This window comes from Ictalurus punctatus, chromosome 11 (assembly GCF_001660625.3).
Source record: "Ictalurus punctatus breed USDA103 chromosome 11, Coco_2.0, whole genome shotgun sequence".
NCBI lineage: Eukaryota > Metazoa > Chordata > Actinopteri > Siluriformes > Ictaluridae > Ictalurus > Ictalurus punctatus.
The window spans coordinates 2,502,592-2,790,949 of record NC_030426.2 but is presented as its reverse complement, the minus strand read 5'-3'; the positions used below and the strand labels follow the sequence as shown (position 1 = coordinate 2,790,949).

The following is a 288,358-nucleotide window of genomic DNA, read 5'->3' as shown; positions in this document are numbered from 1 at the left end:
TGTTGACATATTCATGGTCAGACAATAGCTGATTTTAGGAACAACTAAATGGAATACTTGACACATTTTTTTTAGGGGAACTTGTGTTACACATGAGGCTGATGAAACAAGGTTTGGTGGCTTAATATCACATTAAATGAAATGTCAATCATTTTTTTTATCTATACTCCAGTACAGTGAATGTGTTTGACCAGGAGTGACCTTTGTAACTGCAAGTTACTACAAATTGCAGTGCACCTAGTTTTTCATATAGGTGGCACTGTAACTAAAAGCACAAAATCCTCATCACAAATCATCCTGACAGCAAACACAAAGATCCAAGCAAAGCTTTGTGTTTGCCATTAGCTTAGGAATCCACCGTAACAACCTCGATTTACAAATCAACTATCTCTTTAATTACATATGCACTATTTTCTCTACTTTTTGCTAAATAAATGACCAACAAATCTGCTAAAGACCAATGTTTGCATGCATTACATGCCTTTTAAAATAGACACCACCATCATTATATTCCATGCTATCCAAATGAGCATGATCCACAATGTCTATTCAGTAAACAAGTTAAAGTAAGACTCTTCCTGCAAAACAGCAAAGTTTTACACAGTTCCAGTTTAACATTACATCCTGTAACACAACAGTTAGTTACAGTTACATTTATATAGCACTTTTCTAGATACTCAAATTGCTTTACATAGTATGGGAGGGGAATCTCCTCAAGTACCACTAGTGTGTAGCATCCACCCGGATGATGTGACAGCAGCCATAGTGCGCCTGAACACCCACCGCAAACCAGCTATAAGTGGATATTAGGACAATAGAAAATGTGCCTATTACCTATGACCTTCTGAAAAGTATGTTAATTTACTTGGTCGGGGCTCCTTTTGCACAAATTACTGTATGGGGGCAATCAGCCTGTGGCATTGCTGAGGTGCTATGGAAGCCCTGGTTGCTTTGATAGCGGCCTTCAGCTCGTCTGTATTGTTGGATCTGGTGTCTCTCATTTTCCTCTTGGCAATACATTTCAATACAACAGTCAGGCGAGTTGGCTGTCTAATCAAGCACAGTAATATCATGGTCAGCAAACCAGTTCCTAGTAGTTTTGGTACTGTGGCCAGGTGCCAAGTCCTGCTAGAGACGGAAATCAGCATCTCCATAAAGCTTGTCAGCATATGGAAGTAGGAAGTGTTCTAAAAACTTCAGGTAGATGGTTACATTGACTCTCGATTTGAGAAAAACATGATTTCTTGATTTGAGAAAATGGCATCTCAAATCATCACTGACTTTGGAAGCTTCACACTAATTTGGATTCCGTGCCTCTCCACTCTTCATCCAGACTCGAGGACCTTGATTTCCAAATGAAATGCAAAATTTACTTTCATCTAAAATTTGATTGTGGTTATGTGTAGTGAACCAGACTGAGAGATTAAAGGCTCAGGAAACCTTTGTAGGTGTTTTGAATTAATTAGGTGATGAGACCTCTTCTCAGGTCGACATTTCTGTATTAAAAATTCTATATTGTAATATTTTGAGATACTGGATTTTTTTATTTGCATGAGCTGTAAGCTGTAATCATCAAGATTAAAACAAAAAAGACTTGAAATATTTCACTTTGTGTAATGAATCTAGAATATATGAAAGTTCCACTTTTTGAATTAAATTACGGGGAAAAAATAACGTTTCCACGATATTCAAATTTTTTGAGATGCACCTGTATATCAAAGTGCAGTGCACCAACTTTTCCATATAGGTAGTTCAAAAAGTAAAAGCACAAATGTCAAATGGATGAAAGCAGGACTTGCTATTGAGTAACTACTTAAGATAAGATAAGATAATACTTTATTAATCCCCAGATGGAGAAATTATTTGAATTTTGAAGCTCATCATTCAAACCAGCACAGCATTATTCACTTCCTATTTAGCATGCTATCATGTATGGCAATGACAACACCTTAATCATACATCATTCTATTCTATTCAAATTACTCTTCCACCTTAATTTCTTAGGTTCACGTGACTATTTTTCAAGCAAATCAGAAAAACGTTCTAGTAAATCTACACGAATCCTTATGGTATACCCATATAAACTCTTTTTAAAGTGCAATATAACAGTTTCAGTCTAGGTGGTGCTATAACAATGACTCATAATTGTCGCATTACTGTAATCAGGAGTGACCCATTAGTAGCCAAGTTGAGGCTGATCAAACCAAACATCAAGTTATGGCCACTTCCTGGTTTGGTGTGGCGTCTCATGAAAGTAGATTTGCTGCTACAGTGAGGGAAAAAAGTATTTGATCCCCTGCTGATTTTGTACATTTTCCCACTGACGAAGAAATGATCAGTCTATAATTTTAATGGTAGATTTATTTGAACAGTGAGAGACAGAATAACAACAAGAAAATCCAGAAAAAACCCATGTCAAAAATGTTATAAATTGATTTGCATTTTAATGAGGGAAATAAGTATTTGACCCCCTCTCAATGAGAAAGATTTCTGGCTCCCAGGTGTCTTTTATACAGGTAACGAGCTGAGATTAGGAGCACACTCTTAAAGGGAGTGCTCCTAATCTCAGCTTGTTACCTGTATAAAAGACACCTGTCCACAGAAGCAATCAATCAATCAGATTCCAAACTCTCCACCATGGCCAAGACCAAAGAGCTCTCCAAGGATGTCAGGGACAAGATTGTAGACCTACACGAGTCTGGAATGGGCTACAAGACCAACAGTTGGTGCGATTATTCGCAAATGGAAGAAACACAAAAGAACTGTCAATCTCCCTGGGGCTCCATGCAAGATCTCACCTCGTGGAGTTGCATTGATCATGAGAACAGTGAGGAATCAGCCCAGAACTACATGGGAGGATCTTGTCAATGATCTCAAGGCAGCTGGGACCATAGTCACCAAGAAAACAATTGGTAACACACTATACCGTGAAGGACTGAAATCCTGCAGCGCCCTCAAGGTCCCCCTGCTCAAGAAAGCACATATACATGCCCATCTGAAGTTTGCCAATGAACATCTGAATGATTCAGAGGACAACTGGGTGAAAGTGTTGTGGTCAGATGAGACCAAAATGGAGCTCTTTGGCATCAACTCAACTTGCCGTGTTTGGAGGACGAGGATTGCTGCCTATGACCCCAAGAACACCATCCCCACCGTCAAACATGGAGGTGGAAACATTATGCTTTGGGGGTGTTTTTGTGCTAAGGGGACAGGACAACTTCACCGCATCAAAGGGACGATGGACGGGGCCGTGTACCGTCAAATCTTGGGTGAGAACCTTCTTCCCTCAGCCAGGGCATTGAAAATGGGTCGTGGATGCGTATTCCAGTATGACAATGACCCACAACACACGGCCAAGGCAACAAAGGAGTGGCTCAAGAAGAAGCACATTAAGGTCCTGGAGTGGCCTAGCCAGTCTCCAGACCTTAATCCCATAGAAAATCTGTGGAGGGAGCTGAAGGTTCGAGTTGCAAACGTCAGCCTCGAAACCTTAATGACTTGGAGAAGATCTGCAAAGAGGAGTGGGACAAAATCCCTCCTGAGATGTGTGCAAACCTGGTGGCCAACTACAAGAAACGTCTGACCTCTGTGATTGCCAACAAGGGTTTTGCCACCAAGTACTAAGTCATGTTTTGCAGAGGGGTCAAATACATATTTCCCTCATTAAAATGCAAATCAATTTATAACATTTTTGACATGCGTTTTTCTGGATTTTTCTGTTGTTATTCTGTCTCTCAATGTTCAAATAAATCTACCATTAAAATTATAGACTGAACATTTCTTTGTCATTGGCAAACATACAAAATCAGCAGGGGATCAAATACTTTTTTCACTCACTGTATTATGTCCTAATTTGAAATATCCACTATTCTTTGGCAATTTATAACCACATATATCTGAAGTTCATTCCAACTAAAGTTAAAGGAAGTCTGCTGAATTCTCTAAGAGGAGTTTGAAAGAGTTTCTGAAAAATATGGAAAAATTCACAAATTCCAAATTTTGTACAATGATGACATTCATGCTCATGCCAAATTTCATGACTGTCAAACCAATAGTGTACTTACCATTAAAACCTTTGAATCTGATTTAATGTTGTGTGTCAAGCAAATCTATAGGCCACCATTACATCCTCATTTAAGATATCCACATTTCTGTCGCAATTTTTAATCACATATGTCTGGAGTTTATAATAATAAAATTTCAAGTGAATCTGATTATCTTTGTAAAAGGAGTATGAAAGAGTTTGTTAAAATTGTACAGTGCATATGGAAAGTATTCACAGCGCTTCACTTTTTCCACGTTTTGTTATGTTACAGCCTTAATCCAAAATGGATTAAATTCATTATTTCCCTCAAAATTCTATAAACCACACCCTATAATGACAACGTGAAAGAAGTTTGTTTGAAATCTTTGCAAATTTATTAGAAATAAAAAAATCAAAAAAGCACATTTACATAAGTATTCACAGCCTTTGCTCAAAATTTGTTGAAGCACCTTTGACACCAATTACAGCCTCAAGTCTTTTTGAGTATGATGCTACAAGTTTGGCACACCTATTTTTGGGCAGTTTCTCCCATTCTTCTTTGCAGGACCTCTCAAGCTCCATCAGGTTGGATGGGGAGCGTCGGTGCACAGCCATTTTCAGATTTCTCCAGAGATGTTCAATTGGGTTCAAGTCTGGGCTCTGGCTGGGCCACTCAAGGACATTCATAGAGTTGTCCTGTAGCCACTCCTTTGTTATCTTGGCTGTGTGCTTAGGGTCATTGACCTGTTGGAAGATGAACCTTCGCCCCAGTTTGAGGTCCAGAGCATTCTGGAGCAGGTTTTCGTCAAGGATGTCTCTGTACATTGCTGCATTCATCTTTCCCTCAATCCTGACTAGTCTCCCAGTTCCTGCCACTGAAAAACATCCCCACAACATGATGCTGCTACCACCATGCTTCACTGCAGGGATGGTATGACCAGGTGATGGCTGGTGCCTGGTTTCCTCCAGACATGATGCTTGCCACTCAGGCCAAAGAGTTCAGTCTTTGTTTTATCATGGTATGAGAGTCCTTCAGGTGCCTTTTGGCAAACTCCAGGCGGGCTGTCATGTGCCTTTTACTGTGGAGTGGCTTCCGTCTGGCCACTCTACCACACAGGCCTGATTGGTGGAGTGCTGCAAAAATGGTTGTTCTTCTGGAAGGTTCTCCTCTCTCCACAGAGACATGCTGGAGCTCTGTCAGAGTGACCATTGGGTTTTTGGTTACCTCCCTGACTAAGGCCCTTCTCCCCCGATCGCTCAGTTTGGCGGGCGGCCAGCCCTAGGAAGAGTCCTGCTGGTTCCAAACATCTTCCATTTACGGATGATGGAGGCCACTGTGCTGATTGGGACCTTCAATGCTGCAGAAATGTTTCTGTACCCTTCCCCAGATCTTTGTCTTGATACAATCCTGTCTCAGAGGTCTACAGACAATTCCTTGGACTTCATGGCTTGGTTTGTGCACTGACATGCATTGTTAACTGTGGGACCTTATATAGACAGGTGTGTGCCTTTCCAAATCATGTCCAATCAACTGAATTTACCACAGGTGGACTCCAATCAAGTTGTAGAAACATCTCAAGGATGATCAGTGGAAACAGGATGCACCTGAGCACAATTTTGAGTGTCATGGCAAAGGCTGTGAATACTTATGTACATGTGTTTTTTTGTTTTTTATTTTTAATAAAGTTGCAAAGATTTCAAACAAACTTCTTTCACGTTGTCATTATGGGGTATTGTTAGTAGAATTTTGTGGAAAATAATGAATGTAATCCATTTTGGAATAGGCTGTAACATAAGAAAATGTGGAAAAAGTAAAGCACTGTGAATACTTTCCGGATGCACTGTATGAAGAAACAAGAAACTTTCAAAATGTCTGACTTCCTAATAGGTGGAGCTAATACAAGCTTATATGGGAAATATATCCGACATGATGTGGATTATGTCTCCACCAATATTCGTAAATATCAGACGATCTTTGTGGCAACCACAATAATAAACTCATTCAAAAATGTTAAGGGGTGCTCTGGAGTCCAATGGCCAAAACCTAAAAGAAATTACCAAAGAATTATAAAATTTGGGCAAAGTGTGATGAGTAGCCAAATTTCCCTGACTTTTCATACACTACAAGGGTGTCAAATTTGTGTTAAAATCCTAGTTGGTGTTATGGAGCTCAGGAGGCACACTTATGCTAAACTGCAATATAAAGTGAAAAGTTGTCCTAACTGAAATAGAAATGTAAAGTTTCATGCGTTTTCAGCCATTGTAAGTCCCTCAAAAACTGTGGGAATGTTTGAAAACCCCACATGCCAACCAGCATGGTCAACTTCCTGTTGGGTGGAGTCAGATACAACCAAGTGAACATTGTCGTACATGATGAGTGCAATGACCATACCAAATCTTGTGCTCCTCTGAAAAAAGTATCAAATTCCATTCCTCCTTTCAGGGGCACTGTGGAGCTACTAAACCATGGCCAGGCATATTTATTACATCGTGTTTTACTTTTCAGCAGGTATGATGTGTATGCTGAATTTAATTCATTTTGAAGCATCACAAATGCCTCAAAAGTGAGTGAAATCACTAAATAAAATAAAAATAATAAACATACCAAAAACAATAGGGCTTTGCACCTTTGGTGCAGTCCGCTCTCAGTCTGCACCTCCGGTGCTCGGGACCTAATAATAAATGGAGCAGATCCAACAGGGCCTCACACCATTTGTGGTTGAGTCTTAATAACTATTTGAATTATGGAATACATTTTCAAATGTGCCTATTACAGTTGGTATTGCTTGCTGAAACACTTATTTTTCCTTGGCTTGGAAAAAAACTTTTCCAATGCCTGTCTGTAGGGATATGCTTATTGATAAGTGTGTTATCAATAGAGGGTATGCACGTGACGTCACAGTAGCTGGAACTTGCCGCGGTCACGCCCACTGAGTGGCAAAAAGACTGAGTTGTGGCATTGGTGTACAGTGTGAATTCCGCGAAAACACAGAAAAAACGCATCTAAAATGGGAAAAAGCTGTTGTGACTGTGCTAACAGATTCAACAAGAATTCAGAGCTATCGTTTTACAGAGTGCCAAAAAACCATTCACTCCTTTTTTACTAAGTCGAGCATTCAGGTTGTACAATGATGAATAATTTGCTACATATTTCTTTTTAAATGCTACCTATTTCCATTGATGAATAATGGGGGCTCATTCATTCTCTGACTGTGTTTTACCTTCACAAATATATAACATTAGCAAGTGGAAGCAGTGTTGGCTTCAAACAAACTAGGACTAGCTACCTTACGGTTTACCAGATGAAATTATATAATAAAATAAATTTTTCTACATACAACCAGAATGTTTACTGGTGTGCTTGTTACTTTTATTTCTTCAACAAATCCCGCCTTGAAGTATGACCAAGTGTCAAGGCTTCTGTATGCCTTCAGGCTTCAGGTACATATAAATGTTGGTAAAACCGATTTCTGGCCACATGCCAATGTCCATGGACCACAGGTTCTTGGGCATGTTGCAAGGTTCACTGTCGAGTCCAACTGCCTTTAATTTAAGCTGATAATCATTAGTTATACTAGGGTTTTTGTAGCTTTCCTATTAAAACCAGCCATTTTGCTGATTATTTGCCACTCAGTCTGGCTGAGGGGGCGTGTTCCAGCGGGAAGTGACGTCAATGCATACCCTCTATACTTAGTTGGACAATGGACTTTACAATTATAAACAAAGTGTCTGCTCCATGACTGTCTGCAGCAGCAGTCACAGTAGTTTAGCAATCAGACTGATCAGAGCTGTATAACCCTGCCATAAGTACAAAGATGTTACTAGGACAAAGGGAGGACATCTCTCTTCATAAAAGTACATTTTTGCTTGTTGTTGGCTTCCCGAGTCATTTTTAAAAAGATGACAGCGAGCTGACAGCACGGAGCGAGAGAGAGAGAGAGAGAGAGAGAGAGAGAGAGAGAGCAGCGGTGGTTGAGCAAGCTAGACAGTGAATGAAGAGAGCGAGCAGTGGTAGTGAGAAAGCCGGCAAGGGGGAGAAATAAAACATACACAAAAGTTGGTAGGTGTACGGTCTTGATAACGTTACCTAAAATTAGTAAGCTGTTGTTTTAACTTATCGATAACATTAGAGCTATGTCACCCTTTGCACCGAGTGTTCAGTTCAGTGTCGAGGCTAGCGCTACCATCACTAGACAGCTAGCTAGCCAGACCAACTAACATTATGTACCCTCATAAGATAAAATAATGTGTAGCATTAACTTTTAATGTTTACACATTAAATAGGAAAGGCATTCTTTTTTTAGGTATCCAATACACAAACTGCTAAGTGTGGTTATTATCGAGTTAGGAAAAAAGTTAACTTACTGTACCTCAGAAAACGTTGCTGCTGCTAATCTCCTGTTGAATTTTGATGCTCCAACTGTGTCATGAACGCCTGACATGTGCATTGTCTTAAGAAACAGGGGGGCGGGTTGAAGGTCCACTTGTTTGTGTTCATTATGAACTGATAATGGCCCGTCTTTATTGAAAAGAAAAATTGGGATTTGGATTTTATCTACCTGGCTGGGTCTTAATCTACCTGGGCTGGCTGCCCAAGTAGAGCCTATGTATGGGAAACACTGACACACACAATGAGTGAAATTCAAATGTGCATAAATATTTGTCAGGCAGTGCTGGTGGGCTCTTGCAGTTTATTTTTACCTAGTGTAGCTGAAGTATAGTTATGAATTCCCCTTCAGCATGTTTTCCCATTCACAGGCACTGAGGGACTTAGTTAACTTGGATATAATAAGCCCTGACAACACTTTCTGTTTTATAGCAAATAAAATCATTGATATGGCTTGACTTTGGCCACAGACACACAGTCAAACACACACACGCACACATATTAGCAGAAGAAAGGTAACATCAGAAGAGTGAGTGCATGTGCATGTGAATACAGAAACTGTTAGATTCTGTGTTAACACATGAGTTTCAGGATTAACACATGAGAAGACCATTGATCTCTATTTGAAGATTGTAATGATCCAACAAACCCTATTTCTCTTAAGTTTTGTGCCCGCTTGTCCTTCAGTTCTCATTGGTACTGAGCTTCAAGTGAAATATATTTTCAAGAAGTAATGGAGCTCAGTCATGGCTCACTCATTTGATTTCACTCAGGATGGAAGTCAGCCACCAGTATGTATGGTTCCAGTTTTCCACTGAGACATATTTGATCCATGTTTGACAACTTCTGATTTGACTCCCTCAAAAACAGCTTTGACAGGGTAATACATCATCTCATTTACCGAATGAAGTTCCTCAACAAGCTTTACTCAACATACACCAACAATGCTAGTTTCAGTCTGTTTTTCTTTCATAATTCGCAATGGCTGTTAAAAAAAGGTGAAGAAAGTACTATGGTTTCTCTTGCCCACCAAGGTTAAAACTACATTTATGTCTGCTACCTCATTACAAAATTAGATGTGGAATATGACAAAGTAATATCACTGTCATGGTAGTAACAAATAGGGATGGTGCTTAGGGGGGAAATGCCTTTTACACTAATTAAACAAACACTGAAATCATTTTCTACTTAGAGGAAATAAAGGATGCAGCATTTATAAGGCCTTGGGCAAGGACAATTTGAGTGGCTTACAGAGACCAATATATCAACATACAGCTTATTGTATCTGCACTTGAGAGGAGATGAAAAGGCTATAATAAATTATGCAATATAAATTAAGCCTCAGGTAGAAAATTTTGGGCCTCTCTAGCTTGTTTATAGAAGAACATTTTTTTTGCCCGGTAAATTTGTTCTATAAAGTAGTTACAGTAGATCTAGCACTAAAGGGTTTTGTCAAATTAAAGATGCTTGATTTGCATTTACATTTATAGCATTTGGTGGATGCCCTTATTTGGCACAACATCTAGAAGTGCTTGAAATATCTATCAATAAATACATCCTCATATTGGTTCACTATTTCCGGGACTAAGAGTACTAGCCTAAAACTCAGTTAGGGAGGTTTGTATAGTATGGAAAGAACACAAGACAATGACACGTTAAAAAAAACTAACAAAGTTCTAATTTAAGTGCTTAGTGAAGAGGAAGGTCTTTAGTCATAATTTGAAGACAGCCAGTAACTAAGCTGCTCCGACAGCCAGGGAAGGTGACAGGAAAATGAAGAGCCTTGATGCATATTTTCCTTGTACTCCTAGAGAGAATGGGCCCAATCAAGCAATGCTAGATGTTCAGAGGGAGCCTGGTGCAGAGCAAGGTGTTTTTGGCTTTGTAGGCATTCATCAGTGTTTTAAATCTAATGCGTGCAGTTACAGGAAGCCAGTGGAGGGAGTATAGAAATACGGTACTGTGGGTGAACTTGGGCAGGTTGAAAACAAGTTATGGAGTTGCATTCTAGATTAGTTGCAGAGGTGGGATGGTATTCAGAGATAGACCTGTCAGTAGCCAGTTGCAGTCTTGAAATGACAAGGAAATAAACAAGCACTTGAGAGTCTTCTGTAGATAGAAATAGCTGGATACTCTTTATGTTGTAAGGTCTGCGGGTCAGTTTAGTGATCTGAGGTAAGAAGGATAGATGGTTGTCCATGGTTACCCCAAGGCTGTGTGCAGTGACAGATGGAAAGATTTGAAAGTTACATAAAGAGAGATCACATGATCCTGACATAGGGAATCATCACCAGTGATGGTGAACCCCAGATTGGTTTTTCTAAGATTAAGTTTCAACTGAACAAATCCATCCATGGTTGCATGTCAGCCAAACATGCCAAGATCTGTGTAGAAGTATGGGTTTTGTGTGAGGAAAGGAGAGGATAAGTTGACTGTCATAGGCATAGCAGTGGTATGAGTGGTACAGTGTTATCTGTCTTCCATATCATTTGTCATGCATTATAGGATCTTTAAATATCATATGTATGACCAATATTAGATTATTGTCGTTGTTGATGAATTTGTTATGGGACGCCTAAAGCAACCAATGTCCTTAAGGCCAAATATAATTGTGTAACCATAATAAATGTACATTTTATTAAATAATTGAGACAACCTAAAATATACTCTTCTTTCACACGTAACATGAAATCCCTGACCATTTTTTCAGCTACTACATTTGAAACATTTTCAATACGGTACAATATCAAGCCACAATATCATGCTGTAAGTTATATGTTTTCATGTATTGGAGGAGAAAGACCATGCAGGAAATCACTGGAAGTGAAAAGTAAAAATCTGGCTATTTTCCACTGCACCATGACCTATAATAGGACTTCACTTAGGACACTGCAGAGACAATTTAATGTAATGAGACATCATTTCCTCTTGTTCCTCTGGTCTCTAAAAGAGAGAGTGACTGAAATTAATGAGAAATACACAGGTAACGTACAAAAGCTGCATCTGACCAGCCAGAAAGCAAGCTTACTGGGCACATGCTGTCGAACCCTAGACTACAACTACTACTGCAGCGTGGCACACACACACACAAACACACACAAACACACACACACACACACACACACACACACACACACACACACACACACACACACACACACACACACACACACACAGACCCTACATTAATAAACATTGGTAACTGCACAATCCTGTATTCCTGAAATAATCTCAGGCCATTCATGACAGTATGTGGGTGATATTTTCAGTTATTCAAAGACTGCAAATTTTCTCTAACCTAAGAAGAGCAATTGCAATCAAATTGCACACACAAACAACATTTACAGCTTTTAGGTAATGCACTAGTACACATTAGTTTCCTTAATCTCAAGAACACTAGCTCCCTACATCCCTCTCTCATTATTACTGTCAAGTGCAAAGGCTTTCCTAGAACTCTCCCTCTTCCACGGAGAGTGTTGGACACAAAGGCCAGTAACACAGTGCACTGAACTGTGAATATTACATCATATACTTCCCTGCCCCCACCAAATCAATTATTCATCCCACTGCACTTTGCTGGGAGCCATTACAAGGTTTCATACTGGAAGAAAGAGAAAAAAGGGAGAAAGAGAAGCAGAGGGGTGCTCTCAACCACTTTGCTCGTCAGCCATGTCTGTCACCTGTACCTTTAGGGCATGGGCAAAAATGAATGAATGCTGACTGTGTGTGTTTGTGTGTGCAGTGTAAACACCGAATGGTGTTTGAGATTCAGGTATCTACTGCTGTTTTGATTTTATTGTGCAGCTGCTTCTTACTGCCCAAGATGAACAGGCTGGTGCTTTATTAAAAATGCCATTCCTCGTGTGAATATTAGCATGCTGATTTTGTTTACTGGGCAGCATTAATTTCTGCATTGATATACATGAATGATTGGCATATTGATTTAGTGAAGCAGATGCTGACCACTAGAACACCAAAGACACTGGTACGGGAAACAATTAAGTCATAAAAAATCACAATCTAAGCAGACAATGTTATCTACAGCAGTAGCAATGATCACATGCTGAGTAAAATAGATAAAATGATAATAATATCCATTCAAATTGGGTTTAAACTTTGCTCTTCCAATCAGATTTTGTGTGTTTATAGCGAAAATAGACCAGGGAAATCCTCCTTGACAAGCAGCAAGGATCTAACAGTGGCCAAAACAAAGGACCATCAATCGCCGTCTCACTAAGCTATAGAATTAATGAGGAATAAATCCTCAAATGAGCATGGCTTCCTGACTCCTTAATTGTGTGGCATGGTGCCATTAACCTGCTATGGCCTCTCTGATGTAGTGCAATTGATTGGGGGAAATTAGGCCAGCATAAATTGCCCCCTCCTTCAGCTGCATGTCTCTTTCCCTTCAGCCTGAGGTCTACTTTTTGCCATCCATCAATATTTCATGCTGTGCCATTTGTCGTCTGGAATGCTTGCCATCGAAGGGAAGGATGCATGCTTACTTTCTTCTTTTCCCACCTGACCCTGTGCTGAGGATTTAGAAAGAAAGAAGAGGTTTATTCATTCATTGACAAGAGTCCTACTTGCATGCACTTTCATACTTATCACACAGGTTGTGGACAAGCTTTAGTTAGATTTATTTTGTTGAAGACGGAGCTTGTGTAATTTTAGGGGTTTGATCTTGAACAATTTCTTAATTCAACTCTGAAAGGTGAATCAACAGCAGTTACGTCCTGAGCATAAGAACGCATATGATCATCAATCACCATAGGAGAGAGGAGCATATGGAGGCTTCTACTGAGCATATGGCATGCTTATATACATGTCCTAGAAGCTGAATCATTATTCAGACTCCCACAGTTAAATAAACACACACAGACACACACAGACACACACACACACACATGCACATACTCAACAGGATTCAGATCTAAAGGAGATGCTAAATGCCCTGTTGAGCCCTCCTTATCATGTAAGTGAGCTCGTGTAGGAGCACTTGCTTCAGTGCTCCCAAAGCTTACTGGTAGGCTCCTTCCAGGATGCTAAAAAGCCGGAATTTGTGTGTGTGTGTGTGTGTGTGTGTGTGTGTGTGTGTGTGTGTGTGTGTGTGTGTGCGATTGCATGTGCATGTGTGAGGCTTCCTTTTTCTGCTTACGTTTCATCACAGGAGATCAGACAGAATTGGGAGTCCCCTGAAGCAAGCAGCCACACTCTTTCTCGGATGCATGCCACCTCACTGTTGACACGCTAAGCCAGCCATGCCTACAGGATATGGAAATCAAGCGTTTCATTTCAGGGGTATAGGAGAAAGCTGCTACTTATATTTAGAATAGGGATAGCCTTAAAATAAGTTTCTGTTCTCCTGGTGGGGCTGCAGGATGAATTGCCATGATGTTGACTTTCTAGAAAATGCCAGAAACTATTGACTCAAAAGAAAACATATAATAATAAACAAATGCCCCTGGGAAAAGGTTGTTGTCACAAATATGGAGGTGAATGCCTTGCCTCTTGCTGGGAAATGAAGACCATACACAGTAAAATGCCTAGTGTTTAATTAACACAATGAGTGTTGAATTTACACACTATAGTGTTTATATAAGTCCACTGGAATCAAATGAACCCTTTGTTCATTTCACAGCCTTCTTTGCTCACATTTACCAAGGGTGCCAATAGTAGTGGAGGGCACTGTATTTTCTAATTTCTTAATGAGATCAAAATATATTTTTTTTTACCTCATTAGCAACCAAAATATGCATTGTTTTGCAAAGATATACAAAGACTGTAACAAAAAAGAAAAGTGTAAATCAACAATCCATATTCTGGATGTTCTAGTGTTCCCCAGGTGATCAAGTTGAGTTTTTGCACTCATAATTGTGCCATAAAATTCAAAGGAGGATGAAATATTTTCTTCCCTTTTACCAATATTATATTGTAAATCAGAACACAGAACCAAAAACACAGTTTTTCTTAGAATAACAGTATGTCTTTAAATAAGCTCATGACAGTGTTGTGCACTTGGTGGGAAAGATGCTTTTTTGAGGGTAAGGTTGACTCATCTGTATTCTCACCTCTAAACCCATGGGTAGTCTACACACCTCTCAATACTGATCATCCATTTAGCAGCCTGGCAAAGAGAGAAATAGATTTCCCTAAAACCCAGACATGGATTGACAAAATAATGCTTTCACTGAAGCGACAAAGTTTGCTGGAATGTACATCCAACTCCAGAATTATTACCACCCTTCAAGGGAATTGATATCCTAAATAATAATCAAAATAAAGTTAATATACTTTATGCAAATGAATTTAAAGAAATTAGAAGGCAAACATGCCTTAAAAAATAATAAACTGAAATGTTTCTACATATAAACAGCAGTAAGAATCCAAGTCACAATATTTGCTTTAAAATTGTATTAGTTATAGTGAGTCACAGCAGCAGTAGGCAGAATGCAAACACAGACAGAGGCTGGACTGGTGATAAAGGAGGTGTTTATTTCTTTAGGTGAGGGGAAAGAGGAAGGACAGGAATGCAGAGGGGGCATAGAACGCTTTCTCCAAGGGCATCGGGCTGTGTTGGTAATGGATTCTGTGGGTCGGGCAGAGCGGCATGCGCCGGTAGCGTGGTGCGGTGGCAGCATGAGGTCTGAGATTCTCCCATAAGCAATGGGGGTGTGGGCTCTTGGCATGTCGCAGAGGAGAGCGTCGCTGTCACTGTCATCTGCAAGATAAAAATTAAAAAGCATTAGCATAGTCTGGGAGACAAAAGCTGCTCACCTCGTTGAGGCCATGGAGATTTTATAATCTCCCATCTTCTCTCTGAGAGTGAGGAGACACAGTGACTAATGGCCATGCTCCATTCCCCCACCCCACCTTGTGGCTATGTGCTCATTTATATCTCTAAATGGTTTTGCCCTGGCATATAATGCAAACATTCATAGGTGTTTAAATAAATTATTAAACAAATTAAAAAACAAAGAAACAAGCTGTCTGCTGATTGTAGATGGATGGATGCCCAGGAGACAGTTGGGTCAGGACCTTAGGTCTTCAATTGGACATGCCAAAAACTATGTCAGGGAGTACAGTTAACACAAACAGCAATCCACCCGACTCCCAAGAAATCTACTCCCTGAAGAGTCAATTAATAGAGAAGGTCAGTGTACAAGCCAGAGATAACAGCCTACAGTTCTGTAAAAGTCACTACCCCTTTACCGCTGAAAGAAAAAAAAAAAAAAAAGGTTTGCCAAATAAACTTAGAAATTTATTCATTTTCATTGAGCAGACACTTTTATCCAAAGTGACTTACAAATGAGGAAATACAAGCCAAGTGATGTATCAAGCAGAGAACAATACAAGTAGTGCTACCATGCAAGATTTATAATTGAGTTAAAGTGGGAAAAGTAGAGGTGTAAGAGCCAGAGTAATTTATTTATTTATTTATTTATTTATTTTTATTTATTTTATTTTTTTTGTGGGGGGCGGTTAAATAATGCGGGGGTCAGCATTTTAGGGGTTAGTTAAGTGCTTAGTGAAGAAATGGGTCTTTAGCTGTTTTTTGAAAATAGTGACAGATTCTGTGGTCCGGATTGAGGTTTGAATTTCATTCCACCACTGAGGAACAGTTAGTTTGAAGGTTCTGGATAGGGACCTTGAGCCATGCTGAGTAGGCACTATTAATGTATGATATTCACAAAAGGGTCTGATTAGAATGTGTTGCTAAGAATTGTCAGACAGACAGTCTCACTGTCCCCAGATGTTGTAACCAGTACCTCTCATATGCTTGAGGTTGCTCTAAGGCCAGAAGCATGCAGTATATCCCTCTCTGTACTGACCCTGATACTGTCATTGTGTTTCTTGATATCATATGGTCCAGGGGCCTGTTCTTCATACATGAATTACTGAATTAGCTGGATTAGATTATTGTCAATTTGATATGATCCTGGATTTCTTTGTTCCTCAAAGCTGTTATTAACAAAACAACTAGTCAGTAAGTGCAAAGCATTTTGTAGCCACTAAATCACACATTTTCATGCATATATTAATAATTATATTCTATGATTACTAAGTCAAGATGGTTTATTTAAATGGTATTGTGAGTTCATGCATTAAGTAAATGTGTGCTCTTCCACAAAGCAGCTTACAATTTAGTTGAAGTAAGTCTCTGCTATGGCATTATGTCTGTGGATTTTTTGTTAGCATGGGGATGTGAGATATATTGCTATATCTATCCGCAGTATAACTGTAGCAAGACATATTTTCAATGTTTTTATGGAACTATTTAATAGAGTTACTTAAATAATCTGTGTACACGATTACTTTCGACAAGCAAAATAAATCAAAATGTGGGCAATAATGTATCAAACTGTGAACATAAAATAGCAAGTTATAAATAAATAAAGTGAATAAAGTTCTAAATAAAATAAAATAAAATAACGCACAAGCATTATTTCCTGACACAGATGTAGTATCCTGTAGCCACATTAAACTAAACAGTACATGTATTACTACATTATTCACACATATGCTTATCTGTCCTGTCAGTATCCACATATTGAGGCAGCTTTGCTCCATAGTGTCTGTACAATCTGCTGCTGAATAATATGCTGATTTGCAGCACTATTATATTGTTACCCCGATTTTATTTACATTTGAGGCATGATGTAATGCACAGACAAATGATTACAAAAATAATTTAGGCATCAAGTGTTGTCTGTTCAGCTGAGGACTGGATTAGTGGAATAATAGTCTAAGTAAATTGAGTAATACTTTACTAAGGTCCACAAATCAATATATTAGTGTATAACTAATGCTTTCATAACAATCAAATAATACATGCAATAAGTGCATCAGGAAATAATGAAACATATACATTAACAGCCTCTGAGTCATATATGAATATCCATTAATAATGGTAACAATTAAGTATTATCTTTTTAACTCATCCTGTTAATATCATTATGTGTAGTATTAATAAAAATAATTTAGCCTACATTACTTACTACAAGCTTTTTTAAGTAACTTTAAGTAACTTTGGACAATTTGCAATTTAAAGCCAGTGCTACGAAGAAGTTGCTTTGAGAAATGATTAAAATGAATCCACTTCATTGGCTTAATGTTATACAAATGGTTCTAGTGACAATCTCACAGGAAGTTGAACCATTTAAGCACATAGTTAGGACTTTGGCTCAGGATCAAATCCAGGACCCTGTTCCACCATGCTGCACATAATTTGATGAAGATTTATTAGTTAATAAGTTATATCATCCTGTCAGTGCTAACATCCAAGTGTTGTCTACTCACTACAGTGTGTATAATAATAATATATAATTGGATCACATTATTATTAGGTCAATTGATCACCCTCATGCTACATAATTTTATACATTAAGTTTAGTGTAAACAATGAAACTATGTTCTGATGAGTAAATAAATAATTTTATGTAAACTATACATGACATTTTCCCTTAAATCTGACCGACCACATATTCCATTTTTATAGTGTGTAAGCAGCCATATTGATTTGACGTCAGTTTCTGAATTCCTAGTGTAGTGTATATAAGTAAATATTACATTACACATTAATTTAAGTAGAAACAGTGTATTGTAACTTGTACCAAGAACTTCAGACCTGAAAATCTGTGAAAACTCAAGGAGTGTGTCTAGCATACTTGTACTGAACAGCTTTGATGGCACTCATAGTAATTTAGCCTCAACCAAATTTGAGATTTGAAAAAAGGAATACTGTGTTAATGTCATGTAACATACACCTGTAGTGTCCTATAGCTAAATCAAATCTTAAAGGTGACCTGACTAAAAATTGTTCCACCTACTCTCATTTTATAAACGTAACCCAGTGACTTTTTTATGAGATTGGGAGGTTGCAGTAGCTTGTTGCTAAGACATATACTTGTTTCACAATATGTAGCATTTCTTTTTTTCTCCCTCTTTTTTTATCATTACACATAGTTTTGGTTTGATGTGTCAAAAGGTCCATCTTCACAACTGCATGCCTGCCTGCCTGCCTACCGAGGGGTTCTACTACTCCCTGCTGGAGCAATTTGTCGAGAGAGATCATGAGTTACTCAGCACAGTCTGTTCTGTCACTTATTAGAGACAGGTCAGTATCAGAATCAAGGGTCTAGATATATAAAGTATATCTTGCTGATCTTTGTTTTTTTTCCAACCCTATAGAGATCTCTCTGAGAGGTGGTAAAAATTCCATTTGTCAACATTGTAAATCATGGGAAACAGGTGAGATGGTTGTATTGTTTGAGAAGTATCTACTACATCAAATACTCACTAAGTCTATACGCCCCATATGAATATATGTTTTTCATCTTTACTTAGTCTATTTATTATAAGGACATGCACACACTTTTTTCAATTATATAGTTTTATTTGAATGAAATATTTATAAACATGTTTTTCTAAACACTGTGGATTACCCAATGGCCAATGCTGTGGGGTGAATGTCACACCAGTGTGCAAATCCCCAGCCTACAGTCCAATGTTAGTGCCCACATCAGGCCAGTGTTTGCTGGGTAGTTAATATTAGTCAGTCTTGCCCTGTAAATAGAGAACAGGATAGTCCCTTAGTAACACTATGCCTGATTTTCCTTACCTACAGTAAGGCTGAAAGTAGTGTGTCAAAAACAATAATAATAGAAACAAAAGTGTTTAGGACTTTTTTCCCCTAAAATAATTTCAAGGTCCAAATTGAGTGGAGCATTGGCATTTTATGACACTAGGGTTTCACATCATTCTCAGCCCATTACTTTCTGGCTATTTAAAAATATTTGTGGCTGTAAGATCCCCTACTTGGAGAAACAGATATTCTGTGAGAATTGTGTGTGATGGAACTGTAATACAGCACAGTCTCTATGTGTGATTGTGACCGCAGGTACGATGAAAGCTGCGACCAACTTAAGGCAGCATGCACAGTCAGATTGGTGCATTCTCGAAATTGGAGTATGTCATTTTCAGTTATTTTAAACTGACATCCAAAGTGATTTCTAAACCCTTCATGTAAAGCCAAAAGTAAATGTCAAGACATATTTTGATACAAAGTATAAAAAGTCTACATTTTTCTAAATGTGGCACAGTTGCTCAAGAATGATAGTACTATTATGTTTTTCCACAGTTATCTGTTGTTATGGTGGCAGAATTTTAAATATTCTTGTTGTGACATCAGGAATGAGGACAGGATTTATGATCTTCCAAGAAGACTGTAAAAAACTGTGCATTAGCATTACCACAATCATGCATTAGTATTAACACCAGTAATAACACAGTTTACCAGATTTGCAATACTTGAAGGTAATACTTTGCGTAAAAAAAACAGAAAAAAAAATTAACTGAATACATGAGTTGTAGGAATAGGAAGAACTATACAAAGATAGTTCTTTCTACAGTGTGTAAAGTGAGTGAACGTTTAAGCAAAGCTGTGCATTGGTCAGCTATAATAATAGAATTCAGGTTTACAGACAATCATTCACTGGACTAGGGAAGATTCATAGTTGTATAAATATGATAAAAGCCAAACAGAATGCCATCAGCAAAAATTCTTTTGAAAGTGAGTCTCCAGATCAAGCATTTCAAGTTGTAATATATTGCATAAAATTATGGACAAATAGAAACTAGATTTGAGTATCTTTCCTAAACATGGTAACATGAGACAGCTGTGTTGTTTTTCTTAATTTTTTTATTTTTCTTTGACATGAGCTAATTTGTTTCACATTGTTTTCAGTTGTAGGTCTGCCTTTTTTCTGATAGTTTTACAAGCCAGTTTTCTAGCATTTGCTGGTATGTATAATCAACAAACATGGTCAAAACCTTCTACTTTCACAGGAAAAGGTCAACTTGACTGACATGACGCGCATACAGTACATTTTCTGCTAACAAAACCTATAAAACAACAGGAGATGAGATGACAAAAGATGCTAAAAAAAAAAAGCAGCTGCTTTCAACTCTGCTATTATAGCATTGCCTAGTGGTGGAAAACACTTACTTTTAGAGTGATTTCCAACGCATCTCACAATGATTATGTATTTTCCCAAAAGGGCAAAATATAGACATAGTCGATTAGATGAGCTGCCGCAGGTGGTTTGAGTGATTGGATCACAATGCATCTCCCAAGACACACTGGACCTCATTTAAATCTGTACTTAGTGCTGTCCACTTACAATCGAATCACCCAGTTATCTTATGCAGGTTAATGCCAGTTGCGAACAGGCCCCAAATTTATATGTGCTTACTGTGGCGTGTGCATGCCTATATAAATGCATGCCTATATAAACCAACTAGAATTATTTTTAGTGTTATCGTCATTGAGATTGACAATAACTGGTTGTCTTTCTTTACTGACATGATGACATGATCTCAGATTTTTCTTCAGCAGAACAAGAAATTCTACTAAATAAATGTGATGCATGTAAAGCAATAAAATTGGAAACTGCTAAATGAGTTTGGACATAAACACTATACATATGTAGTGAGCATATTTAATGGCTAAATATATTTTAGTTTTCAATTGCTGTAATATGCAGTATGCATTCACTTACTCAATTTGTTGTATATAATTATTCTTTTAGTTGCAACACTAGCAGTGTGAAGAGGTCTTGGATGTAGTCATCAGCTCTCTTAAACAATGCATAAAAAATAAGGCAAAGAAAAGTGGAGCAGCATTGCTTAGCACTTTGGATATTTTTAATATACTATAAGTAATTACTGTTGTATTATTCTTTTCTTAACATTTACTATTAAAAATTGATAGAGAGCTGATGACATTCCAACTCTGTAAGAATGTACTCCAGGAAAAAAAAAAAAGGAGCTTGCCCTGTTTAATAGCCTATTATGTTGGGAGTCTAGGGTGGTCTGTACTCTGTCAGCAAAACTCATCTCATTTTGATACAAGGGGTGTATGCACTTTACAACAGTGATGCAAGTACATGGGTGTGTGTTTCTCATTTATATTCGAGGGCAGTTCAGTAACCTTGTTTGAATCAGCACAAACATAAACTGCAAGCAGTGTATAAGAAATACAAGCTTGCAAATAATTAATACACTTCCATATTTGGTTGTTGGGGGAGACTATTAATGTAGAAGCATTGTCTCTGTGTTCAGATAGAGTTGTAAAGGCCAGGGATATTTTTGTTGTTCACATTACCAAATGACGTGTTATCTAAGAAGAATCAAGTCTTCTACTCACCCATTATCTATGAAAAACAAAATTTAAAAATGTGGTAAATCAATATGAATGAAAAAAATCCCATCTCCCTCAACCCTTGTGTGGCCCTCGGATCAAATTGACCCATTTATTATTTTTAATGAAAGACAAAATATAGAACAAATTATTTTTTCCACCTAAAATTCAGTGGCCTTGGGTTATTTTCTGTGAGGAACAACAACAACAAGAATCGAACACACACCCTATACCACCCTTACACATTTGCATCCCTTATAAGCCCTTGAGTCAATTTGATTGATATAAATGGTTGAAAACAAACGACTCATGATAAATATGAAATTAAAACACGAGTCCATGTGAAAGACACTTGTGACCCTTCATATCCCGAGAAGAAAACAAGTCCCAAGGTCCTGCAGTCATGGTGAGAAGGATTAAGGAGTGGGCTCCTGTTACACTAAACTGCAAGTTCCAGACAGCCACCACTTCCAGTAACTGTGAGTGACTTTTTGTTATCTGTGTGTGTGTGTGTGTGTGTGTGTGTGTGTGTGTGTGCAGGAACATTTTAGATGTATTAGGTGTCTTACAAAGATTTTTTACCATTGTAGGTTGCAGCTGGTGGCAAGAAGAGGTGGCAAAAAGCTTTGCCAGGATCCACAATGCCACAAAGGTCCACAAAAGCACAAGCATGCATGTGACCTCACTGTCGAAAACATATCAATCAGGAGAGGGTACAAAATAATATTTTTTTCAAAATTAGATGTACAATATAACACAACAAAGGTCATCATTAACAGGACAGGACATAACCAAGAACAGGACATCCCTCCTAAATTGACAAAGGGACAAGAAAAAAACATATCAGGGAGGCTGCCAAGAAAACAAAGTCAACATTTAAGGAGCTGCAGGAATATCTAGAATGGAAGCCAGATATTTTTCATGGAAAAAAAAAGAAAAAAAAAAAACAACAACACCCAAGCACATCTAAAATCACCCCAAAATGTATGTCAAAATGTTTTATGGCCTGATGAGACCAAGGTAAAACATGAGTTTGATACAAAAAAGACAGCTTATTCCCCAAATAATATCATACTCACTCATGCTACGGGGCTGCTTCTCTTTAGCTGGGACTCGAGAGCTGTTCGAGATCGCTCCAAATACCAATCTGTTTGGCATAAAACACTGGAGGCCTCAGACATCTGAAGATGAAGAACAATTTCACCTTCCAGCATGATAACGACATTAAGCACAAATCCAAGTCATCAAAGGAATGGCTCCAGAAGAAGAAAATAAACTTCTTGGAATGGCCGACTCTGATCTAAATTCTATCAAAAACCTGTTGAATAACTTGAAGAGGTCTGTGCACACAGATCCCCTGGAGTCTTGATAGATCTTTATCATTTTTGCAAGGAAGGGTGGGAAAAAATGGGCAAGTCAAGTTGGTAGTGTACTACCCAAAAAGACTGAATGTTATAATACAAGCAAAAATGTGCTTTAACAAAGTATTAGTTAAGGGGAGTACACACATTTTTGTTTACTGTAAGTTTTTTCTTTTTTTTCCCCTAAAATATTTGTTTGTTTTTCACTTAAATTTGAAGGTGAAATTAGAGTCAGGTGTTTCCAATCAATGGGGTGACAATCAGGTGTGAGTGAGCACTCTGTTTTATTTAAAGAACGGGGATCTGTGAATGTCTCATCTTCACAACACATGTTTATGGAAGTGTATCTTGGCATGAACAAAGGAGATTTCTGAAGACCTCAGAAAGAGATAATGATGCTTATCAAGCTGGAAAAGGTTATAAAACCATATCTAAAAAGTCTGAACTTCACCAATCCACAGTCAGACAGCTGCAGGGCCCTCAAGTCTCACACATTCACCGTGAGACATATGCATTTCATCCAGTTCACATGCTCACACGCCACACCTTGTATTTCTCACACTGAGAAAGAAGAACTTGTCCCACTATGTAGTTAATGGACAAGGCGCAGGTATACGGAGGGAAGTTTTCTGTCGAGTTCATAGCTGTCTCGAGTTATACAGAGTTAAATACCACCTACCAGCCAATCAGAAATTAGAATTTGTTGTTTCCGGGTAAATTACGTGATCTCGCTGCAAGCATGTTCGTTATTTGGAAACATGAATGCATGCACACACATGGAGAGGAAGTTGGAAGAGCAAGATGTGATGAATACGGTAGGTAACCCCTTCTCTTTTTTTTAGCATTTTGATTTTACAATTCCTGGACGAAATCACTTGCCTGTGATCAAAGATAGTGAGAGCTGATGTTGGAGAATATAGCCAAATTTGTGCTAAATAATTGTTTTATATGTCATCAGTGAAAAATAGGGGAAAGAGATATTCTATACCACTTGACATTTACTTAATCAACATAATGAATGCAAATAAAAAAAATTAGATTGCTTCCACTGTCCAATTAGAGATGTGCTGCTTTGACACAGCATCACCTCTACTGTTGCCGCCAAGCAGACCAGCACCTGCTCCGACTTACGCTTCTGGGCGGAACGGTGGGCGTAAATATAGCCCTTACTGGACACAGCAGGCGCATTCTCTTTGTTCCAGTGTGAGGAACACAGCAGGGCAGAAAGCCTGCAACACTACAGGCTGGGCAGCAGATGTAGGCACCTGAGGAATATAATCCGGCCTAGGATACAGGAAGGCCTTGGCTAATCCAGGGGTAAAGTCAAGGTAGGAAGGGGCAACAGAGAGAGAGCTTGTAGATCTGCTACTCGCTTGAGAGATGTCAGGGCCAGCAGAAGAGCTACCTTTAGACTCAGAAGCTTCTCAGAGGCTGACTCTAAGGGCTCAAATGGTGCTCCTGACAGACCTTCCAGGACCACAGAAAGGTCCCAGGAAGGTATGTGCAGCATGCAGATGTGCCTCAGCCACCTGACACCACACATAAATCTCAAAGTTAGAGGATGTTGCCCCACAGAGGCTCCATCAACAGGGGCGTGGCTGGCCAAAATAGCAGCCACGTAAACACTGATTGTAGAAGGAGCCCACCCTGCAGAGAAACATCCTTGTAAGATCTCCAGGACTGTAGCTATATCACAGTTCACTGGGTCTAGCTGGCATTCCTCACACCATAAGACAAAAAGCCGGCACCTGAGCGCATACAATTTCCTCTTGGATGGCGCTCCAGGGTTCAACATGGTCTCTACAACCTCAGTTGTGAGACCAGAATCTATGAGCTGGTGCCCTTCAGGGGCCACACCCACAGTTTCCATAGTTCTGGCTGAGGGTGATAAATCAGCCCTCCAGCTTGAGACAGTAGATCCCTGCAGATGGGAATCTCCCAAGAAGTACCATCTAGCAGGGATATTATCTCTGAGAACCATATTCGAGTTGGCCAATAAGGTGCTACTAGCAGCAGACATAGACTGTCTTGGGGGACTCTCGCTACAACTTGTGGGAGCAGAGCAATCGGGGGAAAAGCATACAGATGTGACCTCGGCCATATGTGCACCATGGTGTCCAGCCCTAATCGTGCGGGAGGAGTGAGGGCAAACCACAGCAGGCAGTGTGTTGTCTCCTCGGAGGCGAACACATGCAGTCCCGCTTGGCCAAACCTCCGCCATATGGACTCCACCACTTGTGGATGGAGCCACCAATCCCTGGGCCTCATCCCCTGCCTCAGCAAGATGTCTGCCCCCACATTCCAGTTGCCCAGATTGTACATTGCACTCACTGCCAAAACTTTCCCTCTGCCCAGAGAAAAATTAGTTGCACCTGCCTGAACAGGGGGTGCGGACATAATCCTCCCTGGTGGTCAATATATGAGACCACTGCTGTGTTGTCTGTAAACACATGGTGACCTCTCAATTGAGGAAGAAGGAATTTCAGTGCTAGAAACATGGCCCACATTTCTAGGCAATTTATATGCTGTTCCAGATAAGGGCTGCTCCAGAGACTTTGAGCTGGACAGCTGTGTAAGACCGCACTCCATCCTGTGAGGGAGGTGTCTGTCATTACTCTAAGGAGACAACCTTAGAGTGTGACCCAAGTCTAGAAACCAGGGACAATTCAAATTCTCAGAGCATGTAGGCATCACCGTGGGACACTGATTACTCAGAGATTTCATCCTTGGATGAAACCCCCAACTTCTCAGCCACCACTGAAATGGTCTCCTGGGCAATAGGCCAAATGGTATGACACTGGCTGCTGCTGACATAAGGTCCAATAGTCTCCCATAGAGACTGGAGGGGATGCCAAGATCCAGCTTTATCTTGCTCAGTGTTGATAGGATTGACACTACGCATGTTGGGGATAGAATTGCCCTCATCGTAGTAGAACCCTATAACCCCTAGAAAAGTTGTCCACTGCACCGGGAAAAGCACACTTTTCTGAGATTCAACCTGAGCCCCAAGCTCTTCATGTGGGAGAAAACAACATCTCGATGTTGAACCGCCAGTTCCCTGGATTGTGCTAGAATTAACCAGTCGTCCAGGTACTTTGGTACACAGATGCCCTGGAGTCCCAATGGAGCCAGAGTGACATCCATGCACTTTGCGAAGGTGCAAGGGGATAAAGCTAGTGAAATTTCTATGTGGAAATATGCACCTTTTAGATCTATTGTCACAAACCAGTCCTCAAACTGAATCTGTGGAACGATAAGTTTGGGCGTCAGCATCTTGAACCTGTATGTCTGAAGAATACAGTTAAAATGACGCAGATCTAAAATTGGCTGCATACTCCTATTTTTTGAGGACCAGGAAATAATGGCTGTAAAAACCTCCCTCCCTCAGGGAACGGGGTACATGTTCTATGGCCCCTTTGTCCAAGAGGGATCTTACTTCCTGCGCTAACGCTGGGCTCTGGTCTGTGCTGACTACTGTGGTGAGCACACTTCTGAACCAGGGGGGTTGAGCTATAAACTGGACCCGGTAACCTTTTTCTATGGTAGACAGAACCCATGGAGACACATTTGGCAGTAGTTTCCATGCTGCCAGATGGTCTTTTAGTGATGTTAACTATTCCACATTCTATTGGAGGGAAAGAATCAGATTTTCGTTGCCCTGTGACAGCTCGCTGACCAAAGAACACTGAAAACTTGGGACCGACTTGGCTAAGGGAGGCCCTACAGTAGCACTGGGGGGTAACTGCCCTAACAACCTCATGTCCCTTGATATGTCCCTCCACGGCCCCTCAGGACCACTCTTCTTCTTGCCAGCTTGGCCTTTATGACCATTCTCAGATCAGGTCTAGTAGCAGGCCGCTACTGTGGCCGCCCGGTTCCCCTAGCTGTCTGTGAGGGTTCGCGGGCTGCCATACTCGCCTTCTGGGTCTCCCTCGCACTAGTGCTGGCCCAGGCTCCACTCGTGGACGCCCGGGTGAGCTCGAGACAACAGGGAAGGAACTGGATTTTTTGAATGGCACCATATGTCGAGCTCACTCAGCAGGTCTTCTTGGTAGGCCTGCAACACTGGTCTGTCAGGGGCCCCATTTGAGCCCTTAGAGTCAGCCTTTGAGAAGCTTCTGACTCTAAAGTTAGCTCTTTTACTGGCCCTGACATCTCTCAAGCAAGTGGGAGGTCTACAAGCTCTCTCTTTTGCCCCTTCCTGCCTTGACTTTACCCCTGGATTAGCCAAGGCCTTCCTGTATCCTAGGCCGGATTATATTCCTCAAGTGCCTACATCGGCTGCCCACCCTGTGGTGTTGCAGGCTTTCTGCCCTCACACTGGAACAAGAGTGGATGCATCTGCTCTGTCCAGTAAAGGTTCTCTGTACTTACGTCCACTGCTCCGGCCAGTGGTGTAAGTCGGAGCAGCTACTGGTCTGCTTTGGCAGCGACAGGAAAAGTGATGCTGTGTCAAAGCAGCGCATCTCTACTTGGATAGGTCAAGCAATCTCTAGGGCTTACAACACGCGGTCTCGCCACGCCTCTGGGCATAAGAACTCATTCCACTAGGGCAGTCGCCTTCTCGAAGGCTTTGTCCAAAGGAGTATCCTTGCAGGATGTGTGTGTGGCTGCAGGGTGGTCTACGCCACACACATTCATTCATTATTACATCCTGGATATTCATTCCACCCCGAGCTCGAGTGTCTTGCAGTGACCCTCAGGCTTGGGTAATTTTGGACAGGCCGTAACCTTGGTATGACGGAGTGGGTATTCCCGTTCCCATACTGTTATGCTAAATGCAACATCGAAGTTCCCTTTGAAAGGGAACATCGGGGTTACGCATGTAACCCTGTTCCCTGAGAAGGGAACGAGACGTTGCATAGCACTGTCATACCAGAGCAGGCTTGTGAATTGCATCTTCACTTCAGATAATAGAGGCTGGCCGCGTGGTTCACAGGTGCCATATATATCATGCAACGCGCTTAATTGCCACGTCAACTGATCATGGCAGGCCTATAAGTAGAGGCATGATTTTACACAAGCTTCAGATACCGGTCACGCACGCAATGCGTTCCCATACTGTTATGCTAAATGCAACATCTCGTTCCCTTCTCAGGGAACAGGGTTACACGCGTAACCCCAATGTTTTTTAGAATTCAGACAATTAATTCTGTTGATCTGAATTAGTAACATTCAATAAGTTAAGAAATCTTACTTTAATCTTCAGAATTTAGTTAATGTTAATTTGAGTCATGTGTTTTCTATTTATGAGACCAGTTACTGTGAAACAACTTGTTGAATTGAAGAGAATAAAGTTTCTATTTGCATTTCATTCAGAATTGTGGAATTAATTATTATTAATTTAAAAGAAGGCATAAAAGGCAGAACTATCGGTATCGGCCGATATCACTCGAATAATCGGTTATCTGTATCGGCTGAGAAATTTAGTATTGGTGCATCTCTAGTTATAATTTCTGTTTGTGCTGGACAATTATAAACAATAGGTAAAATTGAACTGCTATCAAAAACATGAGAGAATTGGGTGGGGCCGAGGGGCCTCTGCTGCAAATATTTGAGTGGTTCCACCCCTAACAGATGTAATCTCATTCCAATCTTTTGATAAAACTTGAGAGCCTTGCAGCTATGTGTACAAATTGAGAAAATTCAAGACCATTGTTACCCTCCCCAGGAGTGGTCCACCAACAAAGATCACTCCAAGAGCAAGACATGTAATAGTTCACGAGCTCACAAAGGAACCAAGGTTAACTTCTAAGCAACTAAAGGCCTCTCTCACATTGGCTAATGTTGATGTTCATGAGTGCACCATCAGGAGAACACTGAGCAACAATGGTTTGCATGGCAGGGTTGCAAGTAGAAATCCACTGCTCTCCAAAAAGAACATTGCTGCCTGTCTGCATTTTCTAAAGTTCACGAAGACAAGCAAGAAGTCTATTGGAAAAATAGATTGTGGAATGATGAGATCAAAATATGTTTGGCAAAAGGAAAGCACTGCATTCCAGCATAGAACGTTATCCCATCTGTGAAACATGGTAGTTGTAGTATCATGGTTTGGCCCTGTTTTCCTGCATCTGCGCCAGTATGGTTTGCTATCATTGATGGTACAATGAATTCTAAAGTGTAGCCGTAAATTCTAAAAGAAAATGTTAGGACATCTGTTCATGAGCACACAAGTTCGGGCAGCTGTAGCTCAGGTGGTAGAGTGGTTTGTCCACTAATTGTAGTTAATTGTGTCCACTAATTCAATTCCCAGCCCACATGACTCCACATGCCGAAGTGACCTTGGGCAAGACACTGAACCCCAATTTGCTCTCGATGGCAGGTGCGCCTTAACTAGTGCATTGCATGGCAGCTCTGCAGCCATTGGTGTATGAGTGTGTGTGTGTGTGTGTGTGTGTGTTTGTGTGTGTGTGTGTGTGTGTGTGTGTGTGTGTGTGTGTGTGTGTGTGTGTGTGTGTGTGTGTGTGTGTGAATAAGTGAATGAGAAACAGTATAAAGCACTTTGTAGAACTGCTAAGGTTAAAAGAAAGTGCTATATAAGTGCAGTCCATTTACATTTACAGGTCATTCTACCAAAGAATCGATATTGAGAATAAAGTTAGTGTCTTGAAATGGCCAAGTCAAATGTTGGGCAAATAGAAATGTTGTGGAAGAAACTGAAGCAAGCAGTTCATGTGAGGTAACCCACCAACATCCCAGAGTTGTAGCTGTTCTATACTGATGCATAGGCTAAAATTCCTCGAAGCCGATGTGCAGGACAGATGAACAGTTACCGGAAATGTTTACTTGCAGTTATTGTTCCACAAGGGGGGTCACGCCAGATACTAAAAGAAAAAGTTCACATACTTTTGCGACTCTGAGATATGTAATACTGAATCATTTTCCTCAATAAATAAATGACCAAGTATAATATTTTTGACTCATTTGTTTAACTGCGTTCTCGTTGTCTACTTTTATGATTTGTGTGAAAATCTGAGGATGATTTAGGTCACACTTTTGTATAAAGAAAATTCTAAAGGGTTCACAAACTTTCAAGCTCTACTGTATCTAAGCACTGTCAGGGATTTGGCCTGAATGCAGAAGTGCGCAGTGTGTATAGCAGCTCGCTTCAATCAGCATGTGCTTCCACATTCTTTAGTCTTGTTTATGTTACCATGTGTGCTTTTGTTTTCATTCATGTCCTGTCTCCTCCCCTGTCTTCTTCTTGGTTGTTTCCCCTCAGCTGTCACATTTTCTCACCTGTTCCTTGTTACCCCCTTTGATTAGTTTGTATATTTAAATCCTTGGGTGTCTTTGTACATTGCAAAATATTGTTTCATTGTTTTGCCATCTGAACGCTACCAAGCATTTGTTTTCTGTGTGTTTCCCTGGTTTTTGATCTTGCTCTTTTTTCTGGTTTTGTGATTCTGTTTTATGTCCTGTTTTGCCTGTTTGCTCACTGCCTGATCCATGTCTGTTATTTGTCCTTGATATTCAGTTCAATTCCATTTATTTTGTATAGTGCGTTTAACAATGGACATTGTCTCAAAGCAGCTTTACAGAAATATATGAACACAGGATAGTGATTTTAAGTGTGTCAATTTATCCCTATTGAGCAAGCCAGTGGTGACAGTGGCAAGGAAACCCTCCTTAAGATGAAATAAGGAAGAAACCTTGAGAGGAACCAGACTCAGAAGGGAATCCATCCTCATCTGGATAATAACAGGATAGTGTGAAAGTAAAAGAAAGTTCATTATGGTTTTAACATGACGTCTGTTTGTTGAACTAGTCCACTGTTCACCAAAGGAGACCTGAGTGCAAAACTGCATGTGGTAATTGCAGTCCAAGCGATATCATCCTAAGCAATCTGCAGGCTGTAGCATCCAGTTGATGAGAGCTCCATCCAGAGTTAGGGCATAAGGATGGATCAGAGAGGATCAGAGAGCAGAAAGGGTCAGGATCACTGGCATCTCCATAAAATCATGTGTGGCTTGACAGAAAAACAAAGGGAGAGGGATGTAAAGAGAGGGAGAGATTATTAGGTATGCTTACTATTCTGTGATGGATAAGACTGTGTACTTTGTTAAAAGAAAGTTTATTTATGGTAAGCTTGAGTAAACAAATATGTTTTAAGCCTAGACTTAAACACTGAGACTGGGTCTGAGTCCCAAACACTAATAGGAAGGCTGTTCCATAACTGTGGGGCTTTGTAAGAGAAAGCTCTTCCTCCTGCTGTAGCCTTCACTATTCGAGGTACCAACAAATAGCCTGCACTTTTTGATCTAAGTAGGCGTGGCGGATCATAGAAGACCAAAAGTCCGATTAGGTACTGTGGTGCGAGACCGTTTAGTGCTTAATAGGTCAGTAGAAGTATTTCATAATCAATGCAAAATTTTACTATGAGCAAATGCAGTGTGGATAAGATCAGGGTGATGTGGTCATACTTTCTGGTTCTAGTAAGGACTCTTGCAGCTGCATTCTGGACTAAATGGAGTTTGTTTATGCTCGTACTGGTACATCCAGACAGTAAGCCATTACAATAATTTAGCCTAGAGGTGACGAAAGCATGAACTAATATTTCTGCATCATGTAGTGACATTACATCTTATCAATATTTCTGAGATGAAAGAAGGCTATCCTAGTAATATTATCTACATGAGCGTCAAATGAAAGACTGGAGTCTATCATCAAACCAAGGTCTTCTACTGCTGTACATGACAAAACAGAAAGGCCATCCAGAGTTACCGTGTAATCAGAGAGCTTACTTCTAGCTACATGAGGTCCTAATAAAAGTACATCTGTCCTGTCAGAATTAAGTTAAAGGAAGTTAATAAGCATCCAATGTCTAATGCCCTTTATACATTCCTCAACTTTATGCAGTTGCTGTCTGTCATCTGGCTTTGCTGAAACATACAGATGACAGACAGATGACAGATGACAGATGACAGATGACTGTGTATCATCAGCATAACAGTGGAAGCTAATTCCATGTTTATGAATAATGTGACCCAGAGGTAGCATATATAAAGTAAAAAGCAGTGGGCCTAAAACAGAACCGTGTATCATCAGCATAACAGTGGAAGCTAATTCCATGTTTACGAATAATGTGACCCAGAGGGAGCATATATAAAGTAAAAAGCAGTGGGCCTAAACCAGAACCTTGTGGCACACCAAACTTTACCTCAGTATTCATGGAGAAGTCACCATTTGCATCTACGAACTGATAGTGATTGTTCAAATAAATCCTGAGCCAGGAGAGGGCTATTTCCTTAATGCCAACAACGTTTCAAGGAGAATAGTATGATAGTATGATAGCATGATCTATAGTATCAAAAGCTACACTAAGGTCAAGTAACACAAGCAAGGAGACACAACCCTGGTCAGAGGCCAATAGCAGGTCATTTACTACTTTAACCAATTGCTGTCTCTGTACTATGATGAGGCCTAGATCCTGATTGATACATTTCATGAATGTTATTCCAATGTAGGTATGAGCATAGCTGCTGTGCTACAACCTTTTCTAAGATCTTGGAAATAAAGGGGATATTTGATATTGGCCTATAGCTGGACAATTGACAGGGGTTGAGTTCAGGTTTTTTAATTAGGGGTTTGATAACTGCTAGGTTAAATGATTTAGTTACATATCCAGTGCTAGGGGAAGAATTGATTCTTTTTAGAAGGGGTTCAATTACTCCAGGAAAAAATTGTTTGAAGAAACATGTAGGTAAGGGATAAAGTATGCAAGTTGATGATCTTGCTGAAGAGATTAATGAAGCTAGTTCGTTCTCTCTAAGGGGAGTAATACATTCTAATTGTTGATCTGTTATTGCTATATTATCATCTACAGGGTTAATTATAAAGCTGTCTGGTTTTAAATTAATTGTCTGAATTTCATATCTAATATTTTCAACTTTACCAATGAAAAAAATTCAAGAAATCTTCACTGCTATATAATAAGTTTGATTGTGTGCCTGTTTCTGTGGTGGTTTTATTCCTAGTTTATTTTGCTACCGTGTTGAATAGAAATCTAGAATTGTTTTTGTTTTCTTCTATTAAGGTGGAGAAATATACTTTTCTAACCCTAGACATTTACGTTCTAATTGTCAAGTGGTCTGTTTTAAGGTACGTGTTTGATCGTTATACCAGGGTGCCAGCTTTTTCTCTCTAATTACCTTTCTTTTGAGTGGATCTACCTTATCAAGTATGTAGTGGAGCATTGACTCTAAGCATTCAGTCTCCTGATCAAGTTCTATGGGATCAGATGGTGATCCAAATATAATTGATGTCGCTGGGATGTTGTTGATGAAACTCGTTCCTGTTATACTGGTATAAAGAACTTCAAAAGAGTTGAATTTATGCCTAGGTTTTTGTGTGATGCCTAGACTATAGGTGAGTGCAACACCTCCTCCTCTGCAAGTTATATGGAGCTGATGTATATAATTGTATCCAGGAGGACTGGCTTCATTTAGTGCTATGTACTCATTAGGTTTAATCCAAGTTTCTGTTAAAAATTATATTAAATTCCTGATCAGTAATGATATTAACGTTAACAATAAGTGCCTTAGACATAAGAGAAGTAATATTTAATAGTCCTAACTTCAGATCAAAGGTGCTGGTCGTGCATACAGTATGATTTAATTTTTTGTTAGTTAGGTTACTAAAACCAACTTTCTGAAATTTTCTATGTATTTGTTTAGCTCGGGGATCAGACACAGTCTCTATAGAATGTACCTAACGCATATTTATTTTGTTTTGTCTGCCTGCCTCTCTTAATAAAAGCTTTTACTGCAATTGCATCCATTTTCACCCAGCTTAAATGACAAGCACATCTATTTTTTTTCTTTTAGAACAACCTTATAGCATATTTAAGAATAGCAGGGCAGAAAAAAAGGCAGAATTAACTTCCACAGGAAACAAAAACGCTAAAGCTGTTTAGGCATCCTATTATATAGGGCAGTTTATAGCTAAAGCTGGAACTAACATACAATCAGGGAGAATTTGATTTTACCCGCTGCAAAGGAGATGATTGGTTGGTGTTATGTGAGGAGACACATTAACGGTTAAATATGATAGCACTTACTGAGAACACAGATTAATGAAGAGTAAATGAAATGGCAGATGTATACCAGCAGCTGTATAAAGAGTGTGAGAGAGTTGCTTTTCTGCAAGTAAAAATCTACCAATATTTTAAGTGATTCCAAAATCCCTGCAAAGCCATTTTTGATGTTTAAAATGTGTTCATTGTGTGAGCATCAACAGCACCAGAGTAATAATGGGGTAATGCAACAGGGTTACGTGTAACACGGTTCGTGACTTCTGTCCACTGCAATTTATGGTGGCATTGGCTACAAAAAAAAGAGTGTTTTAGATGAGGAAGCTAAAGAGTCAACTTTATAAAGCCACTTCAATCACTTTTTTTGATTATGTGAATAAATGAGTAGCAATTATGCTCAGTTTCTTTGGTACACCAAAGTATGGTGGTTTTCAAAGGGTAAGCTACTATCTTGACTTTTTTTAATTGTAAAGTTTTTTGTTCGTTTGTTTGTTTGTTTTTAATCTGACGCAAAACATGAACTCTTAGACCGCTTTAGTAATTTTCAGTGGTTTGGCTTGCCTTGCGGATATTTTCAATCACTTTTTGTTTATCTTGTTCCCCATTTTTCTCCTTATGTTGGTCACTAGTAAGTAAGTACTAGAATATTGTAGCCCCAAACCAGGTTGTCTTTGCTAACAGGTTCACTTCACGGGGTGTACTTATTAAAAAATAAGTACACCCCATGGTGTACAGCCATTTTTGTTTGTTTGTTTGCTTGTCAAAATATGTAAAAATAAATAAATAAATAAATAAATAAATAAATAAACATTTGATCCTCTTTGAAACAATGCTTATTAATAAAGTTGATACACTCTATCAAATGACACATAAAATTGACATTTTGTAGTAATTTTCACAATTTAAATTTACAACAACAAAAAAAAAACACAGATCAGGCACATGGAAAAAGTAAGTACACCACTACATTTATCACACATTCAAATCCATAAAATTTGAAGCAGGTGTTCAAAAATAAAACCTGCTAACAGAGTGCAGGTGGAACCTGTCTTATTTATACTCTTCTCAATCTAGTGTCTGGTGTTTCCTTTGCTACTGAAGTATGTGTGGTCTCATCATGCCAAGATCTAAATAATTCTATAAGGCCTTCAGAAAAAAGGTTTTAGATACCTACAAGTCTGGCAAGGGATTTTTAAAAAATCTCCAAATTATTTGAAATACATAATTCCACTATTAGGAAAACCATCTACAAGTGGCACAGATTTCAAACAAATACCAGTGTTATGAAACAGGACTCAAACAGGATGTAAGTGCAGGAGTAAAGTCTTTATTTGTACTTAAGTCAACAGACGAGAAGGCAGGAAACAAAGTCTAGACACAAACGTACAGAAGAAACAAGAAACATGAACCCAAACATGTAAACTCTACTCGTTTAATTCTGGCATGAAACACTCATTTCACTAAGGCATGAAACACTCATTTAACTATGGCATAAACACTCATTTAACTCTAGCATGAAACGATCGTTTAACTCTAGCACGAAACACTCTTTTAACTAAGGCAGGAAACACTCGTTTAACTATGGCATAAACACGCTTTTAACTATGGTAGGAAATACTTGTTTAACTATGGCATAAACACTCGGTTAACTATGGCATGAACTCTCATTTAACTATGGCACGAACACTCATTTAACTATGGCATGAACACTCATTTAATTATGGCATGAACACTCATATAACTATGGCATGAACATTCATTTAACTATAGCATGAAACTAGGAACAGGAAACTAGACAGAGCACGGACACATTACCGCCTGGCACCATTATACATTCCGTCTTTCCTCTATTAGTCTCTATGCTAATACTGCCCGATGTGCGTAGCAATGCAAGGGGTTTAAATAACCAGTCCCTATTACCTTAATTGCTGACAGCTGGTAACATTTCAAAGCACACTCTCGCACCTCCGCCAATAACTGAACAGGGTGGGGACAGAACAGAAACCCAAATTAGTGCACATGTCCATTGTAAACAAAGTCTTAGCATCCACGCGCACTTCAACCACGTGCACACGCTCTCCAGCTGCTCGTGCACATCATCGCCGAAGCGCCATCTGCCGGCGAGATTGTGACAGCCAGTTTGTCCAGGACTGGCCATCCCAGCAAACTCAGCTCAAGAGCAGACAAGTCTGATGGAAAAAAAGTCTCAAGGAACTCCAAAGTTTCATTATAAGATCTGCTAGTAAATATTGCAACTGTTGGTGTCAAAGTGCATGTCTCTACAATCAGAAAGAGATTGAACAAATTTGACCTGTATGGGTGGTGTGCCAGGAAAAAGCCTTTGCTGTCTAAAAAGAACATTAGACCAAGACTACAGTTTGCCAATGTGCCTATAGGCAAAGACCAGGCCTTTTGGAATAATGTGCACTGGACAGACGAATCAAAGATAGAGCCACAGTAGCAACAGACATGGTTGGCAAACCAAAGGCAGCTTTTCAGCAGACACATCTCATATCAGCTCTGAAGCACAGTGGTGGAAATGCTATGGTTTGGGGTTGCTTCATTGCCTCAGGGACTGGACAGCTTGCATTCATTGATGAATTCAACAAAAGTTGAAATTGAACCGAAATTGGACCTTTCAACAGGATAATAATCCTAAGAACACTAGCAAATCCACCAAGGAATGGCTCAAAAAGAAGAAATGGAGGGTTATGGAATGGCCTAGTCAAGCCAGGATTGAGTCCTATTGAAATGTTGTGGGGGATTTGACACGGGAAGTACATGTAAGAAAATCTTCAAACATCTTGCAACTGAAAGAATATTGCATGGAAGAGTGGTCAAAAATTCCATTAAGCCGATATCAGAGTCTGGTGGACAATTAAGCAAAATGTCTCAAGAAGTTATTTCTGCTAAAAGGGGCAATACTAATTTCTGAGGCCAAGAGTGTACTAACTTTTGCCACAGAAGAATATCAAATCTATTGATATTTCTGTTAAATAAAATGGTTGAAAAAGCTATTTTTCCATGTGGTTTTGTTCAAGTATATGAACTTTTAATAGGCACTGTTTCAAAGTGTCACAAAATAGAGGAGCAAACAGAAGCAAGTGCAGGTATGGCAGTTTTATTAAACAACAAGTCCAAAGGATAAGGCAGAAGCCAATAATCATAAACAAGAAGAGATCATTCGATCAGGCAAGCAGTTCAAACAGGGCAGGGCAAAGAGATGAGTTCATAAACGTGAGCAAAGTCAAAAACCAGAATAAACAGACACAGTATAAAGGCTTGGTATATACAGAAACACTAGGCAACTGAGCATATACTTTGCAACTTGATGAATGAATGAGTGTCTCTTAAAAGGAGTAGTGTGTGTCTAATTGGAAACAGTTGTCTCTCATTATAACTCCGGGATGATGACCGTGTTCGTGTGTTTGTGTTTTTTGGAAGTGTAGTTGTCGTTGGCCATGTTTGTAGTTCGTGGTGCATTCTGGGAAATACAGTTTCTGGTTTGCAGTGGTATGATACAAAGATGATCAAATGTTTGCTTTTCCAAATATGTCAAGAACACCAACAATTTCCATGGGGTGTACTTATTTTTTCACATGACTATATATATTATAGTGTCTTTAAAAATATTGGCCAAAAGGCATTAAAGAGTGATTTGCTTTTGGTGTGATTTTTAATTTAGCCAGTATGCAGTCCTAGTTCTGCTCAAACAGCTGAATTCTTCCATCACTGTCAATGCCTTGGATGGGAGGTTGTTGGCTCGTAGCACCTACCACACTGCTCAACCTCATTTCTTTCCCATACACTCCCTTGGAATTGGGGCACTCATGGCTAAGGAAACACAACCCCCACAATTGAGTACAATGACCTGGGAGAGGTATTTAGCAAGGACCAGGTCCTCACATCCCTGTGATGTAAAAAATAAAACTCCGTTAAACCATGTCAGAACCTTTTTCACCTTTATGAAAATAAATCACATTCAAATTCATGTTAAATACTAATCCATATTCACCTGCCATCAATTAAAATGACTGATTAGCACCAGATAAAGTACAGCTGTTCCTATAGGATTTTCCTGACATCTTCTTGGTAACATCCAACTAGAAACGCCAAAGGCCACAGAGAGCTTAACAAAGAGCTTGTTGAAAAATATCAATCAGGTGAAGCTTACAAAAAAATGTCCAAGGCATTGGATATACCATGGAACACTGTAAGGACAAGAATCACAGAGAGGAGAAATACATTATTAATATTAATTTTAGAAACACAAAGAAGAGAACTTAAAATAAAATTGATGAGAATACCAGTAGACAACTGTTCAGCGAGGCTGCCAAGAGGCCTACAGCAACATTAAAAGAATTGCAGCAAATTTCTGATAAGTACAGGTCGCTTACCACATGTGACAATAATCACACAAATTCTTCAGATGTCTGGGCTATGGGGTAGGGTGGCAAGATGGCGGCTTTTTGAAGCAAAAAAAAAAAGCATAAAAACATCCAATCTCCCCAAATCATATGGAATAATGTGTTATGGTCCAATGAGACCAAAGCTGAATTTTTTGGTCATAATACCAAAAGATATGTTTGGCACAAAAAACAAAGCACTTTACCAGAGAACACCATCCCTGAGGTGAAGCATGGAGGCAGCATCATGCTTTGGGGCAGCTTTTCTTCAGCTGAAACTGGGGCTTTAATCAGGGTGGACAAAATAATGAAAAGGTCTAAATGCCAGTTAATATTGGCACAAAACCATAAGTTTTCTGCTAAATCACTTAAGATGAAGAGGAATTTCACTTTTCAGCATGACAACAACCCAAATCAAACCTCCAAATCAATGAAGGAATGTCTTCACCAAAACAAGATCAAGGTTTTGAAATGACCCAGCCAGAATCCAGATCTGAATCCATTCAGAAATGTGTGGTGACCCGAAGAGGGCTGTGCACAGGAAATGTCCAGCCAATTGGAGTTAGAAAGCTTTTACAATGAAGAATGTCAAAATATCAACAACAACAACAACAAAAAAGTCAGATATGTAATATGTATCACAGATATGTAATATTGGATCATTTTCCTCAGTAAATGACCAAGTATAATAGGTTCATCTCACGGCCTTTTCACCATCTGGGAGTGCCCCCAGGCCTCCACGGGCTTTACCCCCTTCGAGCTCCTCTTTGGGCTGTGACCTCGAGGACTGCTGGACGTGGCCCAGGAAGCCTGGGAGGAACAGGCCTCCCCATTCCGCTCAGTCATTGAATACGTGCAGGAAATGCAGGAGAGGATTGACCGAGTAGCCCCAATCGTCCAGGAGCACATGAGAGCCACCCAGGAGCAGCAGAAGCGAGCCCAGCACTACCCCCGGAGTTCCAACCTGGCGATCGGGTGCTCCTCCTAGTACCGAACAGTGGCTGCAAGTTCCTGGCCAGGTGACAAGGGCCATACAACATCTTCGAGAGAAAGGGGGCCGTAAACTATCACCTGCAACAGCCCAGTAAGCGAGCGGACACACAAACCTACCATATAAACCTGTTAAAGAAATGGGTGGAGCCAGCACCAGTGGTGTCTGTGTTCACGATCATAGAAACAGGCCATGGGGAGGGTACCTTGGTCCATCTGGGTGAAGACCTCACTCCCGGGCAAAGGCAGGAGTTATCAGAGTTAGTGGGACAGTTCACGAATGTATTTTCTACCTCCCCAGGAATGACACAACTGGTCCACCACGAAATAAAGACCCCGCTGGGAGTAGTGGTGCGGCAGCAGCTCTATCAGGTCCCGGAGGCCCGCCGCCAGGCTATAGAGGAGGAGGTTGGCCGAATACTGCGAGACAACATCATCGAAGAGTCCAATAGCCCCTGGTCCAGCCCCATCGTGGTCATACCGAAACCCGACGGAAGTATGCGGCTGTGCAATGACTTCCAGAAGCTGAACCAGGTCTCAGAATTCAACAGCTATCCGCTCCCTCGAGTGGATGACCTAGTGGAGGGAGCTGGGGAGGGCCCGCTTCATATCCACCCTGGACCTGACCAAGGGATACTGGCAAGTGGCCCTAGCCCCAGAGGCAAGAATGATGACGGCCTTCAGCACGGCAAACGGCCACTGGCAATACCGGGTTCTCCCCTTCAAGCTACATGGAGTGCACGCAACATTCCAGCGGCTGATGGACATTTTCCTATGACCACATCTTGCCTTCGCAGGATGGACGATGTGGTCATTCACTCCTTCACCTGGTTGGACCACCTGTTCCATCTGGGGGAGGTCCTGAAGGAGCTCCGGAAGGCCTGGCTGACAGCCAACCCAAAAAGTGCCACCTGGGGCTGACCTAGGCACAGTACCTCGGGTACCGTATTGGCCGGGGCTTACTCAAGCCCAAGAAAATTGGCGAAGAAAATTGAGGCAGTAAAGGGTTACCCTCAAGTAATTGAACCCTCTCCCTCCTTGAAAGAATTCTCCCTCTCTCCTTTCGCCGAGCCCCACACGAATTTATGGAGATACTAGAGATCCAGATCCTTTCTGCCTCTGGATGGAGCTCAAATCTTCTTTAATTCCAGACTGCTGGGACTATGGCTGCTCCTAACGCCATACAGACTTCATATAAATCCATAATGAACTTTTTCACACTAACTGTTGTTACCCAGATGAGGATGGGTTCCCTTCTGAGTCGGGTTCCTCTCAAGGTTTCTTCCTCTTAAAACATCTTAGGGAGTTTTTCCTTGCCACCGTCGCCACTCAGTGGCTTGCTCAGTTGGGATAAATTCGCACCTTTAATATCTGTATACCATGTTGATATTTCTGTAAAGCTGCTTTGAGACAATGTCTATTGTAAAAAGCGCTATACAAATAAAATTGAATTGAATTGAATCCCTTCTAAATATAATCAATTCTTCCCTTAGCACTGGCTATGTAACTAAATCATTTAAACTAGCAGTTACTAAACCCCAGATTTAAAAAACCTGACCCCTCTCAACTTTCCAGCTATAGACCAATGTCAAATCTCCCCTTTTTCTCCAAGATCTTAGAAAAGGTTGTAGCACTGCAGCTATGCTCATACTTATATAGGAACAACATTCATGAAATGTATCCGTCGGGGTTTAGGCCTCATCATAGCACAGAGACAGCGCTAGTAAAAGTAGTAAATGACCTACTATTGGCCTCTGATCAGGGTTGTGTCTCCTTGCTTGTATTACTTGACTTTAGTGCAGCTTTTGATACTATAGATCAAGCTATTCTCCTTGACAGATTAGAAAATGTTGTTGGCATTAAGGGAATGGTCCTGTCCTGGCTCAGGTCTTATTTGACCGATCGTTATCAGTTCGTAGATGTAAATGGTGACTTCTCCATGCATACCAAGGTTAAATTTGATGTTCCACAAGGTTCTGTTTTAGGCCCACTGCTTTTTACTCTATATATGCTATCTCTAGATCAAATTATTCGTAAACATGGAATTACCCTCTACTGTTATGCTGATGATACACAGTTGTATGTTTCAGCAAAGCCAGACGACAGACAGCAGCTTAATAAAGTTGAGGAATGTGTAAAAAACATTACACGTTTAGTGCTTATTAACTTCCTCTTACTTAATTCTGATAAGACAGAAGTACTTGTATTAGGACCACGTGTAGCTAGAAGTAAGCTTTCTGATCTCATAGTAAGTCTGGATGGTCTCTCCATTTCATCATGTTCAGCAGTAAAAGACCTTGGTGTGATTATTGACTCCAGTCTATCATTTGATGCTCATGTAGATAATATTACTAGGATAGCCTTCTTTCATCTCAGAAATACTGCTAAGTTAAGAAATATATTGTCACTATATGATGCAGAAATTTTTGTTCACGCTTTCATCACCTCTAGTCTAGATTATTGTTATGCCATACTGTCTGGATCTTCCAGTAGGAGCATAAGCAAACTCCAGTTAGTCCAGAATGCAGCTGCTAGAGTCCTAACTAAATACGACCACATCACCCCGATATTATCCACACTGCATTGGCTCCCAGTGAAATCACGCATTAATTATAAAATACAATTATTGACTCATAAAGCACTAAATGGTCTCGCGCCACAATATCTAAACGAACTTTTGGTTTTCTATGATCCACCACGCCTACTTAGATCAAAAGATGCAGGCTATTTGACGGTACCACGAATAGTGAAGGCTACAGCAGGGGGAAGAGCTTTCTCTTATAAAGCCCCATAGTTATGGAACAGTCTTTCATTTAGTGTTCGTAACACAAGACACAGTCTCAGTGTTTAACTACAGGCTTAAAACGTATTTGTTTACTCAAGCCTACCATGAGCAGACTTTCTGCTACGCAAAACACAGTCCTAACAATCTCTTTTCTCCCTCTCTCCTTCTGTTGAGCCACACACGATTTTATGGAGATACTAGAGATCCTGATCCTTTCTGCTCTCAGGACCTGCCTGATCCATTCGGATGCCCTGCCTCTGGATGGAGCTCTCATCTACTCCAATTCCAGATGGACACACTCACTGTGGTTGCTGGGACTACGGTTGCTTCTAAGGCCCCAGGACTGCAATTACAACATGCAGTTTTGCACTCGGGTCTCCTTTGAACAGTGTACTAGTTCAACAAACAGACTTCATATTAAACCATAATGAACTTTGCTTTACTTTTACACTATCCGTTGTTACCCAGATGAGGATAGGTTCCCTTCTGAGTCTGGTTCCTCTCAAGGTTTCTTCCTCTTAACATCTTAGGGAGTTTTTCCTTGCCACTGTCCCTACCGGCTTGCTCAATTGGGATAAATTCACACATTTCAAATCTGTATCCGATGCTTATATGTTTCTGGAAAACTGTTTTGAGACAATGTCTATTGTAAAAAGCTGTATACAAAAAAAAATTGAACTGAATTGAAATTAGAGCTACAGATTGTGCTGTTAAGGCCTGTTGGTGATATTTTGAGGGTATGCCAGTGAAGCTGGATTTTTCTTAACCACTCATGTCCAAAAAGAACTGGCTCTCCACTTTTCAACACATAAAGCTCCAACTGCTGTGTTTTGCCACCACATGTGACATCTACCTTCAATTTGCCTTTAGGAGACACCTTTTCGCCTGTGTACGTCTTTAACATGACTGAGGGCTTTTCAAACGGTAGCTTGAAAAACAGTCTGTTGTAGATGTTGGCACCCTGACAATGGCATTGGGGTGGGATGTCCGAATAGTAACTGAATAGTAAATAAAAAGGAAGACCACATTATCGGCGCTTGTTATCGCTGCAGCATTTATTCTTCTGTATTTGTTAATGCAATCCCCTTTCCTGTTACCTGCCACCGTGCAACCTAGAGTTGTGAAGGTCTAGTGTACATGAAAACGCAAGGGTAATAGTGTATAATCTAGACTAAACAAATTAGTACAATCCAACTGTAAATCTAATCTCAAAATTAACTATTCTAATGTATTAATGTTGAATGTAGCCCCACAAAATAATAACATTAAAAATTATGGGGTGTTATTATGTGTATGTCTTATTTCAACCCTCTACACTCTCCCCCACTTAAAATAAATGTCCCCTGATATTTTACTGTTTTTTAAATAATTAACAGTACTTTAGGCAACTGCATTTAATTATAAGTAAAATTGTAAGTTTTTATTACAATAAATTATACGTAATAGGCAAAGCATTTGGAAACATTGTGATGGGCGGACTAGGCAAGAGTGAGTTCACCTCAACATTCCATCTCCTATATGATGGCTGACCCAGACTATCATAGGTCAATCTTTCCGTTGGCCTTACTCTTGGTTGGGATCTCCTCTCCTCCTCTTCATCACTCTGGTTCCTATCATTTTCCTCAATTTCCAGCCTCTCCTCGGGTATGTCAACTTCCTCCTGATCATTATGCAAGTTCTGGACTCCTTAGTTCTGAGGACAGAACTCAGTGGTTGTTGCACTGTCTGGATTGGTTTTGAAGTGTTGGTAGAGATGTGCTTTGTCCGCGAGGCCTTGTAAGTCTGTAGCATGGCATTCTGCTCCGCAGATTATGATGGTAAATGAACTCTTCATTGTCCGAGCCATCTGTCATTGATCCCTCACCATCCCTGTGTGATTGTTTCTGTTTCTTTGGTTTTTGGTCTCTTCTTCCTTGTGTCACTATCCATAGGAATATGTTCTTCTAGAGGGATGTCATTTACTGGCATTAAAAGATTTCGATGTAGTACATGCAAGGGTTTATTTCCTCATTCCGGTTGTACCTTGTACACTGGTCCCTCCCATAATCGTTCCACTTCTCTGTGTACTACGTTTTCCCAGTAGGCACGTAGCTTTCCCAGACCTCCTCGTTCGGACAGGTTCTTAACTAGTACTCGATCACCTGGTTGCAGAATAGCACCTCTCATCACTTTATCATGTTTCTTGCCCCTGGCAGATGATTTCTGACTGTTGTCTGCAGCTATTTGATATGCTACTCACATTCTGTCTGCCCACTTTTGTGCAAATGTCCAACTGTTAGACATTTCTGAGTCTGTCTTCTAAGTAAAAAGTAGGTCAATAGGCAACTGTGGTACCCTGCCAAATAAAAGAAAAAATGGGCAATAACCAGTGGCTTCATGCCCTGTGCAGTTATATGCTTGCACAGTGTGAGGTAACTGGTCTTTCCAATGTTTCTTCTTCTCTTTTTGTAGGGTACGCAGCATTTTCAAACTGTGCGATTCAGCCTCTCTACTGGATTGCCTTGTGGGTGGTATGGCATTGTTCGGGAGTGGCCAAAACCTGAGCGCTGTTGTAGTCTTTGGAAAAATATGTTCTCGAATTCACACCCCTGGTCAAGGTGGAGCTTTTCTGGGTACCCAAAATGAGGGATAAAATCCTGAAATATCTTATCAGCTGTTGTCTTACCCGATTTGTTCCTCGCTGGATACGCCTGAGCGATATGAGTGAAATGGTCGATGAGGACAAGGATGTACTCATATCCTCCTGTGCTTGGTTCCAGATGTAAATAGTCGATACAGACTAACTCAGAAAGTGTACTGGTGTTAATGGAACCCATAGGTGCTCTCTGTGGGAAATTGGAATGCTTTTGTTTAATAGAGGCACATTTTTGTTACATAGTTCTCTATATCTTCCTGCATGTGGGGCCAATAACATATCTCTCTGGCCAGATGTATCACCTTCACCTTGTCGGCACCAACATGTCCCATGTCGTCGTGTAAGCACTTTAATACAGTAAACTTTAAATTGTCAGGGAGTACTAACTGAGTGTGTTTTCCTGTCTTTCTGTAAAGTATGTCATCATTTACTTCAAGCTTGTTCCATTCATACACTAATTTTTGTTTGTTTTCCCATCTGCATCTGCCTTCTGTCTTTTCCATTTGGAGTCCATTGTCTTAATTTCAGTTCAATTGTTTCTTTTATAGCTGCATGTTGTGCACATTTAATATCATCTGGTGTGATTCTGGCTACACCATCAATCTGCACTGTATCTTTATTCCCATCTTTCAGTTGTAATGCAGCCACCCAAGGATTATCGCTGTCACACTGCTTTACTCCCTTGCCACACTGCTGACACCACCTATTTTATGTCAAAGTGGTAATCTGCCAACTCACCCACCCACCGATGTCCAACAGAGTTCATCTTAGCAGTACTCAGGATGTAGGTTAGCGGGTTATTATCTGTGTAAACTGTGAATGTAGGGGCATACTACAGATAATCACAAAACTTATCACCGATAGCCCACTTAAGTGCCAAGAATGCTAGTTTACCAGAGTGCAGATGATAGTTTCTTTCTGCAGGTGTTAATGTCCATGACCTGTATCCTATTACATTATCCTATTACATTATCCTATTATCCTATTACACACAGCCTGTTGTCCTAGCGTAGATAAAGTACTGCTCCCAAGCCTTCATTGGGCACGTCAGTGTGTAATATTAATGGAAGGTCGGAGTTTGGATATGCTAGGATGGGTGGGTTAATTAGCATATCCACAAACCTAGTTACCACACTCTGGTGTTCTTCAGTATAGGTGATAAGTGTTCATGAGTAAAGTAGTTTTTTTTATCACTCTTTTTGGTTTGACCTTTACCCTTGCCTTTTGAGGTTTTTAATACTGCTGGTATCAGTCTCAGCTGGGCTCTGGAGGAGTTCAAATAAGGGTCTTGCTATTTGAGAGAAGTCTTGTATGAAAGACCGGTAATAGCCTAGAAATCCAAGCAGTGCCCGAACATCTCCGACTGTGCAGGGCTTTCTCACCTTCAAACTGACCACCGCTTCAATATCTTTCGGGTCGATCTGGACTCCATCACCTGATACCATGTGTCCAATATACCTGATTCTCCTCTTGAAGAGCTCACATTTATTGGGTCGGAGCTTTATGCTGTGCTTTCTCATATGGCACAGAACTTATCTTATGTAATCCAAGTTTTCCTCAAAGGTTTTTGAGTAACACAGCACGTCAACAAGACATGGAGCACAACATTCATCTCTAATACCCTCTAACACGCCTGAAATACGGCGGGGACATTGGTCAATCTGAATGGGATGTGCACGCATTCATACAGTCCCCAAGGTGTGCTGAAAACTGTGAGATGTCTGGATTCTTCACTCACAAAACCTTGATAATATGTATATCCCTGACCCAATATGGTGAACCATGAGTGCCCTCCAAGGCTGTCTAGGAGGTCTGAGATTCATGGGAGTGGATGGCCTTCTGGAATAGTTTTTCGGTTTAATCCTTGAAAATCGCCACCCAGGCACAGACTGTTGTTTTATTTCCGCACACATACATGGGAAACGAGTAAGCGGATACAGACTTACAGACTTAACTCTATCCAAAAGATTCTGTACATACTCCTTCACCTCTATGTACAGGGTTTTTGGAATAGAGTTGTATGCTTTTTGGACAGGGTTGTTGTCAGTGGTGTTGATACTTACCTGTAAACCTGGAATACAGCCGATATCTCCCTTGCCTTTGTCAAACACAACTTATTCTTCATAGAGCATTTGTCGCACCACCTGCTGTTCATGGTCAGAAAGTTGTTTCAGGTCCACAGGTGGGTCCCACTTCGCCTGTTTGTGAGGCATTGTAGGTGTACCTTTTCCCTCACTATTACCTTCTGTTTTCCCTAACTGATTAACTAATTTCATTTTTTTATTTTTATGTGGTCATCTTTGAGCCCCCTTGAATAGCCTATGTTAGGCCTATAACTGACTGCTGAAAGAATGGAACACTCTGTAGCTTACAGCAAAAAAGTGCATTAAAAAGTGCATTGACAAGAGTGCAAAAAATGGTTATATTCAGTTATATATACGGCCGATTATATTGGGGATATATACCACTCACGCCCCTGTACACCTCACGGAGTATTATAGTAGATATAGTATAGTTAGATACGTTGTTAATGTTATGTTCCTTGATAGATTTAGTTAGGTTAAACTTTAGATTAGTTCATTTAGTCCCCGTTGGTTTTTCTGCTCCCAGTCCATAGTACTAGTTCATGTTTCTTGTTTTGTGTTTTGACCCTGTTTTCTGTGATCACGACTTTGATTCCTGCTTTGCCCCATTTATGCCTGTTTGCCGATCGCCCGACCATTTGCCTGTCTTGTCTACATTTTTTGGATTACGATTTGGATTTGTCTGCCTGCCCTTAAATAAATACGTCTTTACCTGCACCTGCTTCCGTGCTCTACTCCCTTACGTCTCGCGACGTGACAGAATACTCCGGAAAAGAAACAAAACAAACGCACGTGTCCACAGTAAACAATGTCACGGTTGTCAACATCCGAAGAGCATGCGCTCACTGACCACTTGTGCACGTAGCTCGTGCATGCGTGCGCCCCCTCATCTCTTCGAGCGCGCTGCCGGAAGTGGAGGTCGTGACATTCGCGCGTCTCACTCTGGTTGCTAGATTATTTGGTCATGTAATCAAACACGTCATTGTTCGGTCAAATTTATTCGGCCGAACACCGAAAGTGTTTTTTTTTTTGCTATTTTTGGCCGAATAATTTCAGTTGCCGAACATTCAGTGCATCCCTAATTTGCATCATTGAGGATTTACCACATCTATAACATTTCTGCCTTTTTGCACCATTTAGGAACATTTTGTACATTTCATTTTCTACACTCTTCTTTTGTAGCTCTGATGCACCCTTGGCTGCTGTTTCCATTGAAATGGCAATGGCCAGTGCTTTTTCTAGGTCCAGGTTTTTTTTCTGACAATAGCCTCTTCTGTGTGCTTGAACAATGCATGCCACATACCAGCCTGTCCCTTAATGCATCAGAAAGTCCCTCTTTGAAGTCACAATACTGTGAAAGTTTGTCATTCTGCCATGTATTCAGAAATGCTCTTATCCTTTGACCGGTTTCTTTTGTGAAATCTGAATCCTTCAGCTATCACTAGTGGTTTGGAGTTCAAGTGACCTTTTAAGATGTCAACAATTTGTTTGAATGTCTTGTTTGCTGGCTTTGCAGGGGTTAGTAGGTTGTGTAAAACGTTGTATGTTTTAGTCCCATTGAGACTAAGGAGTACAGAAACTTTCTTCTCTGCCTCCACATCGTTCGCTTCACAACACAGTTCAACTCTTTCAATGTACACTTCCCAGTCTTCCTGAGTGCTGTCGAACTCATCAAATTTCCTGATGAAGGCCATTGTGTTATTTCCACTTTAGCTTGAGTGTGCGTCTTTTCCTGCGTGCCATGCACAGCTAATGTTACTCACGCAACCCTTTTGCTAGTGTAACCGGTCCATTCTGCCTAGCCCGGCTACACTGCGTTGTGTTCAGGTGCACAATAGACACTTGACACTGGCGTATCTTGTTGAACTCAGGTTTATTCGTCCCGCAGACAAACTCAACATCTATTTAGAGTTCAAAAAGAGCAAAATGTCGTCATACAGGGTTTATCTTCAAAAAACACCTCTCTCTGTCAAACTCAACACCGACTCACTATCAACATGAGACTAATATACAAAACTGAGGGTACGGATCGCAAAACCGAGGGCACGGTTTACACACGGCTGTTTTTTTTTTTTTTTTTCCTGGCACTAGGGGGGCTCCATACAAACTCATTTTACAAGTAAAATACACAACAGAAACGACTTTTAAAGCTTAAAATTCGAACTTTATCTTAAGTACATACCTCTCTCAGTCAAACTCAACACCGACTGACGAGAAACCGGAAACGACGCGTACGTCTGCTACCAATTAACACAAATAAAGTACTCCGAACACCAAGAACAGCAAACTATTAAATAACCGCAAAGGATTTTGCCGAAATTAATACATCTTACAGCGCAACACGTCATGAAAAAAACAAAACAAATAAAAAACAATACATTTATTTTCCTATATCTATTACACTAGCAGTGACTGCCTGCCGTCGTGGTTCACTATTCCTCTCCTATTTTCCTCCACAGACCATCTGGCATCTCATAAATGTGCATTTGACGATATTCAGGTTCGTAATTTACTCGCCTCCAATTTGTTGTATCTTTTGCACTGGACTACAACTTGAAAAAAAGAAAGCAGACACTCTGAAGTAAGGTCAGCTCGAGTATTAACCAGAGCAAGAGAGTAAAAAGATACCAATGAGCATGGCTAATTACCAAACAGAAATCAATGCTCAGGGGAGCGATTCCACTTAAAGAAATAGATCCACTCTAAACACTACAGATAATATGTTTTCAATTTGCATATATCAAAGTATGATTACTTCAGTTTTTTTTTTTAGCTTTATAAATATTAATTATTCTTCAAAGTCTTTATGTTAGAATTATAAAATGTTGAAAAACAACAATAGAATCCTCACAGAATTTTGTAGTGGTTTAACTGGGAATTGTATTGGTTTTAATGGTTAACAGCTGATGGTTTGTAATGGTACTTGTAGGGGAAACCATAAGAATTTCTGTGATTTGTTTTTTCAGCAGTTCTTGGATACAGTTGCATAAGAATTTTTCATGGCCCACTTCTACGTAAAAAGTTAGTGCTGGTGACTTACCATAACTTCTCTTATGACTGAATTCGTACTAAATCCGATAAATCTATCTCATTCATGATCTTAGGAATTGTGTGTGAAAACAGGGTGATGTGTGTTTGTGAGGGCAGGAGAGAGGAGGAGTTTCGGTTTGCAGGTTGTTCAGTCTAGTGTACACTCTTTCAGAAAGATCACTGCGACTATTCGGACATCAGATTTCTCCGATCAGACGCATCCAAACAGCTTGGTGCAGTCCGAACTCAGGAACGTTTAAAAGGTGAGAGAAGCTACTTATCTTCCTGTACAGAGAGAGTCAAAACAGGCGATTAATGCGTCTGAATTTAAAGAGTGTATCGTGTGCACTCTCATGCTGTTGCATCACGAGGCTCCGCGCGAGAGAAGTAAATGGATTGCAGTGATCAGTACGAGTTAAGTTGACTCGGAGTTAATCAACGCTGTACATATTTATTTGTCTATGTACAGAATGCTGGGCTGTGTGTGTTTGCTTGCTTGCTCGCTCGCTCAGCACTAAATCCACGATGTTGCATTAACTCGCAGTGTTCATTTGGGCTCCAGTGGATTTAAATACGTTTAAATGAACTCTAAAATTAATTAAACACTACATAGGTTAATTAATCCGTGTGTGTGTGTGTGTGTGTGTGTGTGTGTGTGTGTGTTCGTTCACGTATGGCTGTGAATTGGCTTGTGTGTATTCACGGTGGTTCATGTTGTATTGTGTGGTTCATGTTCTTCTCCACCTCCAAGGCTCATTCCATATCTTCATTTCAAAGTTGAGGAGCAACACCTCAAAATAAAATGGCCATTGGAGTTTGGCATTGGATCTACTAAAACGCATTTACTCTTCCGTCAAGTAGACAATGCCTACGTTTGATTAACTTTTCTGAATTTTGAGGGGGTTTCCCCCCTATGGTTTAACTTGAAATTTGAGAGAGACAGAGAGCACAAGAGCGCCTATGCCTGACCATGTGTCTATTCAAATGTTCATGAAGTATAATACAGGTACATTGTTATTGCAAAAAAAATGCTCATGAAAGGTATTAAAGACAGTTCATTGTAAGTTTTTAAAATTTTTTTTTTAAAGGTTTACATGGAGAGTAACACTCACAAAATAGCTTGTTGACAAAAACCTTATTGTGTGCAATTGTTCTGTTACTGTAAACATATTGAATACTGTGATGTCCCAACAGTTTTGTTATTAAAATTATCTTCATCTTACTCTGATGCATCCCAGGCTTTACACTAGTGGCTTTTGTGAACCTTGTGTTAAGGATTAGGCCCCGCAAGTATAATATAAAGAACAGGCCTGTAGCCAGCTAAGTGGAAGGTGGGGGTTCTTTTTTCAAAAAGTGTACCTATCTGCAGTTTTCCCCCACATTTTGTATTTAATTATGAGGTTCAAGTGCTTCATTTTGGAGACTTTATGCACTAAATTGTGCTGGATTAGCTTGTCTGCTGGTATCTTAATGAGCACACTTTTTTTGATGCACCAAAAATATTTTCTACAATGTTCTACAAAATTGTACAATGTACAATTGCTTACCAAGATCATGTACCACCTTTTTCTGTCCACACACACACACACACACACACACACACACACACACACACACACACACACACACACACACACACACACACACAGAGTTCACAAGTTTAAAGACCACACTAGCAACAGAATACATTGAAGGAACTTTTCTGGAATATTATTAAACAAGTTCAAGTTCCTGAGTAAATGGTATTTCTGGTCATCTGGCCATTACGAACACACTCTAAGATTTCTTCAACTGATTTTGTTGCCTGAATGAAAAATCCTAGATCATTAAACATCTCCTTCTCCTGACCTTCCATGACGAGGTGTGGGTCCTCCTGACCTTCCCTGAGCTGTTGCATATCCGCTTGACCTTCCATGAGCTGTTGCATATCCGCTTGACCTTCCCTGAGCTGTTGCATATCCGCTTGACCTTCCCTGAGCTGTTGTGAATCATCTGTGAATATAAAGTATAGGAATTGGTCAGTGATGTAGTGTGGAGTGCATTCAACTGTTTCATTATCTGAAATAAGCTTGTATATTATTTGGCACTGTATATTATTTGACAAATTCACATGTCAGACCCATTAAGCTAACATATTTTTATATGTTCTTTCTTGACCCATGCTACACCCCTCCACTGAGTTTTGTTAAAATCGGTCTTGTTGTTTTTGCCTAATCCTGACAGACACAGACACACATGAGTGAAAACATTAGCTACCTTCTGCTCCTGTGTGGTTGACTGCTGTTAGCTAGCATTTAGCTAGTGTTAGCTATCTCAACTGTTAGTATAGGTAGTAAATATAAAAACTTTACTCTGTTTGGCAGTCTTTTAGTACATATGTTTAATATTCTGTGACATGACGTTGCTGCCTGCTTTCTCTTCCGTCTCTACTGCTCTTTTCGCCCCATACCCACTATCCAGCTGGATGTCGTTGGCCTCACAGATTTAGCGCATAATGTCAGTTTCTGTGCATGTAATCTTCCTGTAAAGGATGATATTAATGAATGCAAAAAAAGACTTAAATTCTGGACCTTTGTCCCGAGGGGAAGGGGAGGGGAGGTGTCATTCAAACTACGACCCCCCCCCGGTCTATGGGGATGAAGAATGCATCCACGATCAGAGCTGGCTTGGTATGTTCTTTCAATTATTAAATTATCTCTGCAAACAGATGTCCCTTTACTTTGCCTTTCACTATTCCCTAGGATTTATCTCAGTATTACAAAGTAAGATGTTGGTATTAAGGTGCTGATTTATTTTATACTATGCACTACACCTTTTCTTATGCCTTACATATACAGTGGTGCTTGAAATTTTGTGAACCCTTTAGAATTTTCTATATTTCTGCATAAATATATAACCTAAAACATCATCAGATATTCACACAAGACTTAAAAGTAGATCAAAGCAAACCCAATTAAACAAATGAGAAAAAAATTATACTTGGTCATTTATTTATTGAGGAAAATGATCCAATATTATTAGTAATATTGGAGTGGCAAAAGTATGTGAATCTTTGCTTTCAGTATCTGGTTTGACCCCCCCCCCCTTGTGCAGCAATAACTGTAACTGAACATTTCTGGTAACTGTTGATCAGTCCTGCACATTGGCTTGGAGGAATTTTAACCCATTCCTCAATATAGAACAGCTTCCACTCTGGGATGTTGGTGGGTTACCTCACATGAACTGCTTTCTTCAGGTGTTTGCACAACATTTCTGTTGGATTAAGGTCAGGACTTTGACTTGACCATTCCAAAACATTAACTTTATTCTTCTTTAACCGTTCTTTGGTAGAATGACTTGTTTGTTTAGGGTCGTTGTCTTGCTGCATGACCAACTTTCTCTGGAGATTCAGATCATGGTCAGATGTCCTGACATTTTCCTTTAGAATTCACTGGTATAATTCAGAATTTATTGTTCCATCATTGATGGCAAGTCATCCTGTCCCAGATGCAGCAAAACAGACCCAAACCATGGTACTACCACCACCATGTTTCACATATGGGATAAGGTTCTTATTTTGGAATGCACTGTTTTCTCCAAATGTAGCCCATCTGATTTAAACCAAAAAATGTATTTTGGTCTCATCAACTCAGACAATATTGTTACAGTAGCCTTTTGGCTTGTCCACATGATCTTTAGCAAACTGCAGATGAGCAGCAATGTTCTTTTTGGAGAGCAGTGGTTTTCTCCTTGTAACCCTGCCATGCATTCCAATGTTGTTCAGTGTTCTTTTTATGATAGACTCATGAACATTAACATTAGCCAATGTGAGAGAGACCTTTAGTTGCTTAGAAGCTACCTTCTTTGTGACCTCGTGGACTAGAACTGTAACAACTAATCAATAAAATCACTAATAACTGATTATAAAAATCATTGTCAACGAATCTCATTATCGATTAGTTGGTCTGTGCATGGCACAGGGTATGATTACTCATTGTTTTACTTCTGTTCCGCATCAGAGAGTATATACGAAAGTTGTGTCCCAAATGACGTACGATACACTTACACTATGAACTATGCAGTCTGCCGTCTAGTGTATGAATTTTAGAAAGGGTAGTATTGTCTCAAATAGAAAACTAGCATTTTTTTTTTTTTTAAAACTAACCGGAAGTACAGTGAGGGAAAAAAGTATTTGATCCCCTGCTGATTTTGTACGTTTGCCCACTGACAACGAAATGATCAGTCTATAATTTTAATGGTAGATTTATTTGAACAGTGAGAGACAGAATAACAAGAAAAAAATCCAGAAAAACGCATGTCAAAAATGTTATAAATTGATTTGCATTTTAATGAGGGAAATAAGTATTTGACCCCCTCTCAATCAGAAAGATTTCTGGCTCCCAGGTGTCTTTTATACAGGTAACAAGCTGGGATTAGGAGCATACTCTTAAAGGGAGTGCTCCTAATCTCAGCTTGTTACCTGTATAAAAGACACCTGTCCACAGAAGCAATCAATCAATCAGATTCCAAACTCTCCACCATGGCCAAGACCAAAGAGCTCTCCGAGGATGTCAGGGACAAGATTGTAGTCTGGATTGGGCTACAAGACCATTGCCAAGCAGCTTGGTGAGAAGGTGACAACAATTGGTGCGATTATTCGCAAATGGAAGAAACACAAAAGAACTGTCAATCTCCCTCGGCCTGGGGCTCCATGCAAGATCTCCCCTCGTGGAGTTGCAATGATCATGAGAACAGTGAGGAATCAGCCCAGAACTACACGGGAGGATCTTGTCAATGATCTCAAGGCAGCTGGGACCATAGTCACCAAGAAAACAATTGGTAACACACTACGCCGTGAAGGACTGAAATCCTGCAGCGCCCACAAGGTCCCCCTGCTCAAGAAAGCACATATACATGCCCATCTGAAGTTTGCCAATGAACATCTGAATGATTCAGAGGACAACTGGGTGAAAGTGTTGTGGTCAGATGAGACCAAAATGGAGCTCTTTGGCATCAACTCAACTTGCCGTGTTTGGAGGACGAGGATTGCTGCCTATGACCCCAAGAACACCATCCCCACCGTCAAACATGGAGGTGGAAACATTATGCTTTGGGGGTGTTTTTCTGCTAAGGGGACAGGACAACTTCACCGCATCAAAGGGACGATGGACGGGGCCATGCACCGTCAAATCTTGGGTGAGAACCTCCTTCCCTCAGCCAGGGCATTGAAAATGGGTCGTGGATGGGTATTCTTGCATGACAATGACCCAAAACACACAGCCAAGGCAACAAACGAGTGGCTTAAGAAGAAGCACATTAAGGTCCTGGAGTGGCCTAGCCAGTCTCCAGACCTTAATCCCATAGAAAATCTGTGGAGGGAGCTGAAGGTTCGAGTTGCCAAATGTCAGCCTCGAAATCTTAATGACTTGGGGAAGATCTGCAAAGAGGAGTGGGACAAAAACCCCTCCTGAGATGTGTGCAAACCTGGTGGCCAACTACAAGAAACGTCTGACGTCTGTGATTGCCAACAAGGGTTTTGCCACCAAGTACTAAGTCATGTTTTGCAGAGGGGTCAAATACTTATTTCCCTCATTAAAATGCAAATCAATTTATAACATTTTTGACATGCGTTTTTCTGGATTTTTTTCTTGTTATTCTGTCTCTCACTGTTCAAATAAATCTACCATTAAAATTATAGAATGATCATTTCTTTGTCAGTGGGCAAACGTACAAAATCAGCAGGGGATCAAATACTTTTTTCCCTAACTGTATAAGCCGCTTCCTAGTCAACGGCGCATGACGTCATACGCAAGTAATGTGATGCCGCTAGCCAACAATGACTTTGTTTAGTTTATTGTTTGTTCACCTTACCTTTTATTCCCAACATGACTTCAGTCACCATCAGATGGAGGCGTAATCCTCAAGTGACTGAGGAAGAAAATGTGCGACCTCCAAGTCCTCTAAGGCAGGTGCGCATTTTATATTAAATGCCACAGAAAACTTTACAAAACCGGGCTTGTGTAGCATGGAAACACAACAGTGATGCACGAGCACAAACTTATGTATGTATCCAAAATGCTCCACTGTGTGCAAGGGGTCGGGGAAACTGGTGCAAGTTGCTTAAAAGATTTAGTTTAATTTAAGTTTGTCATTGTATGCTGTATTTGTGTGCTTGCAGTGTAAGTTCTGTCATTTACTATAACGGAAGTGATCTATTAGTAACGAGGCCCTGTTGCTCCTCACTCACAGTGTAGACGCGGTGATGCACAGTAGCCTGTACTTTAATTCAGTGCTTTCTGTACATCCATAATAAAATTTTTATATATATATATATATATATATATATATATACACACATACACACACAGTGCATCCGGAAAGTATTCACAGCGCTTCACTTTTTCAAAATGGATTAAATTCATTATTTTCCTCAAAATTATGCAAACAATACCCCATAATGACAACGTGAAAGAGGTTTATTTGAAATCTTTGCAAATTTATAAAAAATAAAAAACAAAAAAAGCACATATACATAAGTATTCACAGCCTTTGCCCTGACACTCAAAATTGAGCTCAGGTGCATCCTGTTTCCACTGATCATCCTTGAGATGTTTCTACAACTTGATTGGAGTCCACCTGTGGTAAATTCAGTTGATTGGACATGATTTGGAAAGGCACACACCTGTCTATATAAGGTCCCACAGTTAACAATGCATGTCAGAGCACAAACCAAGCCATGAAGTCCAAGGAATTGTCTGTAGACATCACAGACAGGATTGGATCAAGGCACAGAACTGGGGAACGGTACAGAAACATTTCTGCAGCATTGAAGGTCCCAATGAGCACAGTGGCCTCCATCAGCTGTAAATGGAAGAAGTCTGGAATCAGCAGGACTCTTCCTAGAGCTGGCCACCGGGCCAAACTGAGCGATCGGAGGAGAAGGTCTTTACTCAGGGAGGTCACCAAAAACCCAATGGTCACTCTGACAGAGCTCCAGTGTGTCTCTGTGGAAAGAAGAGAACCTTCCAGAAGAACAACCATCTCTGTAGCACTCCACCAATCAGGCCTGTGTGGTAGAGTGGCCGGACGGAAGCCACTCCTCAGTAAAAGGCACATGACAGCCCGCCTGGAGTTTGCCAAATGGCACCTGAAGGACTCTCAGACCATGAGAAACAAAATTCTCTGGTCTGATGGCCTGAATGGCAAGCGTCATGTCTGGAGGAATCCAGGCACGACTAATCACCTGGCCAATACCATCCCTATAGTGAAGCATGGTGGCATCAGGCAGCATCATGCTGTGGGGATGTTTTTCAGCGGCAGGAACTGGGAGACTAGTCAGGATCGAGGGAAAGATGAATGCAGCAATGTACAGAGACATCCTTGATGAAAACCTGCTCCGGAGCGCTCTGGACCTCAGACTGGGGCGAAGGTTCATCTTCCAACAGGACAACGACCCTAAGCACACAGCCAAGATAACAAAGGAGTGGCTACAGGACAACTCTGTGAATGTCCTTGAGTGGCCCAGCCAGAGCCCAGACTTGAACCCGATTGAACATCTCTGGAGAGATCTGAAAATGGCTGTGCACCGACGCTCCCCTTCCAACCTGATGGAGCTTGAGAGGTCCTGCAAAGAAGAATGCGAGAAACTGCCCAAAAATAGGTGTGCCAAGCTTGTACAGTAGCATCATACTCAAAAAGAATTGAGGCTGAAATTGGTGCCAAAGGTGCTTCAACAAAGTATTGAGCAAAGGCTCTGACTACTTATGTGCATGTGTGTTTTTGTTTTTGTTTTTTTTAATAAATTTGCAAAGATTTCAAACTTCTTTCATGTTGTCATTATGGGGTATTGTTTGTAGAATTTTGAGGAAAATAATGAATTTAATCCATTTTGGAATAAGGCTGTAACATAACAAAATGTGGAAAAACTGAAGTGCTGTGTATACTTTCCGGATGCACTGTATATATATGTATGTATGCATTATTTTTTATGGATGCACAAAAAGCACTGAATTAAACTGCAATCCTAAATTAATGTGTGTGTCTGTGTGTATTGGGTTCTTCTCAGTCTTATATAATTGAACAAACAGTTGTGTAAAGTTTTCAGTTATCTGAAGTTTATATTTGTAACACTCAGTTTGTGGATTTTATTTTAAATAAATGACAAAATGGTATTGAATGTTTGGGCCCCCATCTGATTAATTGATTAATAGAAACAAAATAATCAGCCAACTAATCGATTATGAAAATAATTGTTAGTTGCAACCCTATCGTGGACTATTACACTTCTTGCTCTTGAATTTCCTCCATTTGTACACAATCTATCGCACTGTGGATTGGTGGAGTTCAAACTCTTTAGAGATGGTTTTGTAAACTTTTCCAGCCTGATGAGCAACAACAACTCTTTTTCTGAGATTCTCAGAAATCTCCTTTCCATGATACAATTCCACAAACATGTTGTGAAGATTAGACTTTGATCGATCCGTGTGCTTGAAATAAAACAGGGCACTCACTCACACCAGATCATCATCCCATTGATAGAAAACGTCTAATTTCACCATCAAAGTAACTGCTAATCCTAGAGGTTCACATATTTTTACCACTCACAGATATGTAATATTTGATCAGTTTCCTCAATAAATAAATGACCAAGGATAATATTTTGTCATTTGTTTAATTGAGTTTTCTTTGTCTGCTTTTAGGATTTATGTGAATATTTTGATGTTTGCGGTAATATTTATGCAGGTGTATAGAAAATTCTGAAGGGATCACAAACTTTCAAACACCACTGTATGTGGATCCATATATCGATATTCAATTCTGGTGAGATTGTCTAGAGATAGTCTCCTTTCATGATTGTTCATGATACAGATTGTATTACCAATGTTGACACTGTTTCAAAAGAAAACTCATCTGTCCATGAGACCAACAATAAATAGATGTATGGGAACCATTCTAGGTTTCAGTAGGTACTCAAACATTGTTTGCATGCTGTACACTCACTAATACATTGCTGCATGTGAGTGAGTGTACACAGCCCTCCACTGCAAAGCAGCAGTAAAATTGGAAGCTGAGAGACTTAATCCTGAAGATTAAGGGTGACATAGATTAGGAAGATAGATAGTACCACTGCTAAGGCTGGACATTGCAACTGCACTGCTGGCAGTTGAGGTGACTTCAAAATTGCAGACTCCTACCTAATTACCTGTCCAATGCTAACTCACAAGTCTCAAGACTTAAGTCTATATATTCCCTCTTTCGGGTGCTCCCGTTCGTGGTTGCCACAGCAGATAATAATACAGTGTATATATACACTGATCAGTCATAACATTAAAACCAGTGATAGGTGGCGTGAATAACATCGATTATCTCCTTACAGTGGCACCTGTCAAGAGGTGGGATATATTGGGAGGCAGGAAGCAGGAAAAATGGGAATGAGTAAGGATCAGACCGACTTCGACAAGGGCCAAATTGTGATTGCTAAATGACTGGGTCAGAGTATCTCCAAAACAACAGGTCTTGTGGGGTGTTCCCGGTATGCAGTTATTAGTACCTAACAAAAATGGTCCAAGGAAGGACAACCTGTGAACCGGCAACAGGGTCATGGGTGCCCTTGGCTCATTGATGCACGTGGGGATACAGGCTGGCTTGTGTGGTCCGATCCCACAGATGAGATATTGTAGCACAAACTGCTTAATGCTGGCTATGATACAAAGGTGTCAGAACACAGTACATCACAGCTTGCTGCATATGGGGCTGCATAGTCCCAGACAGGTCAGAATGTTCATGCTGACCTCTGTCCACTGCCAAAGTACCTACAATGGGCATGTGAGCATCAGAGCTGGACTCAATAGTTGGGTAATTTTTAACCCAGCAGTGTATGTGTAAAAATGTACAGTTTTATAGGGAAATTGGCTAGTAGGTTTTACTGAGCATCTTGGAATATCTGGCACAGTTTGGCTGGAGACTTTGACTTCCACACTTGCACCAGAAGCCTTCATTATGTTTTCTGTCTGAAAAGTGGTCTTTTACATATGTGTTGCCTTCTTTACTGTCATACAAGCATTTTCTTTAACATTTTATATGTTCTTGGAATAAAATGTTTGGAGATAGAAAAATTTGCGTTATTAGTGGGCAAAACATCGAAGGTAAGTAGGCACACTATTGTTATTCTACTTTTCCTGCTTCTTTTTCATCCTCTGTCTAGGGTGTCCATGGCAGCCCATAGAACTATCTGGTAAAAAAGTTGTGAAATTTGTGAAGTTGGGAAGGAACATTCTGACCAAATTTGGGACAAGTGTTGGTAATGCTCTAGCGCCACCACCGGGTCAAATTTGGGCCTAATTTGCGTAAACAACATTTATGGTCATTAATTTTGAACTATGTGTCCAAAATTTAAGTGCCAGGCATCCCTGGGTCAAAGTGAGTTCAACATGCATACTATGCAACAAACTTAAAGACAGGACCACTTATTGGTCAAAAGTTACAATAACATGCTGAAAATGCTTCCATCTAAGTGGCATTTTTGCTAGTCCTCCACCAAATTTTGACCAATATTCATCAAATTTGGCTCACATCATCTAGACCTGTCTAAACAACTGTCCACTGTTATTCTAGCTGTTCAATGTGCTATTATACACCATAAAACATATGACTAGCAAGATTTAATCAAATAGCATTTTTTGAACAACGTTCAAAAAACAACAACAAAAGACATATCATTTTGCTTCAGATACTTGCAGAAAGTGGGGGGAAAAAAAGGCCCAGACTGATGAGGAAAGAACACAAAAGCCTAAGAAAAAAAACAACCAGGTCAGAGCAGTACCAATCATGACCACAGGTCAAAGTAGCAACGGACAACACCACAGGTCACAGCAGTAGCTGCAGCAGCAATGCCACCCTGCTGCACATTTGTTCATCTAGTTCTTTCCTCCTATAGTCAGAGAATTCCACAACTGTCCGTGGTCAAAACATACACATGATGAGTGAAAAAACTAGAAAAATCACTCTTGAATAAATTTGCCTAAAGTTATGGCTCTGCCTTGCTGTAATTGCTTAGGCAACAATTGTAGCACCGAGTCTGGGTGCTTAGCCACCGAAAATGCTGCTTGCAGCTTTAATTGCTATTATTATTATTATTATTATTATTATTATTATTATTATCATTATAGCCATAGAAATATATTTAAAAATGATACTTATTTTCTTTTTGCTGCAATTTGTAGTCACACAAGTGTAATTTTATACCAGCTGCCCAGATACTGTATCAAGCAGCAGTGAAGACTGCAGTGTCATGTTTACAAACCATCACAGATTTAGCTATAAATGTACCTATGATTTTTTATACTCTATTTGTCTCCATAGTGTAGCTAGCCTATAAAAAGTGTTCTATCATAAATTAAATAAAAAAAGATGCTAGTCATGAAAATACACTCATTTTAAATTTTATTAAAAATACATTATTTATTGCAGAACATGAATATATTATTTAGGCTATTTCGGTGTGCTACAGTAACAGAGCTAATAAGCTAGTAAATGTAATGTGCGTTAACTTAATGGAATTAGTTTATTTATTTGTGGATATTAAAGAGACAGACGGTGATTACCTGAAATCAGCCACATTGCTTACTTTATTTTTTAAGGAAAGCAACAGGCTGGATATCAAATTATCAAGTTCTATGCACTAAAACTAATGCACGTTAAAATTTAAATGCTGTCACAAGACCAGACTATTTAAACCAATATGTTGGGTTGTTACCAAATTATCCCACTAATGAAACAACCAACCCAAATAACTACCTAGTATGTATAACTCGGAGCTTGTGATAAAAGAACATCCTAGCTCTTTTTGAGTAGAAACATGTCATTATTTTTGAATGCATCCTTGCTTTATAGCATTTCTTTGTGTGTTCCTTAGACTTTTGCACAGTACTTTATACATACAAACACACTCTGGATGTGCTATCATGTTCTTTATTCCGTGGGCAATAAATATTTTGTAAATCCTTATATTAATATGCACAGTGTACATAGTAAAATATAGTACATCTCAAGCTAATGTGGGCAGAATGTTTGGGTATTTGTGAAACATCAAGGACAGTTGATGGTATGTTGTTATCATGCACATGTCCCACTGTGCAGGAGCACCAGTGCACAGGTGGAGTGACCTTGAATTGTGGGACTGACACCACCACTGCAACCATGCTTTGGTACATTTTGAAGAAGCAACAGAATTTTAGTTTTCAGCAGGCAGTAAACAACCTCTCTGATAATCATTTTGCATATCCCAGCTTGCTTATCCAGCTTGGGAAGCAAGGGTCAGAGCACAGGGTCAGCCATGATACAGCACCCCTGGAGCAGATATGGTTGCCCAAGGGCCCTACAGTGGCAGCTTGGTGGTGCTGGGGCTTGAACCCCCAACTTTCTGGTCAGTAAACCATTGCCCAATTGAACAGGCAGATGAAAGACCTTTTATAAGACTGAACTAACCCAAAAGGAACCCATCTTTTGTCTGATCTAAAGCAACATCTTCTACCATCTCTTAGCCTTAGGCAAGGTGAGCCTTGAAACTGGGAGATGCCATACTTTGCTTATGTCAGAGTAAATTTTTCTTTTTCTATAAAGCCATGGGGATAGTGTAGATCTGTGTTATTAATTGCTTTCCTAAGCAGATTTGCTTACCTTTGAGTCATTCACTCTGCTTTAATGCTTCTTGGCAGCAAGCACAACAGTCATTAATAAATGAAAAACCCTTGCTGTCAAAGCTTAGAGCAGGAGGGAATGGAATCATCATGTTCTGTACAACTTTAACTGAGAAGTTTCATATTATTACTCTTCCAATGCAAACATATGCCAGACTTCTTAATGTCATAGTGGTTCACAAATTAGAACTTGCTTGTGAAGCCTTAATTAATGAGTTTTGAGCCTTTTTTTTGTAGTATTGTGAATTGTATCAATGTCCACTCCAAACCTGAATGTGAACCTGACATTTTAAGTCATTTTCCCAATTTTTTTTCTGAAGACATTTCTAGAGTAGTCCACTGTTGGTGGTCAGCTTTTAGCCTATTTTTAGAATTCGATGTAGCCTCTGCTTTTCTTCAGTGCAGGATTTTGATTTATGAAGAAGGCAATCAAAACAAATAAATCCCCATGTTTTCTCATAAAATTATATAGAAAAGAAATAATGTTCTGGAAAGTTGTACTATTTCTGTATGAGCCCATTAGGTGTTTTGCCCCTAGAAGGAATGAACTAGAAATGAATGACAGAGAATGCAGTTAATATAATGTATCAGTTTGGGAATTCCCTGCTCCAGAATTACATTGCAAGTTTTCATCAGTTTTTAGTCCATGCAGTTAGATGTTCAACTTGGGTCTGTTGCTGATTTACATAATGCAAGTTAGAAAATTCTGAATATTCAACAGGATTCAACCAGGAAATTGCAACCACGGCCTGGTACTTAAATTCTTTATTATCACACCCCTGCCTTACCATTGGTTAGTAGTTGTTTGTCACAAGCAGTGACAGCACTTCACAAAAACATAACATATGGCAGTGTGACCTTGCATCTTATCTATTGCATAGCCTGTGCCCCTATTTGAAATACCTCAGCACAAAGCCACATCAGCATTGTAGCACAATAAAGCCCTTATGAATTTTATAAACTGCAATCCAAGCACAGGATCATGGAATAGACAACATAGGCTGCCTAGCCTTCAAACTGAAAACTGAAGGCATACTGTATGATGCATTGCAGTGAATCAGTGTGTAATAATGTGCTGCAAAGTGAGAATAAGTATAGATAATGCCATGCGGTATATTTCTAATATAATGTACAGCTTAGAAAATAGTTAAATATTAACAATATTAAAATTTAACATTGGCACTTACATTGTAATATTCCTTAATCCTAATACATGTTGAAGTATTGAATCTGTTCTGAACAGAATTGCTCATCAAATTCAGTTCATAAACTCAAACCTTCTGGGGATAGAGAAAAAAGGAAATGTACATGCCTATTTTTATGTCTGGGTTAATTTACTTCACCTTTTAATGCAGTCATCTTCAGTGGACGTATTAACATCACATTACCTCAGAGTGAATGTCTGCTCTGCTCTGTTGTAATTGAGAAAATTCAGGGAACGGAATAGGGAGAATGGCTAGTCTCAGATGAATTTCCTCTCACCACAAATATCTTAAACATACTATTTCCACAGGGAGACAAAAATCATTTCGGAATTTAATAATGTCATCACTTCAAGCTTCACATGTCTAAATCAATTAGCAAGATATTAAAAAGCATTCACTATTTTAATGCACTATGCACAGACGGAATTCATGTCAAGATGCACTGCATGTCAGGGCAGCAAGTACAATCAAACATCAGAACCCAGTCACCTGGCAGGATTTCTTATTTTGGATAACTTGGCATCAGGAACTTATGACATTGCATGTTAATTATTTTGTATTTATAGACTTACTTGAGGTTTCAAAACCACCTTCGGTAATGAATTGATTGTAATCAGCAGTTCATAACTGAGGTGTTGTATCTGCAGACTCCGCTTCCTGACTAAAGCATCACTAAATAGATATGTAATGAAGAGTGTGTCAGATGAGCTGTAACTCTCTTACTAATCATTCCATCATTGAATTTGCACACTGAAAGGGGAGGGTGTGTGAGATACGTTTCTGATTGTTTTAGTTGTGGCTTAGTATAGCCACAATTTTAATATTTTCTTCAAATTGTACAAACCTAGCATAATGAACTTTACCCACTCTTTGCCCCAAGTCCAAGGATCTTGTGTGGGTCCTTTCATCGGTGATTGTAGTGATTTGTTTCATTTATTAATTTTAAATGAATTTTAATTTATTCATTTTCTTCTTAAGATCCCATAGAACTTGATGGTTGTCAACAATGTCCTTGAAAACCTTTGATCAATTTTTAAATTACATACTGTAAAGCACTTTTAATAGACATTGTCACAAAGCAGCTTTGTTTTAATGTACAGTCCTGTCTGAAACTATTGGAACAGCAAGGCCAATTCATTTGTTTGTGCTATACACCAAAAACATTTTGTTTTGAGATCAAAAGATGGATATGAGAAGAGTTTTGGATTTCAGCTTTTGCTTCCTGGTATTTACATCTAGCTGTGTTTAAACAACTTAAAACACAGAAGCATTTGTATCAGATCACTCAATTTTTAGGCGAGTAAAATTATAAGAACAGATAAGTCTTAAAGTAAATTGAAGTAGCCTAAATAACACCTAATATTTGGTTGCATCTCCCTGGCTTGCAATAACTGCATCAAGCCTGTGATTTACCAAAATGTTGGTTTCTTCTTTTGTGATGCTTTTTCGGGCTTTTACCTGAGCCTCTTTTAGTTCTTGTTTGCTTTGGGGGGTTTCTCCTCTTCAGTCTCGTCCTCCAAATCCACCCCCCCCCAATAGAGTCCTTTTGTTGAGTTGGCAGTGTGGCAGTTTTATATCATTGTCTTGCTGCATGATAACATTCCTCCCAATTAAGTTGGATGCATTTCTCTGTAAATTAACTAAAGACAAAATGTTCCTGCAAACTTCTGAATTAATTCTGCTCAAGCCATAATGAGTTACATCATTTAATAAATATTAGTGAACCTGCTCCAGAAGCAGTCATGACACTACCTCCACCATGTTTCACAGAAGAGCTTGTTTTGCTACATTTTAGTTCATCAGATCCTTTCTTTTTCCATACTTTTGGCCTTTCCATCACTTTGGTAAAGGTTAATATTGGTTACAGGACTTTTGTGTCTCATCTCTGTATGTATTTGTATGCAAATTACAATCTGGCTTTCCGATTCTTAGAGCTGATTAGTGGTTTGCATCTTGTGGTATGACCGCGTTGTTTCTGCTCACAAGTCTTCTTCAAAATGAGGCAGACATAATAAGGCGCCACGCGAGTGGCAGCCTGTTGCAGCAGCTCTGATCTTTTTTGGTAAAGTTTAGTATATTTCCCTTGTTTTTTTGTGCTTTCTTCGTGATTTTTTTCTACACTAATCTACGTCGTTGCGTATTCAGATTTGGATACGCAATTGTGGAGGTTAGCAATATTTATTTTTCTGTTTGTTGGTCTGTACTGCTCTGCACTGGGAGACCCATTCGGCCATGGCTCTATTGTTTACAATTGGAAGAGGCTGTTAGCACTGAGCAACACCAGGATACTTCCTACAGAAATACTGGTGATCCCTAATGAAATTAGGAGGAGAAACAAATAGGATTAGCCTAGACCTAGAGATTGAGACCTGAACCATGATTGAAAGGCTATAGCTTGGAGGCTTTGTAGGAAAAAGCTCGGTAGTTACTGATAAAGAGCCTGCAACATGGCAGATAATAATAGACTAATAGTTCACTCAACTATGGTTGGGTGAGACCATTTAGTACTTTATATTGTAATGCATTACAGTACTGTTCTACAACTTGGTAGACAACTATGAACGAACTAAGAAGGAACAAATGAGTAGTTCTTCATTAACACCTATCTTATTCCTATAAAATAATAAGAACAACTACTTATTTACTCAGTATGTTAGTGGGAGTTCACTATTAAATTCTAGAAAATGCTAGACATTTTACAGTAATTTACAAGCTACCTGAGTGTGAGTTAGTTGAGCTAGTTGTGGTGACTTAGTGTTTAAGGCTTTGAGTTACTTAAGAATTAATTGATTCTTAAGCAGCAATTACTGAGTCTTACATTTCTCCTGCAAGTAGAGTAAGTAATATAATATATTTGATTATAAAATTTATATCCTGATATTGTTATATACACATTCAAAATTCCAATTACTTATATATTGCTATGCATTTTGATCAGGTGCTTTTTCTGTGGTTGAATTTTAAATGACATGACAATTATTACTATTACAATTACATCACTAGTCAGTTGTAAAGAGGAAGTTATTTGAGATTCTGTGTAATAGAAACAAAACGAAAACAAAAAAAAAACAACCCACAAACATCAGAGATCATGGGGCTTTAAACCGTTTTGAGTAGGCTAAGAAATGGCAACTGTGCTAAAACATGACTGTAGGTACATAACGAGAAATGACTATGAACACTAAAGTAAATGATAAATTATGACCTTGCTTTCTCATTAATTTTCATATTATTATTATTATTATTATTATTATTATTATTATTATTATTATTTATATCTATATTTATATTTTATTATTTATTTAACTGCTTAAGATACTAGAATGTAACTTTTAAATTAATTTGTCACTTCTGTTTACTTAAGAATGTTGTTTGCATGTATGGATGTGAGTTTAAATAATAAAGTGAAATTTTGTAATTAGCAATTCTTCAGTAGTTCATGAAGATGTGAAACACTATTGTAAACAGATGGTAACTCATTAGTAATGACTGAAGTGTTACTGTATTTTTCTTTAGTTGTTAATCATGACATGGAACAGTATTACATATGACAATTCATGACTATTTTTTATTATGTAAAATTTTTATTACAAATTAATTTGAAAGTATGTTAATGTATAATTTGTTACTGGTGCTACTGATTGCTTGTACTTTTGGAGGTTATTTTTGTCCATTCTCTCTTTAAACCTTGACTGGCTAAATAAAAACAAAACACTCTAACCTTGTGTTCCTCTGAGGAGACCTAAATAACTCAAATATTTACCTTTTATATACTGAGGTGTTTGCATAAGTTGAGGTATATTAAGTAGTAGATCTCCATGACAAAGGTAAGCCTTTGCTATTAGGAAATTAATATTGGTGTTATGTGTATTATTGTGTAGGTCTACAGTCTTGTCCCTGACATCCTTGGAGAGCTCTTTGGTCTTGGCCATGGTGGAGAGTTTGGAATCTGATTGATTGATTGCTTCTGTGGACAGGTGTCTTTTATACAGGTAACAAACTGATATTAGGAGCACTCCCTTTAAGAGTGTGCTCCTAATCTCAGCTCGTTACCTGTATAAAAGACAACTGGGAGCCAGAAATCTTTCTGATTGAGAGGGGGTCAAATACATATTTCCCTCATTAAAATGCAAATCAATTTATAACATTTTTGACATGCGTTTTTCTGGATTTTTTTGTTGTTATTCTGTCTCTCACTGTTCACATAAATCTACCATTAAAGTTATAGACTGATCATTTCTTTGTCAGTGGGCAAACGTACAAAATCAGCAGGGGATCAAATACTTTTTTCCCTCACTGTATATAATCACTATATAATATAATCATTTATTTTATATTACATAATAATTTAGATTCATTTAATAATTTACTATATAAATTATTATTTCTAGATGTCTGTGATGCCTGTAGTAAAAAAAACAAAAAAAAAAACACTTCTGTCCAGTTAGAAGTAAGTACGAGGAACAACGGGTTTTATTGTTGTATTTTTCAATCTTAGTAAGATGGTGTCTGTCATCAAGTTAGTTGAAATGTACAACTCCATCTCGTCAGTAACTGTAATGAAGCATAAATGCTGGTGGAAAGATTTTACAGTACATGAAATCTTTCCACCATCTTTCCACCATGATTCCTGTGCAAGTATGAGCTTAGCTGCTGAGCTACATCTTTTCAACGATGGATATATGAAGGCTGTCTAAAATTGGCCCACAGTTTGACATGGATCAAGGTTGGGTTTCTTATTCAGTGATTTCATAACCGATAGTTTGAAAGATGAATACACACACCCAATGCTGAATTGGGAGTTTATTGTTGTTAACAGAGGTTGACGGTTGTTTCTGGTAGAACTAGAAAGCATTCCAGCAGATATATTGGTCTCTAATGGTCAAGATTTATCTTGCCTGGGCCACACTACAAGATTTATACAAATGTAATCAATGTTGAAAACATGAGACACCCCAAATATAATGTCATTAACAGATTTCCTGTTTTGGATAGTCTTCAGTCATCAAACTCCCCCATTTTGCAAGATTTAGCAAGAATAAAACACCAAACACATTCAGATTAGACAGCTGAGATCTAACAGAATTTCTCAGGACTTCTTAATGGATGATAGTTCAAGACAGGACAACCAGTGTCCCCAAGTACAGGATGTATTAAATGAAGTAAAGTCATAAATTATGCAGTTTTAAACTAGGTAACCACTACTAGACCTTGGGGAGATTAGGGGTATTTAGATTTTACAGCCAAAACATTATGTAACATATAATAATTCAAGACCAAGTTAAAACTAAAATAACTTTTGCAATTGTCAAGTGTGCAAACTGTCTTCGAAATCAACTGAATCATTTACTGTGGCTTCATCTTACTCAACATCACCTGTGCTCATGGACCTTGTTTTTGAAATTATTTTAAACTGAAAAAGACCTTTCTGAGCAATACCCCTTCTTAATAGAAAACATGTCCTGCAGACACAAAGGTAATACTGGGGATCTACTGTACTGTCATCCTTATCTCAGGAAGCATAAATCACAAGTGTTTTTTTTCTGTGCCTAGGACCTGTATGTAGTCTACAGCTTTTTAAGTTCAATGTTCTAGGCAAGGGAGTTTAGATTTCCCAGATAGAAGGCACAATTACAGTCCATAAATCACTTCAAGCCCCTGTTTGAGAGTCTCATTGCTAACTGAGCACTAACTGCATAGCAGACATTCTGAGAAAGACATACTGTAAGTTGTAAGTTGTGTATTGGAGATGAAACCAACTGCTGCTACATCAAAATTAGAGTAAGATATTTTATCATGCCCTATACATATGACTTCATCCATCATGAGAGGTCTCCATGAAAGAATAAAGCCCTTTGTGTTTTAGAGTGCTTGTTTTTCCCTTAGTTAATTGACAGCTCTTTATCTAAAGACCTGATGGGCATGAGCACAATATTCATGATGGCCTCCTTATGACAATATCTGCTGAATTTGGTATTCAATAAAAGCCCAACTCCCAAAGCCAAACAGGAGGAATACAGAAAATTGAGGCAGAACAAGTAACAATTGTGAATCATTACACTGGCTTTTGCTTCAAAAGTTGGTCTTTTTGCTGTTTGTTGGTTGGGCTTTTTCCACATACTACCTAAATCAGTTTTATTCTCCACTATGGGCATTTTCTGTTTGTCATCTTATGCTGGGACTTTTATACAAACTTTGGAGTGGTTTCTTTTCAAAAGGTAGGCTAATACAGGTTTCTTATTGATATTTTAGCCAACAGTGTCTGAAGACGATGTAGACAGTCTTGTGTTGGTTAAGACTTATGTCTTGGATAAGAAACAGCCAACTGCTTTAATGTTTCCAGTGCCAGATCAAGCTATCATTCACTAACCCTAAGTCCCACTTGTACATTAATGCATCTATATTGACAGGGCTTCATCTGAGGATGGCTTTTTCAGAGTTATAAAAAAAATCTTCTTGCTAAAGGACAAATGGTTCATGAGCTTAGGGTTTTATAGGTGATGTAAGATGGTGTTATACTGAGGAACAGAGACAAGGGTTTGTATGTTTGGCCTGACTTCAATATGTACTTGTTTTATAAAGCGATGGAGGAATTTACTCCTGCTTTGATCCAGCTGTAGTGAAGAACTGTATTCTTTAACAGAATTCTTAAAGTATAATGATATCTCTGCAGAAAAGACAGGTCACGAGTGCACTAATTGTTATAAATTCACAGCAATATCTGGCATCTGATGAATTTAAGCAAAATGTAAGTCATCAATATAAAGACTCAACTCGAATAGACGAATATGGATAAATGAAAATTAACATTTCGTAAGTGATAAATAACAGTGAAAGTGCCAATTTGTGTGTGTTTGTTCCTGAAAAAGGCTCTGAGATCAAATTTACTTTTGTTCAATAGCCACTTGTACAAGCCACTTGTACAATTCAATTCAATTTTATTTGTATAGAGCTTTTAACAATGGACATTGGAAACATATAAACACAGGATACAGATTTTAAGTGTGTGAATTTATCCCTAATCATCCCTAAGATGATATGAGGAAGAAACCTTGAGAGGAACCAGACTCATAAGGGAACCATCCTCATCTGGGTAACAACGGATTGTGTGAAAATAAAGGAAGGTTCATTATGGTTTTTATATGAAGTCTGTTTTGTTGAACTAGATCACTAAAGGAGACTTGAGTGCAAAATTGTATGTGGTAATTGCAGTGCTAAGGCCATTAATTGCAGTGCTGTAGTCCTAGCAACCACAGGAAGAATGTCCATGTGCACTTGAGGTCCAAGACCATTTCCATGGTACTTCAAGTGGCACCATCCTCAGCAATCTCCAGGCTGCACTGCTTGGGGTCATCCTCAGTGGTGGAATGTAGCCTCCAGTTGATGAGAGCTCCATCCAGAGGTAGGGCATCAGGATGAATCAGGCAGGTACGAAGAGCAGAAAGGGTCAGGATTACTGGCATCACCATAATATCATGTGTGGCTCGACAGAAGGAGAGTGGGAGTGTGAGGTGAAGAGAGGGAGAGATTGTTAGATATGCTTACTATCCCATAATGGATAAGACTGTGTACTTTGCATAAAAGAAAGTCTATTCATGGTAAGCTTGAGTAAACAACTATGTTTTCAACCTAAATTTAAACCCAGAGACTGTGTCTGAGTCCCGAATACTAATTGGAAGACTGCTCCATAACTGTAGGGCTTTGTAAGAGAAAGCTGTTCCCCCTGCTGAAGCCTTCACTATTCGAGATACCAACAAATAGCCTGCACCTTTTGATCTAAGTTGGCATGGCGGATCATAAAAGACTAAAAGTTCATTCAGATACTGTGGCGCGAGACCATTCAGTGCTTTATGGGTCAGTGGTAGTATTTTATAATCAATGTGAAATTTTACTGGGAGCCAATGCAGTATGGATAAGATGGGTGTGATGTGGTCATACTTTCTGGTTCTAGTAAGGACTCTTGCAGCTGTATTCTGGACTAACTGAGCAAGAAAACTGTGAGCAGGCTACAATACAAAAACTCTCAAGAACCTCCAGGGTTCTAGACCCTCTCTTGTGGACTTTCAGCTAATTGGGTTTAGGTAAGGGAACAGGGATGGCCATGTAAAAAGCTTGATTCTGAAGTTCCACTTTAGTAAGGATTTGGACATACAGTAGTTTTCTGTCCTACTAGAATATCAATCATGACCTAGTTGGAGCTTCTTGGCAGAGCCTTCAGATACAGGGTTCCCAGGGCCAGCACAGATCCTCCACTATACTTAACAGTGTGGAGTAGACTTTTTTCTGTATAACTATCCTTCTTTTAAGCCAGACCCATCTTGATTGTTTCTTGCCAAAAAGCTCTGTGTCTCGTCTGACCATAGAACCAGTTTCCTGAGTTCCAGTAGTGTCTCGCGTCTAAATCCAGGTGCTTATATCTGTGTTTAGAGGACAGAAGAGGACAGGATCAACAATGACCTGGTTGTTTAAACTTCTGAATTATTGCCCTAACAGTGCATATGGGCATTTTCATGCACGGAGCTATTTCAGCCATTGCCTGATTTATGAAAATCAACACACTGTTGTCTAATTTACTTTGTGTACTTTCTAATCTTCCCTATATTGATGAATGACTAAAGGATTCTGGCCACTGTGTCAACTCATATTTAAATCCCAGCAAAACAGGTAGTCATGGCTGACCATTTAACAGTTAATAAGCCCTACAGAATGATGAATAATCAGTACCTTTTTTTTATTTATTTAAAATAAAATCTACAAAAATTTATTTTATAGTATTTATGCATTATTTTTTTGGATGCACAAAAAGCACTGAATTAAACTACAGTCTTAAATTAATAATAAAAACTCACTTTCACTGCACGTTGTGGTTTCTTTTACTCACTGCCTTTAGACGTATTATTTTACTTGTGCTTACTTTTGATTATAGTGTTTTAATTAGATATTACAGATCTTACTTGCGCTACACTGTGTATTAGCGCGTTTACACTGTGCGTGATCAGCATTGCTGCCTCGTTACTAACACATCACTTCCGTTAGAAAATTAAACGACAGAATTTACACTGCAAGCACGCAAATACAGCATATAATGACAATAAACTTAAATTAAACTAAACCTTTTAAGCAACTTGCACCAGTTTCCCCTGCCAACTCTGTTGGATGATGTTTTTTGGGAACAGGAATAACAACTGATGTTCCCTTTGAAAGGGAACTTCAACATTGCGTTTAGCATAACAGTATGGGAAGCGCCCTTGCGAGTGTGACCGGTATCTGAAGCTTGTGTAAAATCATGCCTCTACTTATAGGCCTGCCATGATCAGGTGACGTGGCAATTAAGCGCGTCGCATGATATATATATGGCACCTGTGAACCATGCCGCCAGCCTTATTATCTTTAGTGAGACTGCATGTCTGTTGTTTGTGTGACAAAAGACGCTTCATTTCTACTCTATATTTTCTCAAAGTCACTAAACCTTTCTATCCCTTTTTTTTTAAAAAAAGAAAAGAGAGGGAAAGAATGAGCGAGAAAGAATTCAGAAAGTGTGTTACGCCTTGCTCCCATTTCATCACGGGAGGAGATGGACACACTTTGTGTGTGAAGTGTTTGGGCGTAGACTATGTGACAGCAGCCCTCAAGGGGTCTGTCTGTCAGCATTGTGAACATTTCACAATTAGGCAGCTCCGCTCTCGGCTCGCTCTCTTCTCGTCCGAAAGCAGTTGGGTTTCAGAGCCTCGTGGATCTGGGCTGGCCACTGCTGAGGCAGCCAGCCGGCTAAGGTCGTGGGGTTCTCGTATGGATTTGGAAGAGGAACCGGAGACGAGTGCTGCTCTATCTCTTGCTCTGTCTTCTGGGTCAGGCTCTCCTCCTGACTCTGGAGCTTGTGTCACGACTCCTCCTTCCCCTATGGAAAGCCAAAACACCCTCGATGACTCCGAGGAGTCGGTAGAGGGTGCCAATGCACCAAAATCCGACAGCAACTCTCAAGCATATAAAGAGCTGCTTGAGGTGATTACTAGGGCAGTTGAAAAGTTGAATATAGACTGGCCCGGGGTAGAGAAAGTGGCTCGTAGTAGGCTGGATGAGCGCTTCCTCTCCAGTGAAAATAAATATAAAGCTCCCTCACACCACAGAAAACTCCCCTTTTTTTCCAGAAGTGCATGAAGAGATATCACGCTTCTGGAGAAAACCATACACTAGCCGTGTTTATAACCCTGCAACGTCTGATTACTCAGCCATCATGGGGAGTGAGCACCATGGCTATTTAGCGATGCCGAAGGTGGAGGAGGCGCTTGCGAATCACCTCTCTTCCTCAACGGCAGGTAATTTAGGGAGGCCAACTTTACTTTCTAAGCCATGTAAGGCCACCTCGGCGTTGGTGGGCAAAGCCTATCCGGCGGCGGGTCTTGCTTGTGGGTCACTGCATACAATGGCAGTGTTGCAGGCCTACCAAGCAGACTTGCTGAGTGAGCTCGATACTGGGGAGGGAATTGTGCCCGAGGCAGTGGCAGAGATGCGCCGCACCGCAGATTTATCTCTCCGGGCGGCCAAACAAATGGGCCGTCATATCGGTCATTCAATGGGTAGCCTGGTTGTGGTGGAGAAGCACCTATGGCTCAACCTCTCAGGGATGGGGGACAAAGATAAGGTCTCCTTGCGGAACGCCCCTGTTAAACCTTCCAGCCTGTTTGGTGGCGTGGTTAATGCCATCGCTGACAGGTTTCACGAAGCAAAACAGCAAAAGGCGGCGTTCAGCCAGTTCCTTCCCCGTTGTGTCGAGTTCGCCCGGGCATCCACGAGTGGAGCCCGGGCCAGTGCTAGTGCGAGGAAGGCACAGAAGGCAAGTGTGGCGACCCGCCTCCCCCCGCAGAGAGCCGGGGAACCGGGCGGCCACAGCCTGCTAACAAGTCTGATCTAAGAATGATCATAAAAGCAAAGCAGGCAAGGAAGGAACGGTCCTGATGGGCCACGGAGGAATGTATCAGGGGACATGAAGTTGTTAGGGCAGATAGCCCCCACTGCTACTGTAGGGCCTGCCCTGGCCAAGGCCATCCCACGTTTTCAGACTTCTCTGTTCAGCGAGCTGTTACAGGGTGACAGAAATGTGATGCTTTCCTCTAACAGAATGTGGAAAAGCTAACATCATTGAAAGACCATTTGGCAGCATGGAAACTACTGCCAAATGTGTCTCCATGGGTTCGGTCTACCATAGAAAAGGGTTACCGGGTTCAGTTCAGAGCCTCCCCCCCCCCCCCCCCCCATGGTTCAGAGGTGTGCTCACCACAGTTGTCAGCACAGAGTAGAGCCCAATGTTAGCGCAGGAAGTAAGTTCCATAGAATATGTACCGAGTTCCCTAAAGGAGAGAGGTTTTTACAGCCGTTATTTCCTGGTCCGCAAAAAAGATGTGAGTATGCGGCCAATTTTAGATCTACACCATCTGAACTATACTCTTCAGACATACAGGTTCAAGATGCTGACGCTCAAACTTATCACAGATTCAGTTCGAGGACTGGTTTGTGATGATAGAACTGAAAGATGCATATTTCCACATAGGAATATTGCCCAGTCACAGGAAGTTCCTGAGGTTTGCGTTTGGAGAAAACGCATACCAATTTCAGGGTTTCATCCGAGGATGAAACCTCTGAGAATAATCAGTGTCACGCAACGATGCCTCCGTGCTCTGAGTATTTGGAGGTGTCTGCAGTTTCTAGCCTCAGGTCACACTCTAGGGGCGTCTCCTTATCGCAAGACGGTAATGACAGACGCGTCCCTCACGGGCTGGGGAGCAGCCTTAAATGGCTGTCCAGCTCACAGTCTTTGGACCGGAAATCATCTCGAGTGGCATATAAATCGCCTAGAGATGCAGGCCATATTCCTAGCACTGAAATTCTTTCTTCCTCAGTTGAGGTCCCCATGTGCTAGATGTGTCAGACAACACAGTGGTGGTCTCATATATCAACCAGCAGGGAGGGTTACGTTCATGCTGCCTGTTCAGGCAGGTGCAACTAATCCTTCTCTGGGCAGAAGGAAAGTTCTTGTCAGTGAGTGTAATGTACATTCTCGGCAGCCAGAATGTAGGGGCAGACATCCTGTCAAGGCAGGGGCTGAGGCCCGGGGGTGGGAGGCTCCATCCACAAGTGCAGAGTTTCGGACTCCACACAACACACTGCCTGCTGTCGTTTGCCCTCACTCCTCCCACACCATTGGGGCTGGATGTCATGGTGCACATGTGGCCGAGGTCATGTCTATATGCTTGTCTCCCGATCGCTCTGCTCCCACAAGTTGTAGCGAGAGTTCGCCAAGACCGTCTACGTCTGATGCTAGTAGCACCTTATTGGCCGGCTCGAATATGGTTCTCAGAGATAATTTCCCTGTTCGAAGGTACTCCTTGTGTGATTCCCATCCGCAGGGATCTACTGTCTCAAGCCAGAGGGCTGATTTAACACCCTTGGCCTGAACTATGGAAACTGTGCGTCTGGCCCCTGAGGGGCACCAGCTCATAGATTCTGGTCTCACAACTGAGGTTGTAGATACCATGTTAAATGCTAGAGCACCATCCACAAGGAAATTGTATGCGCTCAAGTGGTGGCTTTTTATCTTGTGGTGTGAGGAACGTCAGCTAGACCCAGTGAACTGCACAATAGCTACAGTCCTGGAGTTCTTACAAGAACGTTTCTCAGCAGGGTTGGCTCCTTCTACAATCAGGGTTTACGTGGCTGCCATTTTGGCCAGCCACGCCCCTGTTGATGGAGCCTCTGTGGGGCAACTACCTCTAACTTCGAGGTTCATGCGTGGTGTCGGGCGGCTGAGGCCCTTCTGCACACCACGCATACATTCCTGGGACCTTTCTGTGGTCTTGGAAGGTCTGTCAGGGGCCCCATTTGAGCCCTCAGAGTCAGCCTCTGAGAAGCTTCTGAGTCTAAAGGTAGCTGTTCTGCTGGCCCTGATATCTCTCAAGCGAGTGGGAGATCTACAAGCTCTCTCTGTTGCCCCTTCCTGCCATGACTTTGCCCCTGGATTAGCCAAGGCCTTCCTGTATCCTTGGCCGGATTATATTCCTAAAGTGCCTACATCGGCTGCCCACCCTGTGGTGTTGCAGGCTTTCTGCCCTCCTCTGTTCCTCACACCAGAACAAGAGCAGATGCACCTGCTGTGTCCAGTAAGGGCTCTGTGTACTTATGTCCACCACTCCGGCCAGTGGCGTAAGTCGGAGCAGCTGCTGGTCTGCTTTGGCAGCGACAGTAGAGGTGATGTTGTGTCAAAGCAGCGCATCTCTAATTGGATAGTGGAAGCAATCTCTACACTTCAGTCTTCACTTCAGTCAGGGTCACATGCGTAACCCAGACGTTTTCCATGTGACTGGTATTGTTGAAGTACAAAGTGATCAAAGAAAAAGAGAATGAAGAACGGGGGTTAATTGCAGAGAGCAGTTTTTCAAGACCCGACCTGGAATTCCATCTGGCCCAGGGGCCTTATTCAGTTTGCACTTAATAAGCTGGAAATAGACATCCTGCTTAGTTAGAAGGGATTCATAATCCAGCTCTTGAGAAGGCAAAGAATCCAAAAGGCTCTCACACTCTGCTGAAAAATCAGAGGTATCAAAATGGGCATAGAAGTTATTAAGATTAGCAGCAAAGGTGGTGGGATCTGGTACAGAGACAGTCTGTTTAACGGCTTGTCCAGTAAGAGACCTGACTCGCTGAAAAGCCTGTTTGGTGTTGATATTTGCAAAGTCCTGCTCCAATTTGTTTCTATACTTCTTTTTAGCCTTAAATGTTTCATGCCTTAAATAGTTTTGATGTCCTGGTGTATGAGTTTGAGACCAGCAAAGTCCTTTTGCTTAAAGGCAAGTTTTCTCTTGTGGAAAAGAGATTTTAGAGATGAGTTGATCCAAGGTCTTTACCGTTATCAAGGAATTCATAGAGAATTTAATGTAATCAGTAATGACTGAAGTCTGCTCATCCAGCTCTCCCGCAAAGACTTCCCAGTCTGTACACGCAAAGCAGCCTTGAAGGCATGTAATAGCATCCTCCGACCATTGAGGTACGCTGTGTATTATTGGCCTGCGTTGTTTCAGCCGTTGTTTGTAAACAGGAAGTAAATGGATAACATTATGATCCGCTAATTCTAGCGGTGGGAGAGCTCTGGGATATTACTGTAACATAAGTAATATCCCAGATATGCCAGAGATAGCGGTGGGATATTACTGTAACATAAATCTATAGTTTTATTAAATCTTGTTGGTACATCTACATATTGATTGAAGGCTGGCAATGCGTAATCAAGCCGACAGCTGTTGAAGTCACCAAGAAGTAGTACTGGAGCATTCGGGTATTTGCAGAGCATAGTCTGTGTATTATGTGTTATCTGCTCAACCGCTGCCTTGACATTAGCGCTTGGTGGAATATAAACACAGCTAAGCACAACAGTCGAGAACTCCCTGGGGAGGTAAAAGGCACGGGTGGACAGGGTGATCAGCTCCAGGTCCGGATTACAAGATTTCCCGTGTACTTTGATGTTAGTACACCACTAAGTCTGCAACGCACCGCTCCTCGCTTTCCTCTTTTCCTGTTTAAGCCAGTTGTTAATGTTATATCCAGCGGAATGACGATAGCTGGGTTCAGTTGGCACTGGATAGAGTTACGAAGCAGTAGAAGTTCATCCGGTGAATAGGCGAGTCCATTCCCCACTCTGACATCATTTAATTGAATACTCCAAGCAGCGCAGTCACTAACAATCCATGTAATAATAAAAATAATACAAATCCAAATTGTCCAATTCCCCATGATTTCTAAGCCGTAGACAAACAGAGAAACAACAACAAAACAAACGCAAACACAACGCATCGACTGTGTCGTTGCAGCTAACGCATGCACCGAGTCACCTGACGCCTCACCTTGTTTTTCAGTGAGGATCCACTTTAGGTTTGAGATCAAAAGATGATTATGAGAGGATATGTCATAATTTCAGCTTTCATTATCTGTTGTTTATATTTAGATGTGTTAAACAACATAGAACATTGCACCTTTGGTGGAAGTCCACCCAAGTTTTAGGTGAGCAAAAGTATAACAGCAGATAGTCCTAAAATAAATTACACGTAATATATATTTGCATATCCATTGCTTTCAGTTGCATATACATATTCTTTCAGTTGTTTGTTTTGGTGGATTTCTCCCTTCAGTCACCTCTTCAGGAGGTGAACTGCATACTCAATTGGTTAAAGTCTGGTGATTGACCTGGCAAGTCTAAAACCTTCCATGATTTTTCCCTGATGAAGTACTTTGTTTACTCCCAATTAGATTGAATGTATTTCTCTGTAAATTGCCAGACAGAAAGTTTCTCTAGATTTCTGAATTCATTCTGCTCTTACCATCATGAGTTACATCAATAAAGATTAGTGAGCTCATTCCAGAAGCAGCCACGCAAGGCCAAGCCATGACATTACATCCACCATGGTTGACCAATGAGCTTGGGGTCTTTTAAATCATGAGCAGATCCTTTTTTCTTCACAATTTGGTAGTGGGTAACCTTTGTTCCAGAACATTTGTGGCTCATCTCTGTATTTCTTTGTGAATTCCAATCTGGCCTTCTGATTCTTACTGCTGGTGGTTTGCATCTTGTGGCATAGCCTCTATATTTCTGCTCTCGACATCATCTTCAAACAGTGGATTGTGATGCTTTTACTCCTGCCATGTGGAGGTTGTTGGTGATGTCACTGAATTTTGGGGGGTTTTTCTTCACAGCTCTCACAATGTTTCGGTAATTAACTGCTGTTGTTTCTCTTGGCCTACCTGTTTGATGTCTGGTTGTTATCACACCATGGGTTTTTCCTTTTTCATTCCAAATTGTTGTATTGGCTATACCCATTGCTTGTGCAATGGCCCTAATAGATTTTTCCTCTTTTCTCAACTTCAAAATGGCTTACATTTCTCTCTGGTCTTCACACTTGTTTATCCTTTTAACAACAAATGCAGTCTTCACAGGCAAAACCCAGGGCTAACACCCAGAGTAGACATTCAAAATTAATTAATTAATTGTTTAAACATTCAATCTAACAGGGCACACCTGGGCAACAGGAATCACCTGTCAGTCATATGTTCCAAAATTTTCAATCACATGGAAAAATGGGTGGGTTAGAACAAAAGAAAAAGAGAAAACACATCTAGATCTCAATTTCAGGATATAGCTTAAAGCTTATATGCTGACGAATTACAGATAACCCAGAGGAAAATCTTGTGGACACAGGGACAACATATACAGAAACACACAGGACACTAATCTGAGCCCAGGCTCAAATCACAGACCCTTCAGCTGTGAGGTGGCACGGGACCCTCTGCACTATCATGCCACATCATGTAATGTCAAATTTAAAATTCAATTAATCCCAGGCACTGAACCCTTATTCTCCTCCTGTTGGTACAGAAGAACAACATATGAATTATGAGTAGAACCAGAAATAGAGAGGACTGTTGTCTACATGAAAATCAATCCCGTGTGCCCCTAACATTACTGCTTGTCACTTTGCATAACATATAAAATCCCAGGGAAAACGATCATGCAAGCCTCACTCTGATAATGCGATAAGGGAGAAGGCCACCTGAGGTGTCCCACTAGTAGGATGAAATCAAGAGACACAAAATCTCATCAGACAGAGTTAGAGGTATGATTTATTTGTTTTAGTGGACTAATTTTAGATTTCTGAAAGCAAAAACTGGAAAGTGAACACCCAGGAATGCAAGGTGAGCAAAATTTTGATAGTACACATAATTTATTTTCAGCCCAAATCCAAATATTCCTCCAAAATTCTCCTGAGGATGTCCTTCTCATAATATAATAACATTGTGATAGGGCCAAGTTTCTATAATACAACCCAACTAATAATTCATATCAGTTCAGTCTTTCAGGAATGATGCAAACTTTACCACCATGTTCACTCTCCAGGGACCTGCTAGCTAAACTCAGCTGTCATTTCTCACCACATACCCTTCGATTAGTCTGGGTATTTGAATATGTTTTAAAAGCTGACCTTGTTACTCAAATACAAACAGATGGTTAAATGAAGTAAACACATGGAGGGTCAGCACACACCAAGACCTCCACCACATGGTACTGCTGACAAAGCAGTTAAGTACTACTGTATGAGTGCAAACTTCTGTCCCTCTATAAATCAAACAGTAGGTACTTGGGTCTGCCTATAATGCGTGACTTTGTGAGCTAGTTCACATGGATGTTATTTCCTCTGTAAAACGGTTTTCTTTAAAGAGACAAGCTTTGACACTTCAAGGACCCAGAGTTGACATTTTGATCTAGCTTCTGAACTTCACTTAAACACTCTGAGTATGAATCCAGTGCTTTCTGTTTTTGCTGTGATGTTTTATATTTGTAATATGGGCTTTGAGAGGTTTGCGATATCATCAAACTAGACAGTTAGGGCAAACTTTCGTGATAAACTGTCATGTACCTAACTATTGCTGATTGAGGATAGTGTTGGCCATATTTTGTTGGGGGGTGGGTGGGTTGTGGGTTATAGATGGAGGCAGTTGTTGGCTGATTCAGGGAAATAAGAACGGGGTAGTCTCTACCGTTAGCATTTTATCAGGTTTTTTTAATTACCTTTTTTTAAAAAAATTAATTAACAAGTTCAGTATCGCTTGAAAAACTGAAGTCTGGATTGTAAATAAACATAATGTGTTATTAGCTGTAATTAAGCTCATTGTAAAATTTAAATAAATTTATCTAAACTGTGTGCGTATGCTCTGACATTGAAACAGCAGTGTATATACTGTTTGAATTCTTGTATAGTGAAGTAGCCCCAAGAAACAACACCGTGTTTAATTTTTATTAATTTAAGCCCCCGTTCATGTTTTATGAAAGAAGACATTCCATGCATGGAAAGCTAGCACAGCTTTATCTGTGTGGCATGCATTGACAAGGGAAGCTAACATGCATCAGAGAAACAATTTATTGCACTGCTCCAAAGTCAGACATTATTAAGGCGATTTATTTAATTTATTTTAAAGCTGCAGACACCACTTTTTCTGACAGAATTTTAATTGACAGATTGATTTATTCATTCAGTCATTGTGATACTTGGACTCTATCAGTGATTCCCAATACTATCATCACTCATCTCAAGTGAAATATGCTTATAACGTATAAGCAATTTGCTTATAAGAATTTTTAAAGAAAATGACTAAGTATCATATAACTCTTTAGTAATGAGAGCATCATATTTTAAAATGGCCTTGCCTAAGGGATCACATTTAGCTTTCAGTTGCAGGATTGTAAAAGCCAAAAATGCTGTCAAAGTTTGTACTGAACTTTGAAGAGACACAACTTTGTTCTTTGAAATGGCAGGACTTGTTCTAGATTGTATTTTCAGAATTGTTGGTGTGAAAAAAAAAATGGTCACAGATTTACAGTCATGGCAGATTCAACTACACATCATATCCGTCTGGCCTAGTCTACTGTAGCTGTGCATGCTGAATTCTATCAGAAAACATGGCCTTGCTTCAGACATAATGAAACGATGAAGGCACCATGGATTTTTTAATGTGGTTTGTTTCCAAAGAAGCCCATATGTATGATGGTTTAATTTTATTGTCTTATTTTGAAAACAAACAAACAGAGAAGCAAATAATCAAATGAACAAACAAATAAATAAAGGAATCAATACATACGTACATCTATTAATTAATAAATAAAATAAGGTTGACATATAGGTGGGGGCCAATCCTGGGAAAAAAAAACCCAGGCAAAAAAAATTATATATATCTATATATATGTTATGAACGGGACCTGAGACGGAAGCAATCACAGGCAAGAATGGCTCCAAATGCGAGGATCAGGCAGAAGGCAGAATCATAAGGCAGGCAGTAGTCAGATGATCAGGCGAACAGACAATACAAGGCTTAGGCAGGGAATCATGGTCAAGAAACAAGGCACAAAATCCGAAAACCACGTTAATCCTAAACAATCACCATGGCTTGGTCAACGACAGACACGAGACTGCTGAGCGTTTACTTCGCGAGTCAATACTGCTCTAATCATTACTTAAATACTGTGTGTGCACGTGTGTGTGATTGGGTGCAGGTGTACGTGATCAGAACTCAGGAGAATGTGAGCATGTGCGTGTATGGGAAGTGTAGTCCTCGTCGGCCATGTTTGTAGTTTGCGTTGCATTCTGGGAGTTGTAGTCGCTGGGTCGCTGCGATGTGACAGAGCCCCCACCAAAGGGCTCATTCCGGGAGCCGAGTCCTTTCTAGGCCTACCCCTCCTCTGGGGTCCAGGTTTTGTTGGGTGAGCAGTATGAAAGTTCTTACATAGGTTTGGGTCCAGAATGTCCTGAGATGGGACCCACCACTGCTCCTCTGGACCATAGTCCTCTTAGTCGACCAGGTACTTGGATGGTCTTGATGTGATAGGCTGGTTGGCCACCTATGTCTAATGGCTCCGGTGGTGAGTCACATGGCACTGTCGTGGCTAATGGACTTGGGATAACTGGTTTGAGGCATGAGACATGAAATGATGGGGTGATGCGGCCATGCTTGGGTAGGTCCAACCTGTACTTGACCTTGTTGATTCCCTTACTGATCCTGAAGGGCCCGATATACCGGTGATTGAGTTTCTTACACGGGAATGGCCGCGACAGGTCCTTCGTGGAGAGCCACACTCTGTCACCTGGCCGGTAGTGGGGATGTTCCCTCCAGTGACGATCCACCTTTCGCTTGGAGGTGCGTGTGGCCTGCACCAGGCGCGTTCCCAAACCTGCTCACTCCTGTGGAACCATTCGTCGACCGCTGGCGAGTCGGTGGGGCTGGTGTTCCATGGGAATAAGGGAGGCTGGTAGCCCAAGACACACTGGAAGGGGGTGACCTGCGTTGCCGAGTATCGTAGGGAATTTTGCGCATACTCTGCCCAAGGGAGGACTCGGCACCTTGTGGGTGGTACTCTGAGGTGAGGTTAATGGTGATGCCCATCTTCTCCATGAAACTGGCCCAGGGATGTAAATTGTGGGCCCCGATCACTCACAATCTCCTCCGGGATCCCAAAGTACCAGAACACATATTGGAACAATAACTCGGCTGTGGCAAAGGCTGACTGGAGGGCGAGTAGTGGGATGAGATGCAGAGACTTTGAAAACCGATCGACCACCACTAGGATTGTGGTGTTACCCCTCGAATCTGGTAGGTCCGCGATGAAGTCTATGGACAGGTGGGACCATGGGCATGCTGGGATGGGCAAGGGTTTAAGTTTGCCTGTGGGCAGTGTCCACGGTACCTTGGCCTGGGCACACGTAGGGCACGAGGACACTATACGCTGCACTCCCTTGCCATGTCAGGCCACCAGTATTTCTCGGCAACAGTAGGTGCGGTGTACTCCCGGGTGGCCCATCGCCACTACCGTGTGGGCCCAAGTGGTGAGCTCCAGCTGGTGTTGTTCCGGGACAGACTGCTTGCTGGGTGGACACGATGCAGGGATTTGCGACCTTGGGAGACGTGCTAGGGCCTGGTCCAATGCCCATTCAATGGCATTTACTATGCAGGAGGGAAGCAGGATATGATCTCCGTGGTCAGCTCGGCTCTCCGGGCAGTGGAGCCGCGACAGAACATCTGCCTTGGTGTTCTTCGATCCTGGCCAACAAGGTGACAAGGTAACACGGTGAACTGGAACCTGGAGAAGAACAGGGACCAGTGGGCCTGGCGAGGCGTGAGATGTTTGGCCATCTGTAGATACTCTAGGTTCCTGTGATCCGTATAAATAACAAACGGGTGCTTGGTGCCCTCCAGCCAGTGCTTCCATTCCTCCAGGGCGAGTTTGACCGGCAGGAGCTCTCAGTTCCCCACTTTGTAGTTGTGTTCCACTGAGGATAATTTACGGGAAAAGAACGCCACGGGGTGAAGCTTGGGTTTGTCTCCGAGCCTCTGCGATAGCACGGTCCCCACTCCTGCTTCTGAATCATTGACCTCCACGACGAAGGGCTTGGAGGGGTCAGGGTGTCTGGGGATGGGAGCCATGGTGAAGGCTTTCTTGCTTGTTGAATGCTTCCTAGGCAGCTGGGGTACAAGCCAGCCTCCTTGGCTTGCCACATAGGAGGGACATCAGGGGGTGCGCAATATGGTCGTGGATCTTAGCTGTTCGAGGGCTGCAGGTACTAGTGGCAAGGGATACGGGTATTTAACAAAAACTTGATTTAGGCCCCGGTAGTCTATGCATGGCCTGAGGCCCCCTTCTTTCTTCTCCACAAAAAAGAAACCGGCTGAGGCAGGAGATGTGGATGGTCTAATATATCCCTGTTGGAGCGCCTCCTGAATATACTCCTCCATGGCCTGATGTTCGGCTTGTGAGAGAGGGTACACTTGACCTCGCGGTGGGCTGGCTCCTGGAAGGAGCTCGATTGTGCAATTGTAGGTGCGGTGTTGTGGTAATCCGCTCGCCCTCTCCTTGCTGAATACTTCCATGAGGTCATGATATCCGGGAGGAACTGTGACTGGGATGGGTGTAGTGGGGCTCTCCACTGTTGTGGCTGCCATTGGGACAACAGGAAATTTCAGGCAGTTACTGAGGCAGCACGGCAACCACTGGATAATCTGTTTGTCTGCCCGTAAAACCTGGGGGTGTTGGGCAGAGATAGTGACGTACAGGACTATGGTTTGGCTATGGAGGGCACTAACCTGGAGTACAAGGGGTGCTGTACAGTGGGAGATGACCCCACCGCCTATGGGAGACCCATTGATGGCCTGGATACGACGTGGCTGGGGTAGGGGACGAACGGGAAGGTCTAGGTCTTGCACTGTTCTCTGGTAAATGAAGTTGCCGGCAGCTCCTGAGTCGATTAGCGCTGTGAGCACAGTAGACACCCATGAGTGTTCAATCCTGACAGGTAGCACGAATACATGAGTTGTGTGTGCATGGGAAGTGTAGTCCTCGTCGGCCATGTTTGTAGTTTGCTTTGCATTCTGGGAGTTGTAGTCACTGGTTTGCTGCGATGTGACTATCTATGTGTATATATGTGTGTGTGTGTGTGTGTGTGTGTGTGTGTGTGTGTGTGGGTATATATATATCTATATATCTATATAAAAACTCTCCTGGAGGACATCCTCCTCTGGCTAATGAACGCAAGCATTGGTTTAAATTCACTGATATGGTGGCAGGCCAAAAAGATTTATTAAAAGCATTAACATTTCAATAATTATTAGTGACATTAGGCTACAGTCGGTACTGATACCACCAAAAGTACACGATAATCGATATCAAAGTTGATACCACGGTGTGGTATAAAAAAGTAAATAAAGAAAAATTCAATTAAAAACTCTCCTGGAGGACATCGTCTGGCTGATACTGGCAAAAAAAAAAAGTGAGGGTATATTTTAGTTATCAAACACTGTGATGATTAGTGGAGGTGCACTCCTAAATGTGTGCGCGCACACACACACACACACACATGCACGCACACACACCCCTTATACTCTGAATGCAAGCATTAGTTTAAATTCACTGATATGATGGCAGACCCTGTCCAGGGTGTACCCCGCCTTGTGCCCCATGCTCCCTTGGATAGCCTCCAGGTTCCCTGTGACCCTGAAGAAAGGATAAGCGATATAGAAGATGGATGGATGGATGGATGGATAAGGTGGCAGGCCAAAAAGATTTATTAAACCCATTAACATTTCAATAATTATTAATGACATTAGGCTACATTTTGCTGACAGGACACTGGTGGAATGGCGATGCATGGTGGCCCATTAGGAGGTAGTTTTTAACATTGCAATGTGTTAGCATCATTAACAAATAACTGGCTATCGCAAACATTACATGGAGCATAAGGTTAACTGGTTTCAAAGCCACAATGCCAGCTGCCTCAAACAAACATAATATAGGGTCTGTCTTTCAGGTGCTTCGCCAAATTCCAGGTCTTTCCTTGCTTTGTTTGAAATGAATGATAGCATCGTTTGCACACTGGCATCAGAGCATCAATTATATGTTTGTTGTCATCAGCCTCAAATGCGAAGTATTTTCATATTCCATACCACATTTCCTCTCAACGAGTTGGGCGGAGCTAAACTTCTGTAGTTTTTCCCGTATGCTTGTTGTTGATGATGTTCTTCTTCTTCTTCACCACTTGTGGACCGAGTAAAACACTTGCGTGTATTTGCTGCCCCCATCAGGTCCGGAAGAATTGCAACCTCGGTACCTTAATTACAACAGTACCGCTGCTACTGCAGAAAAACCGGTAAAACACGTTTTAAGAATGTTGGTACTGACTTGGTACCAAAGTATTGGTTCCCGTGACGTCCCTATTATATACAGTATCTCACAAAAGTTAGTACACCCCTCACATTTTTGTAAATATTTAATTATATCTTTTCATGTGACAATACTGAAGAAATGACGCTTTGCTACAATGTAAAGTAGTGAGTGTACAGCTTGTATAACAGTGTAAATTTGCTATCCCCTCAAAATAACTCAACACACAGCCATTAATGTCTAAACTGCTGGCAACAAAAATGAGTACACCCCTAAGTGAAAATGTCCAAATTGGGCCCAAAGTGTCAATGTTTTGTGTGGCCACCATTATTTTCCAGCACTGCCTTAACCCTCTTGGGCATGGAGTTCACCAGAGCTTCACAGGTTGCCACTGGAGTCCTCTTCCAATCCTCCATGACGACATCACGGAGCTGGTGGATGTTAGAGACCTTGTGCTCGTCCACCTTCCACCTGTGCCATGAGGTGCCATTTTGAACTTCCAGTGACCAGTATGAGGGCGTGTGAGAGCAATGACACCAAATTTAACACACCTGCTCCCCATTCACACTTGAGACCTTGTAACACTAACAAGTCACATGACACCGGGGAGGGAAAATGGCTAATTGGGCCCAATTTGTATATTTTCACTTAGGGGTGTACTCACTTTTGTTGCCAGCGGTTTAGACATTAATGGCTGTGTGTTGAGTTATTTTGAGGGGACAGCAAATTTACACTGTTACACAAGCTGTACACTCTACTTTACATTGTAGGAAAGTGTAATTTCTTCAGTGTTGTTACATGAAAAGATATAATCAAATATTTACAAAAATGTGAGTGGTGTACTCACTTTTGTGAGATACTCTGTGTGTGTGTGTATGTGTGTATGTATATGTGTGTGTGTGTGTGTGTGTGTGTGTGTATATATATATATATATATATATATATATATATGTATATATATATATATATATATATATATATATATATATATATATATATATATGTATATATATATATATATATATATATATATATATATATATATATATATATATAGCCCACTTTCCCACTTTTTCTGAATTGCTTGTCTTAACATGGGTTGTAAATGAATAAAAACTCAGGCACACAAGGGCTATCTGTAGTATATAACAACCTTATCTGATTAAACCCAAATGGTACAGGAGAATTTAAATTTGAGGTTTGTAAATGTAAATCAGTAATGAGGTACAGAGAAATATGAAATAACTGAATGAAATTAACTGAATGCCTGTGCTAAATCTCCAGACATTCAGTTAATCATATGAAATGTAAATTTAAGAGAAGAAATCTTAAGAATGTTAAAGGAATTTACCTGTGAGGGCGATTCCACATACAGAAAGTTGGATACAGTTACTTATAGTTTCTCTTCCCTTTTTCAATTTATCTAGCAAAATTTACTTGTGCGTTAAATTTGCCAAATTTCTTCATGTACCGCTGGTATGATGGAATGAGTCAATGGGGAATGCCACTTCTTGGATAATAACCCATCGCAAAAATACTGTGCCTCTTGCGCTTCTTAATAAGTATTTTCTTTAATTATTTATTGCTCAAAACGGACTCTTTCTGTTAGCAAATATTTTTACCGTTATTATCTCTCTATATACACCCGTCGGTGTATATCTTAGTTTTGAAGCTGTGATCTAAGAAACACCAATATCTTCGCAGAGGTGAAGTTCCCGGAACTTTTTATAAGAAATCGCTCCATATAATACTTCTCTCGATGTAATAAACGCATTTCTTATATCATTGACTCCCTTCCACACAGACAGAAATACACAATGACTTCATAAAATTCTAAGTTACCTTAAGGCTGTTTCTTGATGATTCCTACCAGTCAGTGGTAAGGCTGCATCGGTCTTTCGCTCTGCACAATAAAGGGCAAACCGCCTGTGTCAACACGGGCGTCAGGATGAAACTATTTTACGCTCGTCCTCCAGTTTGCTTGTTGTCCAGTAAAGCTGAAAGACTCACACAGCCCACCCAGGGATGCCACATTGTGGTAGAGATTTAGACAAACACCAGTAGCCTCGTCTTCTCGGGTCAAAAAGGTTTATTACAGAAGGAGGAATACAGGATAGAAGAATGCAGGATAGAATATGAGAGCGTTCTGATGCACTTGTCCCTCACATGCCCTATATACGTTTTAAGATAAGGCGAGCTGGACATCTGCGAGTCTCGAAAAGGGAGTGCCAGGAGGTTTGAGCCAGTTTCGTGGTTTCAAGGTCTTAGCAGATATGCAGACATTCCTGTAGACAATAACACGTATTTGTCAGTGTAAGAGGAACGAACGTTCTGTGCTAATCTCCATGACATGACCACAAGCGGCATTATTCTCTGATGAACTTGAACAGAGCTATTACAAAGTGGGAACTTAATAATTTCCCCCACAGTAGTCACCTTTGTAGCAACTTTGTGGTTAATTTAGTTTTATAAATTTACACTATATGCCAAATGTTTTTGTACACCTGACCATCATACCCATATGTGCTTTTTGAATGTCCCATTCCAGATTTAGTCCCCTTTCCTGTTATACTCCACACTTATGGCAATCCACTAGATTTTAGTGGGGATTTGCACATTTGGCACAAGAGCATTAGTGAGGTCAGGTACTGAAGTTGGGCAAGGAGACCTGACACGTAGTCATCCCAAAAGTGGTCAGTGGGGTTGAGGTCACTGAAGATCTTCTGCTTTAACCTTGGCAAACCATGTCTTTGTGGAACTCATTTTGTGCATTGTCATGCTTTAACATATTTGAGCCCCTTAGTTCCAGTGAAGGGAAATTTTTATTCTGTAGCATACAAAGACACACAATTGTGTCCTTCTAACTTTGTGGCACCAGTTTGAGGAAGACCCATATGTAGGTGTGATGGTCAAGTGTCAACAATCTTTTGGCCATATAGTGAATGTGCTTGGCCATAGTCTTGGCCATATAGTCTATGTCTCAGGGAAAATTGCTAAGAAAAGAAAAAGGTAGAATATTTTAAGCTCCAAAAGAACCATCAAGTGAAGAACAGAGAAGTCTTCCCTGTGAAAATGTCCTGGAACGTCACAACAACATTTTGACTTTTTAGTTGTTGCACTTTTTTTTTTTTAAATTGAGGGCATACTATTGTGTTTTCTCTGTCACATTATCTGTATCTATTGTTTTAGTTTCAATTATTCCATTTCACTAGATCTTGTGTTTACAGTATAATATAATTTTTAATCTTTCAGCAACTTGGTGAATTAGTATAAGCTGTCAAGTAATGTCACCCTTTGTAAATTTGAACACATTTGAATAAGCACTGATGCTACAGGTTAAAAAATAAATTCTGTAAGTATACAGAAAAAAATGAATTGTGTAAGTATATTGTCTGTTGCACTTTACAGCATCCATCAGTGTAAAAGGACTATTGCTGAACATATGTTGCCTGGGTAGTGGGCCATTCTCAGCAACGCAATAACACTGACATGGTAGTGACATTAAAGAGGGTGTTGCTCTGGTACGAGAATGTCGGGTAGAGCAGCAATGTCAATTGTCAGTTTATTATAAACACTTACCATCTTCCCCCATGTAGATAGTTGGAGACTACAGCTCAGTGTTGTGCATGCACAAGTGGTAATCATCTTCTTTTGATCACAGCACTGGTGTTTTTGGTTGGTAGAATGTTTCTCGATCCGGTGGTTACAGTGACGAAAAAAAAAAATTCCCAGCAATACTGGGGGGGGGGGGGGGGGGGGGGACAAACTGTGCACAGCTGCAGATGAGCTTCAGTGAGTAATGGTACACCTACAAAATGTATACTTTGGTATGCTTTAATAAATAAGTGCAGTACAAGGTAGCTAATAAAGTGGTACTTTATTGTACTTACACTGTACAATGACATGTAGGTGCCTCTAGTTCTGAGTGAGATGTCAAAATGGCCCAATATTTAGGGTAACTGTTTGACATTCCAGTGGGATAATTTAGGTGATCTATGAAAAAAATACTACATTTTATGTGTTATAAAATGAAATGCTTTATAGTTATTGCCTTTCAAGCCAGAATTTCAGTTTTTGTCCGCCTAGCTTAAAATGAGCCAGTGTTTTGTGATATAATGCCTGTCTCTTGCTCATTGCAGCTGTAGACTTTCTCAGTTTAGTGTCACATATTACATTTATAACCAGCTTGTCCTTTTCTACCTGTTCCAAAATCCCTATAATGCAGAATCCGGTATGTAGCGGTGATAGAAATGTTTCCAATACTCAGATAGGGCCAAGGGAAAAATAAAAGGAACTTCACTGATGAATCACCATTGCCTTTGCAATTTAGTCCAAGACTATTCTTAGTCCATGTCAGAGGAACTAGCCCCTATTGTATTTTGCTGCTGATAATGCACTTTTTAAAGTGTAAAACCACTGAAATATAATGCAGTATTGTATTTTCTTACTATTTTGTTTCCTAAGATAAGGTTATAGAGGAGAAAATTCTGGAAGTAAAAGTTGGAAAAAAAATTATAACACCAAACAAAATATGTAACACCATAACATACTTGTTTCTGCATTATTTTGGGATGGGTAGAGAAATATGTGATATAGATTTCAAGTCACTGTGTATATATATAGTATACAAATTGAAAACCATTTAAGGAAAAACCAGTGGCTCTGTTATAATAACATGTTATTCTGACATTTCTGTGATGACAGATTTCTCTCTTGGTGTGCTGGACTGCATCACTCCATACAATTCCAGAGACTTGGTTGCCTCTCTGAGATTTGGTTAAAACAGAGTTGCAGTTATACCATATTCTTTCCATATCCTTTTTTTTTTTTTTTTTTTTTTTTTTTAAATAATGGATTTAATGATGGGGGCACAGTGGCTTAGTGGGTAGCATGCTTGCCTTGCACCTCCAGGGTTAGGGGTTCAATTCCTGCCTCCACCCTGAGTGCGCACAGCTTACATGTTCTTCCAGTGCTTGAGGAGTTTCTTCCGGGTAAGTTGGTTCCATCCCCCTAGTCCAAAGACATGCATTGTAGGCCAATTGGAATCTCTAAATTGTTTGTACTGTGTGTGCAATTATACCCTGCGATGGGTTGTCTCCCCGCCCATGGTGTCCCCCACCTTGTGCCCCGAGTCCCATGGGATAGGCTCCCCACAACCCTGTGTAGGATAAGTGGTACAGAAAATGGATGAATGGATTTAATGGTGCTCCATTATAATTTGTACAAAGGTTGAGCTATCTTTTTGTAACTAAACCCTAATTGATAATTTTCCAAAACTGTGGAGGTTTCAAACCAGTGGGGTGAATACTTGTGTAACAAGTGTCTTAGTAAGATGTTGAGCTACCATGAGACAGCAAAACAGCTAATGCTCCTTTGCACAGATTCTCTAAGTCACTGGAACTGCGCTAGAGGGATGAACACCATTCTTCCTAAAGATATTCCCTCGGTTTTTGAATGTTTGCTAATAGTGGTGGAGAGAACTATTTAACACAACTTTCCAAAATCCCCACCGGTGTTCAATTGTGTTTAAATCTGGTGACTGGAAAGGCCATAGCATATGATTTACCTAATTTCTGGCTGATGTCTTGAAGTGTTACTTTGCTTTTTTAGATAAGCGTCCTCCCTCATGATGACATCTATTTAATGATGTGCACTTTTTCCCTTTCCAGAAAAACACCTCTACAACATGAAACTGCCACCCCCATGCTTCACTTCTTTGGATTGACCCTTAAATTCATACATGTTTCCCCACTCATTATTACATATTTGGGTCGTTAGAGACCCAGAGTATATATCTAACGCGGATGGATCTCTAAACTGCCCCAATAGTATAAAACTGCCTAATATTTTATTAGCAATTACAAAATAATAAAATACAGCATATTTCGTTAGATTTTGACATTTTTTGTCAATAAACTGATGAGATATATATATATATATATATATATATATATATATATATATATATATATATATATATATATATATATATATATATATATATATATATATATATAATGTGTGTGTGTGTGTGTGTGTGTGTGTATATATATATATGTATATGTGTATATATATATGTGTGTATATATACACACACACACCGTTAAAATTACACACTTATAAGTCACATGCTAAAATAGTGAAAGTATTGTAGCATTTTCATTCAGTCGTTTCAGTCACCATAACAAAATTAAAGTCATTACAATATTTAATATTTTCTTAATTATAGTCATTTTTTCATGTATAACTTTCATGGTTAAAAATAATATTTTCAGGTAATATTATGATAGTTATAATATTAAATTCAGCATCTGCCTCATATTCAGGATCCGGATCATTTGATATGTTACTCTCAATAGGCTACTATCATGTTCATAATCATCAAAATCAATATTTTGTTTTCCAACAGCTTCATAGTCAAATCCACCATCAAACAACGCTAATATCTGATTAGAAACATATTGTGCAGTAAATCTCTGAGCCTTGTCAAGTTTTGTAACTTTCTTTTATGTCTGGGATCACTATGATTGACACATTACATCATCATTTTTTACCAAACATTCCCACCTTGAGGAATAAAAGTGAATTGCACTTATTGAGTCGTGAGAGATTCAGTATTGTTGCGCAGAAAAATATACTTACACTATTACATACCTCACAGGGCTCTGCAGGTTGACCATTACACTCGCATTTGCGACTGAAAAGTATTTTGTGCAACTGTGAAAAAACCGGTGTGAGTGACTTGTTCAAAGTTGTATAATACAATTGGAATAAAAACTACAGGAAGTCAAAAATGCACAACAGTTACTTTCGCACTTCTTTTCATTACCTCAGTCAACCGAACAAGTGTGCAAATACTACAAAGAAGCCATTATGATGACAAGAGTAACACTGTACATCATCTGCTTCTCTCAACTTGCCGATCTCACAAATCGCCATCTTTTATTGATCACGCAAAATGACCTGAACCTGCAACTGTGACCTGCTCCTGTAGACATAGTGATGTCAGGTGGAGTAAATTAATAATAATGCTAACGTTAAAAGGTAGGGTGTAATTCAAACTTCTTTATTAAATAATTCCTCACAAATCATAATCAATAGTAGCAACTGTTCAGCCTGCAAACATACAGTACGCTGCCGCTCTCCTTTAACTCTAATAGACAGCGCATTCACTTCATTTAAGCTCACGGTTGCCAGATATAACTAGAATAGTCATCTCCAGTTTCCATGTTTTGATTCAATCCCCCCCCAAATAGGCAATATTTTCAGCAGACATAGCAAAACTGTACTGAGGGAACCCATCTAAACAACTGATAAACAAACAAATAATAAACTAATAAAATGTAAAGACAGAAAATGTGCTTAGTTATAAATAAACCATTTAATATAAAAATAGACATTATCATAAATTCCTAAAATTTAAATATAATGATAAATGAAATAATGTTTCATTACTATTGGTTGCATTTAATATCAATTTGAATATCTTAGTAGGCTATTTCTTTAGTAGGCTATTGGCCTTCTTTTTCCTAATATGGATAATTTTTATATTAATCTACTTTAAATTAGGACTCTTTATTGTTTAAGATATTTAAAAATAAATATTTTATGCTTGTTTATTTATCAATTAACGAACAGTATTTTTCATTGCTATTATTTTAATTCAGTTAAAAGTGACCATGAGCAGAGAGCTAACATTTAACTGTTTAAGATAGACCTCCTGATTAAAGCTTAAACAAAAAAATACTGGTATCTGGATCGGTATCGTTCGATTAAGATGACAAGAAATCGTATCGGCTGTAAAAATCCTGATCGAAGCATCTCTAATGAACACCATTAAACTAAAGTGCTTTGCATCTGGCGGGTAAATTAATTCACCCAATCACATCCTATGTGAGATTATTCAGATATATACACAGAACGGTTTGAGTATTGATTTTGGAGAATTTGGAAAATGGCTAATAGTGTCGCTTTAAATATTAATATTATAAATATTCACGAAGAGCAGACTTCAAAGACGGAACATTTTTTGTATTTGTTTACAAGGGGGAACAGGTTAACGGTTGTTGATTTTTGCGTACAGCCTGTAAAATTAACTGAAAATATAACATTTTGTTTATCAGAAGGTAAATTAATTTGTCATGGCTCACACTATGTTCCTAAATTCTGCCATAATTGTCAAGCTCAAGTTTTCAACTGTGCTCCTAAATTTTTGACTGTGCTCCTAAATTTTTGTAATTGTAAAAACTGTTACCGTAGAGCCCTGCCTCAGGTCAGTAGTGACCCTATAACCTTTTTACAATAAATGAATTATAAAACAGATATTATTCAATAAATTTATATATTTTTTCTTGTTATATTGTTGATAATAAATAGATTGAGCAATACTAAGAAGGTGGAGGTCTAATATGAAAAAATTAACGAAGGGGAGGTACTGGATGACGTCCCGGGTCGCTATGTGTTTAAGCATTAAAAGCTTCACACTTTTCCTCCGTACATATTGATGACCATTATGACCAAATAGTTGGTCATACCTGCAGACATCAGTCTGGCTTTTTTAATGCCAGTTTTGGAGTAGGGGTTTTAGTCTTTCAGGCCATGGTGATGTAATGGTTGATGTACATACTTTGTTACCTGATGCTTCCAAGTCCTTCAACAGATATTTTATTGTTGTCTTGGGGTTCAGTTCAGTTGGAGTGCAGATGTTTTTGGTACCTTCAGTTGTGTGGAAATTGCTCTTAAGGAGGACCTGGATTTGTGGAGGTCCATTTTTTTCTTCTCAGGTCTTGGCTGAGTTTCCCAGTGGTATCAAGGGCAAAAGGCACGGTCTTTAAAGGTTCAAAGGTTAAACGTTAAAGGCTCACCAAAATTGGACAGTTGAAGATTTAAAAAAAAAATAAATAAATCACCTTGTCTTTTTCCAGTCTACCTCCAGTTTTGGTGAGTCTGGGCCCATGGTCGCCTCAGATCCTTATTCTTGGCTAACCTCAAGGCTAGATGTTTTGTGCATGTTGAGATACTTTTCTGCTCACCAAGGTTGTAAAGAGTGATTATGTAAGTTATTGTATCCTTCCTGGCAGCTCAAACCAAATCGGCCATTTTCCTCTGACTTCTCTTATTAACAAGGCTTTTCCACCCACAGAACTTTCACTCACTCAATGTGTTTTTGCTTTTTTCCATATCACCATTTTATGTAAAGTCTAGAGAATGTTGTGTGTGAAAATCCCAAGAGATCAGCACTTTCTGAAACACTCAAACCAGCCCATCTGGCATCAACAAGCATGCCATTATCAAAGTCACAGAGCTCACACTTATTCTTCATCCAGATGTTTTTTTTATGAACATTATCTGAAGGTTTTGTGACATTACCTGAAGCACTTGCATGCAGACCTGTATCTGCATTATTTTTTTCATTGCAATGCAGCCACATTGTTGGATTAGATAACTGCATGAATGTTCAGGCGTATAGGTGTTCCTAATAAAGTGGATAATGAGTAAATTTGATGTTATTAAAACCATTAAGTATATGCACCTATGAGCCATAACATTACAACCACCTAACCTAATATTGTATAGCCCCTGCCTTGTTCTTCAAACCATGCCTTAACAATTTTTACAGCATGGCAGGGCGCATTATCCTGCTGAAAGAGGCCCCTGCCTTTAGGAAATACTGTTGCCATGGAGGGGTGTACTTGGTCTCCAACAATGTTTAGGTAGGTGGTATGTGTCACAGTAACATCCACATGAATGCCAGGACCCTAGGTTTCCCAGCAGAACATTGCCCAGAGCATCACACTCGCTCTACCAGCTTGCCTTCTTCCCATAGTGCAGCCTGGTGCCATCTCTTCCCTAGGTAAGCATTGCACATGCACCCAGCCAAGACCATACAGCGGTTTAACAGGACAGCTTCCACTTAGAAGAGGCCTCGCCATGGTCAACCAAAGAAGTTGAGTGCACGTGCTCAGCGTCATATCCAGAGGTTGTCTCTGGGAAATAGATGTATGAGTGCTGCCAGCATTGCTGCAGAGGTTGAAGGGGTGGGGGGCCAGCCTGTCAGTGCTCAGACCATATGCCGCGCACTGCATCAAATTGGTCTGCATGGCTATCATCCCAGAAGGAAGCCTCTTCTAAAGATGATGCACAAGAAAGCTCACAAACAGTTTGCTGCAGACAAGCAGACTAAGGACATGGATTATTGGAATCATGTCCTGTGGTCTGATGAGACCAAGATAAACTTATTTGGTTCAGATGGTGTCAAGCGTGTGTGGTGGCAACCAGGTGAGAAGTACAAAGACAAGTGTGTCTTGCCTACAGTCAAGCATGGTGGTGGGAGTGTCATGGTCTTTGGCCGCATGAGTGCTGCCGGCACTGGGGAGCTACAGTTCATTGAGGGAACCATGAATGCCAACATGTACTGTAACATACTGAAGCAGAGACTGGGCCGTAGGGCAATATTCCAGCATGATAACGACCCCAAACACACCTCCAAGACGACCACTGCCTTGCTAAAGAAGCTGAGGGTGAAGGTGATGGACTGACCAAGCATGTCTCCAGACCTAAACCCTATTGAGCACTGTGGGGCATCCTGAAATGGAAGGTGGAGGAGCACAAGGTCTCTAACATCCACCAGCTCCGTGATGTCGTCATGGAGGAGTGGAAGAGGACTCCAGTGGCAACCTGTGAAGCTCTGGTGAACTCCATGCCCAAGAGGGTTAAGGCAGTGCTGGAAAATAATGGTGGCCACACAAAACATTGACACTTTGGGCCCAGTTTGGACATTTTCACTTAGGGGTCTACTCACTTCTGTTGCCAGCGGTTTAGACATTAATGGCTGTGTGTTGAGTTATTTTGAGGGGTCAGCAAATTTACAGTGTTACACAAGCTGTACACTCACTACTTTACATTGTAGCAAAGTGTCATTGCTTCACTGTTGTCACATGAAAAGATATAATCATATATTTACAAAATGTGAGGGGTGTACTCACTTTTGTGAAATATGTGTATGTGTGTGTGTGTGTGTGTGTGTATGTATATATATATATATATATATATATATATATATATATATATATATATATATATATATATATATATATATATAAAATACATACACATACAGTATTTCACAAAAGTGAGTACACCCCTCACATTTTTGTGTCAAGTGTCAATATTTTGTGTGGCCACCATTGTTTTCCAGCACTGCCTTAACCCTCTTGGGCATGGAGTTCACCAGAGCTTCACAGGTTGCCACTGGAGTCCTCTTCCACTCCTCCATAATGACATCACGGAGCTGGTGCTCCTCCACCTTCCCTTTGAGGATGCCCCACAGATGTGTGTGTGTGTGTGTGTGTGTGTGTGTGTGTGTGTGTGTGTATGTATGTGTGTGTATGTATGTGTGTATATGTGTATATGTGTGTGTATATGTATGTATGTATATGTATATATATATATATATATATATATATATATATATATATATATATATATATATATATATATATATATATATATATATATAATATATATATTCGGGGGATAAAGCTGTGTTTTATTTGTAATTGTTTAATATCCATGAGAGCAGAGTATTTTTGTGAATTATTTACATTTATTGTAGTTGATAAAAAGTAGTGGACCAAGTGCAGAACCCTAAGGAACACTTTGAGAAATAGAAACAGTGGACATTTTAAATTGATGAATGGAAATGAAGTGTTGACAACCAAAGAGGTAAGAAATGAACCAAGATAAAGCAATGCCAATAGCAGAAAGCTGAGAAATAAATATACTATGTGAGATAGTATGAAAAGCAGAACTAATGTCTGAGAGGAACAGAAAAGTGATGGCACCTGAGTCGGAAGCCATCAAAATATAATTTAAAACTCCGAATATTGCAGTCTCAGTACTGTGAAGTGGACAGAAGCCAGACTGAAAGCATTGAAAGAGATTGTAAGATCTTAAGTAGGAGAGAAGCTGAGAAGCAACAGCATTCTCCATTACTTTAGCCAAGAAAAGCAGCAGTTTTGACTTCTGAAGGGACAAATCCAGTACTAAATGTTCTATTGATGAGGTGGGGAAATAGGTACTGAGATAATAGGCAGGCAAGGCTTAAGTAATGCATTGGGGGCAGTATGTATGTGACATGATTGAACTGTATAAAATCAACACCCAATACACCAAGAAAAAGCCATTGGCAGAGCAGATCACACACATCGTTTTAATACACAAGATACTTTTGTGATAGGTACAAGGTTTTTTTTTTATCATGAATTCAACTTTTATCTTCTGACGCTTTCATTATGCTCAAGGTTGGGGGAAGATTTAGCTGTCCCATCAGGATGCACAGGGGATAAAGCAAGGATGTCCTTAATCCATGCAACTTTACAGTTTGGCCATGTAACCATTATTATGTCAGTTAAGAAACAACATGTAGGGCTTATCAGTGTGTAGACAGTGTAGAAAAGAAGACATTCAAGTTCAGTATATTTCCTTTGTTTTTTTGTGCTTTCTTCGTATTTTTTTCTACACTAATCCTTGGCGTTGCGTGTGCAGATATGGATACAAAATTGTGGAGGTTAGCAATATTTATTTTTTCTGTTTGTTGGACTGTACTGCTCTGCACTGGGAGACCCATTTGGCCACGGCTCTATTGTTTACACTAGGGAGCAGCTGTTAGCACTGAGGAACATCAGGATACTTCCTACAGAAAGACCGGTGATCCCTGAGGAAATTAGGAGAAGGAGAAGGGGAAGCAGAGCTGGACTTAAATGCCGGGAGAGAAAAATTGTACAAACCGTTCATTCCGTCAGTTATTATGGGGAATGTGAGCTCTCTCTCCAATAAGATGAAAGAGCTAACGGCACTAACCAGGATGCAGAGGGAGTACCGAAAGTGTAGCATCATGTACTTCACGGAGACGTGGTTGAATGATCTCAGTACGGATTCACTGGTTACACTGGACAGATTTCAACATGTGAGAGCGGACAGGAAAGCAAAGGAGAGCGGCAAGAGGAAGGGTTGGAGGAATAGCGATGTTTGTGAATGAGGGATGGTGTAACCCTGGGAATATCAGGGCACCGGTGCACTAAGGATATTGAGTTGCTAGCAGTTAGCATGTGGCCTTATTACCTGCCGAGGGAGTTCTCGCGCGTCATCGTGATAACTGTCTACATCCCCCGCTCGGCTGACGCTACAGCGGCATGTGAGCTACTTCACACTGTTGTGTCACAGCTGCAGAAATTGCACCCACAGTCCCTTTTTCTCATCTCCTGGGACTTTAATCATGCTTCCCTGTCCTCAACTCTCCCCAATTTCACACAGTATGTTAAATGCCATACTAGGGGCAATAAAACATTGGATCTGCTGTATGCAAACACAGAAGATGTATACAGTTCTTCACCCCTTCCCCCACTTGGCCGCTCAAATCACAACCTGGTCCATCTGCTGTCTGTCTACATACCTTTGGTGAATAAACATCCTCCAATCACAAGGTACGTGAGAAAATGGTCTGAGGAGACCAGTGAGGCAGTAAGAGACTGTTTTGAGTCTATAGACTGGGAAATGCTCTGTAGTTCGCACGGATAGGACATTGACAGTCTCACTCACTGTGTAACAGACTAATTTCTGTGTGGAGAACACTGTGCCTAAGAAGGTGGTTCGGTGTTTTTCCAACAACAAACCCTGTGTGACTCCAGAGCTCAAAGCTCTGTTAAAGGAAAAAAGAGACTGTTTGGATTGGGGGACAAAGATGAGCTGAGGAAGGTTCAAAAACAACTCCGAGGGGAGATAAGGAAAGGAAAAGACAGCTACAGAAAAAAGTTGGAGGAGCACCTTCAACAGAACAACATGAGGGAGGTTTGGAGGGGACTGAAAACAATTTCAGGTCAGAACAAAGACAATGGGAGGGGCCTTGTATTCGGCGACCGTGACCGAGCAAATGAATTAAATCTGTTTTTTAATAGATTTGATTCGGCTCCATCTCCTCCCACCTCCGACCAGATCTCAGACCTGTCAGCGACTCAACCTTTCCCTCTTGTGCCATTAGGCACCCCCTCCTCCACTCCCAGGGCTCCAGGAATATCGGCATCATCCAACTCACACCTCAGAGCTTCTGAGATATCAGCATTACACAGCTCACACCTCTCCACTGCTCACCATCCCTCACTCGAGGAGGTTTCACACCCCTCCCCCATACCACTCATCAGGAATCGCCAATAACTCCCCCCTGCAGTCTCTCTCTGACACTCAATCAGTTGAAGAAGGAGCTAAAGAAGATCAAGGCAAGAAAAATCCCAGGCCTGGATGGAATCAGCTCCAGACTGCTTAAAGACTGTGCAGATCAGCTCAGTGAGTTCATCCTGCACATCTTTAATCTGAGACTAATGTGAGTTCCAGTACTGTGGAAGACTTCCTGTGTGGTTCCAGTACCTAAAATTGCGCATCCGAGTGAGCCAAACCACTTCAGACCAGTAGCCTTAACTTCACACCTGATGAAGTCCATGGAGAGGATTGTACTGCGACAGCTGCGGACTCTAGTGAGCTCAGAGCTAGACCCCATACAGTTTGCTTACTGACCAGGCATGGGGGTTGAGGACACCATTATTTATCTGATGCACAGATCACTTCTACACTTGGAGAATACTGGGAGCATTGTGAGGATCATGTTTTTTTTATTTTTCCAGTGCTTTCAACACAATTCAGCCATCACTACTTAGGGGGAGGCTTTTGGGAGCTGGAGTTGACCGCCACCTGTTTGCATGGATCACCAACTATCTCACTGACAGACTACAGTATGTGAGGCGCCAGGACTGTATGTCTGATGTGGTGGTCAGCAGCACGGAAGCACCACAGGGTACAGTGCTTGCTCCATTTCTCTTCACCCTGTACACAGCGGACTTCAGGCATAACACTAACAGCTGCCACATGTAGAAGTTCTCTGATGATACGGTCATTGTTGGACGAGTATCAGAGGAGAACTATCAGGAATTCTGGGAGGTCATCGCTGACTTTCTCAACTGGTGTGAATTAAAGCACCTCTGCCTCAACGCTAGCAAGACAAAGGAGATGGTAGTCGACCTCCGTAGGAGGCAACCCGGTCTACACCGGTGAGCATCCAGGGTATTGACATCGAGAGGGTGGAGACATATAAATTTCTGGGTGTTCACCTCAACAATAAACTGGACTGGTCCACAAACACAGATGTCCTGTACAAAAAGGGCCAACATCGTCTCCACCTGCTGAGGCGGCTGCGGTCTTTTGGTGTGTGCAGTACCCTACTTAAAACTTTCTATGACACTGTGGTAGCATCTGGTATCTTATATGCAGTAGTTTCCTGGAGAGTTGTAAGTACAGAGAGGGACAGGAAACGTCTCAACAAACTGGTTAAGAGGGCTAGCTCTGTCCTGGTCTACCCTCTGGACAGTGTAGAGGTGGTGGGGGAGAGGAGGATGTTAGCTAAGATGGCGTCTATCATGAGCAATTCCTCTCACCCCCTGTATGAGATACTGGGGTCCCTGAGCAGCTCCTTCAGCAGCAGACTGCTGCACCCTCAGTGCAAGAAAGAGCGCTACCACAGGTCCTTCATCCCTACAGCAGTCAGACTATTTAATGTAGCACTGCTAGCTGTTTTTTTGCATCATTAACCCACACATTATTATTATTTGTTGTATATATTCAAATTTGTATTCATCTGTACATACATTGAGGTGTCCATAGTGTATATATTACCGATTATTATTATTTTTACTACTCTAATTCTTATTTTTCTGTTCCTATTGTGTGTGTGTGTGTGTGTGTGTGTAATATATATATATATATATATATATATATATATATATATATATATATATATATATATATATATACATATATATATATATATATATATATATATACACTTTATTTCAATTCTATTCCTATTTAATGTGTATTATTTCCTATTTGTTTTGTAATTGAGCTGCTATAACGAGGGAATTTCCCCAGTGTGGGATCAATAAATGTTATCTTATCTTAAGCTCATACTCACAGTCTAGGTGTATATCAAGGGGCATCCTCTGCTTTAGTGAACTGGCGTAAGTGTGAAAGTTTTTATTGCAGGACAGTGGTGAGGGAAATAATGTCCAAAACTACCAGAAAACCTACATTGGGGAGAAAGAGTCATCAAATGCCTGAGTGTTCCCTTTCAAAGGGAACTCAACTTTGTGTGAGCTTCACACTGTTGGAAGCACCCTCGCACGTGACCAGTATCTGAAGTCTGTGTGAAATCAAGTCTATAGGTCTGCCGTGGTCAGGTGATGAGGCACATAATTATAAAACGGCACCTGTAAACCATGTCATCAGCCTTATTATCTTCAGCAAAAGACCGCATGTCAGTGGTTTGTATGATCGCTCCTAAAACTCTTCACTTCTGTATTTTTCAGAAAATATAAATAAATAAATAAATAAATAAATATATATATATATATATATATATATATATATATATATATATATATATATATATATATGCTAAGGGCATGATCTTAGATGGCCGTCCAGCTCAAGGACTCTAGAGTGGCATATAAATCACCTAGAAATGTGGGCTGTATCCTTAGCACTGAAATTCTTTTTTCCTCAATTGAGAGGTCACTACATGGCAGTTGTGACACACAATAAAGTGCTTTCATATATCAACCACCAAGGAGGGTTATGTTCATGCCCCCTGTTCAGGCAGGCACAGCTACTACTTTTCTGGGAAGAGGGAAAGTTTTTGTCAGTGAGTGCAATGTACATTCCGAGCAACCGGAATGTGGGGGCAGACATCCTGCCAAGGCAGGGGCTGAGGCCTGGGGATTGGAGGCTCCACCCACCCAGTGGTGGAGTCCGTATGGCGGAGGTTTGGCCAAGCGGAAGTGGATGTGTTTGCCTCTGAGGAGACAACACACTACCTGCTGTGGTTTGCTCTCACTCCTCTAGCACCATTGGGTCTGGATACCTTGGTTCACGCTTGGCCGAGGTCACGTCTGTACGCATTTCCCTTGCTTGCTCTGCTACCACAAGTTCTAGCAAAACTTTGCCAAGACCATCTATGACTGCTGCTAGTAGCACCTTATTGGCCAGCTCGAACATGGTTCTCAGAGATAATATCCCTGCTATTTGGCACTTCCTGGGAGATTCCCATTCTCAGGGATATACTGTCTCAAGTCAAAGGGGTGATTTATCACCCTTGGCCAAAACTATGGAAACTGTGGGTGAACAATACGAAACTTTGCAGTACATTTCTAATATAATCCTTTTATAAATCAAGCCAATTAATTCAATCAACTTTCTAGACCTAGCTATCTTTCAATGAGATAAATACACAAACATACTGTTCGTTGTTAACTTTACTGTGCTGACAAGACCTGCAGAGAATCTGAGATATAGTGAAGACTAGAGATTGTGGTTGTTGAGTTGAGACAAAACCCCATGCCTATGGCCATCCCCTGTATGTTGAGAAACAAAGAGGTACAAAAAACCTAGAATGGCTTCATATTCTGGAATCCCTGAAGTTTGTAATTACTTGCCTCTTCATCAAGAAACTGTCATAAACCTTTCCATGTTGAAATGTAATATCTCATACCATTTAAAAAAATAAATAAATAAAGTCCATGTCCATAAAACACTTATTATTTTAGTTGTTCTACATTTAAATCAAGAAATCAGCAAATAGACAGTGCCAGCCTGAGTTATCAAGGTAATTTATAACATGGCAGAAATTGAATTCTGAAATCATGATCCATAGCTGTTTAGCCATTTCACTTTGGCCAGACTCTCTCTCTCTCTCTCTCTCTCTCTCTCTCTTTCCGTCTCTCTTACTCTTTATCGAAAAGTGCTTTTGCTTTGTCTGATTATTTATGTCTGTCATTTTGTGGTTCAGCAGCTGCAAAAAGATTTGAACTTACTGGCAGCCAGACCAGAGGCTTGGAGAAGAACATCCTCACACATCTAAATCCATGCAATCCTCTGAAAAATAATGACGTCATTGCTGTCTGCAGTGTTGTAGCCCTATGCTTATCATTTTGATATCCAGGTATCATTTGCTGTGTAAAGTTTTACTTTTGCCTTTTTTTATTATTATTATTATAAATAACACCCAACGATACCTAGGAGTGAATATACAGCTCTAGAAAAAATTAAGAGACCACTGCAAAATTATCAGTTTATCTGGTTTTATTTTTTATAGGTATGTGTTTGAGTAAATTAACATTTTTTTATTCTATAAACTATTGACAACATTTCTCCCAAATTCGAAATAAAAAATATTGTAATTTAGAGCATTTATTTGAAGAAAATGACAACTGGTCAAAATAACAGAAAAGATGCAGTGTTGTCAGGCCTCGAATAATGCAAAGAGATTAAAGTTCACATTAATTTTTAAACAACACAATACTGTTTTAACTTGGAAAGGGTTCAGAAATTAATATTTAGTGGAATAACCCTGATTTTCAATCACAGCTTTCGTGTGTCTTGGCATGCTCTCCACACTGATGTTGGGTGACTTTATGCCAATCCTGGTGCAAAAATTCAAGCAGCTTGGCTTTGTTTGATGGCTTGCGACCATCCATCTTACTCCTGATCACATTCCAGAGGTTTTCAACAGGGTTCAGGTCTGGAGATTGATCTGATGGTCCTCCATCCACACCTTGATTGACCTGTCTGTGTGGCATGGAGCATTGTCCTGTTGGAAAAAACAGCCCTCAGAGTTTGGGAACATTGTCAAAGCAGAAGGAAGCAAGTTTTCTTCCAGGACAACCTTGTACGTGGCTTGATTCATCAAAGACACATCTGCGTGATTCAAGCCTTGCTGAAGCACCCCCAGATCATCAGCAATCCTCCACCAAAGGTCATAGTGTGAGACACTGTGGCTTGTAAGCCTCTCCAGGTCTCTGTCTAACCATTAGATGACCAGGTGTTGGGCAAAGCTGAAAATTGGATTCATCAGAGATGATGACCTTACTCCAGTTCTCTACGGTTCAATCCTTATAGTCTTTTGCAAACCTCAGTCTGGCTCTTCTCTGTTTCTCATTGATGATGATTCTAACTTTGCACAACTTCAGCCCTGTCTGTAAGAGCCTGTTTCAAACCATCCTCACCGTGCACTTCACTCCAGCTGCCGTTTGCCATTCTTTTTGTAGGGCACTTGATTTTATCCTACTGTTGTTGAGTGACATTCGAAAGAGTTGGGGGTCATCCCAGTCAGTGGAGTGTCGTTTTCGCCCTCTGCCGGTCTGTAGCTTTGTTTTCCCCAATGTCTGAGTGTCGGGTTGCTTGAATCCTTCTTTTCCTCACACAAAACTTTCATTTTCAACTCTTTTGACATGGTCAATAGTTATTTTTTGACTATTTATTTAATTTTGAGGTACTACTAGCACTGTCTTCACCATCCAGCTGGTCCTGTTGCAAGAGGATAGTGATGAAAACAACAGTGGTTTTTATACTTTTCCTCATTAAATGAAATTTGGTTCAGGTGATAACCTAAGCAGTATCTCATTCAATAGAATGCGGTGTGCCTGTGTTGGAATTCAACAGACAATGGAATCGAATGGCTGCCATACATGTAGAGATGCTGATCTAAGAAAAATTTGCAGTGGTCTCTGAATTTTTTTCCAGAGCTGTGTGTATATATATATATATATATATATATATATATATATATATATATATATATATATATATATATATATATATATATATATATATATAGCACACTCATCAGCTCATGCTCTTTCACTGTTGTGTGTATGGATGACATGGTGACACAGCAGGTAGCATTGCTTCCTCACAGCTCCAGGGTCTTGTGTTCAATCCTGAGCTCAGTTTACTGTGTGTGTGTTTTTCATGTTCTACCTGTGTTTGTGTTGTTTTCCTACAGGTTGTCTGGTTTCCTCCCACTATCCAAAAATATTCAAGTAGGTGGATTGCTTACACTAAATTTCCAATAGGTCTGAATCGTTGTGTGAATATGTGTGTACCGTGCCCTGTGATGGACTGTCATCCCATCCGGGGTGAATTCTGCTACCTTGTCCCCAGTGTTACTGGGATTTTCTCTGGATCCACCACAACCCTGATAAGGATAAAGTGGTTACTGAAGATGAATAAATCAATGTTATGTTTGTTGTGATGGGTGCAGAGACTACATACCCTAGCCATCAGTGTATTGGCAGTAGGGCCATGTAGCTTGTTTCTTGCTATTTAGGGTGAGGTATTTTTTTTATTTACTGTAAAAATCAAACACTCAAGCTTGGACTCTGCATCGTTACATGCCAGTAAACCGGTTTTAAAAACTAATTGGCCTTTTGTGTGAAACCAAGGCTAGTGCCACAGAATCTGTGTGGTGACAGTAAGTATGTATTATAGCTGTGTCTTGCTTTTTTCCCCATAACGTTACCTTAATTAATAAAATATTGCTTAAGTTAGGATGTCACGATTTTGTCTGTCCTCAAGCATTTTTTTGCTTTAGTTTCATGAGCTTCTTTTTTATTGAAATTAGTAATTAACTCTTAAGTGTTCTGCAGGAACAACTAATACTATATACGTAGCTATGGAATACTGTATACGTAGCACAGAAAGGCCTATCAGTGAAGATTGAAGCAGCATTAGGATCAATATCTTATTTAGCAATAGATTTATCCAAAAAAGTTCCACAGTTGTTCCTGTGGAAGTGTTATTTTCTTCTGATTTAATCCTCTCTGAATATGGCGTCAGAGCTATTACAATACTGGACAAAATGTGTTTTGTGTCTGTTTGTAATAATCATAATATTGCATAAGTTCATTTTGCATTGATTTCTATGAGCCAGTTCAATAGGGAGCAACCATACAGTATGTGGATCAACTGATTCAGGAGTAGATTGTGATCTTTTAAATACTGCATAAGTACCTGATTTTTTGGGGGGGAATATTGTCAGTCCATAGAATATTATAAGGATATCATACACAGTTTTATTAAGCTTTATCTTCTTGTGATTGTGCATGTTTACAAGGAAATATACCATTAGGGTACACCAGAGGTTCTCAGCCCCCCCCAAGCCTGCTCTACTCTATCATGTGACCCCCCCCTGTTGGAGGAGACCAGGTATAATGATCATCTATATTCTATATAAAATCTATCTATATATAACCTATAATCTGTTTTTTATAGATAGATAGATTTTCTTTGCTTTTGTGTTTTTGTACTTTTTTAAAATTACTTTTCATAACATTTATGATTTTTTAAATAACTTTTTAAAAAAACAAAAACAAAATAAAAAGTATTTAACAGACAGGTATCAGAACATCCTTCTGAAAAATCTTCCTGAACACTGTAACTACTTTGAACAAGAGAACTAGTTTGTAATAACGTGTACTATTTTACATGTAAAACATGTTGCATTCCAGTCGTCTTGCATTCTAAAAACATTCTCATACGAATTATACAAATTGGGATGAAAGGCGTGTCTCGTTATCCATTACATTGTTAAATCTCCGGCTCTCAGCCACTCACTGAACAGAACAGATGCAGAGAGAGGTGAGATTGCAGCAGGAAAGCAAGACTGCGCACTTGCAGGACAGTACTGGCGACATTTGGAAAGTTGCTAGATTTGTCGCAAGGCCCTTTTTTAAAAAAAAAATCACTAAAGGGGTCTGAACAGTAGCTAAGCTGGCAACACTGGTCTGCACTGACAGGAAGATAAAAGGCAGGCTAAGATCCGCCTCTCCCCAGCAAAAAGAAAATGCAGAGGGATAGGGAATTTTTCATTTATGCACATTCTATTTGAAAACCAATAAAATACACAGAGTACCCAAATGATGCCCTGTCTGTGTTTTTTTTTTTTCTTGAAAACAGTATGCGCCCCCCTTCTGATCTCTCCGGGTTGAGAACCACTGGGGTACGCCATTAAACTCTATGTCGCAGTATTATGTTTGTTGCTTTAAAAAATATGGGACCAGAGATTTGTTCTCAGTAGCTGCCAGTAGTATTTGGAGCACAATGCTAATGAGTTTACTGAGTCTCTGTGTTGTAGCAGGTTTTATTTAATTTACTTAAAAGGCTAACAGAATGCCAAAGTTCTCAAATTTAAACTCTTTGGAGCCATTACTTAAAACATGCAGGACGTTTGTAACTTTCACTGTGATTTTTTTAAAGGTCTTCTTTAGATTTATGGTAGAAGGTTAATCATCATGGTCTATTCAGGCCATACTACAGTTCTGTGTTTTAAATAAACATGGCACAATCTTGAAAATTTTCATATGAAACTTTTTTTTTTTTTTTTTTTTTAAACATTCAAACTTTTCTTGCTTACTCTAACGAACAGGAACAAATGTTTTTGACATGAACAAAAAATACTTACTGTAATATTACAGAGATTGTGTTCAGTGCATTTCAGGCTTAAGAGTTAATGTTTCATAAGTCAAATCAAGCTTAAAAAATTGGTAGTCTGTATAAACATAAGACAACCAAATTGATGTTTAGGAAATGCGGCGGTTGAATGAACACAGTTTCTTGCTAGTCACAGGTCTTGTGTTCTTCCCTTGGACTACACTGTCTGAATTTCCATTACTCTTTCCCTTAGTTTATCTCCAACGTTAAGAACAGCACTTTTGACTAAGTTAATTAACTAAGTTAGTTCTAGATTCATTTGAAGCATTTTCACACCAATTATTCACAAAAAAACATACTTATAAAAGTAAAAGCAATGCCTATTTTGCAGTTCTTAGATGCTTGTAATTGAAGCTTATTAATGGCATAATAGCCTCAGCATATATGTGATTATCCTGACATGGGTTTTACCCTCTCCTGCTTTCTCCCTCTTTTCCATGCAATATTCAATTTAACTGGATCGCCATGTTGTTGTGTGATCATCCCTGGTTTGTGCAAGACCGATAAGGTGCGGCAAGATTCATTACAGACTCTTGCAAGCAGAAGACACTGTGGTCCCTATTCTTTCCCCTCCTGCTTTGCATACTAATCTCACTTCCTGTACGTCTCCAAGCAACAGAAATTTGCCAACAAGCTCTTCATCTTCCAGTAGCGCTTTCATAGAGAATAAGGAATTCATACGAATTCTTAAAAATAAGGCCTTACTTAGGTGCTGATACATATTTAGCATTATCACGTTATATATATATATATATATATATATATATATATATACACACACACACACACACACACACACACACACAGAGGAGGACATAAGTATTGAATGCGTCGACGATTTTTTCAGTAAATATATTTCCAATGAGGTTATTCACATGGAAATTTCACCAGACTTTGGTATTAACTCACGAAAATCCTAACATTAAAGTCCAGAAATGAAGTTATGTGTAATGAAGCGGAATGATACAGGAAAGTATTGAACACGCGTTATGAAATTTATTTAATACTTAGTAGAGAATCCTTTACAATGACAGCTTAAAGACGCTTCCTGTATGAAGAAATTAATGGGCCGCAGTATTCAGGTGTGATTTTGGCCCATTCTTCTAAACATATTGTCCTCAAATATTATATACAAACATGTATTGAGTGTGTATGTGATTGTGCCCTGCAATGGACTGGCACCCTGTCCAGGGTGTACCCCGCCTTGTGCCTGATGCTGCCTGGGATAGGCTCCAGGTTCCCCGCGACCCTGAAAAGGAGTAAGCGGTAAGAGGGGGATGGATGGATGGATGGATGGATTCAAGTCAGGTAATTGACTGGGCCATTCTAATACCTTGATTTTTTGTGTCTGAAACCAATTGAGAGTTTCCTTTGAGAGTATGCTTTGGATAGTTGTCCTGCTGGAAGGTCCACCCATCTTCTTCATTCTGGTGGATGGCAGCAGATTCTTCTCAAGAATCTCCTGGTAAAGGGCTCCATTCATCGTTGCTTCAATTATATGAAGTCTTCCAGTACCATGTGATGAAAAACAGCCACACACCATGATGCTTCACCTCCAAATTTCACTGTTGGTATAGTGTTTTTAGTGTGATGTGCAGTGACATTTCTTCTCCAAACATGGTGTGTAGTATGACAGCCAAAAAGTTAAATTTTGCTCTTGTCTGACCAGATTACACTCTCTCAGTATTTCATAGGCTTGTCCAAATGAGTTGTAGCAAACTTTAAAAGAGCTTCGACATGCCTATTCTTTAGTAATGGAGTCTTGCGGGGTGAGCATGCATAGAGACCATGATGGTGGAGTGCATTGCCTATTGTTTTCTCTGTGACGGATGGTATCTTCTGCCTCCAAGTGTTTCTGGAGCTCTTTCTGAGTGGTCCTTGGCGCTTAGGCTACTCTCCTGACTATTCTTCTGACTCCCTGGTCAGAAATCTTGCGAGGAGCTCCTGTGCGTGGCCGGTTGATGACGGAATGATGTTCCTTCCACTTGCAGATAATGACCCCAATGGTGCTTACTGGAAGATTCAGAAGTTTTGAAATACGTCTGTATCGGATTACATCAATATGTTTTGCAACAATAAGGTTGCAAAGGTCTTGGGAGAGCTCTTTCTTTTACCCATCATGAGATGATTCTTGTGTGACAACTTGGTAATGAAAAGCCTTTTTATAGACCATCAATTTACTGATATTCAGCTGATATTCAATAATCTGCACATATACGAGGTATAATTATTTCTAAGTCCACTACTTATGGATTTCAGCTGGTTGCTTACCTTGCCTTGGAGAACTGCTTTTTCTTAGCGTGTTCAATACCTTTTTTCTGTGTCATTCCGCTGTATTACACATAACTTTATTTATGGACTTTAATGTTGTGAATTCTTTATATTTGCAGATTTCGTGAGTTAATACTGAGGTATGGTGAAAATTTCATGTGAATAACCTCATTGGAAATATCTCAAAATATTAGAATAAAGAATTTATAATACAGAAATGTCAAACTTCTGAAAAGTATTTTAATTTATGCACTCAATACTTGGTCAGGGCTCCTTTTGCACAAATTACTGCATCAATGCGGCATGGCATGGAGGCAATCAGTGTGGCATGGAGGCAATCACCTCACTCCTGGCGTGTTAAGGAAGTCCAGGTTGCTTTGATACTGGTCTTCAGCTCGTCTGTAATATTGGCACTCTTGGCAAATATGAGCAAAGAAAGCTATGACCATTTTTATTTATTGTTGAAATTTTTTATCTTTTGTTCAAATAATTCACAAAAATACTCTGCTCTCATGGATATCAAACTATTGCAAACAAAACACAGGTTTGTCCAAAAAATCTTTTTTAAATATAGGTGTGCAACAATTATTGGCACCCTTTTAGTCAATACTTTGTGCTACCCCCCTTTGCCAAGATAACAGCTCTGAGTTGTCTCCTATAATACCTGATGGGGTTGCAGAATACATGGCAAGGGATCTGAGACCATTCCTCCATACAGAATCTCTCCAGATCCTTCAAATTTTTAGGTCCCTGCTGTTGGACTGTCATCTTCAGTTTACCCCACAGGTTTTCTTTTGGTGTTAGTCAGGGGACTGGGACGACCATGGCAGGACCTTGATTTTGTGGTCAGTAAATCATTTTTGTGTTGATTTTGATGTATGTTTTGGAGATAGATAGATTGATTGATTAGTATCTGCATTTGTATACATTATTCATTCATATCTGTTCATTCTAAATAATGTATATGTATTCGGTTCCATCCCTAAGAGATGGGTAATGAAAATAATGCCTTGTTTATTTATAAAGAGATCCATAGGTTAACAAATGAGAACGATCACCAAGAAGGACATTCATAATTGCTGTAGCGTTCTTCTGATTTCAATCTTACATAAGCCAATGAAATATGATTCATTTTACATGGGATCAGATTGTTACATAATCCTTCATGTAAACTCCCTGTCATCCCAAGCTCTCTGTGTAATGTTAAGTGCTCAAATAATGAGTGCCAGTTCACAAAAATAGGTATATTGAACAGAAGCTTGAATATACTGTATATAGATCCACCTTTTTGAGGACATTGGTTGTCAGAAATCTTGTTGGCTGTTAATGACCACCACTGGCAAATTACACTCAATTAAAATGACACTTGTGTGTTTGAAGATTTTCCAGAGGGGCGCCATAATGTCGGAACCAGAGAAAAGGTGCAAATGTGGCCCGAGGACTAAAGATGATGTACTGTTCCACTCAGCTAAAACCGAACCATGACAATTATTAGAGAAACACTCATGAAGGGACAGTAAAAATTAGGCTGGGACAGAAAGATATTAAGCATGCCAAAACCCAGCATGATCTCTGCCTGAGGCCTGGTCATGGTGTGTTGTGCTTTATAATGAGATTTGCTTTAATTTCTGGTGAAGAAATCAAAATTAGGCAGGGATGAAGTGGGGTATTGGAGAAATTAATGATGGGGCTCATTGCTTCTCAACTGGCATATGAGACCATTTACTTTTTGACCTAGGTGTTCACACAGATTTACATAGACACAAAATATTCATGTCCAAGCTAAAAATACAGTCTCTCACAATCTCTATCCACTTCTTCCCAAATTAATTTAGGTGCATTATTTATGGCTTCTCTGTCAGTATCAATCTACATGGAGGCCCTTAAAAACAGCAGTATTCGTTTTAGCTGTTCTGTCATACAGGACATTGACATTACACCTAGGAAAACTCTAAGGCAGGCTGCTAAAATCTACATTTTACAGCTCAACAAGATCTTCACTCAAAATTCTAATTTAATTAGTGAGTAGATATTTTAACAAATTGGTTTTCTAAGGATATAGTTGTCTGTAAATCTCAATAAATAACTTTTAAATTAGACCGAATAAATTGTCCAGATAGATAAATAAATAAATAATTTAGGGATGCAACTAATGATTATTTTGATAATGAATTAATCTGTTATTTCTTTGATTAATAGATTAGTTTGATTATAAGGCAAATTTTAATTTTCTCTATTTCTGTAAAAAAAAAAAAAAAAAAAAAAATTCACATTCTGCCCAATGTTATCCTTCAAACATTGTGCAAATTGAAGGCTATGAAAAATGTTTAAAATGTACCCATGTGGGCTACACTATACATTGTGCAAAGGATTTAAAATAATAATAATTAAAAAAAAACATATTTTTTAAACAAAAAAAAAAAACAACTGATTGTTCACAGGCTTTAAAGCAGAAGTTAAGTCACTATATTAAAAATGCTATAAAAAAGAAAAGAAAAACAAAAGCACAAACTAAGTGTTAACTGGTAAGAGGTTGAATGTTCTGCAGTAACACACATTTACTCATTTGAACACAGTAACATGTTACTTTACTCGATCAGGCGACTGAAAGCTTGGAGTCAACACTCCGCTACACGCTAGATAGAGTGGCTCCACTCAAAAGGAAAATAATTAGAGAAAAAAAATTAGCACCCTGGTATACCGATCAAACGCGAACCTTAAAACAGACAACTCGGCAATTAGAACGTAAATGGCGTCAAACCAAACTGGTGATATTTCAAATAGCATGGAAGGAGAGCCTACTGAAATATAGGAAATCTCTTGGCGATGCTAGAAAAATCTATTTCTCCACCTTAATAGGAGACAACAAAAACAATTCTAGATTCCTTTTCAACACAGTAGCAAAATTAACTAGGAATAAAACCACTACAGAGAGAAACACTCAATCATTACATAGCAGTGAAGATTTCATGAAATTTTTCAATGATAAGGTTGAAAATATTAGACGTGAAATACAGGCCATTAAATTAAAACTGGACAGTACTGTAACAAACCCATTACATGACAGTGTAGCAATATCAGATCAATGTTTAGAGTGTTTTGCTCCGCTTAGAGAGACCGAACTAGCTACATTAATCTCTTCAGCAAATTCATCAACTTGCATACTAGATCCCGTACCTACATGTTTGTTTAAACAGATTGGTCCAGTAGTAATTGAGCCATTTCTAAATATAATCAATTCTTCCCTAAGCAGTGGCTATGTACCTAAATCACTTAAATTAGCAGTTATTAAACCCTTGATTAAAAAACCTGATCTTGACCCGTCTCAATTGTCCAGCTATAGACCAATATCAAATCTCCCCTTCATCTCTAAGATTTTAGAAAAGGTTGTAGCAAAGCAGTTATGCTCGTACTTAGATAGGAATAACATTCATGAAATGTATCAGTCAGGATTTAGACCTCATCATAGCACAGAGACAGCGTTAGTTAAAGTAGTAAATGACCTTCTACTGACTTACGATCAGGGTTGTGTCTCGCTGCTTGTGTTACTCGACCTTACTGCAGCTTTTGATACTATAGATCACACTATTCTCCTTGATAGATTAGAAAATGTTGTTGGTATTAAGGGAACAGTCCTCTCCTGGCTCAGGTCTTATCTGACCGATCGTTATCAGTTCGTAGATGTAAATGGTGAATTCTCCATGCGTACTGAGGTTACTTTTGGAGTTCCACAGGGTTCTGTTTTAGGCCCACTGCTCTTTACTTTATATATGCTACCCCTAGGTCAAATTATTCGTAAACATGGAATTAGCTTCCACTGTTATGCTGATGATACACAGTTGTATGTTTCAGCGAAGCCAGAGGACAGACATAAGCTTAGTAAAGTTGAGGATTGTGTAAAGGACATTAGACATTGGATGTTAATTAACTTCCTTCTGCTTAATTCTGATAAAACAGAAATACTTTTATTAGGCCCACGTGTAGCTAGAAGTATCCTTTCTGATCACATGGTTACTCTGGATGGTCTTTCTGTTTCATCATGTGCAGCAGTTAAAGACCTTGGAGTGATTATTGACTCCAGCCTATCATTTGATGCTCATGTAGATAATATTACTAGGATAGCCTTCTTTCATCTCAGAAATATTTCTAAAATAAGAAACATATTGTCACTACATGATGCGGAAATACTAGTTCATGCATTCGTCACCTCTAGATTAGATTACTGTAATGCCATACTGTCTGGATGTTCCAGTAGGAATATAAATAAGCTCCAATTAGTCCAGAATGCAGCTGCTAGAGTCCTAACTAGAACTAGAAGATACGACCATATCACACCGATATTATCCACACTGCATTGGCTCCCAGTAAAATCTCGCATTAATTATAAAATACTCTTATTAACCTATAAAGCACTAAACGGTCTCGCGCCACAATATCTAAGCGACCTTTTGGTTTTATATGATCCGCCACGCCTACTTAGATCAAAAGATGCAGGCTATCTGACGGTACCTCGAATAGTGAAGGCTACAGCAGGGGGAAGAGCTTTCTCTTATAGGGCCCCACAGTTATGGAACAGTCTTCCTATTAGTGTTCGGGACTCAGACACAGTCTCAGTGTTTAAGTCTAAGCTTAAAACGTATTTGTTTACTCAAGCCTACCCTGACTAGATTCTGTTCTACTTTCTCCCTCTCTCCTTTCGCCGAGCCCCACACGAATTTATGGAGATACTAGAGATCCTGATCCTTTCAGCCTCTGGATGGAGCTCAAATCTTCTTTAATTCCAGACTGCTGGGACTACGGCTGCTCTTAACACCATACAGACTTCATATAAATCCATAATGAACTTTTCACAATATCTGTTGTTACCCAGATGAGGATGGGTTCCCTTCTGAGTCGGGTTCCTCTCAAGGTTTCTTCCTCTTAAAACATCTTAGGGAGTTTTTCCTTGCCACCGTCGCCACTCAGTGGCTTGCTCAGTTGGGATAAATTCACACCTTTAATATCTGTATACCGTGTTGATATTTCTGTAAAGCTGCTTTGAGACAATGTCTATTGTAAAAAGCGCTATACAAATAAAATTGAATTGAATTGAATTGAATTGAACTTTATTCTGTAAATGTATGAAACTTCTTACATTTATATACACTTACTTTTATTATATCTCAATTACTTTTATTGGCACCCTTTTACATGGTAAAGGATCTGAGACCATTCCTCCATACAGAATCACTCCAGATCCTTCAAATTTTGAGGTCCATGCTGGTGGACTCTCCTCATCAGTTCACTCACAGGTTTTCAATGTGGTTCAAGTCAGGGTACTGGGATGTCCATGCCAGGACCTTGATTTTGTTGTCAGTACACCATTTTTGTGTTGATATTGACGTATGTTTTGTATCATTGCCCCACTGGAAGATCAATTCATGGCCCATTTTAAGCTTTCTGGCAGAGGCAGTCAGGTTTTCATGGGTTATTCCATGAAATTGATGCCTTTTGCGTCCCTAAGAAATAATCAGACATAGAACTACTATAACAACAAATAAATTTGTAATTTAAAAATATAATAATACTATGTATTCTTTCATCAGTATACAAAAATCCCATTTGCATATTGTTTTAAGTATAGTCTCATTGTTAAACAATGTTTTGGCATAAGTATACATTATTTTTTTAAAATATAAATAATTTTATCTGTGTCCCCGATTTCATGTCAGCCCTGTTAACCTCACCAAAAAACCCTTGTAAAATAATGGTACATTCCAGTGACATCACTTCCAGGAAGTTACATCATCTCTCAACCAGGATTCCAACAGTTAAAACACAATTAAGATTCTCTCTCTTCTATATTGTTCTATGTTTGATGATTTATGAGGTTTGACTGGGGGGGGACATCATGCAATGTCAAAACTGTTACTATTTTTAAAGTATAAATTTAAACAATTGTTTATTTAACTTAATATAATCAATTTCTACAAATAATATCCTTTCAAAGTATATAACGTGCTTTTGTGGCCTTAGCTTGAAATTGTCAAACCTGTTGCTGTCAGCCCTGTTACTTTTCTGAGTAACAGATTTTGACAGGTCTAAATAGATCCTTTTGGCTTAATCGAGATGATGTACTCTAGTACCTGTATGATGATGTAGTTTGTTTCATCTCTGCCCCCCTGCCAGTCACTGCCCACCATATGGAGATCCAGAGAGACGTATGGATATGGACATAAAATGAGTCTCTGATTTCTTATGATTTCTCTGTTGAACGTAATTGCCTTTGCTGAAATTTCCTACCTCCTTCATAGGTTTTTCACTTTCATAGTCTGTTTTGAATGACTATTCTCAGTTTGTTTTAATTGCTAGAAAATATAATGATTACATTGTAAGTTTTGAAATGTATTCCCTCCTTCAACGTGAAAACGTGAAGTTTGTTTGCCTGTTCTCATTCTCTTTTAACAGCTACAAAAATGTTTTGCCTGCCATAAGGTGTATGTATATGTATGTATGTATGTGTGTGTGTGTGTGTGTATATGTATATATATATATATATATATATATATATATATATATATATATATATATATATATATATATATATATATATATATATATATATTTACCTTATTGCCTTTGGTGAAATGTTGGCTCCTTTTATGTGCTGGCTGTTGTTTGGTTTTAATGCTGCCAGTTGGTGGAAACTTGTCAATGACCAGGATAAGATAATCAGTCTCAATAAAACTCATTTTTTCCATAACTCATTGTCAATAATGCATCCATGTAAGGGCAACTGCAAACAAGGGCAGTAAGGTGACTGAAGACCCTCGCCACAATCTTGCATTGTTCAAGAAAGTGAAGCTAAATTTCAGCATCAAGATCTTTGTCTGTATTCAGATGATCATAGGAAGACCAAGATCTGATCATTTCCTTGCCTAATAATTGAATGAGATCAGTATATTTTAAGTTCTGTAAGCGGGGGTGAGTGTGTGGGTGCGTGTGTGTGTGTGTGGGTTGAAAGGCGATCGGGCAGTGAGGGTCTCAGCCATTGGCAGTTACAGCCAAGGGGGAGTGGCGGAGCCGTCACTCGCGTCGGAGTCACCTGAAACCAGGAAATAACACAAACAGCGATTAGCAGACATGCATGCGTCGGCAAAACTGCATAAAACACGCCAGAGATTCGCGCACATGCTCGGAGATAATTCTCTCCCTCTGCGAGTGGAATATCGCCCTTTTATACTCTCCCCTCGCTTGCTGGATATTGGAAATCTTCCACACGGTGCACCATTCACGAGCCGTGGGTGTGTCAGCGGCCCCGCCCTGCCGCCATGTGCTCTCTGGCCGTCCAAAACATTTGGTGGCACTGAAGCGCAACCGTCTCTTCTGCGCCACCTCGCCAGTCGCAGGAGGAGCGATCTTTGTTTCCTGTGCACCGGCTACCGGCCTGTCACCACAGTACCCCCCCCTCAGCTCCAAGCCTACTGTCGCCACGTGTCGGGCCCACAGGGCGTCCCGTCTTGAGAGGCCATCTGCATTTCCGTGTTGGGTCCCTGCCCGGTGCTGGACCTGGAATGAGAAATCTTGTAGGGCGAGGAACCACCGAGTCACCCGGGCGTTAGTGTCCTTGGCCTTGGCCATCCACTGGAGTGGGGCGTGGTCTGTCACCAGGACGAAGTTCCGCTCAGCCAGGTAGTACCGTAGTTCCTCGATGGCCCACTTTATTGCTAGGGCCTCCCTCTCCACGGCCACATACTTACTCTCCGCTGGGGCCAACTTTCGGCCAATGTAGAGGACTGGGTGCCCCTCCCCGTCGAAGGTCTGTGAGAGGACCGCGCCCAGCCCGATTTCTGACGCATCTGTGTGCACGGTGAACGGGAGGGCGAAGTCCGGGTTACATAGTACAGGGGCGCTAGTGAGGGCTTCCTTCAGGTGTTGGAATGATCGCTCTGCGTCTGTAGACCATTTCACCCGGTCCGGCTGGCCCTTCTTTGTGAGATCTGAGCGGGGGGAGGCTAGAGAGGAGAAGTTAGGTACAAACCTACGGTAGTACCCCGCCAACCCCAAGAAGGCACGTACCTGTTTTTTTGTCGAAGGTCGAGGATAACCTTTACTGCCTCAGTTTTCTTCGCCTGTGGCTTGAGTAAGCCCCGGCCAATACGGTACCCGAGGTACTGTGCCTCGGTCAGCCCCAGGTGGCAATTTTTTGGGTTGGCTGTCAGCCCGGCCTTTCGGAGCTCCTTCAGGACTTCCCCCAGTTGGAACAGGTGGTCCGACCAGGTGGAGGAGTGAATGACCACATCGTCCAGGTAGGCGGCTACGAAGGCACGATGGGGTCACAGGACAATGTCCATCAGCCTCTGGAACATTGCGGGAGCTCCATGTAGCCCAAAGGGGAGGACCCGGTATTGCCAGTGGCCATTCGCCGTGCTGAAGGCCATCTTCGGTCTTGCCTCTGGGGCCAGCGCCACTTGCCAGTACCCCTTTGTTAAGTCCAGGGTGGAGATGAAACGAGCCCTTCCCAATCGCTCCACTAGGTCGTCCACCCGGGGGAGGGGATAGCTGTGAAACTCCAAGACCTGGTTTAGCCTCCAAAAGTCATTTTCAGAGGCGCATACTTCCATCAGGCTTTGGTATGACTATGATAGGGCTGGACCAGGGGCTGTTGGACTCCTCTATGATGTTGTCCCGCAGCATCCGGCTGACCGCCTCCTCGATAGCCCTATGGCGGGCCTCCAGGACCTGATAGGGCCGCTGCCGCATCACCACTCCCGGCTGAGACTTGATTTCATGCTGTACCAGCTGAGTCATGCCTGGGGAGGTAGAAAAAACATCGGTAAATTGCCCCACTAACTCTGTCAGCTCTTGCTTCTGGGCTGGGTTGAGTTCTTCGCCCAGTCGGATTAAGGTGCCCTGGTCGTGATCTAGGGCAGCAAACATAGACAGTACTGGTTCTGGCTCTATCCACCTTTTCAGCAGGTTTATTTGGTTAGTTTGTGTGTGTCTGCTCGCTGCTCGGGCTGCTGCAGGCGATAGTTCATGGGACCTCTCCTCTTGAGGACTGTATATGGGACCTGCCACCGAGCTAGGAATTTGCAGGAGCTGCTGGGCACTAGCAGGAGTACCCGATCACCAGGTTGGAACTCGCGGGGTTGTGCTGGGCGGTTGTACACTCGTTTCTGTTCCTCCTGGGGAGCTCTCATATGTTCCTGGATGATCAGGGCCACTTGGTCGATCTTCTCCTGCATCTCTTGTACATACTCGATGACCGAGCGGAAGGGGGAAGGCTGTTCTTCCCAGGCTTCCCGTGCCACGTCCAGCAGTCCACGCGGCCGCCGTCCAAGGAGGAGCTCGAAGGGTGTGAAGCCTGTGGATGCCTGGGGGCACTCTCGGACGGCGAGAGGACGTATGGCAGGAGGAGGTCCCAGTTTCTCCCTTCCTCGTCTACCAACTGGCGCAACATCTGCTTTAAGGTCCGGTTGAACCGTTCAACCAGCCCATCCATTTGTGGGTGGTAGACCGATGCCTTTAGGTGTTTTACCTGCAACAGCCGACACAGATCAGACATAAGCTTTGACACAAATGGGGTACCTCGGTCAGTTAGGATGTCTTTTGGGATCCCCACACGGCTGAACAGGAGCACCAGTTCTTTGGCGATGTTCTGGGAGGTGGCTTTATGCAGTGGTACTGCGTCGGGGTATCTGGTGGCATAGTCCACGATTACCAATATGTACTCGTGCCCTTGGGCGGATCTTGGGAGCGGCATGATGAGGTCCATGCTGATCCTCTCAAACGGGATGCCTATGATGGGAAGCGGGATGGGTGGTGCTGGCAGGGGCTTCCTTGGGGCCGTGCGTTGGCACTGGGGGCATTGTTGGCAGAAGCGCCAGACCTCTGCGTCCATGCCTGGCCAGACAAAACGGTCCTTCAGCTTCTCCAGGGTGTTTCTCACTCTCAGGTGGCCCCCGAGCGGATGCATCAGGGCCTGCGTTCTGGCTTTAGGCATGACCAAGAGGTCCACGGTTTCCCCTCGGCGGTTGCTCCGGTGGTACAGTAAGCCTCCTTTGACCAGAAAGTAAGAGGAGGGGAGTCTCTGGTTCGGGCTCTGGTCGACCCCTTCGATCTGGCACACCTGGGACCAGCAATGCTTCAGGCAGCTGCCCTCTTTCTGCTCTCGAGGTAAGCCTCAATGTCATCTTTGGGGTTTAGAGGGGGAAGCAGGCGGCAGACCTCATGGCCAGGATCAGGGAGGGGCGTAGCAGCTGCGGGAGTAGCTGTGTTCAGGGCCGCTAGTTCTTGTGTCACAGCTTGTAGGCTGTGGGTGAGCTGTTTGTGTCACCGTCTGCTGCTGAATACTGACCTCCAGAAGGTGCTGCAGTGTGGGATCCATGTTTATGAACAATCCCCAAGGGGGATTTTTTTTTTTTTAAATGGGTGTGTCTGTACTCATGCCTGCATCCTCCACCAGTGTAGGGATTTTAGCCAGCGATGGGCGGAGTTTCAGTGTTATGGAAGATTTATTCAAGACAATCTGTGAGCGGGGGTACGTGTGTGGGGGTGTCTGTGTGTGTGTGTGGGTTGAAGGGCGATCGGGTGGTGAGGGTCTCCACCATCGGCAGTTACAGCCAAGGGGGTGCCCTTGACTCACTGGCGTCGGAGTCACCTGAAACCAGGAAAAAACACACAACAGTGATTAGCAGACATGCACGTATCGGCAAAACTGCATAAAACACGCCAGAGATTCGCGCACATGCTCGGAGATACTTCTCTCCCTCTGCGAGTGGAATATCGCCCTTTTATACTCTCCCCTCGCTTGCTGATTGGCGGAAATCTACCGCGCGGTGCACCATTCACGAGCCGTGGGTGTGTCGGCGGCCCCGCCCCGCCGCCACGTGCTCTCTGGCCATCCAAAACATTTGGTGACGCTGAAGCGGAACTGTCTCTTCTGCGCCACTGCGGGAGGAGCGATCTTCGTTTCCTGTGCGCCAGTTACCGGCCTGTCACCACACAGGGATGACAAAAATATCAAAACATGAGGTAGATAAATAGTCATAAAATAAAAAATTACATTGCCTGATGAGCACAATACAATTTGTCATTATTGTAAGCTGTCTTAATATCAAGAATATTTAAAAAAAAAAAAATATATATATATATATATATATATATATATATATATATATATATATATATATATATATATATATATATATGTATATATATATATGTATATATATATATGTATATATATGTATATTAAACTTATTTTATTTCAGTTTTTCAAAGTTGAAAAAGCACCGATTTTGTGGAATGACCCTCATTTAATATCTGTTATTTGATTGAGTTCATGATCCAACAAAATGACCATAGAACCGGATCCCATTTGAAGTTCCAGTAGTGTCTGCCAAACTGAAAACGCTTGAGTTTGTTTTTGGATGAGATTTTTCTTGAAACCCTTCCAAACAACTTGTGGTGATGTAGGAGACTTCAGATTGCAGTTTTGGAGACTTTCTGACCCCAAGACACAACTAACTTCTACAATTCTCCAGCTGTGATCCTTGGAGATTATTTGACCTCTTGAACTGTACTCTTCACAGTGCGTTATTTTTTGATAAACTTGTGAATTTCTTTCGCAAAAGATCAAAAGGTTAAACAAGAAAGACAGACAGTTTTTCACAGCCTTCTTTGCTCATATTTACCAAGGGTGCCAATATTAGTGGAGGCCACTGTATCTTAATTTTTTTCTTCTCTCTAAATACTCAACAGGTTCCTATTCTTAGCTGCACAAATACTGTGAGTAACTCGCACAGCCTTCATTTTGGCCATCCCTGAGTCACACAGCAGCCCAGATTTGTCCTCCTTTAAGAAGACTCCTGTCAAATAGAAGGGCACACTTATTTGGCTGAAAATAAGCCTTATACTTGCTCTACACTAAACTATGTGTTAGAGCACAGTTTGGCTTTCAACAAGATTATTAATCTTGCTATTAACATTAATATACAACAAAACATTCTCAGTATCCCTTTTTGGTCACATAATATATGAAAAGAGATGGAACACGAACACTGCAGTAGAAGTGCTCATTATAATGCAATATAGCTTTGTCTGTCAATCATTATTTGGTAGCCTGGGGCTGTGTTAGAATGAAATGGTCCTCATAGAAATGGCATATTTCATTGTAAAAAGAAATGCTGCATAATAATATGCTTTTAAAAGTATCTAGGTAGACATTTAGAAATATGAGATGCTTGTTGGTGTTTGGAAAGTCTTTACACTGTACTTTAACTTTTAAGGAATGAATTTTATTACAACTTGGGGAAACATGACCTTGCATTCTTGTGATCATGACCTACATTTTAGAATGCAAATCACCTCTCAGAGACAGTGAGCAGGTTAAAGGGTTTTTAGTAATAAGGTAGTTGCACTCAAGACCTCATCAAGAATTCTTTAGGAAACTTTTTAGGAGAATATGTGAACTGTGTCTGGTTTGGCATTAGCAGTGCACTCTTAAAATAAGTTGAACTTTAAATCTAATCAAAATGCACTTTACTAGTAGGCCCAATCGCAAGTTTTTAAGTGTTGCTCTGTGGCAGCTATTTAGTTAAAATCGATTTTGTTAAATAAGGGCAGACATCAGCAGAATTCCTGTTCTCGAGCTAGTCAGTTGAAACGAGATTGGAAAGTGGGTGATAATGGCTACGTTCCTCTGGGGTGCAGTGTTGTTGCTCTGTCTGATTGTGAGGGTTTCAAACCTTTACTAATTGAGACCTCAAAGAATGGGATCTTGCATGAGCTGCCTGCCAAAAAGAGCAGTCGTGCCATAACCAACTTTGGTATTTCTCTGAAAAACACGAAGGAGTTGTGAAATCAAGTACATATTCTCTGGATCTTTTGATTAAATGTTTTAAAAGCACACTCTAGTGGTAAATTCTGTGACCTAAGAAACACAATAGTTTAGGCAACAGCTGCTAAATGATGTTCCATTGTTATTTTATGCATGAGAAAAAGGCACGTGTCACTTTTGCCTTTGCTCTTGACTTTCAGAATGATCTGATTGTCAGGCTTTTCCTCGCCAAGCTCTTAAAACTTCTAAATGCTCTGCTCTTGACCTTGACAAATCGTAACAAGAGCCTGTTGACTGGAATGTGAAGTGGTGCTGCACTGCCCTTTCAATTTGCTGATAATTCTGGACAGAGTTTCAACATTGATCTCATTTTAATGATACCAGTTACAGCTTTTGTATTGAAAAATGATTTCCTAAAGGAATTGTTCATTCAAAGGTACTAATTTGGCCAAATTAAGAACAATAACTTAATTTAGCTAATATTTATTAGGATGGTTGGGATTAAATGGTTGGGATGACAAAGCTTAGCAGGACTACAGTACTGCAGGGTTTCAGCGTTTCCCATGCTCAGTCAGACCTGATTTAGCCCAAGAAGAGCTTGCTAATTAGCTAAGTTGAAGTGGAAGGATATGCATAGACCTCACCTTAATCATTATTCCTGTTGTTTCCACCACCAGGATATAAAAAATTTTAAATAGTGTTATATGGAGAAACATTTAATTTCAATATTTTTTGAGGCATATGCTCTTCAGCATTTCTTTACATGTTACTTTTACACAGTACTGTTCACACACACACACACATACATACATATGTGTGTGATTATATATAAAAATTATATCTCATACCTTATAGGGTGGCCCAAAATTCTCCATACATAGGGGCTATGTTTGCCAGCAGCACGTCAGTTGTGCCTTCGTCAATGGATGTTTGTGGATGGCCACTTCTCGGTTGGTCTGCAACACTTCAAGTCTTTTTTACCTGTAAATTTGTTAAAAGTTTGTCAACAGTGTCGTGTGTGATGTGCTCGACATTTTTCCTGTTAAAGTCCATCTCAACCTTGCGACAGCTTCCTGATGCAGCCATGAGAATAATTTCAATACATTCTTCTTTTGTCAAAGGCGTTTTAAAAGCTATATGATAAAAATATATATAATATAAACTAAATATGAAAAAATTGGAAGACATTTAGATTTCCCCTATGTACAGAGACTTTTGGGACACCCTGTATACGTATATAGATAGACATATAAATTTATACATAGACACATAGATAGATAGATAGATAGATAGATAGATAGATAGATAGATAGATTAAAAGGTCACAGTGGTGGACTCCCTACAATAGACCTTTTTCTAGTGGGAGGTCGTCTGCCATTGACTTGGGCATTTTTCATGAGCCATCAGTTCCAGGAAAACAGTTCCATAGTTACACCACAGGATGTCAATAACCCCCTGATTAATCCTCTGAAATGTCATACACAGAATATAATTATTCCATAACCTAATGCTTATAGTGTCGTATCCTAACCCTGGAAACTTTTTGTCACTTATCATATCCCATGTGGTATCCTCTCTCAGCATTCTTTGTGTTCTTCTCCCTTAAGTTTCATGTTCACACCTTACTTTAATGTCCTCCCTTCTGGTCACTTGGAGAGCAACTAATCTCACTGACAATAACCCTTTCACTTTTTCTGGGTGCTGGCACTTTGTCAAAAGTGTGTGTGGAGTTGTGGAGGGGGTTGGGGGAGCTGGTCCGATTTGGTGCTTAACCTTTAGTGGAATTACTCTCTCTGTGACCCATGTTGGATGATGGTCTGTGAAATACCAGTGCTATCTCTGGCATTATTAAAGTGAGTGACATCCATTGTTCCCCCATGGGATGATCAACCCAGCAATGTTGACAGAATTCTCAGAAGCTCTGATGATATTACACAGACCAGTGATGAGTTACAACTTCAGCACTTTATGATTTCTACTTCACCAGCCCACACACATCAAAACACACCTTCTCTTAGGATTTGATATTTGACCCAAGACAATTGATTATTTCCATCACATTCTGCAATCACCTTAAATAAATCATAAAAGAGTAGAAGATAATGCCGTCTGATAGCGTATTAAACTTGATGTTGGTGGTGTAGAAAGAAAAAAGGAAAATAAAAGATGATCTTGCAGATGATGCTGAATCGTTATCAGTGTAATAACATTTCACCTTTTGCTGAAGTCTCTGTACATTTTTTTTTTCTTCACATTTTGTATCTTGAAAAATGTATGTGCCACTTTTAGCTTGGCAAATATATCACCTGTATGAGAATCTGATCTATTGGAGAAAAAGAGCCAAATGCAACACTGTTTGAACATTTTTGGGACTGTAATTTGAGCAGCTGAATTATTCATGGTTGTCTTGGTAATGAGTATAAAAAGAGGGTCCTTATCATTCATAATCTGGAGGGTAAAGGAAATATGAGCATGGGCTTTATGCACTTAGTGGCACTTTTCGACAGCGCTGAGCGATACTCGAGGAGGATCGGAGATAGAGACCATCTTCTGTTTGCTTAGAGCAGGCAAACACAACACCTCACACATCAGTAATGGAGCTTGATGCATGGATGAGCAAAGGTGCAACAGATCAAATGATCAGTATTAGAGATTAAGTTGATATTGTGGCCATTTTTTAATAGAAGTCATTTCTTAGTTGACTGATCAACTGAGGTAAAATAAGGATAAGGAGTCAAACTTAAAAATATATATATTCTTTTTTTTAATTGATGAAAGTTTCTCCAAGAATTTAATTTGCACATTGTATATGACAATAAAGGACTTCAGCTCAAAGGGATAAAAAAAAAAAAAAAGGTTAGGAAAGGTTAGAGATTAGTGATGGTGTTGTACATGAAAAACTGCAAGAACTGAAAATAACCATTATAAATATACTGAGCTAATCACACTCCCTGAGATTTTTTTCTGCTCTGCAAATCTCCCCAATGACCTTTACAGCTACAAGAGCTTTGAAACACAGTAACCATTAGAATCCGGTATCATATGCTCTCCTGACACGATATTTCAACACCCTCATCGCAGAGGGAAAAATGATATAGATGGGTCATAATATGTTATTTATGGTATCTACTGTACAGTGTCTTTTTGGTGTGGGGTGGCGGTGTACAGTCCCTATTCCTGTGTTGCCTGAGACAATGATTGGAAACAGATTAAATGTTCACCAATCAGGTGTTGTGTCACGATTCCCCCTTGAAGCAGCGTGCTCTAAGCGCGAATGCATGAGCACCTGCTTTTCCGTTGTTGACTGTAATGACATCTGGACACGTGGGTTTTGTTTATGTTTCTGTCATGTCTCCTCCCTGTTCTGTCATTGGCTGGGATTTCACATGGGTCTGAATTGCTCTCAGCTACTAGCGGTTTAGACGCTGATCATGTCCGCATATATACCACGCGCCTCCCAGCACACAACGCGGAAGATTAAATGTTTAGAGCTAGTTTAACGCGTGTCATAGTCATAGTCAGTTCGCGTTGGATTATCCGCTTCCAGCCCCTCGTCATAGTTCGTTTCTTGTTATGTTTATCGACCTAGATTCCTGCCTTGCCCTGTGTATGCCTGTTTGCCAATCGCCTGACCTCTTGCATGTTTGTGGATTACGTTTTGGATCACGTTTTGGATTTGTCTGCCTATCTCTCTTTCTAATAAACAACTGTTCATCCTGCACTTGCATCCGTCCTATCTCTGCTCCGTCACGATTCGTGACAGACTCTTCCGCCAAAACATGGATGCAGCATGAGGACGAGAGAGAAGTCACGCCACAGAAACCAGGGAAGTAGTAGGACAATACCTCATCGGGGAACGCTTGGATTACTGGCCGCATTTTTCGTCCGTGCAATTTCCCCAAAGGTACGCCGTTGAATTGCCACCAGAGACAGCGGAATTGGGGAGCTACCCGCTGGAGTTTCTCTTCAGCTGCCAGGTGTATTTCTGCAGCTTGGCGTTTCCCAAGCCTACTAAGAGAGAGTGGATCGGGTTCCTGGTGTCCAGGTTTTGCGGTCCGGCCCGTGACTGGGCGGAGCAGCTGGTGAGTGCTGGGTCGCCAGCCCTCCATGATGTCACTCAGTTTGCAGAGCTGTTTATGGAGGCATTTTCACAGCCTGGACAACTTTGTGGTCTTGATTTACTGGGGTGGAGAGTCAATGGACAGCCCCAGGTGGACCCACCATTCAACCTCTATTATGAGGAGATGGACAGGGCAGTAACCAGCGATCCACTTCAGTTTCCGGCCAACGCGGGGGCGAAATCTCCGAGATGTATGACCGAGGGCTGCGGGAGAGAACTCAGCTTCAATGTTCCACCTGCAAGAAGCTGGGCCTCCAGGAAGCTTTCTTCTGCTCTCAGTAATGCTTCAAGAGCAGCTGGCGGGAGCATAAGAAACTCCACCGGAGAGCCCGTGCAGAGACCCAGCCCGGGATCAACAGGGTGACCTCGGAGTGCCCGTCGGAGGTCATAGCACCAGATCTCAACCCTGAGGTCCAAGTCAAGTCCCAAGTTCCTGAGGTCCAAGTCCAGTCTCAAGTCCCTGAGGTCCAAGCCCAAGTCAGGCCTCCAGGCTCTGAGGCCCAAGTCAGGCCTCCAGGCTCTGAGGCCCAAGTCAGGCCTCCAGGCTCTGAGGCCCAAGTCAGGCCTCCAGGCTCTGAGGCCCAAGCCAGGCCTCCAGGCTCTGAGGCCCAAGCCAGGCCTCCAGTCCCTGAGGCCCAAGCCAGGCCTCCAGTCCCTGAGGTCCGGGCCAAGCCTCCAGTCCCTGAGGTCCAAGCCAAGCCTCCAGTCCCTGAGGTCCAAGCCAAGCCTCCAGTCCCTGAGGTCCAAGCCAAGCCTCCAGTCCCTGAGCTCACGTTCAAGCCTGCTGATCCAGTTGACCAAGCTCTGCTAATATATCTAAGCCTAATGACCAAGTTCTGCTCACTCCCCAGTATGCTGACACGCCCAGCCAAGCTCTGCTCATGCCCCAGTCTGCTGACACGCACCGCCAAGCTCTGCCCACGCCACAGTCTGCTGACACGCACCGCCAAGCTCTGCCCACGCCACAGTCTGCTGACACGCACCGCCAAGCTCTGCCCACGCCACAGTCTGCTGACACGCACCGCCAAGCTCTGCCCACGCCCCAGTCTGCTGACACGCACCACCAAGCTCTGCCCACGCCACAGTCTGCTGACACGCACCGCCAAGCTCTGCCCACGCCCCAGTCTGCTGACACGCACCGCCCAAGCTCCGCCCATGCCCAAGGTTTACCTGGTGACCTCAGAGCCTCAGCCTCCCTGTTCAGTTGAGGTCGTCGCTCAGCCTCCCTGTTCAGCTGAGGTCGTCGCTCAGCCTCCCTGCTCCATGGCAAACATCGTTCCCCCCTTCTGCTTTGAGGGACCCACGCTCCTCTCCCTGGCCGCACGGAGGCCCACGCTCCTCTCCCTGGCCTTACAGGGGACGTCGCTTTGCCTTCATGCTCCGCCGAGGTCGTCGCTCAGCCTGCCTGCCTGGCTGCGGACGTCGCTCCGCCTTCATGCTCCGACGAGGACATTGCCCTGCTTCCCTGCTCCGCCGAGGACATCGCTCTGCCTTCATGCTCCGACGAGGTCGTCGCTCAGTCTTCCTGTTCGGCTGTGGTCGTCGGCCCGTTTTCATGCTCCGCCGAGGACGTCGCTCTGCCCTCATGCTCCGCCGAGGTCGTCGCTCAGCCTGCCTGCCCAGCCGAGGACGTCGCTCAGCCTGCCTGCCCAGCCGAGGACGTCGCTCAGCCTGCCTGCCCAGCCGAGGACATCGCTCAGCCTCCCTGTTCAGCCGAGGACGTCGCTCAGCCTCCCTGTTCAGCCGAGGACGTCGCTCCCCCTCCCTGTTCAGCCGAGGACGTCGCTCCGCCTCCCTGTTCAGCCGAGGACGTCGCTCTGCTTCCCTACGCCGCCAAGAACACCATGCAGTTTCCTGGCTCTGCTTGGGACATTCAGCCCAGGGGGCCGGGGCCACCAATGAAATGAGATGACTCATGGCACTCCGGGAGGAGTGCCTTTGGGGGGGGGGGGGGGGTTCTGTCACGATTCCACCTTGAAGCAGCGTGCTCTAAGCGTGAATGCGCGAGCACCTGCTTTTCCATTGTTGACTGTAATGACATCTGGACACGTGGGGTTTTTTTATGTTTCTGTCATGTCTCCTCCCTGTTCTGTCATTGGCTGGGATTTCACGTGGGTCTGAATTGCTCTCAGCTGCTAGCGGTTTAGACGCTGATCATGTCCGCATATATACCGCGCGCCTCCCAGCACACAACGCGGAAGATTAAATGTTTAGAGCTAGTTTAACGCGTGTCATAGTCATAGTCAGTTCGCGCTGGATTATCCGCTTCCAGCCCCTCGTCATAGTTCGTTTCTTGTTTTGTTTATCGACCTAGATTCCTGCCTTGCCCTGTGTATGCCTGTTTGCCAATCGCCTGACCTCTTGCATGTTTGTGGATTACGTTTTGGATCACGTTTTGGATTTGTCTGCCTATCTCTCTTTCTAATAAACAACTGTTCATCCTGCACTTGCATCCGTCCTATCTCTGCTCCGTCACGATTCGTGACATGTTGAAATATGCACAATTTGCCAGCTGTTTTTATTTGAACTTAATAAAGTGTTTGCCTCTTGTCACGTCATGACCAGTTTCAACCATGGACTTAATTTCTCACAACACGCCAGGACAGAACATCAGGGCCAAAAACAGATCATGTGATTTATTCACCTGCATCGCCAAACTTTACATTAAACTCACTTGTTGCTCATCTCTCTCTCTCTCTCTCTCTCTCTCTCTCTCTCTCTCTCTCTCACACACACACACACAGACACACACACACACACACAAAAAAAAATCACCCAGACATACACTCATACATTGCAAAGTCTCGTCCTAGCATTCCTAGTGTTGTTACCAAGCTGTTTTTCTATCAAGTGTGTTTCTGGTTATTGACTTTGTTTATGTTGTTACTTTGTTCTTGGTCTTGATTATCTGACTTCTGCCTGTTTCTTGACTTTGAACTTGGATTATGGTTTGGATTTTTTGACAGTACTTTTAATAAACATTTACATCAAACCTGTCTCTGTCTTTACCTGACACCTCTGCAGTCATTTGGACTACACTAGGCGGTTAATTCTGGAATTGTGATATTGCCTGTTTTTGTGTTGGTAGCTTAGTAGTCAATATTTTGCAGTAGTGCCCAGAAGGCTGTAAGTTCAAATACTATGACTATAATTACTGCGTGAGCTGGGTGGTTCCAGAGATTTTTGGAATCAATTATGATTCCAATTTCTGGTGTTCTTGGGAATCGATCTAATATTTATTCACATTTACATCTGTAATGAATTCCATGTAATATTAACATGTGATATTAATACAAAAGTTATATCAACACACACAATTTTTTGTACTGGTGCAAGAATAATTAAAGTAGCTGGTTATAAGATTGAAATGTTCACTCTCTGGTAGAAAATGCATAAGCTACTCAGCAGAGAACATTTTATACCATGGTTTGTGCTGCACCACGAGGATTGATGTTCAGTGAGACTGTGTAAGTACTATGCCTAAAAAGTAAGAACACTAAAGATGTACAGAAGTACTTTTTATAATAATGGTTTGGGCCATGGTTACTCAGGAAAATATGTTACTCTATTAAGTGTAGTCGGAACAAATATCACTTGTCTTGTTAAAGCTTATACTGTTTTTACTAAATGGCATCTCATCCAAGGTGTATTGCTGCCTCACTCACAGGGATAAGCTCCAGGTCCACTGCAACCCTGACCAGGATAATGCTTTTACTACAGAAAGCTTTTCTCTTGAAGGAGTATGGACCCATTTGACCGTATAAATCCCCATGTTTTGACCCTGTTTGCTGTACAACCTTCATAATCTACAGTGCATCTGGAAAGTATTCACAGCTCTTCACTTTTTCCACATTTTGTTATGTTACAGCCTTATTCCAAAATGGATTAAATTCGTTATCTTCCTCAAAATTCTACAAACAATACCCCATAATGACGACGTGAAAGAAGTTTGTTTGAAATCTTTGCAAATTTATTAAAAATAAAAAACAAAGAAACCACATGTACATAAGTACTCATAGCCTTTGCCATGACACTCAAAATTGAGCTCGGGTGCATCCTTTTTCCACTGATCATCCTTGAGTTGGTCAGGATAATCCAGAGTTTACCCAACTCCGATTAAAATAAGTCAGGATCAGTTACTATGGAACTATGAGAGCTAGAAGGCTTAATTGACTAAGGAGTTAAACATCAGAAATTGCACTCAACAGTTGCTTGACATGGTATGCCCTTTCCTAGTGGATTCAGTCTAATATATATGTATATATATTATATATATATATATATAATATATATATATATATATATATATTATATATATATTATATATATATATATATATATATATAATATATATATATATATATATATATATATATATATATATATATATATATATATATATTAGAACCTCCACTGCTCTACAACATTGCCAGTCCCCCTGGTTTGTGCATGTTTAGATGAGCTAGCACTAGCCATATCATCTAGGCTAGGAAACTCCTTTGGGTGAGTATAGCCTTAAGCTTTAGATCTCGTGTTTTTTTTTTGTAATGTATTTAACAGAAATTTAACATTTAGCATAATAAATCCTGCCAAACTACTGAGCTTAACAGTGTTTATGGAAAAATGTCAGGCAGCTAAAGAGATCTCACTTTATCATTTGTGCACAAACTTGAGTAGTATGTAACTATCTATTCCCTATTCTTGAATTTCATTCATCAGAATCAACACTTTTCAGGATTGATTCCCAGCCCTAGGGTGGATCCTTGAACAATTCCCCGCAACCCTCAACTTCTCCAGGATGCTATGTCAGCAGGTGCTGTAACTTGTACAGGGATGTGAAGTCTTATAATTTTATGCATTTTTGTTGCTGTTGTTTTTTTTAGAATACACAGTGGATATATTAAGTGAAATCATATACTTAAGTAATAATCACAATTGTAATCAACTTAGCAATAACATTAATAACAAATAAATAAGAAATTAAACATGACCGACATTATGGAACTACATTAAATAGATAGTCTACATACTAATAACATGTAACTCTCAAACTATTGTACAGACACTCCATCCATCTTCTACCACTTACTCCTTCTTCAGGGTCGCGGGGAACCTGGAGCCTACCCCAGGGAACATCGGGCACAGGGCGGGGTAGACCCTGGACAGGGTGCCAGTCCATCACAGCGCACAATCACATACACACTCACACACCCATTCATACACTATGGACACTTTAGACACACCAATCAGCCTATCATGCATGTCTTTGGACTGGGGGAGGAAACCGGAGTACCCATAGGAAACCCCCACAGCACGGGGAGAACATGCACACGACGCACACACACACACACACACACACACACACACACACACGGCGGGAATCGAACCCCGGAGGTGTGAGGCGAACATGCTAACCACTAAGCCACTTTGTGCCCCTGCACAAAAATATCAGCCTAAAGCAGTCTAGCATTCAACTATAAAATGAATTTAGCTTTACATTGTTCAGCTCTATTAACACAAGCATATAGCTAGACTGCAAACATGGTGCTTTCTCCATGGAAGAGCAATCAAAAGTCTAAAACACAGTGGCTTTGCTGTTTGAAAAGTAGTCAACAGTAGTTAATAGTATTATAAACTTATTTTTTTTAATTTATTTATTTATTTACTAATTTATTTATCACATGCCTATTTTATAGGGAGCCATGATGTATCTACGGTGAAACACATATTCAGTCTTGACATGTGTAACAGTCCAATGATGTCTAGTGCCACTTCCTTGGAACAGCATATTTTCTTACAAAGCTAGCTGGACTAGGAACGATCAACAAACGAAAAAAGCAGTGTTGAATAAGTATATAGTAATACTGTTTTGCTATATAAAAAAAAACAACAACAACAACAAAAAGTACATATCTGTAGATTGAACCATAATAAAAGGGTAATGTGATAAAATGATATTTTCTTTATTTAATATTAATGTACTTCTGTTTATAGTTACCTAAATTTAATTTATTTCTAACTTACTATTGTATACTTATTGTAATTTTAGAAATATTCAACAAATTTGCCTATACAGTATTTAAGATATTTTAACTCACTAAGGTGCTTTCACATATTTTGCAGTATATGGAATGCATAATAGTAATTTCAGTGTTTTACAAGAAAAACAATAAACCTTTTTTAAACACTGGCTGCTTTGATTTTCTCAACATGTTAATTTTCTTTTAATAAATGCTTTATCATGCTCAGGGTTGTGGTGGATCCAGAGCCTGTCCCAGGAACACTGGGTGCAAGGCAAGAATATGGCACACTGGATTATCAGTTCATCACAGAGCACAGAGAGATGGGGAGAAAAATGCTACCAGCTGCACACACCCCAGTCTGAAATGAAACTTTATTCCATTTAATCAATGTTTTCTCGGTATTGGTAAGAACTAAACCTACGTAAACACTTGCTTTTAATGTTTATAATCATTATTTTAATTTTAATGTTTTTCTTTCGTTACTGTAAAGCAATACAATGCAAGTCTTGTATTACAAGTCTCCAAAATATTGCATAGCAGTTCTGGTAATGTGTCTCCCGTTTGTTTGATGTGTCATCTTTTCAGCAAAGAAAATCATATCTTTTTAATTGTAATGTTAGGGACCCAAAAATACAAAGGGACTTGCCTGATTAAAAACTCTCAGTAAAAAAAAAAGTAAAATCTTGCACTCCCAATCATCTCCATAGCTGTCAGAAGACATTTGCTTTTTCACTGCTGGAATCAATAAAGCCAATTAAGTATCATGGTAGATAGCTGACCTGACACAGTCCCTCGATCTCCCAGTGAATTATGAGAAAATGGAGGTCATGAACAGCATGTGTAATACCATTTTTAAAATACCTCCCTTGCTTCTATTAGTTTAGCCAGTTTGTCAAAACTTATGCACACATTTCCTCGGGCCTTTTGGGCTCACTCTTCCGATTCATTTGCAGAGTCCTTACTTAGATCTATTCTTTTTGCCTTTTTTTCTTTTTTCTTTTTATAAGCTAATGGTTAATAGTGCTCTCTGAGACTGTGCTGGAAATACAAAGTTGAAGATTGTCTCCGTGCTGGTTCAAAACGTTTTTTGTTTTATTCTTCCACCTGCGGAAGCGATCACTCTTTCTTTGATAGGCCCTGCTGGAGACTGTGTGTATGAGGAAACCCAATTACTATGAATAAATGGACTTGCTCGTGTTCGCACAGGAAACCAGGTCGCATGTATTGCATGTAAACAATGGTTTCAAATTCAGTCCATCCACTTTTGTTTGTTTGTTGTTGTTTTTTTGCAATGCATAAGAACCATTTGTTTATGAGATGATAGCTGGTGGATGACCTTTTTTCATGCTGTACCACACTACAGAACTGATAGTGGTTTAGAGAAATGGGATAGACCATATAACATTTTTGGTTATAGGATTGGTTACAGGAGACTTGAGCAAAGATTGTGAACGTTTAAAGCTTGTATGTTTGATTTAAGTGCAACACACAGTTAGGTATGCCTTGTTTTCTTAGGATCTGGTTTGAACTAATATTTTTAGATAAATTGTATCTGAATAGTTGAACTACTCAACTGGCAAAAAAAAAAAGAAATGAGCAGTAGGAAATTATTATGTAGTTGCAGTGCAACATATAGTACCATTCTTGTATATTGCATCATAGATGAGCATTGAGGTGAAAGCTAAACAAAGATAATGACTTGATCAGTTTTATATTCACCTCTTAGCAATGGATGTTACTTTAAAGATTTCAGAGCAACCCCTGTAAAATGTCATTTAAATTACTCAAAAAATAAGCAGAAAAAATGGAATAAAAATCATCTGCAAAGGTGTGAGTGCATGCTCTGAGAGTATCAATACAGGTAAAGCTTTTTTGGCATGCTTACCTCCCCAGCACACATTATTTATACATTTAAACACATCATGTACACATTCCTATTGGCAATGAGTTATACTTTTGTCTTCAAACAAACACAGGTTCTTTGACACCTATAGTAAGGATTGTATGCCCTGTGGCTTAATGGAAATGTGTATTTGAAATGAGCAGCTAAATTAAACCTGCACTTGCTTACAAGCTTAATCCATCAATACCTGCTATATGATGTGAACTTGCTTTTTTGAGGGACTTATGACAGTGATAACACATATCTCTCTGAGTTACTTAATGTTTCCTTTCCAGTTCTGCCTGGTTTTCTCATGCTTTGTTTTGATTTTTTTTAATCTCCACAAGAACTCCATAAGAACCCATGTAGACTATATGCAGGGTGTCTGTGGGTCCTTAAAAAGTCTTAAATTCCTTAATGTAAAAATAAGGCCTTAATTAGCATTAAAATGTCTTAAATTCACATTTCAAAGGTCTTAAAAAAGCAACCAAACCGGCACCATAAAAAAAAAGATTTCGATTTTATTCTTGCTCGTTGCTGTTTGAGATGGTCCACCCGTGTGACTGTGTTGCTCTCAGTGTGAGTGTGGCTCATTGGTGTTTTAGAGTGGCTCACAGTAAAACACCAGCTTCATCTCTGTCTGTGGTGTGAGTTTGAGTCGATTTTGACAAAACACACGCAAGATTCTCTTTGGTTTTACGTTAGCGTAATCTCAAATATTTTTGTGGGCAGAGGTTTACAGCATTTCTCCTTATTGGTAATGAGAAGTGAATTTCAAAAACTGAGGTCTTCCTGCAGTTCTCTGCCAAAATAAAAGCCACAAGGTCTAACACATAAAAGTGAATTCAGAAATATATTACTATTGTTATATTACTATTTTTACACAAAATAATAATAATAATAATAATAATAATACTTATTATTATTATTATTATTATTATTATTATTATTATTAAGTATTATACAGTGCAATAGTAATATTACAAAATAGCAAACATTTTTAATATATATTTTCTTCTTTTCAAAATGTATGTACATTTATAACACTACTTGTTATATTAAACTGGCATTAAATTACAAAAAACGTATTTTTTTTGTAAACACTGCTGCGAGGGGGTTTCTAATACAGCTGCTGAGGGGGTGATGGTAAATTCAACATCTTTTTCGCTTCTGAATGCTGTAATCCATCTCTCTCAATTTTTTTTACTTTCTTGGAAAGTCATGGAAAGGAAATTATTTCTTTCACTGTTGGAGCAAATGGTAATGAATAAAGGATATTTGATATGGTCTCCCATATACCTCTATAGAAGTTTACTCTGCTATAATTTACTTAAACCCAGAAATGGATGTATATACATGAACACAATCCATTATAGCTGATGTATCATGTAACGTGATAGGTCTTAAATTTATTTTTGGAAATGTCTTGAATATGGTATTAAAAAGCATTAAATTTGAAGTGCTAATACCTGCAGATACCTTGATATAAGAAGGGACATGGTAGCCCAGAAAATCTGAACTGAGGTGAAATGTAGTTGATACCAGCAGAACAAATCTATTACAAAATAGAATGAAAAAAATGGGCATGAATATATACCTGGATTTCAAGCTGGTGAACCAATTTAATGTGAACAGGCTTAACGCTGTGTTCCAGTTTGCCTCATGCAAAGTGACTCAGGGAGACTAGCTGAGTGTGTGCATGTGTGTTTCTATGGTTCTGCAACTAGCTGCTAGAGAATGGAGGCACTGTGAGGTCTCAATAATCTTTCAAAGAGCTTCATACTGATTTTACAGCATTAATGACAATTGACACTCAGTATTAATGTGAGCAGAATGTTAAAGGACTGCACTATCCAATAATACATACATTGCTAATAATGTATAAAGCCAGTGCCAAATGAGGCTATGCTAGCAGTGTCCACTATATTTTAATATTATTTTATTATTTCAATATTATGTATTTTAATGAAAGATGAGTCAAAGTACTTGTTATGATAGCATGTTATAGGTTAGAGTGTGATTAACTCCATGTTTTTATCAGCTTATTTTTTTTGTTTTTTTGCTTTTGATTATAAGATTGTACACAAGTAAACCATTAGTAAACCCCTTCTCCTTAATAGAAAGGTTATATAAAGACCAGTGTAAGTTTGTGTTCTAATGTTATGTAAAGAAGCGTGCACTTGTATTAATTATGTATTAAATTGTAATCAACTTAGAATTTTGTTTAGATTTTTGTACTTTGTTATAGATGATGATGATTTGGATGGATATGACATTTCATAATTACTGTTACCCAGATTTAATTCAGTTTGTGTGTGATTCACCAGTTCATATTTCAAGCATGATCAACCATTTGGCATCTCCAGACTAGTTGATTCTAAACTTACAGTGAAGTGGCCTTGAGGTCCCCTGCTTTGCAGCGACATGACAGCAATGAATTGCATAAAGCTCTGGCGCTGTGCCTTAGCTGAGAAGCGCTTATGAAGGTCAGGCTGGCAGGACTCAGACAGTCTGTCAGATTCATGTGGTACCCCCCTTCCTACAACCTGAATTATACATACATCAAGTGTGCTCATGATGAGAAGTGTAAGCTTCACTTCTGGAAGCACAGGGCTTTTGCATTCTCTGATTTAGACCAAAGGATTATGTATATGTACCATGATATTCCATTCACTCCCAAGTTCTGAGCAGCTCAGTTGGCATAGTCACCTATTCCAATGTCAGTGTCTTCAACCACTTTCATAAAGATAGCAGTGAAATCTGTTCATCTGTGGAAAAGGAAGGGGGAAGGGTGCACATTATTTATGTCCTGATATTATTAGAGATTATTCCTGACATATCACTTCCCTTGCAGGCACCATTAGCCAGGCTTCATCCCGCTCAGTATTTCTACCACCTGCGACCACTGTTCTCTGGGCCAAAGAATTATTACCATTGTATTTTTCCCTGGTATATAAATTAATCACAGAGGGATCATGATCAACTACTTTTATTATTATTATTATTATTATTATTATTATTATTATTCGCTGAATGCTCTCCCTCCCAGAGGATGCCTGGAACCCCATGAATCATTAAAAACAGAGCACCACTTTCTTGTCACAGATAATTCGGCACTGGCAAGTTGGCACCACATTTGATGCATATTATCATTCCATATCAGACTGGAAACAGATGCACTAAAGCCTCTGTTTTTTGTATTCAGAATTTTGGATGACAATGATGACAATTCATGTAAATAAGTACACAGTACCATACAGTAAAAAAGTACAATTTCAGTGGAATGATGTGTAGCACAGTACAATAAATACATATGTTAGTATAGATAATTGTTTTTAATTTTTGTGCGATAAACTGCATTTGTAGACATCCTGTTCAGATCATACATGTACAGTAAGTTTTGTTTCAACTTTGGTGGGAACATCTTTCTGGTGCCTCCTAATGTTTTTTTAATCCAAGTTTTCTCCCAATTTGTTCATCTGCCAATTCTCACCCATTAGATAGTTCACTGCTATCACACAACAGCTACCAGCTGGAGAGGGTGAAAGCTAGCATGTGCTTCCTCCAAGACACAGGAACCTAGCCACCAGCTTTTTGAACTGCTGCTCATGCTTTGTTACAGGGCAACGTAACAGACTTAGAGGACAGCACTAACTACCCTATTCAGCAGTCATGAGCTCACAGATGCTCACAACTAGCTAGAGTTTCTCTGATTAACAGAAGAGGGAGTAATGCCATCTCTTCCACCCAGACAGCATAGCTAATTTTCTCTCTTGGATTGCAGCCATGATTACACTCTTATAGATTACAGATTGATATTGGGTACAGAACATTTGGCCTTTATTCAAAATCAGAAACATTTAAAATGTCATACAGTTATGCTGTATACTCACTCTCCACTCTAATAGTAAAAGACTCACTGAAACTGGAGCAGATGATTTTTTTTTTCTTCTAATCTTCAGCTGTCCCGTTTTGATGAGCCTGTGCTCATGATAGCCTCAGATTCCTATTCTTGACTGACAGGAGTGGAACCTGATGTGGTCTTCTGCTGTTGTAGCTCATCCACCTCAAGGTTCGAAGTTTTGTGAATGCCGAGTTGCTTTTCTGCTTACCAGAGTTATAAAGAATGATTATATCATTGCTGGCACCTCAAACTAATTTGGTCAATTTCCTCTGACCTCTCTTATCATCAAGGCGTTTTCACCCACAGAACTGTCACATACGCAGTGTCTTTTTGTTGTTGTTGTTTTTGAATTTTTGTATAATTGGCTGTGGATAGCATTCTGTTTCTATGGCTATATGAATGAGTTTTATTGAAATGCCTGGACACACACAACATTTTGTAAAATTACATATTGTATATAATGAACTTGCAAAAGATGCAGAGGTGTTCTGTGTTAAAATCAGTTTGCATATTAAGTTACCAAGCATTAATTATTATAATTTATTTTTTGCATTTACAAAATATTTTATAAATATATCTTCTTGCACATTTTACTCACTCCTCCAGGGTTGGGAGTTCAAATGTGTGTGTATATTAAACTGAGCCAGAGATCATCATAAACACCAAATTTTTTTCCAGCACGCATTAGCGACCACGTAAGGTGGTCTCATGATCATATTATCAGTAATGCTGTATATATGTATGTTAGCCATGTTAGAAAAGATACAGTAAAAATGGCACCCAGTAAACGATTGATATACTGTTTTGAATACGGCATTTCTCCTATTCATTCTTGTAAGTGTGTTTTATTTATGGTAATATACTGTATCTAAAAGTATAAGTAATTATTGCTACATTAAAAAAATAAATAAATAAAGTATTGCATGGTAAAAATAAATAAATAAAGTATTGCATGGTCTTATTATTATGCATTTGACATTACTAGTCATGATGTATGTGTTGGATTTTTGAATAAGTGTACAGTGTTTGGTGGGACATACAGTGGGGGAATAAGTATTGGATGCGTCAACATTCTTTTCAGTAAATATATTTCCAATGAATTCACATGGAATTTTCACCAGACATCAGTATTAACTCAAGAAATCTGGAAATATAAAGAATTCACAACATTAATGTCCATAAATAAAGTTATGTGTAATAAACTGGAATGACACAGGAACAAAGTATTGGACATGAAATGTATTTAATACTTTGTGGAGAAGTCTTTGTTTGTAATGACAGCTTCAAGACGCTTCCTGTATGAAGAAATTAATTGGCCGCGGTATTCAGGTGTGATTTTGGACCATTCTTCTAAACATATTGTCTTTAAGGGTGTTCTCACATATAGTTTGTTTTAAAAGAACCAAACCCAGTTCACTTAAGTGAACCAGAAAGGGAACCAGCCGAAAGTGAGCTCAGTCCTTTTGGTGTTCAAAATATTGTGGACTCAAAAGAGAACCCAGTTCTTTTTTTGGTCCTCCTCAGCAGTGAATTTTCATGTGAATACCCTCATTTGAAATATATTTACTGAAAAATCTGTTGACTCGTACATTTTTGGGTTTGTTTTATTAAACAATGGGGGTCTTTTGTAATGCAGAATTGGCAGCCCCTTCCTAACAGACACAACAGCTTCCAAAAAGGTACTTTTAGTTAATGATTATAGAGCAAATGTGTTATTTGTTAAAAACATTAACCATTAACCAAATTTAGCTACAGGTGACCGTTTAAGCCCAAAGTGTGGTGCTTTGCAGGTAGTTAAGCATTGTGTAGCTCTGAAATTCAGTACATGGATATTTTACAAATGTATTCATTTATTGAACATATTTACGCTGGACCTTTCTGAACACTCACTGAAGATTCTTAATACTTTCCATTGGTAGGACTGCTTTCTAATAATAATTGAAATCATGATTAATTGTCTCATTAAGCCAATTTAGGACTACTGTAGGATTTGTTTTGGTACTCTATTGCATTTTAGCATACAGTTTTCTTTACCATTAGGGAATTATAAACCTAAAAACTACTGCTTTTTTTTTCTAATCAAATGAACCACACCAATATTTCAGTCAGTTATGTGTAATTAATTCAGAAAGTCCAACAGCAAATAAAAATACAATAATTTTACAGGTCTAACTGGTAGCTATCTAGCCTATTGCAGTGTTTAGCTGAGATACACATACAAACTAAAAGAATGCCAATATGCAAGTCAAATGCAGGTTAATGTTGCAATGGGTTAAAGAAGTATACAGTTGAAAACCCACTAGTGTCTCTGGTTAACAATGTTATTTCAGGAACTTAAAGAAATCCTGTCCATTGCAATATCTCGATCACACTCAGAGCAGTTGTGAACAAGTTTTGCTACTGACACTAACAATTTGAAGGCAGCAAATGCAGCATATTCTTAATTAAATGAAACACAAAGAAAACAAACAAAGTCACAGCAAGATGCATTAACTGAGCAAATTGAGAACTATGTACCAAAACAAGAAAATGACTTGCCACATAAGACATGTCACAAAAACAACAGTCTGTCAAAACAACAGATGCTAAGCAACTAATGGGAGATAACACAGAACTTATGTAGATGGATTAATCAAGAGAGAAACTGAAAACAGAAAATAAGTGAGATAAATAAAGAAGTAGTTAAAAAAATATGTGAGAGGGTCCCCTCTGATCGCTTGGTAGTGAACTATCCATGGTGGATGGGACAGACACATCTCTCTGGATATACACATTAATAATGAAGATGAATACAGTTTCTTTACAGTGATGCATACAATCATAACTGATGTTAGATTATTATGCTTTACTGGATAGTTGAAATAACTCTTTTAAAAAAGCTTCTTCAGTGCACAGCTGCCAGAATGCTTTAGGATACTGGATCATATTGACATTGGTTCTTTTTATATTTTCATTACACTGGCTATCTATTAAAATTTGCACTAATTTTAAAATACTTCTATTAAGTATTATCTACTGCACATGTTTTTAACAGTACCTGGAGTTTAAAATTTGTGAGAACTCCATAAGCAGTATCAAATTATAAACTAAAGTGAACTGTAGCAAAGTCAACTGTAAGAGTAATGCAAGCTTATGCAAAATTTTGGAATTCTTACCATTTTTTTTTTTTTGTCACATCATTTTGTCACAAAGAACAGAAAATAGTAATTTTTCCCAACCATGCAAAGTACATTCACAGTAATGCCAAAAGTCGTTTTAGACAAACGGGCATTAAGTTGCCATTTCAGTTTTGACATATTTTGCCTGAGGCCAAAGAATGGTTCATAAGAATTAGAGCTATATGCTTTAAGATGTGTAGAAATAACCCCTCTGTGTTGCATTTATTGAGGGTTAAGGGTCCAAAAGCTCAAATGCCCAAATATTATAGTTTTAATTTTAAGAACTTGAGCTCACAAAATTCACTATGGCGTCACTGTAATCCTGTAGTTCACATTTGTATCAGTATGGTGTGCTTCCTGTGCAACAAATTCTGCCAGTGGATGATCGACCTTTTGTGATTATATATATATATATATATATATATATATATATATATATATATATATATATATATATATATGTATGTTATGAAAGGTTTTAATATTAATATTAAATGTAAATGTTTTAAGGGTCCCTCAAACCATGTCAAACTCAACAGCTGTGTGCCAAACACTGCCTGCTATCTTGGCTCTACAGGGCCATCACAGTCTCCTGACTTGAAACCCCTAGAAAATCTCTGGTGGGATTTGAAGAAGGCGGTTGCAGCACACAAACCCAAGAATATTACTGAACTGGAGGCCATTGCTCATGAGGAATGGACTAACATTCTTCAGGAATGCTGCCAGAAGCTATGCATCTCGTTTGCAGCAGGTCATAACAGCAAAAGGTTGCTTTACTAAGTACTAAAGATGCTTGCTATGAAGGGGGTGAATAATTTTGAAACTGGAGAAATCATTATAAGTTGCATTTTCAGTTGAATTTGGGGAAACCAGCTGAAGCATTCGTTGTGTTGAACTATTTCAGTTGATTTTGTTTGATTGGTTCATTGCAAACACCTGAAAGTCTGTAAATTTTGACAGTAAACCTGATTTGCAATGGGGGTTGAATAATTTTGATTGCGACTGTACCATATACCATATTTCTCGACAAACAAAAGTATTATGCTTTCATAGTTTGAGCTGTTCTGTGCTGAAAACTATTGCATGCTGTGTACAGAGCTGCATACGTTTATGTACAGTATGTGCAGTCCTGTGCGAAAGTCAGAGGCCACTCTTTTCAATGAAATGGCCCTTTAGTACTTAATGCTAGCTATTTGGTGGCAAACAATAATTTTCTATTAAATATATTTTCCCATCATTATTGTTCATTATTATTAATAGTAGTTCATAAAACACACAATAATTTCAACAGCAAAAACAGTATAAAATCTGTAAATATTTTGTTTTTAATATTGAACTTTAATATCAACCTGCATAAATAAAGTACTGCATAGCTGTTCAGCTGAGCATGGAATTAATGTACTGTATATAATTATTGTTAGTCACCAAACAATTAACATTTCTAAATGACCATTTGATTGAACAGGAAACAGGAAATTTTGGACAAATGTCCTTCATCTGCTGTGAAAATGCTTAGGAGGTGAAACCAATACAGTAGATATTCAAAATGGTTTATGATGTCTTTGACATTTTTTGTCCAGTCTGCAGGAAATGATTGGAGGTTCCTTAAAAATGAAAGCAATCTCAGGATCATCCCGCAAGATTTTTCTTTCTTTATTTCTTTTTAACATTTTTAAGTATACTGTATACTGTAATTGTAGTATTCTGTAATTTCAGCCACTGTGTAACTAGTGGAATGATGAGTGAGCACCAAAGGAATTCTCTCTGACCAAATGGTCGATTATGTAGTGGTCAGCACATCCTTTCTCTGAATCCTGATATTATGAGCCATGGCATGATCTATGACTTTCTTATTGAATCCACGATTATAAAAAATAGTCACACCTTTTCTCTTTTTTTGGAGAAAGTCATTCTTCAATCATTTGGAGAAACATTCTCACTGCAAAGGTTTTTGTCACATTAGCTGAAAATAAGAAGTGGAATGTCTGTGGGGCTTGAGATAAGAAGTGTTGTACTACAAGTAGTAATCAGAGTCTGTTGGTTTAGAATGGATGATGGAAAATCTTCTGTTTTCACTGACACGCAAAAGGTTATGCTCAAGCCAGGGAGTGCAATACTCCATGTATGCTCAAGGGCTTTGTGAAATATGGAGAATGCACATCAGAAGATCTCTTGTGCAGGTAGCAATTAAAAAAAAAATCCATCAAGGTACCAATCGGAAAATAATCAAAGTACCTAAGGAATAGTGTCGGTCCCAGTGAAATGTTTTTAAGAATTTTTTTTGTTCAACCAAAAATCACCATAGTAAGGTTCTAATGAAGTGCCCATACAGTTTAAGAGTTAAGCATGAACACAAGTTCTGAAAACATTAATACAATATCATTGGTTGAACCTTTTAGTCACACATCAAAAATATTTTAGACCTCTCAATCTTCATTAGGTATGACTATATATAGACTTTGAATGTCTATCGAAAAAGTAGATGATTGTCATAGTTTGTCAATAGATTGTCAATTTTTTTGTTTGTTTGTTTTATAGGAGATGTGAAGAGTCCAATGTAGGTAAAGTTTGGCCAATAGGCAATAAAATGTCCTCCAGAAAATGGCATCCAATTTCTGTGGGACAAGAACAAGCAGAAACTATGGCACACACTCACTTGCCAGTTTGCCACTAATGTAGTCCAGGTAGAATTTGGGTTTGACATCCCTACCCAAAATAGTCCACATTATTGACCAATACCCAGTACACATGTTTATCAGTTGTGAAGTGTTTTTGTTTTGTTATGAGTGCTTAAATCTGAGAGAGAAAAAATGTGGAATATCTGGTGGTCCCCTAGGATCAGTTTAGGTAAGACTGCCTAAAATCATGTGACAGTGTCTAATGAAATAAAACGGATAAATGTAGTAATTCTCAAGCACTCTACCTAGAGGTCAGAAGAAGTTCCTCATTCCTACTGTTTCAGCATCCATTTCAACTGCATGCATGACTATATGTCTCATTCTTGTGTTTCCTAAGGACATGAGCCATCAAAGACATCCAGTTATTGACTTGATTGAGACTCATAGTGGCATGGTGGGTCAGAACGATAATAAAAAAGAAGCACAAGGTTAAAAAAGAACCCCAAATCAATAAAGTTGGCTGAAATGACAAAGGGATTGAAGGTCAGCACTTGTGGTCCCTCTGAGCAGATAATACCAGAACATAATCAGTCTCATCTGATTTAATCTGTTCCTCCTATCTAGGCTCGTTTTTCTCTCTCTCCTGGTCAGTTCTTTTCATTTTCTAGCCAGTGATTGCATGTTCCCCGAGAAGCTTAGTGAAAATGAAGATCAATTCACAGAGTGTTGATATAGTGAGGAGAGAACTTGGATGCTCAGGTCAAGAGAGAATGAAATCTTATTAGATAGCAGCTGATGTAAAACATTTTAAAAACAGCAGCTAATAGGGTCAGACTAAAATCATTTACAGTACAGACAAGCACCTACGGAAAATGAGACCATGCTGAATATCAGTATTTAGTTACATTACATGCTGTCTAACAAATGCTCACTCAGAAGACAGGTTAATGTAACTATTATTAACCATTAGTAATATATGATTGATTATCGTTTTGGGCAACAATATAAATTGGAAACGTATACACAGTATAATGTACAGTATATATAGATATGAGGTATTGGTTACTTTTTTAGCTTGTTTGCTACCCAATTGGAATTGATCAATCGCTTACTTAACTAGATGATAATGGAAGAAACAAATGACATTACAATTGACAATGCACACACCTAGTAATATCTGCTACTGAGTAATCTGTGTAGTTCACATAATCATGTTGGCTGACATGCCACAGTTTACAGTTCATTGACGGGGCATGGCTAAGGGTCAGAGGATGTATTGCCCATGGCTCAGTTACCAATAAATAATTTGGCAGGAGAAAAAGAAAACTTAAAATTCCTGGAAAAAAACAGTCCAGGATTTCAAAAAACAAGAAAATAGAAAGAGAACGAAAACAATTCTGTTCCATTTGTTCATTAAGATCCCGCACATATGGAACTCTTTCCTACAGTACTAGAAAATGATTAAAGCTTGTTGCAAGGCTTTAGCAAATCAAGGGATAAGAAACATCTTGTCTTTTGTTATCTTAAATAGTTAGAGATATGGATGACACAGGGGAAGTGAAAGACTATTAGAGGAACAGGAGAAAATCAAGTCCTGCAGCAATCAACAAGATACTGTTGATTAACCTCTGTAAATTGGCACTGAGTCCTGCACAGTCTCCTCACTAAAGATCAGTCCCAAACCAGTTAAATGCATTTAATTTGTAAGTGGGCACATTTACATTTATGAGAAATGAAGCAAATGTGAAGCAAATATTCCCCCTAGAATAAAAGCATATGCCATGCCCTTGAACCATCTACTTCAACAAATCCATTCTCAAATCCATTTACATTTATAGCCTTTGATTGCCACTTTTCCAAAATGAGACATAGATATAGAACTGAAGTAATGTTTTTTAGTTGAACGAATCCAGAGCATTAAAAGTATTGAAAGAGAATTTGGATGAGTGAGCGTGACAGTCAAGTATGGTGAAGAAGACATCATGGATTTCAAATCCTTTGGAACATGATTCTTCTCATTTGGAAACAGACAAATACTTGTATACCTGTATGCATAGATCCCTCATGAAATATTTTTGACTTTGTAGAAATCTCTCAGATGATTTCAGATGCATTTATGTCACGTACCGTGGGTGGCGACGGAAGCAGTTGTGGGTGACAGAGTCCAGGCAGATTAATATAAAGGGTGAGACAAAGTTCGTATTCGAGAAAACAGGCAGGGGTCAGGCGATCAGGCAAACAAACAAAACGAGGCGAGGCAGAAAACAAGGTTGGGTACGGAAACACGGGTCAAAATACACTAAGGCAAAACTCACTAGAACACGGGTTGGCAAAACGGCAGAGAGCAAGTCTACTGAACATATTACTTCGCAAATGCTGTAGTGAGAGTGTGTGTGTGATTGGAAGCAGCTGTGTGCGATTAGAACTCCATGGAAGGTGAGCTCATGTGTGTGTGTGTGGGAAGTGTAGTTCTCAGCGGCCATGTTTGTAGTCAGCGGTGTCTCCTGGGAAACTGAGTCTTGGCTTGGCTGTGATATGACAGAGCCCCTCCCAAAGGGCTCACTCCGGGAGTAGAGTCCTTTCTGGGTCTCTCTCAGGGTCGGGGTCCTGGATGTTCAGGGTGTGATGCGAAGTCTATACAAAGCTACGGGTTCAGAATGTCCTGCGCCGGCACCCAGCCCTATTCCTCTGGCCCGTATCCCTCCCAATCAACCAAATACTCCAGCTTACCCCTCCTGCGCTGGGAGTTTAGGATATCCTTGATGAGGTAGGTTGGCTGCCCTTCAATCTCGAGTGGGACAGGAGGGGTAAGCTGAAGTATTTGGTCGATTGGAAGGGATATGGGCCAGAGGCTACATCCATGGCTAGAGGTCCCGTGATAACAGGCTTGAGTCATGACACATGAAAGGAGGGAGCTATGCGGCTGTGTCCTGGACCATACCCTGGACATGAATTGGGGTCCCCGATCACTGACCATCTCCTCCGGGATGCCGAAGTACCTGAACACGTGCTGAAAGAGTAATTTGTTGTCATGAAGGCGGTGGGGAGGGCGTGGAGTGGAATGAACCCTACGGACTTGGAAAATCAGTCCACCGCCACCAGAATGGTTGTGTTACCCTGGGATTCTGGTAAGTCTGTGGCAAACTCAATGGAGATGTGGGACCAGGGCCATTCTGGTAAGCGTAGGGGCTTGAGATTGCCGGCCGGTAATGTCCGTGGGACCTTACACTGGGCGCACAATGAGTATGAGGCCACTACTCGCTGTACCTCCCTTGCCATATTAGGCCACCAGTACTTAACCTGCAACAGATAGTAGGTGCAGTTGGCACCTGGATGACCCATGGCGACAGCTGTGTTGGCCCAGACACTGAGTTCCTGATGGTATTGCTCAGGCACAAATTGTCTTCCCGAGGGGCATGCTGCAGGAACCTGTGACCTGGGGATGTCTGCTAAGGTTTGATTCAATTCCCACTCCAGGGCATTGATGATACAGGATGGAGGAATAATGAACTCTTCGTGGTTCCTCTGAACTTCAGTGCTGTCCAAACGAGAGAGGGCATCCACCTTAGTGCTCTTGGACCCGGGTCTGTATGACAGGGTGAATTGGAACCTTGCGAAGAATAGTGACCAGCAGGCTTGACAATGTGATAAACGCTTGGCGGTCCGCAGGTGCTCTAGGATTTTGTGATCTGTGAATATGATGAAGGGGTGTGTTTTGCCCCCTCCAGCCAGTGCCGCCACTCCTCCAGGGCTAGCTTAACGGCCAAGAGTACTCTATTGCCCACATCATAATTTCACTCTGCTGGTGACAGTTTCCAGGAGAAGAAGGCCACCGGATGCAGCATTGGCCTCTCTCCAAAACGTCGTGATAGGACTGCTCCTATGCCAGTCTCGGACGCATCAACCTCCACCACGAACGGCTTGGACGGGTCTGCGTGTGTGATGATGGGGCGGTTGTGATTTCCTTTTTCAGTTGCTCTAGTGCCTTGGCTTTCCTCCCAGCAGGGATGTCAACGGGTGCACTATGGAGCTAAAATTTCTGATGAACCGCCTGTAAAAGTTTGCAAACCCCAGGAATCTCTGTATCCCCTTAACAGTTGATAGAGTAGGCCATTCTACCACTGCCTGCAGTTTATCTTGGTAAATGGTGATCCCCTCAGGACTGATGATGTAACCCAGAAATGAGATGGTGTCCTTGTGGAATTCACATTTCTCAGCCTTTACGTAAAGCTGGTCCTTGAGTAGTCTGTGCAGTACTTGTCGTACATGGTGGACATGGTGGACATGTTCCTCCAGTGAACTGGAATAAATCAGGATGCCGTCGATGTAGGTGATAACGGTACGTCCCAGCATGTCCCTTAGGACGTCATTTATTAGGCATTGAAATACCGAGGGGGTACTAGAGAGCCCATACGGCATTACCAGATACTCATAGTGGCCTGAGGTGGTACTGAACTCCGTCTTCCACTCATCTCCCTCTCTGATCTGGACCAAGTTGTATGCACTGCGGAGGTCCAGTTTTGTGAAGATGGTGGCAGCATGGAGTTGTTCGAGGGCGACCGGTACTAAAGGGAGAGGGTAGCGATACTTGATTCAACACTGATTAAGACCCCTGTAGTCAATGCATGGCCTGAGCCCTCCTCCCTTCTTGTCCACAAAGAAAAATTGGAGGCGGGGGACCTAGAAGGTCTTATGTAACCCTGCTGCAGTGCCTCCTGAATGTACTCAGTGAGCTCTCTGCTCAGTCTGTGACAATGCATACACCCTTCCTCGGGGTGGCGTAGTTCCTGGAACTAGATCTATGGCACAGTCGTAGGGCCGATGAGGTGGTAATCCACTAGCCCTGAGGTCCTGGTATTCCGGTGGAATGTGGACTGTAGCAGTTTTATCTGGGCTTTCGATGGTGGTGGCCGCTAGTGTGATCACTGGTGTCTGTAGGCAATGTCTTATGCAGTGGGTGGACCAGTGTGTTCTCTTTGTTAGTCCATGAAATACCGGGGTTGTGTTATTCCAGGGATTGTGTTATTCCATGTCTGGCGGACACTGTGATGTAAAACACTATGCTCTCCTGATGGAGCGCGCTGGTCTGGAGGGTGAGTGGCTCAGTACTATGGGTGACAAACCCCTTCCCAATGGGAGCCCCATCAATGGCCTGAATCCTACGTGGCTTGATTAGTGGACGAACGGGGATGTTGTGCTGCTGTACGGTGTTCTGATTGATGAAGTTCCCTGCCGCTCCTGAGTCAATCAGCACTTCTAAAGTATTCCACTATGACAGGTAGCAAAAATGCAGGTTGAGATACGATCTGGGTTGAGGGACTCGAACTCACCCCTGGCTGATGTGGTTAAGCCATCCCGCTCTCTCTTATGTTTCGGTGCTGCTTGAGAGGGCACTGTCTGATGATGTGTCCTTCCTTGCCACAGTAGAAGCAACGAAACTCGCGATGCCGTCGCTTTCTTTCCTCCGCGTTGAGCTGCGTACGCCCCAGCTGCATGAGTCCAGTGGGGATGTCTCGCACCGCCACTGCAGCCTCGTTGCGTACAGTGCGGCGGCTCTGTAGCAGGTGATCTAGGTGGATAGCGAAGTTAATGAGTGAGTCAGTGGTGAGTTGGTTGTCATGACAGGCCAGCTCTGTCATAACATCCGGGTTCAATCCCTGGCGAAACGTAGTCTTGAGAGTTGGCTCATTCCATCCGCTCCTGGCATCGATAGTGTGAAACTCCAGGGCATAATCCTCCATGCAGCGTGCACCTTGTTTTATAGTCAGCAGTTCCTCCCCTGTTTCCTCGTTACCCGGAGAGTGATCAGCTGAAAGTGATCCGTCAGCTGTTCCAGGGACGTGATGGTGCTGCCTCCCTGCTCCCACACAGCTGTGGCCCAGAGTAAAGCTCTCCCTGTGAACAGCTCCATGAAGTGGGTGATTTTCTGGCTCTCCAGCATCCCTGGGTAGCTTGAGAAAAACAGGGAGCAGAAAGCTGGAGGAGAAAACCCAGACAGCGTGCCGGATCCCCGGCATATTTCTCCGGTGCTGGTATTGGAGGAAACCGCGCAGGTGTCAGTGTAGCGACCAGCATGGTTTGACTTAGCCTAGCCACCTGCGCAGTTAGCTAGCTGCTGGTTCTGATCGCTAATCATGCTACTGTGGCCTTCAATGGCCTTATAATTTAAATCTGTTATGTTACTTGTATGTACAGTATATACAATATATATATATATATATATATATATATATATATATATATATATATATATATATATATATATATATACACTCAGCAAAAGAAGAAACGTCCCTTCTTCAGGGGACTGTATTTTAAAGATAATTTAATAAAAAGTTTTTCCAATCCAGAAGAAAGATGCATAGGATGCCTGCTCACCTGCGTGAACATGCCATAGGCCTGCTGCAGGGAGGCATGAGTACTGCAGATGTGGCCAGAGCAATAAACTGCTTGCATGTCTGTAATGTAAGATGCCTAAGACAGTGCTACAAGGAACACGAAGGACAGCTGATCGTCCTTGCACTGGAAAATGACATGTAACCATGTGTCCCTGCAGACATGATTGAGAACTTGCAAATGCCTTGGTGGAAGAATGGGGTTACATCTCACAGCAAGAACTGACAAATCTGGTACAGTCCATGAGGATGAGATGCACTGTAGTACTTAAAGCAGCTGGTTGATTAGATTAGATACTGATTGTTCCTTTTGATATTGACACCCCCCCCCCCCCCCCCTTTGTTCAGGGACACATTATTCCATTTCTTTCAATATTTACACATGTTAAGAAATTTGCTGGAAATTAAAGCAGTTGAATGTATGTATATATGTTAGTCCCCTCTGAAAGTATTGGAACAGCAAGGCCAATTCTATTGTTTTCGGTATACATTGAAGACATTTGGGTTTGAGATCAAAGATGAATATGAGACGATTTCTACATTCATTTCTTCATATTTACATTTAGATGTGTTAAACAACTTAGAACATGGCACCTTGAACCCACCCATGTTTCAAGTGATCAAAAATATTGAAACATGTGACTGATAGGTGTCACACTTTATCTATCAGAGATATTGCACAAGCATTGGGCATAGCTAGTAAAACAATTTGGCAAAAAGGCCTAGGTGTATGATTGTGCCCTGCAATGGGTTGACACCCCGTCCTGCGTATCCCCGGCCTTGTGCCCCGAGTCCCCTGCGATAGGCTCCAGGCTCGCTGTGGCCCTGTGTAGGATAAGTGGTACAAAAAATGGATAGGTGGATGTAATGTCCTGGAAAAGAAAAAAAAAAACACTGGTGTACTAACATCCAGACATGGAACAGGTCAGCCAAGACAAGCAACAGTAGTTGATGACAGAAACATTGTGAGAGCTGTTTAGAAAACTCAAAAACAACAGTTAATAACATCAGCAACAACCTTCACAGTGCACGTGTGAAGGTATCACAATCTAGCATTCGAAGAAGACTTCCAGTGCAGAAACATAGCGGCCATACCACAAGATGCAAACCACTTATCAGCAGTAAGAATCAGAAGGCCAGATTGGAATTCGCAAAGAAATACAGAGATGAGCCACATGAATGTTGAACATGAGATGGTTCAACATTCTGGAACCAACATTAACCTCTGCCAAAGTCATAGAAAGGCCAATGTGTGGAGAATGGATCTGCTCATGATCCAAAACAAAGATGCTCATCAGTCAAGCATGGTGGTGATAGTGTCATGGTTTGGGCTTACATGGCTGCTTCTGGAATTGGCTCGCTAATCTTTATTGATGATGTAACTATTGATGATAGCAGCTGAATGAATTCAGAAGTCTACAAAAACAATCTGTCTTACAATTTACAGAGAAATGCATTTAATCTAATTGGGAGGAACTTCATTTTGTAGCAATGCGATGACCGCAAAACACTGCCAACACAACAAAGTACTTTACCGGGGGGAAGTGGATGGCTTTAGACTTCATGCTGTGGGAAGTGCTTCTCACACGTGACCGGGTATGTGTAAAATCATGCCTATTTATAGGCGTGCCGTGGTCACATGACATGGCATTTCACCAGCCGGCTCAGATCCTGGTATCTGGGATCTCTCGCTCTTTCCTCCGGATCTGACTCTCTGCTTCTTGCTAAGCACTTCTCCTTCCGGTATGGAGAGTCAACCCACCCGTTAGAGCGGAGAGCCAGTGTATAATTTTTAAGGGACTGGAGCATGCTGCAGCAGCCCTCGTGTAGATTGACTGCACTTTTTGTGGGGAAAATATATATATATATATATATATATATATATATATATATATATATATATATATATATATATTTATAAATAATTTAAAAAGGCACAATGAAGCAGCTCCGCTCTCAGCTCACTCACTTCTCAGCTGAAGGGCGATGGGTTTCGGGACCTCAGGACTCTGGTCTGTCGAGGCTGTGGTTCCTGTATGGATCTGGAGGAGAAACCGGAGATGAGCGCTGCTCTATCTTTTGCACTTTCCTCCAGATCCAACTACCAGGTTTTGGAGCTCAAGAAGCGACATCTCTCTCCGGTATGGAGCGTCAACCCACCCTCTCTGACTCGGAGGAGCCAGAGGGGGGAGCCAGTGAGCCACTTCCTCACACAGCAGAAAGCCATTTTTATAACCCTGTGATATCAGATTATTTGGATGGTGTGGGGGATAGACAATTTGGCTATTTAGCTATGCCGAAGGTGGAGGAGGTGCTTGCGAGCCACCTCTCTCCATCGATGGCAGGAAAATCGTGGGCGGGGGGGCTTTGCCCTCCAAGTAATGTAAGACCACCTTGGCTTTGGTTGGCGAAGACTATGTGGCAGCGGGTCTTGCTTGTGGGACTCAGCATACAATGGCAAACCTGCTACCAGGCAAACCTACTGAATTGTAATGGAGGCACAGAAGGTGATTCTGGTTGCCTGCCTCCTCTCGCAGAAAGCCAAGAGGACCGGTCGGCCACAGTCGCAGTCTGCTAGTAGGCCTGATCTAAAAATGATGGTGTAAAAAGGCAAAAAGATGCAGTCCCAAGGTGTCACGGAGGGCGGTATCAGGGGACAAGAGCTTGTTAGGGCAGGTAGCGCCTAGTATTACTGTAGGGCTCTCCTAGTCAATTTCGTCCCAAGTTTACAGTTTCCTCTGGTCAGCGAGCTGTCATTGGGCAATGAAAATCTGATGCTTTCCCTTCAAAAAATTTTGGAAAGTTAACATCACTAAAGACAATCTGGTAGCATGGAAACTACTGCCAAATGTGTCTCAATGGGCTCTGTCCTCCATAGAAAAGGGTTCCGGGTCCAGTTCATAACTTGACCAACCACCCCCCCCCCCCCCCCCCCCCCGTTTCAGAGGTGTGCTCACCAGAGTAGTCAGCAAAATGCAGAGCCTGATATTAGCCCAGGAACTAGATCTCACTTTGACAGAGGGACCATAGAACATGTATCTTAGAGGGTTTACAGCTGTTTTGCTGGACCACAGAAAAGATGGGGCATGCGGCCAATTTTAGATCTGTCATCTGAACTGTACTCTTTGGACATACAAGACGTCAGGATGTTGTCGCTCAAACTTATCATTCCAAAGACTCAGTTTGAGGATTGGTTTGTGATGATAGATCTAAAAAAGACACATATTCCATTGTCCAGTCGCAGGAAATTCCTCAAGTTTGCCTTTGGAGGCAATGCGTATCATTTGGTTCTTCGATTGCGTATCAGTGTGTAGCAACCAGTTCTTCATTTTGCTTTATTTCTCTCCTTGCACCTTCACGAACTGAAGTGACTCCTCCCTTACGATCTATGGAGCGGCCCTCATCTAGTGTGGCATATAAATCACCTAGCTCTCGAGGTTTATTTAGCAAAAACGTAAATAGCATGCTTTGTTTCTAAATATCTCAGAAGAAATGCTGGTTTCATGCAGTTATGAAAGAGTACGTTTGCACATATAACACACTGTGGCTGGGGATTTTCTTCACTGTCAGCATATGTAAAGCCCAAAGAAATATATTTCTCATCATATTTGTGCCTCTTTGATGTTTTTTCTACGAATTGCTGGTGAAGAAGAGGTGGCGTTTCAACTTCAGATACATCGCTGTCTGTATCAGCGTAAACTGGGCTAGTAGCAATGAGTACACTTACGCTTGCTACGGGTGCAGTGTTAGAAGGACCTGGGCCACTGCTGTCAGAGGACTGTGGATCAGCGGTGCTTGCTGTGGTTGCAGGCCAAAATCTTTGTACTTCTCCATTTTAAGGTTACGAGCTATTACTTAACTTCATCATTTAGCCGTGTGCTGGTGATAAACGACATGCGGTAAGATGCGCACTGACGCTTGATTGTGAGTGGATGCAGTTTTGACCGTGAAAGACAGGATAATTTGATTGGATGTCATGTATTTGACCTTTAGAACATTGCAATTCTGCTTTTAGTACACTGGAGGGGGGACAAGTTTATTTTTGTCCGTAAGAAAAACATGGATTTAAATGAATTAAATGTCTTTTGCTCCCGTACCCCCTCCGTACCCCAGTTAGGGAACCACTGTGTTAGACAGTACAGTCTCATATATCATATATCAAATCAAGGGAAAGTTTTGTCAGTGAGTGCAATGTACATTCTAGGCAACCAAATGTGGGGGCAGACATCCTGTCGAGGCAGGGGCTGAGGCATGGGGATTGGAGGCTTGATCCACAAGTGGGTGAGTCCATATGGCGGAGGTTCAACCGTGTTTGACCGTGTTTGCCTGTCCCCTGAGAAAGGAGCATGATGTTGCGTAGCTATGTCATACTGGTGTATGTCTGTAAATTGCAACTGTGCTTCGGACAAAGAGAAGCTGATGACATGGTTTGCAGGTGGCGTTTTATAGTCACATGACGTGCAATATGCCACGTCACCAGACCACAGCAGGCCAATAAATAGCCCTGAGTTTACACAGACTTCAGATACCGATTGCGCGCGAGGGCGCTTCCCATAGTGTGAAGCTCACGTAATGTCTCATTCTCTTCTCAGGGAACAGGGTAACCCAGACGTTTTTTGTCAGAAAAGTGGTCTCTTACATAATAATATTTGTATGTCAGTAAAGAAAACAGCATAAATAATAATGCTGCTTTCTTTACTGACATACAAACATTTTTCTTTAACATTTCATTTTATGCTAGAAATCTAAATGTTTTTATACTGACAATAATGTAGAAGTCATAAAAATAAATTTATGACAAAGCATAACTATAACATGGATAAACTATATATACACTGTACTGTGTGTGTGTGTGTGTGTGTGTGTGTATTATTCAAAAGTGGAACTTTCATATATTCTAGATTCATTATACATAAAGTGAAATATTTCAAGCCTTTTTTTTTTGCCCTCAACAATGAGCCACCACAAGGCTTACAGTTCATGGAAATCAAAAATCCAGTATGTCAAAATATTAGAATAAAGAATTTATAATACAGAAATGTCCACCTTCTGAAAAGTATGTTAATTTATGCACTCAATACTTGGTCAGGACTCCTTTTGCACAAATTGCTGCATCAATGCGGTGTGGCATGGATGCAGTCAGCCTGTGGCACTGCTGAGGTGTTATGGAAGTCCAGGTTGCTTTAATTGCGGCCTTCAGCTAATCTCTATTGTTGGGTCTGGTGTCTCTCATAGATTCTCTATGGGGTTAAGGTCAGACTAGTTGGCTGGCCAATCAAGCACTGTAATATCATGGTCAGCAAACCAGCTACTAGTACTTTTGGCACTGTGGGCAGGTGCCAAGTCCTGCTGGAAAAGGAAATCAGCGTCTCCGTAAAGCTTTCAGGAGATGGAAGCATGAAGTGCTTTAAAATCTCCTGGTAGACAGCGGCATTGACATAGTGACTTGAGATAACACAGTGGACCAACACCAACAGATGACATGGCACCACAAAATCATCACTGACTGTGGAAAGTTCACACTGCACTTCAAGCAACTTGGATTCTGTGACTCTCCACTCTTCATCCAGACTCTGGGACCTTGATTTTCAAATGAAATGCAAATTTACTTTAATCTTCCCCATGATTATGGTTGTGTGTACTGAGTCATACTGAGAGATTAAAGGCTCAGGAAGCCATTGCAGGTGTTTTGACTTAATTAGCTGATTAGAGTTCTTCTCAGGTCGACATTTTTGTATTATAAATTCTTTATTCTAATATTTTGAGATACTGCACAGTAAAATCCCTAGTGTTGAATTAACCCCCAGAGTGTTGAGCCTCCACTGACTGCGCGTGCAACTCCCCAATGTCACAGCTCAGTCAGATCAGAACTCAATTTCCCAAGATGCAACACTTGCTTCTCATGCACGCATGCGCTCACCATCCCCGGAGTTCTGATCAGACACACCTGGAACCAATCACACACACACACTCTCACCACTAGTACTTAGGGATGTCATTCACCTAGAGTCAATGCGAAGTATACGTTCAGTCAATTAATTTCTCTGCTTTACCAAGCCGATCTAGTTAGTTAGTCTTCTCGTTATCCTCGACCCCTGTTTCCGGTTTCGACTATGCTCTCTGCCTGACCCCGTTTGTATTGTTCGTCCGATCACTTGACCATTGCCTGTCTTACGACTATGTTTCTTGAACTTCCCGATACCACGCTCTACACCTGCCGCCCGCTTCTGCTTCCGTGCCGATTCGAGGTTTGTGACAGAATACTTCGCCTTCCAATGGAAGCAGGGGGCCACAATCCATCGAGGGACATGGCCGGATGATTAGTGACCATGATCACCGTCTCGCAAGCCTGACTGAGCAGGTAGCTCGGCTAAACAAAACCGCGCAGTTTTCTACGGCACTGACCACACGCTTACCTCCCACTCCAGTGCCGGAGAAGTACGACGGAGATCCGGCACGCTGCCGAGGTTTTTTACTCCAGTGCTCCCTGTTTTTTTCAATGTACCCAGACATGACGGAGAATCGGAAAATAATCCACTTCATGGAACTCTTAACCGGGAGAGGTCTCCTCTGGGCCACAGCGGAATGGAAACAGGAAGGGAACGTCATCAGCACATATGATCAGCTGACATCATGTTTCCGCACTGTATTCTCCAGACAACCGGGAGACTGGGGAGGAATTATTATCCTTGACGCAGGGATCATGTTGTGTGGCAGATTACGCTCTTGAATTTCGTACTGTGGCCGCTAGGAGTGGATGGAATCAACCCTCTCTAAAGACTATGTTTCGCCGGGATTAAATGCCGACATCGTAACTGAGCTGGCGTGTCGCGATGATCAGCTGACTCTCGACTCACTCATTAACTTAGCTATACACCTGGATCGTCTACTACGGAGCTGCCGCTCCTTACACAGTGAGGCGGAAGTACCAGCGTCTGAGAGCCCTGGTGAACCCATGCAGCTGGGAAAGACTCGGGTGAGCATGCAGGAGAGAGAATGACAGCGCCGTGAACATTGTTGTTTCTACTGCAGCGAGAAGAGCCGCTTCGTGCAACAATGCCCTACCCAAGGGGAAACCAAAACCCCCAAACAACCTCAGTCAGGGGTGAGTTTAGAACCCATTGCCCAGTACTCAGTTCAGTCTGCATTTGTAGTACCAGTTATATTAGAATACTCAGGCGTTTCCTGTATTTTAGAGGCGCTGATCGACTCTGGAGCATCTGGGAATTTCATCAACCAAGAGACCATACACCAATACAACATCCCCGTTCGTCCTCTCAGCACCCCACACCGTGTCCAAGCCATTGATGGAGCCCCCATTGGAGATGGTTTTATCACCCACTGCACTGAACCTATTAACCTCCGCACCAGCGCTCTTCATCAGGAAAAAATTACGTTCCATGTCATTGTGACGGCCCGGCATCCAGTGGTTCTCGGTCTTCCTTGGCTCGAACATCACAACCCACAAATTTAATGGAATCAAAGGTAGATCACTCGCTGGTCAGCTCACTGCATCAATCACTGTCTCCATGTCCCTGTGATCGCCTTAGCGTCCACATCCATTGAGAACCCTGACGAGGCGGACAACGTTCTGATCCCCAGTGTTTACCACGACCTCATTGAAGTATTCAGTAAAAAGAAGGCTAGTGGACTACCTCCTCATCGAGATTACGACTGCGCAATCGATTTGCTTGCAGGCACTACACCACCGCGAGGGAGAGTCTATCCGTTAACAGTAACTGAGCAAAGAGCCATGGAGGAGTACATTCAGGAAGCATTGCACCAAGGTTATATACGACCATCTACTTCTCCAGCATCAGTGGGGTTTTTCTTTGTAGAGAAGAAGGGAGGAGGTTTACGACCATGCATCGATTACCGAGGACTAAACCAGTGTTGCGTCAAGTATCGTTACCCACTACCTCTAGTACCAGCCGCTCTGGAACAACTACGCACTGCCGCCATCTTCACGAAACTGGACTTACGCAGTGAATACAACTTGGTCCGGATACAAGAAGGAGATGAATGGAAGACTGGGTTCAGCACAACTTCAGGTCACTATGAGTATCAGGTCATGCCGTATGGGCTTTCTAACGCTCCCTCGGTCTTCCAATGTCTAATTAACGACGTGTTACGTGACATGCTGGGACGCCATGTGATCACCTACATACATTCAAATATATTCTAACTCCCGGGAGGAACATGTTCACCACATCCGCCAAGTTCTACAACGACTGCTCCATCATCAATTATATGTTAAAGCTGAGAAATGCGAATTGCATAGAACCACCATTGCGTTTCTGGGATACATCATCAGCCCCGAAGGGATCTCCATGGACCAAGAAAAGGTCCAGGCAGTAGTAAACTGGCCCACACCCACGATGATCAAGGAACTACAGAGGTTTCTGGGGTTTACAAACTTCTACAGAAGGTTTATTAGGAATTTCAGTGCCATCGCCAACTCCCTAACGTCCCTGCTAAAGGGGAAACCCAAACGTCTGTCATGGAATCCAACCGCCCAAAACGCCTTCGACAAGCTCAAGAAAGCCTTCACTACTGCACCCATCATCAAACATCCGGACACATCTAGAACGTTTATAGTGGTGGTGGGCGCATCACAGACTGGGGTAGGAGCCATTTTGTCCCAGCCATTTTCGGAGAGAGGTCAAAGCTCCATCCAGTGGCATTCTTCTCGCAAAAGCTTTCCCCCTCTGAGAGAAACTACGATGTGGGAAATCGTGAACTCTTGGCAGTTAAGTTAGCACTGGAGGAGTGGAGACACTGGTTAGAGGGGGCTACACATCCCTTTGTCATCTTCACAGACCATAAGAACCTGGAGTATCTTCGCACTGCAAAGAGACTCACACCCCACCATGCCCGATGGGCCCTGTTCTTCACCAGGTTTCACTTCACGTTATCATACAGACCAGGGTCCAAGAAAATAAAAGCTGATGCCCTGTCTTGTCTCGACCACACAGAACGTGTCAACAAGCATGAGGAGTATATCATCCATCCTTCATGTATCATCAATGCGCTAGAGTGGGATCTGGACCAGGAACTAGAGGAGATTCCCCAGTCGCAAGTACCCATAAAATGTCCCCCGAACAAACTTTTTGTACCCGAAGAGTACCGTCAAGAACTCATCATCTGGGCGCACACGGTACTCGGTACAGGGCATCCAGGGGCACAGCGTACACACCATCTCTTAAAGGAGAAGGGCTGGTGGTCCAATATGGAGGGAGATATACACAAGGTGGTGGCATCCTGTTCATCTTGCGCACAGAATAGGGTACCTCTGACCCTCCCAGCTGGGAGGCTCAAGCCCTTACCCATACCCAAACGCCCATGGTCACACATATCAGTTGACTTCGTAACGGATTTACCAAGATCCCAAGGAAATACCACAGTTCTAGTCACAGTGGACCGGTTTTCCAAGTCCGTACGTTTTATTCCATTACCCGCTCTCCCCACCGCCTTCGTGACAGCCGAACTTCTATTCCAGCATGTTTTTAGATATTTCGGCATTCCGGAGGAGATTATCTGTGACAGGGGCCCGCACTTTACTTCCAGATTTGGTCCAGCTTCATGGCTAAGATGGGAGTAACAGTGAATCTCACCTCCAGATATCACCCACAAGCCAACGGACAAGTTGAATGAATCAATCAGGAATTAGGGTGATTCCTCCGTACTTTCTGTGCCAATAACCCCGAGGATTGGAGCAAGTTTCTGCCATGGGCCGAGTACGCCCAAAATTCACTACGTCATTCGGTTACCAACCTCACTCCTTTCCAGTGCATACTAGGTTACCAACCTCCACTGTTCCCATGGAACGCGACTCCCACCACAGCTCCTGCCGTTGACCAATGGTTTGAATGTAGTGAGAGTGTCTGGGCTGACACCCACCGACGCCTGAAAGAGACCACAGACACATACAAGCGCAAAGCAGATCGCCACCGCAACGAACACCCTAATTACCAACCAGGCGATAGGGTGTGGTTGTCCACCAAGGACTTAAGACAAGCTCATAGCTGTAAAAAAAACTAACGCCAAGATACACTGGACCATTTTTCGATCCTCAAGCGAATCAATGAAGTCACTTACCGTCTGGAACTGACACGACACAGCCGCATCTCCCCTCATTCCACATATCATGTCTCAAACCTGTTGTCAACGGTCCATTAGCTACAGAAGTACCATCTGAAACTCCTCCAACCCCTCTGGAAACTGATGGACAACCGGCTTACCGTGTCAAGAAAATCATCAAATCTAGACAGAGGAGAGGCAAGCTGGAGTATTTGGTCGAGTGGGAGGGTGATGGACCTGAGGAACAATGCTGGGTTCCCAAGCAGGACATACTGGATCCACAGCTTACTAAAGACTTTCACGCAACTCATCCTGATCTCCCAGGTCCACAACCCCGGGGGAGGCCAAGAAAGGATTCGGCTCCTGGAGTGAGCCCTTTGGGGGGGGTTCTGTCACAACTCAGTCAGATCAGAACTCAATTTCCCAAGATGCAACACTCACTTCTCATGCACGCATGCACTCACCATCCCCAGAGTTCTGATCAGACACACCTGGCACCAATCTCAAACACACACACTCTCACCGCTAGTACTTAGGGATGTCATTCACCTAGAGTAAATGCGAAGTATACGTTCAGTCAACTCGTTTCTCTGCGTTACCAAGCCAATCTAGTTAGTTAGTCTTCTTAGTTAGCCGCCGGCTTCTGCTTCCATGCCGATTCGAGGTTCGTGACACCCAAAATGGACGAGGCATTTATACTTGACTCGCTTGCCATTTGAAACGAAAGGGGGCATCTCGGAATAATCATCTTATAAATCAACAGGAAATAGCTAAGAGAAGAAGTAGTTTGTCGGAACAACCATAGCAACGCTTACAAACATGAACCTCTCAAGCCAAGTTCATGTCCAAGGTCGAAGAGACAGCCTCTCACACCAAGTTCCAGCTAAAGGTCGACGAGGTGACCTCCCATGCCAAGTTCCTGTCTGAGATCGACGATGTGACCTTCCACGCCAAGTTCCAGTCTGAGAGCAAAAATGTGACCTTCCATGCCAAGTTCCAGTCTGAAACATCACGACCAACCAGGTTCTGCTCACGCCAGAGTCTGTTGACACAACCAAACAAGTATTCCTCATGCCTGAAACCGACATCATGACCAACCAAGTTCTCCTCATGCCTGAAACCGACGTCACAACCAACCACGTTCTGATCACGCCCGATTCTGCTGACACGGACAACCAAGTTCTGCTCCCGTCCGAATCTGCTGACACGAATAACCAAGTTCTGCTCACGCCCAAGTCTGTTGACACAGCCAACCAGGCTCAGCTTGCAGAGTCGAAGGAGGATGGCGCTCTGTTTTCCTGCTCCGCTGAGGATGTCGCTCTACCTTATTGCTCAGCTTAGGATGCCACTCAGTCTCCCGGTTCAGCTGAAGACATTGTGCCCAGAAGGCCAGGACTGCCAGGGGAGGGGAGAGTGTTCTGGTGCTTGGGGAGGAGCGCCCTTTGGTGGGGGGGTTCTGTAATGATTTCCCCTCGAGCAGCGCAGTATTGCACCGTGCTCAGAAACCCGAAGTGCAAGCTCATTGCTCGAGTCAGATGCGCGAGCTCTTAGCAAACGCACGCTTTTGGGTCTTCAGTGATATTGACTTTGCTTACTTTGGACACATGCTTTTGTTGTGGTTTATGTTCTGTCTCTGCCCCTGTACTGTCGTTGTTTTTTTTCCCGTGTGTGCGCTTCATTGTTTTCAGCTGTCCTGTGTTTCACCCCTGATTACGTTTGTCATTTAAACCCCTTGTGTCTCTTTGCACATCGCGTAGTATTGAGTGTATTCTCGTTACCAAGCGGATGTTCCTTTTCTCTCGTTTTGATTCATGTTTATTGACTTTGTTTCTCGCTTCTCGTTCTGGATTCTAGCCTTGCCCAGTTTAGGCCTGTTTGTAGATCACTTGACCCATTGCCTGTTTTGACCTATGCTCTTGTATCATGATTTGAATTTGTCTGCCTGTCTCTATCAAATAAAAGTCTTGTAAAAATGCACTTGCATCCATCCTAATTTCCATTACAAGGATCACAATACAGGAAGAATTGTTGTTAGTTGTTGAGGATGTTTGTTTTCAGTACACTTCACTAAAACCCACAGTATGAACAAAAGAGCAAAGAATCATATAAACCCCAGTAAACCTTGAGATTATCACTTGTCACGTTACAACAAAATATAGTTATAAATATGAGAACATGTATAAAACTAAATTGAACAACCTCAATTTTTTTTTTATTTTAAGATTTTGAGATTTTTATTAAATATGGACCTTTGCTTTCATTAAATAGACGTGTTATTTATTGTAGGCTCATTTAGTAAACGTTAGCAATTACTGTAGACATAAGCAAAAAGTGGGTGCTTCCTGCAAATGTCATTTCTCACATTTACAAATTCAGGTGATTGTTCCCACATCAATGCAAATGTATGAGACAAACAGACAAAAGAAAGTTATTACAGAATGATCACTCTGTATGTTCACCCATCAATGTAAACATCTCTATGTATAAAGACAAAAGAATGAGGTTTAATCACTGTCTGATGGTGTAGTGTAGTGGCTGTGTTTATTTGTGAATATGCTGATGAATGAAAACATGGTACACCCTCCAAAAAACTTTCAGCTCTGGCTTTATTCTTTCAACATTATGTACAAAGCAAATCAAAATCACCATTTTTTAAAAACCTTTCTATGAATTTTGTGCCATCTGGCTATCTCTATGATCCCAACTGGATGGATCATAGAGATGCCTGTACAATCATACCTTTTGAAAGAGTCCCCTCGAAGTCATTAATTTTCAGATGCAGCGCTGCGCAAGTTACAAAAAATGTTGTGCACACCACCACGTGAAACGAGGCCTCGCACACTCAACATGCTCGACTGCCCTCTCCGCGATGACGTCATTTTTGCCGTGCGCTCCCTTGTGCTATTGCAGACACTTCGAATATAACTCAGGCTTAACGCTGTCTAGCATTAGTGTTTTGTGTAGGGTGCCACAATTTTTCTTTTCATTTTCAGAGGATGCCGTGACAGAAAAGAGTTTGGGAAACGCTGATTTAAAATATATGAAAGTTCCACTTTTTAAATTAAATTACAGAAAAAAATGACCTTTTCCACGATGTTAAAATTTTTGGAGATGTACCTGTGTGTGTGTGTGTGTGTGTGTGTGTGTGTGTGTGTGTGTATGTATGTATATATATATATATATATATATATATATATATATATATATATATATATATATAAATATATATATAAATATTAGTAATTAATAAATACATTGTAAAAATCCTATTCAAGCATATATTTGTCACAGTGAACAGAACAGCAATGACACTATGAAATTAAGATGATTAAAGCACAGCTCTGATATGTTTACAGTGCTGATTTCTTCTGTTTTTGTATATATCTCATACTAAATAGTTTTAGATCCTCAAACGAAATAGAACATACAACAAAGGCAACCTATGTAAATACATAATACAGATTGTTTTTTTGTTTTTTTACTAAAGCAAAAAAATCCAATACCTATCACTAATGTGAAAAACTAATTGCCCCTTTAAACTTCTGACAAAAAATCTGTTTGTGCCACCTTTAGCAGCATTAACTGCAATCAAACACTTCCAATAACTGGAGATCAGCCTTTTACTTACTTCTAGGACTAGGATTTGGATCATTGTTTTACTGCATAATCCAGTTGCGCTTGAATTTCATTTTATGGACTGAAGACTGGACATTCTCCTTTAGGATTTCTGGTAGAGAGGAGAATTCACATTTCCCTCAATTATTGCCAGTTGCCCTGAAGCAACAAAGCATCCCCACACCTTCACAATTCCACCACAATGCTTGACCATAGGTATGATGTTCTTTCTGTGGAATTCTGTGTTTGGTTTACGCCAGCTGTAATGGGACCCCTGTCTTCCAACAGTTTCACATTCGACTCATCATCCACATAATATTCTCCCAAATCTTTTGAGGATCATCAAGTTGTGTTTCGGCAAAATTCAGATGAGCCTGAATGTTCTTCTGGGTTAGCAGTGGTTTTCACCTTGCCACACTTACATTGAAGCCATTTTTGCACAGTGCGTTTCTGATAGTGGAGTCATGAACAGTGACCTTTATTGATGCAAGAGAGGCATGTAAGTCCTTTGATGTTGTCCTTGGCTATTTTGTGACGTGCTACATGAGTAATTGCTTTGCTCTTGGAAGAATTTTGGAAGGCCGACAGGGCAGCCTCTCCAGCCAAACTCCCTCCAAAGGCCGATGAGCTAGCCTCTATCCCTGCAGTGCTCCAGTGTGTCCAGGTCAGTGTGGCGACCTCATCTTCATAGGTCCAGCCTGAGACCCATTAAGTGGTCTCCCCTGCAAGGCTTCAGCCAGAAGTCAATGTGGTGACCTGGCCAACCAAGCTCTGCTCATGCCTGAGGCCGACGACATGGCCCACTATGTTACATTAATCTCTTCAGCCAGTTCATCAACTTGCATACTAGATCCCGTACCTACATGTTTGTTTAAACAGATTTGTCCAGAAGTAATTGAACCACTTTTAAATATAATCAATTCATCCCTAAGCACTGGCTATGTACCTAAATCACTTAAATTAGCAGTTATTAAATCCTTGATTAAAAAACCTGACCTTGACCCGTCTCAATTGTCCAGCTATAAATCAATGTCAAATGCCCTTCATCTCTAAGATTTTAGAAAAGGTTGTAGCAAAGCAGTTATGTTCGTACTTAGATTGGAATAACATTCATGAAATGTATCAGTCGGGATTTAGACCTCATCATAGCACAGAGACAGCATTAGTTAAAGTAATAAATGACCTTCTACAGACCTCTGATCAGGGTTGTGTCTCGCTGCTTGTGTTACTCGACCTTAATGCAGCTTTTGATACTATAGATCACACTGTTCTCCTTGATAGATTAGAAAACGTTGTCGGCATTAAGGGAACAGTCCTCTCCTGGCTCAGATCTTATCTGTCCAGTTATCAGTTCGTAGATGTAAATGGTGATTTCTCCATGCGTACTGAGGTTACTTTTGGAGTTCCACAGGGTTCTGTTTTAGGCCCACTGCTCTTTACTTTATTTATGCTACCCCTAGGAAAAATTATTCGTAAACATGGAATTAGCTTCCACTGTTATGCTGATGATACACAGTTGTATGTTTCAGCGAAGCCAGAGGACAGACAGAAGCTTAGTAAAGTTGAGGATTGTGTAAAGGACATTAGACGTTGGATGTTAACTAACTTCCTTTTACTTAATTCTGATAAAACAGAAATACTTTTATTAGGCCCACATGTAGCTAGAAGTAATCTTTCTGATCACATGGTTACTCTGGATGGTCTTTCTGTTTCATCATGTACAGCAGTTAAAGACCTTAGAGTGATTATTGACTCCAGCCTATCATTTGATGCTCATGTAGATAATATTACTAGGATAGCTTTCTTTCATCTCAGAAATATTTCTAAGATAAGAAACATATTGTCACTACATGATGCGGAAATACTAGTTCATGCATTCGTCACCTCTAGATTAGATTACTGTAATGCCTTACTGTCTGGATGTTCCAGTAGGAATATAAATAAGCTCAAGTTAGTCCAGAATGCAGCTGCTAGAGTCCTAACTAGAACCAGAAGATACGACCATATCACACCAATATTATCGATACTGCATTGGCTAACAGTAAAATCTCGCATTAACTATAAAATACTTTTATTAACCTATAAAGCACTAAACGGTTTCGCGCCACAATATCTAAGCAACCTTTTGGTTTTATATGATCCGCCACGCCTACTTAGATCAAAAGATGCAGGCTATTTGACGGTACCTCGAATAGTGAAGGCTACAGCAGGGGGAAGAGCCTTCACTTATAGAGCCCCACAGTTATGGAACAGTCTTCCTATTAGTGTTCGGGACTCAGACACAGTCTCAGTGTTTAAGTCTAGGCTTAAAACGTATTTGTTTACTCAAGCCTACCCTGACTAGATTCTATTTTACTACTTCGCAGTCATAATAATCTTTTTTCTCCCTCTCTCCTTTTGCCGAGCCCCACACGAATTTATGGAGATACTAGAGATCCAGATCCTTTCTGCCTCTGGATGGAGCTCAAATCTTCTCTAATTCCAGACTGCTGGGACTACGGCTGCTCCTTAGGCCATACAGACTTCATATAAATCCATAATTAACTTTTTCACACTATCTGTTGTTACCCAGATGAGGATGGGTTCCCTTCTGAGTCGGGTTCCTCTCAAGGTTTCTTCCTCTTAAAACATCTTAGGGAGTTTTTCCTTGCCACCGTCGCCACTCAGTGGCTTGCTCAGTTGGGATAAATTCACACCTTTAATATCTGTATACCATGTTGATATTTCTGTAAAGCTGCTTTGAGACAATGTCTATTGTAAAAAGTGCTATACAAATAAAATTGAATTGAACTTTGCTCATGTCTGAGTTTGACAACATGGTTGACCAAGTCTTGTTCATGTCATAGGCTGACGGGACAGCCTCCCAAGTCATATTCTTGCTAGAGGCTGACGAGACAGCCTACCAAGTCAAACTCTTGTCTGAGGCTGATGACAAAGTCTCCCAAGACCAGCTCACACCTGAGGCTGACAGCACGACCTCCCAAGCCTTATTCCCCCCTCACTACCACGGTGAGTCTGCCCCAGCCTCATGTCTGCTTCTCGGCTCCTCCAGGAACCAGCTATTTTATGGACAATGCCTGCCTCGGGACCTGGAGGACTGTGTGTACATTTTGCCCAGAGGGCCAGGACCGCCGGGGGTAGTGTTTTTTGGCGCCCCTGGGGGCGACTCTGTCACAGATTTCCCCTAGCCTGGTGTTCCCCTAATGTTGCAGGCTTCCTGCCCTCCTCGGTTCCTCACACCGGAATAAGAGAGGATGCATTACTGTGTCCAGTAAGGGCTCTCTGTACTTACGTCCATCGCTCCAGCCAGTGGCGTAAGTCGGAGCAGCTGCTGGTCTGCTTTGGCGGCAACAGTAGAGGTGATGCCGTGTCAAAGCAGCGCATCTCTAATTGGATATTGGAACAATCTCTATCGCTTATGAGGCACGCGGTCTCGCTATGCCTCTGGACATAAAGGCTCGTTCCACTAGGGCAGTCGCCTCCTCGAAGGCTTTGTCCAAAGGGGTATCCTTACAGGATGTGTGTGCTACTGCAGGGTGGTCTACGCCACACACATTTGTTCATTATTACAGCCTGGATTCGAGTGTCTTGCAGTGACTAGAGGCTTGGGTCTTTTTGAACAGGCCGTACCCTCGGAATGACGGAGTGGATATTCTCGTTCCCATACTGCTATGCTAAACGCAACATTGAGTTCCCTTTGAAAGGGAACGCCTGGTTTACGCATGTAAATCTGTTCCGTGAGAAGGGAATGAGACGTTGCCTAGATTTGTCATACCAGGGCAGGCCTGTGAATTGCGTCTTTGCTTCAGATAATAAAGGCTGACAGCATGGTTCACAGGTGCCATATTTACATCACACGACATGCTTGATTGCCACATCACCTGATCATGGCAGTCCTATAAATAGAAGCATGATTTTACACAAGCTTCAGATACCGGTCGCGCGTGTAAGGGCGCTCCCATACTGTTATGCCAAACACAACGTCTCGTTCCCTTCTCAGGGAACAGGGTTACATGCGTAACCCAGACCTTTTCTGCCAGATCCGTACCAAGCCTTTGATCATTGTGTTTATCGTTCCATGGTTTTTTATTCTGTTTTTGTCCTCGCATTTTCGATTTTTGTTCTGCCCTGTTTATGGCTGAGCACTCGCTTGCTTTTTGACTACATTTTTGCCCTATTGATTTGGATTTGTCTGCTACTGCTCCTTAATAAAAAGCTTAAACTGCACTTGCAGGCATCTCTATCCCCTTTACATGACAGATATACACAAAAAAACAGAATAAATCAGAATACTTTTTCACTGCGCTGTACTTGAATGGACTGGATTCCTTGGACAGATTTTGCTCATCACTCACAGAAAACACAGATTTGGTCTAAGACATCACCTTTCATTATATCAACTTGTAATATTGTTTAAAGATACACATTGTACAGTTTGTAGGTTCCTTATCATGGCAGTACTGCTGTCCATATGCATAGAACTAATACTTTTAACACAATCCAAACAGTGCCAAACAGATGTGTATTTAGATGTTACAGCTACAAGCAAAGCCAGGTTTCTTTGCTCTCTCTCTCTCTTGCTCTGTCTCTGGAGACTATCATAGTAGTGTGTCGACACTAAATATCGGCTGCCGTGGATCAGCTGTGAGCCTGCGGGACTGGGATTCTGCCCGTGCTTATTTGGATGAATGAATTATTAATGCATTACTGATTTTCCTCAAGCTCCAGCTTTGCTGCTAGATTTTCCAACAGACTTTCAGTGTATGTAGTGCTGTACTTCATTGCAGTATCTCAGTTCTTCCTGTCTCTCTCTTTTGCAGATAACAGAAGCTGACGTGCACACCAGAACATCACTCAGGTATTTTGGATGGGAAATGAAACTAAAAGTGTGTCTTTGAATTATGAAGATGAGGATTTTATTATCATGGACAGCCCTAACCCTGCTGTCACTCAAATGCAACCTCGCAGGTACAGTATTTTTCCAGTAGCCTTTAATTCTACACTGATCTGCTTAATTCCCATTTCTGCACTTCACAAGAGGAGGTTTGTGCATTATTGCATAGAGAGCACACTGCAATTAAGTTCCTTAAATTGCCTATATGGCTACTTCTTTTTTGATACATCTTCATGGACTACACAATCAAACCTTATTTTGAAGATTATTTTGAAGATCTTGAAGACTTTTCTGGAATTTCACACCATTCCCTAGAAATTATGAAACTCATTCAATGAAAAGTCTTCAAGATAAAACCACAAGTCAAGTGGCCTTGACCATCTATTACTAGGCACACAGACCTGAATGATTGAAAACCTTCACAGACTCTCTTAATCCACTCCTTCCTCTTCGAGGAAGAGGTGGCTCAAGAACTTCCTCCCTGCAGTGAAGACAACCGCCTTTCCCAGAATGATCGGCCCTGTTCTAAATGGATCATTAATTCCCTTCATTTAAAGGACATATAAAAGAAGCAAAGGAAAGGGAAAAATGAATGAAGAGACATGAGGCCCTCACCCCAGGCAAACAGGCCATTCTATTAGCCTGACTATGTGGGAGGGAGCATTTCACTTTGTCCTTGTCAAGGTTAGGGACCTGTTAAAAAAGAGATAGAGAGAGAGAATTTTCCTTTAGAGAACAAGCAGGTGATGCATCCCTAAAAAATGATGAGGGGTATGAACAAAGAAAAAACATGCTGAGATTTAACTGTCATATTCTGAACTGTGACGAAGGCTTGGTTGCAGATTGTGTTGAATTTACAAATGTGCATCAATTTGTAAATTGTATATTTCTGCACTAGGTGAATGTACGTCATTTAAAAACCCACTCTCTATCTATCTATCTATCTATCTATCTATCTATCTATCTATCTATCTATCTACATTTACATTTATTCATTTAGCAGACGCTTTTATCCAAAGTGACTTACAAATGAGAAAATTCAAGAAAAGCGATATCAAGCAGAGAAAAATACAAGTAGTGCTACCATACAAGATCCATTAATTGACTTCCAGAAGAAGCCTAGTGCGCAGAGAAGAGGTGTAAGTGCCAGAGTAAGTTTTTATTTTTTAAATTTTATTTATTTATTATGATTTTTTAGGGGTTGGTTAGGTGTTCGCGGAAGAGGTGGGTCTTTAGCTGTTTCTTGAAGATGTTCTGCGATCCAGATTTAGGTTGAAAATTCATTCCATCACTGAGGAACAGTTAGTTTGAAGGTTCTTGAAAGGGACCTTGAGTCACGCTGAGTAGGTATTACTCAGCGTCGGTCGTTGATTGATCGCAGATCTATCTATCTATCTATCTATCTATCTATCTATCTATCTATCTGTCTGTCTGTCTGTCTGTCTGTCTGTCTGTCTATCAGCATTACAGTGGCAAATTACCACAGCAGTGACCCTACAGATGAGCGTATTTTTATATTCTTATGAGTTCCTATTAAACAAGAGCATCGAGAAAGGAAAGGGGAGTTCATATACTTGAAATAGTAAAGCATGCAATGATAACAAATCATATTAAATTGAACCAAGTAAGTAAAGTATATAAGATAGATGGATATATTTAAGAAAGGATAATGTCACAAGCCAAAAGAGAAAGATAGCAAGTTAGCTAGTTGCCTCACCTCAGTTCAACTGTTATTGAGACTTTGAAGGCAATGAACTTGCCTCTGGCATGTGTTTTGTGCGTAGGATAGATGGAATTATTTTGTGTTGGAGAGATCCAACAAATAACTGCTTTTATGTATCTCTCATGGTCTGCTAATCTGAAGTGCTAGCTGAAGTGCTAGCTTGTAAATATACATAGCGTTACCCATTTCTCCCCTTTCCTGGAAGAGGAAAAAAAGGTGAAATTTCCACTTCATTATTTTTTTCTTCTTTGTGTATCAATAATGAAACATGATTTTTTTTTCTGAATATGCCAACATGGACCTGGTGTTGCATTTTTGCAGAGAGAATTATTCAATATGGACCTGTTTTCACCCAAGAGCCTAGTGACAGTGTCTTTCCGCTGAGCACTGAAGACCCCAAGATATTCATCAACTGCAAAGCCAAAGGAAATCCGCTGCCCCATTACAGGTAATAAATGGCTCATACAGTCTCATATTTTTCAACATTTTAGACAAAGAGCACTGGCCAAGGGTCAGGTCTTGGTGTTTATTTAAGGATATTAGGATGTAAAGGGCAAAGCCATAATGTAAATCAATGAGGTCTTAATTGAAATGAGCAATTTTCCTATATTTTATTTACTTTCAAAATTGCCTATTTTAAAACTTTACAATTATTATATGCTAACAGTGGCTATTACATGAAACCTAATGTGCCTAGCATGTTTAGTTCTTTATACTGAACATGATTTTTCATGGTCACTTTGACTTAAGCGTTGACGGGAAATAAACATGATAAACACACACACACACACACACACACACACACACACACACACACACACACACACACACACAAAAAGAATGATCCCTGTTGCATGTTACGTGCATGTAGAAGCAGGACACAAGTGCGTAAAAGCAGCATGTTATATATGCAGGTGTCAAAATAACAGTTGGACAGCATTAAATGAGAAACATCTATAATCCTAAATAAGGACACAGGATCATCAAAACCAGGAAAGGCAAGACATATTACTAGAACTAAGAAACACAAAAACAAGCACAGTAAAACACAATAACATTGATAAGACTGCACAATGAGAAAAAGACAGGGCATAAATAGACCAGCTAATCTAGGGCTAAACAGAGAACACGTCTGAAGTGCACATAGGGTTAAGTAGATTTACATAGCCAGTAAATTAAAATTAATGTCTGCCTCACAATTGTTCAGTTGCTTTCAAAAATGCAAAACTGTATTTCCCTTCACCTGCAGGTGGAAATTCAACGGAAAAGATTTCGACACTTACACTGATTTGAACTACAGCCTAGTAGAGGGCAACCTCTTGATCAATAACCCACAGGCAATGAAAGACGGAGGATCTTACCAGTGTATTGCCACTAATGCCTTTGGAACCATCCTGAGCCGCAAGGCCAAAGTGGAGTTTGCCTGTGAGTAGAATTCACACATCAAATTCTGTCACTTATGCTGTGACAGAATTGAAACGTTTCCTCACAGAGCTCTTATTTTCACATGCATTTAGCATAATGTTAGTCAAATCTTAAGTAATACTAGAATCAGCTACCAAAGGTAATACAAATCTCTTACACTCTAGACATGTACCAGTATCAGATACAGGACATTTCATGATATTTAAAGCAAACTGTATCATTATCTATGAAGGCATCATAATCTCTAGCCACCACATCTGTTGCTCATGTCGGATTACCATAACCATGTATGAGAATTTTGCCAGATTTCCATAAAATAAAACTCGTTTACCAATACTTAATTTATTATGGATGTTTAAGGACAGTTGGTGAATGAATATTCATCTCATAAACTCTCATAAAATGTACTGCATGTTTGTAGAACACTTTCATGAATTCTTCCATCAGGCCTGACTGACAAACAAATCCAGGACAGACAAACAAATCCAGAATGTAAGACACAAATGGTGATTGAGACAGGCAAGAGGTCAGACAATATTAGCACATTACTATTAAACTATCTCTTTTTTCCCTCAAGTGCATTAAATGCCTTATGGCACTTATTGTATATGATGTAGGTCTGAATATACAGGATGTGCCTATTTCTGACAACTACAAAAAAAGTCTCTCATTTGGATGATGCCTTCAACATACAATTGTGCTCCTGCAAAAAATATTTTGATTTCATGGAAGAAATATAGACATTGACATACTGAATCAGTGTATACTTACGGCAAAAGCAAATCTGTTGTCATTTGCAATTCCAAAACTAAACATTCTTGAGTGACATAGACATTCATCAATGTTTGTACTTATTGGTAATATTTTTCTCTGGCTTTATGTAAGAATGCATCTTTACATGCAATATATACTATGAGTCTTTTGTGTTCATAACACCACCAATGTCATCAGCTTTAAAAGGAATTTCCTGCATCATGCCATCCTAAACCTGAGAAATATATCATTACTTTTGGATTATAACAAGCAAACTTGTATGAAACAGTTTATTCTGTATCTGGAAAGTGAATTTTGGATCTAGATAATGTATTAATCCACTGTAATAATTGTTGTTTCATTCTTGTAGAGAATTAGTTATAATAAATTCCATTGTGTATAGGATCTGACATTCAGACAATATATTTTCAAGCTTTCCAGTAGACAGCCGATTAAGTGCTTAACTAAAAGCTTTGTTTTTAATTGGCTGACTGATGCCTGCAGTGTTAGTGGTATTTCAGATATTCTCTGTGGATTAGAATGGTATTTTCTAAAGGTTCCTGTCCTGTGAGTGCTCTTTCAATGAGATGGTGCTTTGCACAATGAAAACTAATGGCATAACTGTTGTTTGCAGATCTTCAGAATTTCACTAACAAGGCCAGAAATGCAGTCTCAGTAAGAGAATGCCAGGCTGTTGTGCTGCTGTGTGGCCCACCACTCCATTTTGGAGGTAATGTGCTCCCAGCTTTGCTTTTAATATTATTTTATTTTTCGATATAAAGCAACCTTATCTATCTCTTCATCTTCACCAACGTCAACTTGGAGGTAAATGGTGGGATATCTGTGGGATGTCTGTATTGAACTGTTTATTTTCAAAGCTGCCCAACTATTGTTTGGTCCAGCAGGTGGCACCAATGAGAAATGGGAATAGGAGGGTAACTTTAAATACACAAATGCCAGTTGAAAGTGCTTGTTTAAGCATGTATCTTGAAAAGAAAAGCATTATTCCAAATTATAGTGAATACTCCTTTCTTGGAAGCTTATAAATTTAAAGACATATTTTGAATTTAGCTCTGTTTTTGTATCTAACAGCAGCAGTTGTGTGTACTTGTAAGCAAGGACATCTTTCAATATATGAAATCTAAAAGAATAACAAGAACAATGAGAATGGATTAGTATTTATTTTTAATTAGTGGTTTGTTTTTGACTCACAATGACAATAAACTGACAACACAATAAATATTATAAAATGGAATTTATTCAAAGATATTTGTTTATGATATGTAAAACAAATAACAAAAAAACAATAAGAATTACTATTTGAAAACAACAAAGGTGCATTACCCAGCACTGTGTAAAAATATGAATTCGTAAATTTCTACCAAGTATATCTTATTCTTAACTCATTGTATGACAAACTTTACAAAATAATAATTCTGTAGTTAATATTTTTAAGTAAATAACTCTTTTTTTGGTTCACAGACGCATAAATAGTAAGATTACTATAGAAAAAGGTTAAACTTCAAGAATCATGCATCAAGAACAAGACACATGAAAAATCTAGCAACACTGCACTGTGTCATAACTCACAGCAAATGTCCTCACCAGTGTGTGTAATGTGTTTTGACAAGTTAAGACCAGTTAAAAGAATGAAAACTTGCAAAAAGTCATGTGACAACAATTTCTCTCTCTGTCATGCATCAAGTACTTACAAGAGCTGGTTTTCTAAACTGGCAGAAAGAATATTTATTAGACTTTCACCACCTCACATTTGAAAACTTCTTTACCTCCAATACCTATACACACACACACACACACACACACACACACACACACACACACACACACATACACACACACACATACACCACTTCCTCATGGCATTTAGCTCAGTTTCTCCATACCTCCTTCTTTCTTAATGCCATGTGTGCCCTTGCGGTCATTTGGAAAGGTTATTATCTTTAGGCTTGGTCTCATATTGCTGGGTAATAAAGGCACTTGGCAGTCCTTGTGGAGCAACAAGCTTCTTTATCCCTCTTTGCAGCCACTGGTGTCTTCTGTGCTTATGTGCAGCTGATTAGCGGCCCGTCAAAGTTCACAGACACACACACATACACGCATGCCATTGGTGCAATTTCACGCCATCGGCCCAGCATTCTGCCACTCGGTTGCATTTTCCAGAGGAGCGAATGGCCTGAAGCATAACGGCCCTCCCTCCTTTAGCCCACAATCCCTTTTTCCCTTTTACACTTCCCCTATTGAGTGCTTTCATATAGATATATGCATTGGATAACCGGAACCATACTGTATTTCTGCACTTGTGGATTTTGAGATATTCTGTACAGTTATTCCTTTTTTCCCTTTCAGTTTTATCTGTTTCACAATAAGACATCATGGTAATATTAATGCAAATAAATATATTTCTCTGTTTATTCCATGTCTATGCTGGTGTGTGCTATGTACAAAAGGTTTGTTACTCTGTATCCAAGATATGAGGTATGTACCTTGTTTATGCAAATTTTAGATATTAAAATTATGACTATACCATCAAAATGAAAGCTCATCAGTCAAAATGATGGAATGAAGTCCACAAAACAATAATCTCTATAAAACTCAGTATATAAATATGAACAGAACGTCATCTTAGTTTATTTTACATTCCTACCTGTTTTCACACAGTCACCATCAGGATGAAATACAGGGGTTTTGTGTGTATTGCTTCCATAAATATTATTTACAGTGCTAATAACTGAGATGAAGATAAGATATATGAGGCATACTAAAATGTATTTTGTTGCTATAAAATCAAATGAGATAGCCTGGGTCAATGGGTCATTAATTGCTATGTGGTGAACAGCACTTGAACATCTTCAATTATTGCCATTCTGTAACCATGAAAGGGAAATCTCACCCCCATCAATTCCTCCAAAATGGGTTTAATTTGTCAAGTCTTTAGTCTAAGGTCTAAAAATGGGTTTTCTTTTCATCTCCACAAAACAAAACGAGCTCTGACTTTTAGACATGCCATGCTTAGACAAGCTCTTATCGAGCTGTGTTTCAATCTCTCCAGCCCTCCCAGACCTTTAATAAGCACCCCTTAATTTGACACTGATGTTGGCAGATCCAGCTGCTCCACACTATGGTCTCTGTCTCATTAAGAAACAAAACACTGAAAAACCTCCAGAACCAAGGCCGGAAGCATTTCTAAATTGTTGCTTTATGAGTGAAAAGCATCCAAAAATGCAGTTAAGTGGAGGAAGTTTTGTTTTCTTTACACTCACCATAAGTGCAGTTGCATATAAATTTGTACAAGTTAATAAATCAGCAAATCCTCAAAGAACATTGATACACATTACTAGTGAAACACACCTACTCATAGAAGGTTTTCTTAATTTTTTGCTTTTGCGACTATTTTAGAATTAAAATGAAAACATTAAGCATAGTTTAAAGGTATAAACCTATAATATATAAAATAACACACATATAAGTATTTACTGACCAAAATGCAAGTTATGGAATGCAAGTTCTGAGGCTATCATGGGAACAGACTCAGCGAAAAAGAACAGGTGATTTTTTTTTTTCCTTATCTTCAACTGTCCAGCTTTGATGAGTCTGTACCCATGATAGGCTCAGATTCCTGTTCTTGGCGGACAGGAGTGGTATCCAATGTGGATGTCCACTTCTCAGTTGGCCCGCAACACTTCCAGTCTTTTTGAATATGTTAATAAGTTTGGCAAAAGTCTCGTGTGGGATGTGCATCACAACCTTGCGACTGTTCCCCGATCCAGCTATACATCATGGAACATTTCAATACATACTTATTTTGTCAAATGGCATTCTTAAAGGTTATCTGAAAATAAAATCTAATATAATCTAGTATAAAAAATTTTGGAAGACATTTTGCTATAAAGTTTAAACCTACCTATGTATGGAAACTTTCCAGACATTCTGTAAATATACACTTTACATAATATAGAGCTATTTTCTATTTTAAATAGAAATACCTTAACAACAGGTGGCATGCGTTTTGTCCAATTCCCTAAAACATCCCTATGGTTCGCTATGCTAAATTGGCTATGCTAAATTACCCCAAGGTGTGAATGAGTTTGTGAATGTGTGTGTGTGATCCAGGATAGGCTCCATATGCATCACGAATCTGACCAGGATTAAGCGATTACTGAAGATAAATAACTTTTTCTTTTTGGAAAACAGATATGCTAGGGTACATCATACTGTACATCATTTTAAAATATATTTTTTAATCATTTATAAAAGTTGAAAATGCAAACAGACACCATGATATATTGAAACCAATCATAATGTGTTATACAGTTATTTGGTGAGTTTTTTTTTATACCCTTCCTCAAGTTCTCTAGAATTTTTTTGTGATTGCTATACATGACAAATGTCATAGCACTTTCAGGCCCATCACTACAGTATGATTAGACTGAATATTAGATCTGTAGTAAATGTGGCAGATCTAGCCAGGCATTAATGTAAGCAATGCCCCATGCTATTTTGCTCAACACAGTTTTCTCATACTGTTCCACTTCAAGTGGCTTGTCATTAAGAGTCAGCACGAGTTATTGTAATGGTACATGGAGCAATGTAAGCACACAAAATTGCTAGCAGATTTTTTTCAGCAAACCATATGTTCCACCAGTAGTTACTGTACTGTATATGTTCATAATTCTTTATCCATAAAATGGTTTCATGTTCCTAATTGAACTGCCACTGTCAAAAGCTTAAATATGTACATTACATATTTGTTTGCTGTTGCTAGTAAGGTTGTCAGACAGTGATGCTTGATCACTGATATGTGTCCAGTAGGTACTAACTTTACATTAGTGCATAGTAAAGGAAGCTGCATCATTCATTCATTTCAGTACCCCTTTACCCTTGGTAGATCCAGAACATTGGATGGGACACTAGTCCATCATAGGACATTAAGGTGTACTGTATTTTTTACCCAAAATACTTTTTAAAAACTCTTTACATTAAGGTACTGTAAACTAACATTATTAACTGCATTACTTAGCAACATTAGCAAACTTAAGCATAAATAAACTATAAGTCATGTTAGCCAAGTAACACCTGTATTAATTCATGTTGAACAAATATACCTGTGTTAAATGTCTATTCCAATCAGATTTTTTCATAATTTTATCAACAAGTCATCATTTTATTTGAAAACGGGATTAAAATAATTTCACATAAATTAACATAAATTACAACATGTTTTTAAATGTTGAAACCATGGTCAGTGGGGCTAAATGCTGAAATCAACAATGCATCCTCACTTAATACTTTTGCAGATTAAACACGACAAACAGATAAATTAAGGCATCAGTAGGTATTTTATTTTTTGTTTAGAATCAGTGTCAGTGTATTAAATGAAACAACATAATGCAAGTGTTTATCATTTGCCTGATTTGGCCCTACATCAGTTAAAACAAGTAATTAAAAAAAAATTTTTTTTTTATATATATATAAATAAAAATATTTATTTATTTAATATATATTGCTGTTGAAGTCATGCCTTAATGTTAAGTAAATATGCAGTAAATAATAGTAATTTGTTATACCTTAATGTAAAGCATTTCCTCAATCTTTACAGTAAATAAGGCTGATTTTAAAATATACTTTGGATTGTATGCTTCCAATATCATGTCCATGTTTGAATTAGTTTTGGGGTTTAAAAATGGAGCCTTTGCAGATTGGGAAAATGTTGTAAGGTCATCTGCTTTGATTGAACTATTACTTTGGACACATAGACAGACTTAAATGACCCCATATGCAGTGTTGGGTAAGTTACTCAAAAAAAGTAATCCACTACAAATGACTAATTACTACTTTAAAATTGTAATCTGATTACTGATTACTGCATGTAAAAAGTAATCAAATTACTAATTACTTTACTTTAACATTACTTTCAAAACCTATCAAACCTACTCAAATACACTACAAAGTGAAATATTATCATACTACACACCATGTTTGGAGAGGAAATGGCACTGCACATCACCCTAAAATTACTATACCAACAGTGAAGTTTGGAAGTGGAAGCATCATGGTGTGGGGCTGTTTTTCATCGCATGGTACTGACAGACTACATATAATTGAAGGAATGATGAATGGAGCCCTTTACCGGGAGATTCTTTAGAAGAATCTGCTGCCATCCACCAGGCTGATGAAGATGAGACGTGGGTGGAGCTTCCAGCAGGACAACGATCCAAAGCATACAGCAAAGGAAATTCTCAATTGGTTTTAGAGAAAAAAAATCAAGGTGTTAGAATGGTCCAATCAATCACCTGACTCGAATCCAATTGAACAAGATTTAAAGACAATATGTTTAGAAGAATGGGCCAAAATCACACGTAAATACTGTGACAGATTAATTTCTTCATACAGGTATTCTCCACTACGTATTAGATCAATTTCAGTTAGCATGTTCAATACTTTTTTTCACTGGCACCCTGTCCCGGGTGTACCCCGCCTTTTGCCCGATGCTCCCTGGGATAGGCTCCAGGTTCCCTGTGACCCTGAAAAGGAGTAAGCGGTAGAAGATGGATGGATGGATGGAATACTTTTTTTCCTGTCATTCTTCTTTATTACACATAACTTCAGTTATGGATGATAATGTCTGGATTTCTTTATATGTGTGGATTTCTTAAATACCAAAGTCTGGTGAAAATTTCATGTGAATAGCCTCACTGGAAATATATGTTCTGAAATTTTTTTTTGACACGTTCAATACTTATTATTAAAATCTGGATATATAAGAGACTTCTGATGGAATGGTTTTCCAATAGAAAGACTTACATCCAACACATATATATAGTAGTGTGTCAAGAAATAAAAGTACAAAGTAAGTAATAGGCAATCCAACCAAAACACTTCGGATATGGTTGTTACTGCTATGTATATTCTGTGATCCATATGCACTAATGATTTTATGTGACTACTTTCTTTTGCCTCTTGTTCCCAGAGGTTAGATATTCATGGATCTTCAATGGTAATCCCAGTGTCCTCATCCAGGATAATCGGCGCTTTGTGTCCCAGAGGACAGGGAACCTGTGCATCGCCAAAATGGAGCCATCTGATGTGGGCAACTATACGTGTGTGGTAAAGAACTTGATGACCAATAGCACCGTGTACAGCTCGCCCACTCCCGTGGTGCTGCGCCAGGATGGTGAGTGACCTCAGTGTCATACTCGGTGAATCAATCATCTAGTGTGTCAGAAAACAATGTATGCTGCAGCTCACACAGTGTTAGCTAGTGTCTGCCTTTTTTTAAATGAAGCAAAATGCATAGAATTGTCTCCAATTGTAATAGTGAAGATGAAGTTATGAAATAAAGCATAAACTTCAATTTAAAGATAGAGGTCATATATGTTTAGTGTCTGTGTGCTCTTTAACAGCCTTATCAGAATATGTTGGTTTATGTAGAGCTCACTTATAAATCACTACTTAGCTAGCAGGCTTTTAGTTGGTTACTAAATACTGTAGGCTAAAGCAATGCAAAATTAATTAATTTTCTTTACTGGTTATTCACTTACTATATATACTGTTTCCGATCGCATTTTGTATGGTCATTACTTGTAAGAATTAATTAAAAAACAAAAATAACTTTTTTTGTCAAACAGTTATGTTTAGGACCCAGTCATAAATGCAAACTGTCTTGTCAGTCCTACTGTACACAAGTATGTATGGTACATATTCTATAAAATGAATTGGCCACATACATTTACAATTGATGTGGATTTTTAAAAATTAACAATTATTTTGAATCCATCGCTTTCTCCATCTTTTCTTCCAGCTGTGATGGGTGAATACGAGCCTAAAATTGAAGTCCAGTTTGAAGAAATGCTGCATGTCGTCAGAGGATCGTCGGTTAGACTGGAGTGCTTTGCTCTAGGAAAGTAGGTCTCTGCTTGGATAGCATATGGACTCTTTCCTGCCTCTAGAGATTTCTGAAGCTAGCAAGGACTTTGCACACTTGGCACATAGTACATCTTTGAGCTTTATTTAAGGGAAAGATCTCAGGAAAATGCTGCCTCTTTTAATCTTAGCAAAATGCGGCCAGGACAAGAGAACAGGACATTCATCATTGCACAAACAGCTGCTAGGTATGATTCAGGGGTTTTGTGGGAGGTTAGGGACCTCTAATTTTCTAAAGGTAATGTGGCATAGTATGTAGAGGCAGTGCAAGGCCTAACATGCATTGAATAAGTCCATCTTTTGTAGCCTGGCTTTTTCGAGAGCTCATAGGTCAAAATAAAGAACATCTTTGACTTACTGTAATATTATAATACTACAAGTATATACTTAAAGAAAGAGCATTGCTGGTTTACAAAGCTGTTCATTCACAGCAATACAATTAATTTATATGAGATTTTGCCAAATGTCTAAAAGTTTTCAGGAATGTAATGTCACGTTTTTTTTTTTAAACTATGTACAAGCCTGCAATTTTTGTCACTTCCATCTCACTCACCTATGGGAATCACCTATATAGTATATACACTGTAGTTTGTACTAGATTTCTTAGTCAGTAATTCTAATCTTCAGCTACTCATAAACCTGTATATGAGGCACAAGAGGCAATACTGGACCATGTTCAGCTCTAATTTTTTAAAACACTGTTAATCACTGTATAGAGCTTTAGAAAGTCTTCTACTAGGTGTAATGGATTAAGAGTAGGCTTTTTATCATTTAATTTAGATAAACCCCACTACACTCTAGCCATTTAGTATCATATGTTTTGGACTTGGCCCTGTCTGCATAAATACTGGAACTTGTGGACGGTGGGCAAGTCATAAGGACTTGCACGGGAAGATCGATGCTCCCATCCTCCACGAGCCTCCCAGCTATGGGTAAATAGTAAAGACTGGACTCAGCAATCTGTGCGGAAGAACCACGTAACTGGCCAACAGGCATAAAGGCGATTCCCAGCAAAGCGTTGTGGAGCGCTTTAAGAGCATAGCGAGTCACAAAGGTCGTCAGGGTCATCCACTGCACTCAACTCTGTCTCCAGCCGTCTTGACCTTGTCTTGCTGTTGGACCCAGTTGGTTTTGGGCGAGAGAGTGAGGTCGACGAAATGCGCAACTCTTCCTCACTTTAAACCAAGTCACCGCACAAGTCATTTTGTCATCTACCTAGAGATAGACTGGAACTTATTATTAAGCAAGCTCTCTGATATATTGCAAGTGTCTATTGACCAATCCACCATGTCTTTCCTATCACTTATCATTATTATTGCATTAAATGCAAATATGACCTGGTAGACCTTCTAATATGTATTGGATCAGAAATATGCAGTACTATACCTGGAAAAAATTGGGAATGAAATACACACTATATTTTGGCAGACTTTACTGGTAAGCAATAGACATTAAAATATCATTTTACAGTTTGAAATGTTTGAAAACAAACGTAAGGTATAAGTAGTGCTTCCTACTGATGACAAGTAATCACTGTTAACTAAACAGGAATTCTCTAAAATTTGATTTTAAAAAAAGAAGTATTTCCATTCACTTTGTTTAATTGTAGTATTTAAAACAAGTGTAGTTAAAGCCAAATAAGATCAAATGAGGCTGTAGAAAAAGCAGTCAAAAAATACCTTAGACTTATTTCTGGAACAGGAGTGCAAAGATGCAGTAGTACACTAGGATTAGTGTTAACTTTGCTGGAAAATCCAGTTGGCCAGTGCAAATGTTGGGCCAGTGATTTAATTACAAGGCCAACAGTCTTTTAGCTACCTTTAGATCTATTATGTCAATGTTGGGCTAATCGCAAAACTAGCAAACTGATGTCGGACTAGCATTGGGCCAACCAATTGGTCATGGTACAAAAAGACTTTGAAATTTAAATCAACTTTATGTTTTATATAGGAGTCATTCTCACAGGGACCATTCAAAAGTCATTTTTAAATAAAATATTCTTGGTATGTATGTCTTTGTGATCTATTTGTCTTTTAGGCATTGTTTTGTCCAGGTACCAAACTATTCTCTGGTCTGCACCCCAGTTGCTGGGAACTGTTTTTAACCATGTATGTGCTGGTATAAATGGTTAAACCAGGTTAATATCTGGCCCCTTTAATACAGATATAAAGTCAGCTTTCATGACATAAAGTAATGCACAATGAAGATGCAAACCTCCAGATGTCTGACGTTCAATTGCCTGCAGCCACTGATCACTGATCATTGAAAATATAACACAATAATGCACTTATAAATACAATTATAACAGAACAAATGTTCAAAATTTAAGTGATTGAGAACTTGAACCTAGGATGAAAAAAAAATTATTAGCTTACATTAACTCTATCTAACTAACATTCACTGTTATTAGTTAGCTTAGCTGTGACTAGCTAACACTTAGCGTAGTTTATGTAATAATTAATCAGCACTTAGGGCGCACGGTGGCTTAGTGGTTAGCCTTACACCTCCAGGGTCTGGGGTTCAATTCCTGCCGGGGCCATGTGTGTGTGGAGTTTGCATGTTCTCCCCATGCTGCGGGGGTTTCCTTCAGTTGCTCCGTTTTCCTCCTGGTATGGTAGGCTGATTGGCGTGTCTAAAGTGTCCGTAGTGTGTGAGTATGTGATTATGTGTATGTGATTGTGCCCTGTGATGGACTGGCACCCTGTCCAGGGTGTACCCCGCCTTCTGCCCGATGCTCCCTGGGATTGGCTCCAGGATCCCCTGCGACCCTGAAGAAGGAGTAAGCGGTAGAAGATGGATGGATGGATAATCAGCACTTACATTTACATTTATTCATTTAGCAGACGCTTTTATCCAAAGCGACTTACAAATGAGGAAATGCAAGCAAAGCGATATATCAAGCAGATAACAATACAAGTAGTGCTACTATATAAGATCTATTCATTGAGTTCTAGAGAAGCAAAGTGTGCAGAGTAAAGGTGTAAGAGCCAGAGTAAGTTTTTATCTTCTTTCTTTTAAATAATGTGGGGTTGGCATTTTAGGGGTTAGTTAAGTGCTCACGGAAGAGGTGGGTCTTTAGCTGTTTTTTTTTTTAAAAATAGTGACAGATTCTTTGGTCCGGATTGAGGTTGTAAGTTCATTCCACCACTGAGGGACAATTAGTGTGAAGGTTCTGGATAGGGACCTTGAGCCATACTGAGTCGGTACTACAAAGCACCTCCAGACAAGGTCTTGTACGTGAGCATCAAGGCCTTGAATTAGATATGGGCATCTACAGGAAGCTAGTTGAGGGATTTGAAGAGAGGTGTGTCATGGGTTCATTTGGGCTGGTTGAAGACGAGGTGTGCTACTGCATTCTGAATCATTTGAAGGAGCTGGCTGTGAGGCCCGTGAGTAGTGTGTTGCAGTAGTCCAGTTTTGAGATGACAAGAGCCTGGACTAGCAAGGACTAGCACTTACAATTAAAATACACACAATAGTATACATGATGCCATTTAGTGGTATATTTTGTTGTGTGGTGTTGTGACTAATCTTTGGAATGAAATGAGTGGGTGAGGTGCTGTCCATTATTTATGTTAACAGACTCAGACAGGCTCAGGTTTTCCAGGTCTGCATTAAGAAAAGCAGCCCACTGCCAAAATTCTAAATCTGTCCTGGAATCCAAACTCTATTTTTGTGTTGCCAAAAATATTATATTTACAAAGTATAATACATATTTAATATATGTAGTATCACATAATTACATATAGTATCATAAATATAGCTATGATAAACCAATTCATACAACATAATACATTTTACAGGGGGAAAAATTGTTTGTATTTAAGTCTTTTTTTTAGCATGCCAGTGTTGTCAAGGTTGGTATTAATGATGTTCCTCTGCCAGTGTTGGCAGTTATATAGGGAGTGCCAGTATAGCCATGCAAAATAGACATTTGGCAAAGGTTCTATATCTGTAACCACATGATCTACATTACATTTACATTTATTCACTTAGCAGACGCTTTTATCCAAAGCGACTTACAAATGAGAAAGATACAAGCAAAGCGCTATCAAGCAGAGAACAATACAAGAAGTGCTACCATACGAGATCTATTAATTAATTGATATATTGTTTTATTGACAAAAAGTGAGCAAAACATGTATCTCTGCAGAGTTCCTAGCCTACCAAAGTGTGACCTACCATTGGCAATGTACAGGCCCAAGTACTGACAGATATGCAACAGATTATGACACAGGTTAACTGTGTTTCTTGGGAATTGTTGAAGTTCAGCAGAAACAGTGCATGTGTGTGTTCAGATCCTCAAAGGTCAGCACACTTTCCTGGGACTGAGAGAATCATGAGCATTATTTTAATTCTAAACCAAGATATGCTTAACTCAAACATATCCACAGAAATAAACAAGATTTTACATTTTGACCTACAGCAATGTAAAGACAAGGACACAGACATGATCTTTCTCTCTTAGCCATATCCACCAGTTTAACCATGCACTCACCAGTATCACCAGTCTGGTCCACCAGCTTATAGCCAGCTTCACAAGGCTGGAGTATCAGTTCAACCAGCTCTGACCAGTTAAACCAGGCTGGTACACCCATCTTAACCAGTTCAGGATCCAAGCTGGTCTAAGATGGATTTTAAAGTAGGGAATCACTGACATACCCTCAACAAAAAATAAAAAATGTAAATCCAAACTGTAAATAAAAATGTATCTTGACAAAGTTACGCATAGTCAGAGATGGGCTACAGACAGTATGTGCTTAAGTTGATTTTCCACGTTGCCAGAGTAGATGAGTTAAATAGAAGTGTACAGAGCATACACAGGGGTTTTTCAATAGCATATAGATCACTGCCTTTAACACAAGAACTAGCCTTTACACCTGAAAAAAAAATCATCCATCTTCTATACCGCTTATCCTACACAGGGCTTACAGGGGAGCCTGGAGCCTATCCCACAATCACACACACACACACACACACACACACACACACACATCAGCCTACAACGATGTCTTTGGACTGGGAAAGGAAACCAGAGTACCTAGGGGGAAACCCTGTGAAACTCTGTACACACAGGGCAGAGGCAGGAATCGAACCCCCAACCCCAGAGGTGCAAGGCAAACGTGCTATCCACTAAGCCTCTGTGTATTATAATGTACCATAAAAAACAAGAGAACTTTTAAACATGAAAATTAAATAAAATAACTAACGCCATAGTTGATGTGCCAAAGTTGCATCGAAAGGTGTATGGTACAACCAATCCACCTGGTTAGGCTAGAGACATAATGGATGAGACAGGATGGATGATTACCACAAATAGTCTGGTGATGCCTGGAGAGACAGCAATGTGGGCAGTGAGGGTTAGCACCCCAAACTGTAGTTGTCATGAGTGAGAATCCACAACAACGCTATAGAAAGCCCCACTTAGTTATAATCCCAGGGGTGCCTGGGAGAGGGGGAGAATGAACACCCGAACTGGGTGGACATACATTCAATGACCCAAGCTAAAGGAGTAATGACTACAAGTGCGGTGTGTGTGTGTGTGTGTGTGTGTGTGTGTGTGTGTGTGTGTGTGTGTGTGTGTGTGCATGTGTGTGTATGGGCGTGTGTGTGTGTGTGAGAGAGAGAGAGAGAGAGAGAGAAACTCTGAAAAAACATTCATGGCCTACATGCTTGATGGGGGATCACATGGTGCACAGAGGTCCAGCCCCTGGTGAGATGCAAGAGGTACCAGGCCCAGAATCACCCAACAGAGCCAGAAGCCTCTAAGCATCACAAGCCCAACCTGAGAGCAGGCAATCAGAGCAAGTGATGTGGATGGGGTCCTTGAAACCACTTGCAGGGGATATGTAAACTAGAGGCTATGGTCTATGTGTACATTCAGTGTTGTCTCTGAAAGGTTTGGAACAAAGAGGAAACTGCTGACCAGGAATAGATATAACCAGATATAGATAATTCAAGGTTGCCAGGGAAATTCAAAGCCTGGATTTATTAAGATGGCATCTTACCATGAGTCCCCTGGACCCTGCTGGTCTATGTGGTCCCGCTTACCACTGTGGAGGGCTTTGAGAGAAATATCAGCTATTTCTTGCATAGCTGGCTGGGCCTACAACAAAGCCTACGCAGCATCACCTTGTATAGGAACAAAAAAAAAGCTCCAGTTCCCTTTCAGCAGTCTGTCAGAGGAGTTTTTGGCTACCCGTGCAAGAGAGGTACTACTGTACAGAGACTCCATTAACACCAGAGTCTCCTCAGCAGGTGCTGAGGTGAGAACTGCAAGGAAGTGGAGGGAACAGGAGGCTATCGACTGGCTTGGAATCACCGCTGGAATCATGGATGTGACCCAGAGAGCTAGTGAGATCTGTAGCTTCTGGACAGGCAGGGCTGGGTAGCACTCCAAGGATGCAGCACTGCAGTAAAGCCAGAGAGAAAGAGAGATGTCAGCTCTCAGGCAGAACAGGCAGACACAGACACTGGGCAGGCAGAGGTGGTGAAAAAGAGTTAGTGTTTATTAAAATTTTAGGTGCAAATGTGGAGGTGAAGGGGTGTCGAGCATGTGTGTGTGGGTTGCTGTCTTCCCAGAGTGGGGCGCGATGGGGAGTTTCTACTTTGAGATTGTCGTCATCTAAGTCTGTAAAGAGAGAGCAAGAGAGACAAATGACTGACCGTGTTTGTGGAGAATGAACTAACCATGTCATCTCTGCTGCACCCTTTTTATAGCCACTCCTCTTCACTCAAACCATGAGAAGAAGCCGCTGCCAGTCGTGTGTGTTTCTGCCACCAGGCCTCGCAGCCATGTGCGCACTTGATGTCCAAAACACGTGTGAGTAGGGGTGGAAGAACTTCAAGTCAGCATGACTGTAGTGATGTGACAGAAAGTGTGTGGACCAGATGAGAACAAGCATTGGACCATAACATCTTGTGGACAGAGCTCTGAAAACCAGAGCCATTCCGGATCGAGTTTCTGATCCAGTCAGTTTATGATGTCGTGCCTTGCCCATCCAAACTTTTTCAGCTGTGGTATGGCAGAAGGAAAGGCATCCAGATGGCTGTGGATTAAGCAGGGTGATCCATGAAATACATTTAGCTACTCGCACTCAAACCCTGTTAAGTGAGCTTGCTACAGTGACCCCATCATATTTAAGAAAGGGGTGAGAAGTGTGTTGGTGTCATGCACTAATGCATGTGTGTTTCTACTTGTGTTAATGCTTCTGCATGTTTGTACTTTAGGCAGACATGTCTGTGTGGTGTTATGTGTTACAGGGAATCCATACAGAGCCTGTGGCAATGAGCATGTGTTAATGGTGCCAGTGGGGCTTGCTACAATCTTAGTCACTGGGGAGGCCTGTATGGTTCTGATTTGCACTGAACATGTTCGTGATCCTGAGGACAATTGGAGTAATCTGTGGAACACATAAACTAGTTGGACACAAGCCAGGGCCTGATCATCCCTGGCTGGGTTGCCTGGCAAGGGCGTTTGATGTTGAAAAACACTAAACCCCTGATGACCTCAGGTTACATCACTGATGATGTCACCAAGTTGCAATGTAAGGTGTTTCATAAAACACCAATAATGAATGAGAAGATGACAACCACTGAAATCTAACACACGACTATAATCCTGCCAAAATATTACTGCAAAAATAATAACAAAACTTTGAATGAATCATGTCTACCTGAGACACACCGCACAAGAAATCTTACACTTCACTTGACCCATTCACTTCAGTTTTTTATTTCTACTTAACATGTAGTCAATTAGCCAATAAGAGTTTGATGTCCAAATTTTCCTTTGGTTTGCATTGAGCTCACAAGGCAAATGTAGATCAGAAATAAAGCAAACTTACCCTCATGCACACTGTTTATCAGTATTGGTCAAGTCATTTGGTTTAGTAATTCCATATGAATATTTGAAAATGACAAAGTGTATACATCTTAATGGTTGTATTTGTGTAAAGTATTTACTCAAAACACTGTCATGTAGTGTCAGAAACCACACAAACACTCTAAGATTCTTTAACAACCCAAATGTTCAAATGATTGTACTATGCAGTTGGCATCATGCTATTAACATTGTATTTCCAAGGCAAAATGAAACAGGAAAAATCAGTCAGTACATGTTTTTGTTTTTTATCAACTCCATTTTGGAGAAGTGGAAAAATTTTATATTGTATTTTTCATATTTGTTTAGCATTAGTCCGATACTAACATGGACTGATTGTCTTATTGGACAGTCCAGTGCCGTCTATCTCTTGGAGAAGAGCAGACAGAAGCCCTTTTCCTGGAAAGATGAAAATCAATCAATCAAATGGCGTCCTAGAGATCCCTTATTTCCGGCCTGAGGATGCTGGCTTTTATGAATGTGTGGCAGAGAACTCCAGAGGCCACAGTATTGCAAAAGGACAACTCATATTTGATGGTAACTATAATTTCAATAGGTAATAATAGAAAGAAAAGCACATATTTAATGGCTGCTGTATAGGATGCATTTTGGGTGCACTTGTCTAGAGAATGCCCAAATTAGAACGACACTGTGAGTGCTTTGGATGAACTGCAAGTCAATTTTGCAAAAACGTATTACTTAATCTCATCTATTTAAGATGACGCTTAGTAGCTCTGTTACCTTTACAGCAGGGAAATCAATACAAGATACTTTAATTGTATGTCAGAAACTGGGCAGCATGTTAACCACTACTGAATAATGAATAACCTGCAGATGAATATGCCTTAATGCCGGTTGGCCAAGCCAGGCTAATTAAAATAGCTGAAGTGTCAGTCTTTAGAATGGTGGTGAAAAGCAATTTTGCTCATACTGAGGATGGACTGTATAAAGACAGGCTAATCTGGAACTGATGTGTACCAATTAACCCCACTGTTTGGTGGTTTATGAAATAGCATTCTCAAGCTAACATGCATATTTACCATGCAAAAAGGATGGGTAGGATTGTAAAAGGAATTGAGAGAGAAAAAGGGAGAGTGTATTGTTTTTAATAATTTAGCTTGTAGTCACAGAAAATGTGTGCTCTGCTGTCCTTGATTGTAGATGTGGAACTTCTGCATTGGGTCCAGACACTGCATGATGCCTACATGGCCATAGATGCCAATTTGCACTGGGAGTGCAGGGCCAATTGGAAACCCCAGCCGGTGTACAGATGGCTTAAAAATGGACAGGTCATGGTGTCTAAGGAAAGAAATTTAATTTGCGATGCCTTCAAAACTCCTCTCAATTATGTGCATGATTTGTATATGTCAGATTAACCTGTTTGATGCAACCAACAAATATCAAATAGTGATGTTTTTACAGTGCATTATGCAGAATTCTTCAAGTTGTATGACTTTCAAATGATAATCTAATACAAATACATGATATAACACTATAATGGTGTCAGTTGCACCTGCCTTAGTAATATTTCAACAATATATCTCTAACTGGGATCAGTATTCAGCAACATTGTACATGCACATTGTTGTGACTGTTGATGATTGAATTTTGCCCTCAGGACAGAATCCGCATTAATGGAGGCAAGCTCATGCTCTTGAAAGTTAACCTAGAGGATTCGGGGATGTATCAGTGTTTGGCCGAGAATGAGCATAGTGTCGTTTATGCCAGTGCCGAACTCAAAGTTGTAGGTGAGTGACCTTGTTTTTATCTGAGCATCATTAGAAGGCTGAAAATATATTGACTTTATAAAAACACACAGTTGTTACCTATTACAAACGGCAAAAAAAAAATGTTGCCTTTTATAAAGCTTTTCCTCCAGACTTTTCTAAAAGTCCAGTGAAGAAGTCCACGTTGGTTCAAAAAGGAGGTGAAGACATCATTGAATGTCGGCCACATGCATCCCCCAAGGCATCCTTCTCATGGAGGAAAGAAGGTGATCTGCTGAAAAACAGTGAGAGGTAGGGATCACTGGCCAAGTATGCAGCGAAGACATGCTAAGGACTTCAGGCTGGTTCAGCCATTTAAATTCACTCATGGAACTTGTCAGTGCTTCATGATTCTTGCTAGGTTCAATCTCACTGCATACAGCTCATGCAATTAGTTTAGCAAAATGAAGCTTTGACTTAATAACTTAATAATATTCAGCTGTTTGGCTAACACATAACATGAGTGAGCATACAACATCACTTCTGCGGCACACACTTGAAGTAACAGCTAAACCAGTTAAAGGCCACATCACTCCTCAAGATGGAGGCCTCCAGTCTCCAGAGAGATGTAGACTTTGCCCGTACCTACGGTCATGTAATGAATTTGTCACCCTTATTCATCCACACCTTTTCCTCTTCACTTCTACCACCCCAGAGGTTTCTGGTATCCTAATTAAGACAGAATTGGTGATATAAGCACTTGTCCATGCAAAGATGTTGTTTGGTAGACACTATAGTACTATATTTTTTTTCCTGATGGCATTTTCACAGAAGACTGCATGCTTAATGGCACACTTATTAATTCACTGTATCTGGCCCGTGGGGTTTGCATAGGGCAGACAGTCTAGCATGGACATGTGAGGACAGGAGAGAGAGAGAGAGATAGAGTCTTGCATGGCTGTGTCAGGACAGGTGGCAGTAGAAGCGCATGATCTCCAGTAATAGATGGGGATAAAGAGACGGCCATGGCGGGTCTATCTACGCTAGCGGGAATGCTGCCGCTATGACTCACTGCTGCTGTCTGCAAGCCCCAGAGGAGCCGAGTGATTACTGGATATGAGGGTAAGAGAGAGATGGCGAGATATGGGAAAGAGGAGAGAAGGAGACAGGTGGAGTGAGACCAAGAGTTTTTACTCCTTCTGAATATGTCTAACTATGTCAGTATGTGAACTGCTTTGGCCATACTGTGCTACAGTCATGCCAGTAAAGTGATGATGATTGATAAAAGAGAGAGAGAGAGAGAAAGTGAGTGAGAGCGCGAGAGAGACAGAAACACTAGAGCAGCATGAGTTGGCAGTACTGTACTTCACAGCCAAGCAATTAAGTCTATCCAGAATTGATCTGACAGAAAGAAGAGATAATGAAAGAGAGAGAACTTCTGAATATGTTCAGCTATGTCAATTATATGTGTTGGTAATGCTGCTACTGCTATACGCAGCCATGTCAGTAAAGTAATCCTGAACTGACACAGAGAGAGAGAGAGAGAGAGAGAGAGAGAGAGATTAAATCTGACAGAAAGGACCTTTTATTATTCTTAAATCTGTTAAATTATGTCAATGGAAAGTACCTCTACTTTGATTATACACTAGTGCTTACAGCCATGTCAGTAAAGCTTGTCTGAACTGAATGAGGCATCTAGAGGAACACATACACTGAAAAAAAGACTGAGAATTCTGTTAAACTATCTGCAATACATTTAAATGCATTTCCTGTTTTTGCAAGACGAGTGAGAGAGAGAGTTTAATGCCAATATACATATGAGATGTTTTTGAGTATTTGAGCATACACATGTTTTGCCCTTGCACCTGTGCACGTGTCGACATGATCATTACACTGACGTTGCGTTCCGGTTAAAGAAGTTATGGTTAAGATTAAAGACGTGATTAAGGAAGTGGCCATCCTTCCCAGCCGCATGCAGTCGACTTCGGCTCTGAATCAATGCGCCTCGCCCCATTCCCCACAGCCCTTTTTTTCCGTAACTCTCTGCACTAGCGCTAGCATCGATTAGCTCTCATATTCCATGAGGCGGCTCAGCTGCAGAAATGTAGGGAGGAAAATGATTACAAAGCTATGCGCATGACTTGATGAGAATATGAATATGTCCAGAAGTTTCTTTTTGGTAAGCAGATATTTCTCTTTTTTCCCTCCCATCCTCTTTTTTTGCCAACTCATTGCCCTCTCAGGTCAGTGGTCCAGTATGGCTGGAACACACAATGTTTTGATTTTGGTTAATAAATCAGAGCAGAAACAGCCCCGGTGCCAAGAATACTTTCTGAGCTGTGGTAAATACATATTTATTTTACAGAAACTATTTGTTTTCTTTGTGACTTTCACTTCTCTGCTGTTTGATTGATTGAGTTGAACATAAGGCAAGGGACTAAACTAATTTGTTTATGTGTTTGTGTTACTTGCCTTTTTCATTGTAATCCTAGTAATTAGAAACCTGACAGGAGCTATCATGAATGGCAACCTAGAAAATATTTAAATACTGTCTTTATTTCTTAGTCTTAGTTGCCAAATGCCATTTCCATGTCGGTTTCTTGAGGCTGAAACATGTATATTGTTGCTATTCATCATTAGAATTAGATTTTTATTTGTTTTGTTTGTTTTGTTTAATTTCAGATTCTCAAATGATCTCAGTCATTGAGTAAATCTTTTGAAGCACACTACTGCTAACACATTCAAAAGTTCTTTTTTTTTTTCTTTTCAAATTTGTCCTACCTCCACCTTGTATGACACATAGCCTCTTACAAGCATAATATTCATGTCTATTTTTATCTTTTGGCTAATATTAAAGTCACAATTGGTGAGTCAGTGTTTTCCCATTTCACGCTATCTTTCTGGCCTCCATACACCTTCTATTGAAACTATTCAGAAGCAGTTTTAATCTGACTTGTTATCCCTTACAGCAGTGAGACGATAAATGATACATCTTTTTGATGCTATCAGAGTTTTAATTTATTTTGGAGATTTCTGACTACTGGGTGCACGGTGGCTTAGTGGTTAGCACGGTTGCCTCACACCTCCAGGGACAGTTGTTCGAGTCCCGCTGGGGCCATGTGTGTGCGGAGATTGCATGTTCTCCCCGTGCTGCAGGGGTTTCCTCCCCCAGTCCAAAGACATGCATGGTAGGCTGATTGGTGTGTGTAAAGTGTTCGTAGTGTATGAATGGAATGTGAGTGTGTATGTGATTGTGCCCTGCGATGGATTGGCACCCTGTCCTGGGTGTACCCTGCCTTGTGCCCGATGCTCCCTGGGATAGGCTCCAGGTTTCCCCGTGATCCTGAAAAGGAGTAAGCGGTAGAAGATGGATGGATTTCTGACTACTTTCTCAATTTTCACTCATATATGAAACTGAATATAATTCATTAATTAAATTTTTTTTAACTGAATCAAGGGGCAGTTAGCTAGTTAGCTAGCTACCAACATTTTGATATTATACTGGATAATATTTTACATAAGGGCAATGGGCCTCATTTATCAATCTTGTAGTAAAGTTGTATGTAAATATTTTCATAGGCCAAACCAAACTAAATATTCAAGTTTTGGTAACACTGATTTTCTTCGTAGTCACATGTGAATGTTCATAATTGCCAATCACCACATTAAACATTAGATCACATGCCCACATTAAACATCAAAATGATGCGTAAATGGTGAAACAGCACATCCAATGCAGCTCTTCAGGTACTGCAGACACACGCTAACTCGTCCTTTTATACTGAGTTGTTGTTTGATTTGTGTTCATTTAAATTGCTTTGCATTCTTTCTTGAGTTTCACAATTGTTTTACTAAAATGTGTGCAACTGAAATAATTAAACTATGTAACCTTAAGTGTAGTCCATGATTTACAGTAACTCATTCCAAGTATACAAGGATCAAGGTTCATTCAGTATTGAGTCTTCTTATACATAAATTTAAAACTCAACAACTCTTGTAAGATATGAACATTTTTCTCAAACTAACTGGACTTTTATGAACACCACATTTATGAATAAATGCATCTGCATCCAGTTTGATAAATGAGGCCCATTCTTCAGTCCTTTTTCTGTGCAAATTCATCATAGATAACACTGAGTAAATGAAGAGGGCAGCGTATACAATATTTGTTACCACTGTCATACAGGTACTACAAATAGGTCTGCTTATTTTTTGACACTTTTGTTGCTCTTTGTGCAAATTTTGTACATCAAAAATTTTCAACACATTTTTTTTCTGTTCAGAGTACAAAAACTCTTCCCTGATCTAATCGCAAATGCCAAAAATGATTTGAAGTATGTCTGAACATAATCTTTTGGGTAGTCAACAGAACAGAGTAAATTAAGGCAGTGCATTTTGTAGCAGCCATGTTATGAACATTATGACAAAAAGAAGACATCTGTTTAAAGCATATATGCTTCAAAAGTATGTACGGTATTTTTAGTAATTAAACTGTGTTGGAAACTAACAGTGTAATCTTCCACAAAACATGGCATTATGAAATGTGTAAATGTGGGTTAATATTTGGTTTGTAATTATAGACTACACAGTATTCCTGGTGCTGCTCTCAGTTGTTTAACTTGCTACATGTAGATTCACTGAAATAGCCAAACAACCCTCAGTGTGTCCTTTTTAACTATCACGATTACTGTTTTATCCTAATAGGATAATTTGTATTATAGTTTTTTTCAATTAGTTTTTCAATAAGATTAATTAGTCATTAATCTTGTCATGGGCTACATTGTCATGCTTTTGTTCTGCCCTACTGCTAAATAAAGTCATGTTTTATTACTTGCTGCTTTTGGACATCTTTAATGAGCTTAAGTGGATGCTGCAGCGAATTCAGGATTTAGCTGTTTGGCTAGCATATCATATCAGTGAGCTTAGCCAAATGCTAGTTCTCAGATTATATAAAAATAGCAATGCAACAGCTCTTCTTCTGGGAAGTACACACTCATGCCAACAAAACAAGGCTGGACAGACATAAAGGTTTTTCCCGTTCAGAGATGTTAAGCCAAGTTAGATTGTTCTTAGATTGCCCTCAGCAAATGGAGGGTGACCGTAAGAAGCCATGTGGTTTCAGCAGCCTTGTCTTTTTAAAGGAAGACTTAAAATCCAGCAGCAGAGTGTGTGTGTGTGTGTGTCTGTGTGTGTGTGTGTGTGTGTGTGTGTGTGTGTGCGTCAATGGACATTGAATCTTTCCAGCTGTGGTTTATTATGTCTGAATTCTTGGTCTTAACTGATCACCTAGTTCACTGTTATGTGTGTCATTATTAAAACCAGTTAATCCAGTGGAATTTATTATTCCACTGGATTATTATTATTATTAATATTATTAATCTTTAATATTATTAATTAATGGAATGAGCCGTCCATAATCTCCTGCCGACAACCATGTCGGCTCTCAGTCAAGCCAAATGAACTCGTGTTTAGTATTTACACTCTCTTGTTGTTCATTAACAGCTGTAAATTTCCTGTATAGATTTCCCTCAGTTTGCAACTCACACTCCTATACACTTGAGGAAACCTGTTCCATACTCTACCAAAATAACTGCATAGCTAATTAACAGTTTTTGCCAAAATGACATGAAGAGGGTGCTAAAATAATTAACAAGAACTTACTTTACTTAATTAACTCTCTTTATTACTAAGCTTACTTTGTATATAGTCATCTACCAGCTGTAATTACAAAAACAGTGGGACAGTAAACAACCAATATATTTGTGTTTATTTTGTGGCCAGATGATAAGTATCATAGTGTACAAACCCTACTGCACAATCATGACATATTTGCAGATTATTTAAATAAAGTGCACAACATAGAGAAAGTGTGGTTTTATGATTTCAGTGGGTTTCTATGGAGTTTACGCACACACATAGTTAAAAATTATAGACATAAATAGTAAAGCCAGGGCAGTGCTCCGCCCATTGTGAAGTAGCCTCTAGTAATAATCAGTCATGGATGCCATGGAACATTTTATTCAGCTTTGTTTATGTTTCCCTGCTTTAAATAATGGCCATGTACAGTGCACATGTGTATGTATTCATAGACGTATGCTACTAGGCTCATTCTGTATAATGTTAGCTAGTTGGTTTTGAGTGTGTTGAAGTGCTTTAGCTAATTACATTAGTTACCTTGGATCAAGAAGAGTTTCAGTGGAGAAGAGCGGGTTCCCTTTCCAAGGGAACTCTATGTTGCGTCATGCTTGATGCTTTGGGAACACCCCCGGTGGAAACCGTGTCTGAATACCTGTGAAATCATGCCAATCTGATTGGCCTGTCTCACTCAGGTGACAAAGTAGAAACGTGTTACAAAGACTATATAAGGCACCCACAATCTACATCATTTAACTTCTTTGTTTGAGGAAGTACATGTCTGTGTACTCTGTGTATATTGTATGCCCTATTGTTTGTCCTATTTGTTATGAGCAAAAGAGATTTCAGAGGTTGTGTTCTGCCATGCTCACATTTTCTCAGAGGATGATGGGCACACTTTCTGTGTTAAATGTTTGAGGGCAGAGCACGCAAGGCAAGTCCTTGAGGGGGCTATCTGCATGCATTGTGAGAAATTCTCCCTAAAAAAACTCTCTTGTGAAGTGAAGGGAGCTGGACATCTGTACCTCGTGGTTTGGGACCGGCCACTGTCGAGGCAGCCTGCCAGTCCCAGATGGATCTGGAGGAAGAGCAAAAGACGTGCGAGTCCCTTTTGTTTGCTTTTTCCTTCAGTTCCGAGTCTCCAGTCCCGGCGGGAGCTTGCAGTGCGACCTTTCGAGGAGATGGAGGAGGAAGTACTAAACATGTGGCTCTCTGAATCATATGAAGTGCTGCTAGAGGTTGTGAGTAGGGCTGTGGAGAAGTGGAAAATAGAATGGCTAGCTGAGGAGGAGGCTTGTAGTAGACTGAACGAGTGCTTCCTCCCCAGTAGTAAAAAAATCCTCCCCCCACAAAAAGCTGTCCTTTTCCCCCGAGCTCCACACTTAGGTGTCGAGATCATTGGAGAAACCATACTCCAGTTGAGTTTTTAACCCTGCAAATTACAAAATATGTGTCTGTTCCTTTGTGGGATAAATATTGCCAGTAGAAACAGTAACTGAGGTGCTGGAATTCTAAAGGGGCTCATTCAAGCAGACTTAGGTGGTTGCACTTGAGGGTGTGGCTACGTCTAATGCATTGTCTGAAGGTATGCTGTAAGACGAGACATTCTATGTTTGTTCAAGAAGTGGTTTTGTGTGTATATACTTCAGACATATTTCAGTATGGCATAGTGGGTATTCTCGTTCCCAAAGTGTAGAGTTCCCTTGGAACAGGAACCTCTGGGTTACATATTTACAGGGAACAGGGTTACATACGTAAAACAGACATTTTGTTCTACTTTGAAAAACTTTTTTTCTTTATTGCATTGCAATCCCTCATTGTCATGAATAATGTAAGGGCGATTAGTTTCACTCAACTAGCATTGTCTGTAATCATGTTTTCTTGTCTGGCAAATGCTTACTTCAGTTTTGGTTGTTGCTGTGTGCTGCTAGGAATGAACTCCTCTTGCTGAATTTTATATTTAAAATGGTGTAGTTCCTCCTCTATTTTACAGTGTGCGGTCTGCTTTGTTTTGATTAGTAATCATGAAATATGTCCAGATGGCTGTCATTTCATGTGGTCTATTCTTTAGTACAACAGCATAAACTAGACTTACTACACTTAGTGTCCCATGGTACTGGATGTTGGTATCAGAGGATTTTTCATGAATTTGAGTAAGAGTAAATGAATGTGGCATCAGACTGATACCAGTGTCAGTATTGATGCATCCCTGGATCATACAATAGTACTTTACAAAGCTGAGTTTTACACTGCTGTAGCCCTCCAGAAGTGAAGATTGACACTTGAGCCCTTTTGAGATTACATTATGAGCTTCAGATTGTCTTATGTATGAGGGCTACGGTTTTATGTTTTGTCAAAGAAGCTGTCTCAGTATGACTTAGTTTAAAGCCCTTATAAAAGGGGATGATGATTCATCCAATATCCTTTTTTCAACAGAAGGACAATCTCAGAGGATGGCACTCTGCGTATTACCAATGTGAGTGAGTCAGATGCAGGTAGATACACATGTGTGGCGCACAACCTGTTCGGCGTGGCCAGCAGCACAGGAACACTGATGGTCAAAGGTACAATTTCCCCCCCTCCATTTTGTCTTAAACTTGACTCAGGAAAGCAGCAGGAAAAATATGACTAAGTCAAGCATGAAATTGATCATGAAATATATAGTTGTTTTATGTCCCTGCCACCTTTGACAGAGATATAACTCATCCATGTTTTTGTCAGCTGTGAGTCATTGGTCAAATCAGCAGCATGAGGAAAACCTCTGCCATCTGTAGGAATGAGGGCAGTTTTTCCTCTCTCCTGCTTCTAAATAGTGTGATTATTTATTTTTTTTAAATGCTTAATTATTATTATTTTTTTTTTTTTCATTTCTGTTCAATATTTCTTTCTATATTTCTTCTTGGTTTTCATGTTTGTTTGTTTATTTATTTATTTATTTATTTATTTATTTATTTATTTATTTATTTATTTTACATAAGATGTGAATTAATCGCTGTTGAATTATTAAAGTCAAAATTTGACTAATAAAACATTACTTCTCACAACAGCTGCCCCATGTTGCATGTGCAGCTGTCTCAGACCTGTTAATCAAAGGAACACTGACAGCAGTACAGAGACACCACAGCTGCACTTTCAAACTCATTCAGTCTTTTATCAGGAAACAGAACAACAGGTCTCTTACAGTGACAAGGGTTTTGTGATCAGGTTTTTGTCAGCAATGTCAAAAGCCTTGATATTGTTAAACAATTTGCTCCTTGTTGACTGATAACAGCACACATACACACACACACACACACACACACACACACACACACACACACACACACACACACACACACACACACACACAATTTATTTATATCCATTAAGCAAAGTAGAAATACAGAACATAAATAATATAGATGCAGAATACAGAAAAATGCATTATCCTACAGTTAAAACATGGACCATATCATGATTAATAATGGCTAAAAATAGTTCCTTAATAGTTCTCTATGTTGTACAGCTGACAATGATAGCAGACACTGCACAGTATTTTGCCCTGACTACTACTAGCTGCAAGTTCCTGATGACCTGTCTGTTGACATGTCCTAGGCTGTCATACATGAAGCCCAAAAGTATATTCTGAGATGCTATTGAGGAGTTGGTACTTTTGTCATAAAGGCTTCCTCAAGGCTATAATCAAATGTGCAGCCTACTTCTAGGACACATACCTGTCTGAACTCATCATTTACAACAACAACATCTAGTGTATTAGCAGATAGTTTTACAAAAGTTAATGAATTATTGTTACAGACGTTTGAGCATAGCAGCTCTGGCAAGAATGCTTGTACATACAGAAAAAGATAAATGGATTGGTATTTATTTTATGAGGTCTACTGTTCTATTAAGATGTGCTATGTACAGTCCTTTGTAATCATAACAGTCATTGCAAACTTGGGCTAGGAGTTCTGTTTTGTGTTGCAGGCATTGGCGGCTGAGTATTAGAAGTCCAAACTGGGAGTCTGGTGGGGAGGACTTGTAATGTAGATTTTAAACTTCAGAATGTCCTCACAGAGTGATTACACTGATTGTTCTTAAAGAATGAATGAGACACAGAATGATCAGCATGGAAAAGACATGCTAGTTTCCCCTGTAATTTCAGTACAGTCCAGTGTTGTTGGAATTTGTATAAATACACGTGCGCACACACACACACACTTGTCTTACTATACTGATGAGGACCTTCCATTGACATGAAAAGTTTATAGAAACCTGACCATAGCATATGTGATTTTTGAACATCTCACTCCAAATTTAGTCCCCTTTTCTGTTACAATAACCTCCATTCTTCTGGAAAGGCTTTCCACTAGATTCATGCAGCTGTGGGGATTTGCTAATTCCGCCACAAGATCATTAGTGAGGTCGGGTACTGATGTCGGGCAAGGAGCCCTGGTGCACAGTTGGTATTCGAATTCTCCCAAAGGTGTTCAGTGGGGTTGAGTTCAGGGATCTGTGCAGCTCTTCAGCTCCAACTTTAGCAAACTCTCTATTCATGGACCTCATTTTGTGCACAGGGGCATTATCATGCTGGAACATGTTTCAGCCCCTTAGTGCCAGTGAAGGGAAATTGCAAAACTTACAAAGATTTACAAATAAATCCTGTACAATTGTATACTTACAACATTGTGGCAACAGTTTGGGGAAGGACCACTGGTATGTGATTCTCAGGTTTCCACAAACCTTTGGTCATGTATTGTATTTATTAATGCAACTAGTCAATGCTACAATGCTATGCTAAACCTAAATCTAAACCTAATATTTAACATCAATAACCAAAAGAAAAACCCTTGGCTCTTTTAGTTTTAAAAAAGCTGCTTTAAAAAAAAAAAAAAAAAAAAAAAGGCAGTTTTCCTTGTGAGGACAGCCAGATGTACCCACAAGTTCAACTTACCCCCCCCCCCCCCCCCCAACACACATCTATATACTTATCTCCTAATTATAAAGCTGGAACTGATCAAGATTCAGCCACCTGCAGACCCTTGTCAAGCGTCTCTTGATTAGTCATTGTTACTAGACATGCACATAATTACACATCAGTATTCATAGACAAAATCAGTCATCACTCTGCTCTGAGATTCTAAATTATGTTGAAAGAAAAGGTTCACCATTTTTAACATTAACCTTACCTGAGCCTAATGACTGGTTGAATTTATTATTGTGATATGGCTTCCCTGTTATACTGTAGACCTATTAGAAAAGTTCAATGATAGTTTATAGTATCCTAGGATAACCCAGAATGACAGCATGATAAAACAAAAAGGCAAAGTCAGATTAAAACAAATCTTTACTAAAGTTTTTTTGTTTGTTTGTTTTTTAAACAGAACCAACCAAAATTACAGTTCCTCCACTGAGTATGGATGCCACTTTGGGTGAGAGCATTGTTCTGTCATGTAGGGTGTCCAGAGACTCCAACATGGACCTCATCTTCAAGTGGTTCTTCAACGGAAAACTTGTTGATTTCAGCCGCCATGAACACTTTGAGATGATTGGAGGGGTACGTCTCTAAATATAGATATCCGACACTGTCTGTCTGAGTGCCATAATGCTTTTACATGGTATGCAAGTTCTTTCTTGAAAGCTTCTTATTTAGAATAAAGCAAGGCTTCTGTGCAGCTGTGGTTCCTAAAACTTCAAAACCTCCCAATGCTCTTTTGTAGCTCTTTTTTTTCTAGTGATCAGGGACATGGAGAACAAGAGCTGTATCTGGCTGCTTGTTGAGCAGAAAGCACAAATCTGTCTGATTACAGGATTTAGTCCACACATTAGATATGAAAAAAGTCTGTCAATGCAAGAAGGCGTTCAATTTAATTTCCTGCTCATACTCAAAAATATGGAATGAAGAAAACAAATAACCTAGATGTCTTGATTAGCTTTTTGTTATGTATTTAAAGGTGTTCGCTATTTCGTTGCTATGACTGTCTGGCTTTTGTTTCTTAAATACATTAAAGAACAGCAATCACCATACAGTAAAACTAGTGATAGGATGGTAAAAGTATGGTAATATACGGAGATTGTTGTACTGAGTGTATCTATCAGTGTTGTTACTACAATATGAAGTATGGTATCCATCATAAAATGTTAAATAATGTCACAAAAATACATCACAATATATCACGTTATAATGTAATCATTGGGAATCTGCACCACGGACAGTCCTTTACCATTTACACCATTAGCAACAATGATGACGTGCTTATTCATAGCCTAGGCTACTGATGCAAAAGTGTTATATTTAACTGTTCAAATAGTAATTAGAGGCTAATTACTTAATTAATTAAAAGGTTAATAGGCCAAATGAGAGACAAGTTCTTGTTTAATCTCAAATGAATGCTAATGTTACTGTGTGTATCACATACTAACATTAGATTTAGCTTGTTGTCACCAATGTAAATAGGTCTATGCATGTAACATTATTATTTTTTAGGGAGCATCCGGTGACATCATGGTACGTAATATTCAGCTAAAACACTCTGGGAAATATGTGTGCATGGTCCATAAAGCGATGGACAGTGTCTCGGCTGCAGCTGATTTGATAGTCAGAGGTACATACAGCTTCTCAGAGGTACTACAACTCCAACCCTTCATCCCCTGTCTAAAACTGATGCTTGAATTCCCTTCTGTTTCTATCACAATGTTCCCAACCAATGAATAATTAAACACTTTAATCTATGTACAGTATACCACTAGCTGTAAGAAAGCTTAAATGCCTATTGCCGTAGATTCCACAAGTCTCTGCAACTGTACATTCTTCTAAAAGTAACTGTCTCAGTTAGTGTTATTAACACCATTTTCATAATCATCAAACCATTTGGTGAGTCCAATCGCTTATGGGTGGGGATGAGGTCATCCTGGAACAGACCACTCTCATCAGTCCCTTCAATGATTCTTGAGAGAAGGGACAAAACATGTCCTACATACAAAAGTCCTCTTTGTGTTAAAAATTAAGAAATTCATAAAAATAAAAATACTTTAAAAATTCAATCTAAAGGTAATCTGTATACTCAGTTAATTGTCATGACCGTCAGATGAAGGTTTTTGTTAATTTTGAAAGAAATATTTTATTCTTTATTTCAATTCATTGCGTTAATAATGAAAACAATAACTGAATTACATGATATGATGTCTAGTTTGCCTAAGAACACTAGTTATTTATGCTTAATATTAAAAAGGAGGGTAGAGAATTAAATGTTTTAGGAATTGGATTTTTTATTATTGTGTGAAAACAGAAAAAAAATGGAGAATGTATTTTATCACTTAACTCCTTTACTGAACAACTTTATTAGATCATTGAGGACTTTACGTTCTTGTTGGATGGATGAAATTTAAATTGCATGAATTTCATTGTTTGACGGAGTTGACAGAAATAACTTATTAAGTGAATAAATGTCCATTTATAGAAAAAAGCATTTTCATAAAAACCTGTTCCTTTACATGGTTCATTAGCTGAGACCTTTTTCTACAAATATAAATGTCTAATTAATGTAGTATTAAAAAATATAATACAACTTCTAAAACATGTTTTGTCCCTTAACTTAAGAACAAGTGGTTCCCTTTCAAAGGGAACTCCAGGTTGTGTGAGCTCTACACTCTACGTGGGAAGCGTCCTTGCGCATGACTGCCTATCTAAAGCTTGTGTAACCTCATGCCTATTTATAGGCCTGCGCTGATCAGGTGACGTGTGAATTAAGTGCATTGTGTGATATACTGCACCTGTGAACCGCACTGTCAGCCTTATTATCTTCAGCGAGACTGCATGTCGGCCATTTGTGTAAGGCTTGCAAAAAGACTCTTCATTTACTCTCAATCTTTTCAAACAAAAAGAAAGAAAAAATCTCTTTACTTTTATGTCCCTTTAAAAAAAAGGAGAAAGATATGAGTGAGAGAGAATTCAGGAAGTGTGTTACGCCTTGCTCCCGTTTCACTTCTGTGTGAAGTGTCTAGGGATGGAGCACGCCAGGAGAGCATTCGAGAGGTCTGGCTATGCGCATTGTGAACGCATTACAATTAGGCAGCTCCGCTTGTGGCTCGCTCTCTTTGCGGCCGAAGGGAGTTAGGTTTCATAGCCTCGCGAATCTGCGCTGGCCGCTCACGAGGTATCCAGCCAGCTCAGGTCCTGGGGATCTCGTATGAATCTGGAAGAGGAGCCGGAGTCGAGCACTGCTCTGTCTCTTGCTCTCTCTTCCGACTCGCTGCTGGATTTTGGAGCTCGCATCACGACTCTTTCTAAATAAAAATGTTACAAATAAAATAAATCAAATTTCCTCTCTGATTCCGAGAAGCCAGAAGGGTGTGCTAAAAACTGAGAGCAGCTCTCAAGCATATAAAGAGCAGCTTGAAGTGATTACTAAGGTTGGATGAGCTTTTTTCTCCCCAGTGAAAATAAATCTCCCTCACACTGCAGAAAACTCCCCTTTTTTCCAGAAGTACATGACAAAATATCAGGCTTCTGAGGGAAAACCATGCATAAGCCGTTTTTAAAACCCCACGAGGACAGATTATTCGGCCATCATGGGGAATGAACGGCATGGCTATTAAGCTTTGCCGAAGGTGGAGGAGACGCTTGCGAGCTACCCCTCTCCATCGACGGCAGGTTATTTAGGTGGGCCGGCTTTGCCATCCAAGCCATGTAAGGCCACCGCAGCGTTGGTGGGCAAGGCTTATGCAGTAGTTGGTCTTGCTTGTGGGTCAATGCAGACAATGGCAGTGTTGCAGGCCTACAAGCAGACAGCATTCAGCCATTTCCTTTCCTGTTGTGTCGAGTTCACAAGTGGATCCCGGTCCAGCACTAGTGTGAGGAAGGCACAGATGGGCGGTGTGGTGGCCTGCGTCCTCCTGCAGGCAGCCAGGGGAACCGGGTGCCCACAGTCGCAACCTTCTACGACGCCTGATCTGAAGATGGTTATAAAGGCCAAGCAGACAAAGGAGGAGCGGTCCTGATGGACAGATCAGGGGACTTGAGGTTGTTAGGGCAGTTAGCCCCCAGTGCTAATGTAGGGCCTCCCCTAGCCAAGGCTGTCCCAAGTTTTCAGTGGTCAGCGAGCTGTCACAGGGCAACAAAAATCTAATGCTTCCCCTCCAATAGAATAGGGAAAAGTTAACGTCACTAATAGACCATCTGGCAGTGTGGAAACTACTGCCAAATGTGTCTCCATGGTTTCTGTCTACCGTCGAAAAGGGTTACCGGGTCCAGTTCAGAGCTCGATCCCCCCCAGTTCAGAGATGTGCTCACCACAGTAGTCAGCACAGAGCAGAGCCTGATGTTAGCGCAGGAATTAAGATCCCTCTTGGATGAAGGGGCCATAGAACATGTACCCCGTTCCCTGAAGGAGGGAGGTTACTACAGCCATTATTTCCTGGTCCGCAAAAAAGATGGGAGTGTGCGGCCTATTTTAGATCTGCGTCATCTGAACTGTACTCTTCAGACATACAGGTTCAAGATGCTGACAGCCAAACTTATCGTTCCACAGATTCAGTTTGATGACTGGTTTGTGACGATAGATCTAAAAGATGCATATTTCCACATAAAAATATTGCCCAGTCACAGCAAGTTCCTGAGGTCTGCATTTGGAGGAAACACATACCAGTATTGGGTTCTTCCCTTCAGGCTAGCTTTATCCCCTCACATCTTCACAAAGTGCATGGATGTCATTCTGGCTCCATTGCAACTCCAGGGCATCCATGTACTAAACTACCTGGATGGCTGGTTAATTCTAGCATGATCCAGGGACCTGGCAATTCAACATCGAGATATTGTTCTCGCCCACATGAAGAGCTTGGGGCTCAGGTTGACCCTCTGAAAAATATGCTTTCTCCAGTGCAGAGGACAACTTTTCTAGAGGTTATAGGGATTCTACTACGATGAGAGCGTTTCTATCTATGCGTAGGGTCAAGCCTATCAACATTGAGAAAGAAAAAGCTGGATCTTGGCATCCCCACGAGTCTCTACAAGAGACTGTTGGGGCTTATGGCAGCAGCAGCTGACATCATCCCATTGGGACTATTGCACGGGAGAATGTTTCAGTGGTGGCTGAAAAGTTGGGGATTATTCTGAGAGTAATCAGTGTCATGCGGCAATGCCTAAGTGCTCTGAGAATTTGGAAGTGTCCCCGGTTTCTAGCCTTCAGTCACACTTTAGGGGTGTCTCCTTATCACCTTATCATGGTAATGACAGACACCTCCCTCACGGGCTGGGGTGCGGTTATACACGGCTGTTCAGCTCCCGGTTTCTGGAGCGGCCCTCATCTGTAGTGGCACTATAAATTGCCTAGAAATGTGGGCCATATTTCTAGCACTGAAATTCTTTCTTCCTCAATTGAGAGGTCACTATGTGTTAGTTGTGACAGACAACACAGCGGTGGTCCCATATATCGACCACCAGGGAGGGTTATGTTTGTGCTCCCTGTTCAGGCAGGCACAACTAATTTTTCTTTAGGCAGAGGGAAAGTTTTTGTCAGTGAGTGCAATGTACATTCTGGTCAACTGGAATGTGGGGGCAGACATCCTGTTGAAGCAGGGGCTGTGGCCCAGGGATTGGTGGGTCCAACCACAAGTGGTGAAGTCCATATGGCGGAGGTTCCATGCCACACAATCTCCACATCATATAGTATGATCTTCTCCATGGTGTTTAATATAAAATGCACCCCTGCCTTAAAGGACTTGGAGATCGCATACTTTTTCTTCCTCAGTCACTTGACGATTACGCCCCCATCTGATGGTGACTGAGGTCATGTGGGGTATAAAAGGTAACATTGACATAAACAGTAAAATGAAGAAAGTCATTATCTGTGACTTTGGGTATCTGCTAAAGCTAGCGGCATAGCGGCTTCACATTACATGTGTATGACGTCATGTGCCACTGACTGGTAAACAGCTTATACTTCCAATTAGTAAAAAACCTGCTAGTGTTCCATTTGAGACCATACTACTCTTCTAAAATTCATACAGTAGACGGTAAAGTATATAATGCATAGTGTAAGTGTATAGTACTTAATTTGGGACACAACTTTTATATTTACTCTCCGAAGCGTGGTTTAGGAACAGAAGTAATGAAATGAGTAAAAGTACCCCATACCGCGCGCAGAACAACTAATCTATAATGAGATTCGTTGACGAGGATTTTCATAATAAATTATTATCGATTTTATTAATTAGTTGTTGCAGCTCTAGCTCATTCCACTAGGGGGGTCACCTTCTCGAAGGCTTTGCCCAAAAGGGTACCCTTACAGGATATGTGTGCTGCGGCGGGGTGGTTTACACCGCACACATTCATTTGATTTTACAGCCTGCATATACATTCCACCCTGGACTCGAGTGTCTTGCAGTGACCCTTGGGCTCAGATCTTTTTGCACATTCCATACCCTCAGTATGATGAAGTGCGTCTTCTCATTCCCACTGTCTTGAGCTCACGCAATGTGGAGTTCCCTTTGAAAGGGAACGTCTGGGTTACGCATGTAACCCTGTTCCCTGAGAAGAGAACGAGGCATTGTGTAGCTTTGTCATACTGGGGCATGCCTGTGAATTGCGTCTTCGCTTCAGATAATAGAGGCTGACCGCAGTGCCGTTTATATATCACGTAACATGCTTAATTGCCATGTCACCTGATCACGGCAGTCCTATAGATATAATGTTACACACATTTCAGATACCAATCACGCACGAGAGCACTTCCCACAGCGTTAACTTCATGCAACATCTCATTCCCTTCTCAGGCAACAGAGTTACATGCGTAACCCAGACGTTTCATCATATGATTAAGGTGATCAGTCAGAATAACATTGTATTAATTTGCAGTGACCCGTCCCTCTAAGTGGACCCAAACCATGCCACCAACATGCCCCCTATGGCATAACAGAGCTACTGTTTTATTTTCCTTGTTTGTATGTATTTTTGTATGTATGCATTATTTGTAAATAAGAAACTAAAAGATGATTTAAGGCCCTTTCACATGACCTCATGAAGGTTCAAAACATGATGTTTTTTTTTTTGGTTTCATAGGGCCCCCTGGTTGCCCTGAGCGAGTTTTGGTGGGGGAAGTCACTGAACGGACAGTTCAGCTCTCATGGTATCCCAGTCCTGACAATCATAGCCCCATCACACATTATATAGTGCAGGCCCAAAGTCATTTCTTGATTGGCTGGCAGGCTGTAAAAACAGGTACTGTTCTCAGAAAGATACACATTTACATAAAACTTACTAAAAAGTTTTTGAATGTTGTTTATAAATGATGCATTATTAAATATACATGTAGGGACATACAAGAACAATGACGCACTTAAACTAAGAATGTTTACAACACAGGCTTTAATACAATTATTGGATACAATATTTAGATAATTATTTATGGAGCAATCTGCATTATACATTTTTTTTCAGTAAGACAGGTAATTTCTTAACATCTAGTAGAAGTCAAGGTTACTGGACTTATGTCATAAGCTTGCAGATGTTCTGATGAAAAGATAACTAACAAATCATCTTGGGTTAACTGGTCAAATAATTTGCTTGCACAAATAGTGGATATCTTGCAGTTGAGTTACAAAGAACTTTTTCATGAAATGCATCACATGCAATGTAAGGGGAGAAAACAATATGTATATTAGGTTTTGTGTGCTAAACATTCTCGTTATCTGTGGCAAGATTAGAACTCAAAAACACCTCACTGAAAGTGAGCTTGAAACTCTAGTATAACATGTACTAAAGGCAGTGAGATAAATGAATATGAGTGTAGGCATGACTGTTTGTTCTGTTAATAAGATGTACAGTGCCCTCCACTAATATTGGCACCCTTGGTAAATATGAGCAAAGAAGGCTGCTCTATTGTTTAAACTTTTGATCTTTTGTTCAAAACAAAACAAAAAACAGGTTTATCCCTCTAAAAAATCTTAAATATAGATGTGCAACAAAATGTATTTGAAGTATATTCCCATTGATATTTTACATTTTTTTAGAACACCTGGGTGACTAGGAACTGGAAATTGTTCAACCATAACTTTCCGTCTCACAGGGATGAATCTTAATTTCTGCTGAGGCACACATGGTTGGGTCAGAATTTGATTCCAACAGTATGTATCCAACTTGGACAGTATGGACAGTATAGACCCAACGTGTTTTGTGTCAACAGTCCAGACTGGTGGAGGTGGTGTAATGGTGTGGGGCATGTTTTCTTGGCACACTTTGGGCCTGTTAATACCAATCAATCATCACTTGAATGCCACAGCCTATTTGAGTATTGTTGCAGAGCATGTGCATCCCTTCATGGAACATGACAATGTGTTCTTAAGTGTGTGTCTTGGTTCATGTTCAGAGGGCATTTATTTGTGTCTCCATTCCAAATTTCTTTACTCCTAGTTCCTCATGCTGTGCCTGGGCAGATGACACGTGCTATTGCAGTGGGCTTGAGCCCGTGGGTTCAGTACAAGTTTAGGGTGGCAGCCATGAACAGTGTCGGCATGGGTGAGCCTAGTGCCCCATCTGAGGCTGTTCTCACTAAGGCAGCAGGTACGAATCTAAACACTAAAACGCCTCCTTATGTCCTCTACTCCTCTTCCTGAACACATGACTTCATTTCCTCTTCTTTTCCTTTCTTTTTCATTTTGTACCTCTCTATCTTCTCTCCTCTAGAACCCCTCAAGCCATTTATACTCTTCATTTTGTCTCATCTCCAGCTCCTCTTCCCCCTCTTTTCCTCTCATTTCCTTCCGTTACTAATGTTGCAGGCCCACAGCGAGAATGCTGTTTAACTCCATAATTAAATTAAATTTAATTCACTTGGAGAGACTCATCTCAATGGCAGATTAGCCATGGGAAATCTGTGATCATTGTTTCCTGTCAGTCATTGCACATGGCCCCAAATCACCAAATAATCTCCTCACAATTAAGACACAAATCATGCGTGCAACTATCTGATCAACACCAGAGGAGATTTTGCTAAATTGACTGAGAAGCAGCACTGATGGTGTTTGTATTTTATATGGCGGCTGAATAACTATGGATATTTGTGCTTCCTGTTCCTTCAGTCATGTTTTAAATCTCTTTTGATATCAGAAGGGTAAAGGTGTCATGCTGTACTTTTTAATCATTTTGTTGTAGTACACTAGCAAGCATTGATTGCTGCTGCTGTTAATTTAGCCATAAAAATGTGTGAAATTTCTACACTCACCATCAAGCAGCAGGAAATTAAAGAGTCTATATTCGGCGTCTGCCTTGATCAGAGATACAAAAAAGAAAATACCATGTCAACTTTAGCCAATTTTACTCCCTTGGCTCCAAGGCTGTCGCATCACCGGGATTTGACTTCCACCGAAGAGACCCTCCATAACTGGGATGACTTTGTCCTTTATTGCATCAGGAAGTTACATAAAAACAGTATTGATACATACAGTATATCCTTATGTCTGTCTCATCCAAACACTTTTAAAATGTAATGGAATTCACTTTATATATTCATATATCTCAGTTGTTTATCGGCAGATTTAAACTACTGCCCTCATCAGTTAGCCATTATCAGTTAGTGTTGTTTTTGTTACCTTTTATAGGGAAATGTGTTAAACTGTCAATGGTAAAACACAATAGATGCACTAGATAGAGACTATATTGGCAAATGTTGGCTTAGACCTTTTAAAAAATAAATGTGAATAAAACTAAAACTACATAATTTTATAACATAATTTAGATTTTTTTTAAACCCTAAGCGTTAATAAAAGACATTTTCAACATAAAACATATGTATTAAACATAAAAAAGATGTATATACAATACTGTATTTCATAGTCATCCCACAAGGCCCTCACTCTTATTTATTTATACAGGCTTTCCAAAATGATGAGCACTGACTTTCTACATGAACGTTACATTACTTAATCTTTGTTATGTTCACTGACACCACTTTTTAATGTGCAAATCAACCATCAACTGTTATTTACACTAAGGGATTTACATTCCTGGATGGACTTGCAAATATTTAATTTGTTCAGTGTTTTGCACCATACAAATTAAAGAGAAGGCTTATATGAAGTGACAGGAAGAAAGTAGCAAGGAGTAACAAAATCAGGAGGGGTCTAATATCTAAATGCTTCGATGTTTTATTAGGAATCCTAGAATGTAACTGTAGTCTAAACTAAGCACAAAAAATATTAATGCAGTTTTTTTTTATCCCAGACACTTGCTAGTTTGTCAGCGATCTAGTTGCCTGTTAACATGGCAATGCAGCAACACATAATGGCATGCTAACATGTTATGAATGTCTATATTTTTAGGCCCATTTTATATCAAGGGCCTCATAATCAGAAATGCTGTGCCTTTGTTGGCCACTGTTGATCCATTAAAATTGTGTTGGCTTGATAGTTTTATCTTTTTTTTTTTTTTTTCTTAAATCAATCTTCTGCCATGAATTGGATTCAATATTAAACCTCAGAAGTAATGCCATTTAAATTAGACAAGTCATAATTAAAACCTAGAGCTGTCACCGTCACTTTCTTATGTGTGCAGCTGTTCCCTACAGAAATCATATAGATAGAGATAGAGTGTCATATTAGAGAAAAGCCTTGCGTAAGAAAAAATGTGAAATGACAAAGTTTGTCAAGAGATTTTCTCCATAAGCACACTGGCTGTCATGCCACATGTTCAGCTTTGTGGTGATGGCAAGTAAGATTTTAAAAATGGAGCATTTCACATGTTTTGAGAGCTTAGATACCAGATTGACAGAGCAGTAATCACAGCTTTTCAGCTTATCCAGGAAGACATGACAGTAGCAAGAAAAGAACAACAAGGGACTTTCTTGTCATCCTCAAATTATGTAAAATGATCTCAGCTAATTACATGAATCAAGCATCTTATCTCTAGATTTTTTTTGACCATCTGGGAGCATTAAAATGTTTTTTTGTTTTTTTTTTGTTGTTTTTTTTAACATTCTCTTTCAATTTTAGCCTGTTCCAGAAGAACTACAGAATGGAGAAGAATTTGGATATGTGGTAGCCTTTCGTTTACTTGATTCTCTGGTCTGGATGCAGAGCTTGGTGCCCTCAGTGGATGAATCCCGATATGTGTTTAAAAATGACACCTTTCCTACACTCTCACACTTCGAGGTGAAGGTGGGAGTGTACAACAGCATTGGAAAAGGACCCTACAGCCCTGTATCTGTTGTCTACTCAGCAGAGGAAGGTTGCGTAAATATTTGTCATTTCTCTTCACACAAATAGTTTATAATGACATACATATTTATCATTTATGATTGTACCATGCAGAAAAAAAAAAAAAAAAAAACTGTTGACCTGCAAATTAGAATTTAGATGTTAATGTTGTATTATTTAGGTAGTGTTGCTGCATCACAACTCTCAGGTACAGGGTCAATGCTGTGCTCAGGTTACTGTCTGTGTGGAGTTTCACAGGTTCTTCCCATGTCCTATCTGTAGAGAAAATTAGCTGTTTAGGTTAAATTGTTGTATTCTCCACCATTATATTTAACGAACATTAGCTGTTTAAAATGAGCTATTGTATTCTCCACCAAATTAGTGCTTAGTGGTTAGCACGTTCGCCTCACACCTCCAGGGTCCGGGGTTCAATTCCCGCCGGGGCCATGTGTGTGCGGAGTTTGCATGTTCTCCCCGTGCTGCGGGGGTTTCCTCCGGGTACTCCGGTTTCCTCCCCCAGTCCAAAGACATGCATGGTAGGCTGATTGGCATGTCTAAAGTGTCTGTAGAGTATGAATGGGTGTGTGAGTGTGTATGTGATTGTGCCCTGCGATGGATTGGCACCCTCTCCAGGGTGTACCCCGCCTTGTGCCTGATGCTCCCGATGCTCCCTGGGATAGAACCTGGATAGGCTCCAGGTTCCCCCGTGACCCTGAAGAAGGAGTAAGCGGTAGAAGATGTATGGATTATTTCTGATCACCTATTCGTCTAGCGATAAGTTGAACTTAGCATATTCGTTAATTATGCGTTAGATATTACCTCTATGGCCACCGGCAATAATATCCTAGATACAGTGGAACATTATTTGAAGAGCATGTAGCAGGATCACCAATTCAAGGCAGTGACCCTTGTAAACAAATAAGACACGTGTGTTTAAAAACAGACTATACTTTATTGAACTATTCTACGACACAGAAACTAATCTTACACAAACACACTCACGCACGCAAGAAGAGATGAAAATGGTTCGACAGAGTGAATGAAGTTCTGAGTGTATAACAAAGGATGTTATTTCGCAGTCCATGACCTGAACAACCACCAATTTTATCAAACTAATTTCACTTCTTTAGAAGGGCTTTAAACTTTTATTATATGTCTTAGCTAGATTCTGGAGGTACTGTGCTTGCCTTTTAAGGGGATTTCCACATTAAGTCGTGGTCTTGAGGGGATTACCGCTGTGGTTATTCATTCGTCTGGTTGGGGTTGAGTGACATCTCGTAAGACCAACCGGAATGCTAAACGGAACAGCGTCTAGTATGAGGAATGTTTGGAGAGCTGGCGGCGGGAGTTTTGAAAAGCTGGGGAGCTCTAGGCTGGGTTTCCGAGCAGATGTTGATTGAAAGCTCCTGCTACCATTGATGAGGTGAGATGAGTTGATTTGAGCAAGCCAAGAGAGCAGAGACAACCCCAAAAAGAAAGCAGAGAGTTGGGTTTTAACTCTTTTCTGGCTAGTCCAGCCCTCTAAGGGTTCCAACAAACCAGAGATTGTCTTAGGGCTGGGTGTAAGCCAAATGCTCCACCCATTATGTTAATCAGTCCATGGTCTTTGCAGATGGGTGGTTCCACACCTTTTCATGATGCTTGGATTAAACTGTCCAAAATACTAACATGTACATCCTATCTGAATTTCTTTACTTTCGTCTATCAGAAATTTATTCCACAAATACATACATACAGCACACAACATTTGTTAAGAACACTATTAAGAGTAAAACACAAGAATCATACTAGTACTACTATACTAATACATGCTAAATAAATTAAAATTTGTGGTAACTTAATGAATGGTTATACATATGTAGGAAATGGAAGGAAACATGCCAGAAAATAGGTGACTGCAGTGGTTTTAAATATATATTCAGGGTTTTATTCAGGTTTGGCCTAAAGGCCTAAATCACTGCATGTGACAGCAGTTTCCGTGGTCAAGATGGTTCAACCCTTGGTCAGGGATGTCTCTAACACTCATCTTATTGTCGTAAGGTGGTTGAGTCGAGACAAATGCAAACAGAGAGTAATTAAGTGGCTCCTGAATGTTTGCTGGGTGAGGGTTCATTGTTCTATGGCATCCAGTCTGTAACTTTGGGTTTTGTATGTCTAATTCTTTTGTGGATCATATGTCCTGCTTGTGGTTGAGATCCTACACTTAACATGACAGTAAGTAGATTGGCTACTCTAAATTCCCCCTAGTTGTGTGCACATGGGTGTATAAAGCCTTGCAGTAGATTGGTGACCTGTCCTTGGTGTTTTCTTGTTTTGGGTGAACTGTTTCTTCATAGGCTCTGAACATGACCTGGAATTGGAGAAGCACTTACAGACAGTAGAAATGTATAAATGAATGAACTCTTTAAAAGCTAATTTAAAAGCCTTAATGGCATATCAAGCCTCTCTTCAGAAAAACTAGGAATGGTGGATAACGTAAATGGTATTTACACACATCTATCACTTTTCATTTGTCTGCATAATGACTGCTCAAAAAACTCCCCTTAGTATTAAGATTCTATCTTAACAAAGGTGAACAAACAAATGTCATGATATTTAAAAGTCTTATATGTTGTAGTAGCTCTTTATCAGACTTTACAATTTTTTTTAAACAATTTGTTGTTTTGTCCCTGTTATCCTTTATTTTGGTTTCCTGCTCTTTGTCTTCCCAGAACCCACTATAGCCCCTACTAAAGTGTGGGCACATAGTCTTTCCTTCTCAGAACTGCAGGTTTTCTGGGATCCCATCCTGCCAAGCCATAGCAAATCCACAATCTTAGGATACGAGGTAAGGAAAAAGGCAACTCCTATTTAATTAATTAATTAATTATGCACTGTTTGTTTACCTTTCACTATTTCTATTGTAAAATTGACAATACATTAAAAAATGTCAACTATTTAAAGAATTCGCTACACACAAAAGACCCATTTAGACAATTAGTACATTTTTCTTCAGAGGGTCAAAAATCAATTATCTCCTCTTGGATCACTTGAGGTGTGGTAATTTGGCCTGTTTTCTCATCTCAGTGTGTGCTGTTGAAACAGCATTGCCAAGTTTGGATGTAATAAGGAAACAAGGAGGGTCAAGACACACTGACATTGTTGTTTTATTTGGATGAAATCCTGATTAGAGGAGTCAGATTGAATGTACCCTCCCTGCAATTTTTCTTTTGTTTACATCAGATATTCCTTATATATTTCTGGAATCAGAGAAGGACCATTGCTTGGCCCACATTTTTTTTTTTCCCAGCTACTTCAGTGTACAAAGGGCTTGATAATGAACTGATGAGGTGAATCAGCCTTGTTAGAGCAGACGTTTTAAAAAAAAAAATCTGGAGTGAATTGTTTTCTAATGCATGACTGCTTTCAAATGTTCCCTTTTATTGTTCTTGTTCTGGCTTATGACACCAAATACCCAGTGGCTGTCTACAACAGCTATGGATTGTTAGAATGCGCTCAGGTTTTATATTAAATGTGTGCTGATATGAAATATCATATTATTGTATTATATGAAACATCGGATATATTGTATAATAATTTTGTTTATAAAACACACCAAGGTTTTTAAAATAGGGTTAGATTGTGTATCTGATACTAACATTAAATAGCAGGCTACCTGTCAGGTTCATACCTAGTTAAATTTACCCATAGGACCTTTTGCGGGCTACAGAAGAAATATGACTTGCTTTTTTCTCAGTCAGAATGGTCAGAAATACTATCCTGGGTGAGTCCAATGTTAGGGTGCCATTTGTGTCCCACTGATTTACTAACTTGTATGTACAAGTAAAAGGCTTAGGTTTTGTTCTTCACATCAATTTATGTGTATATTTCAGATAAATAACTTAAAACATTATTAAAAGCTGTCTGTAGCACTTAGAAAACAGCATTTATGAATGCCCTAATATTATTTTTGCAGTAATGTATGAATCCATTAAATATCTCAACATCGATTTCCATGACTCATCCATTATAGGTTATGAAAAATGTACATCCCACAACATTTACTCAACCCTGTTATATGGATTAACATTCATGTCTTGAAATACAGCATATAGACTATTTCACTCTCATTCTTTTTTTTTTTTTTACTTTATTTTCAGTTGTATGCTGAATTATGAGGTCACTTTGAATGTACAACCCAAATTATTGAGAGTAAATAATTAATTATGAAAAATAGTAATTATTAAAGAATTAGAGTGTCCTTAATGCCATCATGCCATTATCATGGAACCTAGGTAACCAGATTTTTTGTGCGTTTGTTAATTCTGTGCTTTAAATAAATAAATAAATAAATAAATAAATAAAACTGCAGAATGCAGAGAAATTCTCAATTTTTAATACAAAATTGGACAAAACTCAATTTTTTTTCACCAAAAAAATATTATGTGCGTCTTATTTTATCAAACACAAATCTCATGTGTTTAAAAAACAAACAAACTGCAAAATGCAGTTGAAAAACCTATTAAAAATGAGATTGTTGGCTGAGATAGGTTAACATATTTTAAATGCATGTTTTGATAGATTTGGTGTTGGTGGTACCGCAATCTTGGAATCACTCTTCTATCTTCCAATTATGTTCTCAGTGAACATAATTAGGGGACTGACTTTGTTCATAATTACATGTGATGTTGTCTTCAGATTTGGCCAAACGAAGAAACCTTACAATGCATCTGTCTTTCTGTCTGCCTTTCAAATAACGTAGCCTTTATTGCAAGTACACACATCTCAAAAATGATGTCTACTAAATAAAGTGTAATGTAGTGACAGTATATTAATGTGTCCAATATCATTGATGTTGGACATCATGATATGTCTCATAACTAATCATCAGTACATCAGTCTGTTATCAATCTTCTATCAAGCTTCTGTTTTTAACTATAAGTGCTGTTGTGGGACAAGGGCTCATTACAGAGTGAGGCAATGAAGGAAAGGGTCATAAGAAGCCCAGCTTATATCACAGGCCTGAAGGGCAGCACGCTGTATCTAATCTCAGTGAGAGCTCACAACAGTGGTGGAGTTGGACCTACCAGTGCTGTCATCAACATGACAACAAAGAAACCGCGTGAGTTTCTCTACTATAATGCAAGCAAAACAAATAACTTTTTACATAAAAATCTCACAGGATTCCAAAAAAATATGATGTTCACCTCAATTTGTCACACACAAATCTCATGTATTGATCTTTTCTTTAAAAAATGCACATCTTTTTTGTTTTCACAGTAACTTCATAAATTGATATTATTTTCAGCCAAGGAACCTGCAAAAAATGTCTCTCTCTCTTGGTTTTTTTTTTTTTTTTTTTAATTTTTATCCAATTTCTGTCTTTTACATGTTTTTCCGTCAATCTAATCTAATGTGAGTCCTTTTTAGCAGTTGATTTCTAATGAACGCGCACTGTGTATACACTTCCCTCCCACTACTCTAGCTGCAGTAGATGCCGAAATGATTAAAGCGGGCCACTGTTCATTAGCATACTGTTACTGTCCTTGATAAATATGCTGCAGACAGGCAAATGCAGTGGGGTTCAGTCATTTACACTGCCAGCACCTATGTTTCTCTTGATAAATGTGGTTCTAAAGCATTGTTTGTGGTAATATCTCTTCAGGGTTTTTCATTCATTACCTGAATTTTTCATTCATTACCTTCAGTAACTACCTTAACACGATGGATCGGGTGCCTATCGAAGAAACACTGGGCACAAGGCAGGAAAACACCCTGGATAGGATGTTGTTTGCATACTCATTCACACCTAGGGATAATTCAGAGTAATCAGTATGCCTACTGGCATGGTTTTTGGTAGATGGGAGGAAACCTGAGAACCCAGAAGAAACTCAGACAGTTACCTTAGCTCAGGATCAAACTGGTGAACCTAGATGCAGAGCTATTAGGCAGCAGCTCTACCATGCTGATCCTCTCATTTGTGGAATAAAAAAAAGAAGAAGAAAAGAAAAACTCAGTAACAACTGCAACTATAATGGAGTAATTATGTATTAACAGTATTGAAACAATTCTCTGTTTAATTTACAGATAACAGAACTATTACCACAAATACTCCAACACCATCATGCAAAAAAACAAACAAGCAAACAAAAAAAATCTAGAGAATAACTAATCAGTGGAATGATCATACTGAATTGATAGGATCCTCCATCTTCCCATGACAGATCCATGTAGACTTTGTTAAAGCCCCAAGCATATTTTAATGGAACCAGGGTCTTATCAGATAAACTATGATGTCTCAATGGGGAAAAAAAGAGATGGATAACTCATTTGGGTTAATAGACTAAGCAAATAGTTAAGGGAGAATTCAGATGAAGCACTCCCAATGTCACACTGTTTTTCAGCACCGCTTAATAATTAGTCCAATTTTTTGTGCATTGAGTTATCAAACACAGAGAGAGCATAGGCTGCTGAAACAATTAAACTAAATTCTCATATTAGCAAATATCAGAGATTGAGCGATAAATATAATTTATAAAAATGCTTCCTATGATCATAAAAAGGGTTTCTATGATCCAAACAAAACATAAGGTTTAACAGCAATGATCTATAAATTCAAAATCCAGACAATGAAAATTAACTAATTTCATAAATAAATATTGAAAAAAGCAGTTACATTGATATTACGTGGGTGCAAACTGCATTACACTGTTTATTTTTCAGCTCCAAGCCAGTCTCCAGGGAATATTGAGTGGAACTTGACAAACTCCAAGATCTTTTTGCATTGGCAGCATGTAAAGGCAATGGACAATGAATCTGAAGTAACAGGCTACAAGGTGAGATTTGTTCTTTCTGTAGTGCTTTTGTATGCTGTGGAACACCAGAGTATGGATTAATATTTACAAAGTGAAATCTACCTTGTATACACTTGTATACACTTTTTAGTTTATCTTTATACACACATTATAGACACATTTTGTTGCCTATAAATCAGAAATTAGCTTCTGTCCCTCTAGGCAATTTTTTCAGTGACGCCAAACCCATTAGTGTTTTATGCACTACAGGCTTCCATATTTGGTACCTTATGTGTATGCCTTGATTTTAATCAGCTTTTTAATCTGAATGCACACTCTGGTGCTTGCTAATCAGGCAACCTGGACAGTCTTAGTTAAAGGAGAGCCAGCTGGCTCTGGAGTTAGATAAAGGAGCCAGCAGTGTGTTCTGTACTCTTGACCAATTAAAATCCGAAGCTAAAATGAGTCACAGCAACTATTCAAACCTCAGGATTTGTTCAGCTATAAGCGCTTGCTTAAGCTGTGTGGTAAGTTTGCCACCTCAGTCAAACAATGTCTGTTGTATATACACCCAGTGATGTAGGGAAAAGATCTATGTAAACATGAGGAACACATGCAAACACAGTGATCCTACATAATCTTAGATTTCTGGTTTAAAAATTATTTACTAATACCATACAGACTTTAGATCAGACAAAATGTTAATTTGAATAATTTTTTTGCACAGTCATTTAAAAGAATCTCTTCACTGGGAGTTATATTTGTGGTCTGGATCACGCTCAGCATATTTTAAAAATACAGTTCAGAGAGAGCCAGTCAGCATGATGGCCTGCTGTGCTCAAAAAGAGCAGTCTTACTCATCGGCACATATGAACTGGCACAAACCAAGAAAATGAAAAGTGAGTGGAAAGTAAAAAGATCAGCATTGCAATTTTTTTTTCTCTTTTGAATGCATTAATTAGATGCTGAATGGTGCTGGCTAACTAAGAAAGGCCTTTCCAGTGGGCTGAAAGCAACTGGAATGCTGTGAGCTACAAGCTTTACTGAGCATCACTTTCCAGTATTCATCATTTGTAATCCAGGCTGCTTTCAGAGCAGAACTTGTATAATGCAATCAATAGCTACAAATTATCTCACCCATGCAGGCAAGAAGGAATATCAGAAGCCCAGGTCTTTGTTTTTCATCTGTCCGTTTAAAGAAGAATTATAAATGATTTATGGATCTTTTTCCCTAAGAGCACAGCAAATTGCTTGGCATACTAATCATCTTTCTAGTGTGCTGAGAATTCACTTTTAAGTTTTAAACACTTTTTCCAGTAGACACTATCAGAAAACAGTGTTATTAGAAATAGTTGTCCAGACCTCAAAAAAACAAGACAAGAGAAAAATACCTTTAGATACTATGTGGAGAAAACCTTGAGAAGAGATATGGCTCAAAAGTGGATTCCTCACCATGTGGGAGGCATGGATAGTAGAATCATAATCATATCCATTATTGTCTTGTGTGGCTATGACTGTTAAGCTGTCATTCAACTCATCTTTTCTTACAGAATTAAAAAAAAAAATTGACAAGGAATCTTTTCCTTCTTGTGAGTCTATTGAATACATTGTTATTGGTGTCTTTTGAAAGGTGGTGTCAGTGTTTCATAGCATGCTAGTGTATGAAAGCAGTTTGTTCAATTCTTTCATAAAAGTAACCGCAGTATATTACGTAATACTCTTTGGCTTATTTGGCTTATTTAAATATTACATAATACGTCTCTTAAGCCCTGTTTGGATTGGACATGATGGGGTAATATACTTATTACTGGAATCATACAGGATTTTAGTCCATCTGAATCTGTCATGTCATTTTATTATTTAAACGGCGTTATTTACCTCCTATAAAATGACCAGTAGAAATAACCTCAGGTAACATGTATCCGATCCAAACTGAAATGTTGGTAAAGATTCCATTATGTCACATGGGAAAAGTTTCTGCAAAGACACTTCAGGAACAGCTTACTCTTTTCTATCGCGTCCTGCCAAAACCAAAATTAAACCAAATATTGTCCATGTTTGAAACACAGAAAAATAAGATTTTAAAGCAACATTGTGTAACAGACATATGTCTGGAAATACTGTCATGTCCAAATACGGAGTCGTCTCTCCCACTCATCATGAACTCGTGTTAACACATCTGGTGTTATGCATGTAATTGCATGTCCATCACAACCTTGCGACAGCTTCTCGATCCAGCCATGAGAATGATATCTCTTCTTTTGCCAAAAGCATTCTTAAAGGCTATCTGAAACTAAGTAGGAAAAATTTTGGAAGACATTTTACTAAAAAGTGTTAGATTCCCATTGGTAGATTTTGTTTTTGGTTTGTTGTCGTTGTTGTTGTTGGGCGTTTTCTTAAAACTGACTGCAAAAGCAGTCACAAGACAAAACAAACTGAATGGTATGAAGTGATGCTATGGGCTGACTGTTATGAGCCCAGCAGTCACTATAGATTCATACTGTCAATCAGTGCCAGCTATATAAGGTGACTACACAAAGTGACACAACCGCTAGAATTAATCTCCATTTGGGCTAAATATCTTCTAGTCCCTTTCAGTGATATGTCTACTATACATCTTCAACATTCATCTTCCATAATGACTGTAAATGAAGTGGATTATTTACTGTCATCCATTTTTCCTGAAAATGTGTTTTGAAGAAGAAACTAAAAGTATACTGAATAAGCACACATTGTCTAATCAAAGTACAAATTACACTACGAGATAGACAATAGAACTGTAAGTTTTGTGGGGTTTTTGGTCATTGTTGTAATGAAATGTTTTGAAATTTTTTGTTTACCATAAAGGTACTGGAGCATTACTCTGTGGGCTTGAAACATTAAAAATAGTAATAAGAATAATAAAAATTGCTAATACAGTTTCCTATCTGTGTGTGTGTGTGTGTGTTAATTTTCCCAAATATTATTTACATACGGATTATAATTTTATTATTATTATTATTATTATTATTATTATTATTAGCAGTGAGACCTTGAGACATAATTTAGTGATCAACCCTAATAGATTAATTGTCAAGCTACTGATATATATATATATATATATATATATATATATATATATATATATATATATATATATATATATATATATATATTTTAGATTTCAGCCCTTGCGTCTAATATTATCACCAGCTGCCACTAGGTGTAAAGATGTCACTTGTTTATTTATGGTGTAAAGATGTCACCATAAAATTTCACCATGCATTGCATGTATTGCATAAAATACTCCAAAGGCATTACAGATATGACAGTGATGTTGTTAACTTTTTTCCTAGACTGTAACTGTTCTAAACTTTTACTGAAGGTGAAGAATTCTGGCCACTCTCCAGATTTTGGACACACACACACACACACACACACACACACACACACACACACACACAGTGTCCTCCACTAATATTGGCACCCTTGGTAAATATGGACAGGTAAGGCTGTGAGAAATTGTCTATTTAAAAAAAAAAAAAAATTCACAAAAATACTCTGCTCTCATGAATTGCTAACAAAACACAGATTTATATATATAAAAAAAATATTTGTTACATATATACAGTGAGGGAAAATAGTATTTGATCCCCTGCTGATTTTGTACGTTTGCCCACTGACAAAGAAATGATCAGTCTATAATTTTAATGGTAGTTGTATTTGAACAGTGAGAGACAGAATAACAACAAAAAAAATCCAGAAAAACGCATGTCAAAAATTTTATAAATTAATTTGCATTTTAATGAGGGAAAAAAGTATTTGACCCCCTCTCAATCAGAAAGATTTCTGGCTCCCAGGTGTCTTTTATACAGGTAACGAGCTGAGATTAGGAGCACACTGTTAAAGGGAGTGCTCCTAATATCAGTTTGTTACCTGTATAAAAGACACCTGTCCACAGAAGCAATCAATCATTCAGATTCCAAACTCTCCACCATGGCCAAGACCAAAGAGCTCTCCAAGGATGTCAGGGACAAGACTGTAGACCTACACAAGTCTGGAATGGGCTACAAGACCATTGCCAAGCAGCTTGGTGAGAAGGGGACAACAGTTGGTGCGATTATTCGCAAATGGAAGAAGCACAAAAGAACTGTCAATCTCCCTCGGCCTGGGGCTCCATGCAAGATCTCACCTCGTGGAGTTGCATTGATCATGAGAACAGTGAGGAATCAGCCCAGAACTACACGGGAGGATCTTGTCAATGATCTCAAGGCAGCTGGGACCATAGTCACCTAGAAAACAATTGGTAACACACTACGCCGTGAAGGACTGAAATCCTGCAGCGCGCGCAAGGTCCACTGCTCAAGAAAGCACATATACATGCCCGTCTGAAGTTTGCCAATGAACATCTGAATGATTCAGAGGACAACTGGGTGAAAGTGTTGAGGTCAGATGAGACCAAAATGGAGCTCTTTGGCATCAACTCAACTCGCCGTGTTTGGAGGAGGAGGAATGCTGCCTATGACCCCTGGAACACCATCCCCACCGTCAAACATGGAGGTGGAAACATTATGCTTTGGGGTTTTTTTTTCTGCTAAGGGGACAGGACAACTTCACCGCATCAAAGGGACGATGGACGGGGCCATGTACTGTCAAATCTTGGGTGAAAACCTCCTTCCCTCAGACAGGGCATTGAAAATGGGTCGTGGATGGATATTCCAGCATGACAATGACCCAAAACACACGGCCAAGGCAACAAAGGAGTGGCTCAAGAAGAAGCACATTAAGGTCCTGGAGTGACCTAGGCAGTCTCCAGACCTTAATCCCATAGAAAATCTGTGGAGAGAGCTGAAGGTTCGAGTTGCCAAACGTCAGCCTCGAAACCTTAATGATTGGAGAAGATCTACAAAGAGGAGTGGGACAAAATCCCTCCTGAGATGTGTGCAAACCTGGTGGCCAACTACAAGAAACGTCTGACCTCTGTGATTGCCAACAAGGATTTTTAAACCAAGTACTAAGTCATGTTTTGCAGAGGGGGTCAAATACTTATTTCCCTCATTAAAATGCAAATCAATTTATAACATTTTTGACATGCGTTTTTCTGGATTTTCTTGTTGTTATTCTGTCTCTCACTGTTCAAATACAACTACCATTAAAATTATAGAATGATCATTTCTTTGTCAGTGGGCAAACGTACAAAATCAGCAGGGGATCAAATACTTTTTTCCCTCACTGTAGTATCTCACAAAAGTGAGTACACCCCTCACATTTTTGTAAATACTTGATTATATATTTTCATGTGACAACACTGAAGAAATGACACTTTGCTACAATGTAAAATAGTGAGTGTACAGCTTGTGTAGCAGTGTAAATTTTCTGTCCCCTCAAAATAACTCAACAAACAGCCATTAATGTCTAAACCGCTGGAAACAAAAGTGAGGACACCCCTAAGTGAAAATGTCCAAATTGGGCCCAATTAGCCATTTTCCTTCACGTTGTCGTGACTTGTTACAGTAGTGTTACAAGGTCTCAGGTGTGAATGGGGAGCAGGTGTGTTAAATTTGGTGTCATCGCTCTTACACTCCCTCATACTGGTCACTGGAAATTCAACATGGCGCCTCATGTCAAAGAACTCTCTGAGGATCTGAAAAAAATAATTGTTGCTCTACATAAAGATGGCCTAGGCTATAAGAAGATTGCCAAGACCCTGACACTGAGCTGCATCATGGTGGCCAAGACTATACATCGGTTTAACAGGACAGGTTCCAGTCAGAACAGGCCTCGCCATGGTCGACCAAAGAGGTTGGTGCACGTGCTCAGCGTCATATCCAGAGGTTGTCTTTGGGAAATAGACATATGAGTGCTGCCAGCATTGCTGCAGAGGTTGAAGGGGTGGGGGGTCAGCCTGTCAGTGTTTAGACCGTACGCCGCACACTGCATCAAATTGGTCTGCATGGCTATCGTCCCAGAAGGAAGCATCTTCTAAAGATGATGCCCAAGAAAGCCCGCAAAAAGTTTGCTGAAGACAAGCAGACTAAGGATATGGATTACTGGAACCATGTCCTGTGGTCTGATGAGAGCAAGATAAACTTATTTGGTTCAGATGGTGTCAAGCGTGTTTGGCGACAACCAGGTGAGGAGTACAAAGACAAGTGTGTCTTGCCTACAATCAAGCATGGTGGTGGGAGTGTCATGGTCTGGGGCTGCATGAGTGCTGCTGGCACTGGGGAGCTACAGTTCATTGAGGGAACCATGAATGTCAACATGTACAGTGACATACTAAAGCAGAGCATGATCCCCTCCCTTCGGAGACTGGGCCGCAGGGCAGTATTCCAGCATGATAACGACCCCAAACACACCTCCAAGACGACCACTGCCTTGCTAAAGAAGCTGAGGGTGAAGGTGATGGACTGGCCAAGCATGTCTCCAGACCTAAACCCTATTGAGCATCTGTGGGGCATCCAAAATGGGAAGGTGGAGGAGCACAAGGACTCTAACATCCACCAGCTCCGTAACGTCGTCATGGAGGATTGGAAGAGGACTCCAGTGGCAACCTGTGAAGCTCTGGTGAACTCCATGCCCAAGAGGGTTAAGGCAGTGCTGGAAAATAATGGTGGCCACACAAAATATTGACACTTTGGGCCCAATTTGGACATTTTCAGGGGTGTACTCACTTTTGTTGCCAATGGTTTAGACATTAATGGCTGTGTGTTGAGTTATTGTGAGGGGACAGCAAATTTACACTGTTATACAAGCTGTACACTCACTACTTTACATTGTAACAAAGTGTAATTTCTTCATTGTTGTCACATTAAAATATATAATCAAATATTTAAAAAAATGTGAGGGGTGTACTCACTTTTGTGAGATACTGTATGTGTGCCACAATTTTTGGCACCCTTTTAGTTAATACTTTGTGCTACCTCCCTTTGCCAAGATAACAGCTCTGAGTCTTCTCCTATAATGCCTGATGAGGTTGGAGAATACATGGCAAGGGATCTGAGTTCTTACAGAATCCCCCTAGATCCTTCAAAATTCGAGGTCCACGCTGGTGGACTCTCCTCTTCAGTTCATGACACAGGTTTTCTATTGGTTTCAAATCAGTGGACTGGGATGGCCAATGAAGGATCTTGATTTTGTGGACAGTAAACCATTTTTTGTGTTGCTTTTGATGTATGTTTTGGATCATTGTCCTGCTGGAAGATCCAACTATGTCCCATTTTAAGCTTTCCTGGTAGAAGCAGTCAGGTTTAATATCTGTTGATATTTGATAAGAGTCCATGATGTCATGTATCCTAACAAAATGTCCAGGTCCTCTGGCAGAAAAATAGCCCCGAAACATTAAAGAGCCACCACCATATTTAACCATGGGCATAAGGTACTTTTCCATATGGCTATCTCTCTGTGTGCACCAGTTCCACCTCTGGTGTTTATTGCCTAAAAGCTCTATTTTGGTTTCATCTGACCATAGAACCTGATCCCATTTGAAGTTCCAGTAGTGTCTGCAAACTGAAGACACTTGAGTTTGTTTTTGGATGAGAGTAGAGACTTTTTTTATTGAAACCCTTCCAAACAACTTGTGGTGATGTAGGTCACTTTAGATTGTAGTTTTGGAGACTTTCTGACCCCAAGATGAAACTAACTTCTGCAATTCTCCAGCTGTAATCCTTGGAGATTTTTGGCCACTCAAACCATCCTTTTCACAGTGTGTTGAAACAATATAGATACATATCCTCTTCCAGGTTGATTCATAACATATTCAGTTGACTGGAACTTCTTAATTATTACCCGGATGGTGGAAATGGGCATTTTCAATGCTTGTAATATTTTCTTATAGCCACTTCTTACAACACACCAATTTAAGCTACAGCATTTTTCTGCCGTAACCTAAATCATGAATAAGACATCTTTAGAATTCCATAATGTAAATGTGCTTCAAAATTAGCATATAAATATTCGTCATTATTTATCCAACAATTTAGTTTTTCACATAAACTGATTTTCCATTAAAAAAAGAAAAACCTTTCAAACAAACAAACAAATAAATAAATAAATTATTGGTATTTTCCATTAATTTCCTATTCACACTCACAGCTATGTTCATACACACCTGCTCTCAAGAGAATGTCAAGGATTTTGTGCAACCCATTCTCCCAGTTTTGCATGCAGCCTATTTGCAGCACCTTAAATATGTTTATCAAAGTTCTGGCACAAGCATATGTTGCATAGCTAATCTTTACCACTACACTATTTGAATATGATTGATGGGTAATAAATAGTTTGACCTCTTTTTTTTAACATATTGAGCATTGCCCACTTCATGCATAAAGTTTGTGATTTTCATGTCATACAGTATGAGTAGACATACCAGCTCATGTAATTTCTCTTCTCTGCAAAGACAAACAGGAGAGACTGGATCTGTGAGATTGGGTTTTGTGTGTCTGTCTCCATAAACCTTATTTAATTGCTAACAATTGAGTTTAGACATCTTAACTCAATACTAAGACATCTGTACACATTATTGACTTAAGATTCATTAAAATAATACATCTACATCTTAACATTCATTTGATAATTATATTCATATTTAATAAATTGGACACAGGTTATTTTGATATATCACAGATATATTATTGAATCTGACAGATCAGTTGTCTTTCAGGTGATGTACCGTCAAAACTGGCACAGAGGGACCAGCACAGTTGAAAAAAATCAGACGTCATTGGAGCTACAGGTTCCATCAGAAGATCTTCTTATACAGATCAAAACCTTAAGTGATGGAGGAGATGGCAGCTACAGCAGTCCTATTCACATACCAAAGATGACCAGTAAGGCTTCCCTCATTTACTGTACTAATTGAAAACAGTAGACACATTTAGCAGTATGCAAAACTTGACAACATCAGCCCTTTCTACTTAACACATTTTTCAACTGAGGCTTCCTCACATCTACATTTAGGCTGTATCCCCATTAATCCGGATAAATTTGAAAACAGATCTTTTTTTCTACGTTTTGGTCTTTCCATCCAAACTGAGACACCGTTTTGTCCAGCGAAAATGTAGCTTTTCGTAAATGTTTTTTGAAAACACAGTTCCTTTTCAAAGGGAACTCAATGTTGCATGAGCTTCACACTGTGGGAAAGACCCTCACGTGTGACATCACGCCTATTTATAGGCCTGCCGTGGTTAGGTGATCTTTACTTTTCTGTCCCTTTGAAAGGTTGAGTCAGAGAGAGTTCAGGAAGTGTTACTCCTTTGTCTCATATTATTATGGGAGAGGGCAAGGACTCTTTCTGTGTGAAGTGTATGAGAGTGAAGCATATTGCAGCACGGTTCTGCTCTGGCTCCCTCACTTCTCAACCAAACCAAGATGGGTTTCAGAACCTTAGGACTCTGGGCCGGCTGTTGCCAAGGCAGACAACCGGCTTAGATCCTGGGGCTCCAGTATGGACCTGGACTCTTTCCTCCAGATCCGATGCTTCACTTCCGTGTTAAAAAATAAATAAATAAATAAATGAATGAAAAATACGGAAAGGGGGCTTGTGTCAACCTGCCCTCTCTGACTGGAGCCAGAGTGAGGAGCCAGTGCATCATTTTTATGTGAGTGGAGCAAGCTGCCATATATATATATATATATATATATATATATATATATATATATATAGATATATATATAGATATATATATAGATATATAGATATAGATATACTTTCATATAATCTAGAATCATTACACGTAAAGTGAAACATTTCAAGCATTTTTTTTGTATTAATCTTGATCATTACAGCTTACAGCCCATGGAAATAAAAAATCCAATATCTCAAAATGTTAGAATAAAGAATTCATAGTACGGAAAAGTATGTTAATTTATGCACTCAACACTTGGTCAGGACTCTTTTTGCACGAATTACTGCATCAATGCGGGGTGGCATGGAGGCAATCACCCTGTGGCACTGTCGGTGTTCTGGAAGCCCAGGTTGCTTTGATAGTGGCCTTCAGCTCATCTGTATTGTTGGGTCTGGTGTCTCTCATTTTCCTCTTGACAATTCAGGTCAGGCAAGTTGGCTGGACAATAAAACACAGTAATACAATGGTCAGCAACCAGTTACTAGTAGTTTTGGCACTGTGTACAGGTGCCAAGTCCTGTTGGAAAAGGAAATCAGCATCTCCATAAAGCTTGTCAGCAGAAGGAAGCATGAAGTTCTCTAAAATCTCCAGGTAGACGGATGCATTCAGTCTCGATTTGAGAAAACACAGTGGAACAACAGCAGATTACATGACCTGCTTGAAGTTGGCCCCCCACCCAATGCAAAACGTCAGCAAAATAGTCTCAATCATTTTTGCTCCGTTTGTGCTGGTTTGTGCCGATAAACACTTCGTTTGTGTTGCTTCGGATTTGGAGATATTAAAAGAATATTTATAGGTCATTCTGAGGTCAATGAGCCCCCCCACATGCTCCAAATTCACTCCAAATAGTCTCAATCGTTTGTGCTCCATTTGTGCTGATAAAAATTTCATTTGTGCTGCTTCTGTTTTTAAAATATTAGACATTGAATTATGGTGCAGTGATGTCACCAGCCCCCCACATGCTCCAAGTTCACTCCAAATAGTCTCAATCATTTGCGCTTTGTTTGTGGCGATAAAAGCTTCGTTTTTGCAACTGTCTTTTTTTTTTATTTATAATAATACAGTTGAAGTAACAAGTTAAAATCCAAACAACAAAACAAATCACATTAAATAGTTGCATTCATTTAATTGTTACCTATCCACTGTGCGCTTTCAACTTTTAAAAGACACAGCGGATCACAGGATGCGTGAAATGTAACACGAACTACCAGGTAAGTGTTTTTATGTGTTACTGTATATGTTGTTATGAGAATAACAGTCATAATATTAACATTGCCATAAATAAATACATGCAACATAATCTGTTTGCTGCAGTTCTGTGTTTATGAGTTTTCTGTTCAATAAACATTGACAATCTTAGCTCTCTTGAATGTTGTACCATTATGATTGAAGTTAACTAATAATATTATAACTGACAGTGTTAATACATTGTACTTACACTGGCCAGAATTTTGATTTAGTAACCATATCGACTTTTCCTATACTAACTTAACACTAATTTCCACAAGAGCATCTTGAACAGAAGTGTCACTTACACCTAGTGGTGGCAGTGAAGTGTAAAAGATGATTCTCTTTGTAAATAAATGAAAAGTTCAATCATGAGAGACCAGGGAATGAAGTAAAGATAATTGTTTATTGAACATATGATGATATGATTTGTCTTGAAAAAGTCTTCGGCAATTTGACTCTAAAAGTGTGCTCACACCGAGGAGATTTTCGCCTATAAGTCAATGTCTAATATTTTAAAAACGGAAGCAGCACAAACGAAACTTTTATCGGCACAAACCAGCACAAACGGATCACAAATTATTGAGACAATTTGGAGTGAATTTGGAGCGTGTGGGGGGGCTGAGTGACCCCAGAATGACCTACAAATATTCTTTTAATATCTCCAGAACCGAAGCAGCACAAACAAAGCGTTTATCGGCACAAACCAGCACAAACGGAGCACAAATGATTGAGACTGTTTTGCCAAAGTTTTGCGTTGGGTGGGGGGCCAACTTCACACAGGTGAGGACATGGCACCCCAAATCCTCACTGTCTGTGGAAACTTCACACTGGACTTCCAGCAACTTGGATTCTGTACTTCTCCACTCTTCCTCCAGACTTTGGGACCTTGATTTCCAAATGAATGCAAAATTGACTTTCATTTGAAAATTGATTTTGGTTGTGTGTACTGAAGCAGACTGAGAGATTAAAGGCTCAGGATACCTTTGGAAGTGTTTTGAGTTATTTAGCTGATTAGAGCTTTTCTCAGGTCAACATTTCTACATTATAAATTCTTTATTCTAATATTTCGGGATACTGGATTTTTGATTTCCACGAGCTAAATTACGGGGAAAAAAAACTTTTCCACAATATTCTTATTATATATATATATATATATATATATATATATATATATATATATATATATACATACATACATACATACATACATAACACTATATATATATATACATATATATATATATATAACACTCATCTTATTGTCGTAAGGTGGTTGAGTGAAGACAAACACAAACAGAGGCTAATTAAGTTCATTGTTTCATTGTTTTATGGCAGCCAGTCTGTAACGTTTTCTCCACAGCTGTCCATTGGGTTTTCTGTCTGAGAGTGTCCATGGGTTTTGTGTGTCTTAATACTTTCTTGGGTCATATATCCTGCTTGTAGTTGAGATCCTATATATTCCCGCCTTCGATCGGTCATGTTTGAGGAAAAAACATTGGTGAGTGCTGGAAAATATCAAACACAGGAGGCACAACATACAAACAAGACAACACCTCCATTACTGGCTAAATACTGGTGCAGGAATAGAGTTGTCATATCACAGCAAACCAGTGACTACATTTTCCATCCTGCACTGCGGCCTACAAACATGGCCACCATGGACCGTAATTCCCAGAAATCTCACTTTCATTCTAATCATACACACCTGCATGCAATCTCACACACAATCACACATAAAAGAGACTGTTTAAACACTAGTCTTTGCGAAGTACTGATTGTATTCACCGTGCCAAGAATTTGTTCATCGTGTTCCGTTTCATGGTTTGTGATTTTGCTTATAGTTTCTCGTTTTCCTTGCCTAGTTTATGTCCATTTGTCGATAGCCTGAACTTTTGCCTGTTTTTGTACCACACTTTTGATCCACAATTTGGATTTGTCTGCCTGCCTCTCTTTAATGAAGCTCTTATCTGCAATTGTATCCGTCCTCAACCCCATTACGTGACAGAATACTTCGCCTCACCATGTATGCAGCAGGAAGACGGAGGAGACGTCACACTAGGGAAACCAAGCAAACTGTCCCAACCTTGGACCCGATTCACTTTCCCCAGTGGACTGGCATAGAGCTCCTGAATACGTATGATAGGTTTTTTGGCTATCCGGAATATTTTCTTGTTGACTGCCAGTACTATTTTGCAAGCGTAGCAGACCCCAAGCCAAGCCCAATGAGAAGCAATGGATAAGGTTCATGTTGTCCCAGTTCTTCGGCCCAACCCGCCAGTGGGTACAGCTTCTAGTGGACACAGGATCCAGTGGGCTTGAAAACGTATGTGTATTTGTAGGACTATTTGTGACTGCGTTCGGGAGTCCAGAATCCAAGGCCAACTTGGAACATCTTGGCGGCGGTGCAACGAAAATGAATAGAATGTGGAAAAGTTAAAGTTGTAAGTTATAAGACCATCTGGCAGCGTGGAAACTACTGCCAAATGTGTCTCCATGGGTTCTGTCTAATTGAGCATGCTTTTCACTCACTGACAAAGCTGAAGGCAGAAAGACCCAAAACAAGCAGGACCTGAAGTTGGAGTAAAGGCCTGGCAAAGCACCTCAAGGGAGGAAACTCAGCATTTGGTTATGTCCATGGTTTCCAGACTTCATGCATTCATTGACTACAAAATATTAAAAATGATCCTAATATTTATGATTGTTAGTTTGTCCAATTACTTTTGAGACTGTGAAAATGGAGGGAAAACATTTTACTCCAAATTTCTAAATGGTTAATGCATTTTTTTTTTGTTATACCCCTTGAATTAAAGCTGAAAGTCTACACTTCAATCACATCTTATTGCTTCATTTCAAATCCATTGTGGTGTTGTACAGAGGCAAAATTATGAAAAATTGTGTCACTGTCCAGATATGTATGGACCTGGCTGTATATAACCAATATATTCATATTATATAGCCAATCAGTATAGTCATAATACAATTTAAAATAATCTGATAATCATGTAATTATCTTAGTTTTCTATTCAATGTCAAGTGTGGTGTTGCATTTAACTCCATAGAGACAGAGAAGTTTTGCAGATTAATGTCATTCAGTTCTCGTGTTAGGGATATAGTTACAATAAATCTGTACTATGATCTATAGTATGATACCATTCAATCAGATGTTGTGATGAATCTATTTAATAATCAGTTAAATAGAAGAATAATTGTCATGAAAGTCACTGATGAATGTGAACAGAGCAAAATGGTCCTCTGAGGAAACAAAAGCTCAGTATTTGAAATGATTTAAAATAATTGTGAGGTTAATTGATTTTGCTTGCATTATACTGGCTCAGGCAAGGAACAGCATTAAGTCCAGTGCCACTGTCTGACAGCAATCACATTATGTCACACTGAAATTCATGTTTTGGGCTATAAATACACTACAAAAATACATCTCTGTAATGTTTTTCACACAGATGATATCAGAGGAGACAACATCTTAATCTGAGACATTTCTTAGCTCAAAGACTGATTTTTTTTCTTCTTCTTCTTATCAATTATACTGTATTATGATAATCTCAATTCCAAAAAAATTGGGATGCTGTGTAAAATGTAAATACAAACCGAATGCAATGATTTGCAAATCTCATAAACCCATATGTTATTCACAATTGAACATAGAAAAGGTATCAAATGTTTAAACTGAGGAAATTTACCATTTTAAGGAAAAAATAAGTGAATTTTGAATTTGATGGCTGCAATATGTGAAAAAAGTTGGGACGTGGGCAACAAAAGTCTGGAAAAGTTAGTGTTACTAAAAAGAAACAGCTGGGGGAACATTTTGTAACTAATTAGGTTAATTGGCAACAGGTCAGTAACATGATTGGGTATAAAAACAGTGTTTTAGAGAGGCAGAGTCTCTTAGAAGGAATCTGGATGGGATCATATCTTGCTCTAAAGCCTGTATACACCTTTTAGCATTGATGGTGCCTTTCCAGTTGTGAAAGCTGCCCATTCCATAGTCACTAATACACCCCCATACCATTAGAGATGCAGGCTATTGAACTGAGTGCTGATAAAAAGCCGGATGGTCCCTCTCCTCTATAGTCCTCTTTAGTTTAGAGGATGTGGTGTTCATGGTTTCCAAAAAGAATTTAAAATTTCAATTCACCTGACCACAGAACAGTTTTCCACTTTGCCTCAGTCCATTTTAAATGAGCTTAGGCCAAGAGAAGACGGCGGTGTTGCTGGATCATGTTCACATATGGCTTCTTTGCATGATAAAGCTTTAACCAGCATTTGTGGATGGCACGGTGAACTTTGTTCACAGACAATGAGTTCTGGAGGTATTTCTGAGCCGATGCAGTGATTTCCATTACAGAATGCCTGTTTTTAATGCAGTGCTACCTGAGGGCCCGAAGATCATGGGCATGCAATATTGATTTTCACCCTTGTCCCTTGTGCACAGAGATTTCTCCAAATTCTTGGAATCTTTTGATGATATTATGTACTGTAGATGATGAGATATGCATAGTGTTTGCAATTTTATGTTGAGGGACATTATTCTGAAATTGTTCCACAAAATGTAGATGCAGTTTTTCACAGCTTGGTGAATCTCTGCAAATCTTTATTTCTGAAAGACTCTGCCTCTCCAAGATACTCTACAATTAACCTCCAGCTGTTTTTTTTTTAGTAACACTTAGTTTTCCAAATTAATGCTTGGTAAGCTTATCCTTTAAACCAGGGGGATGTTTGGGCAGGACATTAGCATCATTTAATTAATTAGACAACTCAAAATAGCAAATTAAAACATAAGAAAATAGCCTAAGGCCTGCACACATTACCACTTCATGCCCTGGATTTTAAGTATATATTTGCTGCCTTAAATTGTTAGCGCATTATAATAAAATAAATATTTTTGTTTGTTTGTCCAGTAATTTGTTAAAAATATCAACAGCAGACACAGCATTTATCAATACTGTCCAGGTTTCATGCTTTCATCTGTTATACTTCAGGTTCATTCTGCAAAAAAAAAGAGATCAAGTGCTCATAAGCTGCCAAATAATCAGGGTGATCAGTGGAGTGATTTGCAGTGATTACTATGTTATTTACAACTAGGGATATTCATATAGTAATATATTGGCAGTATACTGTATTAGCCTCTTAGAGGTTTATTTCAATTTTGCCTTCTTCTGATTCATATATCATTTTGCTAATATTGGTAATGAGCAAAAAAAAAAAAAACTAGGGAAGAGTTAGCACTGTACAAACCTTTCACTCAGTTTCATCTATATGCCAGAGATGCCTGGTGAGACTTCACTAATTCACAGCCTCATTTAGGGTTAATGGACCTGACCATGCTAATGTTGAAAATGTCCACAACCTTATACTGAGTCAGCAGGAAAAAAATGCTAATGCTGTTAATAATTAATGTAAAGTTGCTACAGCTCTATAAACAGATTTACCTTGCTCCACTCATTCATCTTGCTGTATCCAAAAATGCTAATGCTAATAACTAATGGAATAGAGTAGAGTGCAAGCTTGTTACCTTTGTTACAGCAGCTCCTTTCATTATCAAATATGTCCAGTGAGGCTAATTTTTACTCATTTTGGGTCAATGGAATCGACAGTGCTCTTCTTGGTAACAATTAATAGAACATTTTAGGTCAACATTACAGTCAGCATTCACCCACAAATAGCCCATTCAAGACCTAAAAAGACAGTCAGCGAGTGAGGCTTTAGTCTGCACCTGTTTTGGTTCAACAGATCAAATCACAAATCACAAATATGCTAATATTGCTTTGTGAGTATAAAAATGCACCTAACTAAACTAATGTGTACACTGACATTACATATGCTATTTTATCTAAATAATATTATATATTATTCATATTTGTCTCTTTTGTTCCAGATCTGAACTCAAGGGGCTACTTCAGCTCCAATGCAAACAAGCTGGTCCATATCCACAAAGTAGCATTTCTTATGCTAGTATGGCTATTTCTGAAGAATTTTTCCTTTTGATTAGCAGAGGCTGAAAAGAAAATCAAGATGAAAATTACGAGGAATATACACAATGTGAAAGTAATTTATTTATTTCGTGAGCTGAAGAATGTTCATACAGTGAGGGAAAAAAGTATTTGATCCCCTGCTGATTTTGTACGTTTGCCCACTGACAAAGAAATGATCAGTCTATAACTTTAATGGTAGTTGTATTTGAACAGTGAGAGACAGAATAACAACAAGAAAATCCAGAAAAACGCATGTCAAAAATGTTATAAATTGATTTGCATTTTAATGAGGGAAATAAGTATTTGACCCCCTCTGCAAAACATGACTTAGTACTTGGTTTAAAAACCCTTGTTGGCAATCACAGAGGTCAGACGTTTCTTGTAGTTGGCCACCAGGTTTTCACACATCTCAGGAGGGATTTTGTCCCACTCCTCTTTGCAGATCTTCTCCAAATCATTAAGGTTTCGAGGCTGATGTTTGGCAACTCGAACCTTCAGCTCCCTCCACAGATTTTCTATGGGATTTAGGTCTGGAGACTGGCTAGGCCACTCCAGGACCTTAATGTGCTTCTTCTTGAGCCACTCCTTTGTTGCCTTGGCCGTGTGTTTTGGGTCATTGTCATGCTGGACTATCCATCCACGACCCATTTTCAATGCCCTGTCTGAGGGAAGGAGGTTTTCACCCAAGATTTGACGGTACATGGCCCCGTCCATCGTCCCTTTGATGCGGTGAAGTTGTCCTGTCCCCTTAGCATAAAAAAACCCCCAAAGCATAATGTTTCCACCTCCATGTTTGACAGTGGGGATGGTGTTCCAGGGGTCATAGGCAGCATTCCTCCTCCTCCAAACACGGCGAGTTGAGTTCATGCCAAAGAGCTCCATTTTGGTCTCATCTGACCTCAACACTTTCACCCAGTTGTCCTCTGAACCATGCAGATGTTCATTGGCAAACTTCAGACGGGCATGTATATGTGCTTTCTTGAGCAGCGAACCTTGCGCGCGCTGCAGGATTTCAGTCCTTCACGGCATAGTGTGTTACCAATTGTTTTCTTGGTGACTATGGTCCCAGCTGCCTTGAGATCATTGACAAGATCCTCCTGTGTAGTTCTGGGCTGATTCCTCACTGTTCTCATGATTAATGCAACTCCACGAGGTGAGACCTTGCATGGAGCCCCAGGCCGAGGGAGATTGACAGTTCTTTTGTGCTTCTTCCATTTGCGAATAATCGCACCAACTGTTGTCCCCTTCTCACCAAGCTGCTTGACAATGGTCTTGTAGCCCATTCCAGACTTGTGTAGGTCTACAGTCTTGTCCCTGACATCCTTGGAGAGCTCTTTGGTCTTGGCCATGGTGGAGAGTTTGGAATCTGATTGATTGATTGCTTCTGTGGACAGGTGTCTTTTATACAGGTAACAAACTGATATTAGGAGCACTCCCTTTAAGAGTGTGCTCCTAATCTCAGCTCGTTACCTGTATAAAAGACACCTGGGAGCCAGAAATCTTTCTGATTGAGAGGGGGTCAAATACTTTTTTCCCTCATTAAAATGCAAATCAATTTATAACATTTTTGACATGCGTTTTTCTGGATTTTTTTGTTGTTATTCTGTCTCTCACTGTTCAAATAAATCTACCATTAAAATTATAGACTGATCATTTCTTTGTCAGTGGGCAAACGTACAAAATCAGCAGGGGATCAAATACTTTTTTCCCTCACTGTAGATACACATAGCCGAATATGTTTTTTGTTATTGGTCTGTTTGTGTTTTTTGTGTGTTTGTTTGTTTTATTATTGATATACTTGAGCTTTATCTGTTTAGTTTTATGCAAAAAGGGTGAACTGTTGGAGTGTTGCTTAGGTTTTATTTGTCAGTTTCAACATTTGAGAAAACTTAAAACTCACTTCTACTTTGAAATCTAGTATGTTTTGGCCTGAAAACAGCATTTAAGAGAATGCTGTATTCTGTGAAGAAGTCCCCTGGCTCTTCATTAGACTCTCACTGTTTGACTTACTATACTATACTACTTTCTTCTGTCAGTGTAGATGTGTAAGTCTTTCTAAAAGAGCATGAATGTGTTTTTCACACTGTTTGTCTTTGTCCATAAACTGTTACAGAATGCCTGGTAAACGGAATTAATCAGACATTTTGCCTTGATTATGCAATTGAAGATTGAAGTTTAGTGTGTAAGTGTGACAATTTGTCAAACCAAATTCTGTCATAATTTCTTTGTTATTTTGTCAGAGTCACACTGCGAATAATAACAAGAAAACTTCCCTTATTTTTAATACACTCATTTTCCCTGTAATTAGGTAGTCTGGAGTATGTATGCTTGAAATCTCCATAGAACTGTTTTCATCATTATTCTGTAGATGAAACCAGCAAGGCATATATATATATATATATATATATATATATATATATATATATATATATATATATATATATATATATATATATTATATCTCACAAAAGTGAGTACACCCCTCACATTTTTGTAAATATTTGATTATACCTTTTAATGTGACAACACTGAAGAAATGACACTTTGCTACAATGTAAAGTAGTGAGTATACAGCTTGTGTAACAGTGTAAACTTGCTGTTCCCTCAAAATAACTAACAAACAGCCATTAACAAACAGCCACACACACACACACACACACACACATATATATATATATATATATATATATATATATATATATATATATATATATATATATATATATATATATATATATAAAATGTATATATACATACATACATACATACATACATACATATATTCCCACAAGTGTACAGTGCCCTCCAGTAATATTGGCACCATTGGTACATATGAGCAAAGAAGGCTGCAAACAATTGTCTTTATTGTTCAACCTTTTGGTCATTTGTTAAGAAAATCCTTAAAAATACTCTGCTCTCATGGATCCCAAAGAATTGCAAACCAAACGTCTGGGTTACACATGTAACCCTGTTCCCTGAGAAGGGAACAAGATGTTGCATTTAGGATAACACTATGGGAGTGCCCTTGCGCATGTGACTGGCATCTGAAGCTTGTGTAAAATCATGCCTCTATTTATAGGCCTGCCATGATCAGGTGACATGGCATTGCATGATATATATGGCACCTGTGAACTGCGCCGTCAGCCTCTATTATCTGAAGCGAAGACGTAATTCACAGGCTACGCAACGTCTCGTTCTCTTTTCAGGGAACAGGGTTACATGCGCAACTCAGATGTTCCCTTTCAAAGGGAACTCCACGTTGCGTTTAGCATAACACTATGGGAATGAGAATACCCACTCCGTCATACCGAGGGTACGGACTGTTAAAAAAACCCAAGCCCGAGGGTCACTGCAAGACACTCGAGCCCAGGGTGGAATGAATATCCAGGCTATAATAATGTATGAATGTGTGTGGTGTAGACCACCCTGCAGCAGCACACACATCCTGTAAGTATATACCTTTGGACAAAGCCTTTGAGGAGGCGACCGCCCTAGTGGAATGAGCGCTTATGCCCAGAGGCGTAGTGAGACTGCACCCCTGATAAGCAATAGAGATTGCTTCCACTATCCAATTAGAGATGCGCTGCTTTGACACAGCATCACCTCTACTGCCGCCGCCAAAGCAGACCAGCAGCTGCTCCGACTTACGCCACTGGCTGGAGCGGTGCACATAAGTATAGAGAGCCCTTACTGGACACAGCAGGTGCATCCTCTCTTGTTCTGGTGTGAGGAACGGAGGAGGGCAGAACGCCTGCAACACCACAGGCTGGGCAGAGGATGTAGGCAGGTTAGAAATATAATCCAGCCTAGGATACAGGAAGGCCTTGGCTAATCCATGGGCAAAGTCAAGGCAGGAGGGGGCAACAGAGAGAGCTTGTAGATCTCCTACTTGCTTGAGAGATGTCAGGGCCAGCAGAAGATCTACCTTTAGAGTCAGAAGCTTCTCAGAGGCTGACTCTAAGGGTTCAAATGGGGCCCCTGACAGACTTTCCAGGACCACGGAAAGGTCCCAGGAAGGTATGCGCTGCCTGCAAATGGGCCTCAGCCGCCTTGAGACAGTAGATCCCTGTGAATGGGAATCTCCCAAGGAGTGCCATCTAGCAGGGATATTTTCTCCAAGAACCATATTTGAGCTGGCCAATAAGGTGCTACTAGCAGCAGATGTAGATGGTCTTGGCAAACTCTAACTTGTAACTTCGCTAGAACTTGTGGGAGTAGAGCGATCAGGGGAAAAGCATATAGATATGACCTTGGCCACATGTGCACCATGGCATCCAGCCCCAATGGTGCTGGAGGAGTGAAGGCGGACCATAGTGGGCAGTGTGTTGTCTCCTTGGAGGTGAACACATCCACTTCCGCTTGTCCGAACCTCCACCATATGGATTCCACCACTTGTGGATGGAGCCTCCAACCCACGGGCCTCAGCCCCTGCCTCGACAGGGTGTCTGCTCCCACTTTCCAGCTGCCCAGAATGGACATTGCACTCACTGTCAAGAACTTTCCCTCTGCCCAGAGAAGACTTAGTTGCGCCTGCCTGAACAGGGGGTGTGAACGTAACCCTCCCTGGTGGTTGATATATGAGACCACCGCTGTGTTGTCTGTCACAACTAATACATGGTGACCTCTTAATTGAGGAAAAAAGAACTTCAATGCTAGCTTTACGGCCCGCATCTCTAGGTGATTTATATGCCACTCCAGATGAGGGCCGCTCCAAAGCCTGTGAGCTGGACATCCATCTATGACCCCACCCCAGCCCGTGAGGGAGGAGTTTGTCATTACCGTCTTGCGATAAGGAGACGCCCCTAGAGTGTGACCCAGGGCTAGAAACTGGGGACACCTCCAAATACTCAGAGCACATAGGCATCGCTGCATGACACTCATTACTCTCAGAGGTTTCATCCGAGGATGAAACCCCTGACTTTTCAGCCACCACTGAAACAGTCTCATGTGCAATAGGCCCAACATCTCGATGTTGAAGCGACAGTTCCCTGGATCGTGGTAGAATTAACCCATTGTCCAAGTAGTTTATTACACAGTTGCCCTGGAGTCGCAAGGGAGCCAGAGCAGCATCCATGCACTTTGTGAAGGTGCAAGGGGATAAAGGTACCCGAAGGGAAGAACCTGATATTGTTATGCGGTGTCTCCGAACACAAACTTCAGAAACCTCCTGTGACTGGGCGATATTCCTATGTGGAAATATGCATCTTTCAGATCTATCGTCACAAAAGAAAAACTGAATCTGTGGCATGATAAGTTTGAGCGTCAGCATGTTGAACCTTGAATCTTGAACCTGACGCAGATCTAAAATTGGCCGCATACTCCCATCTTTTTTGCAAACCAGGAAATAATGGCTGTAAAAACCTCCCTTCCTTAGGGAACGGGTACATGTTCTATGGCCCCTTTGTCCAAAAGGGATCTTACTTTCTGCACTAACGTTGGGCTCTGCTCTGTGCTGACTACTGTGGTGAGCACACTTCTGAACCAGGGGGGTAGAGCTCTGAACTGGACCCGGTAACCCTTTTCTATGGTAGACAGAACCCATGGAGACACATTTGGCAGTAGTTTCCATGCTGCCAGATGGTCTTTTAGTGACTTTAGCTTTTCCACATACTGTTGGAGGGAAAGCATCAGATTTTCATTGCCCTGTGACAGCTCGCTGACCAGTAAAGGCTGAAAACTTGGGACGGCCTAGGTTAGGGGAGGCCCTACAGTAGCACTGGGGGCTATCTGCCGTAACAACCTCATGTCCCCTGATACGTCCCCCCGTGGCCCATCAGGATCGTTCCTTCCTTGCCTGCTTTGCTTTTATGATCATTCTTAGATCAGGCCTGTTAGCAGGCTGTAGCTGTGGCCGTCCAGTCCCAGTGGCTCTCCATGAGGGGAGGCGGGCCGCCACATTCGCCTTCTGTGCTTCCCTTGCACTAGCGCTGGCCCAGGTTCCACTCCTGGATGCCCGGGTGAACTTGACACAACGGGGAAGGAACTGGCTGAACGCCACCGTTTGTTCTTTTGCCTCATGAAAGCTGTCGGCGATATCATTAACCACGCCACCAAACAGGCTGGAAGGTTTAACGGGGCATCCAGCAAGGAGACCTTATCTTTGTCCCCCATCCCTGAGAGGTTGAGACATTGGTGAATCTCCGCCACAACCAGGCTACCCATTAAACGGCCGTTATGATGGGCCGTTTGCTTGGTCGCCCGGAGAGACAAATCTGTGGCGTCGCGTGGTGCAGCTCTGCTACTGCCTCAGGCCCAATTTCCTCCCCAGTATCGAGCTCACTCAGCAGGCCTGCTTGGTAGGCCTGCAACACTGCCATTGTATGCAGTGACCCACAAGCAAGACCCGCTGCTGCAAAGGCTTCCGCTGCTGCAAAGGCTTTGCACACCAACACCGAGGTGGCCTTACATGGCTTGGAAGGCAAAGACGGCCCCCCTAAATTACCTGCCGTTGATGGAGAGAGGTGGCTTGCAAGTGCCTCCTCCACCCTCGGCATCGCTGAATAGCCGTGCTTCTCACTTTCCATGACTGCTGAGTAATCAGACATCGTGGGGATATAAACATGGCTAGTGTATTCTTTTCCCCAGAAGTGTGATATCTCATCATGCACTTCTGGAAAAAATGGGAGTTTTCTGCAGTATGCTGGAGATTTATATTTATTTTCACTGGAGAGGAAGCGCTCATCCAGCCTGCTACAAGCCACTTCCTCTTCCCCAGGCCAGTCTATATTCAGCTTTTCAACTGCCCTAGTAATCACTTCAAGCAGCTCTTTATGTACATGACAGCTGCTCTCGGTTTTTGGTGCAATGGCGCCTAATACCAACTCCTCGGAGTCAGCGAGGGTGTTTTTGCTTTCCATAGGGAAAGGAGGAGTCGCGACGTGAGCTCCAAGGTCAGAGGGAGAGCCGGTCCCGGAAGACAGAGCAAGAGATAGAGCCGCGCTTGTCTCTGGCTCCTCTTCCAAATCCATGTGAGATCCCCAGGACTTGATCCACGAGGCTCTGAAACCCATCTCCCTTTGGACAAGAACAGAGCAAGTCATGAGCGGAGCTACCTAATCGTAAAACGTTCACAATGCTCACACGCAAACCCCTCAAGTGCTGCCATGGCATGCTCCATCCCTAAACACTTCACACAGAAAGCGTGTCCGTCTCCCCCTGTGATGTAATGGGAGCAAGGCGTAACACACTTTCTGAATTCTCTCTCGCTCATTCTTTCTTTGTCTTTTCTTTTCTTTTTAAAAAGGGATAGAAAAGTTCAGAGATTTTGAAAAAATATAGAGGAGAAATAAAGCGTCTTTTTGTTTTGTTACACAAACAACCGACATGCAGTCTCGCTGAAGATAATTAGGCTGATGGCACGGTTCACAGGTGCCATATATATATCATGCGACGTACTTAATTGCCAGGTCACCTGATAATGGCAGGCCTATAAATAGAGGCATGATTTTACACAAGCTTGATTTTTATCACGTGCGCGAGGGCACTCCCATAATGTTATGCTAAACACAACGTTCCCTTTGAAAGGGAACCCTTTTTTATCGAATTATATCTTTTGATAAATATAGGTGTGCAGTAATTATTGGCACCCTTATGAATTCATGTGAGAAAAATATATTTGAAATATATTCCCATCTAAGGATGTCACGATACCAAGAGTCTAGTAGTTGGTACCGATACCACCAAAAGTACACGATACTCGATACCAAAGTTAAGTTGTTGGTTCTTGCTGCAATTAGTTTGTCAAGCATTTTAATACATTTGTATTAATATGTTAATTGTCTCTGTGAGATGTAACAGGAGCATAATAAAATTTCAAATTGAAATACTAATCTTTGAATTTCTCATTGAACAAAAACACCACACAGTGACACTTTGGCCCATTTTGAAGAGGGCTTAACTAACATTAAACCCAGAGCCTAAAAATATGCAAATAAAGAAATTACAAAAATGTAATACAGACATAGTGTACACAGAATAAGATTTAATGAAATAAATTTTTCCTGTCCCTGTTTAAAAATAGGTAATTGTTTTTCATTTAGGCTTCATTTGCAGCTGATGAACAATTTCAATTTTACTCTAAATTTCTATCTATCTATCTATCTATCTATCTATCTATCTATCTATCTATCTATCTATCTATCTATCTATCTATCTATCATCTATCTATCTATCTATCTATCTATCTATCTATCTATCTGTGTGTGTTGTTTTTCCCCCCAGGGCCCTCCAACTCCAAAGTGGTTCTTCTTAAATATGACAGAAATACACTTTGGAGTTGAAGGACTCTGGGGGGACAACACCTGATTAACTTTATATGATGCAATTATATGTAAATGAAGACAAAAATGATGGAATATGAACCATCAGACCTTCACCAAAATTACTAGCCACTACCACTAAGGTAACAACACTAATAAATACACTAATGTGAGCAATTTTATGAATGTCTGGTCGTCTTCTTTAATAAAGAATAAGGATTCCAATTTCAAGCTTTCTTTCATGCAAGAAAAGTTGTTACTGTACAGACATAGGGATGCTGATAAGTGAAATTTTCTAATTTTGAAATTAGTTCATTTAGTTAAGCTTAATTTTTTATAGTAAAAAATAATGTGTGTGTGTATATATATATATATATATATATATATATATATATATATATATATATATATATATGTGTGTGTGTGTGTGTGTGTGTGTGTGTGTGTATATGTATATATATATATATATATATATATATATGTGTGTGTGTGTGTGTGTGTGTGTGTGTGTGTATATGTGTATATATATATATATATATATATATATATATATATATATATATATATATATATATATATATATATATATATATATATATAAACTAAGCATTCCTTTATATATTTACACAATTTTGACATTAAAATATGAAACTGGGTTGAAATCAGTGTGTCAGTTTTAATGATAAGGGCTTTGTGACGGGGGTGGGTGGGGGGAGAAAAGATGTGCGAGTACATTTCCTGGTTTGCCGAGGAATAAGCTTGTCTGGAACACAGCTGAGCGTCTCTGCATGGCTGTAATCTCCCGAGACCTGCTCCAACTTATCAGACTGCTGAGGGATTTAATTGTAAGTGGTAGGCCATCTAAAACCTAGAGCATGTGTAGTAGGAAGCAAGAATTATTTTTTTTTAAGTTCTCCTTGCCATTTTATTCTTTGCCCCTCAATACCAGCTCTGATTCTGGCACTATTTGCCATTTTAAAATGATCCTCTCCTTCATAATCTTAAATTAATGGCTTCACTGGAGCTCATACAGCTTTTGTGAAGTAAGACAAGAAATGTCTCCTATTTAATACTTTTGTGCAGCTGATGTGTCTACTTAGTCAGAGAACATGGCTAAAATTCACATTTGTTCATTCTTCATTGAGTATTAGTTTATAATTTTGGTACTGTGACTTCACAAGCCACAAGACATATGAAAGTTTAAGGTTATAGTTTTGTGGGATTATATATGTCTATGTAAAAACACATTTGCTGGAACATTACGCTGCACCATTGATTATGTTATACACCAGCTAATCTTAGCACTTATATGGCTCTGGTATTTTCATAGTTATTTTCGTTTTGTGTTAAGACTGCCCCTTTCCCATCAATAATACTATTGATAATAGCTGCTTTTGGAGCTGTTTGCTCAAGTAGGGCATATTAAAAATTCTGCCTAGCAGCACTGTAATGAATCTTATACAAAAATGAAAAAGGCTGAATTCTGTCCCAGAATTTCTCACGGATAGCCATAGCAGTATGTAGGAAGCACCTTTACTCAGGGGAACCTATGACTATTGAAATTAATCATTATGGTGATAGAATAGGGCTGTCATAGTTCATTTTGTTGGTGGTGGGATGCCACTGAGGAGGGACCAGTAATAATAAATGGTTTAGGAGTTATGCATATTAAGTGGGAAAGCTGAAAAGGCAGTCTGAGGCACCAGGAAAGGGTGTGAAGGATCTTACAGCCTAGTTAGGGGGACCAGAAGTTGAAAAAATTTTTTGGACTAGATCACTCCAGCCTCTTGGGAGAAGTGACATAAAGTATATATACATAAGGACACCGCAGGTTTAGTAATGTCTGAGCTAATGGCATATAAAATTAATGCCATACAGTTTGAAATAAGATGTACAAAGATGTTTTATATGATTTCACAAATTTTAATCAAGAACATACATATTTTTTTTAAATATAAAATCTCCTTAATATAACATAGCATTAAAATTACTTTTATGTATGTATTCCGTATAGTTTGGGACATTCTATCTTTCCTAATAAGTCATTGCTAATCATGGCAAATAGCTTTTAGAAAAAGGAAAAAAAAAACTTTAAAAATGTAAACTCTAATTTTCAATCAAGCATGCACAGTTTAGTCTGTAATATTACAAGTATTTTATCTCTCTCAATGTCTCATTCCCTTCTCAGGGAACAGGGTTACACATATAACCCAGACGCTTTTCTCCCATAGATAGCTCTCTAGTCTTCATGTTGTTTTATCATTTTTAACAACAAATTCAGTCTTCACAGGTAAAACCCAGGCCTCAAACAAAGAATAGTCATTCAGAGCTATACATTGCTTAAAATTAAATCTAACAGAGCACACCTGGGCAACAAGAAACACCTGTCAGTGACATGTTCCAATAGTTTTGATCACTTGAGTGGGTTCAAACAAAAGGTGTTCTAAGTTGTTTAACACATCTAGATGTTAATATCAGGAAATTAAAGCTGAAATTCGGATCCATCTTCATATATTCATCTTTTGATCTCAAACCCAAATGCCAATTTAATCTATAGCAAAAACTAGAATTGGCCTTGCCGTTCCAATACTTTCAGGTGGGACTGCCTATAGTGGGGCGCTGCCCCACTTGCCACTATGGACAAGCACCCACTGCCTACAGAGATAAATAGAAGAGGAATAGCTGAGTTATTTTCAAGGGTTTTTTTATTTTTATTTTTTTTATATAGATGTTGATTATCAAGGATATTTTTTTTACAGATGTTCATTTGCAACTGCTAAAACAATTATTCATTAAAACACAAAAATGCCTAAATCACTACTGCAAAGGGACAGAGTAATTTTGTAATATTTTTTCCACTACATAAAAAAATCATTGTACTACAGTGACATAAATTAAAAAGCAGTAGCAATGATGAATAATTCATAAAGGTCAAAAAATAGGGTCAATATCAGGTGCTAGTCATTAAGAGAAGAGACTCTTAAGAGACTACAGTACTTAACCCTGTGTGCTGGATGTGCATTGCAATTTGAATGTAATGTATGCCATTACAATCTGACCACATCCTCTACTATCTTCTTTTGAATTAAATAAAAAGATCTCTCTAGAGGATTTAGACTGTTAAACCCTGAATTGAAGATCAAAATAAATCAAGCATAATAGTAACTAATTTAACACAAAAGAAAAGCTAGTTCTATGTTTTACATAACCAGATTGATGTACCAGATACCACATGGGAGTGTCAAAATAGAGAAATATGGTTCGCATGAAGAAAGGTATTTCAAAGAAGAAAGAAGGTAACACCAACAAGGGCTCAAGAGGTGCCAAGAGGAAGGTTAAAGCAGTTGTAATCTGCAAAGCAGCATCTTGGACTACTTGGACTATAAATTGACATGAAAGGAGTGAATACTGACAAAGCTGGTCTCCAGAGTTGAAATGTTGGATACCCCTCAGGATTTTGAAAATAAATAAATAATTTAAACATGATTATTGTTGATGGGTATGATAATACATGAGTCCATCAGTCATGAGAAAAAAAGGTGTCAAACCTGATAACACTGTATATATTGTGTTTGATAGACTGAAAATGACTGAAAATGTGAATGCTTAATTATTCCAATAATATTATAAATCATGTATGCAATCGTGATGCGAAATGACAAGCTACAGTATTCTATGCCATGGTAAGCTAGTTATTACTTTGAGCTTTCTTCTGGTTCAGAAATATATATTCCATTAGGTCTTTTCTCAGTTGGCTCATCTATTTGCATTTTTTTTATCATGCCTAAATTAGTAATGCACTGTCTACTGATTATCTAAATAAACTACAGTCATCTTTATACATGATTTAAATGAATACCAAGACTGTTAGTATGGTCTAGACCTCAGAGGGTCAGGCAATTGGTAAACAGAATACACTAGGCTAGGAGTTTACAGAAGTAAGTCAAAGCCAGAATGTTATTCAGAACTCCCAGTCTCTGACCTGACTCATCACTGGCAGAAAGCAGCAGAACAGAATGAAGACTGACATTATTTAAAGGTGTGTGTGTGATGAACACAAGTGCTTGATCAAAAGTCAGGTGTATGAGATGAAGTGTCATGTAAATGGCCAGGTGATGCAGTCTGTAGTTTGATACATGACTTGTGAAACTGAGTTCATGTTATTGATCGAAACAGTATGTGAAGTGATTTGCTGAGAAAACAGAGTTTGTATTTTTGATTGAGGCTGGCAGTGAGGTTAGACATTCCTTATCAGACTCAATGTCTAGCAGAAGGCAGATGCCCTCTGTGTCATGATCCAGCCAGAAGCCCATGCATTTCCCTGTATTTGCTGTTTTTCCCTTCCACATGTTTCTGTTAGTGTGTGTGCGTGTGTGTGTGTGCATGTGTCTCTGGGCGTAGCACTCCACTTCTCAGGCCATCTGACTGAATAAGGGACTCACCTGCTCTTCAGTCAGCAGTGTATATAAACCCTGGCTCTTCAGCCACTCATTGCCAGATTGTTCCGGCTTCAGTACGGTACACTTCCGGTCTTCCTCGTGATTGTTTTCTATGTTATGTCTAGTGTTCTTTGTTGTCGATTTTCCTCATACTTATCCAGTCTGTTTTTCCCTGCCTGCTCACTTTCGGCTCACTTCCAACTATGCCCACCCCTGCCTCACCGTGCATCTCTAGCTTTAGCTGTGCACTCGTCTCTCACGCAGCAGACTTGAGTTTGAATCCCGACCCTGATGACTCATTATCTCACTCCATTCCAATTCCACCCAAGCAGCTACAATAAATCCTGTTATCCTTCAGACTGTGTTCTGCGTTTGGGTCCTCTCGCCTCTGGGTTAAATTCTAACAGAACAATTTGGCCATCATGCTCCCAGCAGAGCTAGTTTCCCTACAGCTCTCCACACTCACTGAGAGCCACCAGGCCATGATGGACCAACTCAGGCCTCTCACCCACCAGCTCCACAATGTCCTTCCCCAAATGGTCCAGTCTGCTGCCTTCCCCAGTCCACCACAGCGTGAAGCATATGTCCCAGACCCTGAAACCCATGTGGTTACTTAGGCAAGTTCCTGTCCTTAATCCTTCAGTTTTCACTCCTGTTTGTCCACTGTTCCTTTAGCTATGCCACCAATGAGGCTAAGGTGGCCAAAATCATGTGGCTACTGAGGGGAGATGGCATAGCCTGGGCCACTGCCATCTGGGACAGGCAGCCAGCTCTGTGGTCCTCCCTCAGCTCCTTCACTGACGAGCTTCAGAGGGTTTGTGACCACCCAGTCCAAGAGGGAGGCTGCCAAGCATCTGCTTTCCCACGCCAAAGGTCCTGTAATGTGGCAGGGTATTCAGTTGAGCTTCGTGTCCTGGCTGCCATGTCTGGGTGGAACGAGCTGGTCCCAAATTCCTCATCTGCCTCCCCATTTGTCCATCAAAGGGGCCTCTTATGGACTGGGAGGGTTACGGAGCAGACCTGGATACCATGATCCCTTATTCTGGACCCCTCTCTCATTCAGGAATTCCACTGGGCCCACCCTGACAAGGCTCCCATCGAGAAGAGGGTACTGTCATTATCCAGCCAGAAGCCTGTGCATTTTCCTGTGTTTCCTGTTTTTCCCTGCGTTTTTTCTCCTTTGTGTTTCTGTTAGTGCAGAGGTTCTCAACCTTTTGCAAATAAAGCCCCCCCAAGCCTTCCCTACCATGTGGCATGTATATATATAATCTGTTTTTGATAGATCGATAGTTCGATAGATAGATAGATAGATAGATAGATAGATAGATTTTATATAGATTTTCTTGCCTTTGTGTTTTTATATTTTTTTAAATATTATTTTTCCTAATTTTTATGACTTTTATAAAACTATATAACGGACAGGTATGGAACATGAATGATCAAAAATGTGTCTGTACACTATAACTATTTTGAAGAAGAGAACTAGGCTGTAATAACAGGGACTATTTTACATGTAAAACATGTTGCATTATATTCGTCTTGCGTTCTGAAAACATTCACATAAGAATGATGTAAATAGGGACGAAGGGCGCATATCGATATCCAGGGCATTGTTAAATCTTCAGCTCTCAGCCACTCACTGAACAGAGCAGACGCAGAGAGAGAGGTGTGAGTGCAGCGGGAAAGCAAGACCTCGCGCTTAAAGGACAGCACTGGCCACATTTGGAAAGTCGCTAAGGTTTGTCCAAAAAGTCGCTAGGTGCTTTTTTTTTTTTTTGCCAAAAAAAAGCCGCTAAGTTAGCAACACCGGTCTGCACTGACAGCTACATAAAAGGCAGGCTAAGCTCTGCCTCTCCTCAGCAAAAAGAAAATACAGATGGAGAAAGAACAGTTTTTCAATTTATGCACATCCTATTTGAAAAGCAATAAAATGCACCGAGGACCCAAATGATGCAATGTCTGTGAATTCTAAAAAAAAATTTTTCGCACCACCCTTCCGATCTCTCCACACCCCCGTGGTTGAGAATGTATGGGTTACGCATGCAACCCTGTTCCCTGAGAAGGGAAAGAGACATTGCATTTAGCATAACACTATGGGAAGCGCCTCTTGCACATGACCGGTATCTGAAGCTTGTGTAAAATCATGCCTGTTTATAGGCCTGCCATGATCAGGTGACGTAGCAATTAAGCGCGTCGTGTGATATAAATATGGCACCTGTGAACTGCGCCATCAACCTCTATTATCTGAAGCGAACACGAATTCACAGGCTTGCCCTGGTATGACAAAGCTACTCAACGTCTCGTTCCCTTCTCAGGGAACAGGGTTACATGTGTAAACCAGACGTTCCCTTTCAAAGGGATCTTCGACGTTGAGTTTAGCATAACATATGGGAACGAGAATACCCACTCCGTCATACCGAGCGTACGGCCTGTTCAAAAAGACCCAAGCTTGAGAGTCACTGCAAGACACTCGAGCCTGGGGTGGAATGAACATCCAGGCTGTAATATTGAATGAATGTGTGTGGCGTAGACCACCCTGCAGCAGCACACACATCCTGTGAGGATACACCTTTGGACAAAGCCTTTGTGGCGGCGACCACCCTAGTGGAATGAGCTCTTATGCCCAGAGGCATAGCAAGACCGTGCACCTCATAAGCAATCGAGATTGCTTCCACTATCCAATTAAAGATACGCTGCTTTGACACAGCATCACCTCTACTGTCACCGCCGAAGCAGACCAGCAGCTGCTCCAACTTACGCCACTGGCTGGAGCGGTGGACGTAAGTACAGAGAGTCCTTACTGGCCACAGCAGGTGCATTCTCTCTTGTTCCGGTGTGGGGAATGGAGGAGGACAGAAAGCCTGCAACACCACAGGCTGGGCAGCAGATGTAGGCACCTTAGGAATATAATCCGGGCCAGGATACAGGAAGGCCTTGGCTAATCCAGGGGCAAAGTCAAGGCAGGAAGGGGCAACAGAGAGAGCTTGTAGGACTCCTACTCTCTTGAGAGATGTCAGGGCCAGCAGAAGATCTACCTTTAGAGTCAGAAGCTTCTCAGAGGCTGACCCTAAGGGCTCAAATGGGGTCCCTGACAGACCTTCCAGGACCATAGAAAGGTCCCAAGAAGGTATGTGCGGGCTGCAAATGGGCCTCAGCTGCCTGACACCATGCATAAACCTTGAAGTTAGAGGATGTTTCCCCACAGAGGCTCCATCAACAGGGCCATGGCTGGCCGAAATGGCGGCCACATAAACCCTGATTGTAGAAGGAGAACACCCCGCTGAGAAATGTTCTTGTAAGAACTCCAGGACTGTAGCTATTGCACAGTTAACTGGGTCTACAGTGGATCCCTGCAGATGGGAATCTGCCAAGGAGTGCCATCTAGCAGGGATATTATCTCTCAGAACCATATTCGATCTGACCAATAAGGTGCTACTAGCAGCAGACATAGACTGTCTTGGCGAACTCTCGCTAGAACTTATGGGAGCAGAGCGATGGGGGAACAGCATACAGATGTGACCTCGGCCACATGTGCACCATGGCTTCCAGCCCTAATTGTGTGGGAGGAGTGAGGGCGAACCACAGCGAACCATGTGTCGTGTTGTATCCTTAGAGGCGAACACATGCAATCCCACTTGGCCAAACCTCGCCATATGGACTCCACCACTTGTGGATGGAGCCACCCTGCTCCAGATGAGGGTCACACCAGAAACCATGAGATGGACAGCTGTCTAAGACCACGCTCCAGCCCGTGAGGGAGGTGTCTGTCATTACCGTCTTGTGCTGAGGAGACACCCCTAGAGTGTGACCCAAAGCTAGAAACCAGGGACACTCAAATTCTTAGAGCACGTAGGCATCGCCACATGATACTGATTATTCTCAGAGGTTTCGTCCTTGGACCACCACTGAATGGTCTCCTGTGCAATTGGAGTAATAAGTGCCAATAGTCTCCCAAGATCCAACTTTATCTTGCTCAGTGTTGATAGGATTGACCCTACGCATGTTGGGGATAGAAATGCCCTCATCATAGTAGAATCCTTATAACCCCTAGAAAAGTTGTCCACTGCATTGGGGAAAGCATACTTTTCTGAGATTCAACCTGAGCCTCAAGCTTTTCATGTGGGCAAGAACAACATCTCGATGTTGAACCGCCAGTTCCCTGGATCGTGCCCTGGATTCCCAATGGAGCCAGAGTGACATCCATGCACTTTGTGAAGGCGCGAGGGGATAAAGCTAGCGATATTTCTACGTGGAAATATGCACCTTTTAGATCTATCATCACAAACCGGTCCTCAAACTGAATCTGTGGAATGATAAGTTTGGGCGTCAGCATCTTAAACCTGTACAGTGCATCCAGAAAGTATTCACAGCGCTTCACTTTGCCCACAATTTGTTATTTTACAGCCTTATTCCAAAATGGATTAAATCCATTATTTTCCTAAAAATTCTGCAAACAATACTCCATAATGACAATGTCAAAGAAATTTGTTTGAAATCTTTGCAAATTTATTAAAAATAAAAAAACAAAAAAAGCACATTTGCATAAGTATTCACAGCCTTTGCCATGACACTCAAACTTCAGCTCAGGTGCATCCTGTTTCTACTGACCATCCTTGAGATGTTTCTACAACGTGATTGGAGTCCACCTGTGGTAAATTCAGTTGATTGGACATGATTTGGAAAGGCACACACCTGTCTATATAAGGTCCCACAGTTAACAATGCATGTCAGAGCACAAACCAAGCCATGAAGTCCAAGGAATTGTCTGTAGACCTCCGAGACAAGATTTTATCGAGGCACAGATCTGGGGAAGAGTACAGAAACATTTCTGCAGCATTGAAGGTCCCAATGAGCACAGTGGCCTCCATCAGCTGTAAATGGAAGAAGTTTGGAACCAGCAGAACTCTTCCTAGAGCTGGCTGCCCAGCCAAACTTTGCGATCGGGGAGAATGGCCTTAGTCGGGGAGGTGACCAAGAACCCGATGGCCACTCTGACAGAGCTCCAGAGTGTCTCTGTGGAGAGAGGAGAACCTTCCAGAAGAACAACCGTCTCTGCAGAACTCCATCAATCAGGCCTGTATGGTAGAATGGACAGATGGAAGCCACTCCTCAGTAAAAGGCACAAGACAGCCCACCTGGAGTTTGCCAAAAGGCACGTGAAGGACTCTCGGACCAAATATTGAACAAAGATTGAACTCTTTGACCTGAATGGCAAGAGTCATGTCTGGAGGAAACCAGGCACCAGTCATCACTTGGCAAATACCATCCCTACAGTGAACCATGGTGGTGGCAGCATCATGCTGTGGGGATGTTTTTCAGCGGCAGGAACTGGGAGACTAGTCAGGATCGAGGAAAAGATGAATGCAGCAATGTACAGACATCCTTGATGAAAACCTGCTCCATAGAGCTCTGGACCTCAGAGCTCTGGAAGGTTCATCTTCCAACAGGATAATGACCCTAAGCTCACAGTCAAGATAACAAAGGACTGGCTACAGGACAACTCTGTGAATGTCCTTGAGTGGCCCAGCCAGAGCCCAGACTTGAACCCGATTGAACATCTCTGGAGAGATCTGAAAATGGCTGTGCACCAACGCTCCCCATGCAACCTGATGGAGCTTGAGAAGTCCTGCAAAGAAGAATGGGAGAAACTGCCCAAAAATAGGTGTGCCAAGCTTGTAGCATCATACCCCAAAAGACTTGAGGCTGTAATTGATGCCAAAGGTGCTTCAACAAAGTATTGAACAAAGGCTGTGAATACTTATGTACATGTGCTTTTTTTGTTTTTTATTTTTAATAAATTTGCAAAGATTTCAAACAAACTCCTTTCATGTTGTCATTATGGGATATTGTTTGTAGAATTTTGAGGAAAATAATGAATTTAATCCATTTTGGAATAAGGCTGTAACATAACAAAATATGGGAAGAGTGAAGCGCTGTGAATACTTTCCGGATGCACTGAATGTCCGAAGAGTACAGTTCAGATCACGCAGATCTAAAAGTGGCCGGATACTCCTGTTTTTTGCGGACAAGGAAATAATGGCTGTAAAAACCTCCTCAGGGAATGAGGTACATGTTCTATGGCCCCTTTGTCCAAGAGGGATCTTACTTCCTGCGCTAATGTTGGGCTCTGGTCTGTGCTGACTACTGTGGTGAGCACACCTCTGAACCAGGGGGATCGAGCTATAAACTGGACTCGGTAACCCTTTTCTACGGTAGACAGAACCCATGGTGACACATTTTGCAGTAGTTTCCACGCTGCCGATGGTCTTTTAGTGACGTTAACTATTCCACATTCTATTGGAGGGAAAGCATCAGATTTTCGTTGCCCTGTGACAGCTCACTGACCAGGGAACACTGAAAACTTGGGGACCGCCTTGGCTATTGGAGGCCTTACGGTAGCACTGGGGGCTACCTGCCCTAACAACCTCATGTCCCCTGATACATCCCTCCACGGCCCCTCAGAACCGCTCTTCTTTGCCTGCTTGGCCTTTATGACCATTCTCTGATCAGGCCTAGTAGCAGGCCGCGACTGTGGCCGCCTGGTTCCCCTGGCTGTCTGCGGGGGTTGGCAGGCTGCCCTACTCACCTTCTGGGTCTCCCTCGAACTAGTGCTGGCCTGAGCTCCACTCGTGGATGCCCGGGTGAGCTCAAGACAACAGGGAAGGAACTGGCTGAATGCCGCTATATGTTGAGCTCACTCAGCAGGTCTGCTGTCATTGTCTGCAGTGACCCACTACTGCATAGGCCTTGCCCACCAATGCCACAGTGGCCTTACATGGTGGTTTGGATGGCAAAGCCGGCCCCCCTAATTACTTGCCGTCGATGGAGAGTGGTAGCTTGCAAGCGCCTCCTCCACCTTCAGCATAGCTAAATAGCCATGCTGTTCATTCCCCACAATGGTCGAATAATCCAACATCGTGGGGTTATAAATACAGCTTATGCATGGTTTTCCCCCAGAAGCCTGATATTTTGTCATGCACTTCTGGAAGAAAGGGGAGTTTCTGCAGTGTGAGATGGCTAGCTGCCTTGGCAGTGGCCGGCCCAGATTTGTGAGGCTCTGAAACCCAACTCGTGTCGGCTTCCAAGAAGAGCGCGAGTCGCGAGCCGAGCTGCTTAATGTAGGCATTGCCATGCGCAGCCTCTCGAGGCTTTCATCGCATGCTACACTCCTAAACACTTCACCCAGAAAGTGTGCACTATTCCCCGTGATGAAACGGGAGCAAGTCGTAATGCACTTCCTGAATTCTCTCACTCATATTTTTCTCTCTCGCTCATTCCTTTTTTTTCTTCTCTTTTTTTAAAGAGATAGAAAAGTTCTGAGATTTTGAGAAAGGATAACAAGGAAATGAAGTGTCTTTTTGTTTCTTTACACAAACAACTGACATGCAGTCTTTCACTGAAGATAATAAAGGCTGATGGAGTGGTTCACAGGTGCCATATTTATATCACTTGACGCGCTTAATTGCCACGTCACCTGATCATGGCAGGCCTATAAACAGGCATGATTTCACATAAGCTTCAGATACCGGTCACATGTAAGAGGCGCTTCCCTTTGAAAGGGAACCACTGTGTGTGTGTGTGTGTGTGTGTGTGTGTGTGTGTGTGTGTGTGTGTGTGTTTTTCTGGGCGTAGTGCTCCACTTCTCAGGCCATCTGATTGATCACCTACTTCTCATCAACCCATCAATCAGCAGTGTATTTAAACACCCGTTCTTCATCCACTCACCGCCAGATTGTTCCAGCTTCAGTACGGTACGGTAGCTGTTGGCTCATTTCCTGCTATGCCCAGCTCTGCCTCACTCCTGCTCCATGTTCAGCTCTCATGTCCCCAGCTACGACTATACTCCCTCACGCTAAATCTGTGCTCCTTTAAGTGGGCTCCCCAAATTCAACTGAAAATGCCATTTACAGTGCATCCGGAAAGTATTCACAGCACTTCACTTTTTCCACATTTTGTTATGTTACAGCCTTATTCCAAAATGGATTAAATTTATTATTTCCCTCAAAATTCTACAAACAATACCCCATAATGACAACATGAAAGAAGTTTGTTTGAAATCTTTGCAAATTTATTAAAAATAAAAAAACAAAAAAGCACATGTACATAAGTATTCAGAGCCTTTGCTCAGAACTTTGTTGAAGCACCTTTGGCACCAATTACAGCCTCAAGTCTTTTTGAGAATGATGCTACAAGCTTGGCACACCTATTTTTGGGCAGTTTCTCCCATTCTTCTTTGCAGGAACGCTCAAGCTCCATCAGGTTGGATGGGGAGCGTTGGTGCACAGCCATTTTCAGATCTCTCCAGTGATGTTCAATCGGGTTCAAGTCTGGACTCTGGATGGGCCACTCAAGGACATTCACAGAGTTGTCCTGTAGCCACTCCTTTTGTTATTTTGGCTTAGGGTCCCTGTCCTGTTGGAAGATGACCCTTCGCTCCAGTCTGAGGTCCAGAGTGCTCTGGAGCAGGTTCTCATCAAGGATATCTCTGTACATTGCTGCATTCATCTTTCCCTCAATCCTGACTAGTCTCCCAGTTCCTGCTACTGAACAGCATCCCCAGAGCATGATGCTACCACCACCATGCTTCACTGTAGGGATGGTATTGGCCAGGTGATGACTGGTGCCTGGTTTCCTCCAGACATGACGCCTGCCATTCAGCCCAAAGAGTTCAATCTTTTTGTTTCTCATGGTTCTGAAAGTTCTTCAGGTGCCTTTTGGCAAACTCCAGCTGAGCCGTAATGTGCCTTTTACTGAGGAGTGCCTTCCGTCTGGCCACTCTACCATACAAGCCTGATTGGTAGAGTGCTGCAGAGATGGTTGTTCTTCTGGAAGGTTCTCCTCTCTCCACAGAGACATGCTGGAGCTCTATCAGGGAGACCATCGGGTTTTTGGCCGGGCAGTCAGCTCTAGGAAGAGTCCTGGTGGTTACAAACTTCTTCCATTTACAGATGATGGAGGCCACTGTGCTCATTGGGACCTTCAATGCTGCAGGAATGTTTCTGTACCCTTCCCCAGATCTGTGCCTCGATACAATCCTGTCTCAGAGGTCTACAGACAATTCCTTGGACTTCATGGCTTGGTTTGTGCTCTGACATGCATTGTTAACTGTGGGACCTTATATAGATAGGTGTGTGCCTTACCAAATCATGTCCAATCAACTGAATTTACCACAGGTGGACTCCAATCACGTTGTAGAAACATCTCAAGGATGGTCAGTAGAAACAGGATGCACCTGAGCTGAATTTTGAGTGTCATGGCAAAGGCTGTGTATACTTATGTACATGTGCTTTTTTTGTTTTTTATTTTTAATAAATTTGCAAAGATTTCAAACAAACCTTTTTCACGTTGTCATTATGGGGTATTGTTTGCAGAATTTTTAGGAAAATAATGGATTTAATCCATTTTGGAATAAGGCTGTAACATGTGGGAAAAGTGAAGCGCTGTGAATACTTTCCGGATAAAATAAAATGGTAAATGGCACACTTATATAGCGCTTTTATCTAAAGCGCTTTACACTGTGTCTCATTCACCCACACACCAATGGAAGCAGAGCTGACATGCAAGGTGCTAACTTGCCATCGGGAGCAACTTGGAGTTCAGTGTCTTGCCCAAGGACACTTCCACATGTGGAATCATATGGGCCAGGAATCGAACCGCCAACCCTAAGATTAATGGACAACCCGCTCTACCACCTGAGCCACAGCCGCCAGATGCACTGTATGATGACTTCTCCTCTCTCAAAATTATTTAACTCCCTCAATAGAATCCCTCACAACAGCACAAATATGCAAAACAGGTGTTGTCTCAAGCAAACCTGATGCAACTAATCAAGGGCTTCATTAATTGCATCAGGTGTGCCTGAGCTGAACACATGAAATACCTGAACTGGCTAGGGGTAGAAAATGCATGAAATACTGGGACGGGCAGAAAAAGGAAGCTATCAACTGCAATCTGAGAAGGTAGGTTGTGAAAAACCCCTCGAGTGACTGCAGAAGACCTGCAGCAAGACTTGGTGGCAACAGGCACTGAGGTTTCAGTGAGCACAGTATGGTGCATACTTCACACAGAAGGTTTCCATGCCAGAATTACAAGACGTACACCACTACTGACAATATCATAAGAAAAGTTGGCTCAAAGTCATATAAATAAGCCACAGAAGTTTTGGGATTCTGTTCTGTGGAACGAAGAAAAAAAACTTTTTGGCACGACGGATCAGCGATATGTCTGGATCCTCTGGCACTGGAAACCTGTAGAGTGTGGAAGGCAAGATTCATTGATGTAACAGGAAATCCTAGGAGAAAACATCATCCCATCTGTGAGGAAGCTGAAACTTGGGCATTATTGGACCTTCCAAAAGGAAAAAGATCCCAAGCATACCTCAAATTCCACCAAGGCTTGGTTGCAGAAGTAGTCCTGGAAGATTCTACAGGGCCATCACACTCACCTGACTTGAACCCCCTAGAAAATCTCTGGTGGGATTTGAAGAAGGCAGTTGCAGCACACAAACCCAAGAATATTACTGAACTGGAGGCCATTGCTCATGAGGAATGGGCTAACATTCTTCAGGAATGCTGGCAGAAGCTATACATCTCTTTTGCAGCAGGTCATAACAGCAAAAGCGTGCACTTCTAAGTACTAAAGATGCTTGCCATGAAGGGGTTGAATAATTTTGAAACTGGAGAAGTCATAAGTTGCATTTTCAGTTGAATTTGGGGAAACCACTTGAAGCATTCGTTGTGTTTAACTATTTCGGTTGCTTTTGTTTCATTTGTTCATTGCAAACAGCTGAAAGTTTGTAAATTTTGACAATATACCTGATTTGTGATTGGGGTTTAACAATTTTGATTGCAACTATAAATCAGTTGAAATCAAAAGTTATTAATTGCTCAATTTATTTGTCAATGTGGAGGGCCATTCACATTTTATATTCTAACTATTAAATGTTTTTCTATATTAAAAATCTTCAATATGGTTATTGTACACATTTTTACAAATATTCAATTAAATTCAATTTTATTTGTATAGTGCGTTTTACAATAGACATTGTCTCAAAGCAGCTTTACAGAAATATCAACACGGTATATACATATTAAAGGTGCAAATTTATCCCAACTGAGCAAGCCACTGAGTGGTGATGGTGGCAAGGAAAAACTCCTTAAGATGTTAAGAGGAAGAAACCTTGAGAGGAACCAGACTCAGAAGGGAACCCATCCTCATCTGGGTAACAACAGATAGTGTGAAAAAGTTAATTGTGGATTCATATGAAGTCTGTTTCGCCTTAGAAGCAGCTGTAGTCCCAGCAATCTGGAATTGGAGTAGATGAGAGCTCCATCCAGAGTAAGGACATCCGAAACGGATCAGGCAGGTCCAGAGAGCAGAGAGGATCAGGATCTCTAGTATCTCCATAAATCACACATCGTGAAGGAGAGAGGGAGAGAAAAGATTATTAGGACTGTGCTTAGCATAACAGAAAGTCTAGTTAGGGTAGGCTTGAATAAACAAATACGTTTTAAGCCTAGACTTTAACACTGAGACTGTGTCTGAGTCCCGAACACTAATTGGAAGACTGTTCCATAACTGTGGGGCTCTATAAGAGAAATCTCTTCCCCCTGCTGTAGCCTTCGCTATTCGAGGTACTGTCAAATAGCCTGCACCTTTTGATCTAAGTAGGCGTGGCGGATCATAGAAAACCAAAAGGTCGCTTAGATACTGTGGCACGAGACCATTTAGTGCTTTATAGGTTAATAATAGTATTTTATAATCAATGCGAGATTTCACTGGGGGCCAATGCAGTGTTGATAAGATCGGGGTGATATGGTCGTGTCTTCTGGTTCTAGTTAGGACTCTAGCAGCTGCATTCTGGACTAACTGGAGTTTATTTATGCACCTACTGGAACATCTAGACAGTATGGCATTACAGTAATCTAATCTAGAGGTGACGAATGCATGAACTAATATTTCTGCATCATGTAGTGACAATATATTTCTTATCTTCGAAATATTTCTGAGATGAAAGAAGGCTATCCTAGTAATATTATCTACATGAGCATCAAATGATAGGCTGGAGTCAATAATCACACCAAAGTCTTTTACTGCTGCACATGATGAAACAGAAAGACCATCCAGAGTAACTATGTGATCAGAAAACTTACTTCTGGCTACATGTGGTCCTAATACAAGTACTTCTGTTTTATCAGAATTAAGTAAAATGAAGTTAGTTAGCATCCAATGTCCAATGTCCTTTGCACAATCCTCAACTTTACTAAGCTGCTGTCTGTCCTCTGGTTTCGCTGAAACATACAACTGTGTATCATCAGCATAACAGTGGAAGCTAATTCCATGTTTACGAATAATTTGACCTAGAGGTAGCATATATAAAGTAAAAAGCAGTGGGCCTAAAACAGAACCTTGTGGAACACCAAATTTAACCTCAGTACGCGTGGAGAAGTCTCCATTTACATCTACGAACTGATAACGATCGGTCAAATAACACCTGAGCCAGGAGAGGACCGTTCCCTTAATGCCAACAACATTTTCGAATCTATCAAGGAGAATAGTTTGATCTATAGTATCAAAAGCTGCACTAAGGTCAAGTAACACAAGCAACGAGACACAACCCTGATCAGAGGCCAGTAGTAGGTCGTTTACTACTTTAACTAACGCTGTCTCTGTGCTATGATGAGGTCTAAATGCTCACTGATACATTTCATGAATGTTGTTCCTATGCAAGTTCCTATGCACAAATATTGTTTCCTTTATGATAGTGTATGGCAATGTGTAACAAATTCACTGTGGAACAACATTCAGAGTTCTGGATCATGTTTTTGGGGTTATAATTTTTGGCTTGCATTTAGTTTATTGTTACCCTATTTTGTCGCATTTCATAATGAGAAATTTCCATCTGTTCCATTCCAACTTTACATCTCTTCAAGGAGCAAATTGTAGTCTGTAATTAAGCAATATCACAAATGCTAGAGTGCTGTTGTACCAGCCTGTGGCCTTTAGCAGAATAATAGCCATGTTAATATTCAGTACAACAGCATGATTGCAAGTGTGATATTGCTTTTATAGAACAGTTCTATAAACAAGAAATTAATTTTGAGTAACTGATATTTCCAGCATAATATGGGCAAATATTGTGTTTATTTTTGCTCAGTCAATGAAAATGGTTCCCAAAGAAGCCACAACAGCATAGCATATAACACAGAGATTGACTTAGAGCCCATAGTAAGTGTATTTCAAATTTCAATGTAACAGCGTTACATAATTGGAATTTAATGTAGTGAACACAGACAAGTGAAATAATACAAACAATGAAATGTAAAAGTCATATTGAAGCTAAGAAAACAAAGAAAATCAATTAAAGCAATTGCACAACCATTGGGTATATACACAATACAACAATATGGAATGTCCTGAAACAGAAAGAAATCACTGGCATGCCAACAATTAGACAATGAGCAGTTGGCCAAGGAAAACAACAGAAGCTGATGATCAGGTCAAACAAGTCAAAGCTGCACTTATGTTTGTTAATAACTTTTGAACCTTAAGGACTAGAAACAAAGTTATTTTTTTCTTGCTCTGATTCCTTGGCTTGAGCCGAGTCTAAAGCATACAATGGTTTCAATTTCTGTCTAGACTAGATTTTCCACCATTTTTAAGTTTCTGAAACCCTTTTTTAAAAATAATAATAATAAAAAAAAATCCTCCTATACCATTTGTCGGGTTTTCACCAAAACCAAATCAGATCATCTTCAGATGATGCTGACAAAAAATATTCATTGTGAAACCAGTTAGTGACATCAACTTCCACAGGGCAGGGGCAATGGTCTCACAAACCATTGTTTGAAGAAGCCTTTGACAGCAAAAATATAAAGGCCATACCACAAGATGCAAACCACCATCAGCACAAAAGTAGACAAGTTTAGACTGCCCATGTCAATCACCAGATCTTAACCAAATTGAGCAGCATTTCACCTCCTGTAGAGGAGACAGACAAGAGAAACCCCACAAAACAAACAACTAAAAGAAGCTGTAGTACAAGCCAAAAGCATCACAAAATAAGAATGCAGCAGTTTGATGATGACAGTGTGTTGCTGGCTTGATGCAGTTATTGCAAGCAAGGGATATGCATCCAAATATTAAGGGGTGTTTACTGTAAAACTACCTGTTCCTATACTTTTGTTCACCTAAAATTTGGGTAGTCTGCAACCAAAGGTGACATGTTCTAAATTGTTTAAACACATCTTAATGTAAAAATCAGTAAATAAAAGCTGAAATTCTGATGTGATCCATCTCATAAGGATTGGCCTTGCCATACTGAGGCAAAAAAGTTTAAGCCATAGTTCTGTATCTCGTCTGTATCTCAAAAACATATTTACATAATTGTCATCATAACCACTAGTTATTGTCACATAACGTACGTAGTGGAGGTTAGGACGGATGCAAGTGCAGTAAAAGACATTTAATGAAGAGAGACAGTTAGACAAATCCAAATCATGATACAAGAGCATGGTCAAAACAAGCAATGGGTCAAGCAATCTACAAAGAGGTACAAACTGGGCAAGGCTAGAATCCAAAACAAGAAACAAAGTCAATAACCATGAATCGGAACAAGGACTTGGTAACGAGAATACACTCAATATTACGCAATTTGCACTGAGACACGAGGGGTTTAAATGACAAGCGTAATCATGGGTTAAACACGGGCAGCTGAAAACAATAATGTTTACCCTGTACTATATTGAAAACACTTTTGTACAATTAACAGTTTTGTGTACAATTATTAACACATTATTTGATGTTTTACTTTGTGAATTTAATTTATTTTTTAAAATATACACTAATTTCAAATCTGATGACTGCAACACACTCCAAAAAATTTGGGACAGTCAAGTGTGTAACATCACCTTTAGTAACACTTATTAAGAGTTTGGGCACTGAAGACACCAGTTGGTTAAGTATAACAAGCGGAATTTTCCCCATTCATCCATTATGCATTATGCATTTCTTCAGCTGCGCAACTGTACAGGGCCTTCGTTGCCTTATTTTGTGCTTCATAATGTGCCACACATTCTCAATCGGAGACAGGTCAGGACTGCAGGTAGGCCATGCTAGCACCCGCACTCTCTGATTATGCAATGCTTATAAACCAGGCAGAATGTGGTTTGGTGTTGTCCTGCTCTGGACAGCAGCATATGTTGCTCCAAAATTTGGACATATTTTTCTGATATGCGCTGACTCCAGCTTCCTGACATGCTGAGGTATGCGAATAAAAGAATTTCACTGTGCTGTAATGTATATGTTATTAATAAAGACTTCTTATCATTATCATATCTATCTGCATTAATGGTGCCCTCACAGATGTGCAAGGTACCCATGCCATGGGCACTGACCCACCCCTGTAGCATGATAAACACTGTCTTTTCGACCTGACGCTGATAACAGCTTGGATGGTCCTTTCCTCTTTGGCCCGGAGAACACGACAGCTGTTTTGTCCAAAAACTATGATGAAATGTCAACATGAAACATGATTCCACTGTGCTACTGTACATCATAGGATGAGACTGAGCCCAGAGAAATTCAGTGGCGCTTCTGGACAGTGTTGATGTATGGCTTCTGCTTTGTATAGTAAAGCCTTAACTTGCATCTGTGGATGCAGTGGTGAATGGTGTTGGTTGACAAAGGTTTACCAAAGTATCCCTGAGCCCATGTCATGTTATACATTACAGACTCATGACAGTTTTTAAGACAGTGATGCCTGAGGTATCAGAGCTCACGCATATTCAGAAGTGGTTTTCAGCCTTGCCCTTTATTGTACAGAGATTTCACCAGATTTCTTGAATCTTAAATCATATTGTGCACTGTAGAAGGTGAAATGCCCAAAATCCTATTGATTTGTCTTTGGGGAATGTTGTTCTCAAAGTGTTGGATTATTCACTGACACATCTGTTGGCAGATTGGCAAGCCTTGACCCATCCTTGCTCTTGAAGGACTAGGCCTTTTTTGGAGGCTATTTATATACTACGATTAGACAATTGCCTCACCTGTTTCACATCACCTTCTTATTTCAACTTGTCTCATCACTATTAGTCCTAAATTGCCCCCATACCAACTTTTCTGGAACATGTTGAATGCATCAATTTCAAAATAAATGTTTACCTTCAAAAAGCTATGCAGTTGATTAGGTAAAACATCAAATACCTTGTCTTTATGGTACGTTGTTTAAATGCAAGTCAAAGTACATATACAAATCACTCCTCTTTATTTTTATTAGCATATTCCATACAGTCCCAACTATTTTCTAATTGGGGTTGTATACACTGTTAATTAGAGCATTGTAATCAAACACATGGTTGCCCCATTGCCTCTGCCAGGAGCTCAGGGCATTAAGGAGTAGAATGTGGCCTTTCAACATCCTAATGAACTCAAATGTATGTTAAAAATGCTGCAGAAACAATTGTTTTGAAATAGTCATTTTAGTTGAACATTATAAAATAAAGGAACTTGAAATAATCTGCAGTGAGGAATTGTCCAAGATCACTCTAAAAGCAGGATAATTTTGGTTGTTGAACGTTTCTCAGTCCAGCAATATTATTATAAGAATAGTCCTGCACCCAAAAAATATGCAGTTAGCAGCAGTCCAGTGGCTACTAATTCCCATTTAATTATTGGGGATGGATAAATTGTACACACACACACTCACACACACACACACACACACACACACACAAATAAATAAATAAAATAAAAACCACACACACAACTATATATTTATCTTGAAGGTGCTCCACAAGGAAAATCAACAGTTCACTTAACCTCATGTCACTTGCTGCCTTTTGCCCGTTGAGATCAAATTATTAGTCCTGCTTGAAATTTGCAGTAATTGACTGATTAATCTGAGCCAGGCACTGGTATGGTTTCTCAGAGCAGTGTTGTATATCAAATCTAATTTTAGATCCATTACCTACCTGTTGTATTAGAACATGCTCAAATTCAAGAACTTAAGGCCTTCTCTCTGCAATTGTTAATTTCTTTTTCTACAAGCATTTTGCAACAGTTTAACACCTGCTACACTTTCCTGCAAATGGTTCAGACTTTATTACTAATAATCTTTTGAATTGGAAATGCTCCAACATTTATTCTGTAATTGTGGGATAACTTAACCTTGTCAGGACACTAGGTCAGTTATATTTGATCAGTTATTTTCAGTAGTATGCAAAATGCCTGAAAAACAAACCATTTCAAACAGAAACCATTTCTACTTGACTGGCCATTCTGTTTTGCTGTGTAAGACTGAGCCATCCCAGCATTGGCAGTGTAATAATTTAATATGACTTCTTCCTTTTTCTCTCCAGATTAAAGAAAGCCTTTATTTAAGACCACTCAGAGAGCTTCTTCCCACAAATCCTAACACATAATGATTCCAGACTGTGCTGAGATGTAGTTTGTGTGAAATGTCAGAAAGTGACAGTACACAGATTCGAGCTGAGCTCCCAAGCAGGGATAAAGTGCCATGACAGAAGATTCTGAGAATTAAAAAGACCAGGAGCACAACCCCCTTTGGATCATAGAGAGCAGCTGACTAGCATTGCTTCTCTCTCTCTCTCTCTCTCTCTCTCTCTCTCTCTCTCTCTCTCTCTCTCTCTCTCTCTCTCTCTGTCTCTGTCTCTCTGTCTTTCTCTCCTTATCCTCTCTGAAGCTATCCTCCTCTGCTGCCTTAGATATGTCTTTTTAGAAAAATATTTGAGGCCCTTGATTATGTAATATGGTAGTGGTGGCAAACTCAAGAGCAATTATATGAAGCATTTGCACTAGAACACAGCAAATGAATCCATATACTGTAGCTGTTTTCTGAGATGAAGCCAGTTTACATTCATTATAAATTGCAGGTTTAATTCAAAAATATTAAACTAAAAACTATGCCGTACCTTACGTGCAGCATTAAAAACAAGTCCAGGTCAACAGTATACTATTAATTAATGTATTGATTAATTGATAGATTAATTAATTGATTAGTTGATTGGTTGGTTGATTAATGAACAAATTTCTTATGTTATTAAATAATTAATCAACTCGTTAATTAATTTATTTATTTGTTTATTAAGTTGTTAAAGTAACAGTCCTACCACCAACAGTACCCTCTAGCGAAAACTTAGTCATGACCTATCTTTCAATATTGTGTTTAATACATCCTTATTGCTTCTCCTTGCAAGTACATCACACAAGTAAGCACTTGCAGCACACAAAACCAGGTTTATTTATTTATTTGTTTGTTTGTTTGTTTGTTTGTTTTTTAAGCACTCGCCATTGACAGCCAACACAATGCAGTTACAAGCACAATATATTACCTTTGTACTATGTATAGAAGAAATTCAGATTGCTAAATAGCTGCAACAATGTGGGCTTGGTGGTCGATAAAGAACCATATGTGGACATTTGTGAAGCAGAAGTCCAGTGCAACTAATATTCAAACCATATATCTAGACCATCGGTTCTCAACCTGAACAGAGCAGACGTAGAGAGAGGTGTGAGTGCAGTGGGAAAGCAAGACCTTGCACTTGCAGGACAGTACTGCCGACATTTGGAATGTTGTTAAGGTTTGTCCAAAAAGTCTTCAGATTTTTTGCAAAAAAAGTCAATAAAGGGGTCTGAAAAGCCGCTAAGTTGGCAACGCTGATCTGCACTGACAGTTAGATAAAAGGCAGGCTAAGCTCCACCTCTCCCTAGCAAAAAGAAAATACAGAGGGAGATGGAACACAGGGTTTTATGCACGTTCTATTTGAAAAGCAATAAAATACATCAAGTTACCCAAATTATGCCCTGTCTGTGTTTATTTTTCTTGAAAACAATTTGCGCCCCTCTTCCGATCCCTCCATGCCCCCCAGGGAGGCGCGCCCCCCTGATTGAGAACCACTGATCTAGACAATACAAAAAGGAAAAGATGCTCTGGGAATTGCAAAAAAATCCCAAAAGGTTCAGGCGAGAGTAGAGTTTAAAGAGACAACACATCAATAATCAGCAAGTGCATTTGTTGAGTGAACCAGATGATTGGGACCTCTGGTACACAAGAGTAGTGTTGTGGTCTGCTTGTGTGCAGGACTACATCTGCTTTTCTTGCTGGTTGGCCAGATGCTCTGAGGGCAAATAATTTATGAGAATCTAGGAAGCCCTCAGACATAACCCATTAGCAACTCTCAGGTCTAAACCCCTGTTGGTCCAACAGGTAATACATGCGCTGGGCATGATTTTTGCATATTAATGTTGGTCTACAATATGATGTGAACTGGTACACTATCAGACAATTATCGGGATTTAGTGAAATACATGCGTCTCATAAAGCAGTAAACTGTGTCTCAGTGGCTTTGGAGTGGTACCCCAGTGGCCACAATGGTTTTATAATGGGGCTTTCCTGCAAACCTTGAAGAATTAATTAGTGATCACAGTGTGTGACCTTGAATATAGAAATACTTCAGTATGGCTGGCATGGTATGAGCAGAATATGGCATGGTATGGCATCCATTCAGGGTGTATTGCTGCCTCGCACCCAGTGTTCCCAGGATAGGATCTTGAACCATTCCATCTAACCAGGAAAAAAGTGTTTCAAAAAGTCTGATCCAGAACCCAAGTACATAAGATTTTGCTAGGTTCACAACAACATCTGTTATTTGTGAAGCTTCAAGTCATATTCCACTGGAGATATGATACATGACTGGCAAGATTCTTCTTTGCATCTAGTGTTACTGAGGCTAACATAGCTATAGCAGAACATTGGCTTTTGTATTTTTTTTAAACCAGGTACCTAGGTAAATGATACATTAAAGAAATTGCTGAAACAAATTAGTCAAGTGGGTCTGAAAATTGATGGGCAGTTTTCACATTTCAGAATTTCTGTGGTCATTTAGTATGAGAAATGCATATTGTGTGCCTTTAAGTCATAGTATCTACTCATTAATGCCTTAATAGGTAGCAGTTCAAGGTTGCTACTATTATAATTTTGTTCTGTGGGAACTAATTTACAGCCATTTACATCCCATTACAGAGCACAATTGCACACATTCACACACTACAGACAATTTGCAAATGCCAATCAGCCTACATCACATGTCTTTGGATTTGGGGAGTAAACTGTAGTACCTGGTGGCAACCTATATAAACAGCAACATGCAAACTTGGCACACACAGGGTGGTGGTTGGAATCAAACCCCCAGCCCTGGAGGTGTGAGGCAAATGTGCTAACCACTAAGCCAGCATGCCCCTGGCAATTTGATAACATTATTGTTATTTATTTACAGAAAACTACAATCATGATAATGTGTTAATATAAATATATTATATAAAGTGTAAAGCTTTATAATGGCTGTTGTTCATTTAGACCAGTTTAATTCTGCAACATTGCACACTTTACTTCCTCTTTGTTCTAACAGACTCCCAATAAAGACACAGTGTAGGTAATGTAAACCACAAAAAATTAAAAATTAGTTTAATTTAAGTGCTTCAATACAAAAGCCACATGTACAGCTGATTAGTTAAAAGACTGCAGAAATACTTTGAGTGATAAACTTGGTTTCTAATTAATCACAAAATGTATCTTTTTCTTCCCAGAACTTTTCAAAACAAACTGTTATCTTATACACATTATTCCTACAGTAAAACACAGAATTTGCATTCTCATTTTTAGCTTTTCTTTGCCATGTAATCAGTAAATTTTGGTGTGGTTCATACAAGAGCACATCCTAGAGGACATGCTCATATCCGTGCAAGTATAAATACTTCACCCTGTTTGAGTGTATGCAGAGATGCACATGCAAAAGTCTAAATTGGCCTTAAGGGATCAAAATTTTGTAGAACAGGAGCACTGATAAGTTGTTCTTTTACTGAAATGTAAGATCTTTGTTGTTGTCGTAGCCGAGAAAAAAAAGCTTTTAAAAGCTTTTTCTCATCTAACAATGATACAGAATTCTGGAGGATCAAGGTGCAGCAAAGTTATCTGACACAGGGCACATGAGACATTTAGAACTGTAGACAGACAAATAGTGTAACCCTTTTTACCATAGGCCAAAAAAAACCAAAACCCATTGTGCCTGTATTAGGGGTATCTGTGTTCAGCATTGAATTTATTTGTGATGACACACTCCACAGAAGTGGTTAATGGTGCATATGAAAGTAAACATCCGGGGCTTTAAGAATTTGCAGTTTTTCATAAGTATTTTCTTTTTTTTTACACCAACTGCTAGGTTTAAATGTTATAATTTTATTGTGGCACTTGTATACAGTGTTTTTGTTATCAAAAAAGGTTAATTGTGCTGTCTGTTTTATCTCTGTATCAGTGTCATCGTGGAGAGGTGTCAATTGTTTGTGAAGCAGGGAGCTCACACCCCTCCCTTTTCCCACTCACCTGCTTACCAACACCAACAGCTAAACAGAGAGTCACAATACTCTACACACAGAAACAGGCTTGTGGTGATAAAATAGTTAATTTGTTTATACTGATGGAAAATGTCTGATAAGTTGATTTTGGAAGGCCAGTGTACTTATAGAAAGAGTTTTTAAAAAACAATAGAAAGCAGAACAATGTGAAAGAAATTCTGTCACATTGCAGCGTACCAGCGACTACAATTTCCAGAGTGCAACAGAGACTACAAAGATGGCCGACGGGGACTACACTTCCCATACACACACACGCTCACATTCTCCAGAGTTCTGATCATGGACACCTGCACCCAATCACAGACACACGCACACACACAGTATTTAGGCGACAGTTAGAGCATTATTAGCTCACAAAGTAAATGTTCAGCAGCCTTGTCTCTGTCGTTACCAAGCCTTATTGTTCGTATTTGTTTTCCCGGTTTTTGGATATTGTGCTTTTGTTCTTTGAATATGATTCTCTGCCTAAGCCTTGTACTGCCTGATCGTCTGACCACTGGGTGCCTTGTGACTATGCCTTCTGCCTGATCCTTGCATTTCGTAATTAATCTTATCTGCGCTTGCTTCTGTCTCAGGTACCATAACAGATTACTTTGCCTAATTATGGAAGCAGCGGGTGAACCGGAATGGCATCAAGCTATCGACGACCAGGGTAAAGCAATAAACATTCACCAAAGCTAGATCTTTCGCTTAAAGGAGCAAATGGCTCAGCTGTCTCAATCAGTGATACGCACCATGCTGACCCCCGTGCAGTTTCCTTTGCTGCCGATGCCGGAAAGGTATCCTGGAGAGCCAGGGCGATGTAAAGGGTTCCTGCTACAATGCTCTCTGTTCATGAAAATCACGTATGGCAAACGTGATGCTGTAGAATATTCCCTGGAGTGTCGTACCATCGCGGCAAGGTGTGGATGGAATGAACCGGCCCTCAAGACAGCGTTTCATCAGGGACTGACAGCTAAATGAGTTAGCCTGTCAGGATGAGCAACTCTCCCTCGAAGTGCTCATTGACCTCACGATTCATCTGGACCGCTTGCGCCAGACCAACCGGCCAACGCAGAGCAAGCCCAACATCCCCGTGCAAGGAGCTGCTGCGGAGCCCATGCACCTTGGGCAAGCATGGCTCCGCGAGGAGGATAGGGATCGGCGTCACCGAGAGTTCTGCTACTTTTACTGCGGAGAGGGAAACCACCTCGTCCGCCAATACCCTCTCAAGAAGCCGCGGCCCTCAGGGGAAAGCGGGGAAGACAGACCCCGGCGGCAAAGGGTGAGTTCCAACCATTTACGTCCTACTCATGTATTTGTGGTACCTATTGTGATTGAACACTCAGGGGTGTCTACTGTGCTCACAGCGCTGATGGACTCATGAGCCGGTGGTAATTTCATCGATCAGAGAACAGTGCATGACCTCAATCTTCCCATCAATCCCCTGAGTTCCATCGACACATGATCTCCTTCTTGGGTTATGTCATCAGCCAGAAGGGGGTCACCATGGAACTAAGTAAGGTCCAGGTGGTGGTAGAGTGGCCCACGCCATGGACCGACAAGGAACTGCAACAGTTCCAAGGCTTTCCCAACTTTTACCGGTGGTTTATTAGAGGATTTAGCACCAGAGCACACCCCCTGATGTCCCTCCTACGTGGCACGCCAAGGTGGCTAGCTTGGACCCCAGCCGCCCAGGAAGTATTCAACAAGCTCAAGAAAGCCTTCACTATGGCTCCCATCCTCAAACACCCTGACCCCTCCAAGCCGTTCGTCGTGGAGGTTGACGCCTCCGAAGCAGGAGTGGGGGCCATCCTATCACAGAGGTTAGGAGACAAACCCAAGCTTCACCCCGTGGCGTTCTTTTCCCGCAACCTATCCCTGGCGGAACCCAACTACAACGTGGGGAACAGAGAACTCCTGGAGGTCAAACTCACCCTGGAGGAATGGAGGCATTGGTTGGAGGGCGCCAAGCACCCGTTTGTCATTTTCACCGATCACAAGAACCTGGAGTATCTACGTACGGCCAAATTTCTCATGCCCTGCCAAGCCCGCTGGTTCTTCTCCAGGTTTCAGTTCACCTTATCCTACAGGCCAGGATCAAAGAACACCAAAGCTGATGCCCTGTCATATGTGGAGAAGTTAACAGTAGGGGCAGGTGGAAGAATTTGGGTGGTGCGGCACACATCCTTTGTTAGGATAGACGAACTGTGTCGTTTCTGCTGTTTATTTTACTTGTAAAATTAGTTTTTGAAAGATGAGCAAATTAGCACTTTTTCTCATGATTGTGTGCTCATTATTGTCTCATGTTAGGTGTATTGTGAAGATAAATCCTGTATGACAATGTTTTACTCTCTTTGAACTCTAAATAGGTATGTGCTTTTTTTTGTACTATCATTACCATGTTCAGTAAATGTATTATTTAGTCAAGTTCACTGTGTTAGGCTATTGTGGTACAGGACATTTTCAATAGACTGGAGGTCGTTTTTCAGAGGCTGAGAGAGCACAACATGAAGTTGTGCCAAAAAAATGTCATCTGTTGAGGCGGTCCGTGAAATTCCTCGAACACAATATTGATGGTGACGGGGTAACAGTTGACCCAGAGAAAGTAGAAGTTATTGTGAAAATGTCAAAGAGGGATTTAATGGAGGAAGATGGTTGCACACCTTCAGTTCAGAGGATAAAGTCAGTTTTGGGGATGGTGTTGTACTATCAGCACTTCATACCCAACTGTTCCTCCATAGCAAAGCCTCTTTTTGCACTTACAGCTGGTCAAAAATGGAGGGGGAAGGTGGGAAAGTTAAATCAGAAACCCGGTGTCTTCAGAAAGCTCTGCTTTCCTCACCCTCAAGGAGAAGCTTCTGAACTGTGCAGTCCTGACTCACCCAGACTTCTCCAAACCCCTTATCCTATCCATTGACGCTTCTCTTGTTGGTCTCAGGCAGTTTTGCCCCACATACGGGAAGGTGCAATCAAAACACATCCGATTGTGTTTTGTGTTTTGATTGCGCCTTTGCAAATAAGACCCTCACTGGCTCACAAAAGAGGTATCCGGCTCATCGTCTGGAATTCCTAGCGCTTAGGTGGAGTGTTTGTGAAATATTTAGTCATTGGTTGAAGGGACAAGCATTCACAGTGACAATAACCCACTAACCTATATAATGACAAAACCAAAACTGGATGCTTCTGAACAGTGGTGGGTGGCCAAGTTGTCCCCCTACACATTCAATATCAAACATATCCCTGGGGTGAAAAACACTGTGGCAGATACTTTAAGTAGAGATCCTTTTGCTAGGTCAGTGGGCCAAAGGTTGATCAGTGAGCCATATGAGAATCTTTTGGTAGAAGCTGAGGGAATAAAGGAGGAAGGAGTTCAGGATGTTTTATGGTGCAAGGTTCAGTGTCCTCAAGCAGATTATTCAGGCAGTGGGACCGCAGGTGCTCCAAGGGACAAGCCAGCCGAGAATCAGGATTCATCCGATGTCAGGTCTGTCTGTGAAGCTCACCTTGAGTGGGAGAGAGTTTCAGAGACAAGAGCAGTACAATTTATGAAGATTCTTCCGCAAGTGGCACGCTCAGAACAAGGCATGCTCCCAGCCATCTTTACTGAGGAGCTTCGGCATAGCCAGGAATTGGATCCAAACATTGGGCAGGTCCTACTGCTCATGGAGCATGGCAAGCTGCCATCTAGTCGAGAGAGAAGTAGGTTACCTCCTAGAGCACGGACACTATGCAAGCAGTGGCATCAACTGAAAGTTCAGGATGGAATCCTCTATAGGTTCACCAAGGAACCGGTGACTAGACAGAAAAGGTATTAGTTTGTCCTACCCAAAGACTTAAAAGCCAAGGCCCTCTCTGGTGTGCATGAACTTGCAGGGAATCAAGGAAAAGCCAGAACCCTATACCTTGCCAGACAGCGCTTTTTCTGGCCACAAATGGGAAGAGACATCAAGGAATATGTGAAAGGCTCCCAGAGATGTATCTTAGCACAAAAACAAAGAGTGATGGACGTCTTGGTCATAGCTGACCATTTCACAAAATTGGCTCATGCATTCCCCTGTGTCAACCAGACTGCAAAACAAGTAGCGAAGAAATGGTGGGACAATGTATTCTGCATATATGGTTTTCCAGAGCGAATACATTCAGATCAGGGAGCCAATTTTGAGAGTAAACTCATAACAGAGTTCCTCAGCCTCACAGGGATCGCAAAGGTCACACACAACTGCATATCATCCAATGGGAAATGGGCAAACTGAGAGGTTTAATAGAACGTTTGGCAATATGCTTACCATTAGCAGCAAAACAACACTGGGCACACCAGATACAAACCTTGACCTTTGCTTACAATGCCACCGTTCATGAAATGACTGGATACTCCCCATTCTTTTTAATGTACGGTCGAGTTCCCAGACTCCCGGTGTTTGTGGTTTTTAGTCAAGTCCTGAGGGACCCAATTGTGATTGACTACAAGACCTACGCAGGGAAATTGATGGGAAACCTCCACAAAGCCACTCACATTGCTCGGCAACATGCAAAGAAAGAGCAGCAGCATCAAGCTGATGGTTACAACAAGAAAGTCCATGGCACTTGCTTGAATGTCGGTGACCGAGTCCTGCTCGCAAACAAAGCAGAAAGAGGGAAGAGGAAGTCGGCGGACAAATGGGAACACACAATCTATACTGTCATGGATCGGAACCCTCAAACGCACATTTACAAAGTCATGGATGAGAGCAGAAGGACCAAGGTTGTGCATTGGAATCTGATATTGGACGTGAGCTTCCTACCATTCCCAGAACAAACTAGGGGCAGCTGGATTCAGATGCCTCGGATGAGGTCAGTGAGCTCCAGCCTCTGTCCATTGATACCCTGAGTAACCTGGCAGTAGAAGCTTCTGAGGACCATAACCGTTCGTGGATATGCGTGTCACCTGATGTTGATGAGCCCTTGGGAGATGGTACAGAATCAGGAATGGAGGATGAGACCCCACACCCCCCACCCAGTTTCTCTGACCAACCGACACCTGCAAGATCCCAATCGGATCCTACCGATGATAGTGAGAACAAAAAAGAAAGAGAGAAAGCCTTACCTGTGAGGGATCTGCCCAGTTTCAACATGCACTCCGACCCACACGAGACTTACATAGACTTTGACGAAGCCCCATAACAGCATTTCACCCATGACAGTGACTGATAGTCAGAAACCTACACAAGACTTAGGGGCTGAGAGGCACATAGTCAGAACATGTACAGGCAGAGCTCTTAAAGCAGTCAATAAGCTGATAGAGAATATGGTGCTAAAACCTTTCACATGGAGTGTTGTAGGTGGATTTAACAGAAGGCCACAGTTTTTACTTGTTTTAAACAGGGTAGAGGGAGTGTAGACATAAGTACTGTGTTATTTTCCTAGTTAGTACATTCTTTTGGGGTTGTATGACAGAATGTTCACATTGACGAGTATAGGGTCCCAACATCTTATGTGGTGTAAAAGGAATCATATAAACTATGAGAAGCCTGATCAACTTCTGCTTTCTCTGAACTTACTTTGTGAGTAGCTTTAAAATGCTGTGTGCGGAATTAGATCCCTATGGTTATATTGGACCAAATGATTGTGAACATTGTACCCTATATGATTGCTTTATCTCTTTCGCCTGACCTTCTGTATGTTTAGGATTTAGGCAAAATTAAGAAGGGGTGAATGTAACAGATATAAGAAAAATAGGAAATAAAATGTATTTTTTTATTATTTGTGTTTTTTCCTTTTTCATGGCATGTGTTGCACTGTAAAATGTATTGATTTTGCCAAAATCATTTGCAGTTATTTAATAGTTTGCTGTTCTTGGTGTTGGGAGTACTTTATTTGTGTTATAGTGCTCTTTGCTGATTGGTAGCAGACTTATCGCTTCTCGGTTTCTCGTCAGTCGGCATTGAGTTTGACTGGAAGAGGTATGTACTTAAGGCAGTGCGATTATAAAGTTTGAATTTTAAGCTTTAAAAGCCATTTCAAGCACACAAACCAGTTTGGTAATTTATAGTATTGTTAGGATAGATGGACTGTGTTGTTTCTGCTGTGTATTTTACTTGTAAAATGAGTTTTTGAAAGATGAGCAAAATAGCATGTTGTTCTCATGTGTGTGTGCTAGCTGTCACCATTTTATCTTCTTATCGAGGTACACGCTTATGTTATTTTCCCATGTTGGGTGTGTTGTGAAGATAAATCCTGTATGATGATGTTTTGCTCTCTTTGAACTCTAAACAGGTGTGTGCTTGTGTTTTGTACTCCCATTACCGTGTTCAGTAAATGTATTATTTTAGTCAAATTGATTGCTGTGGCCCTTGTGTATTCCTTTCTTTCATGGAATGTATATATATTTTTTTGTTATGCACCAGTTGATGATAAATGTGCATCGATATGATCTGTATTTCATGTTAATATGTATTAAGTTAAAAAGCTAATTGTTATTAACAATATAATTGAAGGCAATAGGATACAAAGTAATGACAATTGTTATTTATATCTTTTGTGTTTTATTAACAAGTTTTGAGTTTGTCCCATCTAAATGGTGAGTCTGCGTTGAGTTTGACTGCCAGAGGTGTGTTGTGAAGATAAATCCTGTATGATGGCGTTTTGCTCTCTAAATAGACGTTGAGCTTGTCTGTGGGACGAATAAACCTGAGTTCAACAAGATACGCTAGTGTCCAGTGTCTATCAGGCACAAGAACACTACGCAGTGTAGCTGGGCTGCGTTGAGGCGCAGATGTCCATTTGAACAAGACTATGACGCGAAACTCTCGTTTAACTACAGCCTAAAACCATCGTTTAACACTGACATGACAATCACGATTAACTGTGACATGAAACTCTCGTTTTACAATGACATGAAACTCACATTTAACTATGACATAAAACTCGCATTTTACCTATGGCATGAAACAAGGAACAAGAAACTAGACAAGACATGGAAACTTTACCACGTGGCACCATTGCACCTTTCAGTCTCTAATACCATGCGACGTGCGCAGCAACGCGAGGGGTTTAAATAAACAGTCACAATTACCTTAATTGCTGACAGCTAGTAACACTTGGAAACACACCCTCGCGCCTCCGCCAATAACTGAACATGGAGGGGACAGGACAAAAACCAAAACAAGTGCACATGTCCATTGTAAACAAAGTCCTATCGTCCATGCGCACTTCAAGCACATTCACGCACTCTCCAGCTGACCATGCACGTCTTCACCGCAGCGCCTGCGAGATTGTGACAATTATACATTACATTAACGAACAACCTCACATTGTTGTTTCATATGCCTTACATTAACGCACACAACTCAGACTGCTATATTGCACTTTTGACTTAAACTGTGAGCATTTGCACTGGACCACTTTTGCACATCCTTCACTAATGTACAGTTAATGTATTTATATTTATTCCTAAATCTTTATATATTTATGCTCATAGTTTACATAGCTTTATAGTTTTTTATGCTTCTTGTGGTAGGGTAAGTGATTTGGCTATCCTATTGGTTCTGCTTGGGATATGGTTTCGGCAGAAACAATAGGATGAGAGCTACCCAATTGTTTAAGGACCCTTATTTTGGTAAGCAGATAGGTGTCTTGGTGATTCTGAGTCCCTCGATCCCCTGGCATTTCCGGGTTCCCACTTCCGTTCAGGTATGTTCAGGCTTTGTTCACGACATAATGAGGTGTATACCTTGAGGCTAATTTGCTTGTTTTCATAGTTTTAGCGCGGCGCTGGTGGCGCATGCATTGTGGCGAATTGGCGCCAGTGATCGCGTAAAGTGATCGCAACATTTAGCCGGTGGCTGAAGGATGAGTATGTATGTCGAGCCGTGGTGCCTGTGAGTAATTATACAACTTCGCGTCTGGTGTTTGTTCAATCTAAGGGTAAGTGTACCTCTCCCTTTTTCACATTGGGACTTGGTAGATTTAGGTTGACACTCTGATCTTTGTGTTAAGGTGAGAGTGGGGAGTTGAGCTAAGTCTTCTCTAAGACGAACTCCTAGCCGAAGACGCTACATGTGACGCCGCTGGTGTTTTGCGTTACCTGGTTTTTAACAGTTATTTTCTTCGTTTGATTTATTGTTTTTGTTTTTGTTTTTTTTTTCCCAACAACTGTGTTTTGCTTTGTGGACTGTTTTGCTTTTATTTATTGTTTTGGATGTATGTCTGGTTTGCTTTGTAACCACATATAGTAAGAGTGAGTAATCTGAGAGTGGTAAAATTAGTGTTTCCTAGCCTCAAACCACTTTCAGGTTTGTTATTCCACCTAACCACTTTACTACTGAGAGGGTGCATGTTGAGCCTTACTGTCTCCATGCTATAGTGGCCAAAATCATCATTTGTACTGTTTGCCATAATTCTGGTTCTGCTTGGGTGCTATCCACTGCCTCCATTTCTTGTGGTGGTGTCAGTGGGCCTGGGTGTTTTAGCATACCACAGTGTTTGTAATATTTGTCTTTCTGTGTCTTGTTGTTTAGTGTTTGTATAATTTTGGGTTAACTGGTGTCTTCTTTCTCTCCAGGAGCCAGTGAGTCTTGGTGGGACAGGGGAGGCTAACTGCATTTAGTCGGTGGTGTGCTTCACAGCGTGCTCAGTGTGCCAACACAACTTCCTTATGGTGCAGGTAGTGTGATTTTTGGTGTGACTTGCAGTGGGTTTGGATGACCTCCTGAGTTGTACCTGGCCTGCTTTGTCCCTACCAAGCCTGGGCCTGGAGAAGTCCTTAGTTTTAAAACCCTTGTTGTGTTTCATGGGAAAGTGATTTTATATTTGCATGTTAAGTTTTAAAAGATGCTGAAGTGTCATAATAAAATATAATTTTTTATATTCGTACTCATGTCTCACACTCATGTTCCTTGCCCCCATTGGTGAAACTTATCTGTGAAACTTATCTAAACTTTTTTTTGGGAGTATTTCCCTGGTTCTCCCCCAGGGTGGCGTAGTTGGATTTACTGAATTTGGAATAAACGTATCCCTCCAATTGGGAATATTGCCACATTCTGGTGTGGTCGGCAGGGTAGACGTCTTCCCTCCACTCGAGGGAATAACCGCCATATTCTCATTTTCAAAACTTTCTCTCTTATATTATTTTATTTCTTGTATTTTACTGTTATTGTTAAGCACCAGTACACCAAGACAAATTTGTTCTACATGTAAACCCATGGTACTTGGCAGTAAAGGTGATTCTTATTCTGATTCTCCTATAATGACTGATGAGGTTGGGGAATACATGACATGGTATCTGAGACCATTCCTTCATACAGAATCTCTTCAGATCCTTCAAATTTCGAGGTTCTCTTCAGTTCAGACCTTGATTTTGTAGTTAGTAAACCATTTGTGTTAATTTTGATGTATGTTTTGGATCATTGTCCTGCTGGAAGATCAAACCACAGCCCATTTTAAGCTATCTGGAAGAGGCAGTCAGGTTTTCCTTTAATATCTGTTGATATTTGATGGACTCCATGATGCCATGTATCCTAACAAAATGTCCAGGTCCTCTGGCAGAAAAATATCTACAAAATATTAAAGAGCCACCACCATATTTAACCGTGGGCATAAGGCACTTTTCCATATGGCTACCTTTCTGTGTGCTCCAAAACCACCTCTGGTGTTTATTGCCAAAAATCTCTATTTTGGTTTCATCTGACCATAGAACACGATCCTATTTGAAGTTCCAGTAGTGTCTGAAGATGCTTGAGTTTGTTTTTGGATGAGGTCAGAGGCTTTTTTCTTGAAACTGTTCCTAACAACTTTTTGTAGTTGTAGGGAAACAAGGATTGTAGTTGTAGGGAAAACTAGCTGTTTAGGTTAAATTGTTGTATTCTCCACCGTTATAGGTAACGAAAATTAGCTGTGTAAATTGAGCTATTGTATTCACTAAATATGCAGGATAGACTAGCAGATCGAAAGGGGAAATTTGGCTAATTTAGTATTTTTGATCAACTATTCATCCAGCGATAAGTTGAACTTGGCGTATTCATTAATTATGCATTAGATATTACCTCCGTAGCTACCAGCAATAATATCCTAAATACAGTGGAACATTATTTGAAGATCATGTAGCAGGATCGGCATTTCAAGACAGTGGCCCTTGTAAACAAATAAGAAAAGAGTGTTTAAAACAGACGAGAATTTATTGAACTATTCTATGATATAGAAAGTAATCTAACACATGAACACACGCACGCACGCATGCACACACACACAAACACAAGCAAGCAGAGGTGAAAATGGTTTAACAGAGTGAATGAAGTTACGAGTTAATAACAAAGGATGTTATTTCACTGACCATGACCTGAACAACCATCAAGTTTATCAATGTAATTTCACTTCTTTAGAAGGGCTTTAAACTTAATATTATATGCACCAGTCTCAACTAGAGTCTGGGGTATTGCTTGCCTCTTACGGGGGTCTCCTTGTTACGTTATGGTGTTGACGGGATTCCCACGATGCTTATTCATTTGTCTGGTTGGAGTGGCATCTCAGAAGACCAACCAGAATGCTGACTGGAACAGCGTCTAGTATGAGGAATGTTTGGAAAGCTGGCGGTGGGAGTTTTGAAAAGCTGGGGAGTTCTAGGCTGGGTCTCTGAGCAGATGTTGATTGAAGGCTTCCTCTGATGAGGTGAGATGAGTTGATTTTAGTGAGCCGAGAGAGCAGAGAGAACCCACATGGGAACGAACAGAAGAGCTTAACTCATTCTGGCTAGTTCCGCCCTCTAAGGGTTCCAACCAACCAGAGATTGTCTTAGGGCAGGGTGTAAGCCATATGCTCTGCCCATGATGTTTAATCAGTCTATTGTCTCTGTAGATGGGTGGTTCCATGCTTTTTCATGATGTGTGGATAAAACTTTGTCTGGAATACTAACATGTACATATAATGACATCCTATCTGAATTTCCTTACTTTAATCTCTCAGAAATTTATTACACATACATATCACACATCATATGTTAAGTACAATATTAATAGTAAAACACAATAATCATGCTATTACTACTTTATTAATATGTGCTAAATAAATGAAACAGTGGTAACTTAATGGTTATACACATGAAGAAAATAGGTGATTGCAGTGGTTTTATATTCTGGATATAGTGGATATATTCTGAGATTTGCAGTCATTGTCTCTTTGGAGTGCACTGATTGTGGAATTTGCTGTTCAACAAGAAAAGATGGGGGCTCCTCCCCCCTTTTCCTCCTGCAGTTTCACATTATGAGTGAAGTACCTTGGGTTTTATCTGTTGGCTAAGCCATCTGGTTTTGGTGCATCCAAGAGAAGGGCTTTCTTAAACAACTTGTGGCATTCTTGGGGGTTGAGTTATGGTTTTACTGCAACATTTGGCCAGGTGACAAAGGCCACTAGTGTTTACCGATGGTGGGTTTGTCCGTCCACCCCAGACTTGTGGCACCAGTCCCAACAGCTTCTTTGAATTGTGCTTTGATTGGTCGAGGGCTGTTAAAATGGAATCTCTTATCTTTTCTTGTTATCATCGCTGCTGCCTGGTTCGAGCCTACATAGTTTTGGAGACTTTCTGACCTCATTATGCAACTAATTTCTGCAATTCTCCATCTGTGATCCTTGGAGATTTTTTGGCCACTCAAACCATCCCCTTCACAGTGTGTTGAGATAATATAGATGCATGTCCTCGTCCAGGTTGATTCATAGCATTTCCAGTTGACTGGAACTTCTTAATTATTGCTCTGATGGTGGAACTTGGCATTTTCAATGCTTTTGCTATATTCTTATAGCCACTTCCAATTTTGTGAAGCTCAACAACCTTTTGCCGCACATCACAGCTATATTCCTTGTTCTTACCCATTGTTATGAATGACTAAGGGAAATTGCCCAATGTGTTACCTCATATTTATAACCCTGTGAAACAGGAAGTAGTGGTTGAAGAGTTTCCTGTTCCTAGTCACCCAGGTGTACTAAAAAAATGCTAAATATCAATGGGAATATACTTAACATATATTTTTCTCATATGAATTCATAGGTGTGGCAATAATTGTTGAACACCTATTATAACATTTTTTTTAATAAACCAGCAGAGTATTTTTGTGATTTTTTTTTAAACAAAAGATCAAAAGGTTAAACAATAAAGACAATTTTTCATAGCCTTCTTTGCTCATATTTATCAAGGGTGCCAATATTAGTGGAGGGCACTGTATATTATCTGTACAGATTCAATCAAATGCAAATTTGGAATTTAAAACTTCACAATGGAAAATCATCAGAAGCGTACTTTGAAAGCAACCCAAGACATTTTAATGCAAAGAAATAGAATGTTCTGCATTATCCAACTTATTCACCTGACCTGAATTCAAGTGAGCATGCATTTCACTTACTGTCATTTCAAAACAGGATCCAGTTTATTGTCTAAGTTTTTTTTTCTCCAAAGTTTTATCCGTTTATTAATACATAAAATTACAAATTGAACATACAAAATATATTGCAATTAGTAAAAAACACAGAGAACAGTTGCCAGCTAGGTACAGTGGTGCTTGAAAGTTTGTTAGAATTTTCTATATATCTACATAAATATGACCTCAAACATTATCAGAAGTCTTAAGAAAATTAAATAAATGAGACAAAAATATTCTACTTGGTCATTTATTTATTAGGGAAAATAATCTAATATTACATATCTGTGAATGGCAAAAATATGTGAACCTCTAGGATTAGCAGTAAATTTGAAGGTGAAATTAGAGTCCGGTGTTTCCAATCAGTGGGATGATCAGGTGGAAGAACCCAAAGCAAGCAGTTTGTGTGAGAAAATCCACCAACATCCTAGATGAGCTGATGTGCTGGACTGATCAACATTTACCAGAAACATTTAGTTGCAGTTATTGTGGCACAAGGGGGTCACATACTTTTGCCACTCACAATCAAATATAATATTTTGTCTCATTTGTTTAATTGGGTTCTCTCTGTCTACTTTTAGAACTTGTGTGAAAATCTGAAGATGTTTTAGATCATATTTATTTAGACAATTCTAAGAGGTTTGTAAACTTTATGCTTTTACAGTATGTGTATATTATTACTTTTGTGTATGTATTATTAAGTAGTAAAATGTAGTTATCTTGCAATGAGCTGGATAGCATACTGGTGTCCTTCAGAGTACCAAGACCTGAAGAATGACAGCTCAGTGGGCACCAGAGTGAAGCTACCTCTCATAGTTGATGAAGACAAATGATCACTGGATAACATTCTTACTGCATCGATCAAACACAAAGAAATGTGACACGGACAAATGGCCCTCACTGCATTACGCCTTTCAATTGAATGAATCCACGTTCATTTATTCTGTATCTCTGTCATGGAACTGCATTACTTTCCATCCTGTAGCCCATAAAACAATTTGTGTTAATCATAAATTGTAGAAATAATAAAAAATAAAAATAAACACTGGATCAGCACATTTTTAAATACTGAAGCATAATGTCTTATGATCATTTTATCAAGAACTGGTTTGTTTGATTATAATGTAAGATATTTTTATTCACCACAATGGAATTCAGTGCATATGTGGGAATAATAGAATTTATAACATACTCTAATATATTTTGACACCAATAAAACAAGCTCAAACATATTGTGATACATTTCAGAGCTCAGCTATCCTCCCTTAGGTTATGACTGTGCAGTGGACTAGAGAGACAGTAAATGTCTGTTGAAGCATCACTGAGCAAATACATCCAACCAAGTCACAGCTATTTTGTTCAAGGAAATACAATACTTGGACCTCTGACAAATAAGAGGAAAAAGGTATTCCAATTGTATTTGTGATGGCAGAAATGTCTCTAGGTAACGGTGGATGGAAAATTATATTTTTTAAATGGTTTGGGGCAGCCAAGATAGCAATGCAGCCTCGGGAGGACTGCAAGCCCAATGGTTCTCATACAAAACTGTCAAAGCTTTTAAATGGCTTGTCAGCAACCACTAGTTTTGTCCTAAAATCAAAAGACATACATGGACAAACAGTCACTACAGTACCATGGCCCAGTGGCAAGTTCGCTTTCTATGAAAAAAAAACTGAAATACTGTATGCAATGTAGCTAAGTATTCAGATACCTTATATAAAGGCACTCCAAATTAAGTTCAGGTGCATAATATTTGCTTTGATTGTCTTATGATCTCTCTAGAACTTGGCTGGAGTCCAACTGTTGCTAATTCAATTGACTGGACATGATTTAGAAAGGCACACACCTGGATCTATAAGGTCTCACAATTCATAGTGAATGCCATGCCAAAAACCAAGCCATGAAGTCCAAGGAACTCTTTGTAGACCACTCGTATCAAATCATATGGAGACATAGATCTGGTTTAGGGTATAAAACCGTTCCTAAAGCAATGAATATTCCCAGAAGCACAGTGGGCTCCATCACTGTGAAAAAGAAATTTGGAACCACCAGGATTATTCCTATAGCTGTAAACTGAGTACACTGAAGACACCAGTTGGTTAAGTTTAGCAAGCGTAATTTTCCCCCATTCATCCATCATGCATTTCTTCAGCTGCACAACTGTACAGGGCCTTCGTTGCCTTATTTTGCACTTTTTAATGCGCCACACATTCTCAATCGGAGGCAGGTCAGGACTGCAGGCGGGCCATGCTACCACTCGCACTTTGGTTATGCAACCATGTACTTGTTATCCAGGCAGAATGTAGTTTGGCATTGTCCTGCTCTGGATGGCAGCATATATTGCTCCAAAGATGTGTACATATATTTATGCATTAATGTTGCCCTCACAGATGTGTAAGTTATCCATGCCATGGGCACTGGCACACCCCCATACATTGAAAGATGCTGGCTTTTGTACCTGACACTGACAATGTTTACATGAACAGCAATAATCAAATTTTTGACCTTATTCTGAATAAGACAATTTTGTGATTAAGGTGTTTACATCAATCGCTTTTAGAATATTCCTTTCATGTTCCCATTTCACATGTTATAGAACATGGATCGATTAAAGGCACGTCATTACGTCAACTCACCACGCCATCCGACTTTCCCTCCATAATTTCACGTATCAACGTACAGTTCATCTTCGTTATGGTACTGTATACAGATTTGGGTGTTTTTATTTTTAATTTTACGAAAGCTTCAAGTGCAGTTAATTATTTGTCAAGCTACACGTGCAAACAGACGACTGCTTGAAGCCATAGGCTGTGTCCCAAACAGCATACTTACCTACTATATAGTAGCTGAAATACATGCATCTCACCTACTATATAGGAGGTAAGTACGCAGTTTCGGACGCAGCCTCGCTCTTTTCTTTACCGTCAAACGGTTGAGCACTGCCATGTGTGTATGTGGAATGTCACAAAATGAGGTGAAAACTCCCACATGACATTAATAGTGTGATTAAGGTGTGTACATGTCTATAATGCACGTCGATAATGTGACAAAAACAGGAATACTCCAAATGTTTTAATTTGATTTGTGTTCACTTCGAGTATGACTTTAGTCAGATTACGGTAATAAAAATTGCTGTTTACATGGTAGTTTCTTAATCAGAGTATATGTGGACTTTCCACTTACTCGATGAGTTTTTCCATACTTGATCCATAGTGGATAATGTCATGCTGATTGATGCTGCAGTAAGACCTTAGGAATATTCTAATTTCTTGATTAAGATGCTTGACCTGGCCAATGAACCTGAAGACAGACTGTATTAAGTTTTAGTTGTTGAAAACCTGCTTTTCAAACCTGTGATATGAACTAGACTTCTCTTTTAACATGATGTTTCTGGTAGGCAGACCTTACTGAATATGAGATCTACTGTCTCTATCGCATTAAGGAGCTTTTCCAGAGGGATTAGATACATTCGTTGCCTTCTACAATACAAATAAGATTGTACACAAGTCTAATTTTGTGAAGATCTTTGCTCCTCTCACCTTTATAAGGGCTGAAGGTATGAGTGGAGGTGGGTACCTATATTTGATTTTCATGACATTCAGGCCCCTGTAATCAATGCAGGAGAGTCATGTAATCAATTTCCAGTAGAGCCATGATAATTGCACAGGTGGAAGCCTTTGCAGATGCCAGCACTGCAAAAAAAAAAAAAAAAAAAAAAAAACCTCGCTAGAGATTATGTAGCATTTCCTTTTATAATATTACAGTAAAATTCCCAAACTATTGGAATGGCAAGGCCAACTCATTTGTTTTTGAAATGAATATTTAGTA

General features: G+C 40.3%; 1 protein-coding gene across 1 annotated transcript; it reads left to right on the top strand.

Moving 5' to 3' along the window:
• Window positions 1–50,024: 50,024 nt before the first annotated feature.
• LOC108271629 (contactin-4) lies at window positions 50,025–238,155 on the top strand. Its single transcript, XM_053683821.1, has 23 exons — window positions 50,025–50,198; window positions 171,140–171,287; window positions 173,258–173,384; window positions 174,186–174,361; window positions 175,749–175,844; window positions 182,103–182,306; window positions 182,934–183,036; window positions 191,290–191,474; window positions 192,099–192,232; window positions 192,556–192,685; window positions 192,805–192,955; window positions 200,714–200,841; window positions 203,641–203,813; window positions 204,744–204,861; window positions 210,315–210,473; window positions 211,665–211,814; window positions 212,852–212,874; window positions 214,241–214,475; window positions 217,156–217,271; window positions 219,383–219,545; window positions 221,147–221,259; window positions 229,859–230,024; window positions 237,946–238,155. Exons 2-23 carry the CDS (start codon window positions 171,221–171,223, stop codon window positions 238,053–238,055), a joined length of 3,027 nt encoding a protein of 1,008 aa, XP_053539796.1. The 5' UTR covers window positions 50,025–50,198; window positions 171,140–171,220; the 3' UTR covers window positions 238,056–238,155.
• The last annotated feature ends 50,203 nt before the right edge of the window (window positions 238,156–288,358 follow it).

What these genes read in the sequence shown, in the direction of transcription:
- LOC108271629 (XM_053683821.1), top strand. Translation starts at nt 171,221, where the DNA reads ATGAAGATGAGGATTTTATTATCATGGACAGCCCTAACCCTGCTGTCA. An exon ending in CGTGGTGCTGCGCCAGGATG is followed by an intron (nt 182,307 to 182,933) that starts GTGAGTGACCTC and finishes CTTTTCTTCCAG; the next exon opens with CTGTGATGGGTGAATACGAG. An exon ending in ACTTTGAGATGATTGGAGGG is followed by an intron (nt 203,814 to 204,743) that starts GTACGTCTCTAA and finishes ATTATTTTTTAG; the next exon opens with GGAGCATCCGGTGACATCAT.